This window comes from Takifugu rubripes, chromosome 9 (genome assembly GCF_901000725.2).
Source record: "Takifugu rubripes chromosome 9, fTakRub1.2, whole genome shotgun sequence".
Lineage (NCBI taxonomy): Eukaryota > Metazoa > Chordata > Actinopteri > Tetraodontiformes > Tetraodontidae > Takifugu > Takifugu rubripes.
In genome coordinates this window covers 4,090,040-4,378,397 of record NC_042293.1, presented here as the reverse complement: position 1 = coordinate 4,378,397, position 288,358 = coordinate 4,090,040, and the positions used below count along the sequence as shown (strand labels likewise).

The window sequence follows — 288,358 nt, the reverse complement described above, 5'->3', positions numbered from 1 at the left end:
TTTCGCATCTTGCAATTTTGCACATCGTGGAATTTATCAATGCCTCCGTGCTAATCGACATCTGGTGTGGCAGCTTGATAATTCATTTAGTCACATTTGCTTATTTTCTTATTGTATATTTATTTACAGTATATTTTACATTGCTTTTTAAAAAAACAAATAGAAGAATGTAGAGGCTGAAAGGAATTCACAAATCCGATGACAATCTAAGTGATGAGACAGATTTTAGGTGCCTGTCAGCTGAAAATGAGCATTGGCTGTCTCCTCCCTGCCTCAGGTGCACTGTAGTGTTTTAACATCTGCACGTGAGTGAGTAGGCCGTTGCAGATTCTGAATGTCAAACATGTTAGACACGAATCATTGAAACACATAGTTCCACCTTGTGCTCACTCTTACTACCTAGAGCATCATGGTTTGAACTCTATTCTCATCGCTGTGCATGCTGAAAAGTGCTCCACTCTGACCAATAAAGAGTCGCAGCTGTGCGAATTCAGTACGTATCCCGCAGCTGTGGTTCAGCGTTCACTCGCATGAGATAAAAGATAATCCTTTCTCACCGACAGCACCATGCAGACTTTTTGACAGCCCTCTTCCTGTGGGTTTTGCCTGGCTGTCTTTCCAGTATGTCAGACAAACTCAATTTAGAGACTGTTGCACTAAATCAAAGCCCTTTGCATACATGTGTGACGTCTAAAGGGCCACAGATGGTAAACGTGACTCACAGAAGGTTAGCATTGGCAGTCTGAGCCAAATGAAAAGTACATGCTGCTATATTTGCTTTATGATGCCAGACCAACGAACGGGCTGCAGAGACATTTTTGCTAAATAACAATGACAGCCATGTTTTCTGTCTTCCCCGTGGTTTCTGGTTAAAGCTGTTTGTCAGCCCCCGAGTTCCAAAAGGAGCAGGAAGGAGACAAACTCATCATCATGTCATGTAATTATATTTGTCTTGCTACACTGTGCATCAATGGAGTCCTAATTAATTCTCCCTGCTAATGGGAGGAAAGTGCCGTCTCGTTTTTGTCTGCAGTGGAGCTCTTTGGTTTGTTCAGCCTTCACTTCTCCGCAGCCATTGGCACCCCCCGTTGTATTGATCATTTTAATTTCCCCCACTCTTCCTGTTGTTATTGCTTTGTTTCCTTATGATTCATCAGAACTCAATCAGACACAAACACGGTGCTCATTTTCTCCCCTCCACTTATCTCTCCCTCTCTTTTTTCTCTCTCTCTCTCCTCGCCATGCTCGTGCAGCCACAAAGTGTTTTTCACTCGCTGCTGATATAATGGTTTCTGTCATTCTCCATTCTTTGACTCACCGCTCAAAGCAGTTGAAAACTGATTTCACTTTTCATTTCATGCCCCCCGCCGAATGTCTCTGCGCTATCCACAGTATCATCACACACAAATGAACTTGAATAAGTGCTTTTCTTGTGACTGAGTTTAATCGAAGACGATAAAACATACATCTTCATTTTTGTAACTCATGGCTGCATCAGATACACTTCTCATGCCTCTTCATGCAACTATGAGAAAAAGAGTTTATTTTGCAGTTGTCCAAATACTGGAAAAAGCCCGCAACATGTTTGTGCCATATTTCAAAGTGCTTATTTATTTAAAAGGATTTTTATCTCTTGGTGAACTATTTCTTGCATGAGCATTTTTCCTTTTGGTCCTAAAAACACCAATGATTCATTTTAAATGTGCTTAATGAAATTTGGATAAGTACCTCCGCTATGGACATCATATAACTGTCGGACTGTGAGAAAATTAACTTGGAAAGTTATTAACAGATTCTAAATTTCAAATTTAAATGGTCCAAGGAACAGATAATTCAATTTTCTCACTATTCCAGTTTTCCGGAGGGACCTTCACCTTTGATCTTCCAAAGATCATAGTCCAAGCAACCTACTATGGGAGGGAGGTTGGCAGCTTGTATTCCTACTGGCTATACATTTACTATACTATGGGAGTAAGTTTCAATTTGCTTGGCAAAGTTCTGCATTCACCGTGTGTTTGGTTTGGAGTTTATCTTTTGATTAACTTGGTATACATGCAAGATTACCAACAACATTTCTTTATGTAAGTACTTTTCAGATACTCAGGCACCATTTACACAAAAGTTTGCTCATCAAAATCAAACGGTAGCATTGACATTCTACCTATTGTCCATGTAGTGTTTTCACTCGATTGTAAGACACAGAGGAATGGTGGCGTGAAGGCCCCTCTACTCGGGGACCCTTCTTTTCCAAGGTTGCTATATATTTACCGTCAAGTTTCATGATCTCTGGTGAAAAATAAATCACAACTGTCAATTAGCTCACCAACTGTGCCCGCGGTATAGCAGGTGAGTCCTGGGTATAGTCCTGCACCTGGGGTGGGGGGGTTGGGGGGGGGACTGAAGTGTCAATGTATTTATGGGTGGAGTGGATCTCTTTGTTTTCGGAAGGTTCATCTTTGACTGACGGATGATTCAATTGAAATGGTGAAGGATGAGCCAGCACCCCAGAGGGACCCCGCATCTTCATTGGCTGTGTCGGTGTCCAAATCCAAGGTCACGGATTTGGAGCCCATGGAGATCAAGCATGATTGAGCATGATCAATTTTTTCTCATGAAAAAAAACCCCCCTCAAAATAAAATACCAGCAACACAAAAATCCTTGGGTGTTGTTCCGTGATATAATTAGAGACAGAATCCTCTTTTCTCCATCGGGGATCCAGTGATTATATTCAACTGTTCAGTAGTGTCCTCTAGTAAGCCCAAGCTGCTGGTTTACTCTGCAGCCCCGCTTTAGTGTGGGAAATCCTCCATCCATTTATCATTAGAGACGACTGCTTCCTGGGTCTCGGGCATTTAGAAGTCTTTCTCATTAGTTATCCTACCCCATCACTTAGCGGTGGAGTGGAGGGAATTAACTCTGGACAGGTCACCAGTTGGGACAGACTCCTCTTTGTAAATGTTTCCAGACTGCGGGGAAACCTGCCCAGGAAGCAGATACAAACACCACATAGAGAAGAACACATCAATACAAATTATCCTCAGACACTGCAGGACACTGATGGCCCCTCTGGATGAATCTCATCCATTATGGTTCCGTCTTTGCCATGTCCCCCCACCCAAAATATCTCCCATTCATCAACATTGCTTTTCAAACCTCAGAAAGCTCAGCTTACGGTAGATTGCAGTGGTAATTGAAGACTTAGCGAACAGTCACCATGATCCTTGTGGAGAACGCGACATTGCCACACAGAAACGGCCATTTTGACACAAGCGGGGGCTTGTCCTTCAGCGAGCTCTAGCTCCTGCTCTCACAACAGGTAGAGGGAAACTTTGGCCACCATCCCTCACAGTATAATAGAAATGAAAACGGCAGCTGCAGCCTCGTAAGTCATCCTCCGGCGAGAAAAGTGACCCCTCTTGTATGAGATTGAGGTGCTAAATCAGCCCAGCCACGTGGCCTGCTCCTCTCATCTGAAAACGCTCCTGAAGAACAATCCTTCATCTCTGAGAGCTGCTGTAATGATTTAATTCTGTTTACCTTCCCTCAGATGGCAGCCATTGCTTTTTCTTTTTTTTTAATTATTATTATTTTGCATTTCTGCATGTTGTTTGATGTGAGCGGTGTCATTTTGTTTGTTATTTTGAGAAAGGCTGGGAGTGTGCACGAGAGCGCTCTTTTGCCTCAGCATCGGACACAGTTGTGGTCAGGCTGCAATTTTTTCAGAGGGGTTTGAATTTCTCAACCATGAGTTGGTTTTGTTCTTCGTGACAGCGTCATTAATATACTTGCATTTGGAAGTGGAACATTTTTATGACTTGGTCTTTGAGATTTGAATGAGTGTAAATATTTTTTTCAAGAAACTGACTTGCCCTCTGTTTTTGCAGACACTGACCTGCGGTGCTGCCAGTCTGTCTTCCTACTTGTCATCCTGCAGGGGAGGTAAGGTTTTTCCCCCCTCCTGTGAATACAATCGGTTCACATTGCAGAAAAGTAAAGATATAAGCCCCTTGATATCCATGGAGAACTGACAGCACTCTTCTTCTTTCACTATATCCCTCAGTCTGTTGCTGCGTTTATTTTTTCATGTTTAAACTAAAATACCAAAGGCATTTTTGCCCTTATTCGAAATTCTCTTTAACTTCTTTGTCTCGGCGGTGCAGATCTTGTTCCAAAGGGTATATATTTTAGATAATCTGGTCCACGTCACTCAGAGGATCAGTCCCAAAGCTACAAAGACAGGCAGTGGTCAAAACGGGTTATCTTAAATTAGCCGGTAACTCCAGGAGAAGGTGGAATCAAGAGCTCTGGAGAGAGGCTGTAATGGTATTCATGCAAGCGGGCTGACTGTTGATGAGTATTGAGGCGTGTAGATCTACTGCAGCAGATCAGATCTCCCGACAGGTAGATTGGAAAAGAAGGGGTGGTCGAGGGGCTTGTATGTTCATTCTCACCCGATGGATCTGTCTTACCAAGAATGCTGTGCGATCCACCTGTGTGTGCACGCACGCTTGAACGCATTTGTCATTTCCAATAACACTTTTCCGTCTTGTGTTTCTAAATCGCATCATGTTTCTTGTATATCCTGAATATTTTACAGGACCAGAGAGGACGGCGGATAAACTCTGTTTTGCTCAAAGCAGGTCTCGTGGAAGCATTTCGCCAACACTGTCAGATAAACTCGCTCAGTTGGCATGTTTTCATTAGCAGTTCTGGTTGGTGCCACTCATGCAGTGTTTATTTGGCATTTTCATTATCAGATAAATGGTGCTGGGTGGTGCTTGTGAGTCGGTCTAGCAAACCTTACTGCAATCTACACGACTTTCTTTCGTTGTTTTATTCTTGCGTCCAGCTGCGGCAAAAAAACAAATCTCCCGAGTTGGGAGGAATGAATGTGTTTCTCTCCAATTCAAAAGATTGTTGGTGGTTTCACTGCAGAGGGAGAGTAGAAACAGACATAGCACCATGAGGTGTTTGGCAACTGTGGTGTGCTGTCAGTCAAAAGCAATACCTGTAGCAGTCATGAAAAAATAAAAGGACAAAATGGAATTGCAGATTTTTTTCCCCCTCAGGCTGAAACACTAAGTCAACAAATACTGTCTACAAATTCACTAGAGTGATCAAAAATATAAGTGGACAGAGAGTTCCCCTCGGCTGTTTTGAGCAGTGCATTAATGGGCAACAACAAGAGGAAAGCACCATGAGGAGAGCCTGTTTGTTAGCATCTGTACTTACAGATGAGTTGGCACACTCAGGCTCTTTGTTTGGCTGCAGTCAGTGGTTTTCTTTGGAGAGAGAAGAGAAAGTGTGTGCTTAAAGACCAATGATGGAATAATCATGAAGCTGAATATACATAAAGGGATACAACACCTCGCTTATTTACGACACCTTTAGAAGAAACCATCTTTAAACTGGATTCCATAATCTAAAGAGTCCCATGAGCACAGATGCTCATTCTATACCTGACCCTTCATTTTCACACCTCCCCAATGCTGAAGGCTTCTTCTAGGTAAGAGGGAATTCCTTGAGCCTCAGTTGCTTGTTCATGGTTCAGGGGGCTTCTGTAAAGCACCTTGAGACAACCAAGAGTAGAACAGATGCTTTATAAATAGAAGTTAATTTAAATTAAATTAATTGTAAAATACTTACAAATCTAGTTGAAAACATTGACAACAATCATTTAACCTACAGATAAAACATCTTTGACTTAACTTGAAAGTGTCGTATCCTCTGGCCAGCATGGTACCTGAATGGTGGACCAGGTCAACCTGAGCTCAACTAAGCTTCTAATGATTTAAAGTATCTTTCATTTTATTCATTTCCATGATTAAATAAAGGATCAATATGCTCTTCATCATGCCACCCGGTTATTGGTGCGTGGACTTAATTATAATTTACACACACATCTGCAAAGGATCAAACAATGCATTTGATTAGATCTCATATATATTACTATTACTATTATTTCAATCGTGCAATTTCAGGATTATTTTAATGGCTGATGAAAGACTACTATGTGTGTTCAATGCTCAACTGAGCTGGTCCTCGGGATAAAATGAGAACAATTTCTGGGAAAACAAGGATGAGGAGCGTATGCTTTCTCATTTAAAATGTACATTACAGTACATGCAATTACAGATATAAACCAGCAGTCCATGTGTCCTCTGTTAGCCATCACAACTGTAATCGGAATCAGGAGGGCGTTGGAGACCTTCCCAGCTGTCTTTGAGTGAGAGGTGGGAGCACGCATACGCACGCACTCACACACAAACGTGGGATTGTTCTCTCACTCACAAATGTGTGAATGTTCTCTCAAACACTCACCTCTGGGGCAATTGAAAGTATTCAGTCACCCCAATCTTCATATTTTAAGAATGAGGGGAGGAACCAGAACGCCCAGGAGTTTGTCAGGGGGGGTTGTGGCTGCTTTGATATCCCTCCTGTTGTGCACATTGAACGTTCCCAGCTGCTATTTGCATTTTCACATCTGTCCATGCAGCTTGGCCTCTGCAGACTTCTTATGCCTGTCTTTAATTGTCTATTGATTTACTCTCTTATAGAAGTGAAAGACATTAAATTACCTGCTGGTTGGGGTGGGACAGATGCCAGAGCAGTCAGAAACATAGATGCTGAAGTTATTCCCAGAGTCACAACTCTGCAGCAGTACATTTACACATCACTCATTCGGGTTTGTGTAAGCAGTATACATAAAGGCGCTGCACGCAGTTTATTTGCATAGGATAGTGCACGTTGGCTCTGCATGTGTGAAGAGACACGAGGAGGGAGGTGTCGGAGAGCTTTCCTTGGATGGGAAAATGGCCCTTCCTCCAACTGACAGAAACAAATAACATGATCATTATTGGGTGTGTGTAAAGGTTTTTCATGTGTGCAGGTATGCAGGCGGGGGGATGGGATGTGTGTGTGTGTCTGTGTGTGTGGGGGAGGGGCGGTGTAGGGGGAAAACAACCCTGAATTAAAGAGGGGAAAAACAGAAACGGAGCCTCTCTTTATGCTGCACCTGACAAACACTCGCATTTGCATCCTGCTCCAGCTCGCCAATAAATTACGTTCCAGCAAATGGATGAAAATGTCCAGGATCACAGCAGAGCCCTGAAAAGAAAAAAAATTGACTTTGATTACTGACTTTTCAAAATGAAATCATCCAGGCAGTTGTCTAATTTTCACTCCCATTGATCTATGTGCAGATTCAGACATGCACTTCCCTGCTTAGTTTGTGTTTGTGTTGCGTAACAATTCCTTTGATTTGGGGAAAATTAGCCATACATAATCTACCAGATACAAAGTGAGGCTGATAATAGCCGTGCTGATAAATGTGATACATTTGCAATTTGTATACAGTTTCTTTCTTTTATTACTCTAATAAATCATTTGGGTATTCACTAAGCAACAACACTGTTTATAGCTAATGACTTCACTGTCAAAATGCCAATAAATGAAATTATTAAATGGGTATGAATTAAATAAATGAAAGCAGGTAAACTGGCTCTTTAGCTTTGGGTGCGACACATTTACGTGACCATAACACTTATTATGCGACTTCTCGAGTGATCATGTAAACAGCATAATGTGATACTTTTTAAAATCAGATTACAGGAGTTATCTGATTATGAGAAATGAGATTACTACACCTTCCACCTTCTCCTCATGAGTCTTAAGTCACTCTAAAAGTAATCTAATAAATGGACTGGAACATGTGAATCTGGGTTTTTTTGTACACAATTACCTCCTAGCTATCTCATTTTATGTGAATTTTATCTGAGTGTAACTATACCATTATGTTACTTTGAGAAACCTGGTGATTCCATCTGTGTCAGAGTTCTGGTTTTTGATTATTTCGTGGGCCTTTTGATTAGATCCCTCTGACGCTCTGTCTGGAGGGCACACAGGGCCAATGAGAGCGATGTTCTTCAGCTTCACTGCTGCTTTTCTTGGCCGGCACAACTGTGTCGGGAGCATCTCCTGCTGCTTTGGTAAGACGGGCTTGGGAGTCAGCAGTGTTAACGAGCTCCTGATGTGTTTGTCTGCAGGCGGTGCCTGCGAAAGTGCGTTCCTGTTTGTGTACATGCTGCCGGGCTCGGTATTGATCTGCAGCCAAAGGGTGGGCTGTATCGTCTGTCCGCTGAGGGAAACGTGGACTAACTGATCTACAAATCCCACTCAGAGGGGGGAGGGCTGGGAAGAAAATATGCTGAACCCTTGAAATAAGAGCAGAAAGATGTCTTTGTGTGTGTGTGTGTGTTTGCTAAAGCCACCCTTCATTTACCGCATTCCTTGATGGAGACAAACAGATACTCTGATACAACCCATGGGTAGAGGGTAGCACTCGTGCCTGACCTTCTCACCTCTGCCCACCCCCTCTGTATCACCATTCCTCTTTCCCAGCAATCCTGCCTCAGTCACTGTAAGCTACCACACCACCCTTATAGTGTGAAACACAGATTCTGACCAAGCGCGTGAACATACTCACGTATGTGTGTATCCCAGGGCATGGATATTGAATTTCATAGCATTCTCATCCATTTGCGACTGATTAAGATCTTCCAGTATCTTCATCTTCAGACAGTTTACAAAAAAAGAACTGTTATCAGCATTTGTTTTGGTATTTAAGATAGTGCTCATGGTGACACGCTGTGAACCTTTCTCTCCTCCTCTTCTTGAGTGCTTGTGTTTTGCAGATCATGCTACAGTTATTAGACTTATTAGCAACAATGTTGAGGCTGCTTATAAGGACAAGGTGGCAGATCTGTCTGCATGGTGCAACAACAATTACCTTTTTCTCAGTGTTATATAGATCAATAGAAGAGCTGATGATTGATGAAAGGAAATCCAAGCCCACACACATTCCTGTTTGTATTGATAATGCCACTGTTAATGTGTGTTGATGTGAAACTTTTTACATTCTTGGACCTCCTTTGAGTCAAAAAGGCACAGTAGAGACTTTTTCTCAAGAACAATAAATTATTATCCTCACATGAGGCATCCTTGTCTGATCTGTTAGTATCACAGCTCAGCACCACGATTTTCCGCAGACTGTAGATATAAGATGTACGCAGGCTTCCAGTCTGAAAAGTTAAGCCAACGCGAAAGTGACCAGTGATTTGCTGAGGACTGGCGTCAGAATTTTTAATCAGGAGATATGCTTTTAAAAAAAGTCATAATTTAACAAGAATAAAGTGCTAATAATTTAACCTGGTAATGTTACTGTCACTGTCTGCTAACTCTTTCCCAGGGATGCACAGTATCCTACGGGAATGAGCTTTTTATAGACACTCTACAGTTATTATACAGTAGCTATTATAAAGGTATAGGTATTATATATGTACAGTATTGGTAAAGTGACACCTGCCTCTTACCCCTCCTCCACCTCCACCTTCTTATCCAATTATGGTTTCCTCGGACTCCAAAAACTTAAAACGGCTACGTCCTGGAAGCCTAATTCCTGGCTTCACAAACATCCCTTCACCAATGTGTGACATTGAAGAGGGCTGTTAAAGTGATCAGCACTTTCAACATATACGAAAATAAACTACCTTTGTATCTATTTACTTTGAATTCAAGTCCTTGTTTTGTGGGGACCTCCGTGCAGCTGTGCTCCTCAAGGTCGCCACAACTCGTTCTGCATGCCTCTGCTCTGGCACGCACCTTCACACTGATTATTCCATTATCTTCACTCTTTTAAATCCGTACCGAGCACCAGCGTAACACGCCGCACATCATGGCGGCAGCCTCAGTCTGTGGGAGCTGCCAAGGCTGCCAATAATGGATGAAGATGGAACTGATCTCAATCTCTTTGTAGGCTGCCTGTTTATTCTAATGGATTTGTCTGTTTTTTTGGCAGCTGCAACTCAATATACAGAGCAGCTGATTCATAACTTTCTAGTAATTAATGTTCTGTAGGTGGGAATGACAGGGCAGGCAGGCAGACATCCATCCATCCATCCATCCATCCATCCATCCATCCATCCATCCACCCACCCACCCATCCAGCCATCATCCATCCATCCATCCATCCATCCATCCATCCATCCATCCATCCATCCATCCATCCATCCATCCATCCAAAATGGCTGCAGAAGGTTCTTATGATTGCAGTAATAAATAAAATAGTCCAGAAAATGCAATTATGTGACACAATTCAACAGATTATCAGCCTAAAATGGGGTGGTATTTCTTTCAAATATGCCGCGCTCCTGCTGCAAGAATTGCCCATTTTTGTGCAAAACTTTCAAAGAAGGCGTAGTTGCTTGAAATCAAAATGCCATATGTTTACAACAGACGCCATAGCCGTAGCATGACTTTTCTTTCAGTGTTCTGAGGTAGATGGTGGCGGAAGGCAGACTTAAACTCAGTTAGCAGTCTTCATATATGTACTCAGGCCACCCTCTCATTAGCAAAAGAATATGGCTGCGAGTCTATAGGTCAGACAACCTCGAAATATTGTCAATGGTTACATATCCTGTCTCCCTACTAACCAGTGTCCACATATACTGTATCTGTAAACTGGGAATTCAGAACTGTTACCTAAAAATGCAGCTTTCAGTGACTCTTATAGGATGTTGATGATTATTGCTCTTTTATTGTCGGACTGTCTGTGTCTGTATTTCTGTTTCTGCCTGGATTCATTTGTTCAGACTGTCTACTACTGACATTGATAGTACAAATATATTTAGGAGATTCCCTCTGATGGATGTGGCTACAACCTGTAAGTCAATTAATTCTCCCTCTAAACTGTTCACTGTAACAATTCGTGCGATTACAGCTGTGTGCATTTTAAACTGCTGGCTCATCATCATGTGCATACTCTATTTCCACCGATTTTTGTGTGCATTCCCCTCGGTGTTTCATTGCAGTGCCAATGAAATTAATTTCTGTGAATGAAAAAGCATAATTACAGCCAGCGTGAGACTCCGCTGTGACTTTCACAAGAATAACAAAAGCTTTATTTTCTTTAGGGACAAAAACACATTATGCATGCTGGCTTCCTGTGCCCAACTACCTTAATCTCACTGAATATAATGTATATTATAAATCTCTCAGCAGATTTCGCTGTAGATCTTTAACAGTGTTTTGCTGGAACAACAATACCGTGGGTGGAATACGATTTTCAAATGCACCTTTGTGTTTGGTGGGAGTCTTATTTAACATTTGAATATGGATGAGACAAAAAGTTAGTTAGTGCTGGGCTCAAATTCCTTGACTGCTGTTGCAGCATTGGCTTAGAGACGCATCAAGTGTCTGGACTGAGATGCTCGACATGAGGCTAAGTTGAGGAGTGGGAGCTCCTATAGCTGCTTCATTGTCCAGAAAGGAGCTGAAAGGCCAACACCACAGAATTCGTTTTCAAGATGATTTTCAATATGTAAGTCATGGACACATCTGGCCTGTCCATTCAGCTCGGCCTCCTCGTAAATCCTCAACGTTCGGGTCACCTCTAAACAGCTCAGCGGTTAACCCTTTTTTCTCCTTTGGGTTCACTGTCACTGTTACTGCCGCTAAAATGCTAATCTTCCAACAACGGGGAAAACACAATCCTTATTGTTATCGTATTACCGGCACAAGCTCGGCTGCATCACTAGTGTGTGTCTGAAACTCAACTTCGACATTGAATCATAACCGATGTAATCTCATATCTTGAACTGCCGACGCTGTTGACACTGCGGAGATTTTGAATGATGAAATTCTTATAAATAAAGGATTAGCTGGCGATATAGGCCTGTGGCTGCTTTAATCTGTGGCTGGGTTGGTGGGTATTAGGATTGAGATGGGGGCTGGGAGATTTGAAGCAATCTCGCTGTGGATCCCAGAGGCCTAGGGGCCTGCAGACAGACAGATGGGTTGTTTTTAGGCAATTGTTTTGAATATCACTAGTAACACCAGGGATCAAAAGAGATCAGAATTGGCCTTTCACCTTTTATATACAGCCACGACAAAAGCTGTTTGACCTGATTGTTGTCTTCGCTCGCGTGCCTCAGCTTGACTGCATCCCTTTTAAAGGGTGATTCTGCAAAACCCATGGCCACAGTAGTCACATTTTAAAGTCATTCAACGTAAAGTCAGCTTTATTCGACTAAAACAGCAAAATTGCTACATTTCAATAGTCAAGTTGTCCATAAAATGTTAACCAATTAAAAGTCAAACACTCGGGATCTGGTTTAAATTAGAAAAATAAAAAGCATGAAGCTGTGCCAGCTTCAGATTTGAAGCCATATGACAGCTTCAGATGTAAGCCAAAAATGACTGGGACCATTAAATGACTCTTTAATGATCCATAAAATCTGGTGATTTCATTCTTAAGCACTAATGACCTTTCAAAGAAAGCCAGTATAACACTCTTCTTCCCAGCACCAGGCCCTGCACTCTTTAAGCATAGGTGTGTTTTTAAATAACATCGGCCAACAGTTGTGTTGTTGGTTTTGGGTCAACAGTTGAACATTTCAGTCAAATTATAGGTGGGGAAAAAGAAAGTGTTTTACATGGAGAGACAGCAATTGTTTTAGCCTCTAAGAGGTGATCTTGTTGTCTTCTTAGCAAAGCTCAAACCATTATTGAAGGTTTATACCAAAGAGCTCAAACCTGCTTCCTTAAAGGAAGCCATTAATCACACTAAAATCTGTGGTAAAATCATCACATCAGTGAGAAAATCATGAGAAACCATCAGCTAAGAGGCAGCAATAAAGCCAGCATTAAATATTAGTGATCTTGAAGCCCCATTAGAACTGACAATAATGGAGATTAAAACAACGCCCAACCTTTAAGAGAACGCAAAATGAAAACCATAAATCGCCAACGTCCACAAAGGCCACCGGGCCGTCTCAGCTCAGTGCTACAGCGTGTGAAATCATGGATTTCCTGTGTGTCCTTGGGGCTGAGGAGTGATGGCTCCTTCCAGACTGTCACCACTGCGGCAGCTCTGATCAGCAATGTCATGAGGCCGTGTTAGCATCACTGACATGAGTTCCATGCGTGTCAGCAATGAGGAACAAAGTGATGCTAACGCGGAACTCTGCTTCCCTTCTCACGTTTTGTTTCCCTGCATGTCCTGCGCTAGTTTCTAAATAAACCCAAAGGCTTGCCAATTGTGTAAAAAGCCTTCATGGGGTTTGCAGAGATCTGCATGGTGGAGCAGGAAAGACAAATGGATGCAGCCAAGGTCCCACCCCTCCCTCCGATATATGCTAACAAGCTCACTTCTCTGTGACTCTAATTAATCCCAATTCACGCCAGCCAGTTCGAGCGGGCTGTTTTTGTAGCTGATAAACTGGTGGGGGTGAGCGAGAGGTGACACGGCTGGTGCCTTGGGATGGTACAAAAATGACAATTAAAATGCAGCAGCTGCTCTTTAAATTAATAGTAGCAACATCTCATTTGTTCCTTTGAAATACTTTGCATTAAACTAATATTAAGACCCAAAGCACTGAAGGACTCCACTAAAGCCGCATCTATATAGTTACTCGGCCAGTGCAGGCATCCGATGGTGCTGTAGGATGAGAAACTGAATCAGCATGAGCTACCCAATAAAAAAATGTCCAGATAACAAGCATTTTATGTTACTTTAGCAATGGTCAAAGAAGCAAGTGTAATTTCTGCAAGTTATTAAATAATTGCACCTTGCATGTATACCATGTTTAACAATATCAAATGAGTCTTTGATTAACATTTTTCCCCACTCCATCTTACATGGGTTTTCCTGGATCTGAGGAATCGCCGTGCTGGTTCTGAAACAACAGGAGGGTCTTCTACTCTTTGATAATCACATTAGTAAATCCTCGAACCTCTCGTATTCACACAGGCAGGTTACAGGTGGGTGTGGTTGACCACTGCAAGCTTGTCTCTGCAGAACGGATGTGGTCAAGGTTCTCCCGTCCGTGAGGTGTTTGTCTGATCCTTTCAGTGTGTCAGAGATTGGTTCTCTTTATCGGCAGCGACCGTGGAGGTCAGACATGCTGCTGTCTTTTCAGCAGCTGTCACTCCTGTAGTGAGAATGAGATGCTCTAAAACTTCTCCCTGTACTATGAGAATATCTGCAGTTCCCATCCATCCATCCATCCATCCATCCATCATTCCATCCATCCATCCATCCATCCATCCATCCAGACTTCCCTCTCCCCAGCTACTTCTTCCACCTCGTCCAGGGGGATCCCCAGGTGTTCCCAGGTCAGTCGAGAGACATTGGGCCAGATTCACGAAGCGTTCTTACGAACAAATTTGTTCTTAAGTCCCACTTACGAACAGTTTACGAAGATTGTGGCATTCACCAATTTCTTCTTATCCTGGATTTATTCGTAGGTAAGAACAAATCCTACGAACACTCAGGAGTACTCTTGCGCACATTTCAGTGCCGACATGTTGGCATGGTTGTGTTTTCTTCTCTTGTGCAGTTCAATAAAATTCAATATTACAATGATAATTCTGTCATATTTATTTATTTATTTGTTTATTTCCTATTTTTGGTGATTTACGGAGAATTTTAAAATTACGTAAATGTGCCAATGACTTATTAATCAACCAAATTGGAAACCATGCCAAAACTGTCTTTTTATTTGATTTTATCTTGATTTATTTTATTAGGGGATCGAGGATATGCCCTGGCTCCCTGGTTGTTGACACCACTGACCAACCCTCAGACTCCACAGGAGTTTTATTCAATCAGATGCATGCGCGCAGTCGCTCCACCATTGAACGCACCATCGGCATGTTAAAGGGGCGCTGGATGTGTTTGGACACAGAGCCACAACCCCGTGAGGATGTGCGTCCTGACGCAATGATGGGGCCAGACTGCAGGCACGCGGTTCACGTTCGAGCGCGATTAATTGCCCGTTTGTGAATAAAATGCATTATTGTCACAATCCGAGCACAGCTTTTACACGTTTATTTTTTTTACATTCTTCTTTTTTTTACATTCTCGTTGATTTCTTTAAGCGTGTTGGCTATAGTCATCAGGGTTGAGGCAATTCTATCAAGCGTGTTAGCCATCCTTTCTTGATTGTTCAACACGGCGTCAGAAATCAGGCGTGGAGAGGCAAGCTTTGGGCATTTCGCTTTGGGCATTTGGCTGCTTTTTGCTCTGTCTACAGGGTCCTGCTGCAGTTCCTTTTATGGGCATTAGTGGGCGGTGACTTATGCTAATCGTATGTTAATTAGACTCACCTGGCACACGCTTTCAACTTACGAACAGATGCCATTCATCAATCTAAGAACACAGCTGCGAACAATTCTGGGGCTTACGAACGCGTTGATGAATCCGACGTAGGGTTTTCTTAAAAAACTTCTTAATAACAACTTAAGAAAGGATCTAAGAAGATTCTTAAGAACATATTGGTGAATCTGGCCCATTGTCTCTCTAGCGTGTCCTGGGTCTTCCTGGGGGCCTCCTACCGGAGGGACATGCCCTGAACACCTCACCGGGGAGGCGTCCAGGGATCATCCTAACTAGATGCCCAAGCCACCTCATCTGGCTCCTCTCAACGCGGAGGAGCAGCGGCTCTACTCCGAGCTCCTCCCAGATGGCAGCACTTCTCACCCTATCTCTAAGGGAGAGCCCAGCCACCCTACGGAGGAAGCTCATTTTGGCCGCTTGTACCCGTGATCTTGTTCTTTCGGTCATTACCCAAAGCTCATGACCATAGGTGAGGGTAGGAACGAAGATCGACCGGTAAATCGAGAGCTTCGCCTTTTGGCTCAGCTCTCTCTTTACCACAACGGACCGGTGCAGAGTCCGCATTAATGCGGACGCCTGTCGATCTCCTGCTCCATTCTTCCCTCACTTGTGAACTCACTCTGCAGTTCCCACCTTAGATCTTTTTTTGATTTTTCCTCCCAGAACAAACCCTCCATCCCATCAGTGGGAGAAGCGGGGCTCACTTGCCAGGGGGACTGGTTGGCAGCCCTCCTCCGCCGTTTTGCAGATTCTTCCGCCACGGAGTCCACGACAGTGGTCTGGTTAGCATTCTTCAGGCACGTCTTTGAAAAGAGCGCCGTGTCGTTATTTACATTTATGAGGCGCAGCCGCTGTTTATCTGCACGCCGCAGAGCGCATCAAGGTTCCCCCATCCCCTCCTCTGCCGGGCTAAAGAACCGCATGGAAAAGTGGGATGAGAAAATAAAGGAACGCAGAAGATGAAGTAGAAAATGACTGTCACTTCAGGCTCGTACTTTCAGCAGCATTTTTCTGTAAACTGTCAGCGATTTTTTCCTCCGTTCTTTATTTATGTCCAGTTTCTAATGTCCTTCTCCCCTTTTTTCTACCACTGTCATTAATTGCTCAAAGACGGTTCACAATCTTTGCCTCTTGCAGAGTGATTAAAAGTGACCCTTGTCGGCATGTCGGTGAAGAGTTGTCTGTTTTTCCTTTTTTCTCCAAACCGTCGAGGAAGACTGGGCAGGCAAAGCCCCCCCGTCCCCCCAAAATATCGAAACTTTTTATCCGGTTCCTCTTCTGGTATTCATCACAGCGTAAAAATGCCGCCCCTCAACAATACATCAGCGCCAGGCCACAGGGCCACCGTAAATCAAGTGTAATACCCTTAACGTCTGTATTGAGCCTGTGAACCACTGTTTTCAGTGCAGAGGGGACCACTTAAAAGTCCGTCTGTCACCTGTGTATGCAGCAGCAGGATTGAAGGCCACAGTTGTGTAGAGCCTGACACATGCACATCTCATTAGGGATGGGATGCGGTGTGGCGGCTCTGACACAGGGCTATTTGTTAATGTGAGAGTGATGCCAGCGACTTTGACTCGGCTCAGCGGATCAGGAACTCACCATGTTTCCACAGAATTTCACCAAGCGTCTGAGGCGCGCCTGCCGCTTTCTCGCTGTCTCTCGTGCCGCTCAGATGGATTGACTGAAACTAATATTTTATGAAGTGGCTCTTTAGCACAGCAAGGTCCCCACCCAAACCCCAACCTCCTACCCCCACCTCCTGCGGAGCGAGAATGGGCTCTTGCTTTGGAGCTGCCGAAAATGCATGGATGACCACAGTGGCCCCCACCTCTGTGGTGTCATTTGTATGCTTTGAGTAGTTTTGTTTCCCTTTTGCTGCATGGCTCAGTAACCTCCCCAGCCCTCCTGTGGCTGCTGCTAGCTCACACAACAGCCCACAGTGGTCCAGGCAGCTTCACACAATCCGAGCGCAGAGCATCTGAGGCGCTAGACTGACTACAAAAGCCCTGGGCGGGAACAAATAAAATGTTCTAAATTGATTTGGTCGGTGTTGTTTACATGACAAATGCCGCTAGTAGCTTTGTTTTGGTTGGGGCCAATCGCTTGTACAAAAAAATTCCAGCCCACACAGAAGTGATATTATTTCACTTGAAAAGGTTGCCACTAATGCATATTATGGGCCTCCATGTCCACTAAATCAAGGTTGGAAATGATTAAACTGCTGTTAAAGCCTGTGTCGGGTGAGTGTATTCCATTTGTGTCACTGAGAAACAAGTAAATGATTACAATTTTTTTTTAAAAGGAATCAAATGTGTAATTCTGGAAAACAAGATAAAAAGTGAGACTTAAGTGTTCCAGTAGCATCATTTCAGATAGACTTTTTGTAATAGAAGTCAGATGCAGACAACCAAAATCCCATTTAGATAATGGATGTGTAATTGTTGTTTTCCCCCTCTTGTTGACCGCAGACTGTTGTTACAAGCAGCATAATCGTCAATATTCCAATGCTAACATGCTAATGGTGTCATGTCACCTTAAATCGGCAGACTGTTTTTACCTTCGGAGGGTCGGGCGAGGGAGGATCCAATGTTTTATCGCAGTGACCTTCATGTTTGCTAAACAAACTGGAATTAGATTGGAAAGTGGCAGCAGGTGAGGCCGTGACGACGTGTATGTTTGTTTTTGCCCTGTTCTTCTTTTCCTTTTTTCCCGTCTTTTTCTGATTATTGCCATGTTTGGCACAATTCCAGCAAAGGAAAAACGCTTGCTTTGTTAGCTAAAGCTCAGAATTTGATGTGCCCTGGATGTACACGTGTTTTTGCTCTGAGGTAACAGTTGAGCTTCGTGCCCTTTGACCTTGAACACCCCCCAAAGCGTATTTTTCGACACTCATAGCTTTAGGACGTGGTACCAAAAACGTAGTGAGTTAGCCATATACCAGAACCACAGTCCCCATTTAAGCACATCTGCGGACTTTATCATGCTTAAAAGCACATACATTTTCTTCTTATTAATGTCTTTAAATTAATTACAAAGTGCATCTTAAGTGTTTGTGCTGGATGGAGATCAAGCAGCGTATCTGTCAACCAGCTGCGGCTGACTGATATCTGATGCTGCGGGGTTCCGTCAGGCAGATTGATGCTGCAAAATCTCGCAAATAAAAGCTGCTGCACCATGTTTACGACCAACGTTCGATCTCAGACGCAATGGTGCGTGATAATCTGTGCGTGTCTCACTGTTCTTCCACCAACACAGCGCCGAGGAGCTAATTACCGCCAGGCGCAAACATTAGCCGAGGCTGGCGAGGGTGTCTTCAAAAGAAAAAATCTAAGTATTTATTTTTAGCGGGGTGTAAAATCTCCTTTCTTGGATGTTTTCTTTCCTTTTTTTTTGGCCTCAAGTTGTAATTCTGACACTGCAGCTGTCAAAGCAGCCCGGGGATCAACACTCTTATTAAGACTAGTTTTTCGTAGCTCGTGATTATCCGCACACGCTTTGTTGTAAAATAAAGATCCTCCCGGCCCTTAAATTACCCCGATCACTTGTTTGAGAAGGAAGGCCAGGGTGAAAGCAATGGACGGTGAGGGATCCTGACTTTTATTCCCTCACATAAAACCAAGCATCAGAAATGATGGATTGTTCAATTGGCTGACTGTAACCGAATAGCATCTTTCCTTTTAGCCTTCCTGGCTCGTTAAACGCCTTCATTTTTCGAAGCCCCTTCTCCCCAATTTATAACCCATATTTGAGAATTCCGGCTTTCTGGTCCAAACAGGTTGACTTTTTCTACTCAGAGGGCAATTTCACTTTCAACTTTTGTTCTTTTTTTATTGTGAAAAGTTTTCTTTCTCCCTTTGAAGAAGAGTATTTTTTATTCCCATCTAGCACTTTACTTTTAGCCGATCAACTCCGCGTTTGACATTTCCATTCCAATGTGCATGCTGGAAATGCAACCGGCCTAACTTACCCAATATGAATGACATTTCTGAACTTCTTTAGGGAATCGAAAATGACCTAAAAAAGGAAATTGGTTTCCGGAGCACCTTCAGGTGCAGGCAGGTTTCGAAGTCATTTCTAACCACAGATTTTACACCCTGACTTTGCTGGGAGGACGCAGACCTGCTGGTTTCTCGGAGTGCTCAGTATCCCTGCAGACTCATCAGCCGGTCAGGGTCACCTCTGTCCTTCAGGTCAAACGGGGATGTCACCTGGAGTGAGCAATAACACCTGCTGTGCTCAGTCATTACATGACCGGATCCAAAATTCTGCATTATTCCATTAGCGTAATGCTCTGGCAGTGAGATTTCCATTAGCTAAATGCTATGTTCATCCAATCAAGTCTATTTCATTTGCAGCCATTTGTGTCATGGCAGGAGCTCCTGCTTTGCCAAAGGGCAGCTGCTGCCCTGTGAGATTTTATCCACCTCTGCCTAACCCCCCCCCACACACACACACACTTTACCTTCTGTGGCAGGTTTCCCAAAAGAGCTTTTCTTTGCTGTTGGCTTTGCATTCTACCCACATCTGACTTCCTGTGCTCGGATTCCTTCTTTGCTCAGCTATATCCACAGACCACCGCAGCTGCTTAGAGAGGAGCTGTCCAAAATGTTTCATCTTAGTTCCCTTTGTGAAATGTCCTAATCAACAACAGACGAAGGACGAAACTGAAACAAGAATGAGGGGACGAGAAGCGTGATTTGCCTGCAATTGTCCATTTTCTCTGTTTTGTTTCGTCAGCCTCGTCTCTCCTCCATTGTAAATAGCTTGAAAACACAGAGCACGAATAAAGGACACTGCAGGATTTGTGTGGCTGATTGTCACAGCACGAAGGCTGATTTTCCAAAGAGAAGAGCGTGCCTAAGCCTGTCCATCTCAAATGTTACTGAAACACAGAAAATTAATAAGACTTTTTTTAATCCGTCTGCAGAAAAATAAGAATAGATTTGAAGGAAACATGACTCACTGACATCAGCCTGAACTGAAGGACCAGTTCAACAGTACACAGGACACACATTTCATCATTTCTAAACCTTAAATGAATGCAGAATTGCATTTTTATTTTCACATTTCCTGCCCTGGCATGCTCTCTTCTATAAAAAAAAAAAAAAACATGTCACAAAACATGAGACAACGCTGCACTTTATATGTTACGCTCGAGAGGACTGGCGGTCAAGTGTGGCGGAACCCCAAAGAAGGCAGACAGACACGGGAATTAAAAAAGTAAACTCAAGTTCGAGATCCAGGGGCGAGAGTCTGTGGGGGAGTCCAAGTGTCCAGAGGATAGGAGAAATCCGTCCGAGGAAGGGGGGGTCAGAGGAAGAGGGGCTAGGAAGGTTGCAGAGGAGTCTCTGGAAGACGCAGGGAGACGCAGGGAGTCGCTGGGGAGCCTGGAGAGATGCTGGGTCCACGGGACGTGTTGCCAAAAACATCAGTAAGATCAAGCACTGGCCTGAGTGCATAGGGGCCTTTTATGGGTGCAGAGTCGTTTGGGCAGATTGGGTGCAGCTGCAGGAGAGGGCCCAGGTGGTGGTGGTTGAGCTGATTGCCCAGGAGGAGGTGGGGCCAGAGTAGGAGTCACAACAGTACCCCCCCCCCTTACGGGAGGCACCGGACGACCGCCCAGGAGCATCCGGGTGCTCCCGGTAGAAGTCTTCGAGGAGGGAGGGGTCAGCGAGATAGGATGGGGGCACCCAGCTCCGGTCTTCGGGGCCGTAACCCACCCAATCCACCAGGCAACACAACCGCCTCTTCCCCGCAACCCTCTCCTGGGATAAGGAGTCTATTCCGGTGAGTGTTCTCATAGACTCTGGGGCTGATGAGTCCCTGATGGACTTTTCTCTCGTGCGTCAAGCTGGCATTCCCCTGGTTCCTCTCGATCGCTCCCTGTTCCCCCAGGCGATCGATGGCCGCTCTCTGGGTAACATCACGCATCGCACCATCCCACTCACCCTAACACTCTCGGGTAATCACATAGAGAGTACACCTTTCCTGGTTTTGCACGCCCCCACTGCTCCACTCGTGTTAGGAAGACCGTGGTTGGAAAGGCACGACCCCCACATCTCATGGACTTCGGGTCGGATCCTGGGGTGGAGCGTGGCCTGTCACGCCAACTGCCTTCGCTCCGCCCCCTCTCCATCCAGTAATCCCAGGCCCGCGCTCACTCCCCCGGATCTCACTGGTGTTCCCCCTATCTACAATGATTTAGCCCCAGTGTTCAGTAAGGACAATGCTCTGTCCCTTCCCCCTCACCGGCCCTATGATTGCCCCATCGACCTCCTCCCCGGGGCTCCCTACCCCACGGGTCGACTTTACAATCTCTCCATCCCAGAGAAGGAGGTGATGCGCAACTACATCACTGAATCCCTTGCCTCTGGGATCATAAGACCATCGTCATCCCCCTTAGCTGCAGGTTTCTTCTTTGTAGCCAAGAAGGATGGCGGCCTGAGGCCCTGCATCGACTTCCGCAAACTTAACAACATCACCGTTAAGAACAAGTACCCTCTTCCCCTTATGAGTTCCACGTTCGAGCCTCTCACTCATGCCCGGGTGTTCACTAAGTTAGACCTCCGCAACGCTTACCACTTGGTGCGGATCAGGAAAGGGGACGAATGGAAGACCGCCTTCAACACACACCTCGGGCACTTCGAATACCTGGTCATGCCCTTCGGCCTCTCCAACGCCCCCGCCGTCTTCCAGGAGTTGGTCAACGATGTGCTCCGGGACATGATCAACGTCTTTGTGGTGGTCTACTTGGACGACATCTTGATCTTCTCCCGCACCATGGAGGAGCACCACCAGCATGTTCGCCTGGTCCTACAACGGCTTTTGGAGAACCGACTATTCATCAAAGCCGAGAAGTGCGTCTTCCACTCCGCCTCAGTGGGGTACCTCGGCTACATCGTGGAGGAGGGGCGGGTGCGCGCAGATCCGGCCAAGATCCAGGCTGTGGTGGAGTGGCCACGCCCCACCGACCGCACTCAGCTTCGCCGGTTCCTTGGGTTCGCCGGGTTCATCCGGCGGTTCATCAAAGGGTTCAGTCAAGTGGCTGCCCCTCTCTCCGCTCTCACCTCCACCTCGCGCCCTTTCGCCTGGACACCGGAGGGTGAGACCGCCTTCTCGGCCCTCAAGGACAGGTTTCACGACGGCTCCGGTGCTCGCCCATCCAGACCCCGCTCGGCAGTTCATCGTCGAGGTCGATGCTTCGGACGCGGGCATCGGGGCAGTCCTCTCCCAGCGGTCCGAGGCAGACCAGAAGATTCACCCATGTGCCTACTTTTCCCGCCGTTTTGATCCGGCTGAACGAAATTACGATGTGGGCAACAGGGAACTTCTGGCGGTCTATGGAGCCTTGGTGGAGTGGAGACACTGGCTGGAGGGAGCAAAGCACCCGTTCCTTGTGTGGTCGGACCATAAGAACTTGACCTATGTGAGAACGGCCAAGAGACTCAATCCCAGACAGGGCCGCTGGGCTCTCTTCTTCAGTCGGTTTGATTTCACCCTCACTTTCCGTCCTGGTTCCAAGAATATCCGGGCTTGATCTTTCTGTTACGCTCGAGAGGACTGGCGGTCAAGTGTGGCGGAACCCCAAAGAAGGCAGACAGACACGGGAATTAAAAAAGTAAACTCAAGTTCGAGATCCAGGGGCGAGAGTCTGTGGGGGAGTCCAAGTGTCCAGAGGATAGGAGAAATCCGTCCGAGGAAGGGGAAGAGGAAGAGGTCAGAGGAAGAGGGGCTAGGAAGGTTGCAGAGGAGTCTCTGGAAGACGCAGGGAGACGCAGGGAGTCGCTGGGGAGCCTGGAGAGATGCTGGGTCCACGGGACGTGTTGCCAAAAACATCAGTAAGATCAAGCACTGGCCTGAGTGCATAGGGGCCTTTTATGGGTGCAGAGTCGTTTGGGCAGATTGGGTGCAGCTGCAGGAGAGGGCCCAGGTGGTGGTGGTTGAGCTGATTGCCCAGGAGGAGGTGGGGCCAGAGTAGGAGTCACAACATTATACACATTTAACTCAATGAACGAGACCTTTAGGCACAGTCTTGATTTTTTTCTTTTTTCTTTTTATCATCAAGGCCCCTGAGTTGCTCCAGCCATCTGTTCGGCCAGCGTGCACGACATTTGTCTTGACTCATTTCGAATTTAAAAAAATAAATATTACATCTGTTGGCATGGTACCACAGTGAGCAGTTCAAGTTTTCCAGTAAAACAAAAAAAAGGAGAAGCAGTTGAGGCTAACATGAAAAGGGTAAAAAAGGGGCAAACCTGACAGCCCATAATACCACAGGCTCATACACCATGGAGCTGGTAATGGACTCGGAGCGGAACGGGAAAAACTGTAAACAGGTTGAGCGAGGAGAATCAGTTTAGCTGCCCTGGCAACGGAGATGACAGCCCAGCCTGTGTGTGCTGGGAACCTGAGGAATAATAGTGATATCTCATTGTCGAGTGTGAACTTCTGAAATATTGCTTTTTTTCCCCCCAACCTTTTGGAAAAAACATTACTTTCACAGTTTACGAAGTACCGAAATCCTCAGGACTGCTGGGAGAAAAGTGTGTAAACGCTGATCCACTGGGATGACCTAGGGGTGCCCGGCAAAATGAGGGAACCTGAAGAAGTGCGGTTTCCTCTCCTCTGTCCTTGCATCCTTGCTTACTTGTTGCAAGTTTGTCAAGCTGCAGTGAAAACATGGCATCAGCAACAGTTTGTACATCCATGTCCCCGAGGCAGCAAGGGTTGGACAGAACACGACACTTTCCTCCATTCACAGACTCCTGGGACTTATTTTGTGACTTAATCGCTACATTTTATGACATTTCAAGCGGTAATAATCCAATCCTACCTACATATTGTATTATTTAGTTCGATTATTGCAGTGTGAAATAATAGACCGCTTCACTGGTGTGGCTTTGACACGCTGCAGAGGGTAACACGCGTCACCATGGTAACTTGAGACTATTTAAACCTGTTCTGCTTAACACAGCTGGGTGCTTTCTGTTCCAGCATTTACTGCAAGTAAAACTTACTGTAGCCTTTCCTAATCCCCTGGGTGGTCTTTAACCTTTGACCTCACTTCTTTTCCCTTCTAAAATCTTCTCTGTGCTAACGGAGGTCAAGGTGAATGACGAGCTGCCCTGTTGGATCATTGTCCCCCTCCCCAGCAGGATCATGCGCATTTTTTCCGAGGTTAATCCGTTTTTTTTTTCTAAACTTTACACTAGTACATGGTTCATAAGGCATAAAATTAGTATTCATCCATGGATCAGTGAAGATATTTAATTGTCTCTGTTTGAAATGCATTTAGGCCGGTGATTAGCCTTTCTAATTAAATATGCTGTGCTTATATAAGCAGCCGGCTACATTAAAAGGGAGAAACACTGCATACCTTTTTACATTTTTATTTAGTTTTGGAGTTTATTAACTGTTCATAAACCCTCAAAGGAGTGTGTCTGAAAAACAACTCCCCATCCCTGTTTTAGATGGCCTCTGATTTAGTTCTTAAAGTGAATCTCATGATCAACTGTTTTGCCGTGTCCAAAATTGATACCAATTAATCATTGAACTCATTTTCTGAGTTCAGTGATTAGAATAGAAGCATCTGACCTTTTATTTGATCTTGTTTACCAGTCGCAATGCATTTCAGGCCAGACAGAACTTTGTTTTTGAAGATCAAAGTAAATTCTGGGTGGAAAACAAACATCCAGTTAGCATGCACTGCTAACGCTTCATCACAGGACGGATTCAGGCAGCGTTTAATGGTTTATAGCCACTCCTTTTCCACAGTTTGTGCAGTGGGAACAATCACTTTTGGGGAGAGTGAGCTTCAGGTCTTGAATAGTGAGGCAGGAATCCTCAGGCTGGCTTTGAGAATGGAATTACTTTAAAGCCCAGCTATTTTCCTGTGGGACAGAAAAGAAATTCAAGGCTTTACAGCCTGCAATATGTCTTAAATAAGGCTACATTTCATGTAATGTAGAGTAATATCGAAAGTGAGACTGAGATTGAAACGTTTGTGTTGTAATGACGCCTCCCTCCTGCGAGGGGCGCTGTGAGTAGAGCCATTATATCATTAGCCATTATTATGTGTTAAATTAAAAATATTACTTCTGAGGACCATTTTTGGAATTTGTGACGTGGATGTTACCGCATGGGACTTAAATTCAAGGTGAACTTTACTTTAAATGAAATAGTCATGTGTTTTTTTTCTGTGGATGTAAGAGAACAGATGCGAGGAACAAACAAAAGTGATGTTACAGATAAATGGGAGCAAGACAGTAATGTCAGTGCCTGACCAGAACAGGAATCAGTTCATTTTATACCCCGTGGGGCAATTTATTTCTTTGATAATATTCAACTGTACAATGTGATGATCAGTATTGCGACTACATCAGAGTTCTGCAGAAATTCTGCCTCCAGTTCTTAAACAAATCAGCTTCTTCAGTCCAAAAGAACTTAACACAATATAACACAATCTTTACCAAGTTTTTTAAAGAGACTCTTTTTTAAGAGACAAATGAAAGCGATTGTAGCCCTGCATTAAGGGAATTGGCCAAGGTGGGGGGATTTAAACATATGGATTATAGGATAGGTCACCTTGTTTGGCAGTGTAATAGGATTGATTCACAGTGAATGACTTGCAAACACCATGATCTCACATTGAGATGTTGAGATGGTTTCTAGTGATGCTATAAAGGACTGTTTTTGCAGGTGTTACCAGATGTGAAACTGGTTTCAGTAAGTTCTTCTGTGAATAAAAGCACAGTGAGATCACCTCTTCCAGACTGCAAACAGTCGGGAGCCTCTTCAGTAATCCAACCTTTACAGACGAGCAGCTTAAACGGGACCATTTTAAAGTCTCCTTTGTGTCTGTCTCAGTAAGAAGTCTAAACGGTAATCTGTGCAAACACAACACAGCCGTCTCTCTCGCTCTGGTGCATTAGTCAAAACTTTTGCCTGAGCTGAAGGATTCATATCAGACACACAGCACAGCAATTAATTGATGAAATTGATGAAATTGTTACCCTCATCATGTTTACATTCATAAGCCGTTATTTTTGTTGCAATAACAATGTGCTCCACTGCTGTGCGCATGATAATGAATTGTAAAGGGTGGGGGGGTTATGAATGCTCAAAATTGCAGATATTATATACAATAGGTTTGCAGAAACTCATTTCCCTTGCAACCATAAATGTCGACATCGGCGGCGGCGCTGGGAGAAAAGTGCAAAAAGCACAGAAGTCATTAGATTGCAATTCCACATGCTTTTGCTCTGCAGCCGTCGCTGCGTCGAGCACTAACAAGCTCACGGCATGACATGAATTCAGAGCCTTCCCCCCGTGTTGTTTGTTTCTCTGGCTTATCTGTTCAATAACATTTGTATTTGGGAGGTGAATAACCGAAAAAAAGATTCAAATATTAGCATATTTATTGACCGTAAAAGTGATCAGTCAACTTGCTAAATCTGCATTTTTTTGCTGCATCAGATCATGAAAAATAACTCAATTCTGATCATGAATTATAGCCATAAAGGGCTTTAATTTCAAAATATGAAGTTCTATTTGTGTTTGAAACAGAGCCCTGTCAGTAGACATGAGCGAAGGATCATTTTCTAGCTCATTAGTCAGCTCACTAATGGGAGGTCCGTGTTCTCCCACCATTAAAAACACATACTGCCTGGTGCTTTGTCGGCTGACGACCATTTCCAGCTGCACCGGTGTGTGAAGTGATGAAATCCACTGTTTGCTCGAGCTGTGGGAAGCTCCACTACATTTGTTTTTAGAAGTCAGGAATCCATGAATGTGATCTTGTCTGCCTGAGCACCTGGAGGGGAAGTATGGACGGCATTACAGCGTTGAAACACGAGCGACAGACTGGCCTGCCGCCTGGAATTCAGACTGTCAGCTTTGCAGCAAACGTGTTTTTAGCAGGATTGTTCTGCATGTACCCGATGGAACGTCTCTCACACATGTGGTGGGTGGAGGACGATGGTGGTTTTACTGGGGCCTCAACCACAGGAACCAGCTGCTAGCTGCCATCACATCATCTTTATTCCAACACCTACACCCGGCTTCCTCACACTTCTGTAAAATGCACGTTTTTTAGGAAAGATATTTTGGTATTTTAGTCCATTATATGCTAATCTTTGAGCAACAGTGTTTCATTATGATATGTTATCCACATAACGCTTGAGCAGCTGAAGTCAAAATAATGTAGCTGTATTGCAAATACTTTTATCTGGCTTTTCGGAGGGAAGGCACCGTCGCACTTATGGTAAACAGTTTGAAAGTGCTACATTTCCCTTCTCTGGAACAGCTTTGCTAGTTTGACAAATCAGACAATAACTTGACAAAAGAGTCCTCCATGTAGAATTGGATAGTATTTGGATTCTTACTCAGCCTGGCTCCCCCCAGAAGAAATTAATTGGAAGGCTAACTGGGTAATTACTTCCATGGTAATCTGCATAGCTTACTATTAAACACACTTTATTTAAGACTTCCTTTAAAATGTGTCCATAAACACGAGATCACAGGGACTGCTGCTCAGTAGCTCTTAATTGCCCTCTCAACCTGATGGTCTGTCTGCACTTAGCAATTAGAAAATAAGGTTAACGGTAGGCAGGAGGGGTTTTTATTTTCCTTTTTTTCCTGTGAACATTGCCATCTCCATTAGTTACATGGAGAAGAATCTTGACGCTTGATTTCTTTTCAGTCATTATTGTTCTTCTTTTCATTCATATAACCTGTGCAAGGACACAAAGAGCATCTGTTCAGTTAAGTAAAGTAGAGAGGGGGGAAAAAAGTGGAGAGAATCCCAAGTGTCTCTCAGCACTGATAGCCATGCTTTGGAAAGGTCAGAAGTGAGATCTCTACATTTGCTATTGAAACTACTGCATATAGGATGTGAATGATGGGAGAACCTCAGGTTGAACTCATCCCTTGGTTCTCTCCAAAATCTAATCAACTGGAGAGCAAACTCTTGCTCACCTTAGATGTCAGATTAGATTGAGTTAAACTGATTAAAGACCCTCCTACAAACATAACGCAGACAGAAATTTATGTGGCGCATACTGAGGCTTGTTGATGGGCTCGGATAGCCAATCAGAGGTTGTGTGAAAGGGCTTTCCATATTTTACTGCTCAAACCTTGACATACACGGCTGGCCTGATTTATGCTATTCTGTCCTGAAGATATATTTTTAAATGATTTAGCTTGTGGGCTTGTAGCTGGACCAACAATCCTCCTGCATCTTAATGCAATTACTGACAGAGGCCTCTTAAATGGAAACATCAGCACCGTATCAGCCAACATCTGATTAATCAGGAAAACAAAGATCAGATTCCCTGTGAAAGGTTAAGTGAGAAAGCAAGATGAAAAAAAGAGGACATGAGGTTAATTTCAGACTCTTACTCAAATTCCAGGTATGTGTTATTGCCCTGTGTACTGACGGGGGGGGGCTACATGGATGTGTTTAAAGTAGAAGTATTTGCATTGTAATGTAAAATGATATAAATATGTAATTTGAGCAACTAAACTCAGCTAGTTACTGGAAACATCTTGGACATCTGGGACAGGAAGCTAAAATAATGTGCTCATCTTGGACAGGAAGTTGAAATAATGTGCACATCAATGGGCTCCCCAGGAAGACGGACTCCTTTAAAGTTAATCCGACTTTCTCAAGCCGAGATTCTGTAACAAATGAATGGTAGCTTGAGAGCATTTTAAAACATTTCAGTTGCGGTTACAATTTACTACAGTCACGCTTGGATTTCAGGAAATTTAACCTGCCCTTCAAATGTCAGATCTGAGTGACATGGTTAGTCAGTGTGGTGCTTTTCTGACTGCTGTAAAGGCTCTAAAGGGAACATTTGTGCCATTTATCCAGGATAATGTTGACTCATGGCATTTGTTTCTCTGATAAGACTCTCCAAATCTTCTTTTTTTTAAAAGCTAATTCAACCGGTAGCAGAGCAAGTGAAGGGTTAAGTTTTAATGGCTAAGTTTACGTCATTCAGAATTCTGGGCCTGCAGAAAAAGCCGGGCACTAGTCATGTCCCCGCTAGCATGACGGGCTGCCGTGTGATGGGTAAAGGAAGAAGAAAACAATGCACAGAGCACATGGCTGCTTCTAAAAGCCTCTTCCTTTCTTACCTTGTTTCACATTGTAGCCTCTGATTGTGCAAATCCGATGAAGTGGATCACCCTCTGCCTTGAAAACCCCGCAAAGAAAATTTTTAGCGTCACTGTCAGAGATACTAACAGCTAAAGTTGAAACTGCCCCTTAATGTCACAAGAAATAGTTGTCATATTATATAAAACCATTTGCCATCAAGGAGAATGACTCTTAGAAAAAAAGAACGAAAACCCCAGTCCCTCGACTAACGTGACCTCACATATGTGCGAAGGCCATAAATGAATGCATGTGTTCTTCCGCCGGGTGTGCACATGAACATGGACTTGGGTAACCTCTCTGATGGGTCGGCTTCGGCGAGGGCCTGCTTCATTGTGGCCTGTCCATTTCATCCTGTGTCTCGGTGTCAGATTGGCCCCAAAGACTCCTGTCACTTCTCATTAGCTGCTCCCCAGATGAATAAATAAAAAAAGATTATCCTTCACGCTGACTTTTCCTACTTATTGACTTTCTGCCTTGAGCTGTTGTCCACGTCTCTTATAATGCATAGGGGAACCGGTAAATGCATTATCGAGGGCATTATCGAGACACAATTACTGGTCGGAGCAGTAAAGCTTTAAATTTTAAACTAAATGCATGATACAAATCCCACCTGCAATGTCCCATTTTATATTTTTACACGTGGATCTAGAATGACAAAAATGGGAAAAAAGGATGAACATTAGTTATTACCACATTACATCTTCCATTTTACTCTGTTGTCTCACTATTTGCAGACATTTTAAGGGGGAATTAAGAGGAACGTATTGTGGGTAAATCACCAAATATACGCAAAATGTACGACACAAAAAGTTGCCAAGGGAATTTTGATGAGATTTGTGTTGCAGATTAATGAAAGTTCTTCTTTCAAAATGCTTCACAAGTTCTAACTACAAACAACCTTGAAGATTAATAGATGTTTGACATTTCAATCTGTTACTTTCTTAGGGAAGAGTATCAGGTAGCAATGACAAAAGGAGGAAGATTTTTTTTTTTAAATCATGCACTCTGAGAAAAAAAACCCACAATGTCGAGAACAAAGTCGAAATAAAATGTTGAGAAGACAGTTGAAATCATCAGCTTTCGTGAAAAATAAATACTTCCTCTTCTAGCTTACAAACAGTGTAGACTTTTAAAAGAGACTTTGAACCTGATACTGAAGTTAAACCTCCAATTAGCGGCTTCTTAATGGAAAGTTAAAAAGAAAGTTAACCGGATAAAAATCACGTTCAGCATTACTTTAATTACAGCATTACCTAATTTCCATGACGTTATTGTTTGATTTTATTCCATATATCACACTGCAACTTTTTCCTGATATAGAATCTCAACTATATTCCCCACATTTTATTTCCACATTTTAAAAAATATCTTTTTGTTCTCATTGATCCTCCTGTTTTGATGGCTGTTAAAATGACAGTAGTTAATCATCAATCTTTACCTAACTTGATTAATATGATGATTAATAATCTTGTAAAGTTTAAGGCTTGACAGTTCAACAGTTTGTGTTTGGACCCATACAATCCACCCAAAGGTTGCCGGTTTGATTCCTGGCAAAAAATGTGGTCAAATGCTTGTCTTTGTAATCCCAAACACCTTTATATGCATTTCTTACGACTGCACATTATTTACATGCATGTGTTTCCTCTCAGAGGTTCCTGTGCCTCAGACAATCACTTTCAGCTTTAATTTAATGTATACTTTTGTGCATATTTTTTTGTGCATGTTTGCATTTAAGCAGACACGGGGGAGTAAAAGTGGGAGCACAATCATCCAGACTGCCGAAGCAATCCTAAAAGTAATTTGTTTTGTGATTATGTTGTGTAGGAGTCCGGGATTCATAATTGAGGCTGCGTTTGAAAGGCCTGCGTATCTGTGCATGCACAGACAGCACACAGGCCGCTCATAGGAGCACGCAGCTTCCACGGCTCCTTTCTTTACTGCTGTTTTTGGTAATGAAGCCACTGGAGATGCAGTGACTGCATTAAATCCCGTGTGCAATCGAGGGGAAACGACACTTAGCTGCAAGCCCTTTCACTGGAGCTAATATCCTTGTCAAGTGAGCCTGATCTTCAGCCCATATATGATAATGCATTTCTCTTCAGCGCTTGTACATTCTATCCTCACTGTTACATTACACAGTATAAGGTTTTCCTTTTTATCCACAACACATCACTGGTTAATGATTGGACAAGTCCATTGGCGTAAACTTTCAGTTTTGCAGTTGATGCCACATTTGTGATGTTTCTTCTCCTTTAATGGCTCCCTGGTTGGGTGGCTCACTGCGAAAACTAAATAATTGAAATCATCTGCTTGGTTTGGGGACGGTCTGCTATCTCCACATTCCTGACCTTTTATGAGCTTGAGGGCAGGAACCTTAAAGAAGGCACCAGTCATCACTCTTAAGGCCAAGGGCTTCTGTGTGGACACAGCTGGGCCTGATGAGGGGCGAACAGATTTCAGTCTTCCAACAGCCCTGAGAAACCTGCCTAAACGAAGAAACTGCATGTTTTTAGCATTTTCTGATTTTTCCCTTTATTATTTTAAAATTTTCACTTCATGTTAGCAACTTCTCAGTCGAAACCTTCACACCAGATGCACCTTTCTATGTGTGAATATCACAGATGAGCTCAGGCTCCCAAAATTTCTGGAATTTTCACACACAGGGCACTTTAAACAGTAGAAAATGCTTCGGCCATTCTCTGTCACTGCTTAACGTCTCGAGGATCAGGTAAAGCTGAAATCAGCGTTAGCTGGGCAAATGTCAGGTTCCCTTCACACCTGCAGTTCGCATAGACAGAAAGCAATAAACACTAGCTCAGTGAGGCAATTTAAATTTACATGACATGCTGGGAGGACGGAACATCATCTCAGACTGCGGCCTCAACCGGCCTTTTGGAATGAGGTGTGCTCTGGACCTCGACTATGAAATAGCTGCAGTAGTAACCAAGAGACACGTCTCAGCATTGTCCAGTTTATCCTGTCAGTGTGCAGCATTGTTAAAGCTGTGACGGATATATAAAATGAGGCAAAAAGCAAGCAACCTTGTGCTCAAGAGCATGGCGTTTTTCGAAGCTGCCCTGCGCCGGCTGTTAAAAACAACTCGCGATCTTTCATTTCGGCTGGGGCAAAATGTGACACGTGACACATGCTGTGAAAAAGGAAAAGGTGAATGATATCTAGGCTTAGCATTCCTTTGCGCTTTTATTCAATATCAATCTTTATTTATATGGCACTTTTCATACGCTAGGTAGCACAAAGTGCCTCACAAAGGATAAAAACAGCAAAGAGAACAACAGAATTAAGAAAAGGACAGACACACACACATGCATACAACACACTTACACACACACCCACACACATAAACAAGCTGAGGCAAGCTGAGACATGGCTGGGCACCGAGACCTGAGGCGAAGGAGACGCCACCTTTGGAGGCCCACCAGGCCGAGGGAGGTCACGGTCCGTGACCACAGGTGGTACCGCCACAAAGACCACCCCGACCCGGACAGACCGGAGGCTCCACACCAAAGCACAGAGCCCCCTAACCACCCAGTCCAGGGTCGACAATGGGACAGCACCTCCAGCGGTAGACCGGAAACATCTCCCAGCCTGGCAGGCCCCCATGAGGAAACACCATGAGGAGACACTGGAGCTAAAAACTGAAGGACTGAAACAGTAAATGGGATAAAAGGTATAAAAGCTAAAAGCTGAGGAACTAAGAATTGGAGTAGTAAAACAGTACTAAGACTACAACAGACTAAAACAGTAAATGGGATAAAAGGTGTAAAGACTAAGAACTGAGAATAAGAACTGAGGGAGTAAAACAGTACTAAGACTAAAACAGACTAAAACAGTAAATGAGATGAAAGGTGTAAAGACTAAAAACTGAGAGACTAAGAACTGAGGGAGTAAAACAGTAAAAGTGTCAAGTAAAATAAGGATAAGACATAAAATAAATTGAAAATAATCAGAAAATCAATTAAAGGCTTGATTAAAAAGGTGTGTCTTGAGCCTCTTTTTAAAAATCTCAACAGTCTCTGCGGCCCTGAGGTTCTCCGGCAGGCTGTTCCACAGTCGGGGACCATAATAACTGAAGGCCGCTTCCCCGTGCGTTTTAGTGCTTACATGTGGAATAGTTAAAAGGCCGGTGCCGGAGGACCTCAGAGTCTGCGAGGGTTGATAGAATAAAAGCAGGTCAGATAAATAAGTCGGGCCAAGACCATTAAGACATTTAAAAACTAATAAATGAACCTTAAAATCGATCCTGAAACGCACGGGTAGCCAATGCAGCGATTCTAAAACCGGTGTGATGTGCTCCCGCCCTCTGGTCCTCGTCAGCACTCGTGCAGCTGAGTTTTGTAATAATTGTAGGTTTGTGATGCTCTTTTTTGGAAGACCAGAGAGCAGGGCATTACAATAATCTAAACGACAAGAGATAAAAGCGTGCATCAGCACCTCCGTGCTGGCCTGAGAGAGAAACGGGCGGACTCTGGCTATATTCTTCAGGTGGTAAAAACCTACCTTGGTTATGTTTTTGATGTGTGGAATAAAACTAAGCTCAGAGTCAAGGATCACACCCAGATTTTTTACAGATTGAGATGGCTTAAAATCCTTCAATTTTGGAAAAAGTTTCTCTCTCTGACCTTCAGGACCAATAACTAAGGCTTCTGTTTTGTCCTGGTTGAGCTGTAGGACGTTTTCTGCCATCCATGACTGGATATCTAGAATACAGTTAAAAAGGGCATCAACTGGCCCTGTGTCATCAGGAGCCACGGCGATGTACAGTTGCGTATCGTCAGCATAGCTGTGGAAGCTGATGCCGTGGCTCCTGATGACATCCCCAAGAGGAAGCATGTAAAGATTAAAAGGGTTGGACCTAAAATTGACCCTTGGGGAACCCCACACTTTGTCTCATGGATTCTCGAGGAGCATGTATCCATACTTACAAAGAAGCTTCGATCACTAAGGTAGGAGGTGAACCAGTTAAGAACAGTACCAGAGAGGCCGACCAGGTTCTTCAGTCTAGTCAATAAAATATGGTGGTCTACTGTATCAAAAGCGGCGGTCAGATCCAGTAGAACCAACACCGTGAGCTTTTTGTTGTCTAGGTTACACCTGATGTCATTTAAAATCTTTAAAAGGGCTGTCTCTGTACTGTGGTTCATCCTAAAACCAGACCGATGTCTCTCTAAAATATCATTTGAGTTTAAAAAATCATTTACTTGGTTAAAAACAAGTTTTTCTAAAATTTTACTTAAAAATGGTAGGTTGGATACTGGCCGATAGTTATTTAAAACGCTGGGGTCTAGATTGCTCTTCTTCAGAAGGGGCTTCACCACCGCCGTTTTAAAGGAGGTGGGGAAGACACCCGTCTGAAGAGAGCAATTCACCATATATAAGAGATGTTCCTCAAAGAATCCATAAAATGTTTTGAACAACGGTGTGGGAATTGGGTCTAAAAGGCAGGTTGTGGGCCTAACTTGGGAGAAAACTCGACCAAGTGTCCTCGCATCAACCAGGACAAAACTCTCCAGTGTCTCCTCAGGTGGAAGCAATGATCCAGGAGTGTTGTTGATTAAAATTTGCTGTGATAAAAGACTGGATCTAATATTATCGATTTTACTCCTGAAGTGGTCTGCAAAGGCCTCGCAGAGGGTGTCAGTCGTTGTTCTGGGACACCTGTTAAAATTACCGTTGGTTAAAAGCTCAATGGTGTGGAATAGCTCAATGGGGTTGTTTTTATTGTTGGAGATTAGTTTTTTGAAATGAGAGGTTCTTGCCTGCTTGATTGTGTTATTGTAGGTTTCCTCCACCTCCTCTCAGCACTCCTGCAGGTTCTTTTCAGTTTTCTAATTTCTTCATTTCTCCACGGTGGTGCACGTTTTGTTCGTACAGTTTTTGTGACAAGTGGAGCCACAGAGTCAAGCGTTGACTTTAATTTATTGTTAAAAGTGTCAACAATAAAATCACACGGTGCTGGTAAAATTTCTGCAGGAGTGCTCTGTAAAATCTGGATAAAATTTGCAGCCACTTCAGGAGTCAGGTAGCGTCTCCTCATCGCTCTCACAGGGGCCCCCCGCTGGTTAAAACTGGTGATGTTAAAAAACACGCAAAAGTGGTCAGACACGGCCAGATCCACAACAGAGGACCCACCCACGGACAGGCCATAGGTTATGACCAGGTCCAGGGTGCGCCCTCTGTTGTGGGTCGGCTGTGTGACATGTTGTTTAAAATCCAGACTGTGAAGGAGGTTTAAAAATTCTCTGGACACTGGGTCCGAGGCGTTGTTGAGGTGTAGATTAAAATCGCCAGTTATTAAAATCCTATTGTATTTAGCATAAATGATTGATAAAAATTCAGAGAATTGGCTGATAAAAGAGGTGGAGTATTGGGGTGGTCTGTAAACTGTTATGCTTAAAATCGGAGGGCTGCTAAAAACAAACGCATGATGCTCAAATGATGGAAACGTATTAAAAGAGACCTCGCGTGAAGACATTTCGGTCCTTGTTATTGAGGCGGTTCCACCTCCTTTCCTACCCCCCCTTGTAGAAAATAAAAAGTTAAAATGTGGGGGGCAAGCCTCTGTGAGAACAGCAGGTGCATCAGTGCCAAGCCATGTCTCGGTAAGAAGAATACCATCAAGGTTTTTGTCTAAAATTAAATCGTTTATTATAAAAGATTTGTTTAAAAGAGAGCGCACGTTCAGCACGGCCATCTTTATGTCCGCGCCGGACGTGCGCTCATCATGTCTTTTTATAGGAATAATAAAAGCACTGTCACGTCTGGGAACAGTCCTGGGATTCTGTCTGTATGAAGTGATGGTGTCAATGGAGTGAGTGATCTGTGATGTTGATGGCAGACATGGGAGTAGTGGTGGAGGGGCATGTATGGTGGGGCGTGCGGGGGGTGAGCGTATATGTGAGTGTGAGTGGGTGTGCATGTGTTCTAACCAATAGTCAGGAGGTGGATGTTGCGCAGGAACGGACAGTCAGGTCAGTGTTCAAAGATAGAAGCCGGGACCCCTCGTGGTTTAGGTGAAGGCCGTCCCGTTTAAAAAGATGGGGTCTATTTAAAAAGGCAGCAAAATTGTCAACGAAGGGGATACTGTTGCCCAAGCAGTACCCCTTCAGCCACAGGTGCAGCTGGCGGAGGCGGCTGGTGACGACGTCACCGTAGCGAGGTGGGGGAAGCGGGCCGGAGATAATTAGCCGCTTCCCAGTGTCCAGCAGACAGTCCACCAGGGAGATGAAGTCCTGCTTCAGAACCTCCGACTGCTGAAATTTGAGATCGTTGATGCCGGCTTCCAGAACCAGCGTGGAGGCCGAGGGGTGCTGTGCACTCAGCTGCAGGGCCGAGGATGTAACCTCCGCAACACGGGCACCGGGATGACAGAAGGTCCGGCCGTCGTGCACCGCCACGTGCCTGACGTGCCCCAAGCTTATTAGTTATTGCTAACCTTTGCTGGGACACTGATATTAGTGCCATGTTTCTCACAGGGACCCGAGAATGAGCTGGTAAACTCTGAATTATGTGTTTGATTCAGTTCTTCAGAAATGTTTCACCTTGGAACAATTCCACAGTAATTTAGTTATTTTGTCACTGCTTTTAAATTACCCTATTGTCTTGTTTTGACATTGTTGGAATTTACAGGATTTTCTTTTTTTTTCCCAACCAGAACCTGCAGCCATAAATGTTCTAATAACTATGAAAGCGGAGAATCACTCTGTTAATCTGCCTGCAAGACATCATTAAATCACAACAGTCGAACGCATCTGCAGCAGGAGCGCAAGTAATTTTGATGTTGCAGCCTTGTGAAAATGCTCGTTCTGGCTCCGACGGAAATCAAGCAGAAGCAGCTACACCTTGAAGCTAGTCGCTGGAAATCACAGGATGGATGAGTGTCCTCCCCCTCATCATCCCACCCTCACACCCTTCAGGCTTCATTTTTCCCAGGGACTCGTGTGGAGGTGTTGGGAGTCCCGTGGTGTGCCAAATGTTTAGATTTTTTTCATCCCCCGGTTGTGGATTCATTGTGATTGGTTATTATGTTGCTGCATGGATGGAAGAGCACATGCATGATATACATACATACTGTACATCAGGTGGAAGGGAGAGATGCTTTTCCACAAAGCACATACCTATTCTGCGCTATACCTATTCTGGGAGTTAGGAAAAGGAGCGTTGTTTCTATAACTGATTATAATTATGTTATTTTGTATTTTCCATCATATTTCCTGTTCTCGTCTTTCTGGCCTGTCCTTGACTGGTGGCTGTCGCCACCTGTGTTTCCAGCCTCCTTCCTGATTCATTTCACCTTTGCAGGATCACCCTTCACCTCATTGTTTCTCTGCTCATGCTGCTGTGCCGCTAAAAACGTGGCAGGATCTCCGGCTTTCCGCGACACTGGTAAAAAGAGGAGGCTGGACTTTTGTGTTATTTTCAATAGCATCATAGAAACATTTCAATAAACAATGACTATTAAAGGTAAATTCAAAAAAGCAACTTCCCATCTTCCCCAAAGGCCATATGGCTCCTGTCTCCAGGTCAATCCTGTAGACTGACTTGGACACTCGGAAAAACCTGGTTGATGGGTTGTGGGTGTTACCACGCTCAGACTAACAGGAGCCAACTCTGATACACTGCCTCCATAAATGTGGGTGCTGAGTCCGTATTCTCACCGGTCTCAGCTCAGATGGGCTGGTGGTTGGCTCTGGTTGGAGGTGACGAAGATTCCTGATGACAAATGATCTCAGAGATGGTGACCTCACTTGAGATTACTGCTGGAAGAGAGTCAAAAAAGCCATGACCTTTTGTAGTCCAACTCTGACAGTATAATATTGCTCTGGTCGCAGGACCGGTAAAGTAAAGTTGCTGCTTAGCCTTATTTCTCCTCTCATGGCTGTCCTGCTGGACCATTTTGGCAAGAGATTTTTCCCTAGAGTGGGGAGTGTAGTCCTGATGTTCCTCGCCATCAACAGCTGGGTTGGGTTGAAGCTAGTGGTGCAGCAGAGAGTGGACCTAGAGGTCATAAGGATCACAGGATTTTCCTGTTTATGGATTTTCCTCACAGTCTGCAGAGCTCTTTCTGCGTGGCCGTTGCCTCGAGGATAATGAGGGCTTTATGTGAAGGTCTTGAAGTCGAGCTGTCTTGTAAACTTTTAAATGATTATTTCCATTACTGCTGACCACTTCATCAGAAATGCCAGTTTTGAGCTTTAGTTTAACTTGTGTGCTTGTGGTTGAGGGCAGGTGGAATGTGTCTAGGCATCGGGAGTGTTAGTCTGAGATTGCTAGATAACTTTTTTGTTTGTATTCCCAGAGGTTCATAGCATTTCTTTTCCAGGATCTCTCTGAATGTGGTTTGGAAATTAGAGGCTCCATTTGTTGTTTTTCTCACTACACCACACAACTGGCATGAATTATGTTGATCTCGGGCCACCACACAGATGATCATGCTCTCTCCCTAAACCTTTCAAGCCCCTGAACCCTTCACGGACCTCACCTCTCATTGACCTTAGCACCACTATCCACCCTCCTCTTAGGATGAGACCATTGTGTTCTGATAGCTCTGATTTCACCAGGGTTTACTCTCTTGCATGCCACCTCAGCATGGACCTGTCTTAACCAGTGGACTGCATGACAAGGTGTCTGCGACAACCAAGGTCTTTCCAGGAGCACACTGTGCTACTGGGATGAACGCCATGAGCCTCATGAGGAGACGATGGCGCCTTAGAAATACATTGTCCAGACTGTGGCTGAATTAATTAGGGGGAGGGGTAGCATGGGGTTTTTCTGCTTCTGTGTGGCATCTGGAGCAATACCCCACTGATTTCCATTGCTTCCCATAGAGCTGAAGAAGATCTATCTATCAAATATCGGTGTTTACTCGTCGAGTTTTTTTCCACTCTTTTTCTTTTCCAATCACCCAGATTCAATTTCACTGACAGCAAGCCGCTGAGCAGTTGTTGACACAGCGCCCCCTGATGACAAATGCAGTGAGTGGGTGAGTTTTTCCTTTGTAGGACACAGTGTTCGGGATCTGTCCTAAACACTGCTGGACGCAACCTGGGCTATCCAGTGGAATATTAGCACTGATGAGACTGTGTTGATCTTGAACTCCACTGGTGTGGAGCCCACCAGCAGCTTGACAGACAGTTGCTCCTATCACCCATTTGCTTTTCTCAGAGTAATTATGACTGCTGTTAGCCTGTTTGAGCTGTAACTTCACTCACTGCTCTCTTGCTCTTATACAATCCCCAGCCTTATGGCATATACTGCATATGAATGTTCTAGCTTGGCCTAGCTGTGTTGCACTATGCAGCATTTTCCACATTGCTGTCCATTTCCCTCCTTTTTCTTACCATGTTGGCTGTTATTTTTGCTGTGCCTGTGAGTGCCTTCTTGTATGGCTTTCACTGCCTTGTATGCTGACTGGAAAAGCCACCTCTTCAAACTTCCCGACTGTCTCAATGATTGGTGCAAGATTGGCACCAGATCCTTTGTCAGCTGCAACTTTCTTGTAAGATCTTTGTCGAGTATACCAATTTTGGTCACAGATGTTTTCATCCCAGCTAAGACTGAATTCACAATGCTCAGAGAGTTCATACAAAGCTCTCATCCAAGCCCCTTTTTTTCTCCGGACCAAGGCACCCACTGATGGAAACATGCATGCCCCTCTATCACGTTTCTTTGGGACACAAAGTACTTCTCGAATTGTCTTAACTTTGCCAAAATCATGTCTATGTGCAATGTCAGCAAAAACAAATGGCCTACAGATGTTTTTGCCTTGCTTCCCATCGTGCAGTGCCGTCCTCCTTGTCAAGCTTTGTACCAGTCCTGAATCTCACAAAATGCTGCTTCCAATCCGGTCATTCTCCAGATTTGTCGAATGTGAAGTTGGTCGGGGCTATAACTCCTCTTTGTTTATATCTCCTCGTTGGCTATATCTCCTCAAATTGTCTTTACTTTTTTTTTCTTGTTTGTGACACGATACCATTTTAAAATCCACTTGCTATAATTGCATTTAATTTCCTTTTGGGTGCTCTTATGGACTCCAAAAATGACAGCTGGTTAAACAACGGCACCCCACCAGCTCTTTATTAAATTGAAGAGAGGGAGCAATTGCATTTCCGTTTTTAGTTTTCCTCTATTTCCTGCAGAAATATACTTTTATTATGGAGGTTGATGTCAGTCACTCAACATCACTACAGTATCCTGGAATGACCCTCATTCTGTATCTCACCAAGTCACTGATAAATAACAAGCCGAAATCGAAAGTCGAAATGACAGCACCAGGGGAAATCAGAAAAAAAGGAATGTTTTATCCCATATTAGAAATATATCCAAGCAAAGTTTCCCTTTTATTACATTAGTATGATGTTTTATTTAGAGGGTAACAGATATGAGAGAGTAAGTAGTCGCGGAGTGGACTCGTTTGTTGTGAACTGTTGGGCCACTTTTACAAGCTTTGCATCTCTTTATCTGGCCTATGGATAGCTAGATAGTTAATTTGTCCTAAAGAAATATGAAACATACATAATAATATCCTCATCTCTATTAAAATCATCCCTGAAAAACTGTTTTATTTAGATGAATCTAGTAAAATAGTATACATCCTTATCCATTCTTTAGCATTATACTGTATATCACATTGCTTCCATTGTTAGAGCAACTCTGTCCCTTTTCTTGTGACTTAAGTTAGTTTAAGCTCCAGTCAAGGTTCATGAGGGGTTGTCTTGCCCTCTATGCATCCATTGTCCTGTCTTGTAGACATTTTAGGATCGCCTTCAGGGAAGTTGTTTGGCACAAATGTTATTAGGGAGAATGAATTGATCAGATTTATGTGGCTACCATGTCTGCTACCATGCTTCTTAATGCAATATCCTTGGAACTCTAAAGAGATTTCTTTTTTTTACATTAGCCAGAATGTCAGCTTCTGCTAATCTGAACAATCTGTTATATTTTGGTAACAACTTCAAATTAACCTCTTTTTGATTTGAAAATGTGTGTGTATTTGTTTTTGCAAAAAGAAAACAGTACTGAAAACAAAAGAACATTACATCAATTAAAACAAGAGTGGAAACTATAAAGGAACATGCTAAAAATAAATAATCACAAATCAAATTTTAATGCGTACACACGATGAACATGAGGTCAGTCACTCCCGTCAGTCAGTTCTCAGAAAAAAACTGTTACCATATCAAACACACTGCCTCTTTCATCATTTTAATACCTCGGTCTTTCCAGATGCAACAAGTTCGCCAGTTTACCCACCCAAAGGTCAAACGTTGGCATTGAATCCTTCTTTCACACTCTTCAGGTCAACATTTTAGCGATCACTATACCAAAAGAAACAGGAGCTTTCTCATTTTTTGGGCTGATGGCAAAGAACTAGAATCCCCAATGATATGGAACTGTATGCTAGTACTTCCCAAAAATCTACGGATACTCGTCCAGAAAAAGTCAAATTTACTGCTTTACCAGAAATACGGTATCAGGTTGCTGACTGCAGTCTTGTTGTGAGTACAAACTGGTGACACGGCGGTTAAAAAGCTACATAGCTTCTCCATTGAGTAGAAGAGCCTGCAATGTTTTAAACTGAATGAGGTTATGCCTGGCGTTGACCATTCATGCATGTTATTCAAACATTCACTCCAGATCTCATCATTCAGATTTACTCCCAGCTCGTCCTCCCATGCCCTCCTAATTCCAGACATGTCTAGTATAATCCCATCAGACAAGCTCTTATAAAAATATTATACTGCCCCCTGATTGACAGGATCAAATTTATTTATTGCCTCCAGGGCCTCATGTGTGCTTGCAACGCCAATGCCAGCCACATTTTTCCTCACATAGTCTCAGATCTGTAAATAGCGAGAAAAAGAATTGAACTGAGCAAAAGATGCCAAGAAAACACAACATATAGATCTCCTATCAAGCAGCTTCTTCTAAAAGGTATTGTTGGGGTCCAGGCTTCCCGGTTGTGTTTTTCCTGCAGGGGGCGTGGTGGAGCCATGCTCCGGCCACCGGTTGGCGCACCTGCAGGCCATCAGCGATCAGCCGCCTATTTAAGGACTAAGACTCCGGCCTACCGGTGTCGGAGGATTTTTGTGTGCTTTTGGTGTTTCTGGTGACTTTGTTGGTTTCGAAAGATTTTGGTGATTTTGTGACTCCGCGCTGAAGCTCTTTGTATGCACCCGAAGTTGGAACTGTTGCTTCCCGGCAGTCCAGGAGGACTGTTCTTTTTGTGTTTGTTAAATAAAACCTACTTTGGACCTTTCATCACTGCGTCTTGCCTGCGTTCGGGTCCGGTACAACCACGCATCGTAACAGAATCCTCCGACCAGAATGGACCTGGCAGATCAAGACGTGGTGCACCGTACGCTGGAGGCTCAGGGGAGGTTGCTGGGCCAGCACAACCAGCTCCTCACAGATATTTGGGCTTTGCTCCAGACGCTCAACACAAGCGTAACAGACCTGCTCACTTCGGGACGGGCGGAGCAGGTTCCGTCTCCACCAGCCTCAGAGGCGCTGGGAGTCGTTCCGCAGCCTGTTGCCACTGCACCACGGGAGCCCCGGGAGGACCGCGGGAGGACCTACCCGTCCCAGAGCGATATTCTGGTGAGGCTGGCGTGTGTGCCAGTTTTTTGCTTCAGTGCTCCCTAGTTTTCGACCTCCAGAACCATCACCTACCCCAGCGACAGGACGAAGATCGCCTTCATCGTGAATCTTCTCTCTAGGAGAGCGACGCAATGGGCCACGGCAGTCCTGTAGAACCGGACACCCGCTTCTTCCAGTTTCCCAGCGTTCACTGCTGAATTAAAGCGGGTGTTTGATCATCCTGTCCAGAGTGGAGAAGCGGCATCCCAGATCCTGTCCCTGCGCCAAGGTTCCAGCTCCGTCACAGACTATTCCATCCGGTTCTGCATTCTCGCAGCCAGAAGCGGCTTTCCCGGGGGTGTTCACCAAAGGACTCGCGGAGGCACTCAAGTATGAGTTGGCCACCCGGGAGGAGTCCGGGGACCTGGAGATGCTCATCACCCTGGCGATCTGGCTGGACAATCGTCTGCGGGAGAGATGCCGGCAGAGGAACAGGTACTGACCAGTGAGGAGTTCAGAGAGCGCATCCAGGCGAAGTGGAGCTCCTGTTGAATCGTCAACTCTGGTCCCTGCTCCACCTCAGGAGGACGTCGCAGGCGAACCTATGCAGTTGAGACGAACCCGACTCTGCCACGCGGAGTGGCAGTACCGGCGGTCGGCGAACCTCTGCCTTAATTGCGGCCAGGCTGGCCATTTCGTCGCCGATTGCCTGACCCAGCCAGGAAAACTAGGCTCGTCAACACGCGTGGGACTGTTTCGTGAGTGCTTCCTGTTCCGTGCCGCCCCGCTTACCCTGCCATGCACGCTCCACTGGGGCCGGGAATTGGTCTCTGCGCCATTCTTGGTGGACTCAGGCACAGATGACAGCTTCATAAGCCAGGACTTGGCCGTGCAAGCCCGTGTCCCCATCGAGACTCTGCCCGAGCCAAGACCCATCCTTGGCCTCAACGGGGAAGTCCTGACAGTGTGAATCTAGCAGTGAAAAAAAATGTGATTATTGCCCCTATAAGGCTTGGAACAAAGGAATGAGTCTCACAAATAGGAGTATCCAAATAACCCCTCAACGCTTTTATGTGGTATTGGATCTGTTTCCAAATTCCTTTAGTGCTGTCGACATCAAAATTGGCATTATAAATTGATTTATTAACTTTAATGGGACTGTTGAGGAGGGCAGGCAAGGACATATTACTAGAGCACAGATATTCCAGAGACAACCATGCTGGACATCAATTATCGGATGGCGGGGTGAGGGTGTTATATAACCTCAAAGAAAAGAAATAATAATAGAGTCTATTAAAAATACGATACACCTATAAAACACAGGATGGCGCAGTGACAATTTAATGAATATTTTCAATATATTTCAGCTAGCGAGGCTAATTCCAAATGTATGTAACTGCTACACTTTACGCAAACTGACACAGAGGCGACAATTTTACTGAACTCCGACTATGAGGAGATGAAGAGGGGGCAAATTTCATGTCCTAGGCTCTGCACACTTTGCATAAGATTAAATGAAAGATGGATAACAGTAGAGCTCCTCAAGAGGTCACCATAATTCATATTCTCTGCCCCCAGATGACGTTTTAGATGGTGAATATGAAAGGAAGTCCTCTTTGTCACTGGAGCGCCGTGTATCTACTTAAACAGAACATGAGGAATAAAATCCAGCAGAAAGCCTTCAACCTCCAGGCACTGCTTGGTCTCTCCTGCCCTGTTGACTGAGGGACAACACGTGGTCCTCAGCCACATTCAAGATGGTGTCATAAAGAATTCAGAGATGGGAAAAAAACATTCTCCCTTTTGTCTTTGTGGACTTTTGGGTAAAGCACTTAAGTGTCTAGATCGACATGGCACGTTGCAATATTAAGCAGTCCTTTCATGCGTGACAACCACATGTCTCTTTCTTGGAACAAATACCCATAATGCAGCAGCTGCAATGCCCTGTGGGAGGAGATACCAGGAAGTTTACAGGGTTGAAAATTCGCATTGTGCATCTTGTTTTTCTTTTTTGGAGGGTTTTAAATTAGGATTTCAGCCTCATAACAGGGACCTGAAACAGGGTCGGTGTAAGAGGAGCCAGATCAGTGAAGATCCTGGCAGGAGCTCTTGTCCCTGCTCTAATCACAGCTCTATTTGGCTCCGTGGAAACACTGTGCTATGCTCTGATTCCCCTTATCGGGGGGACATATTCCAGAGTGCTCACAGCTCAGGCCCACACATTAATCCTCCTGTGTGGCCTGGAGCTCTTCTCCGCAAATGACACTTGTACTCTGATCCCTCTTAGTTTGCTGTGATCACTTTAGCTCATCCGGCTTTAAAGGTTGAAACCTCAGAGGCATCAGATATCAGTTCTGTAGCCGCAACAGCAAGAAAGATGATGTGGAACATATGATTTTATATTTGATGTAGAGTGTTATACTGCATTTACTTTACCGTACACCGTTTAGATGATGTCATCTATGTAAAGACTCATCAGAATCACCTGAAATTCTCTTGGATCCACACTTGTAAAGCACAGTTATGTACATTTCTCACCTCATAATAAAGCGATGATTCGATTTAAACCTGGTTTTAGTCCCACTTTGTGAGAAAATGAAGATTGCTGGGAAATAGTTGCTTCAAAGAAGTGGTGGTAAATACTCCACCTTTATACATGATTAAAAAATGAGGGTGAAAAAAAGTTTTAGCATATGTCTGTTTTGTAGTAATTAAAACTTTGTGTTGTGAGTATAGGATGCATTTCATGCTGTAGTGCCATATCAGGAATGACATGCAGAGCCAGTGTTTATGAATTTTTGATGCCTCAACTCGTCAGGGTGTAGCCCCAACAACTTTACCTAGTCTATAGCCTGTAGCATGCCGTGATAATGATATTATCATACTATCACTTGTAAGCTGACGCTAGAGTGAGAAAGTGTTAGCATTCTACCACCATGGTGCCCTGCATGCATTAAAAACATCATTATAGTATCAGCAGGCTGAATCTGCACTGAGTAAACAGTCAAAGATAAATCCATTTATTATTTAATTCCAGGTCCTCTGCCATTATTTTGTAATTGTAACAGTTTTTTTGTAGAAATTGTGACATATTCTATTCCTATTACCAAGTTTCTCTCTCTCTGAACAGAATAAAAATACAGTTACCTCTTGAAAAAGCAGCAGAAATGTGGTGATTATCTTGGCTTAGAGGGACGTCACGTAACCGTCACTCACTCACTCACTCACTCACTCACTCACTCACTCACTCACTCACTCACTCACTCACTCTCATCCATCCATCTGCTCATTGCTTCTCCCTCACAGGGCTTCCACAACTCATAATGGACAAATAGGACAAAATGCCGTAGAGGTCAAAGGGTTGGACGCTAAAGCCCTCCACATTGTAATGAGAAATTTGCATTATTGTCTTACTGGAGAGCTAGGGAGTCACATGACCCCCAACCACGAGCCCCCACTTCTGCCCCCGAAGGTGTGTTTAATGCCCTCTCCTTTGTTAACACTCCAGGTCTGGATTTGTCAGCTTCACGATCCTCCTCTCGCCACTTCCTGTTGAAACTGTGGCAGCAACACTTACTTTACCGTCTGCCATTTTCACGCCACTGACCTGAGTGTTTAGGGAGTCATAAAATATGCAGCCTTATTGTTTACAGTAGACTTAATTTTATTTAGCCCTGCAGAGCGGCAGGAAGATCGGGAAAACAATATCATACCAGACATCATGGCAAAATCTTAATTTGAACTTTCTCCTGCCTCTGCAGTCACCTTGAGTTACAAAAGAGATGAACATAATGAACTGCAGTATAGAATAGCAGGTAGTATGAATATTAATATAGACGCAGCACGGTGCTGCAGAGAGGGGAGTGGGACTAAAACCAAAAAGTGTTCTCCTGTCTCTGTAAAAAGGCATGAGTCACAGTTTGTGTGTGTGTGTGTGTGTTTGTGTGTGTGTGTGTGTGTGTGTGTGTGTGTGTGTGTGTGTGTGTGAGTGTGTGTGTGTGTGTGTGTGTGAAGCCTGAGGTGAAATGAAGATGACTAAATTACTACACACAGTGCAGTGGCCTCATTAAGGGGAATCTGGATGGTTCAGAAAGGTCCTGCACAGCCTGGAAATAAAAAGTTCTAATCCATCTGTCGTAATCTAGCATTAGCCACTCATTATTTAAAATGTAGGCTCAGGCTGGGAAGAAAGCTAGAGAGGGGCAGGACTCCATGCAGGGTTGAAAGAAGAGCTGCTCTCTCTTAACACACTGTGTTGCAGCCACTTGATATCTCTTAAGACACACACACAAAAAATTGCACATACTCCTCCAAAGGCTCTGGGTTTGATTCCGGGTTAGCATGTGAGCTAGCTCACAAGTTTAGGCTCCCTCTAAAGGACTGCCTGGGTCACTGCACGATTGGGCAGATGCAATGACGCTATCTGATCTTTTGCCGAGGGTCCCGAGAGAAATAATGTGGCTTCACAGAAATATGGGTAGACACTTATCAGGCAGAGCCTGGAGCTCGACTTGTATAATGGTATCAGAAATTGACTCCACTAACAGCGAGCTCAGTATGTAGATTATGTTTATATGTGAAAAAAAAAAACAATCTCCATGGCTCTTCTCTCGCCCAACTGAAGGTCAGTTAGTGATAGAGACTCAGGAGGGAGAGTGCATGCATAAATCTAAGCGTATGTAGTTGTTTGGGGCATCTGGAGACATGACTGCATAAAATATATAGTGGCTGGATACTGCGAGATGGGGAAGAAATGAGCATACAAAGAGAGAATATGAGGTTCTCTGTCAGTCTGCAGCAGAATCTTGCTCCTAACCTGCCTGATTCTGCAAGAGGGTTCATGTAGCACAGTTCACAAATGCTTATGAGGACAATACTGGTGTGGTGTGGATGGGGCGGTGACACAGGTGGTTCAAGTAAGAATGCATCGATGCACGAGAAGGCAACTAAGTTCCCTCTTTTATGCTATACCTCTGCCGCAGCACTTCAAAATTCCAGTCCAACCCTTGAAATTATTCCCATTTTAATAAACAATGTTTAAAACGTTTGGGATTCAAATCTGGTTCAAATTCACACTACATAAAACCAGATGGAATGTTGAGTGTAATATGCTTCTCTTAACTATTAAAGCAAATGTTTTCCTGTTTTTCTGTGTACAAGTTTGTGAATTAGCTGCTTCTCAAGCGGTATAGCTGATTGAGTAGCTCACAATTCCTGCTTACTGTCCCTGCTGCCTCTGAAGTTTTTGGGGCATGTCATTGCTAAATCTTGTTAGAATCTATTTAAAATCATTCACATCATCCCAATTTATTTAAAATTGTCCCTGCAAAAACACATTCCTTTCCCCTCCTCATTTACATTGTGTATTTTTTACAGATAAAGGCACACAATAAATACTGTTCAATTACGGTAATGTCATGCATTAATTGCTGTTGCCTCCTGCATTATGTTTTTGGGATTTGCGCTGATCTTTAAATTCATTTTTTTCGTTCATACAATCTGCAGGCAATTTAGTTCCACTGGCAGGCCGCCAAAAGTGTGACACGGAGTGCGGAGGAATATTGAGTTATTTTATAATCATCTTTCCTCAAAGGAAATGTGCAGAACTGGGAGACATGAGCAGGAAACGTGTGAGAAGGTGAAGAAAAAAGTAGCTTGAGTCAATTTAAGCTCAGACTCTGAGGAGACTGACTGCATTTTAATTAAGAAGACTTGACAGCTAAGCTAATGCTCTCCCTCAGAGAGAGGCTAATTTCATCAACATTGACCTGGTTATTATAATCATTAATGGGATAAGTCGTTTTGTGACTTGTTGCTCGCCAACTGTAAATCTTTTAAGCCCCTTTTCCACTGCCCGAAAATCCCGCTAAATTGCTCGATGCCGTTGATGTTTTGTTTTTTCAGGTCAATGAAACAATTAAAATGTAGAGATATAAGATACAGAAAGTATGTAGTGCTTGGGAAATCCAACGATCTGCCCTTTTCTATCGATCATGGCAGCGGGCTGACAAGATCACGAGATTTTCAAGCTCTTCACAGTGGCACATTTCTGTCCCACCGCACACCACTGATCAAAAAACATGGCACGATGACACTGTTGCCTAATAATGACAACATGGTCTCAGATTATTTATACTTTGAGCTGTTAGGATGAACACAAGCTAATATTGTTGCAGACATGTTGCAACATCTTTTTTGAACAGTTAAAAAGGAAGGTCTGACCACATTTATGTAGTTAACCCATCCTATTGCTTGTCTTCAAAACACTATTAGATAAAAGTGTTTAAAAGTCCGGTTTATGGCCATGAACTCACACACACAACTATCATTTTCAAACAAATTTTTTTTTCAATAAAGGTTTTTAAACATATTCTTTGGGAGTTACTCCACCACTTAAATGTGCAATAAATTCGACAAAATAGTCTTATACAATCTTTCCAGGGTAGCCACAAATTTGATTCATCTTCACTGCATTAGCTTTGTTAGCATTGTTCAGCCTGCAATTAGCTTGTAAACTTTACAAAATGGACAAATTTGCAACAAACAACAAGGCTGACGTCTATGCTACGGATTCATTACAGCTCAATATTCTGACGCACACAATTAATGACGTTTAAATGTGATGACGTTTTAGAGGGAGTAAAAAACAGCCACGCCCTTTTAGCGAAAGATCAGATCCACGACTGCTAGCAATGAGAAAAAGCCCAAATGCCAATCAAAGGCTTGTTTTCATACTGTTGCCTGCCACACATGCTGTTTCTCACAAAAATGTATGTATTTAACATCCACCAAGTTACGCTACTATATATGATGTGGAGTGTGGAGCAAATCACCCAGTCTGGGCATTGTGGAGCTTAATACAAGCCAGTTAATGAGATCAACTCCCATCAGCCAATCAGAGAGTAGCACTGCTGTGGGTGGGGACTTCAAAGGGAACCAAAAGGGGAAACCAAAGTTGCCATTATACTGTTTCGGGGGGGGGGGGGTTCATTTCTATTTTCTTAAAGTTGAGTGGTGCTCGAGGTGCTCGAACCAGAATCCTTGACACTGAGAGATGACAACACACACTAACTAACTAACTAACTAACTAACTAACTAACTAACTGTTGTCCAGCAGATTTATCTCCTTATTGGGTTTTACTCCGAAATGCTTTGAATTGAATTTCTGCTTCTGTCGTCTTGTTTGTTTGTTGTTGTTTTTTCATGTAATCCTACTTTTAACAAATGAGTGTTGCATTTAACCAACCTTTCCTGCCTAAGGCAGCAGGTTTAATTACAGCTGCACACAATAATACTGTGAATATTGAGGTTACGGTTAGGATTAACTGATGTAAACAGTGATGTGACTTTCCAGGATTGTTCTCCACGTGCTTTCTGCACATGCCTGCAATAAACACCAATCAGAAACGCACAAATTAAACCTGTTTCAGTGAAGTTACTTTGTTAGTTATTTTGCTGTCTTTTATTGTATTTATGTTTCAATGTTATTTTAAAATACCACTGGCTTGAAACGATACATGCATATATAGATGGTTGCTGACTTATTTGAAAATTTGTAACCTTTAAAAATGATCATATTCAAAGGCCTGCATATCATCTCTTTTAAACAGCAGTACCCCAAATTTAGGCCACAAAGCAAAAGTGCAGAGAAACCTGGACTCAATCCAATTTAATTTTTATTCAAAACAGTTGAAAAGAGAATAATCTCAACAATGATGTATTTTGAATGTTAAATGTTAGCCTAAGAAGATTAGTTGAAATGGAGCAAAATAGTGTTCTAAAGAAGAGAAAGAAATGTAGAAAAACATAAAAAAGGAAAGATTTAAATGAATGAGTATGTTTTACTGTTGTCCAAAGTATCGGCTCGGGCCCCGATACTAGCCTTTTTAATATTATTGGATTGCTGAATAAGGAGGAAACATGGGCCAAAGCTGTTTGTAAAAACAGACAGATGCGCCTGCAGCATGGCCATGGAAGTATGGGCAGCTAGCGGAGGCTTGGCAAGTTACGTTAGCGTGAAAGATCTCAAAGCTTGCTTTAAAAACTAACCTCAACAATTGACAACCAGTGTAAATGCAGCAAACTGACATTTTGATGCTGGTGGTGGTTATTGTTTAGTGTTAGATTTGGTCCCTCTCCCTCGTGCTTGTCTAGTTTTTGTCTTTGCCTGGCCGGTGACCAGAAATGCCAAGACTGTTAAGATCTGGCAACTACCTCCAAATGGCTCCAGTTATTTGCTTTATAAGCCAAGTTCTTGAATAAAACTGTATCAAGGAACAGCTTGGATGTGGGATTTTTTTTTTATGTAATTTGTCTGTGAAATATAGCTGCTTGAGTATTAACAACTTTAATATCAGCCACTTTCAAGTGAAAACCGTAACTGTATAGCATTAGGCTTAGCAAACTGTTTCGGATCAGATCGGTATCGGCAATACAGTGTTTATTGAGTATTGGATCGAATCTGATATATTGTGCACCTTTGCTTATCTCATCCTGGTATTTGGTTTCTTTCTCTGTACACACAATAACTCATAATAAGCTGTTTCTCTTCCTGTAAAAGTGAGGTTTAGCTTTTACCCTCTTTAAATTTGTCGCTCGGCTGCTCCGACTCTCCGGATGGCGATGACAGCAGCTACTGATGGATGAGTGTGTGCATATTGGCAGTATTAGCTCCAGGGGTCGGACCACGTGTAAGAGGACACATGGGAAATTTAAAAACTCAAGTGGAATCAGCACAACCTCTTTTGATCCAGCAGATCTGACGTACTGTAGCTTCAGTGTCAGACTTAAACATGACAAATATGGGAGCTAACTTGATTAAAAGATCGCCATATGCCCTGTCTGAAGGATTTTTGTCCCACATTAATAGATGGTGAGAAGACATAAATAGGGTGTTGGCCCCTCTGATTGTGTTTAACAGGTCCGAGGTGCAAGCAGATGTAGTGTTTTTGCTCCCAGATCCCTTTAGGGTGTTTTATGTACCTTTAATCCATCATTAACGTGCATAATCCATAACATTTATCTTAAGCTTCACTCTTGTGTCTTGTATCTCTCCCCACCCGCCTTGTTTGCTTTTCAGCAACAGTCAAATGAAATATTGACGAAGCTCCGTGTCAGCAGCTTCTTTAGTGTTCCTTGAGAAATTTGCCGCGCTGCTCTGCTTATCGACCGCAGGGTCACGGTGGGCAAGTGAAGGCTGCAGAAATCGGAGCATTTGTCCAACCACATGTAGAATCCCGGGGGAAGATGGGGGGGGGGTTGCTTCTGATCGTTCAGGCCTTCGTCACAGCACTAGAACCATTTCCCAAGAGCAGGAGGAGGTTCAGTGACCGCTGGAAAGACTCGACCCACGAACTCCAAGCTGACTCGCTTCCACTTCCACTTTTCAATTTGCGTCAAGCTGAAAATAATGAATACATCATCATTCATAACACACCACTGTCTTGTCTCTCTTGGGTCCAATATTAGTGGCCTTTACATGCTTCAGTGTTAGTAATTTGATATATTTTCTCATTGGCTGAAATAAAAAATAGATTTATACTGTAAAAGTGACTAGAATTGACACGTAATAGGAACAAATACTGCTGCTTTTTAGACTTTGCATCTGTTCCATTCTGCAGAGCCACATTCTTACATCTGTAATGTTTATCCTCTCACAAATCTGTTGATTTCAGGCGAGCCGTATAATGAAGAGATAAAACTGTTAATTCGAATTAAAATGGAGGCAGTAAATCGATAGCCGAGGCCTGGGTTTAGCATCGCACGCCGTGCATACCCAATCAGCTGAATAAGACGCGTGTTGCTGATGCTTCATCTATTTATATTAGTTATGGTTCTCATGAATATTAAATAAGCCGTGAATGTCGGTGCACTTAGCCCCTTTTTTGATCAATGCTGCCAGAACACAGACAGCGTCAGTCGTGATTTATGTCCTTGTGATTCTGGCTTTCGTGTCGTCGTGCTGCTGATGTAACAGCCCTTTGACCTGCAAAAAAAAACAATAGCCAGAGTCACTGATCCTTATGCTAATATTAATCCAATGGACCTATAGTCTGACTTTAGTGAGGGAGACCGGTCCATCTGTCTTTTTCAAAGCCCTGCAGGACGTTTTCATTTTGTGCAGATGTGTATTCGTCTCAGGTCTCAAAGACTTCTTTGGACCTTTGGGGCTTTTCTAAAGCAACCAAAATGGTTAAAGAGCGAAGCATGTGTTGGTATAAATGTATCTGAAGTTACAATTGGAGTCACATGTTTTTCTGATCTGATCTGATCTGTCTGTTCTAAAAACACATGCGGAGCCCACATGTGCAGCAATCTCTGGAGACTCTCCTGAGAGACTTTAACTCAAGTGGGTTATAAAGATCACATGATCGGAGGTGCCGCTGCATGGTACCAGACCTGGGATCTCATGACCACATTAGGTAGATGGTTGAAGGTGTCTTGAGTTCTCTGATGGCTTAATTTGACACAGAAGGACTTTGTTAAGCATTTTACATACACTTTTTACATGTGTGTGTACTTGCTACATATCGAAGACCAAAATACCCATTTTACTAGCAACGTGGGGACATTTTTGCCAAGTGGGGTTATTTTGGCAGGGACTCACAACTTCAAAGGATTATTTCAGGGAAAAGATGGGTGGTTAAGGTTGAAGTTAGAATTGGGTTTATGCTAGGGTTAGCTGGGATGGTAGGGAGCTGGGGAATTTATTATTCCCTTGAAAGAAACGTGAGGAAGTGCGGTGGTGGTGTGATGACATGAGATAATATTGTACCTGGTGTGATCACATGTGGAATCACAGTTGGATCTTCCAGAGAGTTTAGATTCATAAAACTTTTTTATCTTTTTAAATTTTTGGGTTACAAATTATCAGGACCTTCAGGAATGTGGCCCCGAGACCTGGTATTGTGCTATTCGGAGAGTTGTGGAAGGGAAACAAGAAGCAAAAACACACTGAAAAGACAAGGTCAGCATGTCATTGCCACTTCAGCTTCCTTGCACAGCTGTAAACACGTCCTTGTTTTCTGGCTTTGATTAGTTTGGCCTTTTAATTGTTAAAGTTTGGCGATGACGTGCAGGGATTTGTGTTGCTGTCTGAACATGTGTGTCGCTCACGTGGGAAAGATGTGCAGCCATTATTTCTTTCACTGTAACAGTGTAGTACTGTGAACACCATGGAGCTGCTGCCCGGAAAGTGCAATTTCCTCGCAACAGACATGAACGTGTTTGCTCATCCTGACTAAAATAGTTGTTTTCAAATGTTGTTTCCTCCTAATCCATTTCAAATGAAATAAAAAGAAAATGAGGTGAACGTAGCAAGCCAAATCAACCATCAGAAAAACCGAAGGAAGGAGCTCAGTGTTGGTGAAATGTCAGCGCTCATTTAGAGTCATTTTCTTTCTCTCATCTCCTCTCTCACACCTTCAGACCCAATAGTTCCTTCAGTAAATCACCATGTTTAATCATCTCAGCTCTGCGTGACACTGCCAGGGGTCTTTCATCAGTGACATTTTGGGGGCGGAAATGACTCTCAGAGGGAAAAGATCGGCCAAATGTAATCATTTCACATCCCATAAACCTGGTGATTGATACATTTGTCACAGAGTCTGTAAAATGTCAAGAACAACGTCAAATTATTCCTAACTAAAGAGTTCATGCAGTATAGATAATAACAAAAAAAAAATATTGTGGTGTTGGAGTAAAATCGCTGGAGCAGCAAACATCCGAGTCCAAAACAAAAGCATCCTTTTTAAAATGCATCCCTAAAAATGTGCGTTGTGAGCAAACTGAACCTCCCTCCCAGAGTCAACAAAACAAGCCAGACAGAGAATCTGCTTTTGAACAGAATACTGCATAAAGTTAGTTTCTTTTTAAAACGGAAAATTTTACCTTGTCATGTGAATTTTTTTTAATAGTTACTTGTCCTTGTTAAATAAAGTTTACAATATCTCAAAACTTAATTGATCAATACAGTCAAAGACAGTCTTTTAATCCCTAACCTGTTCTTTAGGATAATTCAGTAATTCTTGCGATTTCGGGGCAATTCTCAAATTACTTTACGCAGTAAACATATGACTAACTGAATTTATAACTAGCTAGCTTAAAAGTGGAGAATCAACATCAAAGTGTGTAGCAGAAGCTTTGGGATAATGTGCAAGTTGGTTTTTCTTAGTTGCCTGTTGCATTTTCCATTTTAGATTATGTTTGTCTGCTTGAAAACACAGAAGCGGGGAGATCTGAAGCAGACTCTTTCTCCTAAAAATAAATCCTTTCCTTGTCGCTGATGTGTGGCCTGACCCAGATAGAAGGTGGCTACAAGTCACTTCGGGCTTCCATCTCCCGCAGGCGTGATAACGGGGGCGATTTGTCAGATATTGGATGTTATTGTTTGTCAGCACAATGCGGGGGATTTCATTTAGTTAGGGAGCGATGGGAGAATTGAAAGAACCGATTTGAGCTGGAGAGGTTCTGCAATGATCATTTTTTTATTGAATGGTTTTATTGCGGAGGACCATAAGTGGATAAAAAGACAGAAGCTGAATGCTGCTTGCTGTTATCATAAAGCTTTTCATTCAGCCCATTGTCGTTGTACCGCATAAGAACCACATAAGAAGTCTCTTTGTGTGTGTGTGTGTGTATGAACATTTATCTGGGGAACCGAGTCGTGGACCTTATATATATCCCACTAAAACAGCTGCCAGGCTTACTCAGCTTCATAGAGATTCCTGTAACAGAACCAGGTCCAGCACCCCAGCTCCGGATCCCTGCTACGATCATCCTCTGCATGTTCTGGAAATCAGCTCCAAGCCCCAACTCCCTCTGCACCGCGTTTTCACACCAATTTTCCATTTCTTTCTCTGGAGGCTCTCGGACTAACGCAGGTACCCCTGTTCCCGCTGCTCGGAGTCGATGGATATGCGCACTCCTCCGCAGTGCACAGCCAGGAATGTGTCTTTCAGGCCCCTTGATAAATCAGTGAGAGTCCCACTGAGTGCTGATAAGTGTGCACAACTCTGAGAGAGTGGCACCAATAATGATTGTGATGAATACGGAGTTAGAGGCCACCGGGCTCAATCTAACATTCTCAAATGAGTCCTGCGGCATTCTATAGATTATCATAAAGGGATCCTATATAAACCATGTTGTTTGTGGGTGGCTGTTGTCACAATTTAGAGCTTCATTCAAAGGATTGATGATGACATGTTTAAGACTGAGTCTTTGTGTCCTCAGGGTTTTGGTAGTTTCTAAAAAATAGAAGTTGACATTGTGGTACATAAAAATAAATTTAAAAAAACATAAGAATTGCTACTGTTCTGGATAATGAGAACTAACACACTCAAACTTACACAAAACTATTAAGGTTTACACAATTATCTCAACTGTGAAACATTTTCATATTAAGAGGACTTGTGGATTGTGAACGCAACCCTTTATGTCCTTAAGGTAGTCAGTGATTCTAAAAGTATTCTAAAGTAGTGGATCAACAGAAGGATGGATTTTCTTCTCTGTCTCTTGGATATTCTGCGATTTACATTCAAGAACATTCTGTTGGACCTCTGCTTCCATCTGGACCCTGAGCCACAACCTAACCATTACTCACAAACTTGGCTTCAGACTCGTGAAATGAAGGAGACGGAACGTTTATTTCCATAAATTTATTTACCCTGGTAAAACATTTTTGCCACACCTGAAAGTTTCAGAAAATGTATTCAGTTCACGCTGACTGGGCTGTGGCACATCTAGAAAGATCTTGTTATCTTGCGTCAACTTTCTTTTCTTGAGTTTGTTTTAGCTTGAATTCAGCAAAAACGCTCAAAAGATCTTGGACCACCTCATCAGTCCACTTCCCATTGCGTCTTTCTGTCCTGGTAATCAAAACACAAAGAAATTCTTGTAACAAAAATACCTGCTTAAACACAGAATAGAAGTGTGGAACACTGGACATTCTTCTGCATAGCCCTGCCACTTAAGAGTTCTGGGGGTTCTAAAAAGTCCAGCCCTGACTAGGGTGGTTTTTTCAAGGAATGTTTGACGTTGGAGGAAAATTGTTCCTCCAAGGTAGCTTTGGCGACAAAGGTTTTGGAAACTCCTGCATGAATAAAACAAGTTTGGTGGAAAACAGGCTATAGAGCCTATACTTTCCTCGGCCGTTCTGTATTTTATCCACTGGTAGAGCTAAAGCATTTAACAAATTAATCGTGAAGGATCAAAATTCTGTTGGCCGTGCTCACAGGGAGCTGCATATGAAGGCCTCCGGTCTGTACTGCCGTGAGCTGTCAGTCAATCTCAGCTATGGTTCTATAAGAGTTTTCAGCAAATAAAAGCCCATAATCATGCTTCTGATGGTGTCATACATCAGATCACTGTCAAATCCCAATGCTGCTCCAGTACCACAGATGAGGATGGTGTAATGATGAACAACAAATAGCAGCAGCAGCGTTCCTAAGTCCCTGCGTGGTGCTGTCACTGACACTTCATAATCCAATCATCTCATCTCTCCAGTGAAGGCCACCTGATCTTTTAAGCTTCCCTTAATATTGCCTGAGATCCCTCTGTTTTATTCCTTGGGGTTTCTTTAAAGAGTAACTCAACCCCAAAAACCATTTTATTTGTTCAAAACAAATGCATTTGGGTCTGTAGTAGTGTAGATTAACTAATGTTAATCGACCTTCATATGCAGCTCCTCTTTCCCCTCCTCCTCCTCCTCCTTCTCCTCTCCTCTACCTCCCCTTCACTCTACTTCTCCTCTCCTCTACCCCTCTCCTCTCCTCTCCTACCTATCCTATCCTCTACCTGTCCTCCCCCTTCTCCTCTCTCTTTACCCAGCCGGCCATCAGCAGGAGGGTCCCCCTACATGAGCCTGGTCCTGCTCAAGGTTTCTTCCTGTTAAAGGGGAGTTTTTCCTTGCCACTGTTGCTTGTCTGGGGTCAGGCCCTGGGATTCTGGAAAGCGCCTTGAAACAATTTTGATTGTATAAGACGCTATATAAATAAAGATTGATTTGATTTTGAGATTGACCTACAAAGGTTGGATCACAATCAAAGTATTAAATTTGGCATATTTTCTTTAAAATTAAGCGATTGCCCTGTATGGGTTTGAAACCCACCTGTTACAATCAAATTGCGCTATTGAGATTGAGGCCAGTGATGTTTTAGAAGCAGCTTTTGCCCCAAACCACCACTGTCTGACCCGCCCCTCCCATTAAAACTACTACCGGTTGACTCAGCAATCTGTGCTGAGGAGGTTGGATTGAGAGATTTGCGAAGGTAGGGAGTAGATGGTCGATGCGTGTTGATTACCTTCTTTTTTGTTTGTGTGTTTTTAATGCAGTTAATGTGTGTGTGTGTGTGTGGGGGGGGGGGGGGGGGGTTGGTGGGGATTGGAGCATGGCAGTCGAATCCTCATGGCTCAAATATACTTTAAGTACCATTTAATTTAGGAAAATTAACATTTTGTTTTATGGGTTTGTTGCTGCTTTGATCTAGCATATTGGATGAGAGTACTTTGCTGCTACTTTACGTTGGCGTTGGCATTTTTTAACCCTTCATTTACTTGGTTGTGGTTGTTGGAGCCTGTTTTGCATCCTGTTATATATATCCGTGCTGGAATCTGCAGCCATGCTTAAATACGCTGTTGCAATACGCATATGGCATGGGTTAAAACTGGGACAATCATTTCCAACCCGTGGATGTTTTGAGCCCATTGCAGCAAAAATCATTTAGGCGATCATATAATTTCCAGTCTAATGTGTCTCCTAATGTGGCAGCCTTTTTTGCACGCATTCTGGACTTTGGAGGGTGGACGTTGTGTGTGCTAAGCAAGTTCATCTGTGAATTCCCACAAAAATGAAACTGCTGAATTAATGTAGTCAAAGCAAACACAGTGGTGGGCTTATTGGAGACCCAGGGAGTGGAGAGGAGGAGCCTGGCCCTGCTGCTGCTCTATTGGCTGTTTGCTCAGCAGTTAGGAGGGGCTGGGAGATGGAGAGAGCAAGAGAGAGAGAGAGGGGGAGGGAGGATAGGGAGAGAGTTAGGGGATGAAGGCAGTCTCTTGTTGCGAGACAGGGAATGCCTGTTATTTGCGTCTTCTGACAGCAGCGCATCAGTGACAAGCGCTGCTCTTCGGCGAGCAGAGGACAGGCAGAGGCGGATGACGGCGCTGCTGAACGTTGAGCCCTGTGCGGGGAAGTGAGTGCATCAGAGCGTGTTACACCAAGAGAAGGAGCAGAGTGGTGGAAAGAGGAGACAGGGAGAAAAAAGTTGCCCAGTCAGAAAGAGGTTTGTGAAACTGGAGCATCTGAGATCTTACTGGGCTCTTCTTCCCTCTGGAGCTACCTGGCAGAGCACCATCACGCTTCAGGGAAGTGATAAAGAGTAGAATAACTTCTTCCTGTGGGGAGGTGAGAGTCATGCTCCTTATAGGACGCTACTACTTCAGGATCATCACAGCGAGACAGTAACCGGAGACATTTAGGTCCAGCGGAGGTGTTTGAACTGTGTCATCCCATCTTCATCTCTAATGATGACTTTCTCACTTGATTGATGCTCTGTGTGGTCGCCTTCCTCTGAAACACTTACGTCTTCTTTTGCCTGCAAAGCGGCGTAGATTTGGAGGGAGACTTGCCTCGTTCTGTCATCTCTGAGACTATGGTAGACTGTGCATCGAGGAGCCCTTCACCAGCAGCCGCAGCTTCAGAGCATGGAGAAGTCCAGCAGTGAGGAGTCAGCCATTCACCGCAGCCCCTCCGTAGATAGCCGCGATTCAGATTTCGCTCAAGCCTCGACGTCTGGCCCCCCATTCGGCGGCCGCGGCTTCACCGCCGGCGCATTCTACGGCTCCACGGGGCCACGCAAAAACGCACAGCAGGGGCAGACTGGAGCAGCTGCCGACGCAAGCACAGGGGACAAGAGCGGCAGCAAGTACAGCTCCCCTAAAGGCAGCAAATACGTGGTCTTTTACCTGGATTTATCCTTTGTGTTCCTTTTAGAATTCAAAAAGTGCAACATGGTAAGAGGCTGCCTTTGCTGCTTGAAGTACATGATGTTCACATTCAACCTCATCTTCTGGGTAAGTGCCCCAATATTTTTAACAGATTTTCTCCTCTTTGGTTGGAAGTCACTTTGTGTGTTAAAGCTGTGTGTGCTGAGTGTGAAATGATTTTAATGAGGGAAAATTGGGAAACGCATGTAATTTTGCAAGAGTGATTTCTGAATATGAGGTAAATATCTGTATGCATGATGCTACTCCTGGCTGTCAGGACTAAGTCAGCGGCATTACACAGAACCTCTGGTGGATCAAGGGGGGTCCATTGGGGGGTTCATTTCGTCAAAGTGAAATGCAGATGGATCACTGATTCTAATGTGGCTGTTGTGCATTGACCCTGTCCTCATGAACTGATACAAGCAGATGATTTGAAGTGATTCTGGAGCTAAGCTCATTTACGTGAACCTTTTTTTCCTCCTTGAATGACATTCATTCACTTTTAAGAGGATCTTATAATGATGAAAAATAGTGCAGTTTTAATCTGCCATGTGAGGCTATTTGGTGCAGTCTGCATATTTAAAAGTGGGAATCAACTGTAATTGTCCTTGTCTGTAATTACATTAACAAGGGAACATGATCATGGTCTCCGTGCCAGATTTGCTCAAGAGGAGATGTCACCTATCACAATCTGGCCAGCGTGTTGCGGGACGTTCTGGGTGTATTTGTTTATGAAAGAAATTAGGCATGCTTTGAATGTTTACAGATCGGATTAAAGAGTTTATGGGTTATGAGGCCACGTCTTTGTGCGGATGAAGCCAAGCTTGAGGCGTAAAAACATCCCAACTCTCGGGATTCCACTGAGTCACTGGGATGGGAGCCCTGTTAACTGGGGCAACAGAGTGGGCATTAGCATTGGACAAACACAAATGCGCATGTATCCCTCAAAAACAGCGACCCAGCCGTTGTCCACTTCGGTGCCGGCATCCAGGCGCAATCCTAAAGAACCTCAGAGCTATATCTGCATTTCATCCATATCATTACAGCGTCCACTGAGGTAATCAGGCTATGGCGGGAGTGATTGCCAATGACACATAAATGTCTCACGGGGTTCTGGAGTGTGTACTTTACTTCAGTTTAAATGTTTGCCTCATTAGAAAGTTGTCAGATGCATTAATCCTGAGTTTCCAGTGTAGTCCAGGCAGCGTGTTACAGTTGACCATGGGAGAAGTGGCACATCAAAGCATCGCAACATAGTAAAGGCACATTACCCCACTAATTCACTGTGATGGAAATGATTGCATTACATACAAGCCTCTAAGCTTGTCTGATTTAGTGGAAATGTTAGTGTTACATTGTGTCATACTTGTTGGACAGTCCAGCCAACAAAACCGGGATGGGCAAATGTCCCAAGTAATGTCACAGTTGAAGTCAAGTTAGTAAAAGCACCTAGTTTTCACTTTAAGCTGTTCTATTTTCTTAAAGACAGTCAGCCTTGTGGGAGCCCTGAAGTTACAGCCCACCCTGGTTTAGCATCACTGGAGCCCTTGCTCGTCGGTCTCCATGGTAATATTAACAACAAGGATGTGCAGTGAGCCTGAGAGTAAAGAAATTTTCATCGGTGAAAGCGTGCTTGGAGCCATGTAGACTTGAACTGGATGCTGAGTGCAGCTGATCACCAAACACCGGTGCTGTGTGATAGACAACCTGGGAATAAAGAATTCAGTAATCACTGTCACACCACTGAGTTCCCTGCAGACGGAGAGGTGGGAAGCATGCTGCATCTTGACTGTGTGCTGGGATGAGTCTTCCTTAGCCTGTGACCCTCTGGGAAATGGCACTCAGGGTTAATGTTAGAGGTCTCACATTTCATTACCATGAGGACAGAAGGGGAAACGGCGCACAGCAGGAACTCAGCATCAGGTACTGCTGAGGTCTTGCCCCACACACAGATACAGGCCTCCACGAAAGTGTGTTCACCACCCACACGCCACATAACACATGGGCTAAACAACATCAGCCACTCTAGGTATCTTTGTACACACACATGCTCCCCCTTCGTGGCCATCTGGTTCTTCTTTCTTATGTGGGATTAGATGAGTCTGAGCTGGAGAGGGAGCATGAAGTACATTAGAGCTGTATTGGGTGATGCGGACAGGACTGAGATTGGAGTGCCTTCGGACAGCTCCGCGCTGAAGCCAACAAACACTCGAGCCGGTTGCCTCTGTGCTGTTGGCTGTTCAGCGGGGTGGAGATCCCGTTCGATGAGGCTGTATGACTTGCTGGATGAGGTGATGAGTCAGTGTTCTGAGATACACTCGGATCAAAGGTTATTATTCCAGAGCACTCCCTCCTCCTCGTTTAATCCCTTTTAGTCAATATGTAATGCATTCTACACTCATTCACATGGAGTCTGGCAATGATCAGTATGTTTTAAAGACACAAAAATTGTTAAAAAGGAGCTAAAAATGTTGCGCCAGGAAGCTAAACCCTCAAGCACCTGCACACAGTCTCACTAGTGTGAGAAAGGAAGGACACCATCACCATGCTATATAGCAAGATGAAGCCTCATGTGATATTCATATTCAGAAGTGTCCGCTCAGCAGCCTTGCCCTAACAGTGAATGCTTGTTGTATGAAAACCGCTGCTTTGTTAGCGGAGGGCTAACCATATGCATCTTGCATTCATGAATTCTTGATCTCACACAGGAATTGCTGCAGTATTTATAAATCATTTGGTGTGAGGCAACGGATTAGCTCCCTTATTGATTTTAACCACTGCATTTCACTGCCCACGCATCATATGTGCCCTTATTTTGTGCTACAGACTATATATAGTCTCTAGCTGCGATACAGGTCTGCGGCAGATCAAGTAGAATTTGCTCCTCTTTCCGAGAGCGTCTCGATCAGCAGCGTGGTCACATTTCGTCCTGCCGCACACTGGTTCTCAAACCGTTCATGTTACCTGACAGAAAGGCATGTATAGTAATACACCTTCTGTTTGTTGTTCTTCCACACCCTCCGACGCATCTGAACTCCATCACTCAGTGCTTGTTGAGGCAAGGATCAGGGCAAGACAACAGATGAGAGTTGAGTGTGCTCTTGGGCTAGGATCAAACAAGCGGCAGACGCCGCGGTGTCATATGCATTCAATTCCAACATCTGAACATGAAAGGCTGGCGTTTTAATTGGCTTTGGAGGGAGCACCGACGTCATCTACCACGTCCATCGACGTTTTTATGACCGCATCTGCGATGCGATGGCGATAATCGATGTGCGACTCTGTCTTCGGGATCATCCATCATCAAACACTAAAACTGTGAAATGTTTAATTTAATATCTATTAGATAGATTAGCCCCGGAGAATATTATTCCAAAAGATTTGCAATTTCTATCAGAATTTAAAGGTATATGGGCCACTGGGCCTCAATTTCTGACTCATCTAGTCAATATCTCCATCTGCCTGCCTTTGTCCAGCAGACCATCAGGGGAGATGAGCCTAATTTAACCATCTTCCTCTCTCTCTCGGTCTCTCTCTCTCTTTTTCTGTCTCTGCCTGCTTCGATTTTCCCAGTCGTGCTACATGGCGTTCCCGTGCTCATTAGCTCTTGTTGCAGATCAACTTGGGATACTTGTTTGGTATGCTTCGCTCTGGGGTCAGGTGAATCGTTCAGCAGGGAGCTGGAGGTATGAGGTTTTCCATTGAGTGCAGTGGGCAGATGGAGCTTGAAGGACACTCAGCCCGTCTTTCAGCATTCATTGGTGAAGGCTTGACGTTGAATCGTTGGCTCTATGAGAGGGCAGTTATAGCCTAAGACGTGTTGTTGCTGGAGGCTGCAATAAAATAATCCTTAGTTGCAACAGCATTCCATGAGTAAAACATTAGGCGCATGGTGTTTCACACTGTAAACTAGCATAGCGCACAGGTCTTATTGATAAAGGTTTCTTTTTGCTGTTAACTCGGCCACATTTGACTTGCAGTGAACAATCTGACAACGGGAGATAAAACAATACATGTTCTGGACAGGAATTATTAACCACCGGTGTGTTCAATCATTCAGTTTTTCCCACCCTGCTCCATTTCTATTGCGTCTTTTCTCTCTTTTCAAAACAACTCTTATTTTCGTAAATGTAAGCCAGATGACTTTGCAACAGACAGAACAGATGAGCGTCATTACTTCTGTACACAAAGGCAGAAATCTTTGTAATGGCTGCGTCCCACATCATTCACTCCCCACATGTCAACAACGGCGTCAATGTGCTTACGTAGCTGAAATGAAATTAAGAATATATCACATGTACATTTCCCGCCTCATGAACAAAGGTTCACTTTCGGCTGTGCTCATGTTTTTCCAGGCAGCTGAGCAAGGTTTTGCATCTCATCATGAAACAGTTGTTAATTGGACCACAGCGCAACACGACTGATCTGCCAAAATCTCTGCCAGAGAATGAGAATGAGTGAAGGGCCTTTCGTCTGCCTACATTCCAGTTGTGCCTGTGAGGAGTCAGTGTGCCTGCAGGTCAATAAATCAGACGAACAAGGCTCTGCGATTTCTCTCCTCCAGCTTTCCGACTGCAGTCTCCTGACACATATCTCTGCGAGAATGTTTCCATTTACTGCTCTGTTCCCTTTTCCGGTGCAGCAGAACTGTGCCACTTTATTTCAATTTGTGGAACACAGAACGTTCCTACCGGCAGCGGAGGTGTCACCCAGGTCAACCTTCTGTGTGAAGAATCACTACGTCTCCTCATCCTGCCCGCGGCGTCCGATCAATGCTCATCTGCATCCAAGCAATGAATTCATGTGAAATGCTAGCTCGCTAGTTCTGCTACTCAGCATTTTTCTCGTGACACCTGAAGGCAGATTAGAGTGAAATCAATGTTTTTTCAGTCCGCGTTCACCTCCAACTCCGCCAAGGAGGCTTCCAGAATATCATTTCCTCTATCTTCATAGAGCAAATGAAATCCCTGCTAGATTACCCTGCTGGCGTTTAATTATCAGTGTGGAAGTGACGAAATTAGGAGCAAACTGCAAAGAAAATCATTTGTATTCACTCACACTGTTGTGCAGAAGGGCACTTGTATTTTCGACCCTATAAGTGCCCAGTCATGCACAGAGATACGCACAATGCATTTGTTTCTGGCTTCCGGCTACCTTGTTTCTCCAGTGGTTACTGTCAGATGATGTATCAGTGATTCTAAAACCTTTTTTTTTTATCTCTCCTGAGACGTTACTTCAATTGATTGTATTTGGGCTTGAATCTTTTTCCCACCATCACCCCACTCAATCAACCCACGGAGCCTTCTTGAGAGCCTCCTCTCGTGCCTCTGTAATATTTAGAGGGCTTGGTGTGTGTATACAGTGTGACCACACGACAGAACACACACCCGGTGTGAGCAACATGCTCAATATTTAGCGGGGTTTTTTTATACATAAATCTATTTTGTGGATTGGGGTCAGGCATTCACTGGTAGAATTGTAATGAGTTCAGGATCCAAAGTGCACTCCAGCATCGACCCGTCGATGTTGTTTTCTTTTGCAAGCAGCCTTAAACTTTAAAACACATATTGGTTTTAGAGCTCAGAACTAAATGTAATGTTATAAATGGTAACACATTAGTACGCAGACGGATCGTCTTTAAATGCCTCGGGGGTTTTTTTGGAAGCGGTGCAATAATTAGATGAGCCGTATCGCAGAGCACCAGTCTACCCCATCAGCTGATGAAGGAAGCAGCTGTGATTTCAAATGGATGATCGCTCCGTTGTCTTCATAGCGAAGCCCAGATCTTCATCAGAGGAGGCTGTTGAGTGCTCTCGTTACGTCTGATCCAATTTAAGCTCCGATCACGTACTAGGTGTGCGTGCAGTCAAAATCTTTCTCAGCTACTGTAGCGAGATAAGCGAGGGGCAGATTGTGTAAATCCAGGAGGGATTACTGCCATTCTGTGTGCCGATTCTTTATCACGACCAAATGGTAAACTGCTCCTGTGCCTTTGCCTTTCGACCTCTTATCGCGTGGTCCAAGTAAATGGTTCTTTCTGTCTATTGTACAGTTGTTGTCTTACTGGCAGTCACGAAGGATCATTGGCTTTGCCGTCCCTTTTTTTCAGGTGGTTTGTGCCCTGAAAATTAGACACAAAGTAAGAAAAAGAATTGTGTACTACCTCATTTGATCATGTTAATATTCTATCTCAAGAAAAAGGAATGTTTAAAAGAGAAGTTCCAGCTCTGTCGACAGGAAGAATCAATGCTTGACCATTTTCCAGGTCAATTTACCTTTTGTTTCATTATCATTAATTATCATTTGTTTCATTATAAGTCTTTTTCAATGCCCCAATTTTCAGTCTTCTAGGGTAACCGCTTCTACCATTATCTAAAGATCTAATCATTAAAAGTGAGGATTGATGGCCTACACTGACAAACCAGGACCCAAAGTTAAGTTTACCACACTGGTGCACCAGTTTAGCCATTTTGGAACTCATATTAAATCAATTTATTCAAAGACTCACAACAGTCGACTAAAACTGTTTAGGGAACAGCTACCCGTAAACTGTCCTCTTTTCGCTCTGCTATCCTCAGAGCTGCACTCGGGCCAGCTTCCAATGCACTTTTTGAGCTAACTGGGCCACCGGATATACATATGAGCAAGGATATGTATTCACACAGGCCTTTGGTTTGACTATCCACAGAAGCAGACAGAAGGAGAGGAAGCAAAACTCTCAGAAATGAGTCTGGTGAATTGAAGAAGTCGCTGCAGGATTTTAAGTGAAACTGTTCATTAGACTGTTTTACTTCACCTTTGAAACAGAAGCTCGCAGCAGCCACCAGCTACCGTGGATCGCGGGCTTTACGATGGAGCGTTACACAAGTTGCTGGCAGTAATTGTGATTTTACCCCTAGCGGCTGCCATAAGCCCCTCACAGTTGCCTCTCCTGTCGTGGGCTACAGTGCCACAGCTGTTCCCTCAGGGTTAGGGCCATTAACACAGGGATTGAACGCTCCCCCATTTGCAAAATACAACATCAGAGGTCTTTTCCTTCCTCATTGTCCCTCAGCCATTGTCGACAGCCTGTCAGCACTGATGTTTCCAGTTCTCTTATTAACCCAGCCAGGCCTTGGTAATGGGAGACTTGGGATAACGGCAAATACAAAAGGATAAGTCAGAGCGGAGCTGAGTGGGCTGACAGGTGAGGGAAGGGAGGCTAATATAAAGTGTTGATTATGGGGTCAACACCACCCTCACTGAATAATAGTATTAAATCCCCTGTGAGCCCCGAGTAATTATTAGTTATCTAGCATCCACCCTTGGCAGCGTTGGTAGGCACCCCACCCCGGTATTTGATTTTGCAGTGATTTTATCAGAGAGCACTGCTGCGTGTGTGGGGTCAACACATTAATGCCCCCTCCATTTCATACACAACCTCACTCTTTCAAAGGTTGTCATCAAGCTCTATCTGCATTTTTTGTAGCCTTCTAGTGTCAATAGACTGCCCCCCCCCCCTCCTTTTTTTTTTCTTAAACACAGTTCACATGTAAAATCGGGACAGATGGGACGACCAGATTTTTCTCCCCAGTCTCTCTCGTCTGAGAGGAGCCAGCCAGAAATGCTGTCTGTTTCCTAGATGGGAGGAAGCGATGCATGAACGCAGAGAGGGAGAGGAGAGACCTCTTCCCCAAAGGCAAGAGAGGTGAACCCACTGATGTATGATGATCGCTCCCTGAGACCTAAATCACTGTCACTTTCTCTCCCTCTACCTCAAATTCTGCCATTTTTGCTTTCTGCCCAGGAATAAACATGAACTGAATGTGGTCCTATGTGGATCTACAAACACATTAACCATGATTTTCAATTGGCAACATGTGTTTTATTGCTGAATAAGCAGTGTGGCCCTTTGTTCATGCCATGTTTACAGGTTGCTTTTTGTGGGGGAAGCTTAATCATTTTGCCAGCCTCTAGCCTTCCTGTTGGAGTAGCTGTGCCGAGTGAGAGTTTTCTACATTACCTGTGTGAATCATTGAGTACGGGCTGAACTTACTTTGTTATTTACTTTGTCTTCAGGTTAGAAGAGAAATTGGAATTTACTGGGCCCACATTTGACTTGCAATTAATCCTCATGGCAGTTTGTCATTAATGAAAAACAAGTTTACTTCTGTGATTAATCTGATTCATAGTTTTAATGATTTGACAGCTCTTGTTGGTCTGATTCTACCTTGTATCATTTTCATCACTGTCCATCACTGAATGATAATATAAATTGGTGTATTTCAATTGATGAAGATCTTTCAGTTCCAGATCTGCCGACTGGCATCAGCTCTCTTGTGTCTGGTGGAGGCCTTTTCTTTTTTTTCTTTAAAGCGACTGGACACAATTTAGGAAAACAAGATGGACGTGCTGATTGTATATAAAGTCATGCTGGTTCATTAATAGAGGGGGGATTAGGTTTCTATATTTGACACCAGCTGAGTAATTGTCCTTAAGAAATTGCTGATGGCTATGGGACACCAGTCATCTTAACCCCCCTACCAAAAAACTCCCAATTTTATAAATTACAATGGAATTCTCTTATTTTCCAGTTTTGTTTCAAGAGATTTTACTTGGGCCATGCGCAGTAAGAACAACAGGACAAATATACACAAGCATTTCTGTTAGTTGAATTTCAAAAATGAAAAATAAGCTATTTGTGTGTCTGGGTGACTCATGGAGGGTTCATGGCGTCATTATAAAAAGACAAATCCTCCTCCTAAGAAATCCCGTTTCATGCTGGTCTTCATCCTAGTGGATTTATTAGCCTGCTTTCACCGATGATCCAATATTGCCTTCAGGTCCGCGAGGCTCCTCTGTGATCAGCCGGTTCTGCTTTCAGTGGCGAGCTCAGAATAACTTTGTTCGGAGAGACATTTGCAGAGGATGCGCTCTGGTGAGGATTAAATAACATCCATATGCTCCGAACCAGTTTCACTCTGCTTGGGTGCTGTTTGTGGTGAGATGGAGGGATCTTAATTATATCACAGTCCATCTCTAGACCGTGGTTGCTTCAGCTACATGTGCAGGCATCATTAGAGCGTTGTTGCACCTCTGCATAATGCATTCACTTGACCTCCACTGCATTAATAGGACATTCAAAGTCAAACTGATGACTTTCAATTCATGCACACTCATATCCTGCATTTATTCCCATCCTAGTTAATAAGTGTCAATCAGCATTCACTGACCATCTCTGCTAAGCTTTTTTTTAAATATAACCAATGTGTTTTATTACTTTTCACTATATTTAATACCCTGGTTGTCCACTCTTGTTAGTGCAGCAGCACATACAAAGAGGCTTTTCAGAGGCAGCTGCTGTGGTCCTGCCTCTGAACACAGCGATAAGTCCTGATGGCACAGATCATCTTTACCTCTATCTTCTGCTTCATCTTTCTAAATGAGATAGATCCACTGTCCGCTGGCAGCCATCCTGCGACGACATGCTGACAAAAAGATGCAGCTCTGTAGATGATCACTTGTCCAGCCAGCATTTCAGACCGCCATTATCCAGACCCGAATCCAAGGCAAGAAGACAATTAGGGGACAAACAGTGCCGGTGATGGACAGACCCCAGGCCTGTGATGACAGCAGGGGTTCGTTTAATGAGGCGGACAGCTTCAATGCAGTTTCCATAGGTGATCTTGATGCACAGATACAGTCTTGTCTTGTCACAATAGCGCACAGGCTGGAGTGTGACATTTGCTGCCTTTCAGAGAGCCCTGGTAACTAAATCATGATGCCCCGAGTGTGGCCCACTTGAGCCTGACGTAGCACTTGTTTAAATCTCTGTGTAATCTGGAGAACTTCCCAGGTAAACAAGCCCACCCGGAGGAGGCTTGGTTGCACGCTAATTTAGAGGAATATCAGGCCTGAGACACCTGTTGGGAATGTGGGCTCCTGGATGTCTGTGACGTTCATTTATTCATGTGGCAAAAATCAATTCGGCTTAAGGATTCCAGTTAACACCTGAGGTTTGTCTCTCTTTCTGCCTAATTTCCTGATAGTATATGTGTTTTTATTTTATTGTTTTGCATTGTCTGCAGCTCACCAGAACACAGCCATGGTAGATCTGTAGTTTTTGCTTAAATGTGGCGTATTCATTCTTTCTAAAGGTGCAGAATGAATAAACAAACATGGTTGCATCTTTGAAAATGTTTGAAGGCTGCAGAGAGTGTGAAACATTAAAAACTTGGCAAAAAGACCTCATTCTGACTCTGTTCCATTATGGGTACCTGTACTATTAAGCACTCTGAGATGATGGTTAATGACGTGGATGATATTACAGCAGACTTCATCAGCAGGGTCAAAACATGTCCAAGCAGTTTATTATATGTTCCATCACAGCGGAAATAAGGAGTGAAATAAGTCTCAGCAGCTGAGTAAACATTTTTTGGTGGACGGTTTCTTTACGAGCCAGAGGACGATTTGCTGGGAGTTTTGTTTCCTCAATTAACTGGCGCCTGGGGGTGCAGATGGGATCACTCTTTTTTTTCCCTGACTGTAGTGATTAGAGAAGAGAATGTCTTCACCATCAGACAGTGTTTGCTTTGATCGTGAACTGCTTCCGCTGAGCCTCACAGTGTTTTCTGCCAGTGCTGTGGTTTGCGCTGTTTGCTGGTTTTGCTTGTTAGTGCTGTCATCTGGATCAACACTGGACCACCACACCAACCCTCTGGGTGTCTGTTGCTTTGCTGTTTTTGTCCTTTAATAACATCTCAGAAGTTTCCAGCCCAAGCTGGACTCCTCAACATGCACACGTGACTTACATACACTCACATGTGCAACATAAGGGTGAAAAAAGTCTATTCTGCTATTCTGCCCAGCTTATATTTTTCAGTGTAAAAATTGAGTTTTCAAGTAGTATCTAAGTAGGCTTTTAAAAGTGTGTTGGAGTCAAATCTAAATGCAAATTTTGTGCGTGGCATTTTAGATTGAATTTTTTTTTTTCTTGACTGCATCATAACCAAATCAATGAATTCAGTTCCATAATTGATAAATCAGACAAAACAGCCCAAAACCCTAATTTCAGTTAATTTTTCTGAATCAATTTCCCTATTTATCTTGTAAATTTTACTATTTACAGCAAATTTTATTTAAAAGGACTTTCTGTCTCTCAACCGATCTTTATTGGGTGCTAGTCGAAAATTTGTTTTGGCCAAAAAATATAGATGTTTTTTTCCCAGACCAGGGAATTTGGGTCTAGTATCTTAGAACAGCATAGGAGATGAAGCTAAAAACTCATTTCTCTGTAGTCTACCCTAGATGAGGTGCTGGCTCTGTAAAGAAAGAGAGGCAGTTTGAAAAGGAACTGGTTTTTCTAAAACAAATGCACTGGGCTCTGAGAGCAGCCACATTATCTGTCCAACCTCTCTGACCTTGACATGAAAGACTACAGAGAACCTGAAGAGCATTAATGTCTGCTTGAAAATCAGTAAACACCAGCATCATGTTTGTTGAAAGTGTTACCACCCTTTCCTCTGTGGCGTTTTCTGCCCCATTTGTTTGACTGGAGCTGATTAGACCTTAATAGAAAAAAAATTAATTTGCAATGTGATCATCCACATGTTGCAAAATTGTTTGATGCTCATTAATTCATCTTGTCCAACATTTATTCCTGATTATTTCCCACAAGACAATTACTCGAGTGGATGCCGCAACTATCAAGAGATTCGCCTGTTATTCAAAAATGCTGCTATCATGTCATCACTTGTTTGTCTTTATTAACTGAGCATTCTTTCGGATTTAATTAATAATCAGAGAACGCTGTGCCTGACCCTACTCTTCGGTAAGTAGTCTGGTGCTGCTGGAGCTCACTGATTCATGATTGGGCGACGGCAATTCACCACATCTGACGGCATTCTACATAAGCAGGCTCGATTTTAATACCTTCAATTTTCACTGAATTTAGGAGCAGCTTCCTTGCTCGGCTGTTGTGGTTTCTGCCCACCTCATTTGCAGCATGGCTGCAAATAAAGTAAAGAAGATGTACCGAGTCAAAACTGAAAATGCAGCTTCCCCAGCATCATAATGGCACCAAGATCATGACCCAACATGGTGTTATTGGAGAGGTGTGGATGAGAAAATTGCCTGCTGTAGTATTTATGTCACAAACACGTTACCCAAATGGAAGGGTTTGGGTTAGGGTTTGGGTTAGGGTTAGTGGCATTTAATGTTCAGTTTTGGGATGCAGATTGTAGTATTTCCTTTCTTTTTATTCTTTGGGTTTGCGAGCAGCACGTTACCTCAAGAACAGAGGTACAACTGTCAAGACTGAAATGTAAAACGTGATGCAAGACACGCTACAACCTCAGATGTCGACAGCAGAAGATGACTCCCACCTGTCTACGCATCAGATCAACAGTAAAAGGACACAGAGCCCAGGTAATTCTTCACATGACGGAAAAACGCTTACTCAATGAAAGGATCAGACAAATCCACTTTACCATAAACACCCTGTAAGCTAAGTTAGATGAAAGAAGGGAGGAACTACACCTACTGCTCCCCTCTGAAGTAATGGAAGAAATAGCCAAACTCGTTTCCAGGACTCAGCACACCCAACACACCAGGACCAAGGAACGTCAGATCCGAAAATTCACCACCCTACTGGCAAAACACAACCCCAGCGGAACCAACCCCTTCTCCAACCATGTCACATCCCTGTCTGACTCACAACGGGAGAAATGGGTAAAAAACCTATCAGACAGGGAGCTCACACAAGCCGAGGAGGAAGTGCTGTCCAAAGGTTTGAATTTTTCAGTCACCCCTGAAGAGGTACCGACTGTCGAACTCATCACAGCCACTGAGACTGCCATTAGAAACAACAAACTCCCGGAAGCAGAAGCAGAACAGATTAGACTCAAGGTAACAGCCGCTCTTGCTAGTGCAAAACCTCCCACCTCCAATATCACGAATGAGGAAAAAAGAGCCATTGCATCCTTAGCCAAGGACAAGAACATCACCATCTTACCAGCTGACAAAGGTAGGTGCACGGTCGTACTCAATACCACTGACTATGACACCAAAATACTCAGTCTCCTGACAGATACCGCCACGTATGAGAAACTCAAGCGGGACCCCACCAGCTCATACAAGAAGAAGGTGGTAGACTTACTACAGAAACTGGAAAAGGATAAAGCCATTGACAGACCACAATACTACCGTCTATATCCAGGAGAAACCATCCCTTGCATTTATGGATTGCCCAAGATCCACAAACCAGGGACCCCTCTCAGACCCATAGTAAGCAGCATCAATTCGGTAACCTACAACATTTCCAAATTCTTGGCCTCCATCTTGTCGCCCATGGTTGGCAACACCCCACACCACATCAAAAACTCCCAAGACTTTGCTCAAAAAGTCGTTGGACTCACACTACTTCCAGAAGAGACTATGGTATCTTATGATGTCACGTCACTCTTCACGTGCATCCCCACCGCCAGCGCCATAGACACCATCCACAAGCACCTTCTATTGGACAAGAATCTTACAGAAAGAACAACCTTAACACCGGCCCAAATCTGCACCATGCTGGACCTGTGTTTGAACACCACCTATTTCCAGTACAGAGAAGGCTTCTACAGGCAGAAACATGGCTGTGCCATGGGCTCACCAGTATCCCCTATAGTTGCCAATCTATACATGGAGAAGGTGGAATCCCATGCCCTGACATCCTTCACAGGAACTGCGCCAAGCCACTGGTTCAGGTATGTGGATGACACCTGGGTCAAAATTCAAATACAAGAATTGGAAGCGTTCTCCGATCACCTCAACAAAACAGACGAGCATGTAAAATTCACCCGGGAAGAGGTAAAAGGAAACAGTCTGGCCTTTCTGGACTGCACAGTCAAGATCACTGAGGACAGAAATCTCACCATCGAAGTCTACAGAAAACCTACACATACCGACCAGTACCTCCAGTTTGACTCTCAGCACCCACTGGAACACAAGTTGGGAGTGATCAGAACTCTCCAACACCGGGCCAGAGAAATACCCACCACATCCCAAGGCAGAAAGAAGGAACAGGACCACATTAAGACAGCTCTCAAAACATGTGGCTACCCAGACTGGGCCTTCACCAAAACCTCAAGAAAGCGAGACCTCAGCAAAGGAGAGGAGGAGAGAAACAAACGCCGCAGCGTTTCCATCCCCTACCTGTCTGGAGTCTCGGAGAAGTTTAGGAGGATCCTCCAGAAACACAACATACCGGTTCATTTCAAACCCAGCAACACTCTCAGACAGAGGTTCGTACACCCAAAGGACAAGACACCAAGACCCAAACAAAGTAATGTTGTTTATGCTGTACAGTGCCAGGAGAAATGCAAGGAACTGTACATTGGGGAAACCAAACAACCTCTACACAGAAGAATGGCACAACACAGACGTGCCACCTCTTCGGGTCAGGATTCAGCAGTACACTTACACTTAAAGGAGAGTGGGCACTCCTTCGAGGACAGCCAAGTACGGATACTGGCCAGAGAAGACCGCTGGTTCGAAAGGGGGGTCAAGGAAGCTATCCATGTTAAATTGGAGAAACCATCCTTAAACAGAGGTGGTGGCCTGAGGCACTTCCTATCACCCACATACAATGCAGTCCTCCACTCCTTCCAACAGCAAAACAAACATTCACACCATTCCAAGAGACCCAGTGACTCATCACCATGTGACCCAGCAGACAAAGGGGAGACATCTCAACAGAAACTAGGTGAACGACCCGACCAACGACCCTGCTAACGACTCTCAGGTGACCACCCAGATCATTAGCATGCAAATGGCCCACAGGGGCTATATATTTTCAAGCTCTCTCCCCAGCGATTTCAGAACTGAAGAAGCCTTCTGGATAGAAGGCGAAACGTCTTCAAGAGAAGAAACCCAGTCCAGTTGACAGAGAAAACTACCTTGGATACAATGACCTGGATGACTGAGAATTTACACAGACAAAGGAATTAGTTCCACTTAGTCAACATGGTGTGTCCAAGACTGTTCCTGTCATTTTAGCTGTCACACGGTACCTTGATTCTTTCAAAGCCCTACGTGTCCTTTATTGATGCAAGGGTAGACACACACACATACACACAGCTACACAGCCACACAGAACTCTTGTTTCTTATCCTTCAGTATTAAAATTGGATTGCAAGTTAAGAAAAGTCATTTCCAGAACCTGCTGAAGAAATCCATATTATTGTGTACCTATACTGTAGTAATTTCTTGTTATTTTTTTTTGGGGGGGGGCTTTGATACTTCGATGATAATAGAAACCCAAGCTCTGTCGTGCAGCCTATTTTTCACTTTCAATCTCACATGTTTAATTGCAATGCTAATGATTCAGGATGGGCAAAATGACTACCGTATTTTCACGACTATAAGGCGCACCTAAAACACTGAGATTTTCTCAAAAAAATGACGCTGTGCCTTATAATATGGTGCGTCTTGTGTGTGGACTGAGTTCCAAAATCTGCTGTGTGCCTTTGGTGGGTGCACTACGGTAAATGCAGAAAGTGGAGAAAACAAGAAAGTGAACTGTACCAAGTGAGGAAGACGAAGCTGAGTTTCCGCGGGAACAAAGCAAGGTGACCCGAGCTGGAAGACCGAGTGGAACAGTTGGTTGTGGAACAGCGAACAACTGGAAGGGGCATCTCTACTGTCACAATTCGACAAAAGGCCAAAGCGATTGCTGAAGAAATGGACATTGAGCACTTCCAAGGAGGTCCTTGGAAGTGCTCAATGTCCATTTCAATGATTTCTCGGGGCACGAGAAATCATTGAAGGCGAACACTCCTTCACAAAGACTATGAGGCAGCGGCGGGCAAGTTATGCCACCATATGTGGGTGGATTGTAGACGCATGGGCTATGATACCGTCATCATTTATTGTAAGAGCTTTCACAAAAGCCGGCATCAACGCTGAAGCGGAACTGGTCGGTGAGTCTGATTCAGATGATGAAGAAGAGGAATTCGGGATGTTCAACATTGAAATAGCGCAGCTGTTTAATTCAGATACAGATGAAAACTTTGATGGTTTTGTGGCGGGAGAATGAATATTTTGTTCAATAAATGTGTCGAAACTCACCGTTTTACTTCCGTTGTCATTTTTTACTGTATGTTTTAGCATGCGCCTAATAATACGGTGCGCCTTATGTATGTTTTAAATACAGATATAGCACCCATAACTGAGACTGCACCTTTTATTACAGTGCGCCTTATGGTCGTGAAAATACGGTAATGACGCTTTAAAAGTGAATCAACAATTTGAGTTCACATTCCACAAGGAAGTGGAAGTTAACAGAGACCTGATTAGATATATTATTGGCACCAATGGATCCAGCAACAACAAAGCTAAGAAAGTGCCCAGAATCAAAAACATCACACTGAATAAAGAAAGAGGCATTTTTAAAATGTATGAACAATCCAAACAAGCTCTTCACTTAGCCAAAGAAAATATAGATGAATGACAAAAGTAAGTAGAGTTAAAAATATTATCGAGGCCTCTGGAGTCATTAAAATTATTTTTGACGCACGTAAAGCAGAGATTCCTCAGGTGGAGGGAATGGTCACCATTGTATGTGTTAGGACAGAGGAAAAAATCCATAAGGCACTGGCGCTGCTCTAATGAAGGACATAATTTCTTATCACTTGGACGTACACATGCTCAGCAAAAAGAAATCTCCACCGAAACAAGGCCTAATATCTAAACCCCCCAACCTGTAAAATTAGCAACATTGACTCTGACAAACTGAGTAAGAAAGGGTTCATAACTTTTCAGTAGTTATTGATGGATCCGAATTATAATCCATACTCCTTACTGGCCAATCTGGATGAGATGCCCATTTTTTTCACAACCAGACCAAAGAGGAAGAAGGAAGAGTTGATAAAGCCAAAGAGCAAATCAGATAGCCAGGTACTACTCAAAAATAAAAGCTCTAAAAAGAAGCATTGATCTCTCCCTCTCAGATGGAGACTGCAAATGTTAACTGGCTTTGTTTTTTATTTAAATGTTTATTACAGTAAACAATGTCTAAATCAATCATTTTTGAAGGTGTTTGTGAATAATGAACTAATTCAACTAAAAAAATTCAGAGAGCACAATTGCTGAGCACTTAAAGCCAATGCTCCAATCACTTGGAATACCTTTATTGAGTTTGTGTGCTACCACATAGATTGCTCCTCTTGTATTTGAGGGTTCGCCTCAGTGAAAGGATTCGTGATTGAGGCAGATTATAGACTCATTCTAATTAGAGAATCAAGGCACTTGAAGATAGATCTGAGTTTTAATTTGAAAATAAGTACAATTTAACTAGTACCAGTCGTATAGTTTACTTATATTTTTATTTATAGTGCCTATATATAGGCAGGTTACATAACAGTTAGTGGCTTACTTCCAAAGATCAGAGCTAATGTGGTTTGATCTTTAAAAACTCTAAGGTGAATGTCCATTCGGAATCTGGAACATCACCAAAATTTCATCAGCTATATCGGAAAATTTTGTGGACGGACAATGCTGGCTGCCACATAACCTTAACGACAGCAATGGTCTGCAGCCACAGGCACAGCTGCCTGTGTTGAGGAGGGTCTTCCCTTGATACAGGAAGATCAAAGGATTATGTGTTCAGGACTTCCAGCAACTCTGCATACGCGGATCCTAACACTTGAACCATTGAGTCATATTTGTAAATTAAACTACTTTAAAGCTACAACATTCATGCGTAATCTCCCACTCCTTTTAGACGACCCATGTCACCATTTTGTCTCGTGGAAGTGCACGTTAAGAAGAATCGAGGTCTGCACTCGAGAATCGCGCTGACCTGGGAAAATTCATCTTGTTAAAATTTCACAGGCCATACATTTTCATTGACACCTATTTAAATTGAACCACTTTAAAAAAAAAAATTGTTGAAGCAAATGAAGCAAAAAAAGTATTGTTTTCGAAGACGGCGTGTACTGTAAATGAGACTATTAAAAGCAACCCCCAACCTTTTTACTTTTCTTCAGCGACTGCTTAGAACAGAAAATATGGTCTGACTGGGATAATTGAAATGACCAACTCCAACATGCCAACACTCTATGCTGGCCTCACACCTCTGCTGCAAAGTGATTTTTTCAGCCTGGATGCGAAAAAAAATAGTAAGATGGTAGCGTATTGATCATTTCTTAGAGTAACGCTAAACAGATCACAGTTTTTGCACATTAGCCAACATTTTCCCCTCCGAGGTGGGTGCAGACCACATCCCATTCTGGTTAGCTCCGCTAAATCACATTAGCTACATAAATTGTGTCTATACACCCTTTGGATTAATAAAATTCACAAGAGGGCCAGAGTTTAAAAGATGATCAGCAAGCAGCTGAAGGTTTTTGGTAGAAGGTTTCCAGGATAACTACACAAGGATATGGGCAGTCATTAATTATTGTCCATGCTAGAGAAGTGAATCCACTATCAATGCAGCTGAAAATCTGCAGTAGAACTTCTTTAAAGGATTTTTTCTATTTATACACACACATCTTCTTGAGAACTTGTAGCTATAATACATTACCCAGCTTGTTGCTACAATCCTAACCAAGCCAAACTAACCCAATGAGCCTCACCCTAGCTTAAACCCAATTTTTTTCTCAAAACTTTGTCAGCCCTGACAGCTCTTTGAAGCTCTGGGGACCAGACAAAATGTCCTCACTCCTCAAAAATGTACTCATTTTGCTAGTAGAATGAGTATTTGGTGCTCAATATGTATGCACTACACATGGACACACACACACATTTGCAGTCAGACTGAGTCACGGAGTTGTTGTGACCTAACTGGAGTTAACGACCAAGCTTGTGCCTAATTTTGGAAGGAGATGCAGTTCGAGGTAGACTTGTTTATTCAGTGCTGCAGTAGTTCACCTGGAAAAGACCTGCTGCTTATTAAATGGAAAGGTTATGGCAACATAAAGTCTGACATAATTTGGTCAATAAATTGATTCCTGCCTCATGCGTGTATGCTTAGTAAACCATGGTGAACCACTGGATTAGTCCCATCATGTAAATGTCCTGGTCTGAGCTCTGCAGCTTAAATGCCGGGTTTGTTTATGAGCTCTCTCCTGACACTTCTACTATGACCTCCTAAATCTGAGCATATGCAAATTTATGTTCAAGCTTGTTTATGTTTCCCTCTGTATGACTATTGATGAGACGGTGTTCGGGTCCTGACAGAGAGCGCTTCCTTAGCATCTGTTATGACAAACCGGATGTTCTCTTTCCCATGCAAGGAGGATGGGAAGAGAACTTTGAGATGTGTACCATTGCAGGGATGTAATGTTACCCTTCCGGCCTCTCTCTTTTTTTCGGGTCTTTCTTGAATAAGCAACCGACAATAGGTTCCAGCCTTAATATTTCAGAAGCGAGCCACTGCACAAGGCGCCGTCTCCCTTGAGGCAAGATGTGGTAACCAAATGCAGAGATGTGTCAAAGTGAGTTCTTCTAACAGCCCCCTAACAGAAGGACTGTGTGTGTATGTGTGTGAGAGGGTGGGGTGTGTATTTTTCCCCCTGCTTTCTTGGCTTACTCGTGATGGGCAATCGTGCAGAATGTGGTTACCGTGTTTCCAGCTGTGATAAGCTAACTTTAGCACTACAAGCGTCCCTATTGTGTAGCTCTGGTTAATTACAACCCAATTACTCAGACTGTGCAGCTGTGATCAGAACACCATAGAGAAGCCTGACATTTTGCCACAGATTCTTTGATACACAGAACATTGCCTCGTGCACGGATCTGTGCCTTTTTTCAAATTGCTTTCCCGACATTTAGGGCCCAGCGTGAGATTGGAGCCGATGTACAGATTAGTGTTGGTGTTTTAATATTAATCAGGTCTGGCAAATGTTGCCCAACTCCTGTTGATCCGCTGGCTGTGCTTTTCCTTTCCCTCCACCTTCATGAGTCCAACCATGTAATTCTCAGTTTTGTGTCTCCAAGGACATGATTTGGATCTGATTACAGCGGGCCTCATTAAGAAAACACCCCAGTAATGATGAGGAAAGCTCACACAGGCACATACGCAGACCATATCTCCAAATCCAAATGATGGTATTTGGGACAAGTATGCCTTTTCCTTCTTCCCTTCTAATTGTTCTCCAGAGCAAATCTCCCCAGTAGCCAAATTGCAGCAGTTCTCAGTGTGGTGAAGCACTACATGCAGCCATAATGCGCAGGGTATCAGCCCACAGATGCTAATCTAGATGCACTCCTATCTTTTTGAAGTCCGGCTTGACTAATGGCAGAGAGCGCCTTAATGCCCTCAGCAGTTTTTCCCTAACTGGGAGAATGCGGAAGATTTGTGGATCCTGTAAGAGCGGGTTATTTAATTGAGCTGCACTTTCTGCTGGAAACTCGCCGCGTTCCACAGACTAAACTGTTTCTGAACCCCACACAGTTTCAGGAGGTGTTTTACTGTTTATGCGTCATTGAAGCAAATTGGACCTCACTCACATTTAATTGCTGCTAAATACTGTCTTTTTTATGTATTTATTTTCTTGGTATTACAGCTGCAAGCTGATGGGTGGTATTTGTCACCTAGGCTTGACTGACCTCAGCCTCAAATCTTTATTTTTTTTTGCAGTTTTCCCACTAATGCCTCTGTCCCATGTGAGCTGGAAGGGCACTAATAGCCGGGCTCAATCAAGAGGAAAATTAAGTGTGCACAACAATGCCAAATGGAGTGAAACTATTCTGTAATGACTGTATAAGTCAGGAGGAAATGGCAGAGCACACAACTAATTCACAGCAAGATGCCTCCAAAGAGATTCAATAGCGATTCCTCTGAATTGGAATAACTTTTTCTCCACCAATGTGTAAAATAAGACTTTAGATTTCATCACTGCTGCGCCTCAGTGTACATTTATCTCAGTTGTTTTTTTTTTAAAAAGTGCCGTATGAAACACCCGCACCGGCTTTTGAAATGCCCTGAAAGAAGCTTAGATGCACCAACCAACATGGAAGAATGGTGTACAGGCACAAAGGTAGCTGTAGATCGATGAGCCTCTCCCAATTTGTCGATTAAAAAATGAAAAAACAAGCCAGGAAAATTCATTTCACAGTTCCTGTTGGTGCCTGAGAAATGGTGGGGTCAACTGCCTCGAAGTAATGACTTACGGCATCATCCTGGCGGAGCAAATGCAAAATCATCGGGCCATGCAAATATAGTGGAATGCACCCACCTGAGGTTTGGAATTGACAGAAGATGTGCCAACCCAATGAAACAACAGTGAAAACTGAACATCATTTTGATATTTGATTTCACAGCTCCTGTCCAAACATGGGAGGAAGGAGTCACTTCAGATGGTACATTGTGCCACTCTACGTGGAAAAAACGATCCATCATCACAGGAAACGTGTCCATTATTTGTCAGAAACCGATTGCAGATGCAACCTCTCTTTTGGGATGATGGATTTGGAGGCAAAAGGGGAAAAAAAGAACCTGAGGGGATTTCTGGGACAAGGATTTCAAAGGTTTATATAACCCCACGTGTCACTTTTGTCTTCATCCAGCTCTTCATCTCACTTTTGCAGGTCATAAGTATTCAGCATGCATCAGAGAAAATCCAAACAAACGCAGAACCGTCAGTCTCATGGGAGGCTCAGAACAGACCTGTTTTCTTTTTTCTTTTTTTTAAAATCTGAGTTCATTTACAGACAGTTGTGTTTTCAAGCCCTCTCTCGGCTCACCTCCTCAGAGAGATCTCAGCACATTTTCAGTGAGCCGGAGCAAAGTTCTCCTCATTAATTACCACATTAGGATGATGATATTAACGATGATGATGATGCAGGGAGATTTTTAACAGGGAAACTGTGCCTTGCTTCTTGCCCCCAGAGTCAGCCTGATTCTTCCTTCATATTGCAGTTGGCCGTAGCTTTTAAGAAATATCTGAACGTTGTGTCCTATCCGTAAAACATCCACAGTCGAGGTGGACTTTTCTCTGCTGTAGCTGCATATTTGCTTTGAAAATTTGTAGATTTCGAGAACTGCAGCGTTGGCTTTATCCTAATAATTTTTTTCGTAATTTTAGTATCATGGTGGCCCCTTCAGACCTGACCTGAATGTACATTACTGCTGCATTGTTTTGGTATTCTGCCTTTCTTCAGGGCTACCTGCTGTGAAGAAACAAACTCTCCAGACACCCCAGGAAATAAAAAGGGGGTAAAACTTTTTCAAAGCCACCCCGCTGTCTACCTTGACTACTTATTAGTTGAATTAAAATGATTTGAATGAGCAGCCGAGTAGAATATAATGACTCAATGAAAGGAAGACAGGGAAGCAAGCATGATGGAATAATTGCTTGATTTAACATCTTCCACACAACCTCAGCATTTGATCTATGTTCTAAATGATCTGTTATTCTTCGCAAACACGCACACCCACACACACACCCCACTGAGAGGCCATTGAACGAGCCAGGTAGCAATGGGGTTATTTCCTGTTATCGTGTTTGACAGGACATTTAAGTGCAAGCATGAAGTTTGAGCACAGGAAGAATGTAACCAACATTTTGATGGCAGTTGTCTGAGCTTAAGCTTGTTGCGTGAAGCTATTTTTTCACCCACAACCCTGCATAATGACCTGCTCGTCCTTGTCGGAAGTCCTCAGTGAGGCTGGAGTGAGAGTTGTGCAGTATGATGGAAGATAGAAGGATTGGAGGGGAGGAGAAGCAGTGTGGGAATCAAAGCATTAATGTCGGTCCACAAATATAGACTTTGCCTGTAGCGACGGCCACGTGGGAAGAGTATGGTGGTGTCACGCATGATTGATGCGGTGGAGTGACCCGTCAATCATTGGAACTGCCCTTGCTCCTCCTCGGATCCCGGCTTGCGTCGGCAGCTGCAGCCGCACAATAAAACTGGCTGTCAGGAATCCCACCTGCGGAAATTCCACCAGCGCCTTAACTGTCACATATATGTTCTTACTTACGTGCATGTTGCAGTGCAGGTTTTGAAAAGTCGGTATTTGGCAGCGCAGTAAAGGCCACCTCAATTAACATATCTTTTGAAGGGTAATGAGGGTCAGGGCCTTCATTAAGGTCTGCTGTCGTGGTGTTGGGCTCCGCTCGATGAGCTCCAGAATCAAAAAAACACATGTCTATTAAAGTTGACTCAAACCTCACGATCACCATTTCATTTTCATCCCATTTTGGCATAATTTTTCTTCAGAAAAAAGAAGCGGCTGCTGTCTCAATGCAAATCCTCATCTTGATCTCAAAAGTTCCATTTTACACCAATTGAGTTCAAATGAAAGCTTCTGTTACATTCCATATCCATGAAATTACATCAGACACGCTAAATTACCTTCTCTGAGTGGGATTCGGTGCTTGTGCTGCCATGCTTCATGCTCCATCGTCTGTGAAGTTTTGAAACTTCCTTGTTTTTCTCTGGAGAATATTTTTGCTGTTTTGCTTTAAACAAATGGTTTGCAAAAAATTTGCTAATTTGTCTTCTTCAAAAATCAAGACCATTTGCAATGCCAACATGTCTAATAGTGTAGCTCTTGGCAGCTCAGCCTTTTTATCTTTAATCTATTGTAGTTAATTAGAAGTAAGGCAGCACATCCTTCGTATTGATGTTTTTACTCTCTTTACATCTTTTAAAGCTCTTTTAAAGCTTACGATCGCTTCAGCTGGGTTTACCACACGGAGGCAGTGGCGCAGATCGCTTGAATGGCTCTGCTCCATCTTGACAGAAGTGCTCTCATGAGGTGACGTGGGATGCAGTTTAACCTAACATATTGAAGAGCACAGACCGGGGTGATTACTGTCTTTGGAGTGATTTGGCGACTAGGGAAGAGGAAAGCCCAATTAAACGGAGGAAAATGAAGTGGAACCTCTTAATTAAGAATGATATCTTCATAACTGAGGTCAAATCCATCATTCCCTGGGCAGTTTTGCAGCTGTAATGTTTCTGACCTATGACTGAACAGCCTTTTTCTGTCGTAGTATTTATTTAAGAGGTTCTGTAAACACAATGTTAAATTCGGTCATGTTAAAAATAGTAAAGACTGCGCATGTTTGGGTTGGAGGAGCTTTGCTTTCAGGGTTAGAAAGAGGATCCAATATCTGCTTGTATGTGCTGTTTTAGGACACCAAAAACAGACAGGGTGTGAGGAAAAGGTCAAGGCAGATGCTCTATTGTGATTGTGTTTTGGGGTTTCGCTGCTGCTTGTTATAGGAAAAAGAAATAAATGCACTCCCTGACCTTTGAGAAAAGAGAAGACCTTAGCTTTGAAACCTAATCTGTATCTGGGCTAAAATATGAAAGGTTGTCGACAGGGTTCTGCCATGGCCCCAGTAATGGATGGATTGAAACCTGCATGTAGATCCTGATCACAAAGAAAGAATAATACCATTCTTAATTTGTCGAAATGCCATGCGCAAGCCTGCTCATTGTGAAAACACATTATAATTAGCAGCCAGTTGTCAGACTCAAAAGACATCCATTCAGTCACACCAAACGATTTGGCACGCTGCCGCAAAGGTGTGCAACTCATGTTCAGCTAACAGGGATTAGCGAGCAGCATGGAGGGCAGATGCAGACTAACCTAATTAATCATCTCTGACATTTAAATGCAGCTTTCATCCAACCTCTCTGTCTCTCTGCCAGTCCTGCACTCGATGCACAAGTTCACTAATTATTCCTATTCACTGACTGCCTGGAGCCTTGTATGTTGTTATATGTGCTCCTAATAATAGCTCATAAATAAAATGTAGGTGGGGAATATTAACATTGGATTTATTTATTTGGATGGGAAAGAATATTGTCTTCCACTGATTTACATTTCCTTTTATTTCTACTTTTGCTTTGAACTGCTCATGAATGTGATTTTATTCTTTTTTAACTGGACTCGCTATCTTTCCAGTCTTATTAGCAAGACGCCTGTCGATTAAGATAAGTAAAGTGATTCTACTTTGAATGCAAAGTGGCAGAAGCCACAAGGAGTCCTCCCACAGACTTGGAGAAAAGAAAGGAGTAGCATGTGTGTTGGTGGGTCCTCGAATATAGCATTGATGGCAAAATCGTGTCTCATTTTGTTTGCAGCCTGTGAATTTGCACAAATGGGTGAAAGCAGTTTGAGTTACAGACAGTTGTTGGAGTTCCATAGACATAGTCCATTAACCATTTAAGTGACTTTCAGGTCGGACAAGCCATTATCGAGCAGCCATCCGAAAAGAGTTAGTGGGGATTGACAAGAAGGAGCAGAGGAAGACAGCTGGGCTAGCTGTGGAAATGCTAGCTGAGAACTAAATAACAAGCCAGAACAGTTGTGGTCTTTATCCATTCCTCTTTAATTCTAGGTACAGTTACACCATACAGTTATGTAGAAGCTCACCTTGGCGGACATAATGTGAAATCACTTGTTATCCCTGATGCGGGATTATTACAGGGATTCCATCACCCCTTACTATCAAGCAGGGTAGCAGGTGTGATCCATTCAGCCGGTGCTGGACCTGGTTCTCCTTCCTACTGGTTATGTCTGAAATCCTCTATGACCAGATATCATTATTGCACACCAGCTCCACTTTACACAATCCTAACCCTTTCTCTATGACTCAGTCCATCAACCCTGCAGAGGAGAGGTCATGTTTTATGCGCAATCTATCATTCTCTTCTTTAATTTTACAGTACCGCTAGATTCTGAGACATTTTAGTTTGATAAAACACAGATATAGAGCCTGATAGCTGCACACCAGTGCTACAGTAATTATGAAGACACCAGATATAAACGTTTTAAACAGGTGGACATCCTATTTTCTCCCACAGCCTGACATTTGTTGAGTTTTTTATGGTTTATGGAGGGATTTGTCTGAACCGGGACCTCATTTGTGTTGCATCTTATATCTTATATTATCTTATTATACCAGAGTAATACCAGAAGACTGGATCCTCCACTGATCATTATTTCTAATTGGCTTAAACTTATGAGAACATTTTTATTTATCTGAAAATCCAATTTTAGATAAAGCATAAACCCATTAATCCAATAGATTAGTCTGTCAGAGATACCTGATCATGTGCAGTGTTTTGGTCCCACCAGTATAATTCTGTCACTTTATGCTGCAGCCCTGCTCCCATTAACATCTGCCAAAGCACTGGGTTATTCGGGTCATGTTCCATAAGTCCTACAGGCAACAGGTGCATTTTAAATTGCAGAGGTAATAGGGCAGGCCACCTCGCCGTGCCCCTAGCTGTCCTGCATTTAAGAGACACCTCTCTGACTCCCTGGCTGCCACCCGGCACTAATTCAGCCACAATTAATGTCTCATCAGCCTCCATTTATTTAGGATCGATTCACTCGCCTTCTCTTATCTCACTGGGGAAATATTTTTTTGGATTGTGTCGTGAAAAAGTGCGGCCCCATTACTTCACCGGCTGGTTTCGGAATGGAGTTGTGGAGATTTACGCAGTAAATCATTGCAGGCCTTGTGGTAGAGCGTCCAGCCCGGTCGCCTGTTCACGCACCGATGACGTATGTTTATAACTAACTAAATCAGCTCGGTGGCCACTTGGACTTGAGCTGACCTCACAGTTTTATGGTTCATAAAATAGACTTTATGAGACTCTTGGTTTTACTGACCTGGCATGTCGAAGTTAAAAGACTCTGCCTGTAAGATCAGTGCGAATCAGGTTGTTGTAAAAGCACTGGTGAGTTTAAAGTGTAACTTTTACCAGGAGCTTCGCTAATTGAAAGGTGAGCCCCCTTGTTCACTCCTGTCGAGATCAGAGGTTGTTTGGAGGCTTAATATCTTGGTTCTTGGTTACAGATGGGAAGAAATTTTAGCTCAATGAAACAAAAAATGGATGGATGGATAGAGGGACATGTCAAATCACATAAGAAGCATCTAGAAATCATTATGGAAGATTACGGCGTCTCCTACCCTCCTATCAGCGAGGGTTTCTACCCCTGTAGGGATGCTTTTGATAGCCGTGTCGTCGTGGAAACCGTGACTAATTTAGAGGCCTGACAATGCACAGCCACAATCAAGGACATTGGGGCCCATTCTGGCCTATATGTGCAGAAAAACAAGGCTGGTGTTTCCTGCCTTTTCTGCAAATTGTCATTGAAATTCACAATGAGTAAAGGGGGACTGAAAGCAGCAGGCGGTCAATTTCATGTGCGAGACAACAGCTGACAGACCCATCAGTGTTTAAAGTCCTTTTATAATAGCAGTTCTACAGTTCAAATCTACAGTCAGGGAGGTCGTGGGGGGCAACAGCATTCTTTTTATGCACTTAGTCTGAAGAAGAAGAATAAAGAGTTCCAGGAAATGCTGAGCAAAGTTGTCATGCAAGTCAGGACATCCTCAGGACCACTGAAGGAGAAGTTGACATTTTGAGGTTATTTTTAAGAAGAAAGTGCAGAGAGACTTGGTTGTCCTATTTAGGGTGATTTCTTTTTTCTTTTTTGTGGGGCTGTTATAACCATGATGTGTTCCATCCACCTGTCCATCCATTAACACACCAATGGTGTACCAGTGGTCACCTGTGGTCATCATAGGGCACACGCACGGTTTACACACACGGTTTCAAGCACCTCGATAACTTGCCAACTCTATTCAAACAGTCCGGCCAGGTACTGAATCCAGGCTGTTGTTCAATGGCGATTACAAAATTAGAGCAACACTCTTGACTTTAGCGATAATCCTTGCCCAGTGTCAGTGATGATTGAGCGCACTCATTTTCAAGCAGTGATTGAGGAGCTTTTAGAAATTCCTGATTGTATAACCCTTTCTGAGTCACATAAAAACACGAGGTTATTGAACTCTACATTTTCTTTTGGTGAACGACAGACTCTTCCAATCTTGGTCGTCATTCAAACTCTGAAAATCTGGCAATTATGGAAAAGAAGCTTCTGTTAAAAAGAAATGTTAGACATTGCTGAAGAACTAACCTCTTACGTTACCTTAGAAAATGCCATCTGTCCATCCATTCACACACCTACAATTGTCACCTTTAATCTCCTTTTAGAACCTCATCTTTTATGATGGTGCTCATCACTGTCCTACTAAAGGCAACCTACAGGGTCACGCGCCAGCATTCTTGATGCACCACTGCAGCCTTAATGTGGAGGTGGAAGTCACTCCATTGCTGCTGAAGGGCTTTGACATAAAAGGCTGATGGACATGCAGAAAAGCTTTGCAGACCACAAAAGGGGAGTTACACACTCCATTTCCCCTCTGCACTAATTAGCATGTCAGCTGTAAAGACACGTCCGACGAGGCGTTTAGGGGTCAGGAGGGAAAAAGGAGCAGAACCAAGTCAGGGATGGTTTCCAAACCATCAACCTGCCACTAAAAAGTGACCTCTCATTTCAAACGGCCCCTCGATTAGTAACAGTGTGCATGTTGTGTGTGTGTGTGTGTGTGTGTGTGTGTGTGTGTGTGTGTGGTGTTCTGTTGCACATAATTAAGACATTACCATGACTGTAACATCTCTTTACCTGTTGCGTGCGTCACAGGGTTGAAGGTCACATGGAGGGCACCATAAACGGATTTTTATGTCCTCAATGATCCCCATGTGCGTGGCATCTTTGTGCTAGTTGCACAGAACACAGAAGTTTTCTGAGAAAGGGAAGAGCAGCTGCGGCAACCACAGGGGACACAGATTATGGTTGCGCCATATGTAGTCATTCCAGGAGCCTTAAATGTTAAATGGTTGAGCTTTAATGGGTTTTTCCTTTGTAGCTATGTATTTCTAGAGTCATGTTTTTTGGTATTCAGGCTAATGTTTTTGTTTTTTTCCTGCATCTCTTCCTCTTTTCGTTGGTTTTTCCCCCGCTCTGTCGATTTTCGTCCATTATTTATTGAGCGAAGGCCGAGTTGGAAAACATCTTGCCATCCTGTTGCCTTCTGATTTCTGTTTTTTTGCATTCTTGAAATAGTTCCCATTGCCGACTTAATTGTAAACACAGTACAAGTTTTGTTTTTTTTCCTCTTTAATGTATTGCAGCAGCAACCCATCTGAGCCTCCATCTTCTGCTGCCCAGTCCCGATTCTGCTTTAGCAAAAACCGTATGACTAAAAGGGGCTTTGCACTTCAAGTTATTTACGGGTCTCCCTTGTTTTTCACAGCCTGGCCTCTCAAGGCTTTATCTCGCATCAATCATTTTTCCTCATTTTTTTTATTTCAAGTTTTCTTATTTTTAGGATTAATGCGCTGAACTCTGCGGCCTTTAGACAAGACTCCAGCAGCTGTGGCTGTCACAACCAAAGGTGACAAAATCACTTCCTTTGCTCCCTCGATAAGAGCATCATCAACATTCATGTGGTGCCACATCTCTATGAATGCAGAATCACTCCCCGTTGCTTAATGTGAGTCCTGTTTTTCATCTGTACGCTCCCACTCTAAATTTATTTTTTCTAAAATGAAGTCCTTGTGGGTGAATGGTTGGTTTTCCATGCCGAGGGGCCTGTTCTGCAGGATATTCTTATTCTAGCAGGCCTGGAAAGCCCTCATTGCTTTTTTTCTGTTATATACCATGAATTATAGGATGTACTGTACTACGCCTCAGTGGAACTAAGTAGAAAATCGAGTCTCCCTGTACAGTGAGGGGACGGAGAATTCTGCCAACAGTGAAATCCTCGGTGGAAAAACATCAGGCTGCTTTATCACCTCACAGAAAAGGGTGTGCTCGTGTCACCTAATACCTCGCCCTAGCTCGCTGAGCAATTTAAGAATGACGGGTATTAGCCTCCCCTTTGTTAAAAGATTAGTCTTGGTCATCCCAAACAGTCTAAAAGGACGAATGACGTGTCGCGCTGGAGAGGTCCTTCCAATCCAGCTGGTAAATGAGATCGTTCCTGCCAGTGGAAATGAAGAAGAGCCTCGCTCACTCTGTCCTGAAATATCAGGCCATTTGTTTTCTATTTCTAATGAATGCTGGTTTTCATTGAGAGCATCAGCAGGTCAGAGCAGGATGGGGGTTGTGGACTTACTGGCCCACCATATGATCAGTCAGTCAGTGCATGTGAGAGAATAACTCCAAATGCACAAACATTTCCATGCACATACACTCGTTATACCCTCTTGTGCCAATGGTGGGTGACCCTGAAGTGTGCCTGCTGCCGGAGGTCAGGCTCACCGCTCTTAAATGCAGCCATAACATTGTGAATCAGAAGCTTCAGGGCTTCGCTCATTTCCAGGGGGAAATTCCAAGACTATTTTTTTTTCGCACAAGACACTGTCAAAACACTTGAAGCACATTTATAATGATGTCTTTCACTTTTCAGGAAACCTCAGGGTCATGACCGTCCATACTCTGATGTCCCTTTGGCTTTTTGAAAGAATAACTTAGACGGACCTTGGCGAAAGTTAGCTGTTCACACCTTGAGGTGTGAAAAAACAAAGTGCGAGTTTCTATAATAGCAATATTGCGCCATCGTTTCCTGATGTCATTAGTGGAACAACATTGCTGAAACTTGCAGCCGTCCAGTTGGCCATGGTGACATTGAGCTTCTCTTTTTTCCTTGCGGGGATTAACAGGAAGCTGAGAAATGTGCTGAGTGTTACAAGCAGGCTTTTTATTTCACTCAGAGCACACTAAAGCCTCCATATAAAGCCTTAGGGATCTTCCGTTTCCCGGAGCCTCTGCTCCTCCGGTGCAGGTGTTGTACAGTATAGGGCCACACTCCAGCCTCTGCATACGTCCCAGGCCGGTCCTCTGCTGAGCCAGCACACTCATTAAGCCCGCACCTAGAAAAAGTCAGGGAGACACTGTTCTGCAATCCTCCAGCCTCTGAGGACTTTGGGAACAGCTGCACAGAGTGGCATTTCTATGAGCCAAACGCTGCCTGCATTCATCAGTTTGCGTGAATAAATAAGAATAAATAGTTTCCTCTTTTACTAGACGTTGGCATTCTATGGTAGCCATCGTGTGCAGTGTCCTCGGAGGTGATACAGAGAGTGGCGCTATTCCCATTTTATTACTGTACTGCCCTTTTTTCCCCTCAGTCATTAGCTCCAATTATGGATTTATATCTCAACATCCTCATTAGAACCTTACTGTGGCTTCTTTTATTAAAGGGCTGGGCACGCTTGGGTTCCAAACACTGCCATCTCAGCCACCCACCACCCTCCCAGCAAGAAAAAGTAAAGAGATTTGCTGTCCTGTGGCAGAACTTTTTTCCCCCTGGCCCTGTGCGCTTTATCTTTGGTCCGCAGCCCCGTTTCAGCCTCCATCTTCGCTCTCATGGCTTCCGACTGTCTGTGACCAATAAACCTTCCTTCCCTCTCCGATCCTGGATGACTTTCCTTTTACCGGCACTGTCTTTCTTGTTCGATGCATACCGTAATTAAAGAGCCGGTGAGATGCTCGGGCCGATTGAAGAGTCGTTAAGAACGGAGGAATTAGTCAGTTATCGTCACCCAGGTTTCTTTTGCCGTCGCCCTCCCATTTTTTTCTCCTGTTCGCGACTGTTCTTTAAGGACAGAGGCGTGTGTCAGGTGTGACAGCTCGTGCTAGTAAAACCAGCAAGGATGGATCTGTTGGGGCAGACAAAGGCTCGTCTGTCTTTAATCCCACATGGTGTGATTGATTTCTAGTCGCCTTACATTACACACATTGCTCCTCTTTTTCTCAGAAGAACAAGAGAGGGAGAGAGCCTTCAACGTTGATAGGTGAATCACTGAAGACCCCTAAAAAGTGTAAATAAACTGCCTGTCTGAGGCATCCAGCCAGAACCAAAGACAGAATTGAATCATCCTGGATGCTTGACTAGGCATGTCCTGAATGTACGGCAGCTTCATCAACTCATTGAAAATGTGTCAGTGTGGAATTGACGAGCTCGGCTCAATGCTCAAAGTCAAGAGACCCATTAAGAAAGCACGCAACCGCCCCCATAAAGGCTTAATTTTGCTTAACAACATTTGTTTAAAGAGGAAAGTGATGTTTTCGATGGTGCAGTTTCCTTTTAATGCATCTGGAACGCCGCGCAGATCTGCCAGGACATTGTGGATGGGATGAAACCTAATCAGGCAGATATAGCTTTTTAAGCTTTTTAGTCGTCCAAACCCGTACCCACCCCTTACCATTTGAATTCATTTTGGTGTTTCTACTCAGCCTGAAATCACCGGTTCCCTATGCCAGTGCCGCAGACATTGTGAATAATTTAGCTGTTATAGAACAACTTTGCTAAGACGTTTCAAGGATGCCCCCTGGAAACTGGGGGCTACAGTTTTACTGAAAAGCTTGACAGCATGTATAGTAAAATATCAGTTATTGATTGATTTCCTTATAGTGCCATGGTGAGGAAAGCCTGTTGTATTCAGGAGTTACTGTTTACGACTTGCCCCCTGGTCATTTATCCCTCTATTTGTAATGGTTTGGGCTAAAGTAAAAGATGATTTTAATAACAAGGACTGCAAACATCAAGCACAGTCGGAGCAGAAGTCTAACTCACTCTGAACCTCATGGATTTTCCTCTTCAATGGGCTTGATTTATCACGCCAGTACGTGCCCTCGTTGATATATTAATACCTAATAGAGCTGTCAAAATTAACATATCAATGTGGAATGATTAGCTTTTTTAATGATTGCATTTCTTTTCTAAACTAATTACTCTTGCACAGTGTGGGGGGCTACTGTTGTGATAGGCTGCAGAGCATCAGGGAAGAGAAGCCAAACAGGGTTTACCCCGATGATCCACCCGATGAGTTCAGGTACATGAAACAGAAATAGGGAACCATTAATAAATATGAGGTGGTTTCCACTCACCTAATATTTCAGTACTTGATGCTTGAAGCTCAAGCTGTCGCTTGATGTAGCGTCTGGCTAAATGTATTTATCCACCTTTTGACATTCATCTTTACATTACAATGCTGGATAGAGAAAGCTGTAATTGATCAGGCACATGTTTGATTGATCCAGATTATCCTGTGATTGATCTGATTCTAAGATTTTAAGGTTTTAGGCATAATGCTAACCTCTCTGTCTTTAAATTTCTCTGCGTCAGACATTTAAATCCTTAACTGTACGCTTGGATTTTCTGTTCAGCTGTTAAAAAAGGAAGCATTCTGAATATTTGCCGAGTCCTGAAAAAAAAAAAAGTTGTAATTTTAAATCAAACCATTTCCAGTATTTTCCAAATACCAAGTTTTATATATATATATATATAAATAATTTAATCAAATAACCTGCAGAGACCTTTTTGAATGATTTGAATTTAACACTTGATTCTGAGGAGCACTTTCAAATTTTAAAAGAAGCTTTTCACAACTGAAGCCAGAGTCAAGTCAGCATATTTTTGCTATTAATAACATAACTTTTATGGCATATTTTGTCAGATGCTGGTAATTATCAAATACAGTGGCAGGGCTATCAAAACAGAACACATTCCCTTTTTATGTGTTTCTCAACGTTTAACTACTATTGACAGATAAATAAATCAAAATCAAATCAATCAATCAATTTATTTATATAGTGTCTGTTACAATCAAAATTGTTTCAAGGCACTTTCCAGAATCCCAGGGCCTAACCTCCAACAAGCAACAGTGGCAAGGAAAAACTCCCCTTTAACAGGAAGAAACCTTGAGCAGGACCAGGCTCATGTAGAGGGACCCTCCTGTTGATGGCCAGCTGGGTAAAGAGAGAGGAGAAGGGGGAGGACAGGTAGAGGATAGAATGGAGAGGAGAGGAGAGGAGAGGAGAGGAGAGGAGAGGAGAGGAGAGGAGAGGAGAGGAGAGGAGAGAAAACCATGACCCAGTGGGGGGGGGTGACAGAGGCCTGTCAGGTGATCATGTTTCTGGACCCCGGCAGCCTTGGCCTATAACAGCATAGCTAAGATGTTAACCTAATGATTAGACAACCCCCTAAGTATGATAGTTTGTCTGTCTATGATAACTGGAACTGCAGAATTAGTAACAATAAGAGAAAAAACAAATACCGAAAGGGTTGTTTGAGGTTCCAAAAAAGTAAAAGAAACTGGAATCAATCCTCAGATCCCATCAGCCTGTGGCCCTGATGAAAGATCAATGCAATGTGCAGAGTATTTATTCATTAAGAAGAAGTCTGTCTCTTTTCAACTTTGTAACCATTTCTTGAGAAGCTTTTTACGCAGCATGCCACAGAAATCCAGCTTGGCAGGAAACACAAATGTGCCTTTCTGCTCTTTTTCTCTGGTTGCAGCTTGATGTCGATCGTTGTTTTATGATGTATGCTAGCCTGTGATTTTATTTTCACAGCACAGTTGGCAGGCTATTTACAGCTTGTATGTTAAAATGAACGAGAGGCCTCGTGGTGGGGAATGAACCATCGTCTCGAGTTTGAGTCGACTATTTTCCGTCTTTATTCTGAACGCTGTTGCGGGTTGAATATGAGACCTGTGCTGCAAGATAAAACAGCTTTAGAATGAATGGACAGCGAGGACTTAGCTCAAGCTGTGATGTCCTCGAGCACTGACGCTCGACGCTCTTTGGGATGTTTGTGTGGTTTTTGCTAATTAGCTTAATGTTAGCCTCTCAGAATGGTTCACACACACGACTCACTTAGAGTCAAGTGCATTGCCCCTCCGTGTGATGAGTGTGGCAGAATAGGACAGCAGAAATGTGACAGAAGCTGTCATTTTCATGACCTCTATCACCTCTCCCAACGCCCGGCGTATGCAAAGGTCAATTGCCTCTAACTGTAACACTCTAACACACACACACACACAAAAATGCAAACACAAATACCTTTGTGCACACGGACGAAGGTGTATATTTTGATTTCTAGGGGATATTGAAGCAGGGTCTGGGGGCTCCGCACCGCTGAGACAGTTATTGCTGTGGCTGATATCTCTGAGAGCGAGATGAAGGGTCAGCTTCTGTTTTTCTTCTTTCTCCACTTTTGCTGTAGTCTCAGGATTTCTCTCACAAACGCTGACTGTGTGACCATATCATCCTGCTTCAATGCATTCTATTTCTCTTTTATTCCCGCTTTCCCTGACTCCATTCGCCTTCTATTCTTGGCTTGAAAGCATCCTCCCACACAGTCCTATTGCAATTATTTTTCACTCTAGCTTGTTACAGCACAAGATATGATAACTGCGTCGAGGTACGTCCTCCACCAGCATGTTAATGCTGCACTAATCTGCTTCCCTCTTCTTCTCCGTTTGTCACTTCTGAAATGACATTTAGGCAGCAGAGTCACTTCTGTCCCGCCGCAGACAAAATACACAGGAGAGGATCAAATATTCTGTTTAATAAAAGGAATTTGTAGCAATTCAGCCACAGCTGTCAATGAGGAAAAAGAAAAAGGAAATTGTCATGTTTTTTTCCTACTACATCTGAAGCATTTGCTCTATTCTGCTTAAATCCAAACAACCTTCACCAGGATGCGCAACCTCTCTGCAACCAGGCTAAACAGACCAGCAGAGGATTTGGCAGCATTTTTCTTTCTGTAATTAATCAGAAAGACATGTTCAAAGCTCAAGAACGCTTATAGATTCACTCCCCCACTGATGCTTGTTAAAATCACGCATGCTGCCTGTAGGTGTCTAATGAGGTTTCTGCCTTTGAAATGTCTTACACTGCTTAAAAGCTAAAAAAGGTTTAGCTTGTTTTTCAGAGAACCAAACAGGCGACACTGACAGACTCATGGTGTTCACTGAGGACGGCCCAGAATTGAGTGAGGGGATCGTAAATCAATTGTATTGATTTATCTCCCTCAGTGTTAGAGATACTGTACTCGAGTTAAAAGCATATTGCTTTATACTTTATTTAGTCGCATCTCCAGGTGTTATTTTGACAATCCTGATAGAATATCTGAGTTATTGTTCCCAGCTTTTCCTTTCTCCACAATCAGACTGCTACATGGTATTTTCTCTCAGGCTGTGATGATATTGTCTCGATCTTAATGGGATGAATGTGTGGTGGCTGTGCTCTGCCCAGTGCCGGGAATTCCAGTTGTAGCCACTTTGGCAGGTAAGAAGTTGTCAATCAATCAATCTTTATTTATGTAGCGTCTTTTACAATCAAAATTGTTTCTAGGCGCTTTACAGAATCCCAAGCTCATGTAGGGGGACCCTCCTGCTAATGGCCGGCTGGGTAGAGAGAGAGGAGAAGGCGGGAAGGACGGGTAGAGGAGAGGAGAGGAGAGGAGAGGAGAGGAGAGGAGAGGAGAGGAGAGGAGAGGAGAGGAGAGGAGAGGAGAGGAGAGGAGAGGAGAGGAGAGGAGAGGAGAGGAGAGGTGAGGTGAGGTGAGGTGAGATAGAGGAAAGAATAGGCATAGATCATACAATACAATATATACATACAAGTTGTGTGTTGGGAATGAATCTGCCTGAGAATTACGTGAATTTGCATTCATATAAGGAAACCGAGTCAATGTGTTTGTTCAATTACAGTACACCCATTATGATTGGGAGTTGATTTCTGAGACCTGGAAACAGAATCGTCTCACTAAGTACAAACTGACTGCGACCTCATCTATCGAGCAAGAAGCATCACCCTGTAGATGTGTATGTAAGCACACTTGGAAAAATGGACTGGAGTATCAAAGTCTAGACCTTAACACATTCAGGATGAGTTGGAACATAAACTGGACAGATGTTGTACATTCAAGCCATTTGGCTTAAGTTGTGGAAGATATGAGGGAACTTTAGTGTTGAAGTTCCTAGAAATGCTCTATACTAGAGAGATGTGATGCTAAAGAGGATAAACATCTGCATATTTAAGGAATATAATTAAATTAAAACATATAGACCTCTAAATAAGGTTCAGATCTCTCCTAACTTGGGGCACTACTGTCCTTCCACAAACCTTTCCATGAATTATATGAACACAAACTAATGATAATAGTTGGCTTTTATTTAAGGACACACCTCATTCATGATGGTATGACGCAACATGATGGAGGAATAACCCGTGTGCACTGTAAGGATACAGTGCACAAGCAGTTAATGTGCTTAAAGAGTAAAAGAAAGAAGGTATTCATCGTGTTGTGTCGGCAGTTAGATACCCAAACATGCAGGCTGTGAAATATAGAAAGCTGATTGATCAAAAATCAGTAGAAACGGAAAAAAAACCTTGGAGAGAATGAAGGCCACGGGGCCAAAATCGGATGCTTTCTAGATGATTAAACAAGCACAAATTGGATACACAAAAGCAATTTTCCAGTGGAAGCTGCACAGATAAATACTGTGCCTCTCTGCCAGAAAGAACCAGGGAACATTTCACTTATTCTTAAGACTGGGAAAAATGAAGAGTTGTGGAGATAAGAGTGGCCGGACCTAATTTGCCGCCTAATCTGACACTCGGTGAAATGATTGTATGACAGAACATCTTTTTCTGGTCTAGATACAATCTCAACTGTCGTTTACTTATGCTGAAAGGTTTTTCATTTAAAAGAAAAGCTGTATTATGGGGATAATTTATTCTCTCCACACATCGGGGGTAATTTCTGAATGTGCCCCCCACACACAATTAAAAAGCAGATAAGGAGCTCAGTGGAGGGGATCAAGGTCAGGCTGAAACCCACTCAGCACTCTCCGCTAATGGAGGAGATCCCCGTTGACACTGCTGGTATTTCCCGTGTCCATGACAGGAAGGCCTGCTGACACCGACGTTGTTGTTGTAGTAGTGGAGGAGGGCAGAGATTAGCCTGTTTTCCCAGTAGGATCAGAGCAGATTGAGCTCACCGGGGGGTTGGTTGGGGGTTCACACTCACTTAAGAGAGCGACATACTTGGATGAGCTGCCCTCTCTGGGTTTAAAGCACAATTAAGCGACTGCACTCCCGGCCACCTGGACTTTTAAACCTCCTGGCGCTGTAAATCCACTTCATCTACTATTCCTCCGACCCTGTCCTCGCGCTCTATATAATCTGGCCCAAGTGTCAGCCATGATTCCATTTATTAGCCGCTCTGCATGGGGACGTGACCTTTAGCGGCATTTTCAATCAGCGTTTCATTCTCCCGTTTTAATTAGGCAAGCAAGAAGGGCCAAGGCTGCCTTGCAGCCAGACCCCGCCGCTGAATAATTCACACAACACGCAAAAGAGGGTCTTTTAAAAAGCAGAGCCCCGTATATCTTTTTCTTCCATCTGGCTCCAACCTTTACTCAGTCAGGTCAGGAAATCCAAATGCATATCTGTCATCCGCAAGTGGTTAAACAAGTGTCCTTCGGTCTTAGCAGTGCTTGGGCTGTTTTGTTAAAGCAGTGTTTCACAGAATCACACTCTGGGGAGTCAATCAGCGTGGAGTTCAAGCAGTATCCATTTGGAAATACACTACTTACTTCGGCTCACTGGATCTTCAGCCAGTTCTGAGTGTGTATCTGTTCATCAACGTCTGGTGCTGCTTGGAGTTGCCGGCAAGTAACATCTGCTCGACCTTAAGTCTCATGGCTCAGAGGTCACAGGTCAATAGAGACATGTGAGGAGGGGGGATTGACCCCACTAAGACTGGGTATCCACAGCTCCTATGGGACACGTTAAACTTGCTCTCGTCACTCATCAGACCTGCATGTGATACTCTACAGTTTCTCCGAGACACCATCACTCAGATCTCTGAGGGGCATAAACTGAAGCCAGAAGGAAGGTTTTATCCTAAAGGTTGTCATACTGAGTATGGCTGCCCATAATTTCCAATGATGGCAGTTTGCGTTCCTTGTCTGAGTGAGTTGCTCTCCGAAGGCGCATTTGCACGCATGGCGGGTCTGTTCCACGTCATGCTGACAGGGTTTAAATTGTTCTGGAGCAGCAGAAAGAAGAAGAAAAAGGTGGAGAATTAACGTGGGAATCTTGGCGATTAACTTGTATCCCTTTTACAAAATAGAGGGAATCTAGAGGGAAGCAGTTTGGGTTCACGCCATATTTTATATTTTACAAAGCTTCAAATGGCCCACTGTTCTGCCTGTGTACTGCGTGTATCTAGGAGCAGCTAGCTGAACTGGGATGATGCTCTTTAGTGCAATAAATCACAGTGAAATCAGAATATTGAAGTGCATCAGGGGACTCTGAGGGTTTTAATCGGCTAGTGCTATGGCCGCAGACCTCACATACATCATCAGGGCCCTGGTAGGGTCACGGTGCAATTATATATTTACACTCTTCAGACAGACTTGCGGTTCAAGCTACAATACTGTGAAAGCTCAGTAATTGCATTTTCTCTTGTTCTGGTTTAGCGTAAGCAGCTCAAATGTGCAAACCGGCATGGCCCAAGTGCCATTTTTGTTGTAATCTTTTCCATGGCTTATTGGTTTATGATGCTTGTAATTACAGTGGACTCTCTTGACAGCGCTCTGTGTAGGACGGGGTAGTCCTTTGGCAGTGGATTGGGGTGGGGGGGGGGGGGGTAAGCTTGGTGTTTCTGTGTTAGACTTGGTTCTTCTGTTTGCTCACCTCTCACCTCTCTTTCCTTTTGTCTTGCAGTTATGCGGCTGCGGGCTGCTTGGTGTGGGCATCTGGCTCTCTGTCTCTCAGGGCAGCTTCGCCACCTTCTCGCCCTCTTTACCCGCACTGTCGGCCGCCAACATGGTCATCGGCATCGGAGCCATCGTCATGGTGACAGGCTTTCTCGGTTGCCTGGGCGCCATCAAGGAGAACAAGTGCCTGCTTCTGAGTGTGAGTTCAAACCCGAATGCCTTCACAACTCCCTTACAGATTCAGGACACAGACAGACGCCTGTGCAGACGTCTGCTTTCCTACACCTTTGATTCTTCTCACACTCTCATGCAAGCAGTGTTGTGAATGTCACGTGGAAACCCGAACACATCCCAACACCTACGTATGCATCACACAGGCCAGGAGAAGCTGATCAGTCTATCTGTAGTCCTCCAGCTGGAGGGAAAACAGCAACGAGACTTCAGCAGCGGAAGATTAGAGCTCTCCCTTTCTGTAAAGGAATGCACACAGGTGTGTTCCAGTCCAAGCAATAGCTTCAGTCACAGCACAGTGAAAGCGTCGTCAATCCAACTGGTCTCTTGGCTTCCGGGTGGTGTTCTGACGTGTACATGTGTTGACTCGAGGATCTTCCTGTGGTTATTAATTGGGAATATTCGGTTATCTACTGGCACCGCAGTGTTATAGGCTTTTGATAAATTAACTGCTCAAGTTCATCCCAGTTGGCACAGATGTGGAGAACCTTAAAACAGAGAAGTGGGTCCAGGGTTCTGGAGCAGCGAACATCACAAACAGCCCAATCTCATGGAGCTCTTGTCACAGGTTTCAGCAAACCTGCAGCATCTAGCGCGGCTTTATTCACCTGATGGGAAAAAAGGTGAAAGTAGGCGATAAGGGACAGAACCGAGCAAGAAAAAAAGACAGACTTAAGGTAAACTCTGGATGCTGTCAGTTCCCGGGAAGTATCTTCCTACATTCATTTACCTACACAATTTCACATTTTATCACGGTAATCAAAGTAGATCTATGTCTTGTCTGCATTATTTCTTTGTGCAAGTATGTATGCATACCTAGGGATCAGGATGTGGAAAAAATGGGTTCAGATCTCTGAGGTGCAAACAGATCTAAGTGCCTACCTTAGCGTATTACCTCTGTGGACAACTCCCTCGGGATTAAAGGTATTCAAAGCCCATAGGCGCCTCTGCGGTAAAGTCAGCTGCCAGAATCTGTTGACCGATGTGAGGACGCCTAGACACATCTGGCAAAAACATAACAGATTAAAGGCTTTTGAACATGCAAAACTGAGAACATGCTTGGTGTAAATGCCGCAGAGCCCCACCAATTTAGGAAACCACACTAAGAACTAGGTTCTTTCAACCTACAGCAAATAAAGAAGTGGGGATAACGAGTTTGAAGGCACAACACTGACAGGCATAAGCGGTGGCCCATATGCTCGACCGTCAATCTGCCACAAACAGTTTCGCTTGTGTCTTGATACAAATGAGAACATACCTCCGTCTTCCCTCCTGGTATTTAATGAGGCTTTCTAAAATCTAGGTTTGTGTTCCTCTCCTCATGCTGTGCAGCGGAGCTTGATAAATATTTAGATGAAAGAGTCACACGGGGAGAAGAGAATAGTAGATGGGATTCAAGCCTGTCTTGGAAATTAATCTAGGCAGGTACTAACCCTCCTCCACACCCTTTCATACAATCCCAAGCTCTCCTGCACATGAATTGTTCTATTATTCCTCCTTACATCACTCCCACCACCTTCTTTATCTCCCCATCAGTCTTTCTTTATCCCATATTTTAGCGTGTGGATTTATGCGGTAAAATTTTGGGGAAATCTCAGTTTGGGGTGGTAATGTAACAGTTGTTAAAGTGGCATTTCAATTTTTTTTTTGCTTTGTTTTGCCCAAAAATCAATGCCCCGCTCTCACACAGCCTGTTAGCTTTGGCTAACACAAACGTTTGGCCTTCTCACGCAGCGAGAACTTCTCAACGGTGGTTATCTCTATTTACCCACCACTCACTTCTTGGCATAGCGACACCACAGGAGCTGGGATTAGTTTAGGTGGGAATAAGCGAGCCCCTTCAGAGATGGCTAAACCTGCTGAAAAAGGGAGTGCATGTGAAAACATGGACAGAGACATTAATAATAACATATGGACTAATAGTCTTTTTAACTGTCTATAGTCCATTTGAAAGTCCATTATGTGTAGCACAGGAGTGGATGTGAACAAGGGTTATTGCTTCTTTTACGCTAATGATTAGCATACAGCAATTATGGCACCTATTGAGCTACAGTGGCTCCCCGGGCTGAGTGTAAAGGCAAACACAGCTTCGTCGCTGCACCTCACATTTGTTTAGTAATCTACACTTGTTTTAGAAACTGGGTCCAGATTTTATTTAGGAGTGCTATACAGGAACCCTGTTATTTCACTCTCCTGGGAGCAAATTTCAAATGGTTTCAAGCTGCTGTTTTAACCTAAGTTGGCTGTGATTCCACTCTTGTTTATATATAGAAGCAGTTATACACCCACGTATTTCGGTCAAGGATGGAATCTCAATAAAGCACACCATAAAACTACAAAACACATGCGTGTCTGAATATACATCAGGGACATTCATTGATTTAATGATACAAATATCCACTTAGAGTTATACTCAGCTCTTCACAAGCAGGCTAATCCGTTCTTCTCCTCTTCTGTCATCCACAGTTCTTTATTGTCCTGCTGATCATTCTCCTGGCAGAGGTGATATTACTCATCCTGGTCTTTGTGTATTCAGATAAGGTACGTTCCAAATCCAGCATTTTCCCCAATATTGCTTTTGATGACTTTGTCTATCTCCTTGTTATTGTTATTGTAAATCCAAGTCACATAAGCATTCACCCTGAGTTTGAATCCTCGGCATTCAGTCAATCTTTACTATAAATCACCAGTGTTTTCTGCACTATTACATTAGCTCTTCCTATTTTATAATTTACACACAAAGCTTACACACTCCAGTTTCTGCATTAGACAACAATATAAGCCAACATGCTGGAACTGTGGGTGATGTTAACTTTCGTTAGTTAGCACGTCTTTTGTATGTTATCAACAAAAAGCAGTTTTAATGGAACATTTCATGTTCATTTTTTTGGCTTGAAAGTACAATATGTGAAATGAAACTGTAGGTCTGAGTTGTGCAAGCCTGGGTCGAAGCCTGGGCCCCATCACATGAGGCTCCATAAGTCCAGTCGCAACTCCCATAGTTCTCCATCCTTCCAGCTGGGACTTTGTTTCCTTTTGTCATAGTGATTGCTTTTCTTCCATCCATTCCTTTTCTGTTAACAGTCACCTCTTGATTATTTGGGTAAGAAGGGGTCCGGTTCCCATCCCTGGGGACACCCAGCCTTGGACACCCAAGAGGTAGTTCATGGGTGGAAACTTTAGAAAAAAAATGAAACAGGATCTGAAAGATGATGCAAACTCTACATAAAACAGTCTGGGCAAGAATTGAACCTAGAACCTTCTTGCTTTGAGGCAAAGATATTAGCCATTTTGTCATTGAAGGGAAAATAACCAAGCGTTCAAAGTTTGGCCACAATTTCCCACTTGTTAGCTTCTTCCAATTACCTATGTGGTTATTTTTCCATGACCCTCTCTTTAAAAGTCTGGTGACTCCACATGGGGCCATGGAATGGTCTAGAAATAGTCTCATACCTTCAATTAAATCCCCGCACAATCACCTCACGCTGATTACAAGTGTGTGAAACGGGGTGGTATCTATTTTCAAGCATATCCTGCTGATGTGTTTTCCTATTTCCCCCGTTCAGAGGGTCACCCAGTCTTCAGGACATCAGCTAATTCTCCTTTTTTGTTCTGAGGTTATTGCTTAGACCTACTCTCTCAGGCAGATAAAGGAATTCATTTAGCAGCCAATCCGTTCTCAGATTTGGATCAGGTCTCAGAGGCGCACCAGTTCACAAGTAAATATGTTTGCCGCCTTATCTCCAAAATATTACCGGCTTAAGTTTGGTTGGGGGGCCCTCATCCTCCTGCTGGAATTTTTAAAGAGAGGTTCTTCACTTCGCAGCGGCACATCGGCAGTGGAGAGACAGCCAAGGATGCCTGAACTCACACCGGTTGAATATTAATCGCATTTTAATCCCTCCCCAAATTTTCGAAGGCTCACGCTTTGAGGATGCAATAATATCGAAGGCTGAAGATTGAAAAGCAAAGTCATCACGGTAAATTATGTTGCTGGGGATTCCGTTTTCACCATTAAAGGGATGCGTTCAGCCCAGATGTTGCATTTACTTGTCGTGTCTCTCCTTAAAACACCAGCAGTGTGGGATGAAACATAATTGGCGGCAATCACGTCAAGGCCTCAGATGTTGCTCTGTTGTCTCCTTCTCACGCGCCCGCGTCCCTGAGATCTTGTATGCCGTGTGAGGCTCTGCTCATCCTCCGCTACAGGCTGTGATCAGAGGAATCGCTAATTCACTTCTCCTATTTGATCTTCTAATCACAAGGCATTTATTAACAAGTCTGGAAGACGTACAGTGGCTGGCAGCTTTTAAATGCATATCGACACAGGCCTGCAAAACAGATATTTTACTCTTTCAAATAGGTCATCTTTAAGTCATGAGTGGCGCCTTTGAGGACTCTGATCCTTCTGGGCGACACACTGTTGACTAGATGTAAGCGAGAAGCGCCTATATAGGACCTGGTTTTGCCGGAGGAGCGTATTCTGTCGCTGCTTTAATGCAATCGCGCCGACTTCCCGCTTTCTCGTGCATTTGCGCCTGTTTAATCCTGTTTAAGAGCTTCTGCGTCTTCTCCTTGATGGAGAATTTTGAGTCTTTCTCCTCAGTGTTGCCTCCAGCCATGGCTCACGCGAAGGTACGGCACTCCTTTCTCCGAACGGGCCTGTTAAGCCCATTGATTAGAGGTGTGTTGCAAGGCTGACTACAGCAGATGGTCGGGCTGTGAACCAGATTACGGCCATCCGTCTTTGACCCCATTGTGCCTCCATCAACACAACACGGCGAGGTGAACGGCGGCGAAGGTGCATGAATGAGAATGAGGAAACACAATCTGGCATGCATAGAATGGGGAACAGCAGGCATGCGGGGATTATGGGGGGGGGTTAAACATGGGGTTAGATATGGAGGCTAAGCAATCACTCACAGCTGAGTGAAAATAAAACACCTGCATGTTAGACGAGGAGGCGAGAAAAGAGGACGGAGCTCAGATAGCGATGTGAGTATTTTGTCCGGGGTAAAACAAGACTTTCAGGTGTAAGTAGTGAAACACTAAAAGTACTGAAATATCAATTTTCTGCATCGTTTATTAGTCTGCTGTATAACGAGACAACGGCAGTGATGGTTGGATAAAGCCGCTGCAGGCGGATGAGTGCCCAGGGACCGTATTTATGAAAGTGCGGAGTAGGCTTTAAGATCATGTCTCGGGTCCGTGAGTTTTAATGCTTCGCTTCCTCAAAGCCTCTGTTCTTCACCAGACGGTGAGAGCAATCATTCAGATTTAATAGTAGCTTCAGTTGGAGGGGATGAGAAAGACAGATGTTTTTTTAGGGATCGCGTATTAGCTATCGATAGATTCAGTTATCGTGTTTGTTGAGTCTTCACAAACTACATCCATCATGATAGATCCAGCTCTTCTGAAAATACCTTTTATATTAGCAGTGGAAACTGAATATTTATGCTCCATCATCTAGTAAAGAGTAACTGAACAATGAGGTTGTGGCATCTGGGCTGGATTTTCTTTTTTGTAAAAATGTCCTAAATTATGGGAAAATGTCAGGAACAGAATCAATCATTACTTGTTTTAAAGGGGTTTAGTTACTCTTTAACCATCAAATAAATGTAATATTTTATAGGAAGAGTAAGTTATAAGTTCATTTTTACTGTAGAAAATTGTGATCTATAGGTACCTATAGATTTACACCTAAATCTGATGTTAGCTCAGGTTTGTACCTTTTTGTGCAAGGAGGCTGAAGTTTTGGGCGATGAAGGATGGTTCGGTCACAGGAAAGGGCAGATAAGGACGTACCTCTGCTGAACGCCTCGACACTCCCTGTAATAGATTACACTTGTTTACAGGCAGTGTTCTGGTCAAGCCTTGGCCACGCTTTGCTGTTTCAGGCCAATTAAGAGGTGAGTCTGCTCAGAACAAGCAGTGAACTTTTCATACCTCTGGCTAACACTGTTCCTGTCCGCATTATTTATTCAGCGTTCAGAACTGAGCACTAAGACAAAAAAACTTTGTGTCAGATCTCGGAGGGGGAGTATTTGCTGAAAGTACTGTAATCCACATGCTACTATCACTGTTTCCAACAATGATACAATGACCTGGATTATTGAGAATCTACACAGACATACTATCACTGTTTTGATCTTATTTACATAGATGTAACGAAGGAAAGTTTACCACCTGCAGGGAAACCTCCCAGACTGGCCTGCATAAACACAAGCCATGTTTGACTTATATTCGCTGATACCCATCAGCCCCTCAATGAATTGATATTCGGTGGTCTGCACAGTTAATGCCATCCATTCATCATCTCTTATCTCACAGCAATAATATTTCTGTAAAATACCTCCAGCAGAAGCACTTGATGGTTTAACTGCCGTGCTGTCAAAAAAGGAACAGTAAAAGGTGAGAATGTGAACCTCTGGCCCCCAACATGAGTGACAAATGGTTCACATCTGGACTTTTAACCACTCATCCCTCGAAACATGTGCACAAATCAGCCTCGACTGCTGTAGATATGTTCCTGTGTGAATCTAGTGAAAATTAATGCAATGTTTTTCACTGTGTTTTGTTGTGCACGAAGGTCAAATTTCGCGTTAGCTTTAATGTTAACGTCGTGGCTCTCTTATTTAAGATTAAGATTAAGATGAACTTTATTCATCCCCGTGGGGAAATTGAATTATAGTAGCAGCGTATGCAGAGTAAAGAGACAGAAAAAAATAAATACAGATAAGATTAGAATGTTATAAGCATATATACAGCATATATTAGAAGCATATATATATAATATATATACATAATATAATATATACATATTATAAGCATTATAAGCATATATACATAAATATAGAATAAATTAGAAATAAAATTACAACATGAACATTACACAGTTGTTGTTATTGGCTGGGTTTGGATGAGTTATAGAGTCTGATAGCGGACGGCAGGAATGACTTCCTGTACCGTTCCTTAGAGCAGCGAGGCTGCAGGAGTCTGTTGCTGAAGCTGCTCCTCAGTTTGTCCACTGTGTTATGGAGGGGGTGGGAGGGACTGTCCATGATTGTCCGCAGTTTCAACACCATCCTGTCCCTCACCACCTCGTCCAAGTTATCAAGTCTACAGCCAACAACAGACCCTGCCTTTTTAATTAGTTTGTTAAGTCTGTTGGCATCCTTTGCTTTAATGCCTGCACCCCAGCACACTGCAGCAAAGAAGATGGTGCTAGCCATGACAGACTGGTAGAACATGTGGAGCATCCTGCTGCAAACACTGAAGGACCTGAGTCTCCTGAGGAAATAGAGTCTGCTCATGGCCTTCTTGTAAACAGCATCGGTGTTTGTGGACCACTCCAGTTTATTGTCCAGCTGGACACCCAGGAACCTGTAAGATGGGACTATTTCCACATCTTTCCCACTAATGCAGACTGGGGAGGGTGGGGACTTGCTTTTTCTGAAATCCACCACCATCTCCTTCGTCTTGGTCACGTTGAGCTGCAGAAGGTTCTCCCTGCTCCACCTGACAAAACTCTCCACAAGATCCCTGTATTCATCCTCCTGTCCATTCTCCACACACCCGACTATGACTGTGTCATCCGAGTACTTCTGGAGATGACATGTCTCAGAGTGGTACTGGAAGTCGGCTGTGTAGGTGGTGAACAGGAATGGGGAGAGCACAGTTCCTTGAGGAGCTCCTGTGTTGCTCATCAGGGGGTCGGACACACAGCTCCGCAGTCTCACAAACTTGAGCCCTTATCTGGCTACCTCTTTGTCTACCTTTGGCTTTACTTGACAGGGAAGTTGTTTTCATCATCTTAGCCTTGGCTGGTTTGCTAGCGTGGCCCATTTAATGTTGGAATAAAACATGGCAGTTTGTAGGATGTAATTGCTCAAAGTCATAAATGGCAACCGGCAGAATGGACATAAAACTGTTTTAATTGCTCTTCTGCGCGACACAATAAAACAGCACCTTTGATGGGGATTCATAGCAGGATCCATCAGCAAAGGCGGCGTGTAGAAGCCCCATCTGCCTGTCTGCATCTACGCCAAAGGGGTCCTCTTGCCGGGATAAAAAATGCCTCTGTGCTGGAATAAATTTACAGAAACATCGTCTGGCTCTGTTGGGGCTGTTCATTCAAATTCATAGACGAGAGAATTTAAATGAAAACAAATATAACGGTGTGCTTTCCCTTTCAAATGAGGCTGTGTGTATTATGATTATTATTATTTCTATTACTGTACTTCTCTCTGGCGACAGATGTTTTCCAGCCCGTCCACAAAGCAGAAGGAAATACTGCAGGCAGAGAAATGTCTACAGTTGCAGACCCTTTCCTGATTTGGGTGCATTTGTAAGAGAATTTTCCTGGTGGATTTCAAATCAGGATAGAGGGAACAACCATCAACAAGAACAATCTTCATCGATGTATCGAGTTTGGCATTCATGGCCTTCAGCAACTTTCTTTTAAGGAGTTTGTTGCTACCGGAAAACTCGGACATGACCCTTGGTTGTGAAGTTAAGTCTCCTCGGGAAAATGAGCGGTCCCAATGGCTTCTGAGGTTTTTCTCTGCTGTCTGCCGCTTCTGTTAAGAGAAAAGGGGGTCAGCGTGGCGCATGATCAAACCCTGTTTGCTCTGCCGCCGTTTGTCTGCCTCTCGTTAGCGGTAAATCTGCATCATTAAACTTTCATGTCAGACTGTAACAAAGACTTCCGTGCATGAAAGGGAGGATGCGCAGAGACTTATCACAGCCTCAGAAGACGATTTTTCCCGCTGCACTAGAGCAGGGGTCTTCCCCTTGTACCATCTAATGACTGAGTTAGAGCGAGGAGTCGGTAATGAGCAAGCAGCGCCGCGAACGGCAAGGACGGGGCAATGTATGCGAAGAAGCTGCATATAAGGCAGAGATTGATGATGCTCCTCTTCATCTCATTTCCCCTCACAAGGACAGCTGCAGCAGGGCTCGCCACCGGAGGTGCAGAACAGCCAGTCTCAGAGTGGGAAACTAGATTAAAAATTACACTAATGGAACTCCAAATCTGTAAAATACTTCTTCAAAATGAATCCCTGCATGATTCTGTCTTCTGTTGAGTTGCATCCCTTCCATGAAAGCTGGCTGACATTTTCTTCCGTGCTCCCTTTTTCCTGCCTGTTTTTTTTTTTTTTTTTTTTTTTTTTTTACTGACGGGTTTACCGATAAACCACGCTGAACGCCAACCACTCCTCTCCGAGGAAACAAAGCACCTGAGAACTAAGCTGCTGCACCTCATGTCAGGCTGTGATGTCATGCCCCATCGCTTACAGCACAGTCGGAGGCAGCAAGCACAAAAATTTAATGATGGAGCGCTGTGATTGTTATCGTATGGCTTCTTTGGCATGCAGACAGGCTGCACTGGAGGTGGAGCTCTGGATTTGTCTAATCTGGATGAGATGTTGAACTCTGACGCAACCCGAACCTTTATTTGTCAGTTTGAGGTCTCACGCTCGATCTTTTATTTGTATCCCAGTAGATGGGGCGATGTAGTGTTCTGAAAGCTCTAAATTACACTAATGTAAAAGCACTTATCTGCATACTTGGAATGCCTCCATTATCATACCCATATTGCCTGTCTGTTGGAAAAGCACTTATACACACTTATCATGCACCTGCACAGTCAGGACCTTTAAATCAAGCTAGTATGTCCGAGGCTGATGTTGTCGCTCATCTGCAGGTGAGAGATAATGCCAAGCAGGACCTGAAGGACGGCCTTGCTCTGTACAACTCAGAGACCAACTTAGGCCTGCGGAACGCCTGGAACATCATCCAGGCAGAGGTAGGAGCACCCATTGTGATGCTGAAACATCTACATTAATGCAACATTTAATGAATATTGAACTCTTCCTGCTTATGCCGTTCATTATAAGTCCAGCAGCTCTTGAAATCCATTTTAGCTTGTTATTCATATCCTTAAAAGCAATGTGGCTAATTAAAATACAAAAAACGCTGTCATTTCAGCCCATTCGAAGTCCTCTCCGACCGCACAAGAGTGTTAAATGTGCTTTGTGTCGTTGACAGTGGAAGTGCTGTGGGGTTATAGCGTCCACCGACTGGTACGAGGCCCTGAAGGAGCAGGTAGTTCCAGATCGCTGTTGCCAGGAACATTACCAGAACTGTGGGCACAACATCACCAACATGTTCTGGAACAGGGTGAGTTGGCAACAATTTAGGCGCAAATGCATCAGGAGAGTTTTTGCAACTCTCCAGATTTGCGGTGGGAAAAGTGAACGAGCAGCACTCAGGGGACATAATGAGTAAAATTTCCAAACGGAGGCGTCAAACATGAGAAAGAGAGAAAAGCACGTGCACCCAAAAACATCAGGAGAATAGGAAACAAAAGAAAAATGTAGCATAAAGGATCAATAAGCTGTGTATTACCAATTTCAAGTATCATAAACATGTTAAAAATGTTATTCACTTAAAAGTCTGGAGTCCCACAAGCAGATAAGCATGAAAATAACATTAAACCATTTGTTTTTGTTGTAAAGCCTTTTTAAACAAAAAAACATGATTTAAATTCATTTTAATTTTAATTTGCTCTCATTGCTAAAGGAATTAAACGGAATTTTACTGTGGGACATTGAATGTGTGTATTTTTACAACTTTAACTACCGTATTTTCCGGACTATAAGTCGCACTTTTTTCATAGTTTGTCAGGGGGTGTGACTTGTACTCCGGAGTGACTTATAAATACATTGTTACAGAATTTCACATGTTCGTTATTTTCACACTGACAACCACAAGAGGGCGCTCTATGCGTGTGTACCCGAGGAACGAGTTCCTTTAGCGACGCAGAAGAAGAAGCGGTGCTCGTCTATGTAGTTAGACTTGATTTTTTTGGTAAACTTGCTCGGATGTTCTTCATGTTATAGTTATCTGAATAACTGTTAATATGTTACGTTAACAAAGCAGACACGTACTCAGTTTGTTGTGGGTCATGTAGCTGAATTTGTTACGTTAGCATACCGTAACCCTATTGCTAATCCATGCTAATTCCCTTTCAAGATGAAATGTATGTTCTTGGTCTTGGATTTTATCAAATAAATTTTCGCCCAAAATGCGACTTATAGTCCAGTGCAACTTATATATCTATTTTTCTTCTTTATTATGCATTTTTTGGCTAGTGCGACTTAAACTCCGGAGCGACATATAGTCCAGAAAATACGGTACTGTTTATTAGATATGGATTTGTCAGTTTAATGGATTTTAGGAATTGCAAGGCAGAATTGCCAGGCAGAAAAACTAGAATTTTTTTTGCTTTACTGTATTTCTAGCGCGGTTGTTTTTTTAAGCTTATGTTGATGGAGGATGACTGCTGCAACTCAAGGGGAGTTTCGAGGGGACACACAAATCTTAACCCCATCTGTTACATTGCTTTCTCAAGCCTTCGTGTGTGCTGACTTCTGTCAGCGTTCTCACTGTACTGTCGAATTTCGATCACACCGAATCCGTTTCCATTATGCATAAGACAACAGCCTCTTTTTCTGTTCGAAGGGAAACCCCTCACAACGCAGCGGCTTCCTGTCGCCCTCCATTACAAGGGTATTCTGCCATTAGTCTGTGGTGTGATTTGTTAGGGGGCCGAAAGTCGGGGATTAAAAGCTCTAATAGAATTGGTGAAATGAGAACAGGCAGACAATGAGCTGCCCCAGTGGGCAAAAGCGCCACTTCCAGCTTGTGCGTAATCCCACCCAGAAGACACGGCGACACACTACACTGTGAACCTGCTCGAGTCATCTCACACAACAGGGTGCACTTTGCGGCTCAAGCCTCCATTAAGACATGGCCCCAGCACCACCCCCGCTGGTGTCCTCTGGGTGAACCCAGGTGGATATACGTCCGAATGCAGCACGGCTTTGCATATGTGAGTGGTCACCCGGGGGTAATTCTGTTGTTTCACACCTTAGATGTAACCCGCGCATCTCCTAGGCTCTGTCTGAGGTAAAGGGGGAGTTTTATTTAATCATTTATAAAGTGCGAACACATTTTATCTCTTCCATTTTAGGGCTGCTTTGAGAAAGTGGAGGAATGGCTGGATGACAACAAGCTCCTGCTGGGAACCATCGGGATGGTCATCTTGGTAGTGCAGGTAGGAAGGCTCACCTGGATCGCTATATCTGTATACTTTACCATTAGAGAGACTCCATATTTTCATTACATGACTGAAAACCCTAACCCTAACCCTAACCCTAACCCTAACCCTAACCCTAACCCTTCCAGGAGTTACCTGGATGGAGTTTCATGGAGCAAAATTCTAGGGGGAGAATAAATCCAGGAATTATTCTGGACTCTTTAATGCACAGAAAACATTTGATCTAAAAGGTACAGCTCCTTTCTACATACAGCCTCTCCAACATTATCTGCAATTATCGACACGCTTGCCTTAACTTCCTCCCTGCAATGTCTTTGTAGCTGCTGCACTTGCTCGGAGGCCATGTCCTGACAGAGTTGTCAGAGATGAACAAAGAGCGGGCTTTTTTGCACACGTTTGACTGCAGAAGTGCCTTTACTCTTGGTTTTATTTGCTCCAACCCAGGGCCACGAGTCCACCTGCTGCAATCGCAGAACTGTGGCACCTTTCAGAATAAGCTGTGAGAGCAATTATAGGCTGCATTTTCCCGCCCTGCTGCGAAATGAGCACAACTTGGCTGAGATCCAGGGGTTGTTGTTTGAAAGCGTTTTCACATCTGGCTGTGTTTTTGTCTGTTTGCCTCAGTCACGTGTCGAATGAAGATCACAGATGATTCAGCGCTATTCACAGGTCCGCCCATGTTTCCCGCTCTGTGTTTATTGCTACGCATTTTTCATTTCAGTCAAACTTTGCTTTCCGTTTAATTTAATTTTGAGCCCCTGGGACCAAACGCTGACCGTGCAGCAGAAGGCCGAGGATTAGTCCCGATGTCCTCCGTGGTTGAGGAGCGAGCGCAGGAGAAAGCCAACCTTCACAATGACTTTTCACGCATTTGTTCTCAGCCCTGACACTTCTGTCTGTTTCTGTCGCCTCCCAGCAGGTGACACAACAGCTCTGTTTTCAGCTCAAGTACAACGTTTTCATGTCACAGCGCTGACTCGGCTGACGCTGATCTTAATGATGTGTCATTCTCTGTGCCATGCAAACATCGCTCGCTGAGATTTGGATGGCAGCTTGAAGCTGTCGGATTAGGAGAGCTGAAGTTAAAGGTGCTGGACAGCCTCATTGAGGCATCAGGAAATGCTCTTACGTAATGTCCGGCGGCATCAGGGATCTGTAGGATGTGCCTAAATTTGGTGCCTTCTGCCGAGGTCGTTCACTTTACCTACACCAGGGGCAGAAAAGCCGCTCCTATATGCTCAGCTGCGTAGACCATGTACATGTATCGGTCATAACCCACCTCTTTGTTGGGTGTTTACCGGCACGTGTTGACTAGCCGCCCCTTAAGGTAGCATTTTTCTCCCAGGCAGAGGCGTCAATAAAGTTTTGGGCTGAAGCTGAAGGAAAAAGAGGCAGCAGAATTCCCAAGATAATCACATCTCGCAGCAGCAGACAGTGCACAGTGCGTGGCCGTTCTGCTGCCATCACAACTGGGAGAAGATAATGGTTTTAGGACCAGCCTTGTGACCCTGTTTGATGTAAAGTATCAGCGGTAATGGGAACTTCAAAGCGATAGCTGGCTACTTTGATTCAGTGGTATCTTGATTTCGTTCATTGAGTTAATGCTTGCACAGACGGCGCCCATCTCCATCACAAAGATTGGAGGGCTCGCCTTTGAAGGCCATCTGTGGTGTTTGTGCTGCACCACAGGATATGTTGTTCATCAAACACTCGGCGCAGCCAAAGGCGTCAACATCAGTCAGTTGTCAGAGAGACACAGAACGTACGTATGTCTACGTACGCGAGTTCACCATCTCATTCCTTCTCTCCAGCTCCTGGGCATGGCCTTCTCCTTGACACTGTTCCACCACATCCACAGAACAGGGAAGAAGTACGACGCTTGACCTGTTGGCCAGATGTCTGACTGAGAGGAGGCCCACCACCTGATGGGACAGAACTGACTCGGACACCTTTGTTACCCCGACCCATCACTGTACAACCTTTGCTAAGCCTCCTGTGCCCCCCAACCTGACATTCTGTACAGTTTCCAGCTGTGTCTCCACTCCGCTCCTCTCACCGTTCATTTTTGTCAAAGAGTAACGCGACTGGAATCCGAGGGACACCCAGACACTACTTGACAAAGGAGGAGAATCCATCATTCCTTTTTGAGTGGATTTCATTTTTATTTTCTATGCGGGGACTGTTTTCTGGAGGGAAGGACTGATAGCAACACTGCACACACACACACACACACACACACACACACACAAACACAAATCAAAGAGACTCTTATTGCCCTCTGCAGGAGCTAAGTATAGTCCAACACAATTTAATGTAAAGAAAAGAAAACTTTCCAACATGGCATGCTTGTTTTGTACTTTCACTCTGTATTTGTCTACCCCCCCCCCCCCCTCATTTTTCTCCAAGAAGAGTTACTGATGCTCCAGGAGCTTGTGTGTATGTGTGTGCAAATGTGTGTGTTCTACATAAAGGACCAAACACAAAGTTCAGATGGTTCTCCAACCATCAAAGGGCTGTTAGGTTAAGATTTGGAGTTAAGGGGCTGGGAACCACATTATGTCAATGAAAGTTCTCACAGTGATAGAAGTACAAGAATGTGTGTGTGGAGAGAGAGAGAGAGAGAGAGAGAGAGAGGAAAGAGGAGAGAGAGAGAGGGAAGAGGAGAGAGATTTGGGAGGGAGGACGGTTGTGCAAGCACAAATGGATTTATTTTAGCCCAAATTCTGCAGTATCCTCTGAATTATAAATTACACTGCACTAATCTACTTCTGAAAAACACACAAGCGTGTGCATGTGCACAGACATTTTTATTATGACAGCTGTAGGATTCTTATACCCTATGAGACAATATGAAGAATAAAATGGGCATCACCAAAACTGTCAGGTGAAAAGCTCTGTGTGTGTGTGTGTGGGGGGGGGGGGGGGGGTGACTGATTCGTCCCAGCCCTCAGCATTAAAAACTCAAGCACACAAAAGTGAAATCAAGGGCAACGAGCTGAAGATGCTTACGTTCAAAAATCCGCCATCTTGAGACCTCATCCATTTTTCCTCCCCGCCTTCCTTCTCTTTTGTCACACCCCCAACCACAAGTTTTCTTTCCTCACCCTAATTTCCTGCTTGGCGTCTAAAACCAAGGAGTGCTACGCTTTGTCCATAAAACTAAGACTGCTTGCTGGAGGTGACATTCACCAGGAAACAACAGCTCAGGCTTTATGTTTTTATAGACACACTCTTGCAAATGCGATGGAGGAGAGGGGAAGAGGTAGGCAGTGATGCAGGCAGATCAAAGCTCAGACAAATAGACACATGAAGATGACCTGTAGGACATCTTCTTGTCCTACAGGCTTATGTCTGTTTCCTGCTGACTCGCTGCAGGAGGCTTAAGCACATCGCCGCCTCCCTAAGAATAAATATAGCGCTGATGTGATTTAATGAAACCTCCTCGTGGTGGTTCTGCTCCGGGCTGCAGAACACCTGTGGTCAAAGGGAACTGTTTCAGCTGAGGAAATCGTCACCGCTACTGATAATTTCAGCAAATTATCAAATGCCAAGGACATGGTGAGGGAACAGGCTGTCAAACAGGCAAAAACAGCTTTGGGGACAAACCCGGCTAAAAACACAAACACATCAAATCCCCTGGAGACTACTTAATTTTGTTCATGTAATATCCCTCCTTTCAATTTTACACTAGTATTTTCTTCAATTTTTGCTAAATAATAAGCATGATGCATAAGTAACACCTGACAAAATGTCTCGCCCCCATTTTTGATGCCAAATATTTGCCCCTGGATAAGGCACTCCCAACATGCGCGTGCAGTACACATCTTCTCTGTAACGGTGCTGCGTTCAGATCAACCATATTTTACCCAGATACAGGCGTGCTATTTTCTGATTGGCTGATCTGTAGCCCTATGTCATTTGTTGATTGGCTGATCTCATCACCTGGGGCAGGTCAAACCCCCGTTGCTGCCCAGACTTCTTGCTTCTGAATGACTTCTAGATCTGGGGAACAACTGTCACACTCTTGTTGTTGTTGTTAGGAATATTGCCACATTTCCAGATACCGGGAAGTGACAGTTATGTTGCAGACAGGAAGAATGGCCAGTCGACATGCTCCCTACAGCTCGAAATCAAGTACAAAAATTCTGAGGAGCAGCAGATGAAGGGAGATGGTTGTTGTTGTGGCTCTGGACTTTGTACAAACCCATCAACATTCACTGGATGAGCACGTTTGCTCCCTCACAGCGTCACCTGAAGACATCTGTATCCTCTTTAAACTGATGTTGTAATGACAAAGTGATGGTTTGGGAGACGTTCATGCATGAGGAAGGAACAGATTTGGGCTGTGATGTGCAACGACCCCGCGGCTGTGATTCACTCCTTGCCCCCTTGTGCTCCAACTTGTCTTGTGGAGTCGGGGCTGATGTAGAGCTCAGACACAAAAATTCACATCCTCGCGCTGTTTGGCTGCTCTCCCGGTTCCTTTATTTACTGCTTCACTCCACAATCATTGGTGCTGCACACGCCGTAGCTGTAAAATACCGACACTGGGGGACACACCGCTGTGCATCCTGGGACATTTGTAGGGCTAATCCTGCACCCACAAAGGGGTTTACAGACGCCACAGCTGTAACTGACACTCTAATGTTCCACAAGAAGGTTGCGTCAAAGCAAATGCGAGACCGGTCCCTGATGTCATGATTTCAGACGCTGCAGTTCTTTGCCCCCACTGAGTCACTTCTGCTGACATTTCCAGCTCCTTTTCTTGTTTACCTGCAAACTTGCTTTCAGCTCTGCCACTGTCCCCTGTTTTTTTTTCCTTTATGTGTAAAAGGTGAATGAATGCTATTTTTAGAGAAGCTGTTACCGATGCTATTTTTGTAAACCAGTTGAAAAATGTTTTACTTTATATATCTGAAGTTGTTTTGGTTTTTGTCATTTTTTTAATGGTCTTTCCCCTCCTTTAGTGACATTGCCTCTTAAAGAGAGAAAGGTGAAAAGCATCTTTCTGTTTTAGCTTTGCTACAAGCTAATCAGGCTACTGAGTTGGAAGAAAGAACATTTGTTACATTCCATACGACAAACACTGCACACGTGTCATCACACCTCTGTAATTCAATTATGAGAGGCATTTGTTTCCCAGAGTTTTTTAAGTGTGCTACCAGGACGCTGCATATACCAGCGCTCGCATCGCTGCACTGCTGTACTTTCGTTGCCGATGTAAATACGCTAATTTTTCACTGCTGCTGTAACTTACTGGTTCTCCCACTTTTAATCACATTTGCGCTGACAGTTTAATCGACATTTTCTCATTCTGAAATGCTTTTCATCACCGCGGCTCTATTGTGCTCATACTGACAAATCTGCCATCAGTATGGTAAAACCACTTGTCTGGTGTGTTTCTTTTCTGCCCATGCCATCTGTTTCTGAAGAACAGGTGAAGTATAATTTTGATGCCAATGTTCGTTTTTCAGTCTGAATTTTCATATTTTGTTCAATACCATTTTATATTACTTTTTTTTCATTTGAATAAATGTGTTTTTTTAAGACCCCCAATTGGCTGCCATGCACCTGCAGTAATTGGACGTGTTAAAGAGTTTTGAGATGTTTATGTTTTTGTTGTTTTCTTTCATATTTTGACATCATATCTGTAATCCTCTCATACTCTCCCTGAATTACCGAACGGTGGAAATGGTGTGTTTGATGTTGTGTGGCACATCTGATACCTGCCAGCCTTGTCCTGTGGAGTTTTCTGCTACCTGTGAAAACACTCTCAGTATGTCTAGTTGTTAGATGGTGCACCGACTCCCTCTTTACTCTCTAAAGCAACTATTTTTTAAATAAAGGAACGAGTGTCACAAAATCCTGCGGCACGGCGCACTGGTTGTCTTTAATGCTAACAGGCTGGATGCTCCTGATGTGTCCTCTTTGTATGCTAGACAAAACGTTTCAATTGATGTTTGAGTCATGGAGGTTGGGGTGGGTGAGTATCATTGCAGTGACCTTTTCTGTGTAAGAGGAAAACGATCCATACCTAAGGAGCAGAGCTGACAGTAGCCACACAGATTTTCTTTTTTTTTTATGAGCAGCCAGTGATGAAAGTGGAATCCATCACAGGTTTGTTTCCCGCAGTTTTCTTCTGTTTTGGGGGAACAGCCGAGTCAATTTTGCCCCCCTCCTCCCATCAGGCTGCTGCGTTACTGCTGCCAGACAGGCTTTTTCTTTTCATCACTGTTCCTTCTATGCAAACTATGACCTATTTTAGCTTTTGTACAGATTATTTTGTAACATGTACTGAAATAAAAAGAGCAGATTTAACTCCCACGGGCAGTTTGTTTAAAAATAATTCCAGCATTTTCAGTCATTAACCTGGTTTGACCTGAATTTTGTTGGTCACCTCAGACTGTATCATTTAGCTCCATAACTGGACATATGCTTGTTTTTTATGTTTTGTACTGTGGTTGTAGAAGATATTGTGTGATGGTCCTCAGCTGATTTCTGCATGCCCTGACTCGCTCTATTCTGATCATCTAACGCCCAGTTGTCTTGGCCACCATTAAAATGGGCAGATGTACAACAGGCTGAATTTATCCAGTTCATAAATCATGAATGTCTGGTTTGGATCACTGGTCTCATTTACGTGACCATAAAAATCTGATCATGATCTGATTCTGCATCAGATTATTCAGGTGATCATTTAAACAGCATAATGGGATATAACTCAGTGATCTGATTATGATAAATCAGTTTAACGCACCTAAATTCCTCTGCAACACTTGCTAATCTGATTTTTTCATTCCTTTACGTCCGTGCATGTGTAGATATAGATTAGAAAACTCGTGGACAATAGAAGTGATGTAGACTAGTTGGGTAGACAAAACATAAACAAAATGGATTATGAACAAAGAGCATAAACTGCATGGAGCCTGTTCTGCAGGTCTGTCAGCTCCCGTATTAGCGCAGCTAACGCTAAGAACAAAGGTGCTGCCATGTTAAACAACACAAAAAACAGATACTTTGAAAATAGGAGATTAACATCAATGCATTTGTACATAAGAAATCTGATAAATGGACTGGCTATTTTGTATTTTAAATTGTTAAAATGACAACAACAGTGTTAATGACCTCTGAATCCAGGGTTCATGGGACGAGACAGACCTCACACTGGGAGAAATCATGGTTGGAAACAAAAGCTATGCATGGCTTTCTGAAAGTTGGAATTCACAGAAGGGCCCCCCCTGTGGTGTTCGAGAGACACCCTGTCCTTGCATCTTCCCCCTGAGGACACCTTCTGATAAGAGGAAGCGATTTCAAATCTAGTCCCATACATTATTCCTACATTGCTCCTCTTGCCTGCGAAGGACATTTGTGAATTATGAGCCGGATCGGTCAGCTGTCTGTTTCTGATTCATTTAACGCTCAGGCATTTTTCTCCCGCCGGCTCCATCCAGATCACATCCGTGGTCATTCTGACACATCATCAGTTTTCCATTCTCAACTTTAATCAAACACGGTCAGACGTTTGCCACTCAGCTTCGTTCTGCCTCCGAATACTTTCATTTCCGTCCTCCAACAGCTGTTTTCCTATAAACCAGCTCTGAAACAACCACTGTCAGCGAACGACAGAGCCAACGTTTACCAGCAGCCTGACGGCGCTAGATTCCTTTTCAGCTGCAGTCAGACGCAGATATTCATGTGTAATCTGACCCCCGCCCTCCTGCATGGACAGTTCTGGGTCCTACCAGATTGACAGGACAGCATGACACAGCCCCCCCCCCCCCCCCCCCCCTCCTCTGACACCCTCAGAGCCAGTAAACAACCGAGGTGGTGGCCATTATTTAAAGCCACTGGAGAGCTAAATGTAGGTGAAAAAGACAAGAAAGAATGGATAGAAAATTGAACCTGGACCGGGCCGAGACATTCTCCTTCGTCAACCCCTGGATCAGATATTTTCTCTTCTTCTTCAGCTTCCTGTTTTGGGTGAGTTTTTTTTTCATTCACACTTAGAACCAAGCTCGTCCAAATTCGAATTAGGGAACCAACACTGACCCGATGACAGTTCTATGTCTCACATTTGTCACGGATTGTATATTTGCCTCATCTGCGAAACTGACAATTGACCAGCAACTCTTTGAATTAACTACATCAATGAGGTGCTGGCGTCCCTATAACATAATGTATTTTTAAATTGTAATGAACAAAAATAAGTAAACAAGCCCAAAGCAACTTTGTCTCATCACATCAGTGCCCTTTAACCTTTAAGAGTTGAGCAGTACAGCAGCCACATCGAAAGAACAAATGTTGCATTTATATATATGGATCCAGTATATATGAATCTATAAATGGTAATGTTTAGTAATTATTAAAATATGTAAAGCTATTCAAGCACAGAGAGAATATAAATGTAAGTGTTAAATTAATAAATTCAACAAAAGTCGACATTCTAGCGAATAGTAAGTGTTGATTAATGCTTATGATGACAGCATTTTAACAGTAAATAAAGCTTTTCTGCCTTTTACATTTAAATATTTGTTCTATATAAAGTTCTATATCATTACATCCTTCATGACTGTTTCTGGTGAGAGTCTGACAGAAATGAGACTCCAGAAAAAGAAAACCCTTGAAAACGTGCTGATAAATGACTGCTGGGAAGCGTTAGAGATGATGTTAGCAGCCTCGCAGAGTGGTGCCATTAAACCCCACTTCTTTCAGTCCTTCCACAAATGGCAGCAATGGTGCAAACACCACATCATGCTCTTTGTGTTCCAGACCCAATCAGCGGTGGTGGCAAAGTGTTGACTTTGTTGATCAAGCGTGGGTTCGGGAGCGAACGCCGCAGCCCTAATCCATCAGGCTTTTGTGACCGAGTCCCCGCGCCTCAGTTCAACAGGCTTTCACACAATCCTGAGGGAGCAAACCTGAATGATCCTTTTCAAAAACCTAAAAACGGAGCTGGAACACACTGAGTCATGCATCTGACGTGCTTTGGCGCAGGTTTTTACACACCTGGAGGCAGCACGCACACAAACACCAAAACTGTGAGATTAAAGTAAGATGATCGTTTTAGCCATGTTCTTTAGAGACCGACTGTGTCAACCATGAATGCTGTGGTTAATTACACACGGACAGAAACCATCACGACCTCCAGAGATCCAGTAAAAGCTTTTCAGAGAGAAAAAGTTCCTGTTTCCAGTGTAGCTGATGTAATATGTCCCTAAAATAACTGTAGCCAAGTGTGTGTGTGTGTGTGTGTGTGTGTGTGTGTGTTTATTGGGGGGGGGGGGGGTATTCTTGTTCTTTACTTAAAATGTAATGATGTTTGTCCGCTAACCAGTCCCTGATCCTAGCCAACGCTGGTACCGGCTTCGGCTCTAGTAAGAGGGTCTCTTCAAATGACCCATTTGTTAAAACTGGTTGTTGTGGTCGGAAGCTCTGCAGCAGCGTGCACGTTGGCGCGCGCGTGTGAGGAGCTGCTGCTTGTCTCTGGTAGTTGTCTAGTAGATCGAAGCTAAAATCTTTAAACTCCTCCCAGAAGTGAGGGTGAAAAGGACAATTCAATCAAGAGGGGTTTAATTGCCCCGCTCTCACGTTCACCTTCATCGTTCCTTCTGTCAGGATTGAACTCATATCAGCACTTTTACACACACACGCATGCACACACGCCTGCTCCACAATAAAGTATTTTTGCATCATCCACTGCGCTGTGTTATCTTTGTGCTTAAGAGTTTTCGATCTTTTTTGGCTCTAATATTTTCACACACACACACACGCACACACACACACGCACACACACACACGTGTTATTTCAATGCATTCTTCAATCTTTTAGAAATTCCACTGGGTTAAAAACACTCAGGTGGGCTTTGGCGAAGGACTCTGAGTTTCCCACTCGAGGTCAAGCTGGACATGAAGACAGAAGCGTTGAAATGACCGCACTTTCCAGTTGTCGAGGATCACCTTTGTAACCACACCTAAACGCCAAAAAAAAAGAGCCCACCGATTTTCAAGCCGCCCCGCCATAATCTTTTTTTTTTTAATGAGCCACCATGTCAAAACATGTTTTTTATTCCCAGCTCCTACAAAGCTCGGTTGGACCCGGCCAAGTGATGCTAACGGCACCTGTAGAAGGATTTTTCATTGTTAAACACCTTTCCTGGCAGGACCCGATGGTGTGTGTTTCACAGTGATTGCGGTGCCATTTGGCACAGTCGCTGCAGTAGTCCAATGCATGCTGGGAAAATAAATTTGGACGCTACACTCTAAACACAACCCAGTGTTGAGTTTATTACTGGATTAGCCTACATGCCAATTGTTATGATTCAAATGACATTTGAACATGCTGGACTCAGATGTTTGTTGCTTGAAACTGTAATTTTGTGGTTTATGATGCATTATTGGATTTGATTTAGTTCTTGAGGTCGACAGTAAATTTAGACCAATCATGGTAGCTTTCTGCATTAACCAGGCCCACATCCGCTTTTCCAACCACTCGCACAATAGCCCCATTCTGCTGATGTGTCAGGAAAAAGCGCCAATAACTCCAAAATCAGGAGCAAGAACAAACTCTTCTCTTCTTCTGGGGGTCTGCATGAGCCTTTAGTGACATCGTTGACCCTGTGCTTGTTTAGTTACCGCATCAGGGTTTCACAAGGAAAATCTAAAGTCCAACCTGGACAAGAATCTGCCCAGTACAGGAAGCTCCAAACCCAGGTGGGCTCCGATCTCTAGAAGGGCTTCTATCCTCCTTAAGTCTGATGTTCTGATCCTTGATCTCTCCTGGAATATCACAGATTTCTCTTTTCCCCCCAGATCTTCTCTTTGTTGATTGTTGCCATCGGCGTGTATGCCAAAGTCCAGAAAGCCACAGGTACACACACACACACACCCACCACCCTCTCCCATGTCCTGCTCTGCTGTATATTGTGCTATTTTAACAAGCGCAGGCGTCGCTATTACACACCTGCAGAGCCTCCAAACGCTAAGAAATAGCCTGTCACATCCATTTGAGCTGGTATCATTACGATATTTAATTTGTAGTCTGCAGTAGATGCCAAGAAAACAGATTAACCCGGGCTCGTTCCAGTGATTCTGCATTCTGCATAATCCTCAGAAGATGAATCGATATGAGAGGAGAAGCCACAGAGCTGGAGCAGGAAAGCAGGAAACCCAGCGACGGAGGGAGAAGAAGAAGGCTGACATGTAAATAGGGACTGCTTTCTTTTCTCCTCTCCCTGCCAGACACGGTGCGAGACACGTTCTTCGTCGACCCAGCTGTCATCCTAATCGTGGTGGGGGTGGTCATGTTCTTCATCACGTTCTGCGGATGCATCGGAGCCCTCCGAGAGAACATCCGCCTCCTCAAGACAGTAATGACTCGGCCTCCGTTTCCACAACCAAGTTCACAGCGACAAATGGAGACTTTTATTTTCTTCTGTGGATTTTTTGTCTCTCGTCTCAGTTCTCCTTCAGCTTGACCCTGGTCTTCCTCACCCAGCTGGCCATGGCCATCCTGGGCTTCTTCTACTCGGACCAGGTAATCTTCTCTTTCTCCCTTTCTGTTGTTCTGAGATGACTACACTTACAGGAATATCACACCAGGCTCTTTGACAACAGAGAAGCTGGTTATGAATCCCCTCCAGCTGTTTATGCAGAGCAGCATCAGGCCATTCTGCGCCTATATTAACTTTAATGGACTCATGAGGGGACGATTCATCATTGTCTAATTTACAGCCACGCTACATGCTCGGCCTTTCAGTCACTGTCGCTTACGTAATCTGCCTTTGATTCGTCAGAAAACATTCCGCTTCTCTCTGGAATAATCGACCTGACTCTACAATGTTTATTTTAGCAGTTTTAGTAACACTTGGGACTTATTTTGTGATGTAATAATGCTTTTCTTTGATAGATTCAGCTATTTCGGTGAGAGAGCATGTTTTATAATGTACACTGGTTCAAATTAAAAGCTAGCGTTTGAGCGTTAGCTGTAGTTCGTGAGTGAATTGCTAATATTTGAGTAAATTGTAATTAAATGTAGAGTTTTCTGAGTGTTTCTTTTCTCCTGGAAACCTGCCATCATCTGCATGTTAAAGCTTTATCAGGAGCTTTATGTGGAGCTAGGGTTAGCGTTGGGGTTGAGGCTATGAATCAAGCCGTGTGGTGACTGAGTCAATACGTTGGAGAAATGCATGATTCCAGTCCTTTCTGTCTAGTTCAATCTGATATTTTTGAACTCTTACTCCAGAAATTTAAGATGATTCCCTGTGGAGCATAATTTTTTCGAAATCACAAACAAAATCCCTGTTTACATGAATGTACTGGTGAAGGAAGCTTTCCAGGCCTAGCAACTGTAACCCTGGGGGGCGGGACTTAGCAAAGGGTCAAATTCAAAAAGTTGACCCCCAACAAGCAAAGAACCCTATTTTTTTATCCCTTTCTGCGCATCACAGACAGGTGGGGGCCTCACATGGACGTGTGCGCTAGTTATTAATTGAGACCAGGTGCCTGATAAAGCTATATCCTGGAAAGAGATCTCACAACTATATTCTGGATGCAAAATAAATCTGAAATCTTTAGGAAACTTAGAGCTGCAGCATTATTTATTCTGGATTTGTTACTTATGGACACGGATGTGGATCAAGTAACAAGGTGATGGTGTGAGCTGGTTAGAGATCAGCTGATACCCTTTTTTGGGATCTGCTCGTTCTGAAATATGTGAATTTTACACTGGAGAACAATATACTTATTCTAGATTGTCCGCAGGTGTGCAAATGTTAGCGTAGAGTGTTTTGGCCTACTTGACACTTTACAGCATTGAAAAGGCTTTTTTTATGGGCAGATTGTGATATGATGACACTCGACCACACGAGCTCAGCGCACTCGAAACACATTAGAGGTGCGTGGGGAACACGAGTGAGATGCGCTCAAGCTGCTAGTGATGCCGGACGAGGAGGAGGTAGCCACGGAGGGACTGGGATGAAAAAACAGCCCTGGTCTTTGACTTGGCCGGCCCACAACAATGGGCACCCTGCCGCGGGCGTCACAACACTCCTGACACTATGAAAAATGTTGACCAGATGCTGTGTTAAGAGGACAGTATTGCGATTTAACTTGAACACGCAAAAAGAAATGAAGGTCTCGTCAGGCTGGCTGAACCAGCAGACAACAGGTGTCTGAAGCACACATCCCATAGGACGAGCTATAGTGAATCACAATGTAAAGGGGCTGTAACTTTGCACTTTGATATGAACGCTCACAAAGAAATGAAGGTCGCATGCTAACCTTAGAAACCCAACCAACGATGATGTGGCGTTTAACTCAATGTTGGTGGATGAAGACTTTCTTCAACAAGTAGCTCTTTATTCTGCTGCTCTGTTTATACACACGGCAATGTCAAGGGACGGGAGGGTGTCTTTCTCCGCGCTCATCAGCACGAATGCTTCCATATGTTCTTGTGACATTATACAACATTTGATGCATTGGAGAACATAGAAGTGTCACTTACAGGAGTAAGGAGGAGCCTGCCTCCTGAGCCAAGGAGATGATGGGCATCTGCTGCTGCTGCTTCTGCCAGTTAGTTTACCACAATGTCCACATGCTACTACCAAAGATAATCAAGTATCGTTTTTACTGCTACAAGTTCTTCATTTTCTTCTTCTCTTCCAAACAAATATACAACAAAAAAAGCAGATAATGACTGCATGGCCATTCTGTGATTCACCCAGATGGCCATCCGTCTCTGGAGGTAGAAGTAGAGGAAGATGAGGAGCAAGCAGGATTCCAGCTAACATATTCTCTGGACTTCAGGAGTGTCATCTCTTTCCAACTTGTAAGGATAATTCCAGTGATTAGCATGAATTAGCTAAGTGTGCATGGAAGAAGCGATAGCTGACTGCACGAAGGGAGCCAGATCAGAGCTGTGACGCACCCACAAGAACAGAAAGGGCAGACAGGGTCACTGTGTCTTGCCCCGTGTAGCTGAACAGATTCGGAGGCTACAGGGAAGGGAAGAATTCCCCTTAAATTACCTCCCTCCAGCCTCCCGTCCTGTGAAATTTCTCCGGAGAATAAACACACTACAGCTCACACTGGAGGGGTGCAGCAACATCTGTGTGTGCTGGTAAGGGGCCCAATGATACCTCTCTTATCCCTTGTGCACCCTGTCGGCAGTTAGGCTGCCTGCTGCTAAACAGAGCAGTTTAACAACCCTCGCAGCATCCTTCCCCGCTAAATGATTCAAGAGCTCCAGCTCTTCAAAGTGGAACCAAATGTTCCATTTCAACAGAGCCCTTGAAGGAGACTTGGCTGCTAATGACATGGGGAGGTGTGGTTCCGAGGCCCATGAGCATTCTGCAGCCACAGCGGGGAGGGAGAAGCGAGGTCGTTGGTGGGGTGGCGGAGGGACGCAGGAAAATCCAAACATTATTTAGCAGAAGCGCTGGGGGATAAAGGAAAAAAAAAATCGGGATATTTTGATACAGCTCATTTTATCAACAGAACCTCTTATAGATGGGGTGGAAACAGTTCAGTGGGCCTTTGGCAAACTGCATTCTCGAGTTCACTTTCAAGCTTAATGAGATTTTAAAGTTCATCGGCTAATTAGCATAATGCTGTTTGATAACCGTAGCAGGATGATAACAGCGATAAGGAAGGATTAGTAAACAAATATTCACAACCATTGACAGAGCAGAAAACTGTCTCTTTCTCAGCTCACTGTGAGTATCGATCGCAAAAGGCCTGAACGCTTTTATTACTGTCATTATGCTTCGCTCCTGCTGCATCTCGATGCGGTGGGGAGGTGAGGGCGGGAGGGTGCCGCACCGCTGCCGCGTGGCAACACACCCCTCGGTGTGTTAACGCAACACAAACAAGGTGGTTTTGTTTGTTTTCACATGCACTTGAACATCAACTGTTTAATAATGGAAGTCGGAGCACGAATGATGTTATTCATGGCCTGCAAGCTAATGTGCCGCACGTGACTTGTAATTTGAAACAGATTTCCACAAAAAACAAGCAGCCCTCAGTGCAGATTTGGATGTCATTCGTAATAGAGGTGTAATCTAGGTGAAATCCAGCCAGAGCTGCTTGATTTAGCCAGGGCTAAAATGCTTTAATTCTGACTTTAAATCGTCCAGATATGATCTGTTTTGACTTGTGTGAAGTCTTCCCTAAGACAGGGCTGATTTCCTGCCAGCACAAGTAATTAACAACATCGCAGTCCCTGAAAGCTTTTCACGGTTTTACTGAGTATCTCAGGAGCCTGGTTGAAGCCACAGGTGAAGCTCCGTTCCTCTCTGGTACAAATGAAGCCATTAAAACTTGGCAAAATTGAATTGTTGATGTGTGTTATCTCCCTGTGCTCCATCACTCTCTCAGACTCGGGACGCTTTGGGAAAGTTTGTGAGGAAAGCCATCGTGCACTACAGGGACGACCTGGACCTGCAGAATCTGATGGATTACATCCAGAAAGAGGTGCCTACAACCCTCCGTCTCACACAAGACATCTCAGATCAAAGACCGGCGCTGTTTTCAAAGCATCCAAACAGGAAACCAGGCAGCCGCACAGCTTACGTAATTTTTGGCTTCACTGACAGTTTTCCACATGACATGCTAAATGTTACATAGACTTCCTGTTCTCTCTGGGTCTCCTTTGAGATATCACACTTCCATCTGCACACGCTGGCACATTAATCTGGGTTTCCCCAGTGGGAGAAGCCCAAACTGGCAGGAAGGAAAGTACAGACCATGTTGCTAAATCGGTACCTGCTGCCGTGTGCTCTCCTTTCTCTGACTGCCCCCTCAGTTTAAATGCTGTGGATGGAACAACTACACAGACTGGTCTTGGAATCTGTACTTCAACTGCACACCTGGAAACCCCAGCTCGGAGCGCTGCGCCGTTCCTTACTCCTGCTGCACCCCTGTCCCTGGAGAGGTACCTCTAGGGTTCTTTTAGTGGCTTTAGCTTCAGGTTATATCTCAATAAAAAAAAAATTGGAAATCTGATAGAGGTTTTACAGGCCGTAAACATTATTGTGACATTGGGAAATTTAGATGAAGGCCATCAGCTTCCAGCTAGCGTCGAAGCCGCCTCTTTCATAAGGTTATTTTCACAAGTTAATATGTCTGAAAAGCTACTTTTCAAAGAGGATATTTTTATAAATAGTTTGATCGCAGATGCACAAAGGGCCACTTGCATGTGCATAACTAATGATTTGTGAACAAGTAAGCAATCGAGCAATAATATTATTCGCAGGATGGCAGAGATGACTGACATGCCTAAAAACCGCAGCCCAGCGAGCAAACAAGCGTCACTTCAGAGAAACCCGCTAGCGATAAAGTAGTCGTTGTAGTAAAATCGACAAGCTTCCTGTGTCATGTCCCAGCCCCCCCCCCCTCCTTTTTTTTGTTTCCCCTGCCAAGACATCCCCGTTGATGCAAACTAGCGCAACGGATGCGAAACATGAACCTCATGACTGACTTGTTTCAGGTCTAATCGTCCAAGACGGAGGAGGCAATCTCCAGAACGCTCAGGATTTCTCTCCCTCTCTCCGTTTTTGACTCTTCTTCCTGTTCTACAGGCAGTGATTAACACAATGTGTGGTTTTGGGGTTCAAACCCAGAACCACCTGGAGACATACAAGTCCATTTACCCAGTGGGCTGTGCAGACAAAGCCGTGATGTGGATTGAGTCTCATCTGCTGCTGGTTGGGGCTCTCGCCCTTGGCCTGGCCTTACCTCAGGTACGCCCATGCTCACACACTTGGCTTCTACCGTGCACTAATTGGCTGAGCGACTGTGCGCTGAGATCACCCCAGGCTTCTCTTATTTTCCCTCCCTTACCTGCTCACGAGCATCACCTGAAGTTTCGGCCCGCTGAAGGCATTGCGGTTGACATATTGACAAGCTCGGGCCCCTTCAAACACGGTGTATTTGGGCAGAGCTGTGAAATGCTACAGAGAAAACAGACCATCAATCAGAACCCTGCACCCTCCCCGTCGAAACACACACTCACACGGATCAATCCCAGAGACTCCCACGGTGGTTCATCTCCTTTCCCCAACAAAGAAGGAAAAAAACACAGTGTGTGAAGGTTAATGCTAAGCTGTGTTACATGCATGAAGACAATAGCAATTAGAATCATAACTTAGATGCACCTTATGCATTTATTATGTAGCTCCGGGCTGTAAGTGCAGCTGATGTGCTGTTTTGGAGCGAGGATGTAAAGTTTCGCAAGTGTTGAATCATTTTCATCACTTCAGATTACTCTGACCTGGAGCACTGAGAACCTGACGTAAAATAAAGTGAAGGCACGCAGGCTCCTGCTGCACCGAGCAGAGTGTCGTTAATACCCCCCGACAATAGGCCCTAAAAACAAATTAGTCCCCATCAAATCTTCCCTGGGTGTAATTAGCCCGCGTACGCCGGAGCGTCAGCATCAAATTGACTCCAGCACACGCGTGCGCCCGCATGTGTCCCTGAAGATCCCGCGCAGACGCACGCAGATGCTGTCAGAACCGCTGCGCGCAACAGCCAACGTGTCCCGTCGCGCGTCCTCACCGAACAGCGGCGCCGTTGTCAGCAAGACGAGTTAATATTTAAAACGCCTCTGAATGTGTACGTTTTGTTCATGAATTATGCCGTCTGATCAGCTCTTATTAGACAGGCCCGTAAACGTGTGTGCGTTTATCTCCTTCTGTTAAATACAACAGCTCAGCTCCACAGGCGCGCCCCCGACGTGCGCTCGGCGCAGCCTCGACAGTCGTTATTTACGGTGGCTGCTCTCCTCCAGATCGCAGGCATCGTGCTGTCCCAGATTCTGATCTCTCAGATCCAGGATGAGATTACTTCGGTGTCGTGAGCCGCCACAGAGGAAGAGGCGCCGGGATCCGGAACCTGCAGCGCTGCGCTCAGCTTCTCCGGCGCTGATTTAGACTGTTCAAAAATCCCAAATGGGTTTGTCTCTCTTAAAATGTAAAAAAGTAAACAAAAAAATTGTATTTGTTAGATTTTAAAACGGTGTATTTATTTCAGGCAACTGCTTTATGTTTAAATGAGGAATTTCAGCATAAAATGTAGGTTACTATGGCTACAGGTGTCTCATAAGGAATGCTTTACTAGTTGTACAATAGCAAACTGGGATTAGAATCATCTTCTTATGAGGCATTAACATTAATGAAGAGTTGCTGCGGTGCCACATGTTCGGTGTGAAGTGGCGCTCCCCCTCGCTGGGGCTAGTCGTGGAGAACTAACGCTTTCCTCATCAGCCGCTGCGTCAGAGGAGAGTTTGGTCTCACGGTATCACGCTCCATCAGAAGACATCTGCAGGGATTGAACGCGAGATAAGGACATGAACACGTATCCGTGGCAACAAGCTGAAATGCCAACCTGGTCAATAATGAATCATGCTGTAGAGTCAGGGACGCCTGGTCTACGCGTGCTGGGTGTATCTCAGTTAATCAACACAGATTTCCACGCACCTTCCCAGTTTCTGGTTCCTCTTCTTTTCTGATTTCATGGCGGCGTGAACCATCAGCTGACTGAAGAGATCTCTCTGTAAACAACAGTTAACAAACCCTTAAATAAAACCCAATCAGAGCCTGTGTGCTGTCCTGCCGCCGCTCTGCGGTACACACTGTGCACGCCGTTCCGCCGCTGGGAACAGTCAGGGACACAAAGAACACGGAATACATCAGCGGTCCATCAGAACCCATCATGCACATGCATTATTGATACAGGACATCGTTAGAGAGCATGTGTTAGTCTTATCCGAAGGACTTTTCGCCAGTTTCACATCGCCACGGCGAGCTACGATTGAAGGTGGGATGTGTGCGGGTGTGGTTTGATAACAGCCATAACTGATGACCTCACCTGTGCGTCGCTGCCACCGATTCCCAGTATTTTATAGCGCAACGGGTAGAGCAGCTCGAAAGCCCGGTCGTGGTTTCCCTGGTCATACTCCATCATGGCCTGACACATCGGCACGCCAACTGTCCCTGCCAGATGGTGCTGCTGATTGTTTCCTGGTTCCCTGTGAGTTTGCAGAGGAAAAGAGTTGCAATTTTGAGTGGGATTCTTTTTAAAGGGGTATCATTGATGGAACACTGTGAGGCTGGATTATTAAATCTTTAAATATATAAAAGCTGCGTGTTGTTTTTTGACTGTTGTAGAGATAGTGGAGGGTGGTGCACAACATAGAACTGAGCTAAACCATCAGATAAAATTGTAATTGCGTTCCCTTCTGTTTCAAAAATATATCAAAATAACCACAAAGCAAAGAGTTCTCGGCTTTTCGGGGCTGTTTTTGTGTCAACTTGCCAGAATAAAGACGATTATTATGATGATAGCAAGAACTCTATACTGAAGGATTAGCGGATGCTTTGAGTCTGAAAGATATTAAATGGCATAACAACAAAACCTCTGATTATATAACAGCACCAACCTTCCAAACCAAAAAGAGTGAAGCACTGTATTTATTGTACGTGAGTAATTGAATTAAATGAAGGCAGCGCACATCCTCGGGATTTCTTAAAGAATTCACACAGTTGTCTTGAGGGCTTCTTCTCCTTAATCCTTTCATATTCATGCTGGAAGAACTGAGCACTGGTTTAAAGATGCAGCCTTTGCGAGCATTTGTTGGCGGTGGAAAAATGAAAAAGTATCTGTGGTCAGACGCCACGGATCTCCAGAGAGGCAGCAGATGCCCTGGCAGCTGCTGCAGTGGGAAGAGCCGGGCCTTGGAGATGCCGAATTCCCATTCTGACAGCACCCCGGCTCCACCTCACCATCCTACGCGTGCTCTCATCTCACTTTTACGTAAGGCCTGAGTGGCTCTTATGTAACACTGACAAGAGCGTTGAGGTGCGTGGTGGAGGTGGGGGTACTTACTTAGACAGTTCCTGGAGGCCTTCCAGTAGTCGCCGAGATGTGCTGCTGTCTTTGGCTCCCAGTGAGACCATCAGGAAGTGGAAGTCGTTGAACAGGGTCACGTGATCATCGCTGTGAGGTCGCGTCACCCGGAACAGCTCCTGCCAGCGATCTTTGACGCACACGCCTGGCACAAAACAGAACATGAGCCGTGGATCTACAAGAAAAACCACCAGAAGGTGCTAACATAACTCCCCCATTAACCTACAAATGATGTCTCTTTGCTAACCTTTCTAATTAAATCAAAAGCGACTGGCTGCAAAAATAAGAAATGAGCATTGCTCCTTTTCACTCATTGGGATCTAAACTCGGGAAGCGGCATTGAGGCATAGACGACAGTCTGCTAATAATGCCGCTCCCTGTACAGTTGAAACGGAAGGTCACATGGCGAACGTACGCAGAAGCATAACGAGCAGCAACACTCCAGCTAAGGTTGCAGCAGCTTCTGTCAGATGAACGTAAGGTTCTCATTAGACATTGTACAGTAACGTCTTCGTTAACTATGACAGTTTCCATGTTAAGCTTCGCCGGTTCTTCTGGTTAACCCATATCTTACCCTCCATTTCCAGTCTGTAGAGCAGCGAACAGGCATCGACAATGTCCAACATGGCTCCAGAAGATTTACAGAAGCGGAAAATCTGAAGATGATGGGAGAACATGTTTTCACTGACTAGGAAAACACATTTTTCCGAGAAATAAATTTTTCAGAAAGACATTAACTAGACTCGCCCAACACGGGTGGTTAAACATTGATGAGAATCACCCGCATTATCTTTGAGTAAAGTGGTAAGTAACACTGTGAGATCAGCTCAAAGCACTGAAACAGAACAGAGCTTTACTTCAGTTCAGCCTCTCCTACTTTGAGACGGGATGAAAAAATAATCAGCACTTGACAGAAAAACATGCATTTAACCTCCATTTGTACACACTTTCAATCAGAACAAGCCCAACATATTGCTTTTAGTCGGCCTTCCCCGTACACTGTTACATGCTCAGCCCTTTAAGGGACTCGCTGTGCACACACTCAGAGATTCAGTTGAATCTGGATCCAAACCAACCTTAGAATCAAATATTTCCAGAGCAGCTTCATATTGTCCCTGCGTGGGAAGAAGAAACACAAAGACAGACTTATAACCTGTGACAGGACATGAACACATTCGAACATGAATCTCGCATTATCATAAATAGAAGTTCCACACCAGTATCGACTGCTGGACTGAACCCTACCTTCTCTATGAAATTCAGAGCCCAGTGCCAATTGTTGTGACTGGCCAGCATGTCGGCGCTCTGGAATGAAACAGTACAGATGTCAGGATGACTTTGATTGATTACGCTGACTAATCCGCCAACTGTGGCTTTACCTGCCAGTCCTTCTCCGTTCTCTCAAAGAAACTCAAGCTCTTGTCCACTTCCGCCCTCATCTCGTACACGTGGGCCAGGGAGTGGACGGCCCAGGCATCATCTGGAGTCAAAGCGAGGCCCTGCGCAAGAGTGCCGTGTGAGGACAAGCACGGCAGTGACACGCGGCCCTTCGGGGGCCGTGCCGCCGCTCCTTTGATCCGTAATGTTCCCGAGTCTTTCCTTGAGTGAGCGCCTGCGGCGTGTCACAGCACGATTTGTGTATTACACATTCAGAAGCGGAGGGTCTGGCAGCCCAGCTGCCGCTCAGCGACACCGTTCTGCTGCGAATGACTTCTGCGACCAAGCTGGCGCAACTACAGCACCTCTGTCGCAACAAGGCGCGGATTTCAAATCTTACCTCCATCGCCACCTTCTCGGCCTGGTCATAGAGGCGCGTCTCCAGAAGACCGAAGGAAAGCATCCCATTCAGATACCTGTGGAGACAAGATGTCCATCGCATCTTAGACTACAGGGCAGTTGAACCTTAAATGGATGGAACCTTAATGCATGTTCTCTTTTGAATACATTAACAGTTAAAGGACCTAAATATTGGTCTTGTAGTCTGAATCTGTACCTATACAGAGGGTTGTGTGGCTTCCAATGGGGCAAAACACGGATCACAGAGTCCCTCATGGGCAGCTGAGCTCCCATGTAGAAGTAGGTGTCGTGAGCGAACTTGAGAGCCGTCATATCGGTAGGGTGGTCGAGCAAAATATCCTCCCATGCATCAGCTGCCTTGGGAAAGTCCCTACAAGAAACAAAATAATTATTCTACCATGTAAGGGAGAACAAGGGAATGTGCATTTCCGGGTAGCACAGCATTAAGTTGCTGGACTTCTGCATTCGTCCTGCAGGACTGACCCAAATTCTCTGTTGCCTAATCTTTCTTATTTATTTGGGAGCAAAGGTAGCTCATGCAGGCTCTATTTGAGTCAGTTTAGCCAAGATTACAAATTGCCTTTAATAACATAATTATCAAAGATCTTAAAATAATATAGTTACGTACATTAGTATGTTTGTGCAGAATTAAAATGTAAAAAAAAAAACCAACACTTTAACAACTCAAGAACTCTTTAACCAGAGGCTTGGGACTTTCTTCAATATTTTGTTAGAAATATTGAAGAAATATTGACCTACTGGTAAAACTGGTTATCTCACCCCTGAGAAAAGAGCTCCATCGCTCTGACATGGAGCTTCTCTCTGTGCGTGATGTCCTGAGCATTGGCAAGCTCCACGGTCCGTCTCACTGCACCGGCGAGACGCTCATTCAAACGGGTCGTGCTCGCCGTCCCCACCAGCTCCAGGCCTGTGCTGATCATGTGACCCATAACTGCAAGAGAAAAAAAAAACAAGTAGTCCCTGTCAAAAATGATCAACATCATTTCTTGCTATAAATTCATCCAAATCTGTAATGGTTAAACGACATAAGTTATCTGCTTCCTGCTTTTATATCTGAGATTTACCAACACACATGGCCCCTTTTGCAACTTAATCACATGAAGAATAAAGCATCCATTGTCAGTTCAAATAATTTAAATTAGATTAGACACAATACTTACCAAAGTTGGGGTCAGCTGCTTGGAGAGCAGAAATGCATCCTTCAATTCCTCCCATAGTTTCGTCATTTTTCCATTTCACATACTGAAAAAAAGGTCATTCGTTTATTTTGATTTCATATCATGGTGGTATACATTGTAGGTAGACACTATGTGGAGACATCGTGGAATATGTAAAGCTGTGTTTGATGCAGGAACCTGTGTAAGTATGGCATCATAGAGTTTGCAGGCCTCATTACTGCTGGTGGACAGTGTCAGACCTTCGTCTCGCCAGGCCTGCAAGAACATCGTCAGAAGGCACATCAGGTCACCAAGGAAAAGAAAAGTTTGTTTATTTTGTTTTGTTTGTTTAAAAGTTTATTTTTGAGGAATCAGATCTCCTCGGGTGAGAGAACTTACTTTTGCACTTTAATGCACGCTATTTAACGTTAAATAGCCTTCACTACTCATTGTTCCATTTTTTTCTGTGCTTTAAAGTGAATTTCACCATGTCCATTAAGGTTCTCATAATTAAACGCATTTTAAACTTAAAACTCTTCATGCTGTTTGTAAAGTTATTTCACTCACCTGACAGTCCCTCCAACTTGCAGGAGTCATTTGGAAGCGTATTTTTATTCACTTGTTTGTCTCGCTTCTAAAGCCGCTGCGCAACTATTTATGATATGAGACACCGGATGTCTGAGTTACATGTAGTGATTTCAAAATAAAAGCACAGAGACGGGTGGAGGATTTAAATTTATATTAAAAATCTTTTTAATAAAGTTGTCTGCAGCATAAAAACAGCTTATATATATATATATGTGTGTGTGTGTGTGTGTGTGTGTGTATGTATGTGTGTATATATAAAAATCTACAATATTTTCTTTTAAAACATTATCAAAAATTTACTTGGTACGGACTCAAATAACCACAAACTCGACCCATGAGCGCATAGATTGAGCCCCCCCGATAACATTTTCTGGGCATGGGATCTGCTCATTTGAACACAGTTAGGCAGACTTTATCACACACCATCTTCACCATAAAAGCTCAAAGTCTTCACAACTCATGTTTATTATTGACCTGTTTTTGCGCAATGAAACAGGGAGCTTTGGACTTTTAAGGTCAGCTTTAGCTCTGAGCACTTATCTACTTTTATAAGGAGTGTTGATCAAGGGATGAGGTCCTGTGATCAATGTTGTGTGTTAAATAAATGAGATTGACCCATATTCTGTGTTACTTCATGTTTATTTGTTTGGGAAAGGAGTCTAAGAGGTTCACCTATGTTAGAAACTGGCTTTACCGTCACCAGGACAGTTTGGCAAGAATTCTGCAAAGTTGTATATGTGCAGCAGAGCTAAAAGGGAAAACACCTTACTGTCTCTTCAGGTAATGCCCGTGTGCTTTCAATATTCGAACGTTTCATCCTTCAGTTCATTACCAAAAGTATGGATGTAGCATGTAGTTTTATGGATTCTTTTGTTTTATATATACACACACACACACACAGGTAAAACTGGACGTCTCATCCCTGAGAGAAGAGCTCCTCTCCATGTTTGTCACCCTGAACCCGAGAGCAGAGCTACCTGTAACGATCCATAATTGCAGAATGAATATTGAAAGAAACTCCTGTCTATATGTGTCAGTTTCCCCCAAAGCACCGTTTCTTCATTTATTTTGGATAAGTTGCATATTATGTCTAGAAAATCACCATGCCCTTTCAAACCCCCCCCCCCCCCCCCCACACACACATTAAAAACACCCTTTAAATGCACCCACCAGATAAATAAAGAACTGCATTGTTTTATTGTGTCTCATGTACATCCAACACTGCATCTGAGCTGCATTTACAATACGAGTCGTGTCATCAGAAGAGTTTACAAATTAGCACTCAAATCCTTTACATATAATACACTTTGCACACATTAATAAATATGAATACAATCAAATTTTATCACGCACCACCTGAAACATCCCTTAAAACTTTTCACAGCTCATTCCGAGTCATAAATATTTTTTTTGTGCTGTAAAACAGCGACCGCCTGAATTACAGTCGTTATAAAGACCGACAGCAGAGAGATAAAGCATCCTGTCTGATGCTGATGATGGGAGACGTGTGCAGAATGTTAGAGTTGTTACCGTTTTACAAAACAAACATCTCAAGTTCTAGTTGGAACAAAGCTCAGATACATTTAAAAAAACAAAATAAAACACTAAAAGTACAAAGAATCCACATGAGAAAGGCATCTGGTTGCAGGATAAAGCATTAACACTGCTATAGTGGTGAGTGTAGTGTAGTGTGTTAGATACTGCAGCCTGTAGACACACAGAGAGGGTGCTACAGTGTTACGGGATTACCCTTACGGGCAGGTAGTGAGTCACTCGCGTTAACCTGAAGGGAGATGCGGTTGTAAAGAGGACCACCGTTGCTAAACTGTGTTCGTACAGTAAGCATTCTGATGCTGTAACGGAGTTTAGAAGATCCCTGGCACTCTCCTGTGAATGCAAGAAATGTTAAGAACAGATATAAAAACAGAGGAAAAAATGTGAAGTGGGTGTGGTTCACTATCAGGTGTCAGAGAGGCAGCATCAGCGAGGTGGGGTGGGGGGGGGGGGTCCTTCCTCCAGAGATGGAGGCAGGGGCGGGGCTTCAGCATGTCAACACACCGTGGGCTAAGGTTCAACAACAAAATAGGAGCGTCTAATTCACTTGGAAAAACACACAGCTTTACAATTCTTTACATCAGCAGGACCCAAAGACGCGTCTTCCCTTTAGACATCTGAAGCTCGGCTTTACACAACTTTCTCCCAGCGGACCCGGCTGCTTCGGAGGACCCACTTCAAGGCTGGGATGATAAAGCTGTGACTGTACTTGTTTCTCCGCCCACGGATGGAGGGAGCGAAAACTGCAATGTGATTAACAAGGACCGCCTTCAGGGCAGAAGTTGCGGAAAGCTCTCCTACATCAGTGGAGATGGCAGCGAGTCTTCCATACATTCGCTGCTGCGGGGTGGCCGGTTCAGCCATTTTAAACCCAGTTCAGGCCCAAGCCTTTGGAGAGCATAACGGCCTCCAGGTCCTTGTCTTCCTCCTTCTCCTGAAGCCTCTGCTCCTCCAAGAGTGCCACAAGGTCGTTCCGCTGCTCCACCACCTCCAGCATCTCGTTCAGGATCTGCTTCTCCTTGGCCAGCTCCTTCTCTGTCTTCAGGTGATCTGAGGGGAGGTACATCAGAGTGTCGGAGAGAGATGAGAGGAGAGCGGCTGGTGGAGCCGTGACAATACTCACCCTCCACAGCCATCCTCTCCCTGAGCTCCTGCTGCAGTCGACTCTGCCGATCCTCCAGCTCCAGCTCTCGGGCACTTGGGGACAGAAAGAGAACACATTCATCTATTCAGTTCCAAGAAACAGCAGAAGTAACTCTTTCAGGAATGGAAAAAGAGGGAAATGAATAATTAATCAGATTTCTAAACCTGGCTTGTAGATGCAAACATCTCAAATTAGCAGCTAGGGAACGTAATAGAGTAGATTTACTCAGCTAAATACAGAAACATGTTTCCATTTACTCCTACTTAAAGCATCTAGTTGGTGTTTTCAGTATCTACATGCAGCATTTGATAGGGAAACGATCAGCTTTAGTTCCCAGAATTCAGATTTTGATTTGTTTGAATTCTTCCCCCTGTAATTTAACAACTATGGCGTCAATCTCAACCATGCAAAAATACGCATGCGTGCTTGTCCAGGATGACAAGTTAAATAAATATGGATTAGGTTTACTAAAGTAGCTATATTGCAACGTGACATATGTCACATACTTTCAGACTCAAGTATCATACATTTACTGCACAGATGTATTATAGATTGACCTTTTTTTTCCCCCACATTTATTCTCATTCGCTTGTGTTCTTTGCGTCGTACTTACAAAATCATGAGTTCTGACTCATAGCGGACCAGGGCGTTTTTCTCCTGAACCAGCTTGAACCACTCCTGCATTAGCTTGGGGTCGTCCTTCTTGCCCATGCCTGTGGAGGACGAAGCGGCAGAGTTTGATTGACGGGGCAGGCGGGCAAAGAAAAGGAGGGGGGGAGGGGTGGGACGACAACACTGATGACACGCAGACAACCACTGACACGGGTGACGCAGACAGTCAAGCCAGGGTGTCCTCGCTTGACGGTGAGGTGGAAGGCACACCTCGGTGGTCGCTCGCGCCATTCTCAAAGCCGGCGCGCATAAAATGGGGGTGGGGGCGGGGGCGACGCTGACATGTGCAAACACACAAACACGGCGCACACGCGCAGCAGCTGCAGTGCTGCTGTGGAGAATGTGTGTAAACCCAGTTTGGCAGCTCTGACAGTAAATGCCCTTTTCCACCAGGGCTGGGTAGAAAGGCAGGAAGAAAAAAAACCCACATTAATAAATAAATAAAAGAAAAAAAGCGGCAATCTGCAGCTGAGAGATTGCAGCAAAGTAAAGCCAGTATATAAAAAAATAAAAATAAAAAATCTTTCCCAGCACGAATATTGACCTGCCAGCGGAAATAAATAATCCTGTTTTGATCCCATTCATGCGAAGTCTACTGGGGGAAATAATAAAAAGAGAAATCTTGAGTTCTTATGGAATCTTCGAATATTTGAAATGTTCACTAGATGACTTATCGGTGAGAGCAGGCTGCCGACTCTCCGCTCCTGTTTTAGGGCTGTTTCGAAGGTGAATTATGTTCTGATGCGCTGCTTGCGTTACCGCACTGCAACGTCGCACCCTTCGTGGCCTGGTGAAGATGAGCCTGTATGCTGCGTGGCTTGGCTGTGGAAGAGGAGGCACAGCGTGCCCTTTTGTGATGCCGAGTGGTTGGTCTTCGCAACAGCAAAAAAGGGGAGACATGCAAAGCTGCTTATGAGCAAACAAATACATCAAGGAAGGAATTAGACTTATACAGCTTCCCCACCATTCCGACTTTTAACCCGGGAGGCTCGTTAAAAGGCAGAAGCGGCGCCGAAGAATCGCACTCCAAACCCAAAAACTTTATGCAGACTTCCTATTGACAGGTGTTAGATGCACAACAAACCATTAATTTTTAAGGCTTGTTTTCTACTTGACTCGAATATGAAAAGGACAGGAAACATCACACCATGCGATTTTCTCATCCACTGAACCGCAAACCTGCCTGCGAGCAGCCGGTGCTCTCAGGTGCTCATCGCTCAATTTTAGTAGCGGTTTTATGCTTATATCACACTTTGAGATGAACCGCTGCAGAGGATGCAGATTTATGCTACAGCACACACGTGCAAATGCTGATTAATCTCACGCGGGAGAGCACAGTAGTTTCCCCATTTCAAGAAAGACTGAGAGTCTCAACATTTCCTTTCTGAAATAAAGAATATAGAGGCTGTAACAGGGTTTTTTTTTTTGACCAACCGACTTGACCGTGATCGCGCCAGAGGAACCATTCAAAGTTTGCATGGTCCGCTAAGGTTTCCGGGCCGAAAACCAGCATGTGATTGTGGCCATGTCATGCTTGAACGGACATTAGGTGGATGGTGCAACCTTCACCCAGCACGCAACACCTTAAATGAAGCAGCCAGGACTGGCATTACCTGGTGCAACCGATTCCACTTTTCAACCAGGTCGTACTATGTTAAACGCCAGTGTTATGATTAGCCTACATGAAGCTATACGATTGAGATAGTTTGACAGGCTCTGTGCATCACAGATTGTGGTACAATGACTCTGTGAGGGGGATTTGGCACTATTCTGGGGAAATCTACTGAGCCGGATCGCACACAATCAGTGAGGAGGAGGATAATAAGAGACAGTGCAAGGGGATAGTCCAGTTACGGCAGGGCTCGACGGCTGCCAAGGCAATCCCGGCACAACTGGCAGCAGGGGCGGCAGGGTTATGTTACCTTCAGGGGACCAGCAGGGGCAGAAGGAGAGGGGTCTTCGGGATTGGATCCGTGCAAAGGTCTCAACTTCCATGAGATAAAGAGGAAGGGTGCGGGGGGAGTGATGAGGATAGATGATAGAGAGAGATGGGTGGAGAAAGGGTAGAAGTCAGAGAGTAGGGGGGTTCAGGGGATGATGGATGATGAGGAGGTAGAGGGGTGTGTGTGTGAAAGAGGGAGGACATTAAGGAGATACATGAAAACAGGGGCAGGAGCACTGATGGTACAGAGAGGAGGTGGAGGAGGCTGTTCTGGATGAAAAAAAACGGTGAAATTATGAGGCTAGAGCATACAGAAGAGCCAGGACAAGGGAGGGGGGTAATCCTCCTGTTACATCATTTACAGTTCCGCTGATAATCCTCTGCAACCGGGGGAATATTACCAAAACTTCCCTGCTTAACTTCTAAATAAGAAAAGAAAAACGGAGGCAGGATCTTGGCGCATTTAGCTCCGCAGAAGCAGATCATTAGATACAGGAAGCTCCTCCACATTAGCATGACAGCTTCTTGCAAACAGGTGAAACGGAGCATGTTTTGATGGGGATGACACAGCTCTCTCTATTTCTTAATTCTTATGGGGAATTCTTATGCTTGTGGCGCGGCTGACAGAAACTGCGCTTTATTCCCCTTTCATCTCGTAAAAGCTGCCGTGTATCCGCCACACAGGAGCATCGTTAGTGACAAATAGTGTATCTGAGCATAATGTGTCATTGTTTTGGTGCCACCGACACATGTGCTTGAAAATCACAGATAATACCAAATCATTAGCTCACGCTTGGGTCAACATGGCAGCACAAACATGCACTGGTTCGACTCCCAGCATTTTCAGATATCGCGTGGCAGGGGAGGGTATTAATGTAAATAGATTAAGACTGAATATATAAATAGTTGGTAAAGCTGATGCGCTTTCCTGCATTTTTTTTTCTTTTAATTTTTGCGTTTTGTAAAATATTCGTCATCGCCATACACCAGGACCGCACGAAGATCAAAATGAGAGAAAGAATCTGACCGAGCCGAGATTCTTCCCATCATGAAGAAACCAGACACCCAGAGACGTCTCCTGTGGAGCCGTCTTCGGTGTTGATTTCTTTGGTCCGTTTTTAACCCACAGAGCACATCAAGCATCAGAGGAGTTTTAAAACTGGATTTATATGGGACTCACTAGATTTTTAGACATGGATAATCATATGAATTTGTATAATCTTTAACCATGGATGAGTCAAGGCAAGGATGAGGTTTAATATGATTGTTAGCACTCAAAAAGTTAAAGAATTTCCCGATTCCTAATTTAAGTGAAAGTTAGTCATGTCTCCCGAGTCTTTTATAACTAGAGTGGCCTGTGCATGCGGCGACACCGCAGCACAAATAAGATATTTAATTCCATTACTGATCTCCAGGAGATTCATCTCCTACGCAAACGCTAATAATCACTTCGTCTTTCAAGCCGTCTCGGTCCGTACTTAAACACCTTCAGATCATTAGGCTCCATTTGTCGCTGCCACGAGTGCTTTGATAGTGCAGCTGCCATTGAAGTGAAAAATTCAGACACTTTTTGAACGTGACAGATGGAGAAAAATGGGGAATGCTGCCTTAAAAAAGAGACTTTAAAGGAAGGAACATGCAGGGAGCAAGTCCAAATAAAGGTTGAGGACACATGCTTGTGGCTAAAGGGGTCCCAGGAGAGAAATACCAGATAACTACCTATCGCAGTGAAAAAATAAATTCAACTGCACAATCGATGTGTGGCGTAGTCAGTTTGAGATCCTTTCAATTTTGGCTGTAAAATGCATGCGTGGCACTAAAGGCACCATAAAACCTGAACTATAAATGCACTAATAAATAAAAAGTTTGAAGATTTAATTTTAAAAAAAGCCAAATGTTTCACTACAGACAGTTCTTGATTTTCTGATATTCCTCTATGTGCGGTAATAAACTGTGCTGACCTCCCTCCTTCACATTTCTGCTTCACAGTTCGATCTGAAGTAAAAGAGCAGCACTTTGAGCTGGAACCTTCAAGTCCTCTCACGGTGAAGGCCAATAATGTCTCTTCTGCTTGCAGAAATTCTCTTTAATATTGTGCTCTCCACCTCTGCATAAAGCTTGTCTTTAGGCACGTTTCCACTGCAGGAACTTTTTAAATTAAATTTCTTTTAATTTTACAAGGTTGGTGAGTGTCTCCACTGGAGGAACCTCCCCTAAAAGGCCATTTACAGGGACTTTTAAGTGGGTACCTGCTCCAGGATATGTACTTAAATCGGCCGCAAAAACCGAAACCAAGCATTAGCCTAGCAGACACGGCTTCTCCTCTTATTCGTAGCATCCGCCGCCATATACAACCACACAACCGCTTGTCTTGTTTTATATTTAATAAGTATCACAACACAAGACATGCTGTTTACTTAATATTTATTAACACACTGATGTGCAGACTGAATGCTTGCAGCGGTAGATCCGAACTAACTGCACAATTCACGGACAATAGGAAACAATATTCTCTTAGAATATTATCACGCCTCAGCTCCATTCAAGTTCTCCTCCGTCCTAGTGAGAGGAACGGTTCCTGCCCCCAGTAAGTACCTGGAACTCCTGCAGCGGAAAGGCGCTTTATGTTGCTTAGTCGCCTCCATCTTAAAATAGTTTCCCATGATCTTTATTTTTCTGTCCTACTTCTGTACAGACACATTCAGCCTCGCTTTTGCATCAGTGCCGACAAGACGGCTGAAATAAATCCACATTATGCAAGGTTAAAGTCCGATTTTCATTGAACCCATAATTTGGTGGAAACCCTCCTGCAGACTAAACTGGGTGCAGCCTCGAAGCTGCAACTGTTCAAACTGAAAAAAGATTATGACTCTAAACAGGTGCTCAGACAACAGACCGTCAAAAACACCAGTTCCATCACTCACTGACATCATTCTGCTGGATTCTTTTGTTTTGTCAAAGCTGCAACCTGCTACATGAGTGCAATTACCAGCACAGGAGCAAGTTGAGCACATGCACGCCTTCACTCCCTGGGATTAGCTGAGTATTCTCACTAAAACCCAACCCTAAAGACAGATTGCTTTTTGACAGGAAGGCGCACTGACTGCAAATGTGAGGAAAAAAAAAACAAACTTTCGCTTGTAGCCACGGTAACTGACTGTAGACGCTAGACAAAGTCTCACCCCCACGCTAAAAATGTGGCGATATTAACCCACCTACCTGAGTGCACTTCCAGATGTGACCGCTAGGGGCAAAGAGCAAGGCCATATCGTCTAGACGCGACACAAACACTCGAGCGGAGCGTGACAGCAGAGCAGGTGAGAGAAAGTCAGAGCGGCTGTAGAGCTTCAGCATGACAGCCATTTAAAGAGGAAACTGCAGGTGAACGCAGGTGACGTGATCACACTTTAATAAGCTATTGTTCTGTTTAGTGTGACGGAGCATCTCCACGGGGCTGAGATGGCACCAGTGAGAGCAGTGCATCTAAACCAAAATGGCTGCTGAGAAAAAAAAAAGAGTCATTGCACTGACTACAGAGACAGACAGCCGGTGGAAGGGGGCGGGCAAAGACAGCATTTTAATGCGAATCAATCCAGGGCGGGTTATACGACATGGGTGCAGAGTGCCAAGGCTTCCTGTAGGTGCGTCCTACAACATGCAACACCATGAATGTGCTGCCAAAGGGGTTTTCTTAATGGGAAGTTCTGATTTGTATGACAACAGATGTGGAATCTAACAGCCTGATTTTTACACCTTCGATGTGTTAAGTGCAAATAGCATCGCAAATCTGATCAGAGCTGCACAAAATCACAACCAAGACTATCCACCACATCAGTAGGCACTGCTAAACTAGGACAATGTGACACCCTGGAAGGAGAAACGGAGAAACCATGTTAAAACACGCACGTGTCACCATCACTGTGAGTTTGGATCAGAATGTGAGTTCCAATTTGTCAAACATAAAACAAACAATCAGATTTCCTTTGTGCGGCAGATCATTTTGTGCTCGTAAAATAAAACAGACCCCCCCCCCCCCCCCCCCGTTTGTTTGTTTTTTGTTGTTGACAGCAGGCAGAGATCCAACAAAAGTGGATTCAGTCACTCTCCTCTTGGAAGTTTGAAGAAATCAGAGACACGAAACTGGTTCTGATCTCACTTTTATGTGAACGTTACCAGAGTGTGATTAACAGATTTGAGGGGGTGGGGGTGTTACAGAAGCAGAAAGCCAGACAGCCAGCTAGGTACCTGATCAACCAGCCAGCCAGCCAATCAGGCAAGTCAGTAAAGGCAGACCAACTGTACCAAGTGCATAAAGCCGAAGTAGTAAAAAAAAAACTAAAAAAAACAACAAGTAGAATGACAGAGGGAAGGGGGGACAGATTGGGGTTTTTTGGGGGTTAGTTTTAAAGCGACAGGTTTGAAATACATACCGCCCAGATGCAAGTCCAGGATTTCACTGTAATTAGAATCTCCCCAATAGTCTACAATGACAGGGATATATTAGAGATAAGCGTTATTTCACACAGACCCCAAACTGGGCACACAATCTCACAGACGTCATGCATGTTTCTCTTGGACAGACAGACAGAAAGACACACACACACACACACACACACACACACACACAGCAGCGACAAAGAGAGCATCGGTACTCACCAAGCTGCCTAATGCAACAGCATCTAATTTCATTCATTTATTTTCCTTCCTAAATGCAATTTGTCCGTCATCAACACACTGATGACGTGACGGTTTTTGATTGGGATAACTGTGGGATTTAATGACCAACGGTTCCCGAGTGTGAAGTCGGACAGCTTTGACAGAGAAGCGAGTTCTGATACCGACTGCCTCAGATTAAATATCCGTGTCACTCAGCCGCGGCTCACAATATTTTAATGAGGACGCTGACAAACTGCGGAGCGATCCAGATTTGATTCGCCATGTTCTGATGTCCCCCCCCCCCTTATAACAAGGTGTGACTCGGAGTACGAAAACTCAGTGAGACCGGTGAAGGACATGAGAAAAAAAACAGAAAATTAAAAAAAAACAGAAAAAAAACCATCCAGAAATGAGGGGCACATTCTCCTGGTCACATGCATCTCAGAGTGAGGATGGTAGACGTGATGTGGACGAACAGAGACCAGCACGTTCTGAGATGGGAGAACGGTTGCAGCGTGTGTGAGCACATATGGAGCCTGACGTGTCACATGTTGGTAAAACAGGAAAGAGAAGACTAAGATTTAATACCTGATCTTCTTTTGTGCTGTTTGGGTAAAGTATAAGTACCTTTATTCACCCCTTTAAGAGAGTAAAGTAGTAAATAAGTTAAGTCATGTGCAAACAACTGACATAACATACAACTGTTGGGGGCGAGGGGGGGTTGGTATAAAGAACTTGACTAACAGAACCTCCTGTGTGATTGATGCCTGTCAGAAGTATTTCAGAGAAACAACTGTGACCTTGTGCACACACATTCAACTGCAAAGAGGGGATGATTTTCACAGGTAAAGCAACTCCACCTTTGGCGACTAGTGTTTTTTTTTTTTTTTTTTTAACAATCAGTATTACAGCGACATCATAAGGTGCAGAAAAGCCGAGGTCGCAGAGAGAGAGAGAGAGAGAGAGAAGGCATGCTCTCAAAGAGCTGTCGGGAAGAAGAAATCATGTATTTCACTCCAAAAGTTAGAGTTTCTGAAACTGAAATCCAACATCAGGACATGTTTATTTAAAGAAAACAATCAATAATGATGGTAAATGTTTGAGAGGACGTTACCTGCTTCTCCTCTCAGCGCTTTCTCCACAGCTACTCCCCTCTCCTCCAGCTGCCTCTGCTTCTCCTCCACCTGCTCCAACTGCCTCTGGATGATCTGGAAGAGCGGGGCATAGGTGTGTTCAAACACGACGCATAACCAGCACTGGTGTCTCGTCAGGGTCAGGTCTAATCAGGGTGCGCTGGAGTCTATCCCAGCATTCAATGGATGAGAGGCAGAAGGTCACGGGTCCATCACAGGACACACACACTATACACACACTCACTCCACTTCACAGGGAATGCTTTATTCTGTGGGTGCAAACTGGAGATCCTGGACAACATGCAAACACTATACATACAAAAGGCTGAGTTGGAATCAAACCCAGGACCTTCTTGCTAGAAGACAATGACTTTCTTCTTCTTCTCAGCATCATTTCATCAATTGAGGATTATTATTAACTCTCCTGGATGCGATCTATTAAGGGCCGCAGCAGTGACCAGCCGGGTCGGGAGTGTTTCACTCCAATAATCAATCCGGATGTTTAATTAATGGTCCAGCGTAAATGATTTGGCAGCGAGCGTGTGAGCAGACCTCAGCCTCCTCCCTCCTCCACAGTATCACCGGGAAGTCAACACGTCAGGCTAGCTGACCACAGATGGACCAGGACGGACCCTGGCTGTCAACAACTCAGCGCAGTTACCAAAAAGGAAATGTTTGAACACACTGCAACAGCTGAGTCACAAGCCAGTGAACAAACAGATGGAAAAAGGAGAATTAAGTGGTTGTGTGTTTTGTCAAATAAAGGAGGAGGATTCGGAGCAGTCGCGGTGCAAACAGCCGAATCTCACTGGCAACGAAGACAGTGAGCGTGTCGTGGAAGACAATAATATTCAAATCGACCATCATTTGGCTGCTATAAATATAGAATATTCAAAATAAAGATGGGACAGCTGGACATTTCTGGGAAAAAAGACATGCCCCTAATACTGCAGACATAAACAAAACTGCTGACTCTATAAATGAGTAATAATTAAAAAAACATTTTTAAGTGGGTGTTGAAAACAGAACAGTGCCAGCAACCCAACGATAAACATCCAGTTTGAGATACATCCAATGTGTTTTTCACAGGTCACTGTTATAGCTTAGCATATTAGCAGGCTAACATTTCAGACTTTAGGAGAGACCTAGAATGCACTAAGTGCTGAGCACATGAAGAAAGCCTGGGTAATCTGGATGTCTCTAAATTCCTCCAACAAGCTTATTCGGTATGGAGCTCCCTCCACTAACCTGAGCTCTATGCAGCCTCTTCAGCTCCTCCTGCTTGGCTTGCCGTCGGATGGCTCTCTGGACTCTTCGGGTCAGCTTGGCATCCAGCTCTTCTTCTGTGTAGGTTTTCTGGCACAGAACACAAAACCATGAGTCAACCACGATGCTTCATTCCCAACCTGCTAACATGTGGGGCCCAGGCCCTTAATTTAAAACTAAACAGAAAAAGAGGGACCTGATTAACCCCCTGTAGAAGGTGACGGGGAACCTTAACTAGCACATCATTGTTTATTGTAATGCTAAATGGCTGCATGTGGCTCTAAACCTACACGTGCGTAACATCTCGGAACACAACATGACACATAAATCAGTTTTATAGCTGCTCTCACACCTTCGTCTCATTATGACAGTACACAAAAACAACATGGTGTGAAGAAGCAGGGACGTTTCTGCTAATAGCTTACTGGTGAGGACATAAAGAGCTAGCATAAATCAGAGGAAAGACAGAATAGTCCTGAAGGAAGGTTCCAGACTGGAGGGCAGATGGTGTCGGTGACAGATGGGATAGTTAATACCACAGAAACTGCAGGGAAAAGTCACTAATGCTAGGAGATTTCTTGGAAAGACAAGGTTTTTTGTTAAGAATCAGCAACAAGGGAGAGGTCGCTGTGCTCCAACTATCAAAAAGAGGACGTTAGTACAGATATGCACGGTGTTATTACAGACGCATGCGTGGTTTAAGCGGGGGGGATGGGGGGTTGTCAGTGGCATCAGATGACATACTACCTTTGTGGCGTACGATCTCTTGAACGCCAGTGCATGAGGGACATACACAGACTTGGAGTAGACCGGACAAAAATGGAGGAGACAGATATATAGATGATATGATTAAATGGGTTAATGAACAAGTTAAAACGGACAAAATACAACAAAGAAAATGACCAATTTCATCGTCATGTTAATCACAAATTAGTTTCACAACACAAAAACAATAATGGAATGCAGGTTTTTCTAAATTAAACACAGAAAAAAATCTTACGGCTCACACGGGGGGAACACTGATCTTCAGTGATCTCTGAGACCTCATGAAGAGTAAGAGACATCCAGGGAACACTAACACTGGAGCGGCTCCACAACAATAATCACAACCCTCTAAAGGCTCACCTCGAGGCAATTATCCATTTCCTGGCCCATGTTTTTTTTTTATTATTTTAGACATCACTAAAAGTAAGATCGAATAAACTGCTCTGTTTTGAAATAAAACTGCATTTTTAATATTAAAACATTTATTTTGAGCATTTCAAATACCCGTCTTTTAAAGTGTTAGCTTTTTACAAAATCCTTCTACAAGCTTAATCATGCCACATGGTGGAAAATGCTATTCATTTCTGCAGGAATTGGTGCCAACAATGTATAACTTTGCCACATAATCCCTAAAAACTATAAAAACAACAATGTAGGTTAAAAAAAATTGAAGAAAAAATATAGAAAGATGATATATAATGGGAGAATGTTTTCGCTTGGAGTGGAATGTTTTCGCTTCTTCAATGGGTTGGTGGTGGATAATGAACTCATGCCTCCGATTAAACCATTTCTGTCTAAAAGCATGCACGCGAAGAGCAGCAGAGGAGAAAATAAGTTTGAAGTTCATTCCAACACAGAATGCAAATGGGGTCGAATTAAAGACCTTGTGTGTGAAGAAATGTGAGCAGAATTCCAGGATATTCCTCTGCATTATAATGCCAATCAGGCTGTTGAGGACTTTGCTAGTTTAGCAGTTCGCACTTGGGAATCTGAACCACGTCTTGTGGACATTCAAGGGACAATAAAGGGTCACTAAAACATTTAGATTCCTTAAAATTTTCTTAATATCTCAGGTTGTGAAATTCAAAGTATTTCAGCCTCTTCTGCGCGATACCTCATCGTCCTTCCCCCGCTCAACCCGCTTCTCCCACTCTCTCCGTTTCTGCCTCTCTTTTGCAAACTTTTTCTCCTTCAACTCCCTCCTTGTCTCTCTGACCAGTTTCTCCTCCTTTATTGCCTCCTGCTGCATCCCTGATACCAGGTCAAAGATGTCCGTGTGTCGCTGGGTGGGAGGCGTTATTAGAAAAAAAACAAGAGACAAAAATAATAGAGGGAAGAAGAAATGTGAACATGGGATGCTGTGAGGACACACCGAGGCCTGACCGAGCCTGTCGGCAAATATCAGTCTGATGTGGAAAGAGTAAAACAGGCCCGCAGGGGTTCGACTGTATTTTCAGGTTGGTTTGAGATGTTTGTATGGAAATGAGCCAGAACAGAGGCGCGATTTGTCAGAACAGACTGTTACTCACAGACGGCTTCGACTTCTGGGAGGACTTCTCCAGAACGTCGTCAAAGGACAGATCCGAGTCCTCGGAGAAGCTCAGGTTCTGGCTGGCCTTCAAGTCTGCAAGCAAAGCATTAGCAGAGGTTACAGAACAATGTCTGGAGACCCACCCCTCAGAGCTCAGAGCCTCCTCCCCCTCACCTGATGACCTCCCGGGAGGCGAGATCTTTTTCTTCCCAGAATCCTGAGTGGTGGAGCTGGAGGACGGTGTGCTGGGACACGATTTCTCGTCCTTCTTCTTCTTGTCCTTCTTGTACCCAGAGAAGACCGCCTTCCACAGCGACTTGTGTTTAGGCGGCGTCTCCTCGGCGCCGGACAGCCTGCTGCTGTCGTTCTTGGCCTTCTTCTCCTTCTTGTTTTTGCGCGGGGAGAAGAGCGAGCTCCTCTTCTTGCTCTTGCTGGTGGTAGAACCGTCTGACGAGGCCACGGAGCTGTCCAGGCTCTTATTGCTGCTGAAGAAGCGCTCGGGCAAAGTCTCCGCCTTCTTTGAATCAACACCTTTTGTGGCTGACGTCTTCTGAGGTCCGGCGGAGTTTTTGCTTTTGCCGGAGGGATTTGGCATGACGTTCCACGCCACCTTCGGGGAGACGCCTTTGTCCGTGTCGGCTTCCCTCATTTTGTTCAGCTGCTTGGCCATGGCGTCCTTCAGGGCTTGACTCTTGACAGACTGTTCTCTGGCTTTGATCCTCTCCTCGGCGATCTCTCTGGCCTCCGGGGAGAACTGAATCGCCGTCTGGGTCTTCGAGGTTGGGCTGACAGGAATATTGGGCTTACCGTTCTCCATCGCCAGGGCCAGGTGCAGTGGAGGTCGGCTGGGCTTGCTCGTCGGCGGGGTGTAGTACTTGTTCATGCTCGTGTCGGGCATTCTTTCGTCGCAGCTTTCCTCCACGTCGTCAGCAAACGGAATCTCCTCCACCGTCTCCACAAAGGATTTCCTCACTTCCGATGGCCGTGGCTTTTTTTTCTTTTCCCTCATGACGACCACCACCGGAGCCGCTTCTTTATCGGCCTGAGGCGTGGAGACCCTCTGGGGTGCAGAAACTGGGTTCTTGATTGGCGGAGGGGACAGTTTCCTGTCAGCCGGCTCTTTGGCAAGCTCAGAGGGAGTCTTCTCTGCTCCATTACTCCAGGTCACCAGATGCTTCTTCTGCCTGAGCACAGCTGGAGACTGATTGGCAGGCACGGGCGGCGGCGGGCTGGAGGGCGGGGTGAGCATCGCGGAGTCAGATGTGTTGTAGCCTTCGCTGTTTGCGGTCCGGCTCGCCATCGACCTCCCATTCAGCCCCAGACCAGAGCTGCTGCTGAGGTACTTTTTGTCCGAGGAGTTGCTCTTGGGTTCGGCGGGGACGAGGGGGGTAATGACCTGACCCTCAAGGGTGATGTTGAGCCTGTGAATGACGGCGTGGCCGGTTAAAACCGACTTCTGCTCCTTAGACACCTCTGGAGATTGGGTCTTGACAGGGGCAGGGTCCTTAATGACACTCTTCTCCAGGATCTTACTGCTGCGGTCTAAAGGAGTCAGGCCGAGGCTCTTCCTGATCTCAGCACTCTTTAACCAGAACTCCTCAATAATATCCGTCTTTTTGGAGGGTGTTTCTTCCTCCGAGGAATCGTCAGGTTGCTTCCTGTCCTCGGCTTTGTTCATAGGAGTGGAGGTCAGCCCGGGGACTGGCTGTGTTCTGACAGGAGAATCAGATGTGAGGGGTGACGATGGCTCCTGACAGGGCAGAGATTGGGAGCAGATTGGTGAGAGGGGGTTCCCGGTGAGGGGGCAAATGGAGCGCTGAGGGTAGACAGGAGTCTTGGATGTGCAAGACTCTAGTAGGGATGTGGGCTGGGAGCGAATCGGGGAGTTCACGGGCGACTTGACGGGGGACAGGTTTGGAGAGTCTGCAACGCGTTCGACTGGAGATTTGGCAGTCAGACTCAAACTCAGAGAAGTGGGAACGCTGACAGGGGGAGTAGAAGGCACGGCGACAGGGAATGTAGGGGAACAGGCCGGAGAGGGATCGCGTGCGGGAACAGGTGACAGGTTAAGTGGGCTCTTGATAACCCGCGAAGGTGAAGGAGTCATCCTTTCTGCTGTGCCTTCGTCAGGAAGGAACGGTTCAGGGAAGAAACGGCCCCCAGGAGGCTTCAGCAAGGGCATCTGTACAGAAAGAGGACACAGAATTAGGTGAAGTAACATGGAGTCTCTATAAGGATTTTACTGAGACTGGCTGCAATTGACCTGTGTTCCTAGCTCAGGGGCTTTGGCCGGTGAGGGAACATCTTCTTTAGGCATCGGACCGGTGATTGACGCTTCTGAATTAAAAAAAAAAAAAAAAACTGTTTGAGGAGACTTTATAGAATAAAAGTAGGGCTTCAGACCGTATTTAAATAATTTCTTTTGTTCTGGATGATAAACCAAAACTATTATAATTTAATCACACCTCACATTTTTACAAATGAATGAAAAATTAGCACTTTCACTGGCAGAGACCTAAAGGAAATTATCAGAAGTCTTCTGGGAACTTCCACCTCCCACTTTAAACTGTTGCAGAGGAAGTATCAGGACACATACCGACACTGGAAGACATTCTCAGACTTTCCGAAGTCCCGTCTTCCTCTGGATGCCCGTCCGCACATTCCGACTGATGCAAACGTGCCTCTGCCTCAGCATCTGAAGGGATGTCTTCTGGAATTGAAAGATAATAACCAGACTCTAATACCACCTAATCAAAAGAGAAATTCAACCTCCATATGGAGGTTGAATTTCTCTTTTGATTGACAGCTTTGATTGACAGCTCACCTTGATCCATCTCTGTACCAGGTTCCATATCTTGACTGTCTGCTTCAGCTTCCTCTTCCTCACAGAGCTCTAGTGACAAAAGACACAGTTTTAGTCAGAAAATAAAATCAACCTTCCACATCATTCATCTCAGAGATGTTTACCAGGAAAGCGTTTGACTGTGTGAAACAAAATGACCAGAATGTTAAAAATAAATAAATATACACGGTTAAGTTATGGGAAAATGTCCAACAGCGAAAAAAAGCATTCAAATCGTTTAACTCAGTGGGAGTCTTCTGTGCAGAATGGTCTGTAAATAAAAGTAAATCAAAAGCTGAGCACACAAGCGAATTAGTGCAAAAATAAATAAATAAATAAATAAATAAATAAATAAATAAATAAATAAATACTATAATGACAAGCAGGTGTCATTATAGAGCCAACATGTTAATTCACTCCTGATAAACTGGTCACGCTTTGCTGGCAAATAAATAAAATATTGTGGCGTTGTCTAAGCATTTAGCTTGGAAGGCAAAGGCTGCTTATGTAAAGAATTCCCATTTAATTTATTCCAGTTTGCTCAAAATAGCCCCAGTAGGTCAACCAGAAGTGCAGAATCAGCGACGGATTCAGATTAAACGCCTGAGAAGAAGTTAAAACCTGAGACCAAAGCGTTGATGTGAACACTCGGAGTGTGGCAGCCGTGCAGCGAGCATGCTTGTGAGTGCACAGTTGTGCGTTTGTGCATGCTGCAGGAAAAGCCCCAGCGGACTGATACTAAGGTGGGATGCGGAGATCCCTTTTAAGTCTGCGCTACCTCCAGACACGGACTCCAACCAGACTCGCACGGCTTCGTGATGGGCGGATGTGTGGGCGGGGGCTACGTTCAAACCACAGGATGCAGAATGAGGGGTGGGTGGCGGGGGAAAACAACAACAAATTAAATGAGACACATGGGAAGGGACATGAAAAAGGAGACAAAAGCTGAACAAAAGTGTACAAAATGTATAAGATGAAGACAAAAACGATTTTAGTGGGTGGAGGGGGCTCATCCCATCATGGACACAGAACAGATCAGCAGCCAGCCACAACGAGGAAATGACAGACACCCTGATCCATTATCCCGATCAGCATGTCCCAGGTGTTCACCCCCTACTGGGTGGGTTACCTGTGGAGGAGGGTAGTGTGTGCTCAGAGGGGTGGGAGAGTTGGGAGGCTGAGGCCGCCAGACCACCCTCGGAGTCCAGATGTGTTCTTGCCACAACTGGATCAGCCAGGGGATCCAAAGGCTGCAATAGCTGCTGGACTCGAAGGTTCTTGGCTAAATGGTGGTTGTAGCGTGTGGGTTTTTTTGGTTGAGGAATGGAAATGTATGAAAGAGAGCGCAGAGAAAAAGAGAGGATGGATGGGACAAACATGAAAGAGAAAATCAAGAGAGCCAATTAGAAAACAGCAGCGCTGGAAAATCAAAACTCACATCTGAGGGGCAAGAAAGGACGCATGCATGAGGCTGTAAAAACTATAAAGTGAGCCTCAGAGATCCAAAGCTTAAAAAGACTTATTCTACCACTTAACTCAAAGCCATAACTGCAGCGAAAACATCTAATATCTATCAGGTTAGTGTGCTGAAGCCATATAGAACAAAAAGTTGTAAAAGAGCAGGTTAATATGGGATGAGACGCAAAAGAAAAATCCTGATCGCAAACTTAGAGCACGGGGAGGAAAAACCACATGAATAAATAAAAACCCTTGTGAAAAAGGGATTATATATCACGCCCAAAGTAACTGCAAAGGCATCCACAGGCACTGCAGCTACCTTTAAAAGTACCAATATCCTCTTCATCTGTGAGGTGCTTCTCCAGCCAAAGGCCTGACTGGAGCTCCCTATCCCAGGGGCAGTAGTCCCCCTCTGCCAGCAGGGGGAGACAGATGCCCCAATAAAAAATAAATAAAAAGGAACAACACATGGACAGAGGAAGAGAGGGATGAAAGAATCACAGACAGATCTGAGACAGTGATGCTACACATAAGAGAGACTGAAAAAAGGTTCAGATGAGACACACACTGGGGAAAAGGCAAGAAATGTCCTCATAAAAATACCTTCACTCGAGTCCTCCTCTTCTTCCTCTTCGTCTTCCTCCTCCTCTTCTTCGTCGTCCTCCTCTTCCTCTAATTCTCCATCTCCGCTGACTGTGTCCGCCCCGGCCTCCCCCTCCGCACCATGGCTGCCCCTCAGTTTGGCATGAAGCTCAACGGCCTCTTTCCAGGGCACGCCGCCAAGGTCCGACGGGCTGGCAGGCGGCTGCTCCGCCTCCTCTTCCTCCTCCTCTTGATCCTGCTCCTCTTGTTCATCCTCCATGTCTGACTCTGAGCTACTGTTAGACAGAGGAAGAACCTGAGCAACAAGAAGAATCACCATTTTTCCACCGTCGGCACTGAGTTCTTACCTGGAGCCCAGGTCGGCGTCTGTGACCTTGTCCAGCACGCTGCTGAGGTTGTGCTCTGCCAGCGTCTCCTCAGGCACCTCCTCCAGCTCTTCCTCCCTCTGCAGGGACAGACGGTAATTCTCCAGCTCAATGCGCTCCGGCGTCCCCCGCAGACGCTTGGCCAGGGTGGGCTCCTGCAGGCCATTGACTTCCGGCACTGAGGTGGAAGATCGAGCACAGTGACATCAGGACGGACAACAGGTTTTGAGGCGGAGACGGGGAGACAGAAACAGGAAAAGGTTAAAAGAAAGTGACCCTCTGGTGTACGGAACCAGAGAACACAGCAGCCATGCAGCAAGTAAACCCCACCCAACTGAAGACCTCTGTTACACTTCTCCCCCTAGCCTTCCCCCCGGCGTCGCTTAAGGACAAACGGACAAAGACACAATTAAGATCTCTACTGAATTTATTGCATTTGTTAATATTCCTACAGCACATAACACAAACAGGCGAGTCCAGCACTAAAATAGCCGTCACATCAGAGGCTACAGTGGACGGTGCCTTGCCTTTTTCCCATCCTGAGAAGCAGAATCTTAAAATTGTTCTATCCACATGCGTGGAAGGCCACATGATCTGCATCTAAAATGGCTTTTCTGACGTTTCCAATCAGGTTTGTGAAGCTAAGAACGAGTTCTGGAAAACTACATGTGTAAAAAAAAAAGCTAAGTTTAAAATGCAATGTATTGATAATTTCTTTAATAATCATTAAATCTATTAGTAAAGACTAAAATGCTAAATAAGTGCTTTTGTTAACATTCAATATATATGTCCCCATGTAGCTTGTAATTATTTCCATGTAATAAACAGGCCCACAGCTACGACTATGTGAAAGAGTCTTTCTACTCTTGTTGATTACAATTACCGCTAACAGGCCATGCTTTTAATTTGGCAATGCTAATAAACCTAACAACAGGAGAGGGGGGGGTGGCAGGCAGAGAACCAAACGCAGGCAACGATTCAAATTAAAGCTGCTCTGATAGGAGGGGGGAAAGGTAAAGCTCACAAAAACTACTGACACACTCACTTCATCACAGACAGGAGAAAACACAATCACAGGCTCCAAAAGAACAAACATGTCACATGGGAGGAAGAGGAGCTGAAAAGGAGCACCGGTGGGCTGGCGTGGGGTCGCGCTCACAAAACGACAAGGCTTGGCTCTTTGTTAAAACACTGGCGGCTAAAATGGTAATGCAGGCCAGGTCTGAGCAGCGGCGCAGGCCGGCCAACAATAAAAATAGAATGGTGTTTGCAAGAGAGCTGAGCGAATATTGCCGCCTGTGGAACTGGTTCAATGGGACTCTGACCAGCTCCCCTGTTTAATATCCAAGCCAGGGTAGATAAAGGAAGTAGCGATGCACCATTCGTTTCTGTAATGAAGCTGCCAGAGGGCTTCTGCCACAGCTCTGGACCAGCTCCACCTCACAGACCAGAGAGACAGAATGCTGCATCTTTGAGAATTAGAACCAAACAAACACTGGGTAAACTGGGTCAACGAGATCAGCTGGACCCATGCTGACATTGGTTAGCATTAAATACAGGTGAAAAGGAGGGGGGCATCATGCTAGACAAGGCTGAGCAGCACATTGATGGTGAAACAGCAGAGGAGGTAGATGCAGTAGGTGCACAGGAAGGGAGAGTCTAGGGGGTTGAGTGCCACCTGGTGGCAAGTCCAGAAAAGTGTACGGCGCAGGCTATGCAGCGGAACGACCACGCTCTCAGCCAGGCGGTGGGGAGCGGCCACCAGGGCAAGACACTTAAATGGGCTACCTGAGGCTGGGAGCTGGATAGCGGGGGCCGCCTCTGCCACCGTCACCCTTCCAGGGGCGTCCACTGCCGCCATTCCAGCTTGGGGCACCTGGTTCTCCTGCGAATGGGGACAGAACAACGCAGGGGTACGTGTTAGCCAACTGGAAAGAGTTAAGGACAAACTCAGAGGATTCCAAGTAATACACATGGTACCTGATCAGCGACAGGAGGAGGGGAGGGGGCGGGCCGTTTCCTCTGAGCGTAGCCCGACACGCGGTAACAGTAGTGCGGCTTGCAGTAAAACTTCCCTGGAGAGTAAAAGGGAACATGTAAAAATTAAAAAAAAAAAAAAAAAATCATTTTCAGCTGTTGTGGGTCTTGCGTTATTCTTACCGTCCTCCACATCAAAAGCGTAGGAGGACAGTCGCAGCGTGGTGCCGCAGTACTCGCATTTGAAGCAGCTGCGGTGGAAAAACTTGCCCTCCGCGCTGAGCCGCTCCATCACGTACACGCGTTTATGGCAGAAAAAGCACACGTCGCTGCCGCCGATGTTGGTGGGGAACTCTTTTCTGAGGGAGCCCTGTGGGAGAAGGATTGGAATACGTGTTTTGTTTTTTTTATTGAAAAAACAAAAACAAGGGTGGGGAGGAGAGGCGGGGCAGCTCACCCTACAGATGACTGAGGGGTAACGGTTCTGTTCAGAACTGACATCTACGAACGCAGCAGCTAAAGAGGAAGCTAACTCCTCTATCCCACTCTAAAATATGCAAGGACACAAATCTATGGCAGCCGCTGTCGGTCGCCTCACCACAGGCCTTTCACCGACCAGGCGGAGTGCTTACCCGGTCCTTCTTTTCGAGGAGGGGCTTAGGACTTTCCAGAGACTTAAGCTGATGGGTTATCTGCTGAGTCAATGAGCTGACTCCACCTGTGTACATCCTCACACAATGCTACCAACACCGTTGGGAGAAAAGACAGGAGGCAAAACGTTAGAAAACAAAGGCTGAAAGAGAGGGACAACGTGAAAAAACAAAGGTAGGAGGTGTTGGTGGTGGTGGTAGGGTGTTTGGATCAAACTGAAAATAGCACTCAGAGTTAATACAACAAAAACTGCCCTCGGGAGAACCGAGTTTTCTTAATGTTGACAGCAGACCGATGTCGACGCCGCCGTCACTGATGAGTACTTCCCACACAGCCAGTCTAGCTTGTGTGCATTTCCACATGCACACACGTTCACACTCGCTGCAATACAGCCGGAACCCACTACGCGAGATTCTTGCTGCCAAAACATCTCTCTGATCCAAAACAACTGTGGGGAAAATGAGCCAAGTGCAAACAGCAGAGGGTAGATATGATATGTCAGCAGACAGGTTAAAGAAAGGAAATAAATAATCACACAGGCCGCGAAATTGCCACAGCCCAACACGCAGCCGCGCGTTTGAAGCAAGCATCAGGTGAGATTAGGTTGCACTTGCGGTGAAGGACGACACATCTTTGGGTTAGCATAAACAACACGCCTCATTCCGACGACTACCTGTCGCAAAGAGTCAGAGGATTGAGGTGAAGAATCGGGGCTAGGCTGGGCCTGGAGCCACTGTTCCATAAAATAGCGTGAAGGATTTTTCTTAGGCTTAACCACATGAAGGGGAGAAATAAAAGTCATTATAACATTGCTAAATGCACCACAGCTTCCTGAAACAAACTATTAAACATTAAGAGGTCATTAAAGTGCTGGTTCAGCTTCCCCGTGGGTTAACATAACAGCTAATAATGACACGCTAGATTAATTTTCCTCATTTAATATAAACTGATTTTTGGATCTGATATTTTAAACTCAACCTCAACATATAAGAAATTTAATCCTTACTGCTGTGTTTTGTTTGTATCTAGGCACAAACGGATGCACAAGTTTTAGAATGCATGATCTTTTTTTTTTTACAATGATAGTTTCAAAGATTTAACTTCTTTGAAACTTTGATTCAGTTTCAATATTATACTATTTTGTACAAGAAATAGAAGTAACCCGTGAGCAACCAAAAATGACTTTGTTAATTACATTTTTTTCTTGATCAGCATGGCGAGCTCTCCAAAAATGCAAAAGATAATGGAAATTTCACCTGAAGACCCACCGGCTTGCCCTCAAACTGAGAGGCAAGTTGCTCTGCCCTCTCCTGAATACTAAGCACATATAAGGGCGCATGACTGTCAGACAGCAGAGGCCGAGCACCCTCCTGCAGGAAAAACAAATGATTCTGTCAAAAATGGAAAGTAAATAATTCTCTCCTTTATCCCAGAACAAGTAATTGTGGTGAAGTCCAAGGACATTATGTCAGTCATTGTTTTCAGCGGGGTGGGGATCAGTTCTCAGCTCCCTGACCTCTTTGGGAAAATTGTGAGAGGACGGCTTTGAACCTGGACCTTCAGTCGGGCCGCAGGACGATTTCCACTGCTCTATAAAGAATCGGGATGGCTTTTTCTTAGGCTCCAGAGAGGGGAAAAAAAGGACATATTGAAAGAGGAAGTTAACCTTTAGAGGACGTGTAGCTTCAGTAAAAGGAAACAACAGACGAGCCCATGCATAAGGATCACCTTTGGTGGTCGGTCGCTTTTGCCCTTAAACCTGGAGATGAGGCACTCGGCCCTCTCCTGTATGCTGGGTATGTGAATGGGTTCCGGGTCACTCAGGGGCAGCGGGATCCACTCCTGCTGGGTAAAGCTCCACTAAGATTTCACCACAACCTTCATTAGGGCCGCGGAAATTTTCCATCAACAACTGCTACACCGAACACACCACGGGCGCGGGTGTTATGGGATGCACGGCGATTTCCCGACGCAACCTCACTCACAACCACAAAGTTTCTAGGACACTGGCCTTACATGCCAATGGTCAGGATTCTTTATGTTTAAGGTTATGCAACGCATGTTTGATCATATCAGACAGACCTACGTTACTTGTTGATGAGAGAAATGAGAAGCGTTTAATGTTTGTTGTTCAGACATAATATGAAACGTTTTGTGCAGCATTTGTCGCTAAAACCAGAACATCACACAGCACCAACACGCCAAGCACTTCCATGCAGCCACATTTACCCCACATTTTAGCAGCAATTCATTTCCAGGCTCTTCTGGATCCTGGAGGAAGCCCTTAAAGACAAAAATGAGCAACCGACACACGCAGCTTCCCGGATGTGTTTGAAGACAATGATTCCAGGAATCAGTCCTGAGGTTTCTCAACAAAACCAAGGCAACAAGATCAAAACAAGCCGATTGACAGCACGTGCAATCTGCCTTTGCCCAACTCCTGCGAGTTTACATCCCTCAACATCCCCATCGGCATGAAAACGAGCAGCTCCTCTCACAGAAACACACTCCCCGGGGAAGCAAACAAGCAACCTTTCCATGCTTTCCTCTGGGGAAATGTAGCGCTTTGTTAGAGTTTACACTACAGAGGTCGAAACCGACATCCATCATACGTGCTTTTAGTGAGGAGGGGGGTAATGGGATAGGGGACAGACACGAGAAAACAAAACACAATGACCAGACTGTGCGTCACCTCTGAGCGGAGAGAGAGCGAGGAAGCGGAGGAGGGGAGAAGAATGGTTTTCTTTGGGCAGCTTCGGGAGCTGGACGGCTGATCCGCCTCACTTCTGGCCTTGAGATGACATTCAAAAGAAGATGATGAGTATCGGGAGCTAACTGCTAACTGTGGTCCACACACAGAGCGGGAGGGCACGTTTGAATGCTTCCAAATTATGAACTAAGGGAGGAAATGACACACTGTGGAACGGGCTTATTTATCGGTTCTGTTAAAGGGAATAAAGCTCAAACACACTATACTTGCTCAGGACTAATCGTGCTTATTCTGATAAAGACTGAGTTCAAGTTCCTTAAACAAATTGGTCCACTTTAATATGGAAAAATGCATATGCAATATGCAACAAATTAGTGGTGTTATAAACACCATTACGAATATTTGCAAAAGGGGCTTGAAAGATACATCTGAAAGATTTTTTTTATGGAGGCATTCAGATTATGAGGATTATTGTACGTCTTTAACATTGACGTTGAGATCATTTATGCACAGTTAAAGGCTTACTGCAGCCAGAGGACATTAGAATACGGTGATGGAGGAAATCCCATTAAAGAGGATACTTGGCAGCATTTAATCAGTATACACGCTTCTTTAATCTAGCGCCCAGACAGGAAGAAAGAAACGGAGGAAGAACGTTGGTGCTCGCCGGAAGGTTCTGAGCTGATCCACTTCACGGGGACACAGCGAGCTGGAGCTGATTGGAAAGGTGGGGTGTGATTTTTCAATAAGTTGGAGGTTGTTCTGTCATGTTTGGGAGATGAGATGTGAACAAAGCATTGAAAAAAGTGCTGCGGACTATCACGGCTGTATACGGGTGAAGGCAGGATTTGCTCCTGGATGAGTTGCCGGCGCATCGCAGGGCCCCATCTGATTATTTGGGGGTTGGTGGCTTGCTCAAGGGTAGCTCGGTAGTGCTCTCTGCACTACCTGCACTCCTTCCAACTTTTACCCACAACCTGGGCTTCAACCTAGACCCCTCCGCAGAGTGAAGAAATTAACTATTGTAAGAAAATATGAGTTTAAAATGGGAACATTGAATTTTTGTCACATTATTGGCTGTAGTTTTTTTAGCTACAGCTATACTGTATTACACAAACCCAGCGGCCTTTGGAGATTATGTAAAATATAGGAGGTAGATGTATTTCTAAGTAGCCGTGTCATGTTCTGAGGAACAACCTGCACAGTACCGCTCTGATCGATCTTCGTGGAGCATGTTCGGAGGAGATGAGATGTTCTAGTATATCCAGTTCACAAAATATTGACATCCACCTTCCCTTGCCCTTGTTTCTGGACTGAAAAGGTCAAACCCTGGATGTTCTAAAGGATGGTGCGTGAGGGGCATAAGAACAGCGTATTTTCCAGTAGAATGACTTTTCTGGATTCATTCCAACTGTTAGTAAAATTAAAAATAAATTTATGTCATCCAACAAAAGGTGCGCTGGGTGATTTTATCTACAAGACCCGCAAAATAGTCCCCCAAAATAGATCAATTAAAAAAGAAAATCCCTGTATGTTCCCACAGAGTGAACACCTTAAAATCAGGAGGACTCCCAGTGCATCATTGAAGGAAGTGCGGTGTCGTAAAGGGCCTAACAGGTGTGGGAGGACTACCAAGACCAAGGGGCAAACCATACCTGCTCCCCTCTGGTGGGCAATGTCTGACACTTGATCATTTCTTTGTAGCGAATGCTCAGCTTCTCCTGTTGCTGTGTGCGTCTCTGTACCAGAGGGAACGAGGAGGAGAAACCGTGACAACGGCAGACACGCACATGCACAACAAAATACGGATGCTGCGCAGCTAGGTGAAGACTTTAAACTGTGAACACTACACTACAGATCTGTGAGAGGCCCCTACAGAGACAGAAGTTCACATTAGTGCTCCCACAGTGACAGAGCACAGGCGTCTAGTTAGGGTGTCTAGCTAGTTAGTCTCTATTGGCATGACGCTCTTTACCTTCCTCCAAGCTGGCACAGGTGCCAGCCGTGCTGGCTCATTCATGGAGATTTGGGGCAGAGGAGGGGGAAAAAGGTGGTCCAGATTGGGCAGAGAGTCTCCCTTTGTCACAAGATAGAACATGCACGTCAATGAGTAATAGTCCAGGATGGGAGTAGAAAGACAGAGCGAAGGAGAGACAGAAACAGAGAGATGGACAGAGTGAAACAGAGAGAGAGAGTAAGAGGAAATGAATCATGACTAGACGGGGTCACAGTTGGAATAGGAAATGACAAGATTACGCGGAATAACCGTTATATTGAGATGCACCAAAGTTTGGTCCCTCTCGATAACACGACAGACACAAAGGCTTTAAAAAGCCGGAAAAAGAGTCGGGGATTTAAACGGTGCAACAACAAATGTTTGTTCACCCCTGTCATCGTCATCTGGGAAAACCCAAAATTGACAGTGAAAACTGCCTTTTGAATAAACTACCCAAACTGCCCTTTGGCCTTATTGCTTCTGAAAATAGATCCTTCGCTGTGCTGCGTCTATACTATCTGATCAGCGCAATGCTAACAACAGTCACACTTGAGGCAGCATGCACATTAATCCCACGCATAAACCACAGACCTGACGCGCTGTTTGCTTGAGCTGTTAGGTCAGACTGTTCTAATGATCAAAAAATGAGTCAGAAAGATGGCAAACAGCGATCTGATTCTTTTTTTCTCCACAGAACAACAATAGAGGTTTCTTTCTCTCCTCCAACAACACTGTCTAGTGTCTGGGCAGCCCACTTTTCCCTCCCACGCTCAGGGACAAAACAAAGCTCTACCAACTTGATTCACCCTCTGAGGCCAGTCAGCTCTGAGAAGCCACCCACATGCTGCTGGAACAAATAAAGGAGCCTGGCCAGGGCTGCCTTTCGGAACCCCAGCTCATTAATGTAATGATCTACCTGTAACCCCCCCAGTCATGTGACTACAGGCCACACTGCATCAAAATGACACGCTTGTTGAAATAGTCACCAAACAGGAGATACTGGGAACTTGTCTAGAAGCAGGGCTCTCCTACCTGGCGTTTCAGCCCTGCTTGCGGTGCTGGTGCGTTCTCCTCAAACTTGGCGAGGAGCTGAGTGGCCATGACCTTGACTTTGTTGTGGTTGGAGGAGTCCATTTTCTTCTCAGATAGGACGGCAGGGACGGAGGACCTGTCATCGCAGACGCCCCTGGAGGTCTCCTCCTGCGAGGAAAAAAAAAGTTAAAAAATAAGCATAAAATAAGGAATTCCGCCATGAGACACGCTGCCTTCAGCAGTCCTCACCTCCTCTGACTGGCTGGTTTTCCTTCTCTTCCCCAAACTATCAACATCCTTCTCTTTTTTGTCCTGTCGATGACACATTCGAGACACAACATATTTTTACAATGGCTACATAACAGTGTGCTGTTGTGCATAAACGCCAAAGGTAATGCAGATGAGCACTTTTCAGACACAGACCTTTGGATTCCTTTTCCTTGAAATGGCTATGCTTTGACCGAGTTTGCTGAGTAATGAGATGGGAGACTTGGTGCTGGCTATGAGTGCCGCCTTTTCCTCTGGACTCAAGTTGTGGTTATCTAGGTAAAAAAAATAAAATAAAATAAAAGAAATACAATAAAAAAGACAATAAGCCCAAAGACTGTGTCCCCGCATCTATGAAAAGACTGCAGTTAAAGACTGGGCTGCTGGATCAAAACTGCAATACCGCCGTCTTACCTCCGGGTGGCACTGTGTCCTTAAACATCTCATAGAACTGGCTGAGGTACATGACCATTGACAGCTTGTCAGGTTCCACCACAGACGACATCTCTTTGCCAGTCATGCACGGCGAGATGCCAAACTCCCTCTCGGCCACATCAAAGGCGAGCTGGTTGTTCTGCTCATAGTCTTTCTCATCCAGGGATTCAAAGTCACTGAGCAAGACGGAGGAGAAAAGATATAATTCATATAATTCAGATATAAAAAGTCTTAATCATTAAGGATAATGGCCTCCATAGTGGGGTCCTCACTGCACGTGCTCATGCAGTTAACGGCATCATTTACTGCACGTTTCCAGGCATAACTTGATGGCACCACATTAGCCATACAGTACTTTATGTTTGTTTTTCCTCTTCAAAATGGACTTTTCTGTGATTAATTGAAAATTTATAGTCCCATTTTAAAGACAATACCGGTATACATATAAAATTTCTTTACAATTAAAAGAATCAATTCATATTACTAAGTTTTTAAACTAACCGTTGCAGGAAGTCCAGAAAATAAGAAAATTGCATGTGTGCTGGAATAGATTAGCGGGAAATGACTTTAGATGCACTGTCCATCCTTCAAGAAAACCTTCCTGATATTTACGACATCTGTGTGACAACACAGATGAAGACTTCAGCAGGCTTCTGTGTATGTTTCTAAAAGCATTGCTGCAAATGTTGTCACGCAGCAGCCAAAAACCCCCCACCATTAACGCCGCCCATCAGCCGCATTTAAAAGCATTTGAACATTATGGGCAGCGTGGCTCCGCTTCCTCTCATCTATTGTTCACGTGTTTCCATGTGATGCACTTTTCCCGAGGTACTGCATCTTGTTACTCCCTCCCCCATCCGCCAAGGATGTGTGCTACTCATGCGTGCTCGTTAAAAGGTCAGGCTGAACACAACCTCTAATAGCATATGATGTTAATTGTCAAGTTGGCTCCAGAGGGCAATAATGAGACAATACGGATGAAGACTGGTGTTTGTGTATTTGCAGGGGTGTGTGTGCGTCAGGTTAAGTGGACCGTTTGTTCACGTGAGTGCAAATGGGAGGCTAAGCGAAGATGCGGGGAAAAATAAGAGACTCTGAGACTCATATTGCACTCAACAACATGAGCAGCAACAATGATGGAAAATGAAATCTCAAGTCTACTCACATGAGGTCCGGCCTGTATCGGTCAATGAGGGCGCACAGGGCCAGGCCGCTCTTCCAGGACATGGTGAGGTCCGTGACTCTGACATTCCGGTATCCCTCCGTTTGCCTCTGGCACCAGCTCAGCAGCTTACTGGATCGAGCGATGGATTCTGGAATTGCAGGCTTGACGTTACAAGGCTGAACTGCTTTCAACATGGAAAGAAATCTGCTTGAGAGCAGCGCAGCACGACTCCAGCCGAGTGGTCTAACGGCCTTGTTCAGGGAGGGTGGAACAGAAGGCCATTAAGTTTTATCGTCCGTGGCTTCAACATCCATGTTAGTAGCAACTGACGACCGACTGTAAGGGTTTACTGATGTAGGCAGGGGGAAGGATGCACATGGGAGGTTAGGAAACGATGCAGAACACAAAGGGAACATTTACTGTAAAGCACAGTGTATCGCACAGGCTTAAATAAGAGAAACAGTGATCCAGTTAGTAAACAAAAAATGACCTTGAGGGGCAAAGAGTTCCATCATTCCAACAACTCATTCACATGAGTACATGGCAAGTAAACCAACTGTTAGAACTAGCAGGATCCTCTGGAAGTTCAACAACATGCATTTGGACTCTGCGTTACCTTGGGACTGCTTGGCAAGCAGACAATTTTCTGGAGTGAAAATAGTTCATTGTTACATTTTAGGAGTAAAATCCCACTAATGTAGGCAAAATAAACATGACACAAACCATTCCTGGCCAGCTTGGGAGTCGAGGAGTTGATCACATTCTCAATTTCCATGCGGATTTCCCGGGACTCTCCCGTGTCATAGAGGTGTCTCACCTGCAATCAACACAATTTTACTTGACTTACATCAACAGGCCTGAATTAAAAAGGTGAAGCAAAATTTTGATTTGACTAAATTATTTCTGTAACTAAAATACAAAAAAACGTGTGATTCCATTCAAGTTTAAAGCAACAGAAGTACATTATTGCTGACATCATAGTTGCCTTTTACAGCCACAACAATACTTTAGCGCTTAGACAGCATCAACTTTGTCGCTTTTTACATCCAAAGATAAACTCTTCTCAGATTGTTTTACAAGCAGTTTGATTTTCAGCTGAAAAACAGAGCATCCCTGTCCAGCCTGACTGGACAATTTTGTGGGACCCACCTGGCTGGGTTTCAGGAAGTGAAGGCTAACATTGGGGTACCGGGTTATTGGATCCAAGCTGTACTGACTGAAGTTCTTGTTGACATTTTCTGGTGTCGTCTGGGGCAGGAGACGGTATATACTCTCCCTAACGGAAAGAGGAGTGAAGAAACTGTGTCTGAGAAAAACAAACTGGAAATTGTTAGCATTATTATCAAAAGGCCACATTCCATTCTGTTCCAAAAGGAGCACTTATCCTGTTAGAACAAGCAGAGGTGGGAATGATGTCTGAAATCACACACGGGCACATTTCCTAGTAAAACACTTGGAGATAAAAGCGTGTGTTTGAAGAGAGGGAATGTGTGTACGTGTGTTTGGAAAGCAGGGCGAGCTTCAGAGGGTACGTATCATTATTTCCACACCCTCACCTCTCAGCCAGCACCTCAAGAGGGGTTTTTCCCTGAGCCCAGCTCCTCACCATCCAGCCCGAGTCCATGGCTGCCAGGAAACCACGAGCGATACCGGTGCCCATGGGCCAGAACGGCTGCAGACAGACACACAAGCGGACCGACCGCATTCAACAACCAAATATGGCAAAGAGAAGAGAAAGAAGAGGCAGAACTGCCATGCCAGGAATTACTTCACAACATTAAAAACTTCAAAAATAAACTCGCCCACCTCCAACAGGCTGTCGCCGACCAACGCCACCAGGAGGTTGTGGCCCTGGCGCTGGCGCACCATGGCGGCGTTTTCAGAAGCGTACATACAGGTGAAGTCGAACATGGCCACATCCGGCTGCCCGTAGTGGTTGATGGCAAAGTCCAGCGTGGGCAGCTGGTGGTTGGTGGAGAAATCAGCAGCCTCACAGGCATAAGACAGCAGTGCGGCCTGGTCCACGTTAGCCCTGGACAGCAGCAGCTCAGTGTCTGCGTAGTCCTACCAGACAAAAGATGTGATGGGAATTAGAATTGGAGGCAATTCAGCATGCCTGTAATTGCGATGTCTTTATCTTTAATTAATGGGTAGAATTATTATTGTTATCGCTAATATAATATGCATATATATCATTCAGAAGGAAGAAAAGAGGTAGAAATTCTTAAGATGAGCAACAAATTTAGCTTACTTCACAAAACTATTGCCCAGTTTTGCAAGTTGACCTTTTTCACCACATTTTGTGAAGGGAACACCTGCCCTTTCAGAGGTTGATGGATAATTAGGGTCTATTTACAATCAAAGTTCTTTGAGTTCTGGTGTAAATGCTTTTCAAATGAGCCCTTGTTACCAAGAAATAAAAACAGAGGCAACAAGGCCACTATGAGTGTTTTCATTGGCTGGCAGCGAGAGGCACATTCTTCCATCTTCCACCTCTCCCGTTGTCCAGTGCCAACGCTGGTGCCAGTAATGTGGACGAGGGGAAAGGAAGGGCACAGTGTTGGAAGATGTAAAAGAGGACTGAACTCCTACTATACAAACTTGGTACCTTCCTGTGATCTGAGACAGTTGCTCTGTGATGTTCCAACCAAAAAACAGTGACTTATGTGTCAGACTGTGAAAATTGCCGAAAGAAAAGAGATGGAGGAAGATGTTTTTTGTTTTTTTAGAAAAAGCTTTCCGGTTTCCTGTGGAAAGTGGTCGGGGACAGGAAATTACCGTGAGGACACAAACGCAAAGGCTCGAGTCATCAGTCTGTTCGTGAAACATTTGGCTTAGTTAGTCCATTAGGGAAGCAAAAAAAGAGGGAAAGATAAATACAAATACGCTTAAAAAGCCTGATTTCTCTTCTGCGCATAAACTTTAAACTTAATCTGCATCAGAAAGACAAAGTAAATTAGACATTTCTCTGATCACTCACATGCAGGATGACTCCCTTCTCCAGCAGGCTCTGCTTCTTTGCGGTCATGACAAAGTAGTGCGTGTCGTCCTTGTAGTAGACGATGTTTTCCAGGTCAATTCCTGAAGAAAAGGTATGAGAGACGTGCGTCATTTGCCACGCACGGACAGAGTTTAGCGGTCGTCTCGTCATTAGAGGGACAATTGGAGCACATAACCGGAGGCCGGGGGACATCATGACATTAGCGGTACGCTGTGCCGGACTTGGCATGGGACCCACCGTGAGGCATTTTAATTGGATCTGTAATCTGAGGACATTTAACTAACGCAAATGTAGAGACTGAGTATTTGCAGATATTACAGACTTGGCTGCCCCAGACCTGTCGCTTCTCTGAGGTCTTGAAAGAATTTCTGGTTGAAGATGAATGCCACCCCGCTGATCTCCTCAACCTTGGCCTCCGCCGTCGTGTTCCTGTTGATGAAGTTGGCAGTGATGGCGATGGCCAGCTTTCCTCGGAACTCCTTGCGCCGAAAACCTGCAAAGGTCGACAGTGAAAGGATTAGGAAATGGACTTGGTGGCCAGGAATCAGCACGAATAAATAAACATCGAGACAAGGCCGTGAAACAAGGCTCGTGGCTCTTTTGACAACATACTAAATCCGAAAATTGCATATTGTGTGCTAAAAATGCAACCAGATGTTCTGCGTCATGACAGCAGAACAGCTTTCCAGTGTTTCGATCTGCGTGACTGGTTATCCCATAGGGAGGCCTCTGCTTCCCCTCATTGATGGAGTACTCGCCACTTCAGAGAGGGGTCATGGTGCTCCGTCAGGTGGGGGTTTCCTTTTTCCAGCATTCATACAGGAAAACAGACGGCCAATTCAACGCTTCCTATTCTACTCTATGCTGTCAAAATGTAAAGCTGCACGCAGTCCACCGATGTGCACAACTGTTTTCATACACGACAGTTGGCTGCAGCTGCACACAGTTAGGTCATCACCCTCGTGGTTCTGCATTTGCTCGGGACAAGAAAAGGCTGTCTACATCACAGTGTTGCAGAGTATGCCCAGCGAGCACATATTCACTTGCCTGGGAGCGTGTTTCTCCTTCCATCTGCTCCAATGATGACATCAAACTCCAGCTCATTGACAGGGTGTGTCCTGGGGTGGACCTCAGCTCTCCAACCAATTTCTGCAAGATGTTTGGCGTATGTAATCAGACAGAAATGCACAAGAAGAGCCAGCAGACGGCCTCTGGCAGGCGGTTCTGGGGCGAGACGTGTGCTGGCTTTCTCTTCGTCGTGCCTCCAGATGCTCACTTACTTTCAGTCTCTTGATCTTCTGGGGGTTCAACAAGACCCTTGAACTCGACATTGACATGGATCTCAATGCCCAGCAGGAGAGCCATTTTGAGCAGCATCAGTTGGAGCTGACGAATACCTGCGACACGAGAAAAGCAGAAAAGAGATGACTCAGCCAATTGGGGTGGTGCAAGTGAAGCAGAGCAACTTCTCCCGAAGGTGCACTTACTGATATGATCAATAGCACCCGCACAGAACTTTCCATAGAACTTCTTGGCACCGAGGCCCCTGAGGTCCTGGATTGCAAAGGGCCAGAGATGCAGCACGTTGTTCCGTGAGAAGGCATCTCTCTTCTCCAGCAGAACCACCTTGGCCCCAAGGAGAGCCAGTTCGATGGCTGTGCGCAGGCCGCATGGTCCAGCGCCGATAATTAGACACTGGACACAGAGAGATGCAGATGGTACAGACCCACTGTAAGCAGTGTGATACAGAAATCTTAACCTTATCACACAGGCTACATTATTGCTTATATCTACATCCTTGTTCTGTGCACATGGGTCAGATCAACCTTACCTTCGAGTTGGCACAGGCACGGCCCTTCTTGTACTCCTTCTGGCATGCCCTCTTGTCTAACTTTGCCCAGAGCGCTTTGGCCTTCCAGTAGTTAAGCTTGGACTTGAGCTTATGGTAGAAGATCCTGGATTCAGTGGGCTTGACGTCCAGGTGGTCGCACAGTTCCTGGAAGGCCTTGAGGGTGCCCTTGCAGGTGCTCGCCTGGACGAAGTTGTCAAACAGGACGTGGGAGTGGTTCGCTCCATCTCGTCCAGTTGCACCCGAGCTTCGATCCCCCATTGTCCGAGCTGTCAGGGCCCTTCACACCCCCCCCTCCTGCCCCAGGCAGGGGTCTCTGGGTCCAGGACCAGCCCAAAAACACAAACCGTCAGGTAGGAAAGGGGGTCGGCTCTAACTTCCAGCTTCAGAGATCTTCATTCTGTCAGCAAGAGAAGAACAAACTACACTGAGACATCTCAACTACTGCTTTTCACCTTTAATCAAGACAAGCCAAGTGATTTAACAGATGCCTCATCAGGCATGCAATCGACGCAGCTAGTAAACAAAACCGCCCAGACATTTCACCATACTCTGCAGGTAAATAACCTCAAACAACCTTTTTTCCTTCCTAAGAACTAACCTGTTGAACCTAGAAAGGAACTCTCATCACAGCGGACCAAACATGCCTGGGGCAAAAGTGATTCTAGAAACAAGAAAACTGTTACACCTCCATAAACACAGCTTGATAACAGGTCTTTCACGAGTCAGAACCATAGATCTGATCCACCTTCCAAGCTGCCCGATTGGTTAGAAACTTAGGTAACCAGTAAATAGATTTTGTCCACCTGCTGTGTCGGCAGTTTTACGGCGCTGACCTTTTATACCCTCATCTATGCTGTTTGAGCTCTGACTCAAATTAAGAATTTCACAGAGTCCAGAACAGGAGTACAGTACAATACAGACAATCCAGTCCTTTGGGCAAAGATGGAGGAACCTGATTGACTTGACATGAGTTTAGCAACTGCTTTGTAAACAGTTTAAATGTTTTACAAAAATGACTTGGAACAAGGCGTGCAGGAAGCAACCCAGTCATATATCTATTTTATAATTATTTCGGCGTTTAAAGAAGAAAATGTTCTCCATTGTTAAGGGACTCTCTCAAGACATTACCGATAGGCGATAAGACAACTTGTGCTGACTCAGCGTGATGTAAGTGAGATTTAAAAAAAATGCAATGGAATCTTTACTGCAGCTATAAAACAAGCACAAGATATGATCTTTACGACTAAAGAGGTTATAAACCAAAGCTGCAGATATTACCAATGTCAAAGAAGCAACTCATCTAAAGCATGTACCAACAGATTGAGTCCAACGCTAAAGATATGACAGCATCAATCAAACAAAAATATACATTTCATGAGTGATTACCGGTAGTTGTTTTTAGTATTTATCACAACACTCACTCACTGCGTTTGTCTACAGATGTGTGCTACAGGAGAGGTGGAGGATGTTAGATTCATTCCTAAAGTCCAAAAGACAAAAAATGTCTAAATAAAAATGTCTCAGTCAAGTTGTCAAGTCATGCTTCAGCCCTGTTAAGGGCCTTAGAGGTGACTCAGAGAGCCAGCTCAGAAATATATAACAAACACCAGTTTGGACAGGAGGACGATGACACATCTTTTATCCACAGTAGAGGAACACATAAACATCTCAGTTAATTATGACAAAACTATTATGGGAGGCAGAATCCCAGGAGCTGTTGTCTTTCTTTTCAGCATCACATCCACGAGCAACAGAAAGTGTCCAAAGAAATGCCAATAAACTGGTTTGAAAAGTTCCAAATTACATAAATATCAGCAAGATATTGAAATAACTAAGACTTTGGTGCAGCCCCCAAAGCATTTCTCTAGACAGTTGGTAGTCTGATGTCAGCCAATGCGTTTTAATCAACCTCACAACACAGTCTGGAGATTCTTCCTGGGATTCCGTGGGATTCACCTACTCCACTGATGTTTTTCAACTTGAAATAACAGCAGACAAAGAGCTCACACTTCATCAGCACGCAGACTGTTTTACAAAGTGCCTCAAACACAACCATGTGGAAAAGGAAGACATCAACTGGAGCAGGTGGGTAGTAAATCATTTTCAAATGAATTCAAACCTTTTTTGTGACGGTCTCTGTTTTCTCTGTGCACAGCAGACACAGAGTGATCGTCTCAGACAGCTTATTTGATTGTAAATAGAAATAAAACTTGTTGGGTATGGCAACACATCAATCGCTGGTCATGAAAGGCGAGAAGCTAACCTTTAAGACGCACATGTGAGAAGGGCCTTCAAAGGGAATCTGGCTCCAATAGGGACCGTAATCACAGTGAGCGTGTGAAGACAGAAGAGCTCACGCAGGCCGGCCGTGACATTCAACACTCTGACCAGACTTAATGGCAACAATTAATCATTGCCCTTAATTGGCATTATCTTGTCTTCAGGCCCGAGGTTTGTTTGGGCTGTATTTGGAAACTGGAATTTCAAAATTATCCTGTAAAGGTTAGGGTTAAAAACACTTAAATTCTGTTTGTCCATAGGCTTCCTTGGAAATGACATTGTCCAACATTATAAGATACATGGAGTAGAACTTGGGACAATATAAATATCTTAATCCTAAAGGAAAAAACAGTTAATACTACTATTTAGTTGCTCAAGAAAACAGTGAGAAATAATGAATTTTGAATTATAGTAATTATTATTAAAAATCTTGACCTTTACTTATCCAGTTGATAAACATATTTAGATGCTGACATATGTGCAAATCGGGGTCACAGTGTGAATTTCACACCAGACTGAAGATTTACCGTCATCTGGAAAATCTGCAGGATTTCACACAGATCACACAAGTATTACAGGTATGCACCTCCTCCAGCACGTACATGTATGCTGCTTTTACATCTGCCTGCATTACATCATCCTCTAAAAATAGATCCTATGGTTAAGCCGCTTGGCTACGGTCGGCAGCCCTGCTTCTGTCACAATAAATGTAACTATCGATATGAACACAAATCAACTTTAAAAAAAAAAAAAAATCATAAGTCATTTTGAGAAGTATTTTACACACACCAATGTGTTCTTGGGTCATTTCCATTCCAGGAACATAACAACAAACAGGGAATCTAGAAAACGCAACAAGGAGGAAGTCACTTTATAAATAGATGCCTTAGAAGTGACCCTTCATGTTTACCACAGGTATTACTGCCCTGATTGACGTCAGATACATAACCCTGATATTAAACAGCCATGATTTAATGATGCCAAAAGGTCAAACACTCTGGATGCTCCATTTTAGGGGGCCTTGGCTGGATCTTTTGAGTGCTAGTTCTGCACTGAGAAAATCTTTATCCTCTTCATTCTACCCGTTTGCTCTCTTTGTAAGAGGTAACACTGGTGATCATTTTGTCCGGCAGTCACAGGAAATGACTGTGTTTACTGACTGAGGTGCTAATTAGAGAGAAAAGCAAGTGGGGTCTATTCAGGGGTGCCCCCTGACCCCCTGGCTGCATATGTATCTATCAGCTAAACTCTGCATGGGAACAGAATGAAGGCGTCAGATATAATGTGCTCAATAGCAAGAAAGATTTTCAACTATAACATCTCTGGGTAGAGTCAGAGTCATGTAGATGATAAAGTAAGCTAAAAAATAAGTAAGTACCCATTTGGCCAGATTAAAAACCTCTTGAGTTTTCCTTCAAGATCCTAAACCGCTGTCCCCACCTTCCCACTGCTAATGCATTAGCTGAAAGCACCGTGTCAGCTGTGTTTTTATAGTTCTATGATGAATGGGTGTTACTTTTAATCAAGATAAATCACTTGCAGTAACCTGAAATGTGTCAGCACTATGACAATGCTTTTGAAAACCCTTGAATTTTAGGATAATCATTGTTCAAGAAAGTAAAGGATTTGCACAAATGACCCCCCCCACCCACCCAATTTAACATAATTTGACATGTATGATGTGCAAAAGTCTTGAACACACACACACAAGTACAGTAATAGCGTGTCTCTCATTTAGTACCCCGTGTTTACCTGCTGCCTATTAAAGAAAATCAAATTCATCTTTGGGTGTGGCTAATTCTATGGTACATGATCTAGACTTGAATGTCTGTTCAAAGTGATTCAGCAGTAATGTAATTATCTGAAATCACAGTAATAAATGGCTCATCAAACCAACCCCCCCCCCTCCCAAAAAAAACATATCATTTAAGTGCAGCTGTGAGACACTTTAGTAGAGTTTAAGTGAACAAAAGTAAACAACAGGCCCAGTTGTGTTCTTTGATACTCGATCCGGTGCAGATCCATTTATCATGTACCCTGAGGAAAGCACCAGTTCCACTCCTCCTTAACAAAAGGAGTACAGACAGTCGTGAGTCTTTCCACATCAGGAGACAAATGTGTCCGATCTCCCAGCCTGGACACAAATACTCCTGATTGAAACTGCCCACTTTTAGCAGGTGTCTGCAAAATTCCCTCCATCTCCAGCAGCTTTTGGGATGGTGGAGCTGTGGCCTCTGAGATGGGCTCCAATTGAAGCTTAGCACAATGAGGAAAAACACGTTCACACAGAGTCATCAGATCGGGTTCTGTGGCCTCCGAGGACTCGCTGAACTATTATTTAGAGAACATGAGCAGCGACGTCCAAACGGAACTCCATCGCGTTTCCAGAAAAGCATTCCAGCGACGACCTTTAGGAGTAATCTCTCTTTTGCTTCCACGAGTATTCAATGCCCCAGCCTTCACATTCAACAATAGTTTTTCTTCTAAGTCAACCGGCAAATGTGCACGAGGGAATAAATTCAGAGAAAGCAAAACAATCTGTTTATCTGCCAAAACTTTTTTTCCTCCAAGATATAAAAGGAAACAGAATCAAAAACTACCTCTTGAAATTATATCCTTTAAAATGAGCTGAACAGACTATGGGGGAGTTAAAGACTGCTGGGCTGGACCTCACCGAGGAGACATGCATGCACTCATCTGGAGAAGCTTTATGAATCAGGAGAAATCTTTTGTTTTATTCAAAGTGTGACCAAATGGATGTTTAGCATCTTTTGCAGGTATATGATGTGCTCAGTCCATCCATATATTAATTCATGGGAGATTCATAGATACTAACCTGGGTCAAAGCTAAAGCTCCACAAATTCCCAGCTTACCGCAATATCATTAAGGTGTGCAATCACTGGGCTTTAACATAGGTGAGATATTCTCAGCCTCACCTTCACAACTCCACAGGTATTTTATTTGACTCATGTCTGTTTTCTTGAATTCTGAGCAAAAACCTGTTTAAAAGGCTAATTTTACAAATCTTTAGGCGTGTGCTGGGCCATAACATGAATTAAAGAATTGCCCAGACAATGTAAGTGACGTGTGGCTGAGCTGTTTGAACAATCACGTGAGCAGCGGCTCTAAAAGAGCCACATTACCTGTATCATGCACGCAGACTTTTGACTTTGGCGTCAGACAGGCCTTGAAAAACTAGGAAGCAACCATATTCTTCTGGAAAGTTTCTGACTGATCAATCAAGAGCTTTCTTTTAACCCTCAGAACCACATATTAGGGAAATAAGATAATGTGCCAATATCCAAAAAGCTGAAACTGATTTTTTATTTTTTTTTGCCTTTAGTGTAGTACGTTTTTGCGTTGAGTGCAGGATGGTGGTCACATGACATAAGTTTTCCATTTTAATTGGACAGAGCTCCAAATTGAGTACAACATTTTCTCAGGAAGAAGAAAATGCTCTGAAATGGAAATGTTATGGCTCCCCCCCAGGGTTGTGCCTGTTTTGCTGCCAAAGTAAAACTAAAACGTGCCTGAGAAAAAGCAGAGACCTTTAGAACGCATCGGAAGCCATGATATAGGTCTGAGTTCAGTGGCCTGCTTTTGAGTTTTTCCAACCTTGTTCGTGACATCTCTTGCTTCAAAGAGCCCACAATGGTCGAGCAAATTTTTAAAAATGGAACCCTTCTCAGACAGTTCAAACACTGATGGATGACACAGGCTTGTGCATTTGAAGCTCACATTAATGCTGGCTTGGGTGCGAGTTTGAGCTCATGCCCCAAAACCTTGTTCACAGAAGTCAAACATGGATAATTAGAGCTGACTGCCAGAACCTGCAAAACCGATTGATTCAGGATGTTTCAATTCCTATCATGAACGCCAACTCTCACCACCTTCACGCCTTTCAAGACACTAAAAAAACCAGTGGACCGAGGACTTAAGAAGACCATGGCACAGCATGGCAAATGAAAGCGCCTGTCATAAAAACCCTCAATGATATCAACATTTGGTTATCCCTGTGGCTCATTTGCAAGTTCAGAAACCACCGTATCAGAGGAGTCACATCCTTAGATTCACCGTGAAGAAAGCTGCAGGAGGACCAGCGGGCAGCCGTGACGATCGTTGTGTAATGGCGACGAGGACAGGCTGCAAGACCTGTTCCACTGTTCTGGTACTTGAATAGAATAAGACAAATCATCAAAAGGCTCAGAATCTCTATTCTGTTGTCTCTACCAAAAACACAAACGTCTCAAACTTCCGTGTGTGTCAGAATGACAGACAGGACTATAAACAACTGGGCAAAGACTAAGATTTAAAAGAAAAACAACATGACGTTCAGGGTGGAGCATGCGGCAAACTTATTCTGACTGTTTCTCTTGTCAAGCTTGAGAGAATGTGGTACAACTTTAACGATCACTTAGCCATCGATTTTTTTTTTTGTTGACATGCAGCTGAATCCAACGACCAAAAGCGGATGGGACGCCACAAAACAGAAGCAATGTCCTGACGGTCACACTGGGGACGTCCAGGAAACTCTTGCCAGGGTTGAATGACCTGTGAAGGAGCTGCTGAACTCACAAAACTATGACCTAAAGACTGGATGCTTTGAAGCTTAGGTTAAACAGAAGGGTGCCAAGGGTGATGCGATAGGGTGAGGGGCGTATCTGCATACAACAGTTCTGGTGCAGGGCGTAACTAGAGCTGTAACACACTCTAGAATCTTTGGTCATCAATGTTGGTCATCACGATAACAGCAAGTTGTTCCTTTATTTTCATAAACATTAAATGTATCATTTGAATGAATGTGAGCTATCAATAATGCAAAATCAAAGATGGCCCTGATTGGAGATTTGACGGTGACCCACAGATCCAGGGCATGTCCTCACACCTGCTGGATGAAATAACCACTCTCCAAAGCTGAATATTCTGCAGATTTGGACTTGTGGCAGTCTGCCAGAGCACATTCGTGCAGTTAAGAACTAGGTTACCTTCTCAGCCGACTACTCCAGCGCAGGCCTGGATGTAAAGTGAGGACAGCAGGGTGAAAGTACATGAATATCTGAGACAAGCCTTTACATCCGTGGCATCAGGGGCAACCGGTGAGTGCACATTTCTGAAAAGTATCACCTTTCATTCTGGCAGCAAAAAAACCCAATTAGTACAGTTAAATTGCCATTAAACTTCCTGTTTTTTTGCATACCGAAGCAATAATTTACAGTGCCTCATCAGCAAACTAAGGTCAGCTAATAATGATTAAAGATTTTTCATCTAATCCGAGTGTGTTCTGTGTCATCACTGTTGTGCTACTACAATTACTAAAAAAAAAAATCATGCAAATACCAAAGGAAAAATGAGGCCAACATGACCATATTGACACCTGAGAAGGCAGGAAGGGTAGTGGGTTTCTTCCATGCCACACGTTGCCCAGTTATATTCAACCTTAGCATGCCGAGAGCTTCACACGCACAAAACAGGAAGCTGAAATTCCTTCCAATTCACTCGCTGATCCCCATTACATATTACAAGGTGCAGCCAGTGGACAACTCGAGCATTTGTCAGGGATCAAACCAAGTTTGGCTGTTGAATAAATGCAGAAAACTGAGAGAGTGGGCAGGATTAACTGGGAGGATACAACACAACAGACAGAATTTCATTGGAGGCACATTCTGTGTGCTTCACAAAGTCCCTTTATAGATCATCCACAAGCAGACTTGCATTTCTGCCCTCAAGTTATTACGCAGATCAATTGGAATCATGTTAGCATCGATCTAGTCAATTATTGGGTAACTGAAACTGTAACAGCACTGAAAATGCATGGAAGTACTTCCTGTAAAAGCAGCAGCGGAGACGTTGCAGGAGACCGCTCGAGCCTGCAGCAGAAATTCTCGTCTCATCTCCTGTTTGCAAAAGTCACCCGGGAACGTGCCGCAGCATGTCTTGGAAAGATGGGAGCAAGGAACGGAGAACAGTAAAGAAGCAGAGGTTCTTGCATGGGACGCAAGCCACCCACAGGAGCGTTTGGCCTGCAAATACTTGCAGGTCATTGTCAATGGGGTGAAAGAACCCACACAGATGGATCACAGAGCATGATCTGTTCTTTCAAAGAACATTATTAGCAGATTGTTTCTCCACCAAGCCTGCCAGAAAAGAATTTGTCTTTTGACTACAGATAATAGGGCCCCAGAAGCTCCAACACACACAACCAGAGAATGACTGTGAAATATGATGTTGTCTCTGGAGAGACGGAGGGAAAGAGGCTGAACTGAGAAGAAGGCCGAGCAGCTGTCAGAAACGTCCCGCAGCCCGAGAGGTTGAGCGGTACGAGCTGTCCAGCTGGCTCCAAAAAAAAAAATTTAAAAAAGGCAAGCGGCGAGGTGACGTTAGAGAAATGAGCTGTCAATCATACGTGAGCAAGCGCGAACATGTCGATAGATCCAATTTTCCTTCAAGGTTAAGAACTACAAGCCCACTATGATTCCAGGTAAATTACTTGAGCGGAATTCCTTAAAAGTAGAACATTTTAGCTAGATTTCACTTACAGACCTAGCAAGATGTCATTTTGCATAATGTAACAATCAGCTAGTCATAAAAGCAAACTGATTAGAGGTAATTAAGTCCCTCAACTAAGTTCCAGTGAAAAGGAATAGGAAGGAAGTGTCACATGATAAACTCTTACCTTTATAAAAATAAAATAAAAAAAAAAAACAAAGAAACAAAACTTTGAATAGGAACGTGCGATTGGATCACTCCGCTACAGCGTTCAAGGGTCAGCAGCCATCTAGTAAAATGTAAACAGGCTTACTGGCCTGACCTCAGGAATGCGTTTGTCATACTGGCCTATTTCAGACCTGTAACGTAGAAGCCGTAAATCCTTAATCCTAGTCTATGAGAAATCTCCACAGCGAACGGACACGGACCATGCCGAGTGCTCCTGTACACAATTCCCACCCGGGGCTTTGTATCATATCCCCACTCACATTCAGACTGAAAGCTTCAAACAGGATCCATTTATTTGTGATATCTCAATGTTATTGTTCTAAAGTTATATATACAATGCATTTAGTCACCAACGTTCTGCTACAGTGACAGAAATTGAACGCAAAAGTGACAGACTATTTCAAGGTTCTATTTTCTTTGTTGTAATCCTTTCTTTGTTGTCATCGAATGTGGTGCTTTGATGGCCTGAGATCTTACACACCAGCAGTAGGCCAGACAACAATTTATGCATGTATATAGCAACATTAACTGCACCATCGGCATCACATCTGATCACAACAGTGAAACAGTTTGCTTTGCTTTTTTAAGAGTCGACCTGCTTTAAAAGGAATCATATAAGGCTCAGCCATTGCAGCTTCGCTAAAGTCACAGGATAATTGTCCTTAAAACCAACCCACCAATTGTCTTGCACTCACTTGAACATGTCATTAGCGTGAAGTAAATTCTCTATTTTAGCACACACGTGCACTTGTGATGAGTCAAGCAATGCAGCAGATCTGGTGGCTGGGACACACATCATTAAACACCACAACGCGCACTACTATCACAGGACTTCCATAGGACTCTAAATAAAGATGGTTCCATCCAGACTCTGAGTCAGCTCTGCTAGTTAACTGAGGGATGCATTTGACAGGACTGGTAATGTCTTTAAAAGGTCAAAAACACCTCTAGGTACGCACACTTTAACAGTGGTTTGGCTAAATGACATGGGTTTTTCTCCATGAAAGAATGGGTTGGACATAAATATTGGACCACCTACAACATATGGACCATGGTTGTGCATTATGAACTAGCAGAGAACTATTTATGAGCCATTCATTTGGTTCGAAGATATTCTGGCTCATCTCCAAACAGGCACTCCGTTTATATATCTGATGCTCCAGTAAGGACTTTCTTTTGCTGACTCAGCCACTGAGCAAACATCCTCATCCCTCTGCATTTCGCATCCTGATCTTTTAAGAAAGAAGCCAGTCGTTATGACAACACAGGCAGGAGAACACAAGCAGCACAACCCAATTAGTCTTGACACTCGCCCTTTAGACTTCCAGATGAAGAGTCCAGACTAGCACCAACACCGCAATGGCATCAAGCAGACGGGGGTAAACACAGTAAGGGACAATATTCTTGATAACTCAGGAGTCCTGAGGTTTCTTTAGGAACAGACTAAATACTGGTGTTTGGCGTCAATGGTTGGCACAGTTTGGGTCAGTGGGCGACACGAGTATTGTTGCCGTTGCCGAGTTCAGCGGCAGTCATTCAAGATCTGTCAAATAAAAGCACGTTTGAGTTAAGAGGTGGCTCCGAGTCTCTGAAAACATGCCAACAAAGGCAGTTGCTGCAGTGTGTTTATGACAAATACATGTGGCACTGTGTGTCAAACACACCATTAATCACCAACACAGACATCACTCACTTTCAAGAGAAGAGAAATAACATTGAAACACACAACTGCATCATTTGCAATATGCGTGCTTTCGCAGTATTATGGCACATATCTTCATATAATGTATATGTACCCTATTCCCACGGGCCAAATCAAGTGGGGTAACTACTTGAGTCCACTTAAGTGATCACTTGAAGCCCATCCTCACAGTGTCAAAGCCATGAATGCATTTACCTATGTGTATTGGTTCTTATTGACACTTTTTAAAGCAAAAAAAAAAAAAAAAAAAACGTGACAGTTATCATCCTCTGTGAATACAGGCTGCAGATATGCGAGTGATTAATAAACGGAATCACATCTGAAAGAGGCTGAAGGATTTCTGGCTCTGCAGATGATCGGTAAAGCAGCATTAATGCATGATGACAGAGGATGAAGCATGTCATGTTTATTGCAGTGCCGCATCGTTAATTCGTTAATGTTCTCTCTATTAAAACCAACGAACCGTGACATTTTCAAAGGTGCAGAGGTCCACATATCCAAGGGTGACGTTCAAAAATGCGCCCTGTTTGTCAAGCCATCGAGAGGAGTGTCCCTTCTTACCTTTGATTAGTGCGTGTTTAGAATCCACTGGCATATGGACGCGGCGAATCCATGTTCGTCTGGAGATCCGGCTTTCCCCGTAAAAACCGCAGTATTCGTGAATTATTGTGCCGCTTGCTGAGGCCGGAGGAGCGAGGGAGCCACAGAGAGCCGAGAAGGCGCAACTTGAAACTGACTGAGCGATCGGTCCAAACCGTAACAACCACAAGGAAGGGGGGCAGCGGAGCAAGGTTATGAAAACAACAATTTACCCATATATTGCTAGGTGACTCGTTGACTGCGAGTCACAAATAAACATCAATATGTTAATATATGAGTGAATGTGATGAAACAATATCATGCTCTGTTCGAATATACGTGTAAATCCTAAAAATCCAAATCGAGAACTCCCCCGCTACTCCTTGGAGTCAGCTGCTTGTTTCGGCTCAGTTTAATCCCATTGGTCTCTTCCAACGTGACGCAGCAGGGATTGCTGCATTCACGTGCTATAAGAAATTTAACTTTCGAGAAAGAAAGGGGAGTTGTATTTTAAAAGATTTTTTTTTACAAGATTTTGATTAAAATGATATTTTCTTCTAAGTATATTTGTTTTGGCTCTAATATACATTTTACATAAAGTATAACTTAAACTGGAGTAAGAAATCTGAGACGAAAAATAATAATCGTAAATAAAAACGTGTTACTCAATCTTTTGTGATGGCTTCACTTGCAAGTCAGTCGCTGTGTAAATTTTAGCGGCGCACTATATAACTGACTGAAAGACCTTCTATCCACTTTCTCCATCATTTTTATAAAGAGAAACGTTCACAATACATCACTATATCCTTCCATTGCATAAAAAAACATCTCTTGACACTTTTCAGTAATAGCCAGGAAGTGAAAAGTTGCAGGAACACGTCGGCCCAAATGTTTGCAGTGTATGAATTAATATGAAGTCGCTGAAGCAAAAGAATTATTCTTTAGATGTCAATACCAAGCGATTTAAATCTCATCTCACAAGAGGGCAACCAATATATTTCAGTCTCATTTGAAGGGATCTTTAATGATATCCATCTTTATTTTGAATTCACATTCCTTTTCAAAGGATGACAGAGCCACCACAAAGATTCTTATTTTAAAGAAGATTCAGTTACCTCTATTTTTTTTTTCTAATAAATGGTCACATGTTACATGGTCACATACCCCAAAGCAGGCCACAAATGCAACAATTGAATGAGATTAGTAGAGCAATAGATGAAATTAATGTATTTGCTAATGTCTAACTCTGGGAGGTTTATGGCGTCGCTGACTTGTTCCACAACACAATAGGAGCTACTGTTCCTATTTTATTGCATAGCCTGATTGCAGCTTTATAAAGAGGAATTTATTGTCTTTTTTTCCCCATATCAAACATTTTGCAAATAGAATTTCCACTGAATCGCCGAAGGCCCTCTGTGTGTTTTGTAACAAAGCGTAGACGTGGACTCTGCTGTGGTTAAGGCCAACTCAAATCCTGCCTGAGAGGAAAAACCACTTAAGATTACAACTTGGGCAAAATTACGACTCTTAAACAATCACTTTCAAACAGCGAGTCGCCACTCTGAAGGAGGGAACAATGAATTTGGAGACAGAAATATGCGCCGCTGATAAACAGTCCAGTTTGTTTCAGATGAAGAGGATAAACTCTAAAAGTCGTAAAGACCCTGCTGTGCTGGAAGGAGGAACCCCCTCTGCTACTATCAGCTAGTCATGCACCCTCCCATTACCTTCTGTCACTGAGCAGATAGACTTTGGTGTCCTCTGTTTTGAAGCGTGGGCAGAAGCACATGACAGTCGTAATCCATGTGGAAAGATCAATGCCATGATATTTCTGACCTCGTCAGACTTAGAGGCCATTATTTTCTGCAAAATTTCCTCACTTTAAAATGAGTAATGACAGAATCGTTTGTATGCAATAATCAATACAAAATGTTGCTCTGGCTCATATAAATGAGAGAAAACCAAACATTAGTATTGCATTTTATCTATTACAAATTGCAGAACCAGCCTGAGGGAAAACCATTCTAATTAAAAACAGCAACATTTTGACAGTGTTACCAAAAAGAATTCCCACCCCCACCTCTCATACCATGATGAGATCTCCAGGCTAAGCTGCCCTAGTTGGATTTGCATGGTTTGGCTAATTAAACAACTCACTTGGGGGGATCTGGTAGGAAGGAATAAAGAGGAGCAGCAATGAAGGGAGTCTCCAACAGTGTGTTTCACTGATCAGAGTTGGAAACCTCAAACACCTTGGTAACAGCTCTGTACAACAAGGTCTGCCTTCCTTGCTAATGCTAGCTGGTTGGTGGAAGGTGGCTGGAGTGTACACACAAAGGCTCCCTCTGAGGTGAGACTGCCCGCGCAACACAGTCACCAATCCAGCCACCATCCTGCAAATGTCCGAGCGTTCGCAGTGTAAACGTCCTCGAAGGAGAACGGTGGTGAAACGCCTGAGATGTGCATCTGGTCAGCCGTGATGTAGCTGTGGGATAAAGGTACTTACTGCACAGAAGAAAGACAGACAGGCACCAGCTGAGCTTTTAAAAAAGGTGTTCTTCTGATTTGCTCCCCTTCCACTCTTCCTCCCTCCTTTGCCCCTTATCTCCTTCTTCTCCTCCTCCTAACCACAGCAAGATGCTGGCTGGACCAGTGTTCGTTACCATGGCAACCGAGGCCAAGGTGGAGTCGGGGAAAGGGAGGGAACCCTCACGTGACCGTGCCTCCCTGCGTCCCGATTGGTCAGAAATGGGAGGAGGGGGGCGGTTGGATGTTGGGTGGGCAATGATGTCACATGCTCACCGGTTTCCAGATGGGAGGGATCCTCACCCAGGGAGCCTGCAGGAAGCAAACACAGACACAATGGACGTGTGTTTAAGGTGGGGCTGAGCAGGTACTCAGGCAGGGTTCTACACTGATTCTAGGTTTTCCGGCTCCCTCTCTCGTCATTTGTGACACTTTTTCTGCTGCCGCCAAGGATGCGTTGCAACACGGCAACACTGCACACATGGCATACCAGTTGGCAGACAAATGCATGGCCATCAGTTTGACCGCTAACGTCTCATTCAATGAGTCATTTATAAAAGCAAAGACACCAGACAAAAGAATGTCTGCCATTGTTCTGATCACTGGATTACAGTCTGTGCAGACCATGTGCACAATGTAGTGTCTCAGGAATCTGGAGTTTAAATTACTTTAGATTTAAATATGATAGGACAATGCATGTGCTGAGGGGCCCAGATGAAATAACGGCCCTGTAAAGAGACCCCTGCTGTTTACAAGGATTTTACAGGCTTGAACACTGGAGGAAGCCTTGGCACCAAGCAGCAGCAATGAGAGAAGCGTTTAGCAGTTGAATCCAAAAATCCAAAAAGGCTAAAATGTTCCATGTTGTCAGTGTTTTACATCTCTGTTGTGTTCACAGAGATCAGTCAGGGGGGAGGATGGTCCAGGGATGTGAGCAGACATTTGTTGAGACTGGTTCAGTCCTGTCAGAAATGAAAAATCGTCCTGCTCTGAGACAATTTAAATCCATGTGCGTTTGTGTGTGTGCCTGTGTGTGTGTGTGTGTGTGTGTGTGTGTGTGTGTGTGTGCGTGCGTGCGTGTGTGTGTGTGTGTGTGTGTGTGTGTGTGTGTGTGTGTGTGTGTGTGTGTGTGCATGCACGCTTACATCATTTGTTGGCTGCTCTTCATATTAAAGCTCATCCAAGAAATGTCCCACTAATCCTGTGTGGACATTGTATAAACATTTTTCCTTTTTTAGTTTGGTGCAATAAATACTTAATACTTTTGATGAAACAAGCTAAAATAAAATCCCTTGCGGACTATTTTACGGTAGGGAGGAATAGATTTATTGACAGTAAAAGCACCAAAAAAGCTGATGCATTTGTAGAGTGATTGTTCTAAAAATAATGTGTTTTGATATTTAAAAAAAAAAAACAAGTGCACATTTTTCCAAAAACCCACCCTCTTTTTATTCTTCTTACTCTCTGTTGTTACCCAAAATCTATTAGAAAAGCTCTCCAAAGGCTAAAGTAGTTGTGTCTAATGCAGCCATTTCCCAAGCAGGCGAGCTCAATAAATTATTAAAAAAGGGGAAAAAAATTGGTGCTGTCTCCAAAGCCATCTGTGTGCCTGTCTGCACAGATAAGGTTATTTATCTTAACCCAGGAGCTTCCTGTCCGTAAAGATTCCTGTTTGGTATGAATCAACCGGAGGTGGGGTACCTCCTGGTCTTGACCACAGCCCATTGTGGAAGCTAACGCAAGCATTTTGCGATCAAAAACAGTGACCAAAGGTGCATGTTTACAACTGCGGGGCAATAACGTCCCAAAGAACCAGACCCAGAACCCTCCTGCAATGAGGTCCAAACCTTTGATTTAATCTGGATCTTTTATTCTGCTCTCATCAGATCCAGATGGCGACAGAGTAAAAGACAAAATAAAATGATTGACTAACCAAATCAGGAGCTTGTGCTGGCTCCATCCCACACAGTCCATCCTGCCCTTTTGCTCCAACATGGAAATATGACCGCAATGATGAGAGGGCTGATGTTAACCGATAAGCTCATCATCCTCACGGGCTGTGACAAAGATCCTGACACGGGACAGTGAGTGCTGCACTGCTGCTGTCGCATGTTCCAAACAACTAAGGTTTCATAGTTACTTTAAAGTGATTTTTATTTTATACCATGTGGACTACAACTGTGCTAAGGTTAGCAGGTTTATATATATATAAATATGCAGGGCAACAAGATGACAACAGACCCGCCCAGGCCTGAGACTGAGCAATACTGGACGAATATCTGGGAGAAAGAGGCAACACACAACACGAATGCCAAATGGCTGCAAGACCTTTAGAGCACAGTCAACTTCCTGAACAAGACCCAGTAGTCATCACCTTAGCAGACATCCAAGCAAGTGTCTAAAATGAAGATCTGGACAGCACCAGAGGCCGATAAGATCAACGGCTAGTGGCTTAAGACGCTGACTACACTCCATGAACACCTGGCAGCACAGAAGAACCAGCTGCTAACATCAGGGAACCACCCAGAGTGGCTAACCCAGGGCCTGACGGTCCTCATAATGAAGTACCCCCAGAAGGGCACAATACCGTCCAACTACCGGCCCATAACCTGCCTCAGCACCACATGGAAGCTCCTATCAGGCATTATAGTGGCTAAGATCAGCAGGCACATGGATCTACACTTGAGCGGAGCGCAGAAATGCGTAGACAACAACACCAGGGGTGCCAAGCACCAGCTACTGGTCGACAGGGCAATCGCCTAGGACTGTAGGATGCGGCACACCAACCTGTGCACTGCCTGGATTGATTAGAAGAAAGCCTATGACTCAATGCCGCACACATGGATACTAGAGTGCCTAAAGCTGTATAACATCAACAGGACACTAAGAGAGTTCATCCAGAACTCCATGAAGCTGTGGAACATGACTCTGGAGGCCAACTCAAAGCTAATTGCACCGATGAGCATCAGATGTGGCATATATCAAGAAGATGCCCTGTCCCCCCTGCTGTTCTGCTTAGGCTTAAACCCCCTCAGCCAGGTCATGATGAAGAGTGGTTACCAGTTCCAAAGTGGAACAACCATCAGCCACCTCATCTACATGGATGACATCAAGCTGCATGCTAAAAATGAGCATGACATTGACTCCCTGATTCACCTCACTAGGATCTACAGCAAAGACATCGGGATGTCATTCCGACTAGATAAATGTGGGCGAATGATATCTAGAAGAGGAAAGGTGATCTGCTGGTATAATACCCTGGCTACTGGAAGAGATACAAGCCACTGACATCAAGACAAGGAAGCTCCTCACCATGCATGGAGGGTTTTACCCAAAGAGAAAGTGCTGGAAAACAAGCAGACCAATGAGCCTGACATAGTGGTGATAGATAAACACCAGAAGGCAGTGTTGGTGATAGATGTAGCAATCCCAAGTGACACCAACAACAGGAAGAAGGAACACGAGAAGCTGGAGAAATACCAAGGGCTGAAGGAGATGGAAAGAATGTGGGACGTGAAGGCAACAGTGGTCCCAGTAGTGATTGGGACACTAGGGGCACTAACACCCAAGCTGAGTAGTTGGATCCAACAGATACCAGGAACCACATCAGAGATCTCTGTCCAGAAGAGCGCAGTCCTAGGAACAGCTAAGATTCTGCGCAGAACCCTCAGACTCCCAGGCCTCTGGTAGAAGACCCGAGTCTGAAGGAAGGAGGCACCGCCCAGGAGGGCGAGGAAGATATCTATATCTATATATCTATATCTAGATCCTCTAGATCCTCTAGATAGATAGATAGATAGATAGATAGATAGATAGATAGATAGATAGATAGATAGATAGATAGATAGATAGATAGATAGATAGATAGATAGATAGATAGATAGATAGATAGATAGATAGATAGATAGATAGATAGATAGATAGATAGATAGATAGATAGATAGATAGACTTTTGTGTATTTTCTGCCGACATCACTGATACCGGAGCAGGGACGCGAGCTCTGCTGGAGTTTAGACACAGGGAGCATGCAAACACCACAAAGAAAGGCCTGAATCCAACCCAGAACCTCTTTGCTAACAGGCAACTATGCTGACAGCGCCCTTTGTTAGTTACAGCACACAAACTACGGTATATAATTATGGAACTATGGGCAGGACTTTGTGTCTGTATTGCTAATTGGACTAATCTGTCTCCTCCTGCTCCCTTATTAGAACCATTGGTGGATTTGTGCACGTATGCAGTAACCCAGCTCAGGTATATCCGGCTTTCATAAAAAATGGACCACAATGCATCACGGACCTGCCCTATCAAAACAAATGCTTCTGTAAAAAGGTCACCCCAGAACCACAAATGCTATTTTAGGAAACGCGAGCACAGCTAATATGGGTAACTCGAACATTTAATTTCCTCCTACCCCCTGAGCAAACACAGCTCAAATCAGCTCCAGTCGGCAGCCCCTCTGTATGATGGGAGAGGGGCTTGTGGGAGGAGGTGGTCTGGGGCAGAACAGAGGAATTGGAGATGGTGAGTGAAAGCACAATAAGCAGAGGGGAGAGAGTGGTGAGACCCGCCCTCGGACGGAGGTCTGGCTGTGTCTGTGGTCAGTCCGTGCCCATCTAACGTAAAAGGGGTGAGGACTGAGCCAGCAGCGGAGAAACGGGACTCGTCGCTGTGACAGAAGCCTCTGACCCATGCAGCTTTCCTGAAAGTCAAAGGTCACGACTTCTTCGTTGCTGCTTTCACAATTCTAAACACTTATTTCTCATTTTGCCTGAACTACAATTGCTTCTCGTCTCATCTTCTTAACCGTTTATGGGTACACAATGGATGAAGGAAGGATCCACGACTGAATGGGTTGCCAGTGCATCGCAGGAGCCTATATGAGAATTTGTGTTTGGTACCTTGCTCAAGGGTACCTCAGCCATGCTCTGAAGGCCTACAGGCACTTCTCCCTACTACCTGAACATCTTTCATGTTTTTTTCCTGTACTGGGGCATGAACCAAGTACCCTCTGTTTCTTCAGCGCAGTGCCCAACAGACTGAGCTACCACCGCCCACACAATTGCTATTGTTCCTTTTTTGTTGTTGTTAAGGGCTGTTCACCATATTTCTATTTATCAATCACGTTTGTAAGTGGATATTTCACAACACAAAAGGTATGAATTCCTTTTAATGCACTTCACAACAGCCCAGAAAATATTTATGGAGCGCTTCAGTAGTACAAAGGTTATTAGTTCCGTCCCAGACATATCTTGGGTTAAAGTTAGCATTAGCATGCATATTTTTCAAACAGGATACTCAATGTTACAGGTGAAGCTATGTAATAGTACCACCGCACAGGTTCTGATCAGGCTGGTTCTGCTCTCTACATTATTGTACGTGCACTCTTGCCTGGTCACGTGTGAACCGCAGCTCTGCGCAGCCCCGTGGACGACAGTTTGCTGAAAGAAGCCTGTGTTGTAGCGAGAAGAAATTAAACAATTATTCCCAGTCTACAGAGTCACAAGAGAGCCGGAACAGACCAGCGCAGAGATGTGACGTACAGCCCCGCTCACTGGTGATCGGGGTCAGATGAAACCTGATCAGATGAAACCTGTAGTCCAGAGGGATTCAAAACCCAAACCCTTCTAACAAACCACTGCGTGACTCTGACACCTGGTAATTGTACCCTCATCCAGACCTTAAACGTTTAACAGCTAACCCTTAGTAACCACTCGGCGGTGGTAGCTCAGTCTGTTGGGGACTAGGCTGAGAAGTGGAGGGTTCTCGGGTTCTAGGGGTGGACTCTAACCTTGACCTTGACCCTGACTCTGACTTCGCCTGAATGTGCACCTTCCACGTGACCACAAAAGGGATAAAGTGATCAAGAAGACAAATCCTTATTCACTGGCCTTATAGACGGCACAGAGGAGGGGGGGTATAACTGCTACATGCAGCCATTAATGAATTCATTAAAATGGACTCCTGCTGTTAAGGGTTTGGGATTTTTTTTTAAAGCTATATCCTATCCTATCCTATCCTATCCTATCCTATCCTATCCTATCCTATCCTAACCCTAACCCTAACCCTAACCCTAACCCTATCCTATCCTATCTGATCTTATCTATGCTGGCTTCTGCTTGTTTTCATTTTTCATTTTGGTGTAAATCATAACAGAGGTCGGTCGGTCGGTCGGTCGGTCGGTCTGTCGGTCTGTCTGTCTGTCTGTCTGTCTGTCTGTCTTTCCGTCTCTTCTCCCCCTCTCTCCCCCTCTTTCTGTCTCTCTCACTTTGTCTCCCTCTCCCTTTTCCATCTATCTCTCACTCTCCTCTCCTCTCCTCCATCTATCTTCTCCCCCTCCATCTCTTCTCTACCTCTTTCTCTCTACCCTTAATCTCCCCTTTTTTCTTCTCACTCTCACTCTCACTCACCTCTCTCTCCCTCTCCTCTCTCCTTCTCTCCCCTTTTTTCCTCCCTCTTTCTCTCTCTCTCTCTCTCCCTCTCCTCTGTCCTCCCTCTCTTTCTCTCTCTCTAAACAGGGGTGACCCCTCCCCCGGTAAAGAGTGCACTTGTTCCTGGCTGGAACAACTGACTGTCTGTAATCCTGATCTGATCTTGTCTGGTAAAACCCCGCGATCTGAGCCGAAGGTCCATTTTGTGTTTCTCCCTGACAGCTGAAATACATCTGACCTCGTCTCACCTTACAGCCCTGAAAACATAAACACCCCACTCTGACTGTTCTGTTACACGTGTGCGTTTCCTCAGTAACTTGACGACAGGCTGCGTCACAGTTTCGATCTCTGAGCAGGACACAAACTGATGCTCGCGTTCTGCCGCTCCGGGACGGTAACCAAATAGGCCCAGAAAACACACGCCTGTCACTGAACCTCAGCAACCCCCCCCATACACACGTATTTGTATCTTTGTGAGGACTTTCACAAGCATAATACATTGCCCAGCTCCTTACCTATTTCTGTATGTACTCTGTGGACTATGTGTGCCTATTCTCTCCTCTGCTCTGCTCTGCTCTCCTCTCCTCTCCTCTCCTCTCCTCTCCTCTCCTCTCCTCTCCTCTCCTCTACTCTACTCTACTCTACTCTACTCTACTCTACTCTACTCTACTCTACTCTACTCTACTCTACTCTACTCCCCCTTCTCCTCTCTCTCTACCCAGCTGGCCATCAGCAGGAGGGTCCCCCTACATGAGCCTGGTCCTGCTCAAGGTTTCTTCCTGTTAAAGGGGAGTTTTTCCTTGCCACCGTTGCTTGTTTGGGGGTCAGGCCCTGGGATTCTGTAAAGCGCCTAGAAACAATTTTGATTGTAAGACGCTATATAAATAAAAATTGATTGATTGACTGACTGATTGACCTGTAACCATCCCAACAAGCCCCCTTGCCTTAACCTAAAACCAATTCCAACCTCAACCAAAGGCACGTCCTAACCCTCAAACAGTCCGTTGATGATATGAGGGCCATCCAAAATGTCGCTGCCTCCCAAAAAAAATGATCACTTTTATAGTAGGATAGAATCTGTACTCAATATGTAGCAAAACAGACAAAGACACACACACATGCACACACATGTTCCCATGGCTGATGCCATTTTAAAGAGAAGCAAGGAGGAGAAAGACTTTTACCTGCTGAAGACAAGTGAATGATTAACTGAGCTGAGAGACGAGGTTATCGGCTCCTGTGGCGTTCATGTGAAAGTGAGGATTCCAAATATTCTTGCACAGAACACGTTAACAAGAATCCGCGGCCAGCTTCACGCTAACACTAACACTGGGCTGCAGTTGTTTCCAGTTTCAGCAACAGGACGTCCTCCTTAGTGTGTTATCATCCTGTTATGTTCTGATTGAAGCACAAATCACTAAGGAAGATCTCGTCCTTCCATCAACGTGGTTTTTGTCCGTCTGACAGGAGAGAGCGGTTTTATTTTAATTTTATCCCTTGTCTTTATATCAGTATGCTGTCTTGGCTTGGTCAGCTTCAAAAAAGAGACTTCATCTCAAGGGACATCCCAGAAAATCAAAGGATAAATAAGATCATTCTACGAAATATGTGCGAAATATGTGCACACATTGATTTCTTTGATTTCACCTCTTATTAGACGTCCCCCTCCTCGCTAACAGATTTTCCCAACTTTGTTTTCGGTCATATTAGTAATTCTATTACTGCAGCACCAGCGCTCCAGGCAATATAGGAGCTGAAATGTGGCCTCTCAATCATTCTGCTCCACCATCAATCACTGGTGATAGCAGCTAATTACGACGCCATGACGGTGGGTATACAATTTATAAGTTTTCAAATTAATATGAAACACTGGTTTAAAGTGTACTACTAGATGAAGAAGAAGATTGTAGCAGGGGAATGCATGACCACCGACATTATCAGGATGTTTTTCTGCTGCACTCTGTGAATTCTCACAGTCAGCTTTATCAGCCCAGATCTCTGGACACAGCAAACACGCGAACATCACGTCCAGCTGTTCAAATATTGTGACATGAGATCTTCTGCGTGGCACAAAGAGCTCTTGTGAAGACCAATGAGGACAAAAACAGTGGACAACAGCCGCTGAGGCACGTCCCCACCTCTAGGCTCACACACACACACACCCACAGGCACACACACACCCACCCACACACACCCACACACACACAGACAAACACACACAATTTTATTTGTCCATTGTTCCCCCTTGGCAGGATGCTCTCATGTCTCCAGGCGTGAGCAGCACACTTGGCGGTTGGGTAATCTGAAATGTTTTATCTATATAAACCATAAACCATAAACACCACTCAGACTTTTATCAAAAGGAAAAAAAGGAATGCCGACGTGTTGCATTTCTTATCTCCAGGAGGAGCGAAGTGGCGGCTTCCTGACGAGATGTCGAGTCACTCGTTCTTCCCAGTGTTTGAAGGGGGCACAAAGGGGCAAATCGGTCTCGTGACAGATCAGACATTAAGTCGCTCATCTCATCACCTACAGCTAATACCACATCTGAGGGGATTATACATGGGGTCAGGTGGTGGACGCTTGTAAAGCTGAGCTCCTCTCTTTGTCTTAACCCCCAAAAACACAACTTCTCCCTGTAAAATATTTTCATTCTGATGGTTTAATGAAAGAAAAAACACCCCTCCATAGCTTTATTAGGTATTTGGTGCAATTCTATGTATAGAGGGTCCACAACTCTGATACCACCAATACCACATGGGTTACGTTTACAACAAATAACTTGATTATAAGTGGTGATTATCTGTGCAGAGGTGTGTCCCCCCGCCACACAGCTCTTCTCTAAACTAAACGTTAGCGTTCCTCCAGTGACAATGGGAAGGTTTCGTTTCCATGGGACCTTTGCATAGATTTGTGTCCCTGGACTTGGGTTTCATGCTCCAGGCTGAGTGTGAACTCTTCCACAAAGCCTTCTGTCCCTTCAAAACGCTGCATCTTTCCTCCCGTGCTCACATGTTTTCCTGACAGCTGAATGTTTTATAGAAACAGGAACAGTGAAGCCGTTGACCTGCTGTTCTTACATTGTGAGGTAACCTAGCTCGTTTTGCTCGCTTGTTAGCATGCGGATTAGCATCAGGGATGAGTGCAAAAGAAAACAAAGGAAACATTGGTGTATTTACACATGTCTCATTACACTAAGGAACGATTGAGGCAGTGGAATCTCCAGAACAGTAAACAAACTTTCTAACATCTCATTTGGCTGAAATACAAATGCCCCACAGTCTTAGAGGGGGCGACTCTTTTTCCTGAGGTAAAAGTGTCAAATCCCAACCTTCATCACTATGGACAGGTTGAGTCGCAGAGTTGCTTTAACTGAGAAAACCTGAGGACCATTTTATGCTTAAAAACATTTTATGTATAACTCCCTAATAAAATGCTAAATCCTTTCAATAAATATGAGCGCGATTCCATGTTTAGCGCAACTATGTCTTTGTGAGACAGCCCATAATTCTTTTCAATCCATCATCTCCGCATATTCAGCGTCGTCGTCAGATGTAGCTGAAGTGATTACAATGGCGAAATCAAAAACACATGCAGGTTTGTGATTCGGAACATCGCGTCAGGCTCAAGTTATTCCGATTATCCCAGATCTGAGTCCTGGCTTCAACAGGAGAGGCTATTTGTGTCTCGTTCACCTTCTTTGATGAGGCGCCATAGACACGATGAGGTGCTCCCCACACAACAGGTCTCAGGAGACGCTGCAGTTTGTCTGAACACATAAATGACTGTAGTTACAGTACAAAAGAATCATGTTTAATACATAACATGACTGAATGAAGCCACCGAGAGCCGATGACGTTCAGCGTTTTACCGTCAGGATGATGATTCGTCATATGATTTAAGTGGATTTTTGCAAACCGCTTGAAAGCATCCGAGTATAGCACGCTGCCAAAAATAGAAAAGTAAAGTTTATCCCAAAATAAAAAGCGCTCGAAAGAAGAGAAATTTAATTTGAAATGAGGAAATGATAGTCCTGAGTCATAATTACAGCCCTGAGTCATCCAGAAGCAAACGCTAACTCGTGTTTTTGGAAATAAACACTGATGTGTTTGGACAACGATTAATAAGAGTTTGACAGATGTTGGCTGGGTGCCTCGCCCAGTACAAATGTTCTCTGCTAGTTAGCTGTTAGCTTCTCAGTCTCTCTCAATTACTTGTCTCTCATCAGCTATAAAACCTTCAACCTCTGAAGTCCTCTTCGGTCCTAACGCGTAGATTTAGCTGTACACTTCTGGCCCGCGGGCGTCCATATGAACGATTACGCTGGTGCAAGACGACATTTGGCCCACAGGTGTTGCCACGGCGTCGGTTCCAAGACGTCAGACCTCTTTGTCTCCCTCATCTCGGTGAATCAAATGGCACATCATTCAAAGAGAGAATGCAAAATGAAAGAAATAATAGCCAAGAGCTGTTTCATTATTCGACACACAGCTGGGTCTGGGCAAGAAATGAAATCCATCAGGCCGGGCGTGCTGTCCTCTAGTCCTCCAGTCAGGGTGGGGAACAGCCAATATTGTAACGCACACATCCTGGACCTCACCACAGTCTAATGTCCCAACATTTCCCATTCCAGAGCTTATTTCTGCACGAGCTGTGGCAGCTCACGCCTAATAAAGTCGACTCAAGTTAACTCAATTTTCTATTTTCAATAGATGTAAAGAAAATCTGTGGAGGCTGAGAGGTTTTGGGGAGGAGTGAAAAATCCAAACCAGCAAGCATCCCCAGGTAGGAAAGAATAATACACTGGTGTGGCTGTTTCTGTTACAATATACAGTATTCAATATTGGATTTGTTAGCATTCCCGAAGGTTTGGTTCAGGCTATTCCTGTTTCACTGCCGCACAGTCTTCTATTTCCTTATTTAGCATGTTTCCACCACAGGAACTAAGAATAGTTTCATTGGTTCTCTCGAACCGGCTTGGCATAAGTGTACGTGCAAAACACACAAGAGGAAAAATGCACTTAACATCTGAGTAGATGTGTGTTCTGAGGAGTCAAATTGGTGCAGCCAGAAGTGTTGATCTAAACTCTGGTCCACCTGAAACCTGCGTCTTGGTTCACTTGCAGATGAAAGCATAGGAATTTTAACATTCCCCTCCCACTCGAACAGAGTCCCCTAGACTTTTGCTGGTGTGAAGGGGCCTTAACAGGACGGCTGCATCACAGCGCCTCTTCCTGTGCGGAGGACCAACGAGCCCCTGACCGGTAGTTTCCCTGCTAATATGCACATCTCTAAGCCATCTTCTGGCCATTCAAGTCTAAGAAAGAGGCCCAATGATGGTGCATTCAAGTGTTTTTGGAATTGTTGGTAATAAATTATGCAGAAGGGAGAATAATCACACAAATGTGTCATTTATTGTGTCAGATAGCAGAGGAAAGTTACTTCTAGCATATTTCACTGCAACCGTTGCTGCAACAGTTGGGCCTGCTTATATCAGGCTGACGCAGCTCTCTGCTGGTGGGGCAATTGGAAGTGAACAAAGAAAAAAATGCTCTCCAAGTTTGTGTAGTGACTCAAGTGATATCAGTGATTCCGTCAGTGTTCCCAAAGCCCAAAATCTGTCTGAAAACAGATGACTTTTGGACAAACAAGGCCAGAAGGGCGCTGACGCAAAGTCACGAGGCTCGCTCTTGACTCGCCGAGGGAAAATATGCTTGAGCCGAGAATAAAACAGAGCCCAACCACACCCATGGTGCAGCATTCAACAGCACTTTAGACAGAACGCCTCTGTGGCTGAGCTGATCCTTGCAGCGCATGTGGCATGTTGGCCCCAGCTCAGCTGGTCCAGAGATGGAATCTTCTGGTTCCCTGCTGCTCCGAACCTGCCCGAGCGCTCAGCTGGAAGCTCCGCTCTGGCTGAGGATTTCGTTATCCAAATATCCAACTGGGACTCGCAGTTGTGTGTGTTTTCACATCGCCGTTGCCTCCTGCCAAGTTTGTTCATGAGCCGGCCTATTGTCACTGTTGCTGGTTACCGGGTTACGTGAGTCTTTGTTTGGGGCTGTTTTGATGAAGAATCTCAACCGAGACGGGAGAACAACAGCAAAAAAAACCCACTTCAAAAAGCACTTTTTCCTTGTTGCATTTTTAAAAGTCAGTCATAGATAAGTCTCAAATGCGCGATGTGTGCTTGAAATTCCCCCGGTTTCATTTACAACCTGAGGATTGGTCTCATTACCTCGACGCGATGATGTAACACCTCGCACCACTGCCACTTGCGTTTTGTAACGCTCACTGTGTGACTGACAGACTGTCTGATAGTCGCTCCCAGGGGGGCTGCGACTAAAAAACACAGAGACAGCTGTCTCCCCCTCCCTGCTCTGAACGAGCGCGTGTGTGGACGTGTATGTCCAAATGTGTCTTGCATTGCATCTATTTATGAAGCTCCGACCCCACAAGCGACCTCTTGCCAACACCCTCCGGCCTGAGCATGTGTTGAGGTGTGCGGCTCCTTCAGAGGAAATGTCACTCTTGGAAACCAAACCAATCCTAAAGTTTCCAGAACTAGAAGCCCGATTACCTCTCTGCTAGCTCAAACCCTGAGCCAAACCAGCAGGAGTGTGAATGTAAGAAATGTTCGTGGTCATAAACAGAAGGACATGTTCCAGTGACCTTAAAGCCATAGGAGTCATGAATCTGTGAGGCCTTTTTCTATTACTACTATCACTAATGCAGATTTAGTAAAACTATGATAGCAGTAAACTGGTTGGATAATAGCTTGTATCTGGTACACTGTGGGAAACAGGTAGAGTTCATAACGTGACCTCCAGCACTAACGAACAGGGAGTGTTTAGCCCTCACCTGCTTCTTGAGCATTGCCTCCTTTCACAACCAACGCATATAGTTTCACATATACACACTGGCGGCTATGTGGGTGAACTCATGTCTAATATTGCACAAAACGTTCAGGGTGAACAAAAAACCCGAGTGGGGTTTGAAACGAAGCTAATTGGAGCCGATGAATTCAGTAAAAAAAGAAAAGGCTTGATAGTGAAAAGAAGGGAAACAAAAGCACCTTCTGGGATTGTGGCTGTTTTCTGGCAGCCAATGAGCCTCGGCTACAGAAACAGCACGTGGGTCTCCATTCATCAGCAGTTTTGCCAAAATCTGGCAGCCTGAGGAAGTGGATTTGGGTTTCTGTGGAGAACAGCAGTTTAGGATGAATCAGAAAACATTCTGGGATCCGCAGGCGCCTTCAGGAGCATTTATAGGAATTGATACACACTCGATGAGCCACATTCTCTGTCCTACACCCGCCTGACCCCTATCAGACAGCAGGTCACGTGCATATTGGTGTGTTGTAAGTGGAAACACAGATCATTTGGGCAGCAGATGCGGCCGTGAAGTAGACAGCTGATTATCCGCAAGAGGCTGTCGGCAGTTCAGGTCGCATGTGTTGTGAATCCATTATTTATCACGTCAGATGTGTGTCTATGAGGGTTTTGGGTGTTTCTGAACTCACATTAGATGCAGAAATCAGCTGTCGAGACCTTATGGCAGCCGTATGTTTCCAAGTACGGTGAAGACGAGGCTCGCGATTCAAAACCAGGTTCTGATTTTGAGAGTTTGCGTTCCATATGAGGCTCAAGCAAGGTCTGTTTATAAAATGAACCCTGAAAAACAATGCTAACAACAATGCTAACAACAAGAAACAACTCTGGATTTGTTAAACGCTGCTTAATTGGGAAGAGTTTTATATCTTTTGAGATGTAAAATAATAGTAAATGAAGGAGCTGAAGGGAGCGCCTGAGTTTTGGGTTGTTTTCAACACTGTCTGAAGTATTTGGTTTGATCAGACATTGTCCCACAGAGGCCTCCGATACAAACAGAGTTGTGATCCAAAGTTATTAATAGATGTTTTGCAGATGCTCGTCCACAACAGAGATCGCGGGAAACTCATTCCAGCAAGGAGAAAACGACCTGTGAAATACTGCTGCTCTGCAGTCGGACCTGGGGGACGCTCACCCAGAGGTTGCCTCTTCAGCGGCCATTATGAAAGAGCTGGGTGCGGGTCTGCAGAGACTGGAGGAGCAGTCGGAGCAGACGAGCACCCCCCCGCAGAGTCCATCTGCTGACCAAAACAAAGCTCAGAATCAGAAGCTTAACAAGATTAGGCCATTGCCTCAAACCAGCACCATGCAGAAACCCTCCATCTCTTCCATCTTTCAAACATCACTCTTTCTCCTCTTTTGCTCCTTCTCTCAGTCAATTGGCCCTTCGTTCGCGAGTGTGTGTGTTGGGGGGGCATGCCCGTGCAGAAATCTCCTCCACCTGAACACACACGCCAGGAGTCACCTGGAAAATCCTCTCAGGACTCTGAATCTGTCCAGGTCGCTTTTTTCAAAAACATCCTGTTTCCACAGGTAAGGGAAACAATAAGTCCAGTTCTTTGAAAGGAAGGAGGATTTATGTGAATGAATGCGTTGAAATTTGTTGGTCTATGAGAGATTTGACGTGTCTAAAACAATACGGAGGTTTTATGTGTCCACTGAGGAACAACAGTCGGGCTGTAGGAGAAGCTGACAGGCAGGATCGCTGTCTGAAGTCGGAGGGGAGGGCAACTGCTTAGCAAACAGGCCCCCTCATGAATGACAGCTATTCACCTCCGCCTCAAACATCACATGAGCGTGCTGCTGCCTCCTCCTCGCTGCTGTATAAACAATGTGTCTTCTGATGCAGCAGAGCCTGGCGGGGAGGGAGACGGAGATAACCTGCTGCGTGACCTTGAGGACCCGCCGGCCGCTGGTGACAAAGGCTTTGTGTGCGCGAATGAATGTAGCGCATCATTTATTTTTAGTCGTGTTGGGTGGCTGCTTCGACCCCCCCCCCCCCCCCCCCCCCCCCCCATGACTGCTCGCGCATCAGCTCTGAAAACAGGCTGCAGCTTCTCTGTGTCATGTTACACGTGGCCTTCTGAAACCCGCCTCCTCCCCCTGGGGAAGCGCTTGCGACGTCAGCCACAGAAATGAGAAGATGACCCGATTACGGAGCAGAGAAGAACTGCGCTGGTAAACGGGGGAGGCAGGAGATTGGGAAATGATGACAGACGGCAGGAAGTGACGGGAGAAAGAACAGAAAGTGCGAGCGCCAGCTGGCCCGTGTGTAGTCGGCGTGCACGAGACATCTTGGTGCTGCAGCATCTCTGCTGCTGTGAGTGACGCAGCATCCGGGATTTTGAATTATTTAAATTAAAAAAAGAGCACGATAGGAACCGACGTCGCTGTCAGAGACGGGGGATGTCTGGGGGTAACGACCAGTGCCAATGGGTCCAAGTGTAAACACAGATCCCAAAATAACATATCAGGGTAACACACACCCAGGGAACAACAACAAACACACACACACTCAGTGTACTCACAGTGAATTCTGTGATGAGAACCTCCACCTGTCAGAGGGTTTGTCCTGTCTTTCACTGGAAGATCTGACTGCAGTGTTGGAACTCTGTCAGTGTGCTAACGCCTCGTTCTGCCCTCCCTCCCTCCTTCCTCTCAAAGTTTTCTCCAAGGTCAGTGGGTAGAACTGCTTATTTGGCTCCTCCCTTAGTGGACAATTCCCGCACCCCCACCCTCTCATCTTCCTCCTCCACCTCCTGCAGGCCGGACACCCAGGCAGCGATTACCACCATGATCCAGATTAACCCCTGGGTGTGCTTGTGTTGTGCTACGCTGGCCAGGGAAAGAACAGGAGCGGCTGCTGCGCAGGGACAGAACTCAGGAACGGGATTACTGGAAGTGTGTGTCGGAGGGGGCGCTCAGACAGAGGGTCAGGGCAGACCGGATGGAACACTTTTAAGCTCTGAACTTCTGAGAGAGAGAACAAATTAAATGTCCATGTCAAGGCTTCTATTGAGGGAACTGAGGGAGAGATTATTCCCCCTCATTTATGAAGCTATGATGCAGAGGCAATGGGATGTAATACCTGGTGAGTGGGGCCTCTGCCTGGTAATGCCAGTTCAGGGGCTTTGTTGGTCATTTAGCTGCTTGTTGCTGTGGCTTTGGATCTTGTGATGGGATTAGAGAGGAGAAGCGTCTGATAGGATGATGAAGAGGTACTACTTGAGAACAGGGAAAAACATCCCACAACAGCACATGCCCTATTTCAATTTGTATCGTTTTGTTTGTTCTTCAAAAACCCACCCAGTAATCCCCCAGACACGAGGCACACCGGTGAACAACTGCTGATGCACAGTAATAGGACGCTGCATCTTCAAAACATCCTGTTTTACAATTTCATGAAAAGGAATAAAATAATAAGCAAGCCTTTTAGTGACTCAGATCCAAATTCAGTAGTTTCATACATCAGCTGCAACTGAGAAACCTAAAACAAAATAACGGAATTTATGGTTCTATACTGCCACTCAATGGTGATTCGATGTAGATGCAATGAAAGCCTTTTTAACCTGCTCTTGGTGACGTAATAAGAGAAGGCAAGCGTGACATCTTTGCTCCTAAATGACGGAATGACCTATAATGAATGAAAAGCAATCTCAATATAATGAAGTTTGAAAACAAAATCTATGGACGCAAACTCATGATTTCTGCATTGTATTTCAAGAATTTTGGAACAGCATGCTCAGAAGAGAACAAAAAATCAACACAATATTGAAACATGCAACAGCAAAACAGTCGGGCCAGCCAACAGATCGTTTCCAGAAAACACAAAACGCATAGAAACAAAACAGCAACATCAACAAATAACCAATAATGATAAACTGAGGAAGAACAAAGGGGAATGATGTGAAGTTACAGCACAAGCCAGCAGATGGAGGCAAACCTTGAGCTTGGTCTCAAATAATGCAATTATATATAATTTTCTACAGCATTTTAGGGTGATTGATGTCTCAAGTACTTCATTTGTCCAGCTGATTCCAAAAGGCACGTCACATTTCACACTTCAGACTCTCTGCCATAATGTTCATGCAGTGAATTTTCGGTAATACCTAAGCTCTGCTTTAAAAAATGCTTTTCTTTTTTTTTAACCTTAAATACAACAGGCCTGAAATGTTTTAGAAAAATGCAGCCTGGAAAAATTCTCAACTAGTATTATAAAAAGTGAGCAAAATGACATGAGGCGAGGTAAACCCCCCCAAAAAAGACTTTTAAAAGCACGTGACTGGTTCAAGTAAACAATACATGCCCACAACCACAGTACGCTCCACTTCCCTAACATGTTAACAAGAAGGCAAGTCAAACATGGAATACTGCATTCAACAGAGCTGGTTATTTAGAGTCAGTACATGTGAGTATTGTCTCATCACTGCTTTGTTCAAAAGGAATCTCTTGTTATATATCCTGAGCCGTACCGAGTAGTCTGCATACAGTGCATCAGATTATCACAGAATAGTGAGTACATCAAACACACTCCGACCGTCATCTAAATACTACATTTCAGTTATTATTTGCAGTACAATTGTGTCTGTGTTCCGCCAGCCTCTGAAGCTGTTAAACGGTTTTCACGCCGGTTTTCACGTTTTGTTTTCGCTACTTCACACAAAAAGAAACACGGGACATTAATCTGAGTTAGAGACTCGGACTAACTATGCCGCTGCAGACGAGCAGCGTGAGGACGAGCCGAAGTGTTATCAGTCTGGACCGTCTCGCTGGCTGTGAACCTCACTGTTGCTGTTGGCAGTAGATCAGGTTGGGTTTATGACGTCACAGTGTCAAGGCATAGCATGGCTCATCATGGCAGAAGACACGCACCATGCTCAGAAAAGAGGTTTCAGGCCTGCATTTATCGACAAGATGTGGCAGGGTGGTTAAAAGAAGAAGAGAAACGATTGGTCGGGAGGGGTTGAATGAAGGCAGCATGAGAAGAAAAACAGAAAACTGCAAAACGCAGCAAAAAAGTGGATCCACGAGACTGGGAGAGACATGATCCCTTCCTGATCCACAATGTAGTGCAGGGTAGAAACACGGGCAGTCTAGCATGTTCTGGCCAAGTACATTTTAAGAGTCTCCGACTGGACACGCTGTAGCCGATGTGATGTTGTACTTGCGAAGCTGCACCGACCATGCCATCGCACATCCTCAATCCAGCTCCCTCAGGGACTTCCATAGGAAGCATCGTGAGATTAAATGAAGCAGGTGGGTAGATTCAATGGCAGGACTGAGGCGTGGCCGCGGTCCGGAGGCCCTAGCTGTGGTAGCTGGGCACAGCTGACTGTTTCTGCGAGAGACGCAACAGCTCCTCCCTAATGGCCTTGATCAGGGAGGCAGACGAGTGAGTCGGAGGAGAGGTTTGGAGCGGCGGCGCCGAGGACACGTAGCTCACACCTGGGGGGTCAATGTGCACGGGGGGAGCCGCCGGCTCCTTGATAAAACTCCTGGGTGTCTGGAAGATAGAGGAGTGTGGGTAGTCAAGACAATCCAGGAACTGAAGGCAGGAGGGACGGAAGAGAGTAGGAAGAGAAGAGAGAACAAAGATTAGAACTGAGAGGAAAAAAGGCAGATTGTAAAGTCAGTGCTACAGAGTGGAAAACATATTGCAGTAATAAAAAAATCAATGGATTTTAGTCTTCCAGTACTGAAAAAAGTATGTTAATGCAATTTGTATTGTAAGAACTCCTGAAAGTATAGATGTTTGGACTTTCTAAAATCAAAATTGCATGCAAAATAGCATTAATAACCAGTACTTTTTTGGTCAGGTGTAATTCTATAATATTAAATTGAATGGAAACACCAAACAATAAATAAAGGAAATGAGATACATTGATAATGGAAGAAAATCAGAGGTTTGGAGTTTAGGCTACTTACTGTCTCTTTTTCAGGCTCGATCTGAGAGAAGCTGTTGTCATGGTAATGGCTCCAGCTGATACCTCCACCGTGGCCTGCAGAGGCCCTGAGTCCTGCTGGGTGACCATTCACACGGCTGGGCAATCCCACCTGTGCGAGATGATGGAGCTGGGCACCTTCACACACACACACACACACACACACACACACACACACACACACACACACACACCATCAGTGCTACGGTTGCTGATACTCAATCCTCAGCTGGCCTTGATTCAATCAGCAGAACCTAAAAAGCACTCTGTGTCTCCCTGCTGTAAGCCAAATGACAGAATCCATTTCTGTTAGAGCGAGTCACATGATGGCTGCAGATTCACAATCAGGCTGATTTAATAATTCAGGAGATAGATGAGGTTTTTCTGCTGGACAGGTTTTGTCGTTTGGAGGTGTGGTTTGAAAGGAAGAAAGATATTTATATGGATAGATATATTAAAATAATAAAAAACATTAAAGAATGTTATATCTCAGCAATAATGAAATGATAAAGGCCTTTTGTGGTTGTATTAATGAGCGGATTTTCCACCCTCACCTGTAGATCCACCCACTGGTCGTGGTCTGGCAGATGATGGCAGCTCTTCGGTGTAAAGACCCCTGCTGGAGTACAGGCTGTCTGGCTGCAGCTGCTCTGATTGTCCCGCTGTTTCTCGCGAGGGCAGGTAACTCGAGCCGAGGGCCTGTCTGAAATGACGATGGCATATTTCTTTGCAAGTGCGGACACCATATAAATATACATGATCCGCAAATAAGTCAACTATTATGCATAAATACAAATAAACATCCAAATATATAACATTTGGCTGTTCTCTTTGACAGGCAGTGACTTCATTTTAAAAAGCTATTTGTTCGGGTGTCATGACAAATATATGTCAGTGTATTCTGCCCCCCCTCCAGAGACCACTGCATCGACCTGACCCATTAAACCAATAAAATAAAAATGACTCTGCTTTCATTATTAATGAAGCCAAATGAACCAAGGGACAGACAAAGTCAAACAAATCCGGTGGATTCCTCTCCAAGACAGGGAACACGGCTACCTCTGGGACGCGTTTCATGCAAATTAAACTAATATACTGGTACATTTATATTTGCGTGGGATCAAAGACAGGTTACAGCAGTTAGCAGATTAAAATGTAATATAAATATGTCTAAAAGCTTTTCCAATAAAAAAACTGTAAAATCAGTTCTAATCACAATAGTAATTAATAGTAATTGTAACAGGGAACTGGGCTAAGAAGCGGCGGGTTCTCGGTTCAAGTCCTAGTGCACACAAAACATGAAAGGTGTTCTGGTAGTAGGGGGAGATACCAGAACAACTTCAGAGAAGTGCTGGGGTACCCTTGAGCAAGGCACCGAACCCACAAATGCTCATATAGGGCTCAGCAATGAACTGGCGACTCATTCAGGACCCTGCCTTTGCCCATATACTCTTCCCCTGACCCCAAAAGGGATCAAATGGTTAAGAAGAGGAGAAGACGAGAGCAACAAGCTAATAAATCACATTACCTTGTCATCAGGTTGTGGACAGAAGGTTGAGAAATGCCCACTTCTGAGTACCTCTGGAGAAGAACAGGGATGAAATTTGAAATAAATAAGTGTGGCTGCAGTGGTTACTGCTACATCCTCTGTTACTTGGGATAAAAAAAAAAAAAATCAACAAATCAACAACAATTTAACAAGTAAGGTTTCTTCAATGATTAATGCATGTTAAATAGCTTTCAAATGGGTATAAATATGAAACAGTGGGAGTCTTAGGGAGTGAAGAGGTATGTAGATTTATCACTGTAAGCATGCACACAGTGTGGCACCTGTGGGGGTGTGTATCAGTAAATTACTGGGGTGTTATCAACGAAATGTTGACAGCGCAGAGCTCACACTTATCTCATCAAACTTTCATTTATGGAACAGCTGCACCACTCAGGCTTATCCCTCATCTTCATTGTGTCTTCAGGAACATAAACTACTGGGAACAGTGAGAGTTGTGGCCCTACATAAAAGTGTTAATGTGTGGAGCTCTTTGAACAGTTGTTTCCATATGTTCAAAACCAAATCGAGCCTGTCCTGATGTGACTGAAGCTTGATGAAGCATGCTGTAGTGTAGGGCATTCCTAGGTCACAGCTCCATAGGAGTGACAGATGGAGGAATGCTTAACTGATTAGAGGACACAAATAAACCAGAAGCTATAGGCCTCATGCTGGGGTCAGCTGAAGAAACAAGTGGGAATAGTCAATGTAAAGATGACAGATGCTGTTTTTAATGTAAACTACTGTACATGTTCTGGTGGAAAGTTGAAACTGAAAAGTGTGCCCGAGACCTGGGGATCATACTCACACCAGGGAATGGGCCCAGAGCCGAATACGATGGAATCCACTGTCTGGGGCCACGGCTAGGAGGGCTGGATGTGGGGGGGTTGGTGTTGACGCCTGGGAGGGTGATCCCCGCTGAGTTGCCCTGAGAGGTGGGCGACACTAACGCAAAGGCATCGTCCAGCAGGGAGTGCATCTGCTGCCGCGCCTCCTCGATCGAAGGCTGTGGGGGCATGTAGGGGGGAGGGGGAGGGGCGTGGCCCGGGGGGGAACAAGTCGGACCCAGAAAGACGTCATCGGTGGGGGAGGGGCTCCTGTGGGGTGAGCACTGGCCTTGGTCAGGATCCGACTGGAAGAAATACGCATGTTTAGAATATTGGGCTTTTCTAAGTTTGAGAAAGAGCTGATACTTTTCTTCCAGCACCCACCACATAAGCCACATTGTTTACGCCTGGACACCTTCTGTAAATGCCCTCACTGTCTTCAGAGATCAGGTGGTCTTTATCTGCTTCTCTTGCACCTCCGTTCAGCTGCTCCTTCACCCTCTGTTTAGGAGAGCGTCTCGCACGACCACTGAGCACGCAAAATGAAGAAATGTTAATAAACTGCAATCACCCCTTCCCCCATCTATGGACACAGTTTATCATCTCATGTCCTGACCTTTTCTTGGACCCGGTGAAGATGGACATGGGCATCTGGGCTTCGGGGTCAACAATCTGAGTCGGCGCTTTCTGATAGATCTGATCCTGATCCTTTCCGTTCCCAAGGCCACATGTCAGGTCGTCCATTGCAGGGAAGTCGTAGTGGCCCTTCCTCTTGGCGCGCAGGCGTATCTTGTTACGATGGTGCTCGATCTCTGACTTGTGCCTCAAAGCTACCTGGATCTGAGGACAAAATAATACAAACTTAGCAGTCAACAACTTCTGAGCATCTAGGCAGGCAGCAGAGGGGCAGAGTGTGAGAAAAAGCTGATCTGTTGATCATTTAATTTTACTTAATTATAGTAACTTCTAATGCTGATCCTGAAAATTTGGCACCTTTGAGAGTGTAGAATAATTTTACATTCAAATGAGACTAATCAGCTTGCACCATAGTGTGGTGTTTCGTTAAAACACAACCTCTCTGGTAATTTGATTGGCGTCAGACAGTTTGTCGTTGATGGGGGTGCCGTGCAGCGGTGGAAGGGGCATGGGCTGCATGGCGATGAGCTGGACTTTGCTGGGGAGTCTCCTGCTGGCATCTGCGCCACGAGACAACCGGTCTACGTGTTCAAAGATGGAGGCTGAGGACAGCTGCTCATTTGTGCCATTCATAGGAGGAGGACCTGGGGAAGAGCAGAGGAACATAAGTCATAAAAACCCTCTGCTAAGTACATAAACTGGGTAAAGGCATATATAGACTTAAAGGAATACTATTTCCTAAATTGTTCGCGAGATTCACGAGAACAGTAATTGACAGCTCAGTAGACTGTGAGAAGAAACCAAAGACAAATCTACAAACAGACAACAAACACACAGCTGCTGTGGAAGATCAAGCTGGAGGTCTAAGAAGAAAAACAAAGATGAAAAAAATAGCTTACCGATTCTATTCTTTCCTGCAAACCACCGTAGAAAGGAAAAGGACAGTAAAACAGAAAGAAAAGATTGTGATAGATTTAGGTTGACGGTAAAATTGTGGAAAACAGTTTATTGAACTGAGAGAAGAAAGAAGGAACATTGAGTCATGCAGGAGGAAGTGTATACAGAGCAGATGAAAGCTTCTCATTTGACACTGGAAAGTTCATAAATCAGAGAAAAGAAATGAGCTGCTTGATGATCAAGACACTGACTGAAAAGAGGTGACCAGGTATAATACCCAGCATGTCTCATTGATCCGTTCTCTAAACACAGCAGTGCAACAGGCACAGTCTGGTACACAGATTTATCAATAAGAAAACAGAGCCCTTTCCTCTGATTGAGAGTCAGGCTGCAGCCTGTGGGCCTGACGCCCTTTGGCTCCAGCTCCGAGTCTCTGAGCGGCACCACAGATGTCAATCTTTCAACAAGCTGCCACTGAGTCAATTCAGCTATTTCCTTCACTTCTCACTATCTGGACCTTTTTTCCCAGAGACTCCCAGTCAAGTGTTTCCTTTACCCCCCAGACACCTGCTATGTGATTTGGATGTCAATATTTGTTTGACTCCGAGCCTTTTTTCATTCCTTCTCTGCTTTGTCTTTCCCCTCCATTTCACAATGGCCAACTATCCTCAGTCCTGACTCCTGACTCCAGTCCTGTTAATCAGATCTTATCAGCTTGAGTTGCTCTCTTTCTTGTTGTTATCCGTCTGCCCAACCCTCCCCACTTACTTCCATCCTTTCTGCTCCCATTCTCACTCTCTGTGATTGGAAGAGTGTTGCCAAGGCTGCTTACCATTTAAAACATTGATGGGGACCTTGCGGGTGTGCTTGCCGTCGCTGGGCGTGGTGTAGCCTCTCCGGTTCTCCTCGTTTGGTTCCCGCTCACTGGAATGGTCACTTACCACTGAGTCACCATCCGATGGTGAGATCCTGCCAATGGAACATGCACATCAATAATACAACATGCCCTCGTTGTGAAAACCCAGACGTAAACAAAAAGTGTTGAGCCAATACTCAACGTGTTAATAATAGATCACAGGTTTTGTCAAAAGCTGTATGTTTGCACATATAGATCGAATTAAAGTATAGTAGAGACACTAAACGAACGTTTGTATGTGAGCATGTGTCAGCTGATCTGATTCATTTCACCTTTCATGCCTTTTGCTGCTGCGGGATGCCTTAGTGGAGTTTTTAGATATGGGAGCTGGGAGCTCTCCGTTGTCTGACCGACTGAGGCCATCTTTTGCAGGCATGGGCAGAGGTCCAGAGCCAGTCCCTGGTGGGGCAGCCTCCTGAATCACCATGACATCATCCTTGCTGTGCTGGCCAAGGTGCAGCTTGGCAAAGTCAAAGCCTTTCACGGTGGGAGCCTGCAACTGAGGACAGGAGCAGATAGGGGAAAGATGGGCAGAATGCAGCGAGGAATGGAGGGAAGCATGAAAACATGTACGGAGGTGAGAAAGCAAAACCATATTCAAATTTCCCTCAAGTCAAAATGCGTTTTATGTTTGGGGCATTCATCGTTATGATGCTTTTTCCAGTTAAATCACACTGTGCAGACATTGCATCTTTCTTTCAGCACTTACATTTGACAATGTATATAGACTATTATAAGATTCGTGAATTTTTATTCCTCAGTAATGTGGAATCATCATCAATATACTGTATATGTGTGTGTGTGTGTGTGTGTGTGTGTGTGTGTACAAGGAATAAGTAAGTACATCTTATAAGAGCTGCAAGGGTTAGTATCTAGGAGTGTTTCTCCTGCTGCATCTTAAAAGGAAGAAAGTGATGAGAAATCAGAAATATATTTATTAATATATTGATCTAATATGCGTGATAATGGTAACAAGGAGAGATTCCATTGCGTATCCAAGGTAATGTAAACTTAGCTTTACTGTGGGAAATTTATAGTGACTGGTGAAACCCTGACTGTAAATAATAATTGATATCTGTCTGAAAAAAATAAAAATGACATCTTCACAGTCTTATTTTCTAATTACAAAATTGAAAGGTGCATGCCAGCCATCAATGAACAAAACAAAGATGGGGTGAGAGGATGCAGAGAGAGGAGGGAAAACCCTGAAGTGCTTCCTTCCCCTCTTATCAATGGGGGATGGAATCGTTGAGACGATTTAAGTGCAAAGCCCTCAGGACTCTCCAGTAGTAAAGGGGATGCCAGAACCTGACTCAACCTTTGGTCCTGTGACATTGAAATGTGTACCCGGCAGAGGAATCCTGTTAATTCGCTGAGTTGTGAGTCATCTAAAGACTGAAAATGTATGGCTTAGGAGAAGCTTGTTGGTGTAAAACTACTAATCCAGCATGATGCTTGCTATTACAAAACTGCTAATCCTAACAGAGAGAGGGGGAGTGTGTGTTAGTGCTGCTCTCTAAGGCATACAAGCAAGACCAGTTTGAATGGGAAACATTCAATAATAAAGCCACTTCATTTGAATCAACACTGACACTAAATAAAAGCAAACAAAAAGATCTATTGAAACTGCATGTTATACTAATTAGTTTAGTTTGGTCTGGTGGCAAACTGGGGAATCACAGTGCTGCGTATTTAACACCAGCAATCCTTCAATTCACAGTAAATACAACACGACCCACTATAGCTACTGGCTACAGGGTGATGTACCTCCTTGGCTTTCCTCCCTCTTAACGCTTTTGTTCTCTCTTCTTTCTGCCCTGTTTGCACTGTCTTAGCTTGGCTCCATCCTTTTCTTTGCTCTTCTTGTGGTCTTTCTTGCTTTTTAAAGTCTGCCTTTGCATCATTTTTATCATTGTTGTCTTCCTCCTCCTCCTCCTCTTCTTCTTCCTCCTCCTCCTCTTCTTCTTCCTCCTCCTCCTCTTCTTCTTCCTCCTCACTGCTCGTAGACTGTTTGTTAGATGACAGAGATCTCTGAGCAGAGGTAATGTTGGAATGTAAAAATATTTAAAGGGGGATGATACAGTGTTATCTCTGGATCAAATAAAGGGAGCTGGATTGTTAAACAAGGACTACTTTATGCAACTGTGGAGGATCTGATCTACTTTTCAACAAAGACACTAAGTAAACGACAATCTAGACCAACTAGAACCCATGATAGGTTGCTCTCAACCTCCTCCTCTTCTTCATACTCCTCCTCATCTTCTTCCCAGCTAAAATCTTGTTTAGTAGGAGACAGTAGGGAGGACCTTGATCCTCTGAGTGAGGTCGTGGACTGTGAGAGTGGGGTAATGTGACAGATAAACAGAGAAGACGGGCTAAATACGATAGGATTAGATATTATTGACATTAGATATTACATAGATATTACATTAAATCTACTGTCAGGGGTTTCTGTCACAGACAAAAGATAAGTGTGTGGAGCAGCCAACAACAGCAGCACAAATTTGTTGTATATTTGGACTGAGTCCTGCTTTAAACAAGTAAGAGTGGAGCACTTAGAGGGGGATCACATTACAACTGTACCACAAAGATGAAACGATTCTCTGCTATACCTTGTGGGATGTGTCTCCTTCACAGAAATGTAACTGAGATATAAAAGGCTTTTAACTAACACACACGTTTACAAGTTTGAAACTGCAAAGCAGATGCTTTTTCCCCATCAAACTGTATTAGACAAGGACAGTTTGTGTCAATTATCCAGTATACTTAACTTACTTAACTTCTCTCTGTTTTTCCTCATGTTTTTGTCATATAATACTCTTTTATACGTTGATTATTTTTTTCAGGATGTATGCAAATAAAAAAAACCTGAAATGAGCTAAAATGGTTATATGTGGGGAAAATAGCTTGAAATAGAATACATTTTCTTGGCATTTAAAACTGTGTCAACAGGCATCCTTAAAGAGTTCCTAATATTGATCTATTATTTCATCCATATTGTGTCAAATGTCCTCATAAGAACAGTAGTTCCACCTCCTGGCCATTCAATTTAACTGAAAGTGCAAAAATAAAAAAAATAGTAGAATAAAGGGCTTGACTCTACCTTCTGTCTCTGCTGAATAGAGGTCATGGCGTCTGGCTGGAACTCCAGCTTGTCGGTGCGACACAGTTTCCAGTATAGGATGGAAATGATGATGATGACCACGAGGAGGGGAATCACCACGCCGACGACAATCCACAAGTTTGTGTTCTCAGTATCGGAGGGCGCAGATGCCACCTTTTCAACAGCTGCAGAGGAAAGTCAGACTAAGGCTGAAACTAAAATTTCACGCATGTCATCTCATGAAGCACAGACAGTTCCAGAATCAAATACCACAATATATGGATATATATAGGAATTGTCCTAACTCCTCATAGTGATAAAAAAAAACCCTCAATGACATCCTTCATTATTTTTAATTAACATTCATTTCTTCCTTGAGGAAAGTACCAAAAAGAACACAGTCACCCAAGGTGCACAAGTCCCTGGAGGGGCTCATTAGGACTTCATCCCTTATTTAGTTTCTTAATGAGTCAGATGGGCTTTTGGTACAACGAGTACACAATTAAAGAAATGAGCTCAAATGTTACTATAACCAGTGTGAATGAGCTCAATGCTGGGTGGTATCATCCATTCTGGTGCTTACTAGGACCATTTTCTCATCCTTTTTTATTTTCTCTCAGTGCTCATTTAACATCACATGGCTTTGAAACCTTGTATTGACCTGCAAGCTCAACACTGCTATTACAACCACAATTCACCTGTAATATAAATTGTATCAGCCCCCAAACAAAATCCATTTTTCAAAAATGTTGTTCATTTTACTCGGCCAATTATCTGGAAGTACTCACGCTGTGCCAAAACGCCCTGCACACGATACCCTAGGATGATGGCAGCCCTTTGAACATCCATCCGGTTGAGTATGTAGGCTGCTTGGTCTGCAGGCATTCTCTGACCATCGGGACCTTCCACGAAATACACAATCTCTAAGGGATGATCTGTACCCACCAGCCGACTGGTGCTCACAACCTTGGAGATTGGTAAACAAGGAAAAGTTCAGTGTTTTTAATGGTTAACACAGGCAGTAAGTTTAATACATTTTAAGTATTTAAACTATAGAATTAAGCAGTTGTATTGTCTTTGCTGCCACCGCTGTTATAAACACAGCGATAGTAAAGACAGGCCACCAGTATTATCTGTCAGTGCAATAAACAATCATCATCATGGTATCATGTCTTTTCTTTAAGCATAAATGTGTCCAGATGTAGGCAAATGGCTCATGTATACACAAAATAAAGTAAAAAAAAAAAAGATCAGTTCATTTTTAAGGAAATAATTTAATTTCAGATTTTATTTCTCTGTTGGTCTCTTTTTCACAGGTTGAGGGTTGTGCTAACCTTCAGTGTATGTCAAAATTGGCATGATTTAGCTCTCACGGTTAACACTGTAAATAGATCCAATAGCAACATTTGTGGTGGGAATGCAGAACTTATAGAACTAGAAAAGTTTATCCAATAGTGAATTGCAGTTAAACAAACAGAAAAAGCTTGCATTCTAGCAACCCCTTCTGTAGTATTTGTGGTTCAACACATCTGCTCTAATATGTGTACGTTTACATCCACGTGTGTGCGTACAGTTGCCCTTAGGGGAGACATAGTGTAGTCGGCTGTCTGCATTACTGGAAAGAGTGAAGTGCAGGTCATGCCTGGGTTGACACAGAAAAAAAGGGCAGACACTCCCATCCAAAGACTAATCCAGTCAATGCACAGTTATTAGAGTGGAAAATGGCACTACAAATGTGCCTTTTCTGTCTGGGCAGATTCATCGGTAACACCCGCACAGCTCACACAAAAGGAATCATTTTGAAATATCTGTGCTTGCATGTGTATATATTTTCTAAAACAGGAATAATGCCTTGAGAAAGGATTAGAGGTCTGATAACACAGAGACACATGTTTCCAGTGTTTTATGCAGACAACGGTGCAACTGACAGAAAGGTCAGGAGGAGGGACGATGCTACTTATCCATGGAATATATTTATCACACTGACAGTTCCCCTCTTGAAAAACCACCAAATGCACTCAGACAGGGTCAGATCAAATATCGGTCTCTCCTCTCCAATAAGAAGATGAAAGTGCTTTCTTTTCCTGTGTTTCTGATTTCTAAGTCTTTAACTCACCCTGGCAAACACAGACATGCTCTAAATCTTTCCAACTGCAGGAAGCAGAAAAAGAGAAATCACTGAATAATTGATCTGCTCTTAGCAGCTCGGAAGATCATGAGTTCACATCAGGTAGCGGGAGTAGAGAAAGAAAGAAATGGGAGAGAAGGAAAAGAACAAGGACTCATTAGGTTGTGGTCTGTGACTGACTTGCTCCTGATCTGAATAGGATGTTGTTGCCATGGAGATGGGTCCCTATCCCAGACTCCTTTGAGATGAGTTGTGCAGGTGTGGAGTGAACCCACAAAAGCCAGAGCCTGATTAGTAAAACAGTAAGGCTTTCAGTCGCAGCGAACTCTGTAACGCTAACATAATGAAGCCTCAGTGCTCAGGCAAGGTGGTGAGACAGCCTGCATTAGTGAGTAATGATAAAAATGGCACAAGAAGCTATTAATTAAGCAATCAAAGATAGGAAATTTTGTTATGCCACGTATTTAATCAATTTAATCATTTTAGGTAAACGCCCAGTTAGATCAGTTCTAAAAAAGATATAAATATGATACCTGAACACTGCTGTTGCCTATCGCTGTAGCTCGCTTGACACGTCTGGCCGAACCCATAGCCTCTCCCAGTATCATGGCCACTCTGCGTTCCATGTTTGCTTGAAAGGTTCTCTCACCCACTTTGTGATCCATCACACCAAGGAGTACTACGAACAAAGAAAGATGCGATTTAAATGGCTGCTACCTTCGCCATGCCAACAACTGATTATGTCATACCTGTTCTCAGCCAAGAGGAGCGAAGCAGCTGGCTGGTGTTCAACTCTGGATAATGGAAAGCTGTGGGGAAAAGTACAATAAAACCATTATAAAGCAGTAGATTATTATTAGGGTAAAAATGAGACTCAAATTAAGTGGAAGTTTCTTTTATTGTACTCACGTTCAGCAATCTGTAGCACAGGAAAGCCCATGTAATAGCTGAATTCCACCACTGTGAGCTTCATCAGAGCATTGCTGACCTCTGACCCTGTCAGATAACCCCTTGAACTACGCACTGTAAATGTGATGTCCACTGGTTTCCTCTGTGGTTGCTGCTCGTAATATTGCTGAGCTGCCATGGTGATATTTACAATCTAAAATCCAGACAGTGGAAGGCTATTTAGCAGACAGAAAAATAAACAAAACTGTCTCGGTCCCACTGTTGTCGGTTCTGGGAACAGTCGTACAGAACCTGAACACCATGTGTTGCAATGACTGGAAACATAGACACAACTGGGCAAGCGCTGAAGTTCTCAAAGTAAATGTTCGCATGACCTATTCATTTGGAAACAAACGCCTCAATTAATCATTTAATTTAGTTCAAATAACAGTATAATTTAAGTCATGGTGTAAGGACATGATGTAACATTATAATGATGACAGGAAACTGCCTTATAAAAACATCATTAGTAATCTTTTTCTTCATATTTCCCATCTAGAGGGAATAAAGTATCAAACTGAGGTATTCCTGGTTCTCGTCCATGAGCGATATCAGATAAATGACATGGTACCGAGAGATACTGAACACGCTGTACAGATAACAAGCTCACTTCCTCACTTATTGTCACAACAAGGCATCTATGATATCCATTAATTCAATAAAATATTCTTGGTTTGCACATTTACACAAAGGACTTTTTTAGTGTTAACAAAGCCAAAAAATCATAATGGCCTTTTCTTTTCTAGACAGGATGCGGCTTTTACTTACATGCACTGTGAAGTTTGTTGACTCCTTAGATCGTCGACGCACCTCTGCAAATGCCATGGTCAAACCTTTCTCAATGCTTTCACTGAAGTTGCAAAAGCGTACATCAATGTGACCAGGCACAAACTGCAGCACTAGAGAACAAGGAAAGTTCATAATACTGTATCAAAACCAAAAGTCCTTGCAGACTATATAAGAGTAACAAGTTGGTTTTTTTTTACCTGTGTGGATGTGATATTTACGATCTGGTGTTGTCCAGTTGGGAGACACTGACAGGAAGCGGCGGCCAAACTTTCGGAGAGCGTTAGTGACTGATATGGCTGTGTACACAACTGGACCAGACACTGTCCGAAACAAAAACCTTGGTGGGGGGTCCACAACCTTCAAACAACATTATACAATAGAGACAAATCACTCAGAGCTATTTATTCACAGTGGCTTGCTTAGAAAAGCACCTGAACTGAGGCAGTCCTGTAGATCATAATATGGCTTCCACTTCAGTCATTTATCATAAAACCAGTGCCGTGATCTGACGTTCATCTGAATTACAGACATTCAGTCAAACGCACACATACAGACGCACATTTGTAGTTTTGGTGATAACTCACGTCTTTATGTTCTAAAAATGACCTCACCATGAAATGTATATCATACTCACTATGGTACTCACATTTGGCCTTCTGTCTGTGAGGAGTCTAATAGACGTAATGCATTCCACAGCCCCAACCCTAACCATCACAAATAAATGCCCAAGCCGAATCCTTATCCTCGTCTAAAAGCAACTTTAATCTTAAAACCAAGTTTTGACCCTCAAATAGTCCCTTAACATTATGAGAACCAGTCATTATCACTTCACTCTTGAAAGTATGTTTCATTTACCTGAAGCTCCACAGACCTGTTGAACTCTGCCTTCAGTATGTCTTTGATGTGAGATTTGGCATAGCCAACAGTGACTCCAGGAGGAAAACCTTCAAAAGAATTCAAAAACACAGCTATAACCTGCCCCATTTTCAATTAATTGCATATAAACTACCAACAGTGATGATCAACACATATAAGCCAAAAGAAAAATAAAAAAAACCCATAAATATACATTACACATGTGATTCTTACCTATTTTTACCAAATAAACAGGCCTGTCAACATCACAGAAGTATTGCCTTGATGCCGTCACTGTGGCAGTTTTTCTGCTGGTGGTTGAGTCGATGTTGACATTAGTTGCAGTTGTAGTTACGGCTTGATGGGAGGCATTTGTGGCAGTTGTAGTGACGGGTATATCAGAGACAGTATTAGCGTCATTGCTAGGTGGTATTAAGGTCAGTGTGGCTGGGATGCCAGTCCCATCTTCAGTCACCCCCTGATCACTCAGTATGTCAGAGGAAGTAACAACAACTGTGGATTCAGTTGAAAGTAAACTAATGTTGAAAATTTGCTCTGTTGTAGAGTCTTCGACAGTCATTACTGCTGTTCCCGAGGTGGTGTTGGCAACAGGTGTAGTGGGAACAGCAGAGAAGGCTGTGGTTGAGGTTAAGAAGATAGTGGAGGGTACAGAACTCTGCTGGACTGACTCAGTGACAAACCAATGGACGTCGGTCAGAGAGGAATAGGGTATTACATCGTTGGGGAGCAGAGGCGTGACGGTGGGTGACAACAGATCTGGCAATGCGGTGCTGTCTATACCAGGAGTTAGTGCAGATGAGGGCCAATTGGTTGTGGACACCTGACCATCCCAACTGGAGAACGATGGGTTAAAGAAATGAGTTGGCACTATGGAAGGATCAAGGAAAGCCACAGAGGTATTCTTTAGCTGAGGACTCTCTGCTGTCATTAATACTGTCGATTCGTCTTGAGGCTCAAACCCTGAAGCTTCGCCCCAGTTTCCTTCATCACTGAATTTGGTATCACTGATGAAGCTACTGGTGGGTAGAATCTCTGTAGGACCAAGGGACACCATAGAGACATTCCTGTGTTCAGCACCAGTTTCAACTGATTTATTCTCCCTGGTCAGCTGAGTGGTGTAATACTCCAAGCTGTTCATATCCGGTAAGAGGACATCCGTTGGTTGAATTGTGAAAGCATCTGTCCAGTCCACATCAGACGAGTGGGGAATCCTACTAGTGGGTGTTAGTTTCACTGTGTAATCTACTGAAGAGAGAGGAGAAGCATGGATGGCGGTACTGTATGTCCTGAGGCTGGGAGAAGGTGAAATATGAAGGGGGTGCAAGGATGAGGGGAAGATACCGACTCTGGAAGGAAAGGCCGTGTCATAGCTTTCTGTGTAATCCTCCAAATCATACACATCCGACAGGACCTTAGTCACTGGAGAGTAGTCTTCTCCTATGGAATCTAAAAATGTCATTGTCTCCAAATAATCTCCAGAGCCCCAGTCTATTTCCATGGTGTTTGTGGGGTAGAAGTCATCTGGAGACACATCGGTGGGGTCAAAGGAGGGTGATGTTGGATGGGGTAAAATGAAAGGCACATTGTATTCAGGGGTTAGAACATCATCTTGTTGGAGTGGCACGTTTATATCGTGTGCTGGTTGGTTCCACTCCAGAGGGCCATTGCTTGGACCTATGTCCAGGTTGTAAGATTGATTTATGGGATAGTCAGCGGAGGCCAGATTAGCAGAGTGAAGAATGTGGCCAGGAAGTGAGGTCGTCATTGCCAGTGTTTGCTCTGACACTCTGTCCTGCTGATGGTGAGAGATTAATTCTTGTCCTGAATTTAGACTGAGCCGAGATTCTGTTAAACTGGCAAATCGAGACAGGCTTGAAGATGTTTCTGGATCAGGTTGCTGGTATCTTGTTGGGGTTGGAGAAAGAGAATACTTAACATCATTTGTCCCTATCGCTTTTAAGGGTGTGGAGGTTTCAGAAGTAATGTTTTCCCACTTGAAATGTATACTGTCAACAGCCATAACATTATGTCTTGGCTTGGAAGTGGACTGTTGAGCACCAGGGGACTCAGGGCTTTCAAAGGCTTTATAATTCACTGATGGTAAGGCTGATGGTGGCGACCTTGTTACACTTGCAACATCTCCAAAAAATCTCCTGAGCTGATATGTTGAATTTTGAAGAGGCTCATCTGCAAAGAAAAAAATAGTGTTTCTAATAGAGCATCACTAACATGTCATGAACATATGCTGCTGCCTTTTATCAGTAAAATCAACATATTATGCTTTACATAATAAACCGCTTGTTACAGGACTGCTGCTGTTTTGTGACCCATATATTGAGCACTGTATCCACAAGGATCCGTGTAGAATGGGACTATGAATAGAAACAGGCCGCTGCCTGCAAGTAAAAATTGTTTCATCTTCTTTCAAGATAAGATAAAATGGTATTTTTTTCATCCAAGACCATGAAAATAAGGATGTCAGTACAGCCCGATGACGGAAATATATACTGTACCTATGATATATAACTATAATTGCAGAAATATAGTTTTTGTCATCATTGAATATATAAAACCAAACAATTGAATGCATAGGACACACAAATAGAAGAAACACACTAAAAAAAATACTTGATTTGTTCACAAGTGTATTTTAAATGACTGGCATTATTTACTTATATTTTTTTTATCTCCTCTGTTGGACATGCTGCAATGATAAAAATACACCACTTTACTTTGTCAGTAAGTTGTTTGATAGACTTTGCTAGAAGTCTCCTTTTTAGGCTCAGAATGTTAAATGTAACCTTGGTCTATATTTAGAGAGAATCAATAGAAAATTGACAAACGGTGTTTAATGCAAAAGTATCGACAAGCTGGAGAATGGGATCTCGAAACAAGTCTAAGTGGTTTACCAGAAAACACCAGCTACTCCAATGGCTCCGGCTACCCTGCAATGATATTAGTAGCGCAAAACTGAACTAAAAGCATTGTGGGAAACATTGTGGGTCCATAAGTGAGTTAACAGGTCAATACACTACAATGTTAAGAAATTAAATAATACACACATCACTGACAAATGGACACATTTTAACTCCAGGATGAGAATGGGAAGTCAAGTACTCACTGACCATGTGAATTCTAAAACAAAGGCGAGGCTATGCTGGCTCAGGCCTTTAACCAGAATAGTCTAGAGATAACAACCAATATCCCTTATATGGTTCCTGCTGTAGAATTGAAGGGTGGAGTGGTTTTTAGCTTACCCAACTGCAGCACAGGCACTTACAAACAGTGAAAGCCTGAAAGGTATCATGAGGCCATGCAAACTTTAGGGAATGCAAAGTGGCTCCTGCAAGACATTTACTTGCGCGCCAAAAGCCTAATTTGGTTTGTTGCATATTATAGTATGAAACGTTTAATTGGCGGAATGCCATTGTGTGAAACAAGCCTTCTGCATCGTGATTCAGCACCAGTAACGTGGTTGCATTATGGAAGTGCAACAGTTTTGCCGACTCATAGCTGCAGAAGCAGTTGTCTATTTTAATCCAAAGTGAAGATTGTTTAAAAAAAAGAACATGAATATAAAAGAGAGGAAAATACTTCTGCTGCATCGTCTTCAATTTGCTGCATGGGTTCGTAGAAACGACTGCCTCTGGTTTGGCTGAGGAGAAACCTCCCAACTTAATTATAACCTACACTGGTACCTTAATTGAGTCAACATGTTATTATAACGGAGCCCTTTTGACATGACTCTGAAAACAAAACTTTTCTCTCTTTTCTCTGACTTCTGCTGCATTCTCCTGCAATGCACACACTTGTTCGCTGCGCACTGAGTTAACTGGTGATGGCTCGACAAGAAACCAGAATTAAATAAATAAAAATAAAAACAGGATCTCTTTGCCTGGGCTGCACATTACATTTTAAATGTGATACAATGTCAGTGGACAATCATCCTGACGTTTGAGGTCATACTGTGGTGCATGACCCCAAAATGCCAACCTATTTGAGGAAACCCCTGGGCTGGACCAACAAATCAACTCATTTATTGTGACAAAGGACGTTTAGACATGCATTGGTGGATGAACACCAGCTACTGTGATAAAAGCAACTGAAGGTTGACTGAAAAGGATTGTAACCTGAGGTGATGGTAGTAATGAGTAGACCAGAAGACGGTAAAGAAACACCTGATATCTGTAATGTTTGGTCCAAACATCTACAAGAATTGTGACCATCGCCTTGCTTGTCTTAATAATTCAACAGGTACGGACCTGACCTAATGATTCTACACTTTGGTGTTGACAGTTGTGTGCGACAGACAGCAGCCAGGTAAAAGGGCACAGAGAGCCAGAGTGAATTAAAAATTGACAAAGGCCTTAAAGGCCGAGTGGCTTTGCCACCTGTCCCCTTGCTGAAACAGGAGTATGTCACACACTGTTGGCTGCTCAGTGCAGGGTCGGGCTGTGAAACTAAGTTCCAGTTCCCATAAAAAGGGTGACCTTTAAATATCAGGTCATGTCAGCACAAACGTCGTGAAAAATGGACCAAATTGACCAGGATATATATTTCTCTCCGTAACCTCATCAACATTTTTTTCATGTGGGAATAGCTGCCACATTCACATTCTTAGCTTAAATTTGCATTGGACCAACTGTGTTTGGAAATCATTATTTTACATTAACTGTTAAACGTGTTTTTTTTAGTTCAAAACATTCAAATATCAAATCATTTGACACACATAATAAGATTTCCTTTTGTGGGTATTTTGGTTTGTTCTGTTGCCTGTTGTTCCATTTGTTCTGTTTCCATTGATCTGACTGTTCCCTCAGGATGGCTACTGGTTTGTAATAGAATTTGATTTTCCGGGATATCATTTAATACCTGATTTTGTATTGTTTTTGGATAATTATTTGATTTAACCTTTAAGATCAGAATCACCTCTGGTTGTTAGTTAAAGGGCAGTCAGAGAAAAACTGTTTGGCTTTGACAAAAAGCGTGTTGCTGTGCAGCACTGGGTTAAAACATACTTTTACACACCTGTTGGTGTTTGAATAAAATGATGTTTATACATGGTTTCTGGATCAGAACCACATTTATCACTATCATTTTGTGAGCTAATACAAAGCAGTCATTTAAAGCCTAAATAATGGTTGTAAAAGGTCCAGAATGTTTTGGAGTAATTTGCTTTAATTGCCGTAATATGCTTTCGACTGCAGCCAAACAGCTGTAAAATACAGACTTGAGTCCGCACATGCTGCGCACGATACTGCATACACGCCTCTGTGTGTGTGTGTATGTGTGTGTGGAAACCTAAGACACTAAACCCTCTAATGAAATCATTTCCTACCTTCGCCAGACTTCTCATTGAAAGAAAAGTTATTTAATGGTTGTGTAATGTAACAAAAGAAGAAAGGTTCTTTTGCTATTAATGCTAGCTCACTATAGACCCACACATGGTTCTGTTTTCTGCTAAGCCCATTGCGTGACTGGCTCCTTTTTTGCTGGCAGACGTGGTGTACACTCAAAACAGTTAAATAGTCAAGGCGCTGAGGTGTTGACATTTAGTTTATTGAAGAACTTTTTAGATGGGAAAGATTCTGTTATTTTTATCAGTGGACTTCAAATTTACGTAACTCACCACCAAAGCTCCAACACCCCACTGAGATAAATGCTTTAAGGTTGTTTGACGTCCTGCGGTATAACGTATCTTAAACACCCGCCAATTCCTTTCTGGCACATTGAATTGTGTCTTTGCAGACTAAAATCTGACAGGTAATTGATAGATAAATCAAAATAGGCCTTTATGGTCAGACCTGGTAGGCTTGTTAAGACTCAACTTCAGGCCTTTATGGTCAACTTTACAGGTAAACTTTCTACAGATCTGAATCTCTGAAAGACAGGAAGAGGAGGATGTGAAACAAGAGAAGCCAAGAAGTCGTCATCCTCCTCCAATATACTTTACCTCGTACGTCCCAGCTACCGAAGAGAAAGCAAGTTAAGTTTCAAACCAAAATGATTTAGCCTGGAGTGGCCCAAAAGAGGCCGAACTCAACCGCACCATCTGCTCTGATAAATATATGAATAACCAGCCAGAATTCATCAGAAGATTTGGGCTTAACAATATATAGCCACAATGTTTTCTTGTGTTAAACAGCCCATTTTAAGCTCACAGCACAGATAAAATATAATTGCTACAAACCACCGCTGGGACAATGACCATGGTCATCATCAGTTGGTTTTATAAATAAAAAGAATAGAATTATTAAATGCAATATAGCTACAGCTAAGTACGATATAAAAAGGTTAAATAGCAACATAAAACCAAGGAAAACAGGCAAATTACAAATAATTATTATAATAACTGTGTCTGGGGGAAGAAAACATCAAAAGCAAGACCAAAACGTTCACTTAAAATCAAACTTTGTGGTAAAACACAAGAGCAGGTTACACGAAACCACCAGCAGATGTACGTGCGTTAAATGTGGCGCCTTCCCGTCACAACCTCCCCGTGTGATGCAGATATTCACTGGGGGAAAAATGAATTGTCATCTTTGGAGCAGAAAGTTTCAGATTAATTTGTTTTTTAATGAAGTTGCTTCAGAGTGGCTGAAGAGAGTGGCTGCTATCCAACTGAATTTTCTAGGCAACCTGCAGCCTGATGAGAGCAAAAGCGTTTGCCTCTTGAAAGGTTCTACCCATTGATCCGCGACTGGCCCCCAGCTCTAATGAATAATGAATGGGCATATTGTCATCCTACATGGATCACATTTCACATGGCAACAGGCTACACGTAATTAGCCCGAGCTCTGCTGGTTTGAATTTACCAACCACTGGTGTGCTGGGAGACTGCTGAGGACCTGAGTGATGTCACATAGTGGAGCTTATAATTACATCTTACAATTTTACAGATCAAAAACTCATTTCAGGTCTCAGCTGCAAATGGATCTGGTTCATGCAGCAGACGACGTGAGAAAAAAGAGAAATAGAAAATTACTGCATGACCTCATGACATATATGCAGTGTGACGCCCTCAGACAGACCTCAAACTTTGGCTTTAATAGCTAAGAGAGCCGAGTGAGAAGCACACCTAACAAGAAACCTGACAAAGTTCATCTAATTACACAACTTCCACCACCTCCCATGTCTTCACTGGGCACCAGTCACATAAAAGTGCTCAAACTGCCGCAGCATGATTTAAACCAGCGTGCAGCATGTCTGACTGAACAATGGATGAAAAATCCCGTCTCCCACGAGGCGGCGGTTTACATTCTGCCACTGGGGTACAGCCTGCTCTTCAAAGTGTTCCATTAGCTGTGTGTGATCATCAAAAGCTGTGAGAAGATACAGTGGCATATAAATACAGCCATGCTGCTTTGGCAGGAGATAAAACAATCGCACACAAAAAATCCCCACAGAAATACAGTACATGGACTTTAGTTTCTCCAGTTCCTCTTTATTTTTAGCATCATTAGAGCTTCATGACATTTTAAAATGAAAAGGCGTCAGAAGATGGACGGAGATGTGAAATTGTTCCCTTCTATAGCACATTGGTCTACACCAGATTCTTTTTTAGACCAAAGTAATGTTACTCATCAAAATAAAAGGAAGGTGCAATAGGATTACAATTTTGTCCTGTTATAATGCTACATCATGAGTTTTTCTTCTAAAATATGCTCCTTTCACTGGACAGTGTGTTGGGGGAGGGGTTTTGGTGGGATCACGTCAGCGTCTATAAAAGTAAGCCTGGGGGACCACAACCATCAAGCAGATGGATTTAGAGCCTTTCTCTTTCTCTAATTACTGGAAACTGGTTGAACACTGCAGTCTGTGTGTACTGTAGGCATTGATCCACTTCAGCTACTGTGAAAATCCAAAACCAGACTCACTTTCATAGGTCTTCAATGTGCAAAACCCTGCATGCAAATAAAGAGATTTGGACTAATGAACACAGAGCAAAGAGCCAAAATGTGCACTACCTATATCTTATTTTACATAATTATGCCTTGTGGAAGGGTGATGAGCTCAAAATAGAAGATTCTGTAACATTGTCCTGAAAGTTAGGGTAGTAGACTAGTTGAGATGGCACTGAGCAAAGAACATAACGGCCACTGTTCTAACGCAGCTGCAGAATTATCCGTAAATAAGACTGTAGCTGTATTCGCATCTCCTGTTTCACTGTGTCCATGTAATGAAAAGTTAAAACTTGTGCAGCATTGCCACTCTGTAATAGTGATAATCAACAAATGCGCTTAGATCTGGGACACCACTATTGCTGCATGATTAATTGCAATTGATTTGCATTAAAATCGACGGACCTACCTGTATACTTTAAATTGAATTCAATGTTAAAATACGTGATCAATGATGGTTTCAAGTACTATAATTATCATTAAACCACTGTTTTTGGGCGATTAGTAGCACAATCATCACTGTAGCTATTTACAATTTGTATGATTAGTTTATATGGGAAAACTGCAGAGCTGTATACTGACCTCCGACCCCGCTGACCAACTCAACCAGCAGCTTATTCATATTTTGTATGTATTTCTATGCCTCTCATCTACCTCCCCTCCCCTTCCCTCTACCTCTCCTCTACCCCTCTCCTCTCCTACCTATTCTATCCTCTACCTGTCCTCCCCCTTCTCCTCTCTCTCTACCCAGCCGGCCATCAGCAGGAGGGTCCCCCTACATGAGCCTGGTCCTGCTCAAGGTTTCTTCCTGTTAAAGGGGTTTTTTCTTGCCACTGTTGCTTATCTGGGATTAGGCCCTGGGATTCTGGAAAGCGCCTTGAAACAATTCTGATTGTAAAAGATGCTATACAAATAAAGATTGATTGATTGATTGATAATGCTTTTATTAGAAAACTGTGCTTAGTCTAAGATTGTGCATGTATTAGGTAACAGCAACAGTTACAGCACAGTGGATCATGCTGTGCACATCAGCAAAAGGTGTTTTCTTACCTGCAATATAAGGGTCAGCTGCGCTCACTGTTACCAGAACCATCAGCCCCAGAAGTACTGCGTGCTGCCCGTGGATACGCAGAAGAGAGCTGAGCATCACCACCAAACCCGCAGAGGACACGGAACCTGCCATTGGTTTGGAGTGGAGCACATTCAAGGCATTTCAACAAGCTCCAAAGGGAGGCCTCGTTTCAAAGAGGAATGATTTGGGTTATTTGGGGCCAGCTAGTTTATGTAGTCGTCTACTTTAGGGCTCCTCCTTCCACGATGTGCACTGAAGAATGCCTGTTGAAATCAAGAGGAAAAACAAAGCTGCTGTATTTCCTGCTTTCCAACAACAGTAATTAAGCAGTTTACAGAGAAGAAATCAACTTCATTATTAGTGAACAATTTACCTCTCCTAAAACACTGCCATGTCATCCGAATATACAGTAATAGACAGGATGGGTGGAGACAGATGATTCCCAAGTTTTAAATCATAAGAATTAATAATCTACTAGTGTTTTATTATTGGACATCAACTCAGTGAGCTCTGTTAAAACACTTAAACACAGGCACTGGTTTTGGACAGTACAAACTGCAAGGTAGATATGATTAAACGACATCGACATATGCTTGTTTCTATTTTTTATAATAAGAAGTCTACAAGGTCAAAGCAACAGAGCCCGGAGACGTACTTCATCTCCCGGCTGCGCTGCTAGCTTTCAGTCGCTACCTCCGAGTCTCCCGAGAGGCAGCATGCTGCTGTCCTACATCCCGTCCCGTTACTTTCTAACGGACCCTGTGTGCGCCTGGTCTTAACAAAGCCGCTTATATCCTATTCATTTTGCTGAGACTGCAGGTTAGCTTATCAACATACATTTTCCATATTTTCCTGCGTTAGCTCCCAGGGCACAAGACGGTTTCCCCCCTCATTTCCCCACAGCCATTCTGCACACTGCTGCGTAGTCACACTTACCATGAAAATGGAGCTCCGGCTCTATAATTGTCTTTATCTGGGTTTTAATAAACTATCCTGGAAAAAGAACTTCGAAAATGCTGCCTTTTTGTAAACACCTGCCAGCATTTGGCTAGGCTTAGGTGTAAATGGGCCGGTGGCTATCTTTCATCTGACAATCCTTCGGTATGGTTACCTTCTCCCATCCTGACAATTGTTTAGTCCCGCCTCCTGTATGATGTGATTTGTTTTTAATCCTCCATAACCTTCTCTGATTGGCTGATACACCTTTCTGTCAACCAGAGGGGTTTACTTTAGGTTGGTCACCCTTGACTAGCGTCTGCGGCTTCCAGGGCAACGTTTCCTCGTGGAAGACTCACCAATGGCTGTACACATATAGTTGTTATAACGGTCTGCTTATACGCTCAGTGGCAATTAACAAATTAACCTTTACAATTTACAATTAACACTGGAATCATTTACTTTATTTGAGGGAAAGTGTTAAAGTGGTTTCTATTTTCCAAACTCCCTCAACATTTTTGGTCATTTTGCAAGACCACGCTATCAAAACCAGATTAACATAAAACAACAAACCAAGTTCTCGCCCTGCTGAACAAGATTTTGCGCTCACAAATTAACAAGGGCGATCACGATTACTCGACCTTGTTTTGCAAATTCACATGCACTAATGTTTTGACGAACATTGTCACCTAGTGGTGATGTAATGCAATGACATTACACATGATAAAAAAATCATTAATTTACGATCACATATTGACATGAATAGCAGTAAATCATGGCCTTACAAAAGTCAATCAATAATAGTTTTAAAATATTAATCAAACCGTTGTTTAATACATTGACTAACTTGACTTAATGATTTGCAAACATGCATGATAAAGACTAGGTTTTTGCCCACACAAAGGTTATGTCTAGGAGCATGTTGCTCATGGCCTTTTGAGTGAATATTTTTCTAAAAGGATAGTATTGGATGGATATAGACATGGATATCAATCTTCCATGTCTTCCCACACTTTCCATTTTCTCTTCATTGTTAGGACTTTATGATTTTTTACGAATTTCAATCAAATCAAGAGTGTAGATTTTAGAGAAAATTGTTGATCCTTTAAACATAAATGACAAGCCTCAGATGCACACACACACACACACACAGGTGCATACACACAAACACACACACACACACACACACGCACACACACAGGAGACTGGTGCCGTGACTGAACAGTTTAATGTAAATCCAAGACAAAGTGTGATTACATTTCTACACATATACAATATGCATATGTGAGCATACAAATTCTCATTAATAACTCGATTCACCTCGGAGACCGAAAAAATGATCAAAAGTAACAGTGAATAACAAGCTATAACAAAGTTCACCACAACGCGAGCCCCTTCTCACCCTACAGTTAGTAAAGAGGACAATTAAAATAACTATATTTTTCTATCTGATGAAGCTGTTTGTCTGTTAAAATCCTCCTGTAAAAATTTACAACACTATCATTAGTTGGTTTATTTTTGCCCCCCCCCCCCCGAGGCCTAATATAAATCCACTCCAGTTTTCTACAACGAAAATTATTAAGAGAAGCACACAACATCATAATGGTAACACAAGCGCTTAGTAGCAAGTATTCAACTTGTTAGGAGGTTTCATTAATCCTTCTTCTTGTTGTCATTATTATATTTCGTTAAACATTCTATCGAGCCAGTAAAATATCCATTCTCATAACATACTTAATAATATTAGGCTAAGGAACAGGGTATACATAGAACGCTACATCAACGGATTGAAATGATGAGACATCACATCCTGATAAACAAAATAAGTAAATAAGAAAAGACGATGAACAGAGAAATATACTAGGAAGTACTGCAGCACACACAGCTTTATCCACAAAGAAGGAGCTTTTACACCAACGAGAAACCATTACAGCAAAGGACACAAAGGAGGTCAGGGTTTGACGCACTCTTAGGTTTCCTTTTGTTTGTTTTGGAAAGACAAATTTAGAACAATTCCCATTAAAGAACTGGGGATTCAAGGTGGCAGATATGAATCCTGGTGCTTCTATGGAGGAAATTCTTTAGTTTTGGTTTAAAGAAAAAAAAAATCAACACCCTAGATCAGTGAAGGCATCAATCCCCGACCCCCCCACCCTGAATTCCCCCAAACAAATAGCCAGCAATAGGAGCAGACCTCCTTTATAATAATTTAAAAAGAAAGATACATTTCTGGGCTTAAAGAATGGTTTTAAATCTAAAAATTGGCATGACGGCTCATAAGTCCACCCCAAACTTTGGGAAGCAGCTGCGAGCAGCTCCAAGCTGTTGGAGCGTGTTTTGGTGTGGTCTGTTCACTTCAGACGGCTTCGAGGGACTGGTGATGAAGACTAATTTGCTGTATACAGGAATGTTTCTTCATGAGGAGGAGGAGGAGGAGGAGGAGGAGGAGGAGGAAGAGGAGAACATGCTCATTGAAACCTTTGGAGGCTTGTTGCTCATTTGGAGGGTGTTGCAACGTAAGCGTTTTGGTAATTGCAAGCTCACTTGAACTATTGCTGAACCTTCCTTTTTTTTTGTGAAACACAAAACAGAGACACAGAAACAAAGGTGTCCTACACATCCAGCCATTTTTCATACTGGTCTGCGGACGAGGTTCATCTCAATTCTCTGATCAAATATTACTACGTCAAGTATGGCCACGAACGGTGCAGAAAACGATGGGTCACCCACGGGGGAATATCTAAAGCCATTTCAAGCATCAAGGGTCACATGTTACATTCATTTAGTGTGCAGGTGACTGGGAGCTTATAGTTACAGTTAGGTGACTTTCATTAATCTGTATTTGTTTTTAACAGTCCATTCTATTCCATGGCATGCCAATGAACAATTATCCTGTTTCCTTTTTTAACTAATTCTTTTTTAATGCCACACCAATAAAGCTAAAATGCCAATGATTAAAAAAAGTGGCTTCACGAACCAATGAGGCAAAAAAAAGCTTCAAATCAGACTGCAGCAATTCCCAAGGCTGTCCAGGTTCTACAAAACTTCCGATGAGCACGTAAAGTCCTTCCTGCGTTGTGTGTGCCGGGTCTAATCTCACGCATCTTCAGAGGATATTGCCTGTCTGTTGTGGACAATTGCTTGTACTGTTGCTGCGCTGCAGCCCATCGCTCGGTTGGACTCTTTGGTGGGAGGATTAGGAGGAAAGAAACACAAGAGAAAAAACAACAGAAACTGTGACGATGTCGTCCTACTGACAGTGGGGGAGGAGGGGGGTGACAGCAGTGCGGCACAAGTGGTGCCAGATCCCCTCCTGACAGTGGAATGTTTCAGTAGTCTGAGGAGCCCAAAGTTCTCAATGGAAAGTGGTCTGCCTCACGAGTGTGTGCTTAGGCCCCAAAGATGGAGGAAATGGGTAAAATAAAAATAATTACAAACACACACATGTGCGCGCACGCCATAACAGAACAGAGAAAGGTGTAACCAGCGACTATAAACATGTCTTTCATACCCCAACTGAGCCCTGCAGGCATGCTGGAGCTGACAGTGAGTTATAAGTTATGGGGATAAAAGTACCAAAGGTGGAGAAGCACTTTGGGGCCCCGTTGAGGTGAAAAACCTGGGTCGGAAACTCTCACAAAGACTCTTTTATCCATCTCAAAGGGCCTTGCTGGATTATCACAGAGTCAACACTCGCTACTGCAGGTGTACACACCTCCATGGAACACTAAATATTACTGTACATCGGTTCTCAAGGAGTCTAACATGTAATAATAAAAACACATGCACGCTCGCACGCACGCCCTGTGGAAAAACACACACGAGAATTATTGCAACGGTCTCTAAAAAGGAACACCACATGAACTACAGCCTTGACAAAAAAAAATAAAGAATTCAAGATAATATTACGTTTAAAAAAACAAAAACTAAACAAGTACTATGGCATAGTGGGAAGGGAGGAGGGTTGGAAGTGGGGAGGTACTAAAATACCAGCACAAATAGGTTATCGTGGGGGTTGTGGAGGGGTGTTTATTAAAGAGAGCAGCAAAGAAACAAAGCGACAGCCCTGTTGGTTCTCTAAGTTCTCATGTATCCCATTGTTTTAACTGGCGTGGTAGCGTCTGCTTTGAAGACAAATGGATAGTGGTGACGATCTGATGCTCTTCCAGGTGTAGGCTGCTCCTGAGATGTGCTCCCCAACTCCAACGAAACCCCACAACACCCATCATCAACATAGACGGTCATCTGTGCTGCTGGAACAGAATGGAAGGAAAGAAGGACGACAGGAGTCGCCCACGTGACCTGAAGTGTGCATTCAGGCGAGGTAGCGCCCCCCTGTGGCTCCTACCTCACCAAACGGGCTCAGTGTTTGCTAACAACCTGCTCAGTGCCAACTTGCTACCATGTTTTGTTTTTTTTAAAAATCCCACTTAAGATAGTTTCTCCCGGCCCTTCACGGTCCCTACCTGAACTGACCCTAGGATCTCAACCAGCCCCGTTTTAACTTAGAATCTCTCTCGAACCCTTGATACTCTCCTCTGCAGACTCACAGTCACCCTCACGGCAACCATCACTTTCTGTCAGGCCCTTGTCTCAGACTCGCATTAAGCCTTAAAAATAAAACCTCTACCATGTTGATGTTGTATTGGAACCTATTCCCTCCTTTCATTCGCTTGAACGCAACACCCTCTAATGTAAAATAACAATGGACACCATTTACCTACTTGAGAAGTAACGATAAACATGTGGGCATCATTAGCTATGATTATTAGCATTATCAGTGTCCATCCAATCATCACATATCATTTAATGTCAATTAATGAACAAAAACGAATTACTAAACCAAAATAATATGGGTAGGAGGGGCTTACGTCCTTAATGCAAGCGACCACCAGAGGGCAGTCAAGGTACTTTGGTCTCAATATCAGTTACTTTATTGCCCATCTTTATTTCTACTTCCTTGTTTGCAAGTAACAAATTTGAATGCACATCTAGGCTTTATAGCTATGTCTAAGCAATACTTTTTGCTATATTTACATTAACATCCAGAGCTATGAAACAATTATGTATCAGTGGCTTTGGTGAACAACCCAGACGAATCATCTCGTGCACACATCATAAAACAGCTTTATGTTACGTGGTTATTCGTGTCAAGCAACATCAGAGGTCGAGCCTACACCTGGAAGAGAGTAACTGCCACAGCTGCGATGTGAAACCAGGGAAATGTGTCTATCAGAGTGTAGCTATTTGGCTTTCTGGATCCAAGCCGAGTAAACGGTGTCATTTAAAATCTGTAAGGCACTACGAGGGAAGGATGATCGAGACCTAAAAACCAAGGGGGATATCTGAGGAGGTGGATTACACGAGCCTGATTGACAGTAGCACACACAGACAATCACGTTGTACATGCCTATGTTATTATAACCACTTTGTGCAATCACATTGAAGAAGGAGGAACAAACGAGTCTATTGGTATTGAGAGGAGGGCGGGAAAGATTTCTTCTGAAAACAAATCGGTGCAGACTGCTACATTCTAAGAACGGGGCCCGGCTAAGACACCTAGCAAAAACTGAGGAATTGTCATTAAGTTGAAACAAAGAAAAATACTTATAAATACGCTAAAAAGTTTGTTGTCTTCTGTTGGTTATATTTCCAGGAGCCTCCTCGGCTTGAGACGGTGCAGTGGGGTGGGCGGAGTCACCTCTCTTTCCCTTCCGCGCGCCGTGTATGATTTGGAAATATTAAGACAGTTCAAGGCCATCAATAGTTTTTTTTCTTTGAAGAGCAGCAGGTTTTCGTATTTCACCTTCTCCCGTTTCCCTGGGGATTCGCAACTTCACAACTAGTCATTGACCCCCCCACCGTTCAACAGTCCCGAATTTAAGAGGGGAAAATGAAAGAAAACAAAGCAAGGAAACCTACACCGTCTAAAAAGGTCTGTTTTTGAGTTCCCTGTGAAACAAAGCGGTTGTTACTTTCTTCGTTAAGTAAAGTGAAACCAATCTAGAGCAAAAACTGGGCCTTTCGGGACAAAAACGAACATACAAAAGAAAAAGAAACCTTCAAAAAATATTCCAAACTGTACCCCTCTAAAATTCCACCACATTGTTCCCTTCTCGAGAGACCGCCATTGTTCTCTCTTTCTCTCTGTTGTTAACGCTTTCAAGTTATCCGTGACGGTTTCATGAGGATTGCATGTTCCTCTGTCTCGGTTTGTGTCTGAGGTCGAGGAAATGGCATGGAGGATGCTGGGGGGGAGCTGGGTGGGCCGGACTCTCCAGTGTCTTTTCTAGAGGTAAGGGTACTGGTTGACCTTTGTGGGGCTGAGCGGGTATCCAGTGTAGACGGTGGAGGCGGGTGATGCGCTGATGTAGGCCTGGTGGGCGAACTGGGCCTGGTACTGGCTGTGGTGCAGGCTGGGGGAGGGCAGCACACGGTGGCCCATGCTGACCGGGACCTGGTGAACGAGGCTCGGTGGGTAGCTTCCATGCTGGACAGCGTGCCGCGCCGAGCCCTGCGACGCCACTAGGTGGGCCACGGTGCCCGTGGAACCCAGGGCGGCGGGGGCCGTGTAGGTGTAGAGGTGGGGCTGACTGGGCAGGTGTGTGGCGGCCAGGTGCGGGTGGACATTTCCAGTATGAGAGGGACTGTTGTGATGGAAGGAGTACGGGGCTTGAGCAGCGATGGTTGGGGCGATGTAGGCCTGCTGGCGCCGGTGGCCTCCGTTTCGCTCGGCTATCATGTGCTGCTGAGCCTGGAAGAGAAGAGAAGCAATAAGGTCAACTTCACCCGTCCTGAACAAACAAGCTAAAATACTCCCAGCGATCCATAAAGGTCGAGACACTGAGCAACAAAACATTCTTGTTTGTGTTTGAAATACTGGGTTGTACAAATTTAAATGAGACGCCTGCGATTTACATGCTTTGTGTGTCCGGAATGGACCGAGTTTTGTCACTAAAATGAAGCTGGGGGGGCTTCTGCCTTGTTTTCACATGAATCTGTAATGATCTGATGTTCTGGATATAGAGGGTAATACCGATATGTGTGTCACCTTTGCACACAGTGTTTTTCAATTTCATTGATTTACTGGGTCAAAAAAATGATTTTCAAACCATTTACTCAATCAATAATGTAATATTGTATCGGTGAACAGAAAAAATGCTATTTTAGAACTACTTTTCGCTGGTATAATACCTGATCATTTTATAATTTTATTCAGCTAGCTGAGGGTTCACAACTGTGACAAAAGCACAACTTCATAATGTTTTTGGTTAACCTTAGACCTCTCACCAGCACTGAATTTCTTAGTGAACTAAACAGCGCACACATGCTTTTGACCTTCTTTTAGGTATAACAACACATTTTTATTTGAAATGATCGTCCAGAATGAAACAGCTGCCAGAGAAGAGTGTGCTTAAAAATGAAGTTTGGAGCTGGCTGGCTGTTGGAGCCTGTAGAGCTGAAAGGTCTCTCGTTGGCCTAAGCTAAGCCACCTGGCTCCAGGTTCATAGTTACACTACACTTCGCAGAAATGAAGCAATCTTCACATCCATCTCTTAGAAAAGAAAATGGCACGAACCCAAAATATCCTGCAATAAACAACATGGTTGTACATACGTGGCTGAGATTGAGAGGCTGTTGCTGGAGGGGGTGAGGACCTGAGCGCTGCTGTCGGTAGTTCCCGCCTCCAGTCACACCCCCGGGCAGGTGATTATTGACAGACCCCACGCCATTGGAGGACTTGAACTTGTACGATGAATTCTGATGGTTCATGGAATCTGTACCAGAAAGGTTCATGGTGAGGTTAACTGAGGAGAACTAAATCTCCAACGGTGCATCATGAGTGAATTTTGCAGCCTTTCACCTGGCATCAGGCGCTCACACTCACTCGGGACCTCGCCGTTCTGGATCTTCAGAGGGGGAATAATGATGGTGCGGGGATTTCCATTGTTGCAGTTGTCCAGGATGGTCATCTTGGTGTCATAACTGTTGTTGTTGGGGGGTCTGGACTCCACTGTGTAGGGGCTGTTGTGGCTGGAACAGTCGGAATCGGGTGAATCATGGACCGTGACGCAACTGATGACATTCTTCCGCTGCTTTGTTGATGAACTGAAATCCACACGAGGTGATCAGTGGGAAGGTCATCTCAAGGTCACCAATTAAGTGCTGATTCATTGCTCAAACTTTCTGAACGTGGAACATACCTGTTGTTGTGTTTGTGGTCTTCCTCTTCATCTGTGTCACTGCTGATAGTGATGATGCTGACTGCAGGGCTGGGAGTATCAGGGATGACGATGGTCTGCCTGGGGACGTGGTGCTGGTGCTGTTGGTCACGGGTGGTGCTGCATGTCTGCTCGGCATCGCTGGCCCCCCAACCGCTGCCGCCGCAGCTCTGTGGGGCCTGGCAGTTGGAAACTGAGCCGTTTTGGAGCACGGCGCAGCGTGGGGGCGTGTTCTCCTTCACCCGCTTGGAGCGCTGTGGTGACAGCACCACCTGGGAAGATGAGACCTCATACGCCGAGGCGTTCCTTACAGGAAGCAAGAGAAGAGGGGAGCATGTAATGTGTCCCGGGCCTTAATTATCATGTCCACTGTCTCTAGAGTGTGTGAGTACCTGGCAGACATCTGGTGCTGCTTGTTCTTTTTGGAAGAGTGGTTGTTATTGGTTGAGGGCTGCCTCATGACATGTGCCACTCCCACATTCAGTGTCTGGTTGGATGGGAGCGTAACATGGCTGGCCAACAAGGCTGGCTGCTGCATGATAGGATTGTAATGGCTATTGTGAGGGTGGGAATTCCTGCAGGACAAGATGATTTAATGTTAAAAACACAGCAAAGAGACACGTGAGTGAAAAAGCCAGGGGTGAAATGTGGGAGAATTGTTAAAAGGTGTATTTTCAACATTTGCCAGCAGGTGGCAACAAGTAACTTTTATATGGGGCATAGAAGGAGGAGATAGAAGGAGTCTGGAAGAGAGCAAGGGGGGGCAGAGGAGCTGACACCAGCAGCTGTGGAGCGATAGCTCTGCAGAGGAAGTGCGACACTCTTCCATTTGACTCTCTGAGGACAAGAGCCGTTTCTGGACATATAGTCACAGATGGCCAGCATCAAATGAAAAGTGAGCACAAATGGCTGCTCCACATACAGGTTTTACATACCAGCAGCCTCTCCATCTCCCTGCAGATTGTATTTCCCCTTTTACACAATCATTTATCGAGTCATTGTATTGGCAGATTGTATTCGGCTTGATGCGTTTCCATGTACATACGCCCTGTCTCCCAGAGGAGCAGAGACCTCGCTAACAGCGGTGACTGTGATTCACTGGGGATAAAGGACGACTTGTCCTGGTAGAGGCTCCTCGATCAATCAGTCATATGTCATCTCATCCACCAACGGCACCATTTTGACCTATAAAAGCCATAAAACTCACTGCTGGCCTTTTCAATCAATTCATCTGACCTAACCTAGCGATTTATTCCCTGTATGTGTGTATAAACATCACCACAGAAGGTGCTCTATGTCTAAAGCTTTCCAAGCTGCAGGATGTACAAAGTTCTGGATGCTGAGTTTAAAAACTGGAGGCCGCAATCCTCTGACAAGGATAAAGCAGTGTTGCTCACCTCCAGTTGGCAAGAGGCTGTGTGCTGCTCATGGAGTCCGGGATGACAGTCGCGTGCTGGACTGAGGTGTGGGTGAGCTGCTGCCACGCCGGAGGCAGCAGGATCTGCTGGGTGCCACTTGGCCAGGCCTGCTGAGAGGGAGCACAGCAAAGATTCCTGACTTTAGTGCAACATCAACACAAGTATCCATGAAGGGGTTAGTGTCCACAGAAAACTGCATTAAACATGTCACATTCATGAATAAATAAGTAGTTATAATTACATTGGTGGAGGAACGATTAATAGAGACGTGGCATTTCATTTAAACTAGCATTTCATTTAAACTAGAGTCACTCGTCCTGCCGAACAATCTATCCTATTCAAGGGGCTCTAGCTAAGACTTGATAACGATACTGCAGCATCATTATTAATCAGCCTGTGTGTGAATAACAGTATCTGTGCTGCGCATAGTTATTGTATTGATTAAAACCACCTTTTCATTGTGTTTAAATACCCTTGTTGTGGAAAATTGGCCGCTTTGTTTTGTGATCGAGGACCGGAGAAGTGTGAGGTATAATGCAGCCAAAGATATCATTAAAAGGGGTCCGCATGTGTGCATACGAAAACGTGTTTGTGTGTTAGCAAGTCCTAATAGTACAAAGCAAGTCTATTGATTAGCACTTTAATGCCAGACTTAATTCATTGTTCCTTTAATACCATTTGCCCTATCTGTTTAGACCAGCATCACTATGTGCTGGAGCACACACACCTTCAATGGAGGAGGGGTCAGATGGAGGCATTATACAGCACGGAAAGTGGATAATCTCTATATGGTTCTGTTATCCTGCTCGTCTCTTTGGATCTTTGCTTTGTTCTGTCTGCTTCCATTATAGACTGACACTAAGTAGCTGTTTACAGAGCAGCTGCAGGATCGCAAAACTTGAACTCTTTCCATTTGGCCACATTTTAAAGTCCAAACCAACCATATTGTGGTCAAAGCTCTGTGCGGGGGGCTGCAGGAGAGCAGGGCTGCCTTGTCTCTGCGCTCGTGACTGACGTCTCTAATGGAACATTGTGGATCTGGTGATGGGCTTTGTGTCCAAGACAACATACAAGTCCTTTTATCAACGTGCCATTAAGACACTCTAATACATCCATCTATCTCCTGTACCTCAACCTCCTGCCTGCTCTATCTCCCTTCCCGGCACTCCACATGCCTCTCTGACCAGGCATCTGTGTTGTGTAACCAGCCTGTCTGCCCTGAAATGCTAACCCAGTTAAGAGGCTGTTTTCTTTCTTATAGAAAGACGACTGCCGCTATCAGCAGCCGGCTGCCTCCCACCTCGACCTACACTCCCTGGGTGGAAACCCTTTGTCACCTCGGGGCTTTGAAAGGTCCAGATCTCACCCCCCAATTGTTTCCACATTTTCTGCATTCCTGCTCCAGAGAACTCCCGTCAGTTTCCCCCCCGCATCCACGCCTGGGGCCTTCTTCCTCTGGAGCGTTCTAAGTGAGTGTGTGTTTGGGGGGGGGGGTTGACTGCCATGCATCCAAGATGGGCAAAGGGTGCAGGGAGCAGTGGGTGGATGAAGGTACAGGTGGAGAGTAGAGCCATGGCTCAGACCTCCCACAATAACAGAATAAATACACACGAACCACCTACCCAGTCATTAGGTGTACGCCACGCTGGCATATATAAACCATCTGCTGATGTTAACTACTGCCTGTCTTTGTTTAACAAGTGTGCAGTTAAAGGAGACAGAGGTGAATGCCTGCAGAACACTGCAGCAGTGTGTGTGTGTGTGTGTGTGTCACCCTTCCTCATTTCATGTAATTAATATTTCCCCTCGCCTTCCACGCGGATGTTCTGTTTTTATCATGCCTCCAATATCCATCATGTCCTCAGATCCTGGGATTTTTGAGATTTTGGTAGTCATGCAGTCATCGTCTCAAGCTTCCCTCTGACCTCCCAGAATCCTCTGAGGCCTGTAATTTGGAGCGCCTGACTTGGATGCAGCCCTGGAGCTAATCACCATTTGGTATCTGACAGATTAACCCACCATAGGCACACGTGCGCACACACACACACACACAGTGCCCCTTCCTGCCTCTCTGCTGCATGATTAACTGGAGATAAGGGAGCGCTTCAAACTCCCAGGATTCTTGGGGATATTTAAAGCCATCATGGAAATTTCCATAGGGAGAGCGTGGCAACCGACGTGCTCCTTCTGTTAGTGTGTGTGTGTGTGTGTGTGTGTGTGTGTGTGTGAAAAGAGAGTGATGTACAGTGAATCTCTGTTACTTCCAACAACTGTAAACTAGCAGCTAAAGCTCTGGCTGCGCTGTGCAGGCTCCGATGAAGGCCTCCTCTGTGTGAAAGTCTTCTGCCTTTGTGTGCATCAGACCGTGGCTGCCTCAGCCTCCAGGAGAGCGATGGAGGGGAGAGAGTGAAAAGAAAAAGAGGAAAGGAAGCGAGGGAGCGATGCAGAGGAGAGCTTGGCCCGAATGCACTCAGGGAAAAAAAAAACAGAAAACCCAGCTGCCAGCAGAGGCAGGGTCACAAACATCGAGTGATTTCCAACCTCCATCGACAGATACTATTCTTAGTGGAGGCTTTGGAGAAAAGAGATGCAGAGGCCTCTGTTTAAATATGGGCAGTTCTGGCACTGTGATTAGTAAAAGGCAGAGAAACTATTAGTTTCAGCGCCGAGATCCCCGCAGGTCTTTCTACCTGTGTAAGCAGGCCAGGCTGGATCTGGAGAGGCTGGGCACCGGGGGCCTGGGTCACTATGGGAACAGCGTTCTCCATCCGCACCGAGTAACTTGTGTGCTTAGAGGGGGATGTCTGCAGCCCTGTGGACAGAGAACGCGGACCATGAGACACAGCGATATATCAGAGACAACATTACGTCGTTTGCAAGATTCAGAAAGATCAGTTCGTGTTCAATGTATGCGGTGTGATCTGCTACAACGTAATGAAACGGCGGTTATGGCAGCCACACAAAGGCAGCGTATTTAATAACGGAAATTTGTTTCATCATCCATTCAACCGCCGCCAAATCCTCACAGTAAACACAGAGGACACAAATGGGAGAGTAAGCATTAAAGACCGTCCCCTCATATGATTAATTGCCGACAAGCCACTGAATCACCTCTGGTGGCGACTGACAGTGGACTGCAAGAGGAAACCTACATAATAAATGAAAATAAAGAGAGTCCCACTCTGTCCAGCTCATGTTTGCGCCCACTGCTCGGATGCACTCACCTTGGAAGCCAGGCGGACAAACGATGAGTGCCTGCTGGAAGGGGTCGGGCCGGGCAGCGCAGAGCTGAGGAGCCCCGGGCTGCAGGGGCATGCTCCTCTGGGCCACAGCTGCCATGGAGGCGGCGGCGGGCTGGTAGAGTGCAGATTGGTAGTTAAGTATGGAGACATCAGGACTTGCAAAGGAAAGGGTGGTACTGTTGGTGGAGGAGGGAGCCAGGTTGGTGGCCTAAAGGGATGATGGGAGCCAAAATAAACATGCATGACGTGGAGGTTTAAGATGGGGATGTGGAGACAGGCGTAGCAAAAAAAAAAAACATATATTCAAACAAAACAATGCACATATAAAAGATTAAACGCAGCCACAAAGTCAATGCAGGATCGATGGGACTCGCCATGAGAGAGAAAGACGATGTAAAAATCAGGAAATGGGGATATATGCTGAGTGTGACTAATAGAAAAGTAACCTTGTTGGAGTGAAAGTAATCAATAGCACAGATATTTGACATCACTTCATTTATATAGTTTTTGACAACTAGTCAGAAGTGTAAAGTCCTTCAAAGGTTTGTTGTCTTTAGGGAACCACATTACATCCCTGCTTAAATTAAAATACTGAATCGGGGTAAGACAGCATACCAGAGCTGGATTTAATTTGGCATTTCTAGACCCAAAATCAATACACATGATTAGAGTAATATGTCACAACTAACAGTCATGCAAATTTATAGGAAACTCCAGCCTGTCATGACCATTAATAAGTCATGTGGACAGCTAAGGGTCCCCCGGAGCATACTAGATACAAACAAAAGCTTTTAGGAGACACGGTTAGCTCTTTGTGAACTCTTAGTAGCATCTGTTTCACAAGATGTCATCTAATTTTAGCCCTTTTATTAAGAGTATGTAAGGGTGGTGGGAAATACAGAGATGCCACCTTGATTTCATTTGCTCTTTTTACCGTGTTCAATAAACATGGTGGTGGTGGGGGATAGTCAATATGGCACTGTGTCATCCATCATAAAGTCTGCAAGCATGAAGGCATCAAAATATGGGCCAAAGATCTATATCAGCATCGCAGATGAACCCACTTGAATAACACTCTATATGCCCTGAAAGCCGAGTGCAGAAAAGATCAGCTGAGGGAATTTTAATCCATTTAAATCACAGCGAGATGGCATTTTTTTGTTGCCTGCGTCGCACTGAGAAGCGTTTTCAAAAGAAATGCGGGGGATGAAGGGGAGGAAGAGTCATCACGGAGTGCAGTCGTGAAAACCTTGCGCCCCAACCCGCCACGATTCCGGCACGAGTCGAAAGTCAGCAGTTCTTTAAGAAAACGTGGCGGCAAAAACACCGCAGGCTCAAAAGTGGCAAATAGGCCGAAAGACAGAACGAAAGACAGGAGTGAGAGAAGGGAACAAGAGAGGAAGCCTGGCGAAGGGATTCTTAAGGCCTGAAAGCTCCCAGAATGCAAGGCAAGCAGGAAGTTGGGCTCGTCATGTGTGTAATCAGCACTTTGTGACAATCCCACAGGAGCTACGGCACAGAAAGCAATGGAGACAGATACACATGCAGCGAGGCAGGCTGGGAAATAGAGACAGGAAGAGAACTGACGCAGATGTCTCACTGTTGACAGTTTGGTGTTTTTAGAATATTTCTGAGGGGACTCATGCTGTTTATGTGCACTCTTCCAAGGATGTATATCACTGGTATCGTTTATATCTACAGGTTTATTCCCTTTCATGGGTATTTTTTCAGTTTTACTTGCGTCCAAACAGGACGTGGAATTGCACTAAACCGTAGCTAAAGTGATTTACGTTCTTGTATCTGGTAGCATAAAAAATCTCATGATTTGAGGCTGCCTGGCGGCGCACCTAGCGAGGCGGCTTGTTTCCAGGTTTACCTGGCTGTGCACAGTGTTCAGCTGGTTGTTGAAGGTCATGGTGAGGTTGGTGGAGGTACTGGGGGCCACGTGGGTGATAAAGGGCGTCTTGCTCTGGTTGACCGTGTCGTACATGTTGACACGACGCTTGCAGATCTCCATGTTTTGGAAGCATGACTTGACGCTGTGCGGGCAGAGTGAGAAAAATAAAGAGAGAGAGAGAGAGAGAGAGAGAGAGAGAGGGGGAGTGAGCGTTAACTAATATGATCTCATGGAATGGGTGCGAGAGACGTAGCCAAATGGTCCTACTGTGCGCTGTGAGGAAAGTCGAGGAGGTGCGACATGGTAACAAAGGGATGGTTGAGGGTTTCAATGGGGGTGATCCTCTTGTCTGCGTCAATGGTTAGCATCTTGGTTAACAAGTCAATGAACTCCCTCCTGTCCGCCTTCTCGGCGAGCATTTCGCTTCCTTCCAAGTCTGACGTCATATTCACCTGAAAGCATGAGACAAGGCATTAGAATCCCCCCTGAATAGGTGATTTATGGGCTGTAACATTTGTATAGATAATGAAGAAAAAACTCTCCCAAGGATTTTTCCCATACAGAGACCTATTAATAGTCCCAAAGCCTCATTGCACAGGGTGTCAGTGTGTGTGCATGTCACATAGCCAAGGGATAACCTTGCACCTTGGTGACAATATAAACATTTGCGCTGGCATTTTTAGAACTTCTCGGAATAAATTCTGGCACCATGATTGAGATTTTATCTATTCCAAAGTTGTGAAAACAAACAAAAAACACGGATCCTGTAAACACTGCCATTGGCTATGTATTAAAAGAAAACATTCCTCCATAAAGAACACCATTGTTAACACATTACACGAGACAACTCAAATAAAACCCCAAAATGTCCTTAAACAATTCTGTGAAGTTGCCCCAGAACACCGTGCGCTTCCTCTGCATTAAACATTGCGGCTCTGATTTGCAGATAAACACAGTAAAGCAGATTGCAACAGATTTGTGCTCTGAAATAAAGAGGGGGCGAATGGATTCATTAGGCCAGTGGGAACTGGTCTCCCTTTTTAGGACTGGTTTGTGTCTGCGGTAATGAATGAAAGAGGTCACAGTACAGCAAATCTGGGCAATTTGTAAGCAAGAGCAAGGACAGAAACAGGCACGGTGGCAGCGGACAGGCAGTCTTGTTTATTGTGACTGCTGCTCGCAGGCCTGTTTTTAATAAAGATGCATTGCTTATCTGTAGGCCTGCTCCAGGGGCTATCAGATGCGCTGCCAGTCACTGCCAACAATCTGATTCAATCCTCTTTCTCTATGCAGGTTATTCGGCGTCTGCGACCACTCCGCCCTGCTTTCCATTTGAAGCAAGCGCGATAAAGGTGTAATCTGGCGAATAAGGTGAGAAATAATCACATCGTCCTCCGCTGGCAGAGGAGATGACTTTGGCCCAAAAAAAAAAGAAAAGTGCGCAGCATGCTGAGCAGGTGGGAGGAATATATGTTTTGTTCGTTGATCACATAGTCGAGTTTCACATGCGGGCGCGTTTATGCGCTCCATTTTTCTCCACGGAGACTCTTGACATTTTCTCGAATTAAAACCAAAGCGGTCTTGAAGGGCCTTGGCCAATGCGGTCAGCCTTGCATGACTCACGCGTCACCGGCTGTCGACGGAGCCGCACCTGCGCCACCGACATGCCACTTCGGAGTTCAGGGCAGGGCTGGCAGATGTCGTGGGGGGAGACAGATTGGGCCGCGTCTTGGGACACGCTCAGTTTTGGCCCGCATGACAAAAAACTACCACGAGTGCAGATTTATCCGCAGACTTTTATGTCCTCGCAAGATGAGCATTAGAAGGGGAGGGAAAAATGTATTTAATAGTGCGTGTGATAAAAGCTGGAGCGTGCCGGCTTTTCTGTCAAGGCTTCACTCATGTTGACAGTCACATTGAAGAGCTGCAGATCAAAGGGGATCTGTCTCCAAGCCCGCCGTCCCCGTTTCCATTTACATCCGGCCTTGAGCAGGGTGCCCCATTCGCCGTTTCAGTGGTCTCTGACTTAGTCAAATTAGATATACTTGTGACTAAAGCCTTCCCCCGCAACAGAAAGGAGTTTCATTATCTCTTTCTGGCACCCAGACCCTCTCTGTAGCGAGGGCCTTCAGCTATATCATCCATAATACACACAGGGACAGATGTCCACAATGCTGACTTGTTTCTAAAGTTTGGATAGGGAGCAACATAAGCAGGGTTTTTTTCCCCCCTTCGCTCTCACCCCCCTTTGTGTTTTGGGAGGAAGCTGAGCCTGACTGTGAGAGGAAGATGGGACACAGAGCTTGAAGTGTAGTAGACAGAGCTGACCCTGGGGATAACATACCAGTGCGGGGTGGTTTCATTAAAGTCACTCCTGCATGTATGTGTGTGTGTGTGGAAGAACTGTAAATTCAACAAGTCCGGACAGCGATAGAATCCTGTCCCAGCCGACCACACATTATTCTAAACCTGACAGAGGGCCCTAGGCCCTACCGGACAGCCATGACTGACTCCATCATTCCAATCGCACGTCCACACCAGGAGTTCGCTGAGACTGCTGGCTAGTCGTACACCAAGACGGCCATTTCCAAAAGAAATAATTTACTTCCTGGTTAATGAGTGTCAGAGATCTTGGTATCACAGACACTGTGGAAAAACAATAGAATTTTTCCATCACTGGTGGCATTCTGGCCCCCATATTCAGCAGTGGAAATACTGATTCACTGTCACCTGGCATGTCCTATCAAAATATCATGGCTACATGTGAGCTTTCCCAGTGTGCATAGTTGAATTCACTCTGAGTGGTAGAAGAGATTGATTATATGTGGCTGCTTTTTCCATCTACAAGTCTGAAGTGACATCCTGGACCGCAGGGAGTGAGGGGCTACCAGCTGAGAGTCACAAGCTTCCTCAGGGTTTATGCAATACAACATTTTGCACTCTTACCCTCTCCCCTGCACTCTAGCTGTAGCCACAACACGCGCTCGCCAGTTTAAATAAAAAAGCAAAGTGTACATATAAAACACATTAACCAGTCTCACCACATGTTGGGCTCAAATGTCTGTCTGTAACTTATTAAGCAGCGATTTAGATAAATGAAAAGCAGGAGAAGTTTTCGGGTGAACAGCTGCTTTCGCTTCACTCTGTAGCATTTTAGCTCACAGCAAGTGCTACTCTTCACGTGCGGATCAGGCCTTTGCTCGATGAATGTTTTAAATGATTTCTAAAAATTTGACTTGATGGATCAAATCAACCTATTAGGTGAGGCTTCCAAAGAAATTAGGCAGAAAAAGGGGAGGAAAAGAAAAAGAAAAGTGGAAAAAAAGAGGCTTTTTAAACATACCTGTGCCATGTCATCCAAGCAGTTGAAGATGTACTTGCGCGCCTCCTTGGACTTGATCCCTGTCTCACCCTCATGGTCCTCTGGAGTCTTTGGGAGACAAAAAGCAGATGTTCCTCTCAAATCCCATTGCACTTCCCCTCTAAAAGGAACTATTTACATTTGGCTCATTATAGCCTCTTGTTGTTGATGTGCAGCAGGACACAGTGTGCCCTCAGAACAACCCCGGGGTCACGCACAAATGCTAATCTAACATCCAGGAAAGTCGACGGGGGACACTTTGATACCGTTTCGGAAGACACACGGCTGCAGTCCCACTCGCACATACAGCAGAGTCGTATTTTAGCATGGAAGTTCATTTTTCACAGTGAAGCTATAGATGCTATTAAGTCAGAAGGAGTTAGTGCGCAAACAAGATAACATTCTGACTATGTGTCTTCCCCTGAATAATACTGTGATCTTTTATCATCAACAATTCCATGCCACCTCTAGTGCACAGCGACTTCCAGGTTTTCAGAAAGGCCTTATTAGTGTTGAGAAATCTTAGCAAGGATGTGACAAATCTGTAACACAATTACCTGATGGTGTGCTTGAAGCCCACAGACTGCTAACTTGAGATAATATGTTTATAATAGATCATTGTAGCCTGTCGTTACAATCAGCTCCGGACAGGACAGCACTGGGCTTCATGGGAAAACAGTGTCATAGCCGGAATATCAATTACAGACGTCACCCAGCCCTACGCAGTTTGCTTATCGTCGCTGTGTCTGCGTGCTGTCAGCCGTACCTTCAGTCTCCAGAGTGGATACGTGGAGTCCGGGTCTCTGTTAAAGAACCTCGTGGTCTTTGTTCCGGCACTCAACAGATATTCGGCCGGCAGACCCTGCGTCTGCGAGATGTACCGTATCTGTGACACAAGGGATGAAAAATGCATCAGAGAATTTTCACATCACAAGTATGAATAAACTGTAAATTGCATCATATTGCAGGGGGCGGACGGAGGGGGGGGGGGGGGGGGGGTAGTTGGTTAAGTATGTCCAAAAACTTTAGGATGGGCGTTGGCTCAGGCTAGAATATCTGTCCGAAATATGCAAGGCATGACCTCAGCTCAAGACTCTAACACTGATTTGAAATGTTGTTTAAACGAAGCACTTGATAAAGGTTTGGAGCTTTTTTTTGGGGGGGGGGGTTCAGGATTGGAGAAGAGCTCGCTTAAGGTTTTCCAGTGAGCATCATCAAACTGATAGAGAATGTCTTGCTCGGGAGCACAGGGGCTGTGCTAATTGGACAAGTGGCTCTGTGGCATCTGTTCAGATAAACAGGGAGGCTGTGCGAGAATCTTCAGGGGCTGTCAGGGGGATTTAAAATATATCCCATCCGCGTGCACACACTCATGGAAGGAGATGGGAACATAACAGCACACCATGTCTGATTCATTGGTATGCTGGTAGGATCCTTTAAAAAGGCAGAGGAACCATTCGGTGTTACCTGATCATACTCTGAGGCCCCTGGGTAGAGGGGCCAACCTAGGAAGAGCTCGGCTATCACGCAGCCCAAGGACCACATGTCAATGGCCTCACAGAAAGGCAAGCCCAGGATGATCTCTGGAGCTCTGCAAATAGAGGGGGGGGGGATCAGTGTGGTTATGTATCAGGCATTTTTGCTCCAAAAATAAAATATACTCTGCACACCTCGAACAAAAGCCGAGAAAGACTTCGAGTGTAACAATATGCAATGCAAAAGCCCCGTGAGGCACCCTATTTCGCACTTCGTGTGTTTTGATGGAGAGCAGCCCGGTGTAGTACGCACAGATGAGAGCAGGATATTATTGATGAAACCTGTGTAGGTGTTAGCTGGCAAATTTCCACAAACGTTAACAAAAAAAAATAAAATCCACTCTCAATAGACAGGAAAGACAGAAAGCGTTAGTATCCCATATAAAGACATATTAACCAGCGGTGTTGCTGAATAATTTAATACCCCTAAAATAACTTTAGATCTAGTTTAAATAAAGCTACAGTCGATAGGGCGTTCCTTTTATCCAGGAATTTGTTTGGTTGATTTTCCAATGCTCGGCTTTCTGATAAATGATTAATGAAGTGCAGGACAAATCACTGAGCCCTATCAAACATGGGGACAGAGCAGGGGGGGTGGGGGTGTTTGCAGGGCTTTGCAGGAACTCTGCCATGAAAATAAACCCAGCACAAATATTCTGCAACGCACACATTAACCTTCATCCCAGAAAAACACTAGAGGCGCAGGGGCAAGAGATAAATGTCCACTATTTGATCAAAATAAGAAATGCGGTTTCACCTATTTTAGTGGCCCAAACAATTCCAGACTTTGGTGCCACATGTTTCCTATCCTGTCACAAAGACTAATGCTCTCTTTTGAGCGCACGTCTCTGATGGGGCCTAAAAATAAGAGCAGGACGACTCTGCTGGCGCAGAGCAACTTCGCAGCAGACCTTGCTGGAGCTCATCACTGTTTCTCTCCACCATGGTATGGTGGTGAAATTGAGTCACTTAGCTCTGGGTAACCCCCAATAGGAACATACGGAGCTGTTGCCCAAGCTCTAATTTCAATTTAGCCCAACTTCTGAAATCCCGTTACATCTATTAATAACAAGCAAACAGAATGACGCACAGATCAGAGGAGCTTCAGGCTGACTTTAGAAAGTTGCTCATTCAAAGCCATGTTCACAGGGCTGCTGTGACCATGGTAACTAGGCTAGTGTTCCCCTCTAAGCCTCAACAGACTCTGGCAGCGTTTCAGTCCCAGGGACAGAAATGAGGGGGTCTGGCCACAGTCCTGCTGGAACTCTGGGTAACAAAAGAAGAGAGAATGTGAGGGGGGAGAGCGAGGGATACTGTGGAACCACGTCACAAGTAAATAAAATGAAATTGACACTGTCATGTCAATTAAGTGTAGCTGTTGAAAGATCCACTCCTTTGCTCCCCTGCTGGAGTGCAGATTTAAAACACATTTAGAGGAGGAAATATATGGAAATAACAAAACTGGGAAAAGCGGAGGATGGTTCCTAAGGAGCAGAAAGTGAAAAATAAAGCAAATGAGTTGAGAAAAGAGCTGCTGCCACAGAGGCTGGTTATTAGGGTCTCAGAGGCAACGGTGGAACAGACACCAAGACAACCCTCTGGCAACCGCATCTTAGAACACCATTACGCACAAATACAAAGACACCTTCACACACAATGAACCGAGGCGTCCATCAAGGCGCTGCCAAGAGGCATAAAGGAGCCTGCTAGAGGGCGATAGCAGCAATGAACAGTAAAGAGTACCAGAAGAGAAGGGATGGACACCAGCCATGAGGTCAGCGTGGTTCTCCTCTAACAAGCTGTGAGAATGGCTAGAATTTCAGCGTGGACGCAGTAAACAGCTGCACACATGTAGCCCAGAGTCCTCGGTCTTCTAAGAAGATTGTTCCCATTTTGTCTCCTTGCAATTTGGAGTTTAGCACATTTGAATTCCTTGCAAACTGAAGTGAAAGAGTTTAAAATGAGAAAACTAGCAAAACACAACAACAAGCAGCAGCTTGTAAAGATTGATTATTATGTTCTAACATTCTTTAAACTCTTGACTCTTTGCATATCGTCTATGAAGTTTATATCTAGAGCAGGCTGCACTCCAGAATCACCACAGAATGTGCATTCTGCACTATTTTTATGACATAATGGAACCAATATACTGTAGCCCCATCCCTGTGCCATATGCCCATTCAGGCTGCAGCACATTTATCTTCTAAACAAGATTTAGACATTCCTAAAAGGAAATAACGAACTTAGCATATACCCCCCCCCCCCCCTCCCTATTTACTGCACATGAAGATGAGAACCCCAAAAGGTCATTGGAATTTGAGCAAACACAAATATAAAGTATGTGGAGAAAAGTGGAGGCCCTTTTCAAATCATGAAACTTTGGAATTGTTGGAAATTCCTCTCTTTTAAAATGCGCTGCAGAGCAATTGAAAAACCCTTCAGTCAAAGAGGAGCATCACTTTATCCTGTTACTCTAAAACTGCACTAACCAGTTTACTATCACTATTCTGGTACTGACAGCTGAGCTCAAGTGAATAACATCAGCTGATATAAATAGTTTTCATAACGTTAGAGAACTTACATTACAGTGTAATTAGAGCTACAGGCCTTTAGCATTTCTGAGCTATGTGCCATGGCCACATGAACATCATTCAGAGATTTGCCAGTGTTGATGTTATTGTTGGATGGATTTCAGCCTAAACCTTCCAAGGTTGTGCTCCGGCGCTCCGCTTAGGTCGTTCTCATGACACCTCTCACTCGTACAGTTTGCTCCTCCCAGTCAGAGGAAGAGTGAGGTACAATGAGCGAGAGAGGAAAGAAGACAGGTAGTAGCACCACTGCCCTTGATATGAAACCACAAAAGCAAAATTGTCTCTTCCAGCGCGCTATTGCAATTGCATGCAAAGCACCTCGCAGCTGTCGCTGATGCAGGCTTTTCACTGGCAGTGATAAACAGAACTTGCTCTACTCACTTCCCTTCCTGAGGTAGCACATCAGACACATCATACACAGCCTGTTCATCCAGATATTTTTAAGTTTTGTGCTAAAAACAAAGCCATTGTCACGCAAAATCGTAGTAAAAGTGATTTTTGCTCTATTTTCACCTAGATAATACACTTAAAAAACCCATAATGGACACCCTGCGTTTAACTCTTTAGTCTCATTCTCTAATTACGAGTCAATATGAAGCAATACTGACCGTTGGTTGCTGTTCAATAATCACTCATATAAATAGTGAAATACTGAATAAAATGGGGAATTAATAATGGTGCACTAAAAATCACCTTATACAAACCTAAAATGATTTATACTTTTACCAGAATTGTGTATTAGTTAGCATGTTTGCCTTTCAGTTAGAAAAGCAATTAATTTGGTAGTTTAAAAAAAAACAGAATATTGGAGCAATTTTGTCTATCAGATCTCATCCCAATAAATCACAACAGCGCAAGAGAGAATCACCAGGATACTTCATTCTTGTCCCCCAGTAATCTGCAAAATTGAGTTTTGGGTTGAGCAATTCTGCATTCAACTGGCAATTTATCACTCTTTAAGATGCACCCCACCTCGCTCATCTCCAGCTGGCTTAGCTTGGACAAGCAAAGCCTCCCAGAGGGTGAAGAGCATCTGTAGACCATCGATGTCACATGCAGTCGCAAACCAATGGCTGTGCAAAGGACTTCTGTGGGACCCAACTGCACAAGAGGTCTCAATATTATTCTGCCTAGTGGCTTTGACAGCATTGGCCCTTGACAAAAGGAAAATAGGAGGGAGGGAGAGAGAGAGAGTGTGTGTGTGTGTGTGAGAGAGAGAGAAAGAGAGAGAGAGAGAGAGAGAGAGAAGCTAAAAGCTAGCGTGGTCACTGATGAGCTCTGGTCCCTCTGGGACCCAGAGATGGCACAGCACATGAATGGTGCCTTTCTTCTACCATCCCAGACCACCCCGATCCTCAGTCTCTTAACCCACCCCCCTTTGCCAGCACACCCTACCCCTATACCTCACCCAGCCTCATTGCTCAGCCTCTTCCATGCAATGTCTCTGCCAGCGAAACCCTTTTCAAACCACTCAAACTAGGGCACAGAGGCCAGGGCTAGCACCTCCCTCCCCACTCGCCTGTCCGCCCTCTGCTCTGCTGAACCGTGCCTGCACTCAGCTAGCCTGCCAGGCCACACACACAAGGCTGACATCACTGGCTGTGTGCATGTCAGGATGTATCCATCAGGCTGACCTTCCCTAAGCATGGCTCCAGATGGGAGACTGATGGATCACTGGAACCCCGCAGCATTTAAACACACATAAATGCACTCAGACAGGGGCTGGACAGTACATGGCAATTGTTTGATCTTTCCTTTATCACACTTTATCAATTATTTAATTGGCAAGCAATATTGTGGCTAATAGCACATACAAAGTTAGTGGTCATGTTGGGAACACTGGCTAATGATGGCTAATAGGAAGAAATAAAAGCACAACATAATGACATCCAATAACTTTCGTCCCCTCTCTCTCCGATTCTACCACATTTCTCTCCTTGCCCTGCCTCTTACCAACTCTCAATCCCACGCTTTGCCCTTGCCTAATGTAAAACTGCTCTGGTCGATGCTGTCAATGACTCTTGGCTCCCTCTGGGTATTCATCTACATATTCATGCCCTCAAAGGTTCCTCCACACACAGGCTCTTTGGAGATGCGCCATAGGAGAAAAAAACACTTTTCTAGATATATTGCATGGTGGTCACAGACTGTGAAATCAATGTGCAGAGCTATATCCCTACTGTGCACCTGTGGCTCACCCCGTCCCCAAAACACACCAATTCGCTCATGTATCCTTATGAGCACACCGCCTTGATTTTCATCAGCAGAGTGTATAACATAAGCCTTTGTTCTAAATCTTTCCAGCCTAACCCTGTATTTAACAAAATCACAATCTAAATGCAACAAGGACTGTAGACCAGTCCTCATGGGAACTACTTATCCTAACAAAGTGCATTTTTTACAGCGCCTCTAGTTGGCAATTACGCTCAAGGATGTTTTCCTAACTAAAGGTGTTCCAGGTGGTTTGACTGTGGAAAAGACAAACTGTGGGGTGTCTGGACAAGGCCAGCTTTTTTACGGGGCCCTTGAGAAATGTTGTCTGTCTCCCCAAACAGGGATAACATTCTTTGTGTTCAAGGTCCTAAGCACATGCCTCCCCCTCTCTCTCTCCCACTTTCTGTTTTCCGATGCCTCTTAGAAGAAAGGCATATTAAAACGCCAATGAGGCTGCCGATAGCTCACCTGTTAAAACGCAATGAATGCTGGTGAAAAAAGAAGCCAAGACTCGAATTGTGCATTAATATCTTACAGGACAGATTTAAAATATGGATATTGGTGTAGGCGCCTGACGGGTTAGGGTTAGCGGAATGCTGAATTGACAAAATCTGCAGCTTCCTTGCTGACAACACACAGTAAAATGGAGCACGGATAGCATTTGTGCTTGTACTTTGTCCCCGTTCCCTTGCTCAGTCTCAACACCTCACATCTACACCCCCCCAAGGTATTTTATGTAGTGAAATATTTATTGGGCAGAGAAGCACCTCTGACACCGCAGCAGATCGACGCAGTATGACAGGGTCAATATTAGCACGCAGGATACATCACATTTTCTCACATGCTGCTTTTCAAATATTTATGACAGCGGTAGTCGTATTGGATTTAGTGTAAACACAAACTAACGTTTTATTGTCCTGGCAATACAATTGCTGCTATATTCCTTTCCCTCGCTCACGGGGCCTTTATTAACGATTGTAACAACACAAAACACAAGCCAGTGCAGCTATGACACTGATTTGTTCTTTGTTTTGATTTCTATGCGACATCTCATTGTTCTCTGTTGGTAATGACCCCTGTCCTGTAGTTATTATGCTTCAGCATGCGGCTGAAAACTAATGCATTTCTTCCACCTGCAAACAGCAGGCTACCCCCAGCCTCATCTCTGTGCTCTCTGTGCTCCCCACACCCCTCTCCTCGCTTGGCGCAGGGGTCAAAGGGACAGACGCTGGAAACACAAGGAGAGAAGCTGATTGTGAGTCCGTATAAAGAAAAAAAAAATCCACACATCACACAGCATCATTTCTGCCTCTTCGCCTGGAGTGCCTGGAAAGGTTTGCGGTCAGCGCCTGACATGCACTGATGCTTTCAGCACAGGGAAGGCAGAGGAGTCTCTGCAGCATTGTTAAGATTGTGGACTGACAGTCAGACAGTATTAGGTCAGCCTACCAGCCAATGGCTAGACAGTGTCCCAACCCTCAGGCTGGCAGCTCTGCTCCAAGCGCCTCAATCAGAGTTAACAAATAACTTATAAATGAGTAATTGATGTCATATCATCGGTCTTTTTGAGGAAGTATTAAAATGTTGTTGTGGGTGACGCCTGTGTGCCCTATTGCTCGTCTTTCTTAATATCGAGTTGCAACATTCCCAAATGGAATAAGTGTCATTCAGAGAACAGCATTACTGGATAAAGTCAAAAACAATGATGTCATAATCTGCTCAGGCTCAAAACCTACTCTGCAAAACCTACTCTTTGACCCTGATCAAAAGTGTGAAGTGGACATAAAATCTTTTTATTAAAGAAAAAAGCACAACCTTTCAACTGTTGGTCAAGCTGCTCACACTTTCATCAGCCTCACCGACTGCCCCCAACTGTTTTTCTGCATCTTCTGCTGGACGTTATTGCTGTTTTATTGCCGGCATTACTCCAGCAACTGTGTTACTCCGACACAGACCAGAGAGTAAAACCGCAGGGCTCAGCATCGACATGCCCCATTTTGTTGATTTAGGGTAACTAAGACAGAGATCAAGCGATACTGGGAGAACGAAGGGGCGCAATCGATGCAGGTGGAGCCATACATCACGGCTCTGTCGTGAAACAACAGATTTGAAATGCGGGGACTGGAGAACGTATTGCCAGCCGCCGTGGGGGGAGCCATCCCGCCACAGTAATGACACAGGTCTCCCTGCCATTCAGCAAACGCACAAACACACACCCAAACCACACATCCGCAAACACAGTTTCAATCAAAAGCGCTGCTCTGCTTGACTAGTTCCTTATTTCTTGGACAAGTGAAAGAGTGCACGGGGGAAACACTTACGAGGTGGCCTGGAAAGTTCCCCCACCTTACACCTCGCCCCGGCTTGTTCCGAATTTCTTTCCCTCCGCCCGTACGCCCACATCAGCCTTCCTCTACCACTGTCTGTCGTTTGACGACTGCCTTCCTTCCTCCAAGCCTGACAGGCAGTAATACTATCTCTGGCCTAATCAAATCTGCTCTGTGTGTGTCTGTGTGTGCGTGCGTGTGTATGTGTGTGTGTTTGTGTGTGATATGAATTATAGGAGTTGGGGGCTGTGATGCTTCACAAAATGCTGCAAGGCTGCAAAGAGCCATACAATAAGTAAAGCACACATAGACCCTACGAAGCAGGTCCCTGTCAAGAAGAAAGAGATATTGTATAATTTATCATATTTCTGCTGGTACCAGTCCATCTTTTTTGACTGTGAGTTTGTTTTTGAGGATAACAAGAGTATAACAAGTCACCAATAATTAGCCAGTACATTGACTGGTACAGGCTGACCGCCCTTGTTGCCCAGATGTGGTCAAAGTTTAACTCACGATCTACTGTATTGAACAGGCATCCTTAAAATGATCCTTAAAATGCACGCAGACGTCCCCCCTCCTCTGCAAGCGCTGCCCTCTCAGACGCGTGTCCCTCTATCTGCCCCGGCATGCCGCCTGCCCGCTGGGCCTTCAGACACTTTTAACGCCGTTTGTCACGCCGCATTCTTCACTGACAAGAATTAGAAATGTCATCATGTAGATGAACAACAGCAGGGATTATCAGGGCTTTAGGGAGGAATTTGAACAAATAGGCCATTCCTTATTACCCTGACCAGCAGCCGGGGTTTAGACAAATGCTGGGAAGTGATATAGTAATATGTGTGGTCAGGTTTGGAAGACAAAGACATGTCACGAGGTAGACCAGATTCCGTCCGTGCATTCTTACACAGTGCTTGAGTCAGCACCAGGTGCACGATACGTATTTGGGCCTTTCAGCACCATAGTTTATTCGCTGAATGCAAGTCTATTTTTTTCCTCCCTTTCCTCCTTTTATAATAAAGGAAGAGTTTAAAAGAATGAGTCACAACGACAGGTAATTAATTTGGCCGAGCAACAATGCCCTGCAGTCATTTGTAAGTGCAGTCATAGCTAATCACCTCTCTGTATTGTTTTCCCTTCCTGCTGCCCAACAGAGTGATAATTTTCTCCCATCCCTGCATAGAAGGTCCTCCATGACAAACAGTGCAGGCATGCACGGCATTTAATATGCCATGCATTTTCGATTGAGGAGAACCCATTTACTGTACAGCAACAATCAATACTGCATTATCCCTTTCATGTAGCTATACTTGAAGATTCAATTGTTATAGATAGAATTACACTGTTATTTTTGCCTCAGTCAAGCACATAGCTTGGATTTTATCTATACAGGCACTGTGGCTGCAGCTCAGATTTGTATGCCAGCTCCTGGGTTCCATGCTTGCAGAGGTGGAGCTCACGTAGATTTATGTGTGTAATTAAGGAACAGGGTGACGTACATGTTCATGCTCATCTTAATTAAGCTTCCTCCTTGTAATGATCACTGCAGTGGATTCACTAAGAGGTCCATGAGAGTAAGAGAACGCTGTCAATTCATAGCTCTAAATCCAGGTTAAAATGAAGCTTAAAATTACTGCCACATTATTCCGACCTGTAGTAATAGAGTTTTTTGCATTACAGTTCTGAGGTAAAGCAAGGCAATGCAAACTGCACTCACATCTTTGCATTTCTTTGTCAAGTTTAACACCCAAACAAGGAAAGATCCGGATTGACAATGTGAACGATGCTGGAGACTGAAGGCTGCAGCTGTTAATGACAGACAAGATTCTTACTTTTATTATCAACATACAGCGAAGAGTTGACGACCCCCCCCCCCCCCCCCCCCCCGAAACATTCCAGGAAGATATGTACGTGCTTTACCAGCCTATTACTGGTGGGTGGTTGTCTTAACCAGGTGTTTTCCAGTCCTAGAGCACCTTGTCTAGAGAAAAGACCATCCGTTATCTCTGAACACACACACACACGCGCACACACACACACACGTAACAAAATCATTCTGGCTCTGAAGCTTTCTTTTTGTTCGGAGTCAGAGTAAACAGTGCAGAGCTGAGCTGCAGCGCTGAAGGTGCCTGCGAGGGTCTGTGTGAAATTCAAACCCGCACTTCAGGTGACACATTTACGATTTTCCAAGGCAAGAAATCATGTTGCACTGAAGGCTGTGTATGGAAGAGTTCTAATTTTGTTTTAAATGTATTTGTTTCCCCTCTTCCCCTCTTTTCTTCCTGGCTCACAACTTTTCTTCTGCCTGCTGTGTAAGCATTTAGATGGTGGCCCAAAAGCACATAGCGGGAAATCGACACAGCTCTGACCTCTCAGGCAACCCAAGCACAGCCAATCAGATCATGCCTCACTGATACATGAAGTACTGTAACTGGTTGTTGGAAAGGGAATAGAGCAGTGGGGGGGATGCTAGCGGTGGGACTATCCGCTGCAGTGAAAGAAGAGGGTCACAAAAGTGTGACTACTCCTTTTCTCAATCTTTTTTCCACTCTAAACTCTAGCTGTCATCTCCACCTGACATGCTCATCCAGAACAAAGCTGAGCTAATCTAACTGGTAGAGCGGCCACATTTCTTTGAGGGAGGTCACAAGGTGTAATCTGGTTCTGTCTCAAATTCCAGACATCTCTGCTGAGTGAGAAGAAAGAGCTCGCCCTAAGCCCTCAAACAGGAAATGAGTTTGAACACTGTCCTTTTCCTTGTTATTGGGAGGAACACCATAGGTTGATGGACTGAGGCAAAAACACACAAAATCACCCCTAGCAGTGACCTGACGGCGGGTACGTGTGGGCACACACCCTCCTCTGAGAGCAAGTTCACAGCTGCATGCCGCAGGCTTTTGCTATCGCCAGCCTCATCCCAGACTCACATCAGCCACATTCCACAGTCTCTGCAAGCCCCAGGGGCAGCTTCACAGCTGGGTGCCACGCTGGACTGCTCCCGACCTCCCAAGTGCAACACACAAACCATATTACAAACACCCTGAAATGGAACGTATCCTACTTTCACCCCTGCTTCAGTATTTCACATCGATCACAGGGAGGGGATGACTGTCCAGCCCCTGTCGCCTCGGTCCACAGCTGACGAGGTTAGAAAGGAGTAGTAGAGGCCACGGATGATGACGATTCACCAGAATGTTAATGAGTTCCTTAAAATTCCAGTCTCATCCAGTGGAGAATCAATTAATTCCTTTGCATTATTGCTTTGTTTAAAGGTGAGCCTGTCCCAGCGATGCGGCAAATGAGACCATTTGCAAACACAGACAGAGGACCCCACAGGTATTCAAAAACATCTGAATTTTTCACGAGTCTCCTCTCAGCGCAGTCCTATTTTCCCTCCAGATCAGAGGGTGCGGCTTTTACCAAGCTATCAATACAAAGTGACACTGAGCTTATTGATGATGCAATAAACAGTGATCACATGATTTAAGAGCGCATTTAAGTATTATTTTTAAAGTAGAAAAGGCTTCAGCAGTGAGATGCAAATTTAAACTAGGGATCATCGTGTCCAGTTCAGTAGCTCTCTGACCCTCCTAACGCAGGTAAAATGTCCAACAATAAACTTTCAAAGAGCCAATCAGACGGACAATTCAAAACTTCCTGAGACAGGAGGAGCCGCCGCAGCCTGTTCCTTCTATTCGTGTGGTTTGTGGTGGTGCCAACAAAACTTATTGTGCACAGCAACCATTTGCACATTTGAACAGGGCATATAAATGTGGCGCTTTTGTGCATCTCTGTGCGTGAGGCGGGGACGTGTTTATTGGCGTGTACAGTTGTGTTGTCTGTAAATAGTTAGAGCCAAGCTCTGTTTCATCATTCTAGCAAATGTCACGCAGTATATCAGTCTTACCGCATACCATTTCCATATCTGTAATAGAACAAGGCCCTCTCCCATGGGAGAACCCAAATAATGTGTTTGCAGAAATAAGCATGTGCACACCCAAAAAAACACACACATCTCTGATAGGCAGACAGAAAACTAGATTGACAAAGGAGAGGGAGCCATGGCAAGATTGAAAATGTGTATGTGAAGGTGCCATTTCTACCATGGATGCAGGTTAGCAGCTAAGACAACTCATTGGCAGAGGATTTATCACTCTCCTCAAAGAGACCTGTTTATTTCAGGCCTCTGACAAAAAGCTGCAGCACCGTACGGGCTTATCTCCCTGCATCTTTAGAAAAGCAGAGCCCCAAAGAGCTTCCTGGTACTCCACATGCCACTTTCAATTAGTTCCACAAAGAGAGTCTTCCAAAAGGAAGATGGGGCTCATTACCGAATTCCTCTTTTATTCTCAGCTTTGAAATATAGATCGGGAGGTTATGTGTAACGGTGGGAGGCCCTGGATGTACCCCTGTCTATCCATATAACAATGGCCCAATGCAGACTGCCGCCTCCTGGTTTTAGCCACTCCTCAAGTTCAGCCGCCCCTATAGCTTAGCCCTCTATCTCCCTATTAGCTTTCTCCCTCCTCTTCCTTCCCTATTCCCTTTTTTCTATCTCTCTCCATCCTAAACAGGCTTGCTCTCAGCACAAAAAAAATGCAAATGGGAAAATACCAGCTCTAATAATCTGATGAGAGAGGAGCGAGCAGTAGCGGAGTAAATGTGGATATCATATCACACAGTGGTACTATTATAGTAAGCAGAGACACGGAGGCAACTGCTGATAAGGCGATGCAAATTCATTCAGGTATTCTAATTGCAATAAAGCTTTGAGATGGGCCTCCATGGAAATCATCTGGTGTACAGGAGTTTATTAAGGTTTGGTTTAAAATTCAGAAGAACTCAGTGATAACAATAACAACAAAAGTGTCGGTGCAGTTAATATTTCAGATAGTTGGCCGACAAAAAAAGCAACAGCCGCATTCGCGCTGAGCTTTACCGTAGCTGGACAGAGCACAAGATGCTAATCAATGTTTCCAACAGCAACATGCACCAACTGTTAATGTGCTTTTTACTGATCATTATCTACAGATGGTTGCACCTCCTGTATGTGTGCAGCTGAGGCAATCAGCATTCACCGACAATGTGTTCATACCAGTAATTAACAACTTTTATTAGCACTGTCCTCTGCATAAAGAGTTCATGAGAATATATGCTTAAAATTAGGTAAAATCCATTTAGAACTGCGCATGGGAATATGAAAACGATGAGCGACATAACGGCATGACTGCTTTCTTGTTGACTGGAGGTGACGGACAGAGTGCTTGAGGTATTGGGCCAGAGATAATGATCAGGTGCATCAAATGTGACAAGGGAAGGGAGGAGTGAGTGTTTGTAACGCTAGTGTCAGGAGTGGGGGTTAGGCGTCTAGATTTGCTCTTGATGCAAATCGCAACAATCTCAGGAAATGCCTGGGCCTTGGCTCTGGCTAATAGCCATGGCAATAACAAAGGAGGGCTTCCTTTGAGTGCAGAAGCGAATTAAACCTTAGTTTAGAGTTTTCTTGGAGACCGAGGGATGTTATAATTACCAAGAAAGCCTCACATCAGCACTTTGCATGCAGCCTGTCCTGCTCTCGAAAGCCTGGCAGAGGAAAACAAATGTATCTAATATTCTGGGAGAAAGGCATTCGCAACGTAGCAGAGGAGTACTCAGAGGAAGATGAAACAGGGGGAAACGGGGGGGGGGGATGATACTGAAGGGCACGGAGAAGGAAAAGAGCAGAAACCAGGCAATGGGGGAGGACATAGATGGAGAGAAATGCGGGGGTGTAATGAGGGGAAAGGAGGTGGAGAATGATAGCCTGTCTCTCCAAACTACTCCATGCTGGCAATGAGGCATCTAAATGTACACACGCTATTAGCATACTGACCCCACCCTTCTGCTCTGCCCCCCCCTTCCTCATTATCATCATGAATGGTTCATGGGATGCGGATACGCGCACACCTCATTTCCTATAACATGCTAGCCTAAATGTCATGCCCGTGAATAAACAAGAACATGGAACGAAAGGTTGCATCTGCACGGTTATGTGCAAGTGGGCTCATCCAGCCAGTTGCCAAAGGGTTAAAGCTGGACACATTTTATTAATGTGGGTCCGTGCAGTGGAGCATATTGCATGTAAAACAAACAAGGCTAGCTAATATGCAAAAACAAGACATCCTTGGATTTACTTTCTTTCTCAGGGGAGATGGAGGCAGGGTCACTATCTCAGTCAGGATGGCCAATATTAAGCTATGAGCGATGTGATGTGTCTTTGGTGGCTGGTTCTCTGCTTGATTTATGTCATCAGCCCCCAAATTTTCACAGAGTGAAGGAGACTATTTATTTGCTATTTCTTAACCAGGTCTGCTAAAGACTAGCAGGCTTTCCCTGCTCTGTCTGGTTTTAGTTGACATCCTTCTGTTTGAAGCTCAGGTCTGGTTGTCTGAACGTCTGCCTACTCTCTCACTGTATGGACGCATGACCTCACACGAGCATCTGACCATGCCCTGGAAATCTAATCATTCAGCAGAGTTGGATGTTTGTTTGTGCTTGTAGACACAGATGTGCACACAGTGGTGCTAACAGCAAGCCACACACAAAGGTCCCACCACTATGAAAGGGGGGGTAGTCTTTCTTATGCTATGCAGCTGTACAGCTGGCTGTGTGTTCACCGAGTGTGTGTTTTATTAGTCACACAAGGCGAGCCTCTTTCACACTATGCACCCATTTCACACTCGCACACACCAATAAAGACACGCAGACATGGACACACAGATGGTTCTACGTCAGCAAGCCAACCTCATAACTCTCTAATGGGCATGCTGTAATTTGGTTAGCTCCTATAATAAAAAAGAAAAACTTTTTTTCCAGCCCAATTACATCTTCATGTTGATGTAATGAGGCTTGTTATTTATCTTTTTTTAACTTTTATTGCCCCTTCCACCCCCACTGCGCCACATATAATAGAATAACAGAATTAATAGACAGCAGTCCTGAAGGATTTGTTTTGTTTTAGGGAAACCGAGAGTGTGGCGGAGCAGCAGTTGCGAGCATTCCTGAGCGATGACATCAGTTAATTACATAAATTGGATCAGGACCAGGCCAACCATGAGAGAGAGATCATGACAAAAGGGCAGACTGAACAGCAAGAAGGACACTGAGCATTCTTTCTGACACCAGCATTCAGCAGAATAAAGAATTACATCACTGGGCCGGGTTATGTAAAGCACGAGAGCTTCCTCCCCCCAACCCCCCCCCCCAAAAAAAAAAAACATTTGAAAGGATGCATTTTCGAGAGGGCTATGCCCCATTCAGCCTGACCACACTTCGTGTTCAGGTCGTCAAGCAACAATCCATAAAAGCAAAAAGTACTTGAAGGAATAAAGAAAGAAATAACCATCTGAGATCTTGGCTGAGGATATTCTTACATAAAAAAAGAACTGATTGGGTCGAAAAAAGCCAACAGAGGGGGTGAGGGATCTTCACCTCCTCATCATTAGGCCTAAATCTATCCCATAGTCGCTTAGAGAACCAGAACACAGATCAAAGCTTGTGTGATCCACTGGTCGTTGTATCGCCCTCGGCCTGCTTTCCCACTGTGGGTGCGAGCCGTGGGGACCTGAGGGAATGCCACGCAATGACCTGTTTCAGGCCTGCGCATACAACTTTCATGGGGTTTCTTGAGCAAAGGGTTAAATCCCAGCCCCAACCCCTGCCCCTCCTGATGCAATTTACATTTCCACTTTGCATGGTGTTCATTTCCATTTGACTGCACTTGCAAAATGTTTGTTTGCAATGAAATCTGAATAGTCATGAGGTGCCTAGGCGCTCTCAAATGGGATGGATCTCAGTCGATATGCGCACTTAAACAAGTTAGATCCGATTTGGTATTTGATTTTTTTTTCTTTTTTTCCGAACGTTTATTTCAGCAGCATTGCCGGTTATGAAAAACAGCCTCCCGCTGTTGCACCAGTAACAAAATCTGAGGCTCTTTGCTCGGACTTTTTTATTGTTTCACGTCTACTTAAAGAGATGAAACCGGGATTGGGCCCAGTTCCCTTCCCTCAGAGGAAAGGCATCTCAACAGGCCTGGTATTGACCACATCCACCAGGGGAGGGAGCAGGTCAATGTAACAGAGTGCAGGGGACCATTTTGGACCACTTAACTATAATCAGTAAATGCACCCCGGCTGCAATTAGTGCAAGGCCACCCTGAGAGTGTTCGTCTGTGTTTTATTCTGCTCCACGGGAACCTTGTAATGCAAATAGCACTCATCACTCCCGGGGTAACAACGGGAAGAGGAGGCGGGGAGGTGTGTTGGAGAGCAGTGCTTCTCTGGGCTTTCCTGTTTCTGGTGGAAATTATAGATAAATCTTTGTGTACTTCTGTAGCACAATGTTCTACTCCAAACAACTCGCTGCAAAATAAACCTTTCAAAACTGGACTCATGTGGTGAGAGAACAAACTAAGGGCCATCAGGCTCCACGTTCCCCCGTTCAGATTCGCTCAGATATTGGGGTATATGCTGAAGGACTATTGTGACTTCTTTCCTGCAGGGCTTTTATTACTGCCTTTTTATCAAATAAATCAGGAGTTTTTTGAAGAAATTTTTCGGAGGCCAAAGAAGACTACCCACCAATGAAAAATGCTGTCGATCCGAGCCTCGACTCAGTGTTGACTTGGCGCACGTCAGGCACACAACCGTCAGCAGAAGGACAGGCATAAAAACGGCGGGCCTTCTCTGCGTAACAGATGCGCCAGCTATAAATGATTTTAAACTATTTTAGTATTCAAGGATGGAATTTATGCATAAATGGATGCACATCTCAAGGATCACAAGAAAACCTGCTGCGCGACAATGATTTAGCCGTCGACTGATTCGAGAGTTGTAGAGTAGGTGTCTCTGAGACTTGTGGGTACATTTAACTGTAAGACACCTGTAAACACGCACCCCCAAGCCCACAGAGACACACACTATCTGACCTCATTATCCCTCAACCACCTGTTTACTGCTCTAAGAGAACAACACCCACATTTACACATTTTCCACAAGTCCACATGGTTTAACCTGCACATATTCTATAGGTGATTTCAGTCTAAATATCTTATAAACTATGGGCGATTCAGCCTAACTGCTGTCTGTTTGGGCGACAGCTTTTGTGTGCAGATTCGCTGCAGCTCCATGCAGCAGCGCCCAACTGTCACTTACATCTGTGCCCTCATGACCAGCTGAGTGGGATGAGGCTTTGCAATCCTATATGACTCCTGGACGCGATGATTGAAATGCCAGGCAGATTTGCTCGGGGGACAAAGGCCAGGATGAGGGGAAGCGTAGGGAGGGAGGGCAGGATGAGCAGAGGACTGAGAGGTGGAGCAGGACGGAGGGAAGATAAAAAAAGATACTAAACAGGATAATTCAGTCTTTCCAGGTATTTGCAGTGTTTCGATTACAGCAGTGAATGTTGACCGATTAATCCAGCTAATGAATTTTATGGCCAAATTCTTCCAATCTTCCAATGAAATTTCACATATTTGTCTCAACAATTGATCATCAAAAATACTTTTGTGGCCCCAAAGATGCAAATAGAAACCACGGCATGGTTTGGAACAATGCATTTTGATTTAGCTTAATGGTAGATTTTCACTGCAGGGTTTGTACAACAGAAGAGTCTCAAATACATAAGTAATGCTGTAGCACAGATGAATATGACCACAAAGATGGGCTGCAGTTCCTGGGTTATTCATGCTACACTCAAAAATGATAAAAAAAAATAGGGTGTTTTCCTCTTTTAAAGGGCTCTCTTTCAGTCGTAAGATATTTTCTTACTATACAGATAATTGCCAAGCCATGCTGGAATAACAGACAAAGTCACGCTCATGTCATCCCTCCAAATTAAAAAAACATTATTTTTAGAAGCTGCTGCAGAATCGATGGTTCTAAAATACCTCTGTATCTGACCTGACTTAAGTCTACATTGAAGCGCTACTGCAACAAAACAAGGCACGTGTGGGACCTCCATCTGTCACAAGCCTTTAGCTCACTCCCTCGCCGAGGAAGTAAAAAAACTTTGCCAACTTTGTATCACAATGTAAAGCTTGTTGTGAACCTGGAAACAACAGCTCAGTTAACAGCCACAGTATAAAAGCAAAGTCATGCCAAAGACTTAAGCAAGAAATCTGAGTGTGTTCTTGAGTTATCAGAGAAAAAAGTATTCTGAAGGAGGCCGATGACTCAAAGGCAGTAATAAACAGTGTCGTGGGGAAAAACTTCGCTCTTTTTGAGTGCTAACAGAGAGCACGGCTGCACAGTGCACACAGCTGGTAGCACACTGCAGATGAAAGCCAATTTGGTTTCTTTGTGTAACTGAGAGCTTCAGTTGGACCACAGGTCCCACTGGAACAAAGACAGATAGAGGAAGAGAAGAGGAAGAGAAAGCAAGAGAGAGCGAAACATGTCGTCCAGGCCCACCTGGGCAAACAATAGCAATGAGATGAGAGTGTGGCTCAAGGGCCCTCCCTGTCCCTAAAGTACACAGCTGTCGGTTGGGGTACGCAGATCAAAACAGCCCCAGACTAGTTCAGGTGTTGCACTTGCAGAGGCAACAAAGCCACAGTTGCTATGGAAATTACCACATCAGATAGATTTTTCTAAAAAATCCTTTAAAAGTCATGCATGCATGCATCATTTTTTACCTACTTTAATGGATCATTTCCTTTATGACCTAAAGTTAGAATACTGATTGAGAAAGCTGATTGTATTTACTTTTATTTTTTTGGTAAAACCTAAGGCTGGAAGCTACTTTTCAGTGCTTGTGATGCTGATGATGTTATCATTCCATTTCTGCCTTCATGTACAACACTGGTGACAGAAACAGAGCCCCAAGGAAAGTGTGAATATAGAAGAAAAATATATAAAATAATATGCTTTATTTGTCTTTATACAAATCATTTGCATAAGGAAAGATTCAAGGCTAGGTGGCGGGTCAATCCTGGGCTGCTGCAGCTTCGGCCGCTTTTGATGTTTGTGTTCCCAAACTGCTGCATGGAAAAGACCAGCATTGCGAGAATCATGTGACACTGCCTGCAAAAGGATCTGCGAAGATAAGATCTAGAGCTACAAGGAGAATGATAGATCCCATCTTTCCCAGCCCCGCATCACTTGTCCTGCCCGTTGAGTCATCCTGCCAGCCTCGGCGCCGCACGTGCAGCGCCACCGTCGCGTTCGGGCAACAAGGCTGCGTCTGTTTGAAGAGAAGCCATCTGTTTGGTGATATATAGATTTGGGTTGTAATGAACTTCCTGACGTCCCTCCGGTTCGAAGCGATGATGTGATGCAGCTCGGGCTGATAACGAACACTGCGGTCCTGTTTGCTCACAGATCAGTGATAGCCAGTCAGTTGACGCCATTACATATGTTTACAATATATGCGCGAAAGGCTCTCCCGCCAGTGCTGCAGGCCAACTGGGATCTAAAGACCTTACCATGGTGGCCAAACACAGCAGAGAACTTCATTAGTTGGGTCCTTATTGTGTGAAACTTTTGCAGCGCTGCAGTTTGGCTGTGCTAATAAATCATCGTCCCTCCTTTATGGCGCCGTCCGTGGCGCTGATAAAACAAGGTGTTTGATCAGGAAAAGAGATTTAAAGCTCTCCAGGATGGCACCCCCATATCCTAATGCTAACTCTTTTAATAATTAAGCCGGATCCAATGCATGAGTAATTCTTTTTCCAAACAAATTACACCTCAGCTAAAATCCAATGCAACCCGATACATCCCGGCGATACAATGTCTGTCGCAAGGTCCTATTAGTCATTTTAAATTATTTATCAAGTAAAAGAAGATTAGCATCAGGCGAGTTTAAGATCAGCAGCTTAATCTATCAACAGGATTTTGAAATAGGAAATAGATTATAATGATCTTAGTAGAGATTACTGTTTGTACCTATTGCGAGGGTGAACTATAACAATTCATCTCTGAATTGTGGAAAAATGTCTGCTATAGCTGCCTTTTAAAAGATGTTTATATGACTTTATGAGTGTTGCTGAAAATAGCCCGAGAAGTAGGAAGACGGGTCTGTCCAGAGTGAAAAATGGTGTCATTTTCCATTGAGCGACAACTATCAGCATGTAAGTGACTGGGCTGGCGAACAGTTTCCATCAAAGATCAACACACAGGAAAACAAGCAAATAGTTTTCTTCTAAAATGCTCGACGGAGAAAAATCGAGCCACTGTGTTCAGCTAGGTGGTGTCATCAAAGCCTGTATTTCCTCTCATTTTTTTGGTTTTTTTTTTCCTGGGGGCCACAGCTGGCGGGCTGAGCGACACCCTGTCTGTCCACTTGCCTACAAACTATATAACCTCGATTAGGAAATTCCTTTGATTGAGAAAACAAACGCATCTGTTGGGTTCTGTTAGGAACTTAATGGGAGCCTGCGTGGCCCCATGCACACGGGGAATTCTCTGTCTGTTAGACGCACATACTGGTGGCCCTAACCAATCCCCTCTCCCCCAGCTGGGCAGCCATAACTCACGTCGCTTTGCCTTTCCTGCATTCCATCAGGCTGTTGTCGATGGTCATTAAAAAAAACTCGTAAAAAAAATTTTGGCACACAAAATTTGAATTTTACCAACACAAGTATGACTAACTAAATGAGAACGTTCTCTCATTCCTCAAGTGCACATTTTCATTATTTGCTCGAGCATAACTTTAGTGCCCCAGCTGCATATTTTCCACCCTGGTGTTGGTATTTAAATATTCATAGATGTGGATAGAATGGAGTGAGAGAGACGGTGAGCGAACAATGGAGAGGAAAGAAGGGCGGGAAGAAGCCGCGGCAGCGTGCGGTGGTGAGGGGCTACCCCCTTTCTTGAGCTCCCTGCGGAGGGATGGTGGGCATATGGTAATGTTGGAAGGGAGGGCATTAGCAGGGGGGCTCCTGATTTATTTAGACCTGGGCGGGGGGGCACCTGTGCAAGTCAGTTGATAGCAACCATCACAGTCTGAATTAAGGGAAGAGGGCTGGGGAATGAACACACCGCTGCTGCTGTGAGGAATTTCACCTGTTCGTTCAGTGATTTTCAGACTAAAGTGAGAAGAAATGTCTATTGTTCTGTTTCAGTCAGACATGTTATTAATGACCTCCTAGTTTGGGATTTTCTCCGGTAGCCTGGGGTGCAACGCAGCAGCTCTGCAAACACCTGTAAGGTTGAACAAGTTCCTGCCTGTGTGCTGCCAACATTTGCTCACCACACCAACAGCTTCGTTGAGGGTAGAAAAAAAAAGAAACAAGGCATCCCTGTTTCACATAAGCCAATCAATAAAGAGCAGAGAAACTGCAGCCTTAGTGATCTTAAGTGGGCGGCTTGCTGCGTTTTTATCAAGGCAGCTTAATTTCCGTCAGTTTAATATCCTGGGAAATGTATGGAAATTGAACTGTAAGGCGGAACAAAGAGCAGTAGCGAGCACGAAACAATGTGCTGGATCTCAAAGCGCTCCCTCTTATCGTGAAGTGCTCTCGTAGCATCATACACACGTGCTCATATACACAGACGTGTATCGATCGGTTCGGCCTCAGCTGTTAGGTGGTTAAGTTCGCACTTTGAGCCCTTTGGTTCAATCAGTCCTCATTATTTGCCAAAAAGGCCTGTGAGCTGATGACTGAATTAGTAGATTCCGCTGTATATGTTTTACCAGTCAATTAGCTTAGCTGCGATGTGTCCCAAGTGCTCAGTAGAGACACATGTAGGAACTGCCCAGAAGCAAATAAACGAGAAAGAAATTGTGATGAATGCATGTTATGATGCATGCTGAGGTGACGTGACTGCGATAAAAAATGGGGCGATCAGTATTTATCATTTCAGGAGTCTTTATTTGCCAGTTGCTGATAATGGGTGATGGTTTCATCAACAGCCCAACTGGATGTTCATGTGTCATCAATAAACCTGATGATTTATTATAGAACATTATGAACACACAACACATGATAAACCAATAGTGCTGTATAATCATAGTTAAAATCAAGTCAGTTTAATTCATTTATAATGTTTTATATGTATTGGGAATATCAGAGTGTATTGGAATTGTGACAGCTGTAATAAATTGAATCAATTTATGTCTTATCATAAGTACTGGTGACCATCAGGTGCTTTGAACAATGTAATTCAGATATGATTCATAAAAGCCATAAATAAAACTGTGATCATACAGCAATACATGCACAATATGGGTTTAATATGTTGCGATATGTTTAGATACAGAAATGGAAAATAAATCACGAAGAGGAGTGAAATAGGAACATCCCAAGGCAGCCGTGAAGGCTGATGAGCATTAGAAATAATCTGCCACTGCTTGGGGGGGAAGAACACTGTTCCAGATTCTGGTAAAGAATGCAAAACAACAGCCCCAACAGCCCCCCCCCAGCACTGTCACTCTGCCCTCCGCTCCTCCGTTCTTTTCCCCCCTTAGTTTCATGAGAATCTCCGCAAAAACAACACCTGCACTATTAATGGCGCCGCTGCAAATCAGCATTTCTGTCTTTTCTCAATTCATCTTTCCTCCTCAGCAACTTGATCCCACCGTCTGCACACCTTCCCCTCCTTCTATGCTCATGCTTTAAATGCTTCACGGAACAGTAACTAATGGCAACCTCATTCACTAAAACAGCCCTTGATGTTTGCCAGGGTAAATGTGCTGGAACGCCTGCCCAGCCGGTCCGGTTGTGCAACCCTAACAACAGATAGAGCCACAGATAGACAGGTTGAGTGGCGGTTCATCTTTCAATGAAGCTGCCTCAGCCCCAACAGTGAGAGCGCTGAGCCTGATGGAGGCAGATACATATTTCATTGGGTAATAAGGCTACATAACACATAAGCCAGGAATTTCCACAGAATCCACCGTAGCATTAGAAAAGCCAGGATCTAAAAGCATGAAAGGAAAATGCAGAGTTCTGCAATGTGTATGCATTAATGTCCCTGCTGCAAGGGGCCCTGTTGCTTTATTAGACCTCGCTGAGGCAGACATCAGTGGTGACATCAAGCCCACATCGCATACTCACACACTGTGAAATATTTTCTTAGCACCCACAATGTCAGCTACCACACAGATGATTCACGCATGTCCAACCGTGTTCTGTGACACGTTGGTTCAATAATGCTTCGAGCAGTCACGTCAGAAGAGACCTTTACCTACTAACGAAGACGTGTCCTTTGTTTTACAACTTTCCCTCAAACTGGTCCAGACGTATGTGGAGTGTAGGAGGAAATGCACAGGAGCCAAGCAGACCAATCCCAGCTGCCTGTCTGTCTTAAAATGTAGTTACAGTCCTGGGGAGGTGCGTGTGACCAGATGTGTGTAGGGTCCCTCACCACAGCATTATTATACCATTTGTGTGAAGCTTGGGTGTTATTTAATCACTCTCCCCTCCAAATATGAGAAATGGGAGTCAAGAAACTCCCAACCAGAAAGTGCGATCAACCAAAAAGAGGAAAGGGGGCTATACTGCTTTTATATTTTCATTTGTCAGCATTCGAGCCAAACCTTCTGTCTAAGAAAACTCCAGAAAAGTCCCTTTTCAACAAAATATCCCTACAAAAGCTCTTGTCACTAAAAAGTCTAAATAATAAATAAATTTAAAACCATACTTACTTCTAAATTTGCAGCAATGTTTTAAGTTGACCCAAAATAGAAATGTAAATGACACCTAATTCTCGTTACAGTTTCTCTTAAAAAGATAAGGTTAGAATATTAAGGCAGCTTGCGCACAATAATCATTTACCGCTTTTTATTTTAATTGTTGCTAAGGTGTCACCACCCTCTCATTGTCAACAGCAATCACATGACCTGCCAGCTGCACTGCTTCAGAAATCTTTACATGTATCAAATGTCTTGGCACATCCACTCATTTAACGGCCTCTAGCTGATGTGATAAATATGGCAACCATTTCCAACAGAGACAAGAAAATAATCCCTTTCTCTCGCACAGTGTCAGCTTGAGTAGCCGGATTACCTGTTACATCATTAGCAATAAACGGGAAGGAGAGTTGAATAAGTTTGAGGGCACGTATCGACGGCAAACAAGAGCATCTACAACAGCAAACAGGAAACAACTTCAAAACGAAAGTGGGTAAACTGCAGTCAAACACCTGTGGCGTGACTGTGGATTCAGGTAGGAAGGATGAACTGAGCCACAAAAAGAAAAGAAAAAGTTCAAGAATTCCAACCATCCTGTGTGGTGTTGTTGTAAAATGCACAGTGCAACCTTATCATTTTTCTTGCCGCCAGTCAAAGTCATTTAAGTCATTTAAATCATTTTTTAAAAAAACTCTTACATCCCATATTTAAGATGAACCTCATCTATGTGAATCATGTGGCCTTCCTTCTCATTAGCCTTGTCTCATTTAATTCCATCTCCGCAAGACTTTCTGTTCAGAAGAATGTGAAGTCACAGAAACCAGTCACAAACACTTTGTTTGATGGGAGCCAAAGGAGGAAATGGGGGAACGTTTGTTCTGGTCTGGAAGATATCAAGTAGCCCAGATGCAACAGGTTGTAGCTGGCAAACGCCACCTATGTGCACTCTTTAGCCCTGATCAAGGCGTTGTCTGCGTAAAGTGAAACTGCCGTCTCATCTGAGATCATCAAAGATCTCGCCTCCCATGAGTCTGCCCCCTGGACAGTTCTCCCAGTGTGTCCCGCCACAGCGCACACTCTCAGCACTACCGCTGCCACCGCTTGGTCCCGGGTCGCAGTGTCTCCAGGCCCGTGTTTTGGTAGTGAGTAGGCAATTTTAAGGTTGACGTCAGCCTCCTCCCTCTTCTCTTTCACTGCCAACAGGAAATGAAGGGATGATCTCTCAGCTTTCCACCTCTCATCACTCCCAAAGTAGCCAAACAAGAACATTTTATGGCCTATTTGTTGACCTGGAGCCCAGGAGCAACAACAACAAGCCGCTAGCAGGAGCACTGAACGTGCACAAGCCAGTTTCAATGCAGGGGTTCCACTGGATGACGGTTATGATAAAATGACAGAAACAATTTCCTCCTTCCTGATTAAATAGAACACTATAATATACAGAGTATCATCTTTTTCTTTTTTAAATCCCTTTTAAGCAAATTGGTCTATTAACAAATTTTCAACTCTTGCAGAACTACCACCTGGCATGTACCTGAGCAACATATCATTTATGATATCATACGCACACCTGTTCTAGCTAGATAAACCCTCTTTTCATGCTGACATGGACTATTAACGCTGCCTCTACTAAAAAACAGAGTTTCTGCCGTGACAAAAAAAAAAAACAGCATTAAAGAAGCGCCTGGATAAGGAAGTTAAGGCCTTCCCAGAGATTCATCTGGTTCTAATGCAGGGCCTGCTGGTGTGGATTACAGGCACATATTACAGAAGAACTCCAGCTGACCCCCTCATCTTCGTCCCAGGGGAAATAGGAGCCAGCCATGTTAATGGGGGATGAGGGTCTGGGCCCATTAGGAGCAAAAGGTGAATAGAAACCAGTGGGCAGGCCGCCACCCCATGATTGGTGGAGTTCTGAAAGGATTCAATCCTGAACAAAAAAGTCGCACCAAGAAAATGTTGCTTCACACATTTCCTGTGCACTGTCTGGTCTTTGCCTGAGCTTTAAGGACTCACAAATCCCGATTGACACAAAAAACACGTCTGTTTTATTACATTAAAGGTGTCACAAAGGCCAGGTGTAGATTGTGCGTTAACTCACGAGACAGCGATTTTAAAAGTTAGTTCTCAGAAATGGTTCTACTGTCAAAATGCAAACCAAGAACAACAAGAAAACTGGCGCAAAAGCAAAGAATCCACAGACATCCAAAAAAACATCTGAAAATAAATCCAAACACAACAATTCCCTCTCTGCAATGTTGCAAAAATTGGCAGAATTAGTGGTTTAATCAATAAACTCTTACCTGTAGTATCTGGACTGCAGATAAGTGGAGCAGACCGCTTTGGAAACATGACTGGCCGATCCAAAGTCAATCACTTTGACCCTGTAGGGCTGCCGAGATGGGTCCACGAGCATGATGTTCTCCGGCTTCAGGTCGGCGTGGATCAACCCCAGGCTCTTCAGCTTCATCAGAGCCGTTGCCACTTGCTGGAGCACAGGTCTGATGTATTTGAGTGGCAACGGGCTGAACTTGTTTTGTTTGAGAAAGTCATACAGGTTCTGCTCCAGCATCTCAAACACCAGGCACGTGTGGTTTTTGTGCTGGAAGCACTCGTAGGCCCTCACAAAGTTGTAGTCATCGGCACTTTCCGTGCTGAGTCTCGCCAGGATGCTCACCTCGATCTGACCCTGCCGAGCGTACGAAGGGTGGTTCTTCAGGATCTTGATGGCCACGATCTCATTGGTGCCTCTCTTCCAGCACTTGACCACCTGGCCGAAGGTTCCCCTCCCCAAGAATTCCAGCACTTCGTAGGTGTTGGTCATGGAGCAGAGCACCTCGTGTTGCACTAGCTGGTAGTCACCTTCACTGTTAGAGCCACTGTTCTTGGACATTGCTGTAGAGGTGGTGGTGGCCACCGTGGCCACTGTGGCGCCGCTGGCTGCTCCGTTCTGCATCATCGGTGGTCCGTGCTCCTCAATGATCTGCACACTGCTGTTGTTGTCAAGCTCTTCGCTCTTACGTTTAAGCCCACATCGCTGGTAGGTATCCAGGAGGCTGACCGTGCTGCGGCGTGTCAGGTTGTGAACACCAACTAAGCCACCCAAACTACTACCTCCTCTGCCGCCGCCACTGCTGCTGCTGCTGCTGCCTCCGCCCCCGCTGCCCAACAGAGACCCCACGGCCCCTGAAGTGCTGCTAGCTGAGGCGACCACAATGTGGCCCGCGCTGGCCGGAAAGATGAGCGTTTGTTCGTAGGGCAGGGTGGAGCTGGCGACCTGCAGGGAGCTGTTGATGCCGAGGGGACCGCTGGCGGCCGACAAGTTCTTGCTGCTGCTATGGCTGTAGACTTTGCTGTGTGTGCCGTACCCTGTCATATCCCAGTTGCAACTCTGCTCCACCTTCATTTTCTTCACGCTAAAGAAGGCACTTGATTGGAGAGTGTGAGGGGAGAACACTTGCACTTGCGAGGCCATACCTGTGACAAGGGGTGGGGGGGGGACAGGAGGGGAATGAAAGTGAGATGTTAGAAAATTGAGAGTGTCGGAAACACGAGCTGCAGCCATAAGCTTTAAATAAAAACAGCTTGGGTGAGAGGGTCATAAAAACATGAAGAGCATCACCGATGTGTCAGCATTTTAAGCTACTCCCCTGTTTGGTATAACATTAAAAACATTAAATTACACATGAGCCTAAAAATTTGTTGATTTGTGATTTTAGGTTTCCAAATTGCACCGTCATCTAGAGTTTTGTGGAGTGAGAAAAAAAACAGCTATTCAACTAAAACTGGCCAAACAGAGATTGTTTGTTTGGGGTTTTTTTAATATAATGAGAGTATCACAAAAATAAGTAGGTAGACTGAGAGGGGCTCCTGCAAACTAGAGGTTCATGCAGAGGAAATGACATTTCCCTGCTGTTTTCCATCTGCAACAATGTAAATAGGCTGAGTGAATACTAAAGGAATACCCTTTCAGGATACACTCCACAGAGACGGCAACACAAATCCGTGAATAATAAAAAAAAAAGGAATGATTGCAATTTCCTTCCCCGCTACACAGGCCAGCTCTTGTATTTATTGGTAGACAATTACTCAGTTTAGGAAAGGTGGTGGAAGAAATTTCGTTCGAGAGTGGTGCCGGGGCACTGAACTCGCAGATCACGAAGACAACAAAACAAAAGCAAAATTGCAGCGAGGCTGCGCTCTGAACTCCTGGGAATGAGCTGCCTCAGAATAAGCAAACGCTTCTCCAAGCAAACAAATGGCCAAAAATAGTCCCCTTTCTTTATCTCTCCCTTTGCAAACAGCCTTGTTATTTGTAACATTGAACCAATTAGAACAGCACATTGTGGATGAGCCTTAATGACGCTGCTTCAACAGATTCCAGTCAAACACTAAACAAAGCCTACTGCACCTGGATCAGGCCGAAGGGCTATGCCACAATCAATAAAGAAGGTAACAAATTCGTACAAACGCCACTTTTTTGGGCCATTTCTGTGCGTTCTAACAGAAGCCCATAAAATGTCGTGCTGCAGGAAAATGATTCGATGCACTATTTTGACAAAGGTGGGAGGCACTGGAGGATTGTCAGCAGTATTCTGCGGACAGAGAGCAGAGAAGGGGGAGACACTCTGTCATTATTAGCTCGTTGAGCAGTGATGATGATTAATTCAGTAGGATGTGGCCAATCCCCTGTCCTACTTTGCTTCATTTGTCTTTTTTAACCTCTCTTCCTCCTTCTCTCCCCTGCAGATTCTTGCCTTCGCCTTTCTCTGGCCTTGCACGGACTTAGTTATCTGTGTGGTCATCTGGTTTTAGCCCTAATGCTACAGGATTGAGGCTGCAGTGCACATTAGAGGGCTCACCGTAAGCCCTGTGTGTCGTTTTATGGTAGCATGCCCGGGCGGCACTCACTTCTCTGCATCAGATGTCTGCATGCATGTCCTGATAATTAAATGTACATTTTTGATCAAAGCAATTCACCGTGAGCACTCCAGAGTCCAGAGAGGTAATGAAGATTGTCCGCTATGCTATTAGGGGCAAAGCTATCTGCTAATCACATAAGCCCTGAAGGCCAGATGTCACTCCTTGGATTACCAATTCCTGTGGCTGGACTTTACGCTAAAAATAATTTGAATGATGGTTTGCGTCACAGAGCTGCGTCAACAGTATGTGACTGGGAGCCTGACAAGGATAATCAAAGCCGCCTGCTAACGGACACAAAGATAGATGGACAGACCCAGCCATGGATTGTTCCTCTTGTATGAAATGCCAGCTTATCTGGCGGCGTGATTACGGATAGCGAGAGGTTTTAGAAGGCCAGATTGAGGCTAGCTGCGGCTTGCATCAGCATCATGGAAATTCTTCCTCAACCCCGTCATTCATTGACTTTGTCAATTCCGAGGCCGTCTTCAGGGGGCATTGAACTAACGGTTGCAAATGTTTAGCTAAACTGGGAACGCTAAATCAAAACATTGCCAACAAATACATGGTAAATGTACAGGAAGTCCTTGAGAGCTTGGAAAGCTAAAAAAAGAAAACAATATCCCTTTGCTAAACACACTGAAGTGATTCAATACGTTTAAAAAAAAGGCTGGAATGTTATCTTGCATGAGCAACAATGTGCCCAATTATACTTTGATGGGAAAGCGGCTCCTGGCCCTGTGAATCGCTCTTTCCCCCAACTGAGGTTCAAACATATTTATGATCTATAACACAGTGTAATCTGAAGAAATCAGGGCTAAAGACCATGCCTCCGGCTGAAGTATATTAGAATTTCTAAAACCTGTGCCAAGAGCAAAACTGTAATGGCCCATTGTTGCACATTTACAATGTTGGAAGACCTTCGGTAGCCAAGGCCTCCCATTTAGCATACCTAAGGAACATGTGTGTATATGGAACCACACACTGCAATTAGGCACACCAGAAAGGCATTTTTCACTGTTTAGAGGCAGCAAGTTGAAATGTGGTCAGTGTTTTCAGAGCAATTGCCTCTCTCTCCCTGTCAGAGGTTTGTTAATCTGCTTTTTTGGCGGCTCATGACCATCCTGCGTGCTGTGCGAGGCTGAGGAGGAGGACAGGCGGAGATAAAGGTGGGGAGAATAGAGCGGGGGTCTGTGGCTTTCGCACACTAGCCTGTGACCTGCTTCTGTTTGCTAGGTTTTATTAAACCTGTCATTTATTCCCTGCTGACAGAATGACAGACAGTATTGATGAGGGTGCCTTCAGACACCACCGGGCCCGTCACACCCGCTCGCAGTAATTGCAAACGCAATTTTAATATAAAAACCGGCTCAGTCAGGCCTCAATGCTCTGTGCTTTATCATTGTTTGAAGTGGTGCCCTTCTTAATGTTTATGCGTTACACCAAGATGCATAAGATGCAATTAATGGTAGAAGCCCAATCAGGTATCATAAAGGGAGGGCCCAGTGATAGCAATGTTTCCTGTGAATGGGGAAGGGGGGAGCGGGGGTGTATTTGGCTGACAGCCTGAATGACAGAAGAAACCGATGGACCGTATTGGACAGCCTAATGATTGCAGAACTGGCTGGACTGGTAAGCCAAATGTCCAGTCAGGGCCGTCTAGACAAAGCATTATCTCTGTTATTGTGCCGCTGTCTTTAGGTGCACCCAATCACCTGGACTAAATAAAGGCAGAACTGAAGGTTTTGAACCAAGAGAGCAGCTTCAAACACAACAACAAATCCTCCTCATAAGCTCGAGTCCCTGTTATGCCATTAAAAACATAGCTGGCCGAGCAGGACACAGACAGGGGTCCTCTCAGGAGGGCTAATTTTACCAGGGCATTAGGACATTAGCAGTGGATCATAGGGGCTTTAACATGTCTCTTGTAGCTGCAAATGTGGCCTCTGTTCTGATCCATAAATTCTCAGCTACAAGATGATAAAGATCAACTAAACAAAGGTGAGTCTATGGGTCTTCAGATGCAACTGGGAGTAGAATTAGTCAAATTACTACTTATAGCATGAAAGCTAAAGTTAAACTTGGTCACATAGTTTCCTGCAGGTTGTCTATATCTACATCTCAATCATCAAAAACATGGGGACCCGATAAAAGTCCCATGATTCACTTCATCATTGCTGAAGCATGAAGACCTGCATCTTTTTGCACGTGCTTCTTTAGCTGAGCTTTAGATTGTGTCATGCTGCTATGACGTCACGCTACCTGTGCGGCTAAAGCAGATCCTGCCATCTGGCCCTGCTACAGCGGCAGGCTAAGGCCTGCTATTCCAAAATGTGTTCCGCCCTGGAGTGAACTCAACAGGCAGCAGATTCGTTTTAACATCTATTTAATATGAGTTTCATTAGAAATCTGCATTACAAATACTGTATGGACACGAATGATCACCTCTGATAGAAACAGTGGTGTTGAAGCATGGTTAAACATAACCATGGAAGAGAGAATATGCTGTCCACACGTTCCTATCAGTAAGGGAGAGCGGGAGCTCATCGCAATGCACTATCTCCCTCCCATAGCTTTTGACTATCCTGTCAGCTTTTTAGCCGCCTCATCTCTGCTTATTTATAGAATAATTCATCAGACACTCTTGCAGGAGATGTTGTCAGACAGGCTGCCGCTCTGTTGTTCTGACCACAGAAAAGGACCGTTTTTGCTCTGCTCTTTCGCACAAATGCACAAAAGAGGACAAGTATCCAGCGAGCATATTGACGGCCTAAAAGGCAAATATGAATGCTATTCGGCAAACATGCACAGGACTTCTCTGCCCCCTCCCTTTCTGGAAACAAACAGCCACAGATACAGCGTGTTGTGCTTGCTGTGAGATAACACAATCACTCAGCGCTCGTTCGAACTCACATGCACAGACACAGAGGCAACCACGGGTGACATGCGCTAAAGAATACTTAGCACACCAACCAAGGCGGATTTGAGTTATACCAGCTATAATTTATGTGCGGTTAAAGTTTAAATATTAACAGTCCCGATCTAAAGCCTCACAAAGTTTAAGGGTCTGTAGATAAGATGTTAGCGAGTCATGCTGGGATCACAAAGCAACTGCTTGTCAGGAGAAAATATTTGCCTTGCAAAGAAAGAAAGGCTTATTAAAGAATGAGTATAAAATATAACAAAGGAATTGTGCGCTGCATCAATGTGACAGTGTTAATCATAAATGAGTGACTGAAACATGCCCAACCATGAAGCTAAGGCACCTGTTAGCTCTGCTCTGCTGCACTTAACGTGACATCCACCACTGTGTGCAACAACATGTGCAGCTACCGTTGTGAACGCAGGTCCAAGAAGGGACGCACACCTGATAAGCAGATGTTCTCCAGAGTGCTTATCACACACGCACGAAGAGGAAAAAAAGCCTCACCACACCACACTTCCTCTTATGTCATTATGATGAACAACGACAGCTGGACACAGTGCACTGCGATAAAATAGAGAAGTTTTCAGGGGCGTATGCTAGCCGGTGACAGTGACATTCGCACAGGGGCCTAAAATGTTTTTTTTTAAGCTAGCAACACGTTTACACGCTTTAAAGCATTTTCCTTTTGTGCCTTTTTTATAGTTCCTCTGTCACCATCACAACATAAGGAGATGTAATCTAGTTATCATTTGAAATACGTTCGCATCTTAATTATAACCAGAACAATGCTAACCTGTTATGCGTACTTTTATCATGGCTACAGGTGGCAAAATGCACCCGTTTGAAAGGGCCTTTTCATTTAACAAAGGGCCTGTTTCAAAATCAGGTTTGCAAAGGGGCCTTTATGAAGATGGAGACCTTCAGTGTTTTGTACTTTCTTTGGCAGGAGAAGCAGTTGACATTTAAAAAAATAGGCACCAGATAGCACACAGCAACCTTTGTTTAATGCAGTTCCTGATTATTTTTACATGGGCTCCCGATTTAGTAGCAGGCATTTAATTTGTGAAGTACAGAAATGAAACCTGATTACCACATCCAAAGCGTAAAATGAGCTGACTGCATCGGGTGGGTAAACTATTTCTGTTGTGCAAAGTGGGAATTAGAGTGTGAAACGACAGGAGGTGGGTGGGGTGGCGGGGTGGGGATGGGGGGGGTTAGAGACGGAAAAGGCTATGGGGGAAATCACAGTGGGATGGAATCCACGGGGGACATCATGGCTGCCACAACACCCAGTGTCATTTTGCGATATTTGGATGGCATATAGTTTCTTTCTTTCTTTCTTTTTTCTTTCTTTATTTCCTTTGTCTATCTATCTTTCTTTCTTTCTTTCTTTCTTTCTTTCTTTCTTTCTTTCTTTCTTTCTTTCTTTCTGTCTGTCTGTCTGTCTGTCTGTCTGTCTGTCTGTCTGTCTGACTGACTGACTGACTGACTGACTGACTGACTGACTGACTGACTGACTGACTGACTTTCTCGGCTTTTTTGCAGCATTCGCCCCAGCATCCCCCAACATCTTGCCTCTTCTTCGGCAAAACACACGCCTCCACACAGAGGAGTAGTCTGATTTCTACCCCTTTCAAAACCCTGCCATGAACCCCGACAGCAGAGGAACCGGTCCAACCTGAACGGCCACCTGATGCACCAAAAACGCAGAGGCATTTTTCACCACTTCCACCAAACAGAGAAGAAACTGATCAGGGCTCTCGGCTTTCACGAAAAACAAGAGAGGCGTGCCTGCGAGGAAAAGGTACGCCTGATTCTGGAATCCCCCGTCATTTGTGGTTAATTGGCTTTGCTGCGAGGTGGTCCTGAACTACAGGCCACGCCACAGGGCCTAACCAGCGTGTTGAAGGATTCTGGGTGCTGCTGCAGCTGCATGAAGGCCGGCTGTCTCCGCCCCTCACCTGTGGTTCTGTCCCTCCTAATGCTACACAGTTGTGTACTTCTGTCAATCCTCAAGATGACATATCTGTGTGTGACATTTCAGAAAAGTGTGTGATGATCCTGCTTGAGGTCCTATTAAGGCCACATATCTAACTAATTTAGAGGGGCAGATGCCTTTTTCCCACCCCGCCCCTCTAGAATGCGCCAACATGCACTCTTGCCATCACGCTGCAGGGAAACTCATCCATATGGATACTCCATAAATTGCCTTAATCTCATAATCTCTTTTCATCTTCTTTGCAACCCACTGTCATCATCAACATCCACGTGTCGCCTTTGACAAACGCGTAAGGTCGGCCGTGATGTACATTCAAACAGCTTTTAAAAGATTACGGCACACCCACCCACACACGCGCGTGTACGCATACAAATTTAGCGAAGGCGTATGTGTCCCTAATTCATCTGACAGTGTCTTGTAAACACTGCTGGTGCGTCTCTCTGGCCGCAGAGCGGAGCAAACGGCGGCTCGTCCGATTCAGCGCGAAACTCGCGGCTTCACCTGAGTTTTATTTTGCACCACACGGACAGTTTGAAATAGTAAAACCAAACTAGGGCCGACAGTTTTAGCGCCGGCGCACTGGACGCCCGTGGGTGAAGGACACGTCTCAAATTGTGGTTCAACAGGGTTGTGTTTTTTTGGGGGGGAACTGCTCAAGAAATATTAAATAACTCAAAACAGGAAGGTATTATTAAAGAATCAACACTTCCTCTGACAACATGCTGCGTAACGTGTTTGTACAAGTTAATTTCTGCACCAGCTGCTGGTGATCCAGGCTTTTTATTTTCCATTTTCTCTGGTTCAAATTGGTTGTTCTAGAACAACCAATGAGCCTTTTAAATGGCGGTTAAGTGGAATGCCAGTAAGTCGCGTTTCATCAGCAGAAACATGCTGCTGACCACACAGAAAGAATCTTTAGACTCCGAGGGAATGAGGATGGTTTGAATGCACGTATTAGATGGGGCAGGTTTAAGGAAACAACGACATCGTTGCCAAAATCCCTCTTAGAGCAGTGACCCTCCCCCTGTTGTACCCATCCAACACCCCTGACCCTGGGCCATGGCCTTGGGGCCCTGGGCCCAAAGAAAAAGGTATTCATTTCTTCACCCACTCGACCGTCTCTATTTTCCACCTTATTCCATCTCTGTCACTCCGCATCACTCGGCCCCTCTAATCCTGAATGGGGCGGGCCGCTCGAAGGGCCACCTTTGATTTGGTGCAGCAGATTTAGGCACAGGGCGCGTCTTTGCTGTGACTGCGTTCACGGGGAGGCTGTATTGAAACTTTAAACCTCTAAGAATATCAGTTTTCAGTTATAAATGCAAAAGTTTCAAACAGCAATAGTGGTTTATGTTCTCTAAAACATAAATTAATGTAGTCTGAGAAGCTTATTGCGATAAAAAAAAACTCTTATAGTGACAGGCTTTCAGCAGATTCTCATGCCAGTAGGCGACTGGAGCAGCATAAGAAGAGCCACAAGGTTTTTTTAATTGAATAAATGAATTTAACATCCTTCCCTTTTTTAACATTATGTCTTTGAAAGCTCATAAAAGCTTGGTTTCAGCCTTGAGCAGCAGCATTTCAGTTATTTCCCATATACATGAGGGTATTGAAAAGTGATAGGAACAATATGACATATTAAAACTTTCAAAAAGATGCACTTTCACAGGAACAGAATATAGAAAAGAGAAATAAATTAGTTAAGAAGGTGAGAAGTCAAGGGTGAATGTACGGAGAAAAATAACCAGGCATAAAGCGACTCATTTCCTCGCCTGTTGACTCCTTTGACGACCACAGTCGGTCTCCTGCCCTGCTCTCTGCCCCCCCACCTCCGGCTTTAAGCTGAAATGGACTAGAGTGCCTGCCTGAGCTTTGAAGTCCTTTGGTTATCAGCCAAGCGTGGCGCTGTACCTGCAGCCATCTGTGAAGGGGCCACCGGCAGCCACCCGCCACTCCACTTCACCCTCCGTGACTGTGAGCGGCCGGGGGGAGCGTGGAGCTAATGGCGCCGGGGGCGGCACTTAGGTCACGTACGACGATGCCCACAACTTTGTCCGTGTCAGCGAATACTGACGCATGAAGCCAGAACACAAAAAAAAACACCTTAATGGTTCATTTCAGCGTTGACCTGTGGACACTTCTGTGTCACCTTTAGCTTTTTTAATTAAGAGTCTACGAAAGTATACCTCAAAGGAACTGCGTGATCAAATTGCTTTTCTTTAATAATTCAATTCAGACTAGCGTCTGCCAAATAAACGGCCTTTTTTTCTCCAAGTAAAAGTCAAGAAAGGCAAATTTAATAGGGAGCAGAGTTTACTTGGAAAATCTACTCATTCTGCTACATTGTAAAGTAAAGCCTCAAAACATTGAAAAGTGAAACAAAGCTGAATGCTGCTTTGGTTGTCTAGAAATTAAAATCAATTAAAAGAGTTTGATCAGAGCAGAGGACATCTACTTCCGCTGAAATACTAAACTAAAGAGTGTCAAACCTCAAACTGGCATTCTATACAGAAGAGCCCCCGCAGAGAGTGACAGTCGCTAAGGAGCAACAGGCTCGGCTCCAACAATCAGCCATAATTAACGCGACAACACATACAAAAGTAAATGTGCTAAAAATCATCTGACAGATCAGAACAACGTACATAGCTTACTCTCGAGCAAGGAGATGAAGTCTAGAAGTGATTTTTTACATTTAAATCTCCCTGTCAGCTCTCTTTCAGCTGCACACATTAAAAGGCCAAAAGAGCCACGGATACGTAGCGGCAGCTCACTTCCAGGGGACACCATGTCCAGGTCAGCATGAAGGGACATTATCCCAAACAACAGGATTAAGACCTGCTCGGCCAAAAAAACAAGCGGGTGGTTTAGGTTCAGAGGGGGGTTAGAGATGTTGGCAATAGGGGGGTTGACTGAAGCGGGAAAAGATGGGGTGGGGGGGCACATGATTAGGAAGAACAAAAACGCTACAGTAGTTAGACCCCTCCTCAGACCGGCCTCTAATTACACACACAGACACACACATACGGGGGCTTCCAATCTGGCCATCAGGCTGTCGCTGAGGTGTCACATGGGCACCATGTGTGCCGGCTAGTGGCCTCTCGGCTTATCAACAAACAGAATGGGATGGAAGGACAGATAGGAGATGCTGTGGTGGGGGTGGGGCCAGAATGCGCCAGGCGGGTCGGACTGGGATGGATAAGGTAGGGGAGGTCACCGCCAGATGACGGGCATCTAAATTGAGCATGCGATGGGCCAACGAAATCTACGCACTCAGTAATAATATTCACATCGGTTGAAGGGGGGTGGTGAAAGGAAACAATCTGTCACCCGCAGCCCCTCACTCACCAGGAATCCCTGTGTAATTACATCTTAACAGGTCCTCCTTAACAAAAGGCTTCATTCAGTCTGCGCTGGGCTGAGGAGCAGTCAGATATGAACCTTTGTGCTTCTCTCACCGCTCATCAAACCAAACATACGGAGGTACGGAGACTCTCAGAATCCTGTTTGCACGCAGACCCCCCATTCTTCCCCCATCTCTGCTGACGGTTAGTTCCCTTTGGCCCAAGGATGCTCTCCTTCTTTAGAGAGGATGGTCGGGTCTTTTTTTCTCCAAGGCACAGCAGGGAAACCCACGTTCCTGCAGAGCCTCATTTCCCAATTAAATTCAGTTCCAACCACCAAGCAGAATAGAACATCTCATAGAAACACGCCATTCACAGTAAAAGTGTTAATCTAAACTCGACAAAATCTAATTTGACTGCAAGCGGCAGGAATAAACCCCCATGTCACTACAATGGCATCTAAATGGAGGTTCGGCTCAATACAGAGAGCTGGAAAATGAAAAAGCTTCGCAACTTAATAAAGAGAGTTCTTCACCAAAAAGATAGAAGATATGCAAAATTATAGATTTAAAGGAAAAACCACATAATATAACAAGCTTAATAACAAGCAAGCAAGGTAAAACTCTTTTCCCCTGGGTTTCGGAGCAAATGTGACTAAAGAAATGCATTTACAAATTCAACACAGGAAATTAAAAAAAGCTGTTTTGGACGCTTTGTGTATTGACCGTGGCGCCTCACTCCACACTCCTGATGAAATATGTCAGCTGACGTAAACACGATCCCAGATCAGATCACATCCTACATGAAGACAGCATCGAGAGGGCGGGAAGAGCCTTATTTTGGTGTTAAGATGTCAGAAGGGATGGAGATGTAAGGTTTATTACGTACAGGTTGATTACAGGTCTGCCCCACTGGTGTCCTGGAGTAACCACAGTCGTGGGGGTGGGGGCAGCCGCACGACAGTGTGAAACGAAAGAGCGGGGAGGAGAACTTTCAGAAGGGAGGGCCCGAAACGCACAGCAAATGAGAACAGCTATGTCTTGCTGCATTTCAAGCCTATTTTCCACCACCTGAGCAACTAGGATGATGCGTCTGGGACCTCGGGGCAATTTTCCCCCCAGAAGTTTGCAGGAAATCAGCGTATGAAAAGTGAAATAGCCAGCGTTATTCTGCTCGTGCTCTGGACCGGGCCTCCCGCAGCAGACTGGCCTCAGCTAACCTGTCATTTCAGTTCAATCTGACCGCCCCCCAACACACACTCACACACACATCTGTTTCCAAAAGCCTCAGCGCACACCTGTGAGCCATTTCACATCACAGAGCTCGCCTGTTCCGCCGACTTCATCAGCGCGCTCATCTAAGCCTACAGAACCTGCCTTCACCCCCCCTTAATAAATGTCCCGGCAAACTGGTGGCCGGCGAATGACTTTGCATCCTTTTCAACTGAACAATGATTGAATAATACAAAACGCGACGTACCCGTTTAAACAAGCCTTTCCTCCAAACAGCTCAAGGATTTTGCATCTGGTCAACAAACAGATCCAAACTGAGCGGTGCCAGATAAACAGCTGGGAACGACACTTGTGGGGATCGGCATGGGGGGGCGGTGACTGTTTTTTGACCTGGAATATGTTCTACTGACTGTTTACGTGGGACCCCTCCCATTACGGCCTAAACAGTGCACTGCTTGTCATAACAATCAGGACTGGAGACCCTCCTCATTTACCCCAACGCAACTTAAAGGGCACGGATCTGAAAAGAACAGAGCAGGAGAATCCTGACAACGGAATGGTTTATTAACATTTAAGATCTTTTTTTCTTTTTTTTTTACGCCACTTTATTTACACTTCAGTAGACGGAGAGAGATCAAACGCTGAAAGGAAATACAATTCTAGAGGGAATTGCGCGCGAGAAAAAAAGGGAAGCCAGAAACAGTTTTTACTTTCCACATTAATAATTGAACTATAAGTTCACTCTTGCTTTCATATGTCTAAATTATTATTACTGGGATTTCTGATTTGTCCAGTCCTCCCATTGTGGACATTCCAGCGGATACAGCCTTTCTTTCGGACCAATTTCAGACTTCTGACTCTTTTTTAGCTGCGTCCTTGGTCTCCGACAAGGGAAAACATTTGGAATAATAGCTGTAAAATGACAAATATCCGCAGGGACATGCACTGCTGTCACCCTGAATCTGCCCTGGGGTGCCGCCCTGCCCCCCGGTCCCCACAGAAAGGGCCTCCAGGATTCTTCCTGCAATTCTAATCAAAGTTTAAAAAGCTGCAACCTTGGACTCACGGCGCGGGTCGCGGCCTGTGAGGAAGGTATCAATCATGCATGCTCCAAGCATGAATGAGGGGAAGAGGGAGGGACGAGAGAGGCGAGGACGGGTCTCTGAGAAACTCCGGCGTCCCCCCCTGTCCTCTGAGGAGTCTTTTCCCATCATGCCCTGGAGGTAACTCAAACTTGCATTAACGCGTAATGGCCACGTGAATGATAAAACATCCATCTGCCTCGTGATCGTGTGGCACCTGTCAACGCCATCAGCGGCGGCAGCATCAACGACCTCTGAGTCGCAATCTGGCTTTTTTTCCCTTCCAGATGGGAATCACATTCTGAAAAACATTCTGACCCAGGAGAGGCACAACTGGAAATGAAGATGGTGCCTACACAGCTGTCTAATCCTCTTGCAGCCTGAAAAGTGGGTGACGGCACATGTGGAACAGGCTCATTCACTGGCAGAAACAGGTGTACAAACAGCCACGAGCCCACCGAGCCAGGCACAGAAGCCACAAGGGTGGCCGAGTGCTCACTTTTCCACATTGCAGTGAGCCCCTGGACCCTCTCCCTTTCCCCGACATCCATCAAGGCGTCATCGAGGGTTACCAGAACCAGCGTCCCGGGGTGATCCGGGCTGAGGGAGAGCGAAGGCAAACAAAAGAAAGCAACGGGAATTCCCAATGGCCGCAAAGTTCTGCAAACACAAGCAAACACCTTCTGCGAGGAGTTTTAACTCCATTTCAAATTACCCGAGGAAGCAGTTAATCATATAGATTTTAAGTTATTAGCTGCCCTGTAGCTAAGGGTGAGTAATCACCATAATAGCCGCTCTCGATGTATGTGAAGGCTCCCATCAGCCCCCAAGACCTATTTTCCACATAACAGCCCTTTGCAATAGCGAGGAGGACAGGCAAGGTAATTAATTCCCCCCGCCGCCTTCCTTTCTCTTCCCTTCTCCTCGTCTCCTTGGTGAGGAGAAAAGCTAGGGAATGTAATTTACACTAATTACCTTTAGCATATAGGAGTCTCATTCCAACTTTCCTTTTCATGTTGAAATGACACAGTCTCCAGGGCTTCACCCCCACACCCCCACTCCCCTCCAGCCTCAAAGGCCACATTATTCCAGTTGTCACACAACAGAAGTAGAGTTTGCAGCAACATTTTGGGGGGTCGGGAATTGCCTGTAAATTCCATCACATTTCCATCCGAACTCACATCTGCTGCGCCTCACGCAGAACAGAATCAGAAGAATCGGTTTCATCAAACGCCACCAGAGGGGCTAAAGAGTAGGTCAGAAGCCATTAGACACGAGGTTGCAACAAAAATAAAGATCGGGACCATCAGATGCAATGCTGAGCACTGGGCTGGAATCCACTCTGCGCAGGCACCTGATGCAGACTCGGTGTCCTAATAGGTCAAAACGCACGACAACACCGATACTTCTGATTGCATGGACATCTGCTGTCAACCGTGCGTACGTTCGCGACGCACTACAACAGCAACGCCGCTCGTTTGTGTCATTTGCCTCTGTTGTGCAGTTGCACCTCTCGTATCGTCACGGGCCGGTCGCATTGTTTCACCCCCTTTTTAACCGTTTGTGCGGCCGCGCAATCGCAGTGTTTTTTGGTTGGTTTTTGGGGTGGGGGGTTGCGTGTGAATTGGTCTCATATTAAAAAATGAAAAGCATGACAGCAAACAATCCAGGGGAAGCAGACGGGGGTCGCAGTCTCTCTATTAGATTAGTCACAGCCACAATGCTGCAGCGATGGCGAAATCTCCGGGGTTTCTGCCGGCTTCTGCTGTCCAAAACAAACAAGATGTAATCATAAAAACATGATTAAGCTATAAGGTAAACTCGTCCGACCGGTGGGTTGCAATGCTGTTGTGGAAACATGGGAATTGAAAGGAACGGAGTGGAGACTCGGTCCGATCGCTTTCTCGATCTGACAGAGACAGAATTTCGAGCCAAAACACTGAGCACAACATTCCCAGAGGTCTAATCCGGGTCTGGACAAGCGTCTGCGGCTGTGCTGTCTGTTTTTGACCTTATCCAGGAAGGTTCGAAGCCTTATCGGGGACAATTCAGCTGCTCGGATCAGCCAGGCAGCGCAAACCGACTGAGCAGTCAGTAAAATGTTCTGGAAGCAAAGTGGGGCTGCGGAGCCCGGGTTCGGCACCGGATTACATGGAAATGCGCGTCAAGTGGTTCTGATTGAAAGGTGAGAGGGCGCGACGCATCTCCCGGTCCGTACCAGCCGCAAACCAGTGACAATTGATCCAGGCGGCTGAGTGACTGAGCCCCGATCAGGATGAATAAAAAGCAGCACGCTTCCCGGAGAGCCTTACCTTCGTATACAGGGGCCATCGGTGCAAGCGCTTCTGCAATTCATGGCAAAAAAATAAAGAGGGGTTTCTTTTCAGAACTCAATGAAAATCTGCCATCTTGAAGCGCTGATGAGAGGGTCGCCGCATTACTGGCCCAGTTCATTAGTAAGAAAAACGCTCATAATTCACATCCAGGCGGGTCTCCGGCGGAGGATTCGAGGCGACCGCGGAGACACCAAGCAGAACCGATCCGATCCGGGGCGCCGTGTTCTCCGTGACCCAAGTGATGAGCAGCGGCGACGGTCTCCGGTTTTCCCTTCAGCTATTGTGCGACATGTCTGTGAAGTGAGGAGTCTGCAAAAGTTGCACTGGTCAGAGCGCAGCGAGTTTGGCGTACAGCGGGGGAATCGAGCGACGATCGAGTCGATGGAACGAGGAGGCGCATCGCTCTGCGCTCCCGAAAGACATACGCACATTATTATTATTATTATTGTTATTATTATTATTAGTAGTAGTAGTAGTAGTAGTAGTAGTAGTAGTAGTAGTAGTAGTAGTAGTTTTAAATTATTTGTCCATTTACCTTTATTTACATTGGCCCACAAGACCAATTCTTTTGAAATAAATCCCTAAAAAAAATCCTCATCGTTGTCGTCACCATTTTCTTATGCTTTCTGAATGTAAAGTTTCAGATTTTAAAGACGTAAAATTTCTGAACCTGCCTCATTGTTATATTCATATTCTATTTTTAATTTATTCTATTTTATTTTATTTCTTATTTTCTTATATTCTATTATCTTTAATAGGTTTGATGGGGGGAATGGTGGTGGGAAATTTTGTAGATGCTGTAGATCTTTGGAGATGCTAATTTCCCTGGTGGACACCCCCTAAAGGGATCAATAAAGTTATCTTGAATCTTGAATCTTGAATCATTCCAGGCATTTGGGGGGGGGGGGGGGGGGGGGTAAAAAGGAGTTTAAAAATATGAAGGAAATCATTATAAATGTTACAAATTGCAACGAAAAACATTATTAACAAATATATTTATTCTTCTTGTTTGTGATTAACATATGAAGGTAACGTAAAGTATCAAAATAAAATGGAAAACTCTAATTCCTACCCTATAATGTATATAGATACTAAAAGTAAATCATCCTGCAGAGTTTACCAGCTGTTGGCAGCTTCTCCAGCAGTGCCGTCCTGTGTTGGGTGATTCTGTGATCGATTGGTCGCGTCTGAAGGCTCTATACAGTAGGCTTCGGTGTGACGACACAAGCTTTGCACAGAACGAACTGGAGCGGAATCGGATTACACGGGCTCACACAAATGTGAGTAATCTGTCATCCAGCAGCGACCCCTAAAACGCACCACAGCGACACACACCGCAACTTGTAAATTAAATATGTTCATGAAGCCATGTGACTGTTGGCAGAGCCGTGCATCACTGCAGGGCCTATACAACCATATTATCACCTAAACACACTCCGAAGCCCCTTAGTAGGAGCCCTGTGTTGCAATCTCAGCTGTATAGGACAAAGAAATAAAGAAATATTAAACCACCACACATTGTTGGGTTAAAAGTACCAGGGGTGATCTAAAGTCAACACATTAACTTCCTCTGAACCATTTAGCTCTGCCAGGAGTTATGCAATTCCTCACAGTGTTTAAGCATGTCACAGCACCTGCAGCCTGACCTGATGCAGCATATAGAATCTATATGCATGGTTCATCTATATTATAGATGAACCATCTACATGATGATGTAATTTCATGACAGGCTTATAATGGTGCATTAAGAGGTCCCTGGGGAATGCAGGATGTTATCTGAAAGAGCAATAATACATAAACCATATCAAGTGCTTCATAAAACAGATGATGTTCAGAAGAATAAATAGCCTAAGTAAACACTTCCCATGTGTTCACTTTCTTAAATACTAAAAAAGATCATAGTAAGTTACCAAGAATGTTTTTTCATCAGTCTTTATTCTTGCTGAGACTCCCAACATTAAGAAATGGTGAAAGCAGATCAACAGATTAATACTTTTAATGCAAATATATATATATATAATGTTTTTTTTTTAAATCTTTCAAAATGAATCGCATCATATTCGCTTCATTAACAGGAACCCAACTATAGAAACATACCACTTACACTTACTATTATAAAGTAATAAATACTTATAGCACAAAAATAATATGCTTGATATTTAATGTATTATTTATTGCTGTGTCTCTTTTATTTGACTGTGTAACCAAATTGAATTTAAACTCTGAGGAATCCACCTTTTAATCCATAAAAGCACAAACAATTCACCTTTTGACCCCAGAAGTCGGCCCAGAAACGTCTATCGTGTACTGTCGCATGCATGTAAAAAACAAAGCCGAACGCAG

General features: G+C 44.4%; 6 protein-coding genes across 24 annotated transcripts; 2 read left to right on the top strand and 4 right to left on the bottom strand.

Moving 5' to 3' along the window:
- The first annotated feature begins 58,975 nt into the window (after positions 1–58,975).
- tspan9a (tetraspanin 9a) lies at positions 58,976–117,500 on the top strand. Of its 2 annotated transcripts, XM_011607012.2 has the most exons (8): positions 58,976–60,003; positions 99,290–99,481; positions 101,980–102,054; positions 109,220–109,321; positions 109,564–109,695; positions 111,551–111,634; positions 111,766–111,867; positions 113,449–117,500. In XM_011607012.2, the coding sequence occupies exons 1-7, from the start codon at positions 59,635–59,637 to the stop codon at positions 111,862–111,864; spliced, it is 1,053 nt and encodes a 350-aa protein (XP_011605314.2). In that variant the 5' UTR covers positions 58,976–59,634; the 3' UTR covers positions 111,865–111,867; positions 113,449–117,500. The 2 variants fall into 2 exon arrangements, with proteins under 2 accessions (XP_011605314.2, XP_003967226.2); XM_003967177.3 differs by lacking the exon at positions 111,766–111,867 and having other exon boundaries at positions 58,979–60,003.
- Positions 117,501–119,444: 1,944 nt separating this feature from the next.
- On the top strand, positions 119,445–129,555 carry tspan33b (tetraspanin 33b). Of its 4 annotated transcripts, none has more exons than XM_029842157.1 (10): positions 119,480–119,617; positions 120,407–120,686; positions 122,266–122,347; positions 122,447–122,504; positions 122,876–123,003; positions 123,096–123,170; positions 127,010–127,105; positions 127,437–127,565; positions 128,212–128,373; positions 129,423–129,555. In XM_029842157.1, exons 2-10 carry the CDS (start codon positions 120,607–120,609, stop codon positions 129,489–129,491), a joined length of 879 nt encoding a protein of 292 aa, XP_029698017.1. In that variant the 5' UTR covers positions 119,480–119,617; positions 120,407–120,606; the 3' UTR covers positions 129,492–129,555. The 4 variants fall into 4 exon arrangements, with proteins under 4 accessions (XP_003967227.1, XP_029698018.1, XP_029698017.1 ...); XM_029842156.1 differs by having other exon boundaries at positions 129,343–129,499; XM_003967178.3 differs by lacking the exons at positions 120,407–120,686; positions 122,266–122,347 and having other exon boundaries at positions 119,445–119,617.
- A 75-nt stretch (positions 129,556–129,630) lies between these two features.
- ttc38 (tetratricopeptide repeat domain 38) lies at positions 129,631–135,197 on the bottom strand. Of its 2 annotated transcripts, XM_029842154.1 has the most exons (15): positions 135,082–135,197; positions 134,713–134,790; positions 134,518–134,599; positions 134,117–134,288; positions 133,533–133,706; positions 133,317–133,392; positions 132,919–133,038; positions 132,785–132,844; positions 132,616–132,654; positions 132,321–132,374; positions 132,114–132,195; positions 131,519–131,684; positions 130,502–130,661; positions 130,111–130,184; positions 129,631–129,952 (listed from the first exon to the last, which is right to left on the bottom strand). In XM_029842154.1, the coding sequence occupies exons 1-15, from the start codon at positions 135,109–135,111 to the stop codon at positions 129,865–129,867; spliced, it is 1,455 nt and encodes a 484-aa protein (XP_029698014.1). In that variant the 5' UTR covers positions 135,112–135,197; the 3' UTR covers positions 129,631–129,864. The 2 variants fall into 2 exon arrangements, with proteins under 2 accessions (XP_029698014.1, XP_003967248.2); XM_003967199.3 differs by lacking the exon at positions 132,321–132,374.
- A 1,074-nt stretch (positions 135,198–136,271) lies between these two features.
- mical3a (microtubule associated monooxygenase, calponin and LIM domain containing 3a) lies at positions 136,272–199,864 on the bottom strand. Of its 7 annotated transcripts, XM_029842308.1 has the most exons (48): positions 199,772–199,864; positions 197,429–197,550; positions 183,902–184,233; positions 170,099–170,516; positions 169,755–169,962; positions 169,548–169,664; positions 169,315–169,416; positions 168,605–168,760; positions 168,247–168,347; positions 167,073–167,330; positions 166,823–166,938; positions 166,416–166,542; positions 165,990–166,083; positions 165,883–165,912; positions 165,267–165,414; positions 164,081–164,277; positions 163,823–163,941; positions 163,649–163,711; positions 163,400–163,567; positions 160,354–160,452; positions 159,390–159,503; positions 159,178–159,282; positions 158,918–159,031; positions 158,335–158,430; positions 157,643–157,750; positions 157,194–157,380; positions 157,014–157,108; positions 156,822–156,918; positions 155,016–155,211; positions 154,669–154,943; positions 154,385–154,477; positions 153,737–153,889; positions 153,386–153,448; positions 152,590–152,658; positions 152,362–152,475; positions 152,029–152,102; positions 149,940–151,947; positions 149,764–149,858; positions 149,349–149,516; positions 148,217–148,267; positions 147,452–147,559; positions 146,185–146,278; positions 145,659–145,709; positions 144,845–144,895; positions 140,395–140,460; positions 138,414–138,513; positions 137,780–137,853; positions 136,272–137,706 (listed from the first exon to the last, which is right to left on the bottom strand). In XM_029842308.1, exons 4-48 carry the CDS (start codon positions 170,375–170,377, stop codon positions 137,522–137,524), a joined length of 7,386 nt encoding a protein of 2,461 aa, XP_029698168.1. In that variant the 5' UTR covers positions 170,378–170,516; positions 183,902–184,233; positions 197,429–197,550; positions 199,772–199,864; the 3' UTR covers positions 136,272–137,521. The 7 variants fall into 7 exon arrangements, with proteins under 7 accessions (XP_029698168.1, XP_029698169.1, XP_029698171.1 ...); XM_029842309.1 differs by lacking the exons at positions 145,659–145,709; positions 183,902–184,233; positions 197,429–197,550; positions 199,772–199,864 and adding an exon at positions 181,378–181,776; XM_029842311.1 differs by lacking the exons at positions 140,395–140,460; positions 145,659–145,709; positions 183,902–184,233; positions 197,429–197,550; positions 199,772–199,864 and adding an exon at positions 181,378–181,776.
- Positions 199,865–200,941: 1,077 nt separating this feature from the next.
- On the bottom strand, positions 200,942–226,123 carry LOC101078314 (UPF0606 protein KIAA1549). Of its 5 annotated transcripts, none has more exons than XM_029842315.1 (24): positions 225,761–226,123; positions 224,803–225,087; positions 216,065–218,038; positions 215,831–215,919; positions 215,173–215,332; positions 214,955–215,085; positions 214,148–214,340; positions 213,988–214,047; positions 213,772–213,917; positions 211,899–212,076; positions 211,111–211,295; positions 210,238–210,339; positions 209,775–210,014; positions 208,280–208,506; positions 207,924–208,060; positions 207,094–207,108; positions 206,633–206,838; positions 206,175–206,398; positions 205,943–206,087; positions 205,540–205,863; positions 204,714–204,766; positions 203,740–203,888; positions 203,169–203,323; positions 200,942–202,788 (listed from the first exon to the last, which is right to left on the bottom strand). In XM_029842315.1, exons 2-24 carry the CDS (start codon positions 224,933–224,935, stop codon positions 202,549–202,551), a joined length of 5,466 nt encoding a protein of 1,821 aa, XP_029698175.1. In that variant the 5' UTR covers positions 224,936–225,087; positions 225,761–226,123; the 3' UTR covers positions 200,942–202,548. The 5 variants fall into 5 exon arrangements, with proteins under 5 accessions (XP_029698175.1, XP_029698177.1, XP_029698176.1 ...); XM_029842317.1 differs by having other exon boundaries at positions 200,942–202,746; XM_029842316.1 differs by lacking the exon at positions 207,094–207,108.
- Positions 226,124–226,969: 846 nt separating this feature from the next.
- hipk2 (homeodomain interacting protein kinase 2) lies at positions 226,970–286,419 on the bottom strand. Of its 4 annotated transcripts, none has more exons than XM_029841288.1 (15): positions 285,992–286,419; positions 270,483–271,656; positions 245,368–245,491; positions 244,667–244,786; positions 243,883–243,969; positions 240,807–240,991; positions 240,519–240,681; positions 238,625–238,850; positions 238,091–238,212; positions 235,380–235,510; positions 234,375–234,557; positions 233,965–234,288; positions 233,649–233,869; positions 233,378–233,538; positions 226,970–232,514 (listed from the first exon to the last, which is right to left on the bottom strand). In XM_029841288.1, exons 1-15 carry the CDS (start codon positions 286,008–286,010, stop codon positions 232,050–232,052), a joined length of 3,705 nt encoding a protein of 1,234 aa, XP_029697148.1. In that variant the 5' UTR covers positions 286,011–286,419; the 3' UTR covers positions 226,970–232,049. The 4 variants fall into 4 exon arrangements, with proteins under 4 accessions (XP_029697148.1, XP_029697147.1, XP_003967228.3 ...); XM_029841287.1 differs by having other exon boundaries at positions 233,625–233,869; positions 235,380–235,507; XM_003967179.3 differs by having other exon boundaries at positions 233,625–233,869; positions 285,992–286,417.
- Positions 286,420–288,358: the final 1,939 nt, after the last annotated feature.

Coding starts and splice junctions, on each gene's coding strand:
- tspan9a (XM_011607012.2), top strand. CDS start 59,635: ATGGAGAAGTCCAGCAGTGAGGAGTCAGCCATTCACCGCAGCCCCTCC. Junction 102,055..109,219: donor TCTTTGTGTATTCAGATAAG/GTACGTTCCAAA, acceptor GCTCATCTGCAG/GTGAGAGATAATGCCAAGCA. Junction 109,322..109,563: donor GGAACATCATCCAGGCAGAG/GTAGGAGCACCC, acceptor TGTCGTTGACAG/TGGAAGTGCTGTGGGGTTAT.
- tspan33b (XM_029842156.1), top strand. CDS start 120,607: ATGCATCTGACGTGCTTTGGCGCAGGTTTTTACACACCTGGAGGCAGC. Junction 127,106..127,436: donor TGGATTACATCCAGAAAGAG/GTGCCTACAACC, acceptor CTGCCCCCTCAG/TTTAAATGCTGTGGATGGAA. Junction 128,374..129,342: donor TTGGCCTGGCCTTACCTCAG/GTACGCCCATGC, acceptor TAAATACAACAG/CTCAGCTCCACAGGCGCGCC.
- ttc38 (XM_029842154.1), bottom strand. CDS start 135,111: ATGACTCCTGCAAGTTGGAGGGACTGTCAG. Junction 132,845..132,918: donor GAACGGAGAAGGACTGGCAG/GTAAAGCCACAG, acceptor GTTTCATTCCAG/AGCGCCGACATGCTGGCCAG. Junction 129,953..130,110: donor AGGAACCAGAAACTGGGAAG/GTGCGTGGAAAT, acceptor CAATCCCTGCAG/ATGTCTTCTGATGGAGCGTG.
- mical3a (XM_029842308.1), bottom strand. CDS start 170,377: ATGGGGGATCGAAGCTCGGGTGCAACTGGACGAGATGGAGCGAACCAC. Junction 158,431..158,917: donor GCAAGCCGGTGGGTCTTCAG/GTGAAATTTCCA, acceptor CATGTGGTTAAG/CCTAAGAAAAATCCTTCACG. Junction 148,268..149,348: donor AGCGGGGGAAGGACGATGAG/GTATCGCGCAGA, acceptor GTCTACTCCAAG/TCTGTGTATGTCCCTCATGC.
- LOC101078314 (XM_029842315.1), bottom strand. CDS start 224,935: ATGGCAGGTTCCGTGTCCTCTGCGGGTTTGGTGGTGATGCTCAGCTCT. Junction 212,077..213,771: donor TAGGCAACAGCAGTGTTCAG/GTATCATATTTA, acceptor CCAATCTCCAAG/GTTGTGAGCACCAGTCGGCT. Junction 205,864..205,942: donor TAAACAATGTGGCTTATGTG/GTGGGTGCTGGA, acceptor TATTTCTTCCAG/TCGGATCCTGACCAAGGCCA.
- hipk2 (XM_003967179.3), bottom strand. Junction 240,992..243,882: donor GCTTGGATGACATGGCACAG/GTATGTTTAAAA, acceptor TCATGCTTTCAG/GTGAATATGACGTCAGACTT. Junction 240,682..240,806: donor GACTTTCCTCACAGCGCACA/GTAGGACCATTT, acceptor CTGCCCGCACAG/CGTCAAGTCATGCTTCCAAA.